Source organism: Eumetopias jubatus, unplaced genomic scaffold (genome assembly GCF_037043125.1).
Source record: "Eumetopias jubatus isolate StellerSeaLion01/CBP00866 unplaced genomic scaffold, mEumJub1_p1.0 scaffold_1, whole genome shotgun sequence".
Classification (NCBI taxonomy): Eukaryota; Metazoa; Chordata; class Mammalia; order Carnivora; family Otariidae; genus Eumetopias; species Eumetopias jubatus.
In genome coordinates, this window is record NW_028274807.1 from 58,812,023 (window position 1) to 59,081,965 (window position 269,943).

The 269,943-nt window shown below is 39.5% G+C and overlaps 4 protein-coding genes, 1 long non-coding RNA gene and 1 other non-coding gene across 15 annotated transcripts; 2 read left to right on the top strand and 4 right to left on the bottom strand.

The window, feature by feature from the left end:
* The first annotated feature begins 3,361 nt into the window (after nt 1-3,361).
* SIDT1 (SID1 transmembrane family member 1) lies at nt 3,362-92,869 on the top strand. 7 transcript variants are annotated; one of them, XM_028110594.1, is made up of 26 exons: nt 3,362-3,526; nt 3,803-4,049; nt 29,108-29,229; nt 30,374-30,544; nt 40,317-40,362; nt 42,736-42,837; nt 43,457-43,540; nt 45,238-45,397; nt 46,581-46,652; nt 47,073-47,166; nt 57,101-57,144; nt 68,013-68,084; nt 69,361-69,506; nt 70,385-70,458; nt 71,485-71,551; nt 73,281-73,354; nt 74,366-74,489; nt 74,699-74,816; nt 77,094-77,230; nt 77,862-77,970; nt 81,947-82,023; nt 85,060-85,106; nt 87,959-88,064; nt 88,156-88,266; nt 89,208-89,321; nt 90,942-92,869. In XM_028110594.1, the coding sequence occupies exons 2-26, from the start codon at nt 3,840-3,842 to the stop codon at nt 91,002-91,004; spliced, it is 2,544 nt and encodes an 847-aa protein (XP_027966395.1). In that variant the 5' UTR covers nt 3,362-3,526; nt 3,803-3,839; the 3' UTR covers nt 91,005-92,869. The 7 variants fall into 7 exon arrangements, with proteins under 7 accessions (XP_027966395.1, XP_027966394.1, XP_027966396.1 ...); XM_028110593.1 differs by having other exon boundaries at nt 45,310-45,397; nt 73,224-73,354; nt 77,073-77,230; XM_028110595.1 differs by having other exon boundaries at nt 45,310-45,397; nt 73,224-73,354; nt 77,073-77,230; nt 87,989-88,064.
* Nucleotides 28,861-75,672, bottom strand: LOC114214769 (uncharacterized). The gene is made up of 5 exons (XR_003610481.2): nt 75,219-75,672; nt 73,007-73,082; nt 66,528-66,658; nt 33,445-33,586; nt 28,861-29,305 (listed from the first exon to the last, which is right to left on the bottom strand). It is a non-coding gene; the product is annotated as an uncharacterized LOC114214769 (long non-coding RNA).
* A 12,449-nt stretch (nt 92,870-105,318) lies between the features above and the next one.
* USF3 (upstream transcription factor family member 3) lies at nt 105,319-155,663 on the bottom strand. Of its 2 annotated transcripts, none has more exons than XM_088024534.1 (7): nt 155,403-155,663; nt 130,255-130,370; nt 128,390-128,454; nt 127,239-127,267; nt 125,079-125,161; nt 120,460-120,556; nt 105,319-117,407 (listed from the first exon to the last, which is right to left on the bottom strand). In XM_088024534.1, exons 3-7 carry the CDS (start codon nt 128,434-128,436, stop codon nt 110,962-110,964), a joined length of 6,702 nt encoding a protein of 2,233 aa, XP_087880660.1. In that variant the 5' UTR covers nt 128,437-128,454; nt 130,255-130,370; nt 155,403-155,663; the 3' UTR covers nt 105,319-110,961. The 2 variants fall into 2 exon arrangements, with proteins under 2 accessions (XP_087880660.1, XP_027966387.1); XM_028110586.2 differs by having other exon boundaries at nt 130,246-130,370.
* Nucleotides 155,664-171,293: 15,630 nt separating this feature from the next.
* On the bottom strand, nt 171,294-199,152 carry NAA50 (N-alpha-acetyltransferase 50, NatE catalytic subunit). Of its 2 annotated transcripts, none has more exons than XM_028110638.2 (5): nt 198,846-199,152; nt 176,351-176,484; nt 175,811-175,930; nt 175,318-175,384; nt 171,294-174,303 (listed from the first exon to the last, which is right to left on the bottom strand). In XM_028110638.2, the coding sequence occupies exons 1-5, from the start codon at nt 198,851-198,853 to the stop codon at nt 174,126-174,128; spliced, it is 507 nt and encodes a 168-aa protein (XP_027966439.1). In that variant the 5' UTR covers nt 198,854-199,152; the 3' UTR covers nt 171,294-174,125. The 2 variants fall into 2 exon arrangements, with proteins under 2 accessions (XP_027966439.1, XP_027966438.1); XM_028110637.2 differs by having other exon boundaries at nt 176,351-176,487.
* LOC114214849 (U6 spliceosomal RNA) lies at nt 182,824-182,926 on the bottom strand. Its single transcript, XR_003610493.1, has one exon. It is a non-coding gene; the product is annotated as a U6 spliceosomal RNA (small nuclear RNA).
* A 725-nt stretch (nt 199,153-199,877) lies between the features above and the next one.
* ATP6V1A (ATPase H+ transporting V1 subunit A) lies at nt 199,878-258,325 on the top strand. 2 transcript variants are annotated; one of them, XM_028110584.2, is made up of 15 exons: nt 199,878-199,980; nt 227,878-227,972; nt 230,845-230,973; nt 234,726-234,940; nt 235,227-235,364; nt 237,556-237,707; nt 241,386-241,548; nt 242,072-242,180; nt 246,355-246,477; nt 246,569-246,683; nt 247,659-247,722; nt 249,096-249,299; nt 251,413-251,507; nt 253,032-253,203; nt 255,962-258,325. In XM_028110584.2, exons 2-15 carry the CDS (start codon nt 227,888-227,890, stop codon nt 256,052-256,054), a joined length of 1,857 nt encoding a protein of 618 aa, XP_027966385.1. In that variant the 5' UTR covers nt 199,878-199,980; nt 227,878-227,887; the 3' UTR covers nt 256,055-258,325. The 2 variants fall into 2 exon arrangements, with proteins under 2 accessions (XP_027966385.1, XP_027966386.1); XM_028110585.2 differs by lacking the exon at nt 199,878-199,980 and adding an exon at nt 200,657-200,847.
* The last annotated feature ends 11,618 nt before the right edge of the window (nt 258,326-269,943 follow it).

A 269,943-nucleotide genomic window follows, 5' to 3' on the forward strand; every position in this document is an offset into this window, starting at 1 on the left:
AATCTAGATTATTGGCTAAGCTTGCCAAATTTCTCATTAGCTTTGACCAAAGAATATTTTAGTAAAGCAATTTTTGAACACAATTCATTTAATCCAAGATTCCATTGGATCTGAGAAATCTTTATTCTTTTTCTTTTCTAAAGCACCTTTCAAATAAACAATTTTGGTCAAGGCCAGTGTTCCACAGAGTGGCCATTGAAGGCTCAGGTCATCCTTGGTGAAGTGTCACCATTTGAAACATAGGTGCAGGAATTAGAATTGTAATGAGTGGACATATAAGAAGTTGGAGCTTCTCCAAAAGGAAGAGAAGAATTAGACTTAGCCAAGCCTGTAAGAGTTAGCAGCTGAAAGTGATGCTTGTGCACCGTGAGTCTTGAGACCCCAACTTGAAGGTAGTTGCCTCCAAATGTAGATCCAACAACCTACACCTGCAGGCAGGTGGAAAACCAGAGAGAATGTTCTCTGTGGATCAAAGCCAAACTCTAAGGGCAAAACAATTGAAACAAAGGATAGCCTAGTTTTATAGGTGATCCAAAGCAAAGTTTGTCCAAAAGAATGCTGGACCAGTGTTCTACTCTATGACAAACAATACTTTTGGACAATATAACACAAAACGGAAGCAGGAAAGAGAGCAAAAAGGGGTGAAAAGTAATGGCCGGACTCCACCAAAGATGCCAAATAAATGGGAACCAACAGCAAAACCCAGTTATCAAACTGAGATGAGATAGCCAAAGAACTCAAAAGCAAAGAAAGCAGAGCTCAGACACGGTGCTCACTCACCATGTCAACACATACCCAACACTGCAAGCTGCAAGGCATGAGGGGCCTTGGTGTGTAGCACACCTGGTTAAAGGTTGGAGTCCATGGTGACAGGTAATACAGACAGTATCTCATTGGAGCCTTCAGGAAAACTATGGAAATAAGAAAGACCACTCAAATGAAAACAGGTTATTTATTCAGAGCTTGCTTGCTATAGCAAGCCACCATCACCTGCATTTGGCCAAGACTCAAAGGCAGGCAGGGGACAGGGAAAGCTTTATAATGAAAAAAAGGCAAGGTTTCAGAATACTCTGATTGTATCTTGGTGGCATAGAGAAGCTGCAAGTAGGCTAACTAGAAGTGGGGTATTTTTATGGTTTGCAGAGCATATTTGGATTCCTCCGATTGATCTTGAGTTGGGAGCAGAGGCAAAAATTGGGGAAGTTGGCAGTCACTGACCAAGTCCTGATTGTTCTGGGCCATTTGCTACAAAGACTGTGGTTTGGCTTCCTAGACCGGTTGCTGTAAAGTTTGGGGTCAGAGGTCTATTATCATATATGGTCTAGCCATTGTGTGTTCGTATATTCGGCCTGTCACAGTGGAAGCTTGGCATTGTAGATATTCTACAAGCCTGATTGATGGACCATATTTAACTTTTTAGCTGTTGAACTAGGAGTCATACAATAACAATATTTGGTGATACAACATGTTAAACTTTCTAATAAAATTTCAAATACATTCTTCTCCCCCCCCACCCCCTTATCCTTACAGCAACCTTGTAATCCTGGGAGGTTAAATGCCCAAGGTCATTCAATGGAATGAGGATTAGATCATAGTATAATTTGTAATATACAATTCAAATTGTTATATGTGTCATCTATAAGAGCTTTAAAATAAATATTTTGAGTTCTTTGCTAAGATAAAGGATCTGTTCTAGTCACTTCTAATTTCAGTGCTTAAAGTTAGGGTCATAGCTCCCTCAAATACCTACAAGGCTGTCATGTGGAAGAAGGATTAAGTTTATTCCTATGGCTCCAGAGGGCAGAACCCATGCCAGTGAGTGGAAGAGAGGCAGATTTCAATTTAGAATGTGAAATATTGTTCTAATAATGAGACACTTGCCCCCAAAAGAAGGAGTTACCTTGTGAAAAATGCAGTTCCTCATCTCTTGTGGTGCTGAGTAGGACTCCATGACCCTCTAGCTGTAGAGAGTGCTTGAACTGGCCAGGCCAGCTAACCTTGAAGGACTTGATAAACTTCAAGTTTATGAAATTTTGTTAAATTCTAAAAAGAGGCATACGCATTTTAAATATAGCAGTTTAATGTCATTCAAATTCTGGATGAAATTATTATATTCCTTAAAACAATGAGCTGTACTTTAAACTTTACCCCCAGACTCCTTATTTTTGTCGTTATACCCATACATTTTCAAGAACATTTATTTAAAAGTGAAAATTGTCCTAATAAGGACTCTCTAACTCAATCTGCCATCAGCACTGTTTTCTGATTGCACAGTTATAAAACATTATACCAAATGTATTGAACTCATTTGTGATATTTTAATAAATTATAGAAATTCAATGACGTTAAAAAAAAAAAAAAGAAACCTGGGGTGCCTGGGTGGTTCAGTCGGTTATGCCTCAGACTCTGGATTTTGGCTCAGGACATGATTGATCTCAGGGGCCTGAAATCCATCCCTGAGTGGGGCTCTGGGCTGGGTGTGGGCCCTACTTGAGATTCTCTGTCTCCCTCACCACTACCCCTCCCCCTTCTTGCTCTTTCTCTCTCAAATAACTAAATAAATCAAACCCTCCCTTTGAATGGTAAATAGTAGGATTTTAATCTGTAACTTAATTCTTTGAACACGATCTTTTCTTCTTCTGGCTTCTCTTTAAATGTTCCTTCAGATTGAATGCGGTTATATTACTTTCTAGTTTACAAATAACTTGAAGCTGAAATAAGAGAGTAAGTTCTCTTCTACACCTGAACTGTGCTTGTTTGATGTTCCCCAAGGACTTCCCAGGGATCCTCTTCCCACCTCACCCCTTATCTGCCTCTTCCAACTGTTTAAATCAAATCCCCTAAGTTTTGCCAGAAGGAGAGTTCCTTTTAATGGGCTGTGGTTTCTCTCATTTGAAAAACAATTCAGAATCCCAGGGCTTCTCCCAGAATCTAAGAAGTCATTGCAGAGGTAAAGTAGGCAAGAAGTTGGGGAGGACGGGAAGAAACCCGCTGCAGAAAGCCAGCTTCACTGAGACGTCCTTGACAACTTCTGGGACCAGATTTCAGGAGTGGTGGAAATTGTCTTCTTTACCCTTTCTCTTCAGTTTTTATGACTGTACATATTTAAAAGGGACACAAACAGTGAGGGAGAGAGAAAGCGATGATGTGAGGCTCTCCCTGAGAATAGAAGATGATAAGGAAATAAAACAGGTGTCTGGGAAGGGGTTCTGTTAGAGAAGGGAGAACTGTGTAAAGTTAGCAACCATCATTCAAACGGGCAGTTCTCTGCAGGTAGCAGACAGGAAAAGCAAACTCGTGCACCCTCTTTGGGGACAGGCTCTGTGGCTTTCTGTTTCTTCGCTTGCAGTCAGGGTGCACGTTTACTTGAAACAGACTCTATTTCCTGCTTCGTGGCTAGTCAGGTTGACTCTTCAGGACTAGCGAATATTTCTGTTTTAATGTCTCTAATGCCTTTTTAAATTTATTTATTATTATTATTTTTTTGAGATTGAGTAGGGAAGAGATCTGTTGAAATCCTGACTGGGTAAGTGGGGGATTATGAGAAATGAGAAAATGGGAAGGAAAAGGATTTAGAAGCCGGAGAGCAAAACAGTAGCCCCAGGCCCCCGTACCCCTGGCCGGCGACCTCCCGCGGAGACCCCAGGCGGCTGCATCAATATTTGATCAGTCCTTCGCCCGGGGGCTGCCAGCACTCGCCAGAGGGGCTTGCCAGGCATCACCCGCGCCGCGCTGAAGCCGGCGCCCAGGGCCGCAGGGGGGCTTTGGAAGGACCCGCTCTGAGCTCGCCCCCCCTCGCCAGGGAGGCTCTCCTTGGTGGCAGGGGCGCGGCGCCCACCATGCGGGACTGCCCACGGCTCGCGCTGCTCTGCGCGCTGCTACCCTGGCTCCAGCACACGGCGGCACCCCGGCGACCCGCGCAACCCCTCCCGAGCCGCAACCCCCGCGACCTCGCCAGGAGCTTCGATTTCGATCGCGTCTACAGCGGGGTGGTGAGCCTCACCAAGGAGAACACCTACTCCTTCAACTACACTAGCCAGCCGGGCCAGGTAAGACTCTCGCTCTCCTCGCTCGACTCCCAGGAACTTGCCAGATCTCAGAGCCCCGTCGCTGCTTTGGGTCCCTTGGGAATTGACCTCGGGAGTCCTCAGGGATCAGCGGCCCCTTGTTCCCTTTTCCCTTCAAAGCAATCACTGTCCTGCCCCGGGCTGCCGCATTCTCCCGCAACCGGCCTCGGGGACAACTCCGGTTCATCTCGTACCTTCCCTGGCCTGATCCCCTGGCATTTCGGGGCTTTGCAGAGGCGCAGGTTCCCTGCACCTTCTGTGGCTCCTGGCCCCCTGCTGGGCCTTTCTCCAGGAAACTCGAGATTTCTATGGTTGCGGAGGGAAAGGACCTCACCTCTGTTCCTAATACCGGGGAGAAGGAACCTCATTTCATTTGGATGATTCTGCCAGACCCTCCTATTTCATAGCGCATGGGGAGGGAGCGCTGCTCAGAATCTAAAACAGGAATGTGTGAGAATGGACGCAAGCTGCAGAGCGTGTGTTCAGTAGTCACTTCCTGCGATTCTGTACTACTGTCACACAACCGTGCTTCCGAGAAGCCACAAGACCTGGCCAGAAATGTTGCAACTGCAGCTGGCCACCGATCTCTGGAGGTTTTGATGTTAAATAAGGATGGGTAATTGTGGGAAAGTTCTAGACCTATTTCTGACAAGGATCGAGGTGAGACAGGGGAGGAAATGACTGCTCCAGCAACTATCCCTTTGACACATATACTCTGATTATATAATGTAGAAAAAAGTTCATAGGTGGGTTTTTCCCTCTAATATGGTCCCCTCTGGGGCACAGAGAAAAGAGAAGACTCCCCAGTGTACCTGCATCTGGATCTTCTTCCCATATGAATGTGTATGTGTATCCCTTACTGTGCCAGCATTCCATTCCCTGCTCCCTCGGGAGATTCCAGAACCAGATGACTTGGACGCCACAATAGGCCTCCCTCTCTAACTCTCACTGAGAATCAGAACTCAGAAACCTGGTAGCTTGGAGTAGTATTGAGCAGGATGGACCAGTGTGCCCACTAGCACTCCCAGTCATCTCCCAACCATGTGTATTGAACAAATTCCCCATCTCCAGTCTGGCACCAAAGGTGCTGTCGCCATGGCAGCACAGCCCTCACCCTGGTCTGTCCCCTGCTGCCCTTCAACCTGTATGTCCTCAAGTGAGCAGCGTGACCATGTGCAGAGCCATTCTACTGGGGACAAGTGAGAGGGACAGTTTTTATCCCCCTAATTCCATGCCACTCGTCTCTCTTCCTGTCCACTGTGCGGTATGGACCAGCTGACATGGCACATCAGTTGCACTCCTAGCCCTGTAATTTGCTCAGAATGAATAAATCTGAAAAAAATCCATGATCTCTGGGGTGTACTATCAGTTTCCCCCTAAATCATCAGTAAGGAAACTCAGATGGTATGTGCAAAGTGAGTGCTGACATCAGGCTTTAGTATTTCTTGCACTCCTGCTTAGAAATAGATTGACTGTTTCTTAACTGTTGCTTGGCCTTTCTGCCCTTGGTATTTGGTGAGTTTCTCTGCCACAGGCACAGGTGCACTGTTAGCAGCTGGGTTACCTGCTTGATTTCCCTAGAGAAGTGTGAGATATTGAGGACAGGGGCAGAGTCATGTTCATCTACTAATGTCTTTGAAAAGTGAATAAGTGAAGAAAGATTTAAGGAAACGGTAAACTAAAACTAAATAAAATAAAATACATACTTTTGGGGGCACCTGGGTGACTCAGCCCGTTAAGCGTCCAACTCTTGATTTCGTCTCAGGTCATGATCTCAGGGTTCTGGGATCGAGCCCTGTGTCGGGTTCTGCGACCCAGAGTGGAGTCTGCTTGGGATTCTCTCTCTCCCTCTATGCCTTCCTGCCCCTCCTCTAAAATAAATAACTAAATCTTTTAAAAAAATAAAAGATACATTTTAGTAGGTTGAAAGGGTGAGATCATTCCAGATAAAAACATTTTTAACAATTGTCATGAAATTATGCCCTTTCCATTTTGCCTGTCTACATGTTTAAATGCTTCTTATTTTATGAAACAATGGTGAAAATTCATTTTTAAAATATCTTTGCATAATACAATAAAAAGTTGACAACCCCAGGAGTCCCTAAAATTTCACTAGTCTGAGAAATACAGTTGGGAACCATGGGACTGGCAGATAACTCAACTATTTTAATTATTTTAATACTAGTATTAATCAGATGTCCCCAACTCTTACAGCTTTGAGACCTCTCTTTAGTATGCAAATAAGACAGTGGAAACCTCACCCCTGTTACTTTGGGAAATTACCCCCTCTCCCTCCAGCTGGTATTCCCATTGATTTCTCCAGAGATGGCATTTTTCTGATCTATCTAGCCAAACCATTACTCTTGTTTCTCTTGATGGCCTCCTCTCTTCTTGGTCCTGTTTGCCCCATGTTGGGTACTAGCAGCCCATCTTCCAATAACATGAAGGCCATGTTTTTGGATATAGCAGAATTTTCCTGGAGGTTTGAACTAACATAAGGGAATTGCAGAACAGCACAGGATAGGTGATAGATTAAAGCAGAAATCTAATCAATATTGTCATAACAGCTTACTAGCTATTTCCCAATAGGGTAAATTTCAAGATGGTGGCACTACTTTTTAGGCCCTGGTTTATCACCAACTTATTAGCTACTCCCCAACCCCAAATGCTGGCCTCTCCTACTCTCTAAATTTTTATTAATTCATGAGAAGCAGTTTGCTTCCATTGCAGATCCCAAACTCACCGAAGGGCTCTGCTAAATAAAGAACTATGAACCCAAGAGCAAAAGCTTGGCCAGGACCTTTTTCCTTTAACCTGACCCAAGTAGTTGGTCAGGGACCCCTCCCCTGCAGGGGTCATTTCCCACCCATCCCTCTTCAATGCAACAAAGAATTGGGTTTAGGAAAAAAAAAGTAAAACTTTTTGAGTTTTCATCTTTTTTCCTTTTCTCTTCAAGTCATTGTTATGTTTGCCATTATTTTTTCTTCACTTTGGAGGAGAAAGCCTTTTTCCAATTTAGGCTTTGGTGAGAAGTGGAAGCTGCTGTGGGGAACCTTGGCCCCTAATCTTTCCTGCAGCCACTGCGTCTCCCATACCAAACACTGACCCAAGGAACTATTTAGCCAAGCATGTGTCATGCTAATTAACTGAGGTCAGCATCAGGAAAAGCCTCACATGCCTTCTAGAAAGAGTAATGTAAATATGAAGTTGCCACTAAATATATATATATATATATGTATATATATATATATATATATATATATATATATATATCACTGAAAGAAGAGTGACTGCTTTAAAGAAGAATAGTGAAAAATAACGATCGAAGGTGCAGGTTAGGCAAGATCATGGTTCATTTCATTTCCCTGAGGGGAAGTATCTGGAGACTCCTTTTCAGGGGAGTAGAGTTTCACTGTGGCGAACAAGGTGTTCTATCACTACAGGGCTGGAAATCAACTAGAAGGAAGTCACCTTGTTGAGAAAGTCACCAGGCATATGTTTGACTAGGACAGAGGGCACGAAAGCAGGTTTATTGAGAAATGAGAATACTCTTGTAGAGACAGGTGGTGGCAATAATCAGATGTTTATACTTGAGCTAGATGCTGATAAGAACCTTTTCAATAAAAAAATCTAACTACCAGGCAACAAGAAGTCTTCTCAGAGACTTTCAGTCACAGAATTCATTGCTCACCATAGATCTTTTAATTTGAAGTGTTTCCCTGGAAATATCCCTTTTGTTTATTCAATGGAGACATTTATCTTTTAATGACATACACTTTTTTTTTATGCCCAAGGAACAATCCTTAACTTTATTCACATCAACCAGCCGTTGTCTATCTAGAACCAGTTATACTGCCTCTTGGATCCAAATTCAAAAAGCCTATCCAGTTCTCACGAACAGTGAAATATATATCAGGACACTCCAGTGGTAACTTCTAACTATACATTACTGGTTACTTAGAAGAATGAAAACCTTTGATGTGATTAGCCTCAGTTCCCTCAGTCTCGGATGGACTCCCCCTGTGTTCTTTACGTACTGAGGCAGAGAAAGCTTCTCAGCTTTCTCCCACTTCTCCCACTTCCTCTTACTGAACCGGACTGGTGCTTGTTTGTGAGGAGGAAGTCATCCCATTTGCACAGTATCTGTGCTCATTAGCACATTATCTCTCCCTCTGCCCTTCCCCACCGCATATGTGTGCATGTGCACACGTGTGCACAAATTATGGCCTGTAAAATAAAGCAGTTTTTTGCTGTTATTGTTGTTCCAGTAGTTTCCTTTGTACTAATATATTTATATAATGCCATTAGCCTCTTCTATTTTTGTTTCTTAGTTCTCTATGATGAGCAATATTGAAATTAGCTAGTATCTTCTTCTCCATCTCTTTTTTCAACCCCCAAATCTAAACCCTAGTTATGCCTATAAAGAAATTAATGAACTCGTTCTACTTTTCATATTTTCTCCCCATTGTTGCCCCATTTTTGGTTAGTTGTACATATCTGCATTGTCAAAGCATATAGTCATTACGAGCTAGACTGTCTTCCTTACAACAAACATTTAGTCTTAGTTGTACCGGTACCTATATATTAAAAGTTCACAGCTAGACTTACGTTAATGTCCTTTAGTCATTTGATTGTCTAAAGCTTATTCTCTAGGAGGCATCTCCTACAATTCTTCCATGTTCATAACACTTTGTCCACAGCCTTTGTACTTGCAAGTCTGATTAGCCTAATATAAACCCCTTGGCTTACGGTTTTCTTCCCTTGAGTTTTAAGCATATTATTCCTTTGGCTTCTGGCAAAAGTAATGATAGAAGGGATTCTTTACCTTGCAAGTAATTTCATTTTTCTGCCTGAATTCCCAAAAGACTCCTTTTCCTTTTTCTTTGAATTCCAGTAGTTTTACCAGATGGCATCTAGTAGGTTAGTCTTTCCCAGGTACATGATGTCATTTTGCAATATGTAATTTCAATGATTATTTCTTTAATTCAGGAAATTTTCTTTAGAGTTTTTAACATTAATTTATTCCAATGCTTGATTATCTTCTTTAGGAATTCCCTTTATACTTATGTTGGCCCTTCTTTATTGTTTCCTATATCTACCCATTTTTCTAGAATTATTTTTTTATATCCTGCCCCAGATTTAAAATATTTTTTTCTCCTTTTCATCTTCTGTTTTCCTTATGACATTATGAATGTTTTTTATATCCCTGTGCTCCTCCAAATTAAATATTCATTTATGATAGAATTTTAAAATTTATCTCTAATATTTTCCTGAGTTCTGCCATTTTTTTTAAAACTTCATTTTCTCCAATCATCTCATTTCTGAATTTTTAAAATTCTGATTTATGGCTTTTTTTCATAGTTTTTAAATGTTCATAATTTTAAATTTTGCAATATTAGGCTATACTTTCCATCTGTTTTATAGGTGCAGCTTTCTGGCATATGTTCACCATCTGAAATGGTGTTTTCTGCTTCTTATTCTCTCTTACTTACAGTGACTTTGTGTGGGATTCGATTGTAGTCCTTATATGTTGCTCATCTTTATATTAGGTGAGTTTTTCTTATTTTAGCAGGGAAAGATAGACCTGGATAGCTTTCCTGTCTTTCTTCTCTTATCTTTGTGAAGTGATCAAAATGTGATTTTCTTTCTAAGAAATTCGTAGGTCCTCTCCCCCATTTTATGGAGTCTTCCTCTTTCTACTCTAGTAAATTAATTGAATCCAAGGAGGATGTTTTTGGAACCTCTGATCTATAGCTGTTGTCAGGTGATGACCTGGACTTTTTTTTAGTTTGTTTATTTATTTCTTAAGTAATCTCTAACCCAACCTGGGGCTCAAACTCACAACCCAGAGATCAAGAGTTCCATGCTCTTCTGACTGAGCCAGCCAGATACCCCCAACCTGGACTCTTTGATTGGCATCTGAAAGCCCCTAATCTTTTTCTTGATTATAGACAAGTAGAAGAAATGTCTTGCCAAAAAGATCATTTGTAACTCCTTATCTCATAAAAGCAAATAAATGAAACTTTAAATTATTGTTTCTGAAAAACAACTCTTTTTTTGTTTGTTTTGTTTTGTTTCTTTTGAGATGCTTCCCATAGGGCTCTTCACTGCCTGGAAGTGTTTTTGTTCCATTTCATCTTGCTTTGTTCCCACTTTGCCACATGTGCTGAGCTTGTATTCCAACCATCTTGTTTCTCTCTCATATTCCTTTTGTTTCTTCCTGAGTGCCATGGCAATAGGCTTGCTATAGTGTTGGGTTTAGTTTTTGGTTGTTATTTTGTTTTGTTTTGATTTTACTGCTGTGATGCTCCTTTCTGTGGGGGTATTTTAAGTATTTAATACAATATGTAGGGATTTTCACTCATGTGGAATATAAGAAACAGCAGAGGATCATAGGGGAAGGGAGGGAAAACTTAATGGGAAGAAATCAGAGAGGGAGACAAACCATGAGAGACTCTTAACTTTAGGAAACAAACTGAGGGTTGCTAGAGGGGAGATGGGTGGGGAGATGGGGTAACTGGGTGATGGGCAGTAAGGAGGACATGTGATGTGATGAGCATTGGGTGTTAGATGCAACTGATGAAGCACTGAACTCTACATCTGAAACTAATGATGTACTATATGTTGGCTAATTGAATTTAAATTTTTTAAAAAGCAAAAAAAAAGTAGAGATTTTTCAGTCTTCCTTTCTTTCCCTCTTTGGTTTTCCACACGTTACCTGAGGTATCCCCTACATCGTTTCTCACTGTTGGCTTGAATCTAAAAGACCAGGGACTTGATACCTGTGATACCATGAAACTTCTGTGCTACAAGAAGATACCAGTATTTCTTTCTTCCTTTCAAACGGGTTGATATTATTACATGTTGCCACGCAGCACCCAGAGTTCGTTAGCCAGCTCTTCCTACATTGTTTAACTCTGGACTAACTGAAGTTCCATGTCAACACACCAAGATGGTGCATTAATGATTTAAAGGTACATCTAATGAGCTATTCGAATTGGGGCCTCACCATTCTTTCTGCTTATTTGTAAGGAAAATATCAAACATACTACAGTGCTGCCAGGCAATAAAATCATAGTCCTTTTTATTTTCCTAAAAAAATACATTTTTGAATATTGTTTATTTTCTTTTCTAGGATATTGTGAAAATGGAAAGTTTGAGGGTTTTTTTTCAGTACATTAGTTGCTGTGCAAGCCAAAACCAAAACAAAACCTAAGGACCTGTATTCTGCTTAAAAGCTAAGGTCAGCAGAAAGAACAACTATTGGACTTAACACTTCCTCAGTCTTAAGATCCTTTGGTTTTCATATATAATAAATTTCTAAGAACATGTGTAAAAATTGTTTATATGGGAGAAGCAATTGATTTACCTGTCAAAAGATAGTGCTCCATTCCTGGAGAGAGAAAAACAAAGCTGAGTGTCATATAGCAAATGTAGGTTATATATTAGATGTTATTAATAATAAAATTAATTCGAATAATTTGCTATAGTAATTAATTACTTCAAATTCTGATTTGTCTCATCCTCTCAGTTTATTTGAGGTGACAATAGACAAATTGATTTTGCTATTAGGAAGAAGGACATGCAGGTGTTGATTTTGCACAAAATTAAACAGGCAATTTTTCAATGGGTTGAATAAGAAGAGTAAAACTGGTTTGAAGGTATCTTATATTGAAAAATGCATTCAAAGAAAGTTGAATATAAGCCTTCTTTTCTGATACGATGTCTATCAGAATCCATTTCACTGTCATAACTCCTAAGAACTGGTAAATTTTCCCTCTGTTCCACTGAAAAGCTTTTCAAGAGCTAGTTCTCAGCCCATAATTTTAAGGAAGTTTATTTGGGACCCAGCCTTCTTCAGGTGATCCCAAGGCTGGCCAGGGGTGTCTATATGTAATTATGAAAGTACTGGTTTATTTAAAGGTATAGATCACTGGTTTTGGTTAAACTCATAAGTGTTTAAATAAAATATTTTATTTCTGAAAATGGTGGCAAAACTAAAGTTTATCTACTATCATCAATTAGCATGTAATCCTGAATAAAAGCATCCTCTGGCTACCTGTAGTCTTACAGTCGATTGGACCATTAAGAGTGTAAAGGTTTGCCCTTCCCTCTGCCTATCCTGGGACACAAAAGTTTTTCAGCTTTGTCTGCTTCCTCACTCTTCCTTTATATTTTTTTTTAAATAGACTCTATTTTTCAGAGAAGTTTTAGGTTTACAAAAAATTAAGCATTAATTTATTTTTATGTATTATTAATTATTAACATCTTGCATTAGTGTGCTACACTAATGATGGACCAATATTGATACAACATTGATGTTGCATTGATCTTTATTATTTACTGAAGTTCAGTTTACGGTTCACTCTTGATGTTATATGGTTCCATAGGTTTTTAGAAATGCATAATGTATCCACCATTACAGTGGATTATACAGAATAATTTATTTCATCCCTGTAAAAATCCCCCGTGCTTCTCCTATTCACCTCTCCCTCTTTCCCTCAAATCCTGGAAATGGCTTATTTTTTTTACTGTCTCTCTAGTTTTGCCTTTTCCAGAATGTCGTATACTTGGAATCATACAGTATGTAGCCTTTTCAGACTTGCTTCTTTCACTTAGCAGTATGCATTTAAAGTTCCTTCATGGTTTTTTGTGTTTTTTTTTTTCAGAGCTCGATAGCTTATTTCTTTTTAGTGTTGAATAATATGCTCTTGTTTGGATGTGCCACAGTCCATTTATCCATTCACCTATTGAAGGATATCTTGGTTGCTTACAATTTTTGGCAATTATGAAGAAAGCTGCTATAAACATTTGTGTGCAGATTTTTGTACAGACGTAAGTTTTCCACTCCTTTGGGTATTTACCCAAGGAGCTTAATTCCTGGGTCCTGTGGTAAGAGTATGTTTAGCTTTGTTAGAAACTGTCAAACTGCCTTCCAAAGTGACTGCACCATTTTGTACTCCCACCAGCAATGAGAGTATCCTTGTTGCTCTACATCTTCATTTGCATCTGGTATTGTCAGTGCTTTGCATTTTAGCCATTCTATTAGGGGTATAGTGATCTTTCATTGTTTTAATTTGCAGTTTCCTAAGAGCATATTAGCATCTTTTCATATGCTTATTTGCCACCTGTATATCTTCTTTGGTGAGGTATTTGTTCAGATCTTTTGCTCATTTTTTAATTGAATTGTTTGTTTCCTTATTGTTCAGTTTTAAGAATTCTTTGTGGATTTTGGATACCAGTCTTTTATCAGATAAGGGTTTTGCAAATATTTTCTCCTTGTTTGTGCCCTATCTTCTTATTCACTTAATAGTTTTTTTTAACAGAGCAGACATCTTTAATTTAAGAAAGTACTACTTACCAATTATTTTTCATGAATCATGCCTTGGTGTTGTATTTAAAGGGGCTCCTGGGTGGCTCAGTCGGTTAAGCATCTGACTCTTGATTTTGCTTAGGTCATGATCTCGGGGTCATGATCTCAGGGTCATGACATGCAGGCCTATGTTGGACTCCACGCTGGGAGTGGAGCCTGCCTGGGATTCTCTCTCTCCCTCTCCCTCCACCTCTTCCCCCTCCTACCTGCCCCTGCTCCAACACTCGGCTCTCTCTCTGTCAAATTAATTAGTTAATTAAAATAAAAAGTTGTCACCAAGTCTAAGGTCACCTAGATTTTCTCCTGTGTTATCTTCTGAAAATTTTATAGCTTTGAATTTTACATTTAGGTTTATGATCCATTGTAGGTTAACTTTGTGAAGGTATAAAGTCTCTGTATATAGCATATAATGTCCAATCATTCCAGCACGATTTGTTGAAAAGACCACCCCTGTGTTTTTAGTATTACAGTGTCATGTATGTGTGTGTGCGTTTATAGCCCACCTTGGACCACAGAGTCTGAAGCAGCTCCATACCTGGAGCTCATTGTTATCACTATTTCCAACCTTCCATTGTACTGCCACCACTTCTAACCTCTACCATTCTCTTTTGGCTAGTTTTTTCTGTGTATCTGATATCTCTCTGATTCTCACATCCTTTTTGTCTTTCAGACCTTTTATGAACTGTTGACCCATCATGTTTCTTCCTCTTTGGTTGATCTCCTCAGGTTGTTGGAGGTTTTGCTACTGGCAAAGACATTCCTTCTTCTTCATTTCAGGCAACATGTTTTTTTTCCATACTTCCTGATTCAAAGCCATGGTGGGTAATCTCAGTTACTAAAGAGCTGGTCTCTGGATTTTTAAAGTTATGCTATAGAATTTTAATAATACCAATGGTGGAGGATGAAGAACATATGCTATTTGGGAAGTCAGCCTATATTTGTGTTGACTTCGTGTGTGCCATTATTTCCTTTATTCATGGCAACAAGATTTTCTTGTCAAGTCTGTTTAGCTACAGAATTGTAATTGGGCTTGCATTTTCTGTTCTTTTTTCTATCCCTAAAAGAAACATGTAAAACATCTCTTGAAACCACTGGGATGGAAAGGGATAACTGTATTTTAAACTTAAGAGCTAAAACAACATTTTAATCACCCAGTCTCTTATCACTTAAGAGGAAAGAAAACTAGAAGCCAGTGAAATAAATTATTTGTCCCAAATCATGTAACTAGCTTGAAGCAAAGCCAGGAACATAACTCCGGTTCCTGAGGATATTCCCTCAGGATATTTCTACTAAACCACTCTCCCTCCCACAAGAGCACATCTGTATACTTACAATAAACAATAAAAAATAATTTAAAATATGACAGTCACACTTTCAGTCAGGTCATTCGATCACACTTTACATGATCCTTTACATTTTCCTTTACAGTTACTGAAAATCTATGCAGGAGGTTTTCATCTTTGTTCTTCCCCCCAGGAATTGTCCAGGTATTCATTTGTCTGTGTGAGTCAGGTCAGCAGGGTTGACGCTAAATAAAACTAAGAAGTTAGCAGATTTGCTTCAGTATTTCACAGAGCCACAGCCACCCACCAACCATGATCTTACTTGGACCCCCTGTGGACCCAGAGGGCCAATCATCATCTCTTTTATGCTTTATTTTCATCAATGCTGGGTTCCTTTGTGACAGGCACCAGGCAGCTTGGAGACCCAAGCAGTTAGCCTATGTGTCACTAGAAGACAGTATTAATCCTGAGAACATAATAAAAAAAAAAAATTAATCCTGAGAACTGGTATTTCTGGATCTCCATTAAACAACCAGGAAGATAAGCCATAGCAAACGGGATTAACCAACTGTTTCTGTCCCTCTAGATTTAACTGCCCTATTGTAGACAAATTGACTCAGTTATTTTAATTATCTAAACTGGAAGCATATATTAAAAATTGACATGAAAATACTTAATTTTTCTTTGTCCTTTCCAGTATTTGCAAAAAGAAATCCTATATTTGTCCCTGCTCTCTTCCCATACCATCTTCACCAAAGTAGAGCAATTACAACTTTCTAGGACAAACACAGTATTTATCTGGGTATTAAAAGGACAAAAAGTGGGGGATAAGGAGAGAGGCAAACAGAATGAAGCCTGGGTATGCAGAGATGGTCTGGGGAGGCTATGGACAGTTAGGCTCCAAAATAGCTATGGGGTATGAGTGAAGTAGGAAAAGAAAGAGGGTGTGGGATCAGGCAAAGTTCTTAGTTGCAAGCAACAGAGATCAACTGGCTAACTTAAGCAAAAAAGTAATTTATTAGAAGGATATTGGGTTGCTCACAAACCTGAGTTGCCAGGCTCAGACTATGATGAGGGACCAACAGAGACTAAGCCACAGGAAATTATGGCAACAGTCATGCTGCAGAATGGTTTTGTCAAGATGCCCACCTGGGAAGCACCACCTCCTCTGCCATTAGATATGGTAACCCCTGGACCCTGCTGCCATGGACCCTACCATTGTCAGCATTGCCAGTGAATTCTAAACTCTCCCTTCATCCTTGTATCGTGTAATCACCACTGAAAGTACCAAGTGGAAGTGTCCAACTATCCGAGCACAAATCATATATCTGACTCCTTTGGCATCCATCAGCTGCCTTGCCTCCCACAAAACTCACCCAGTTTAGTGGACTGGAGGAAATTCCTCTAAAACATATAAAGGATTTGAATGCTGGGTAGCCCCCAGGTCAGCTCCACCAAAAGTCCTCATGGGGTCTTCTCAAGCTAGGGCATTTGTTCAAAGACAGCTGTATGGATGCAGACATTGGCCGTCAGGGACCAAGATGTGACAGGGAGGAAAAAGGGTGCTAGAGCCTTCTATCTATGCCCATTAAAGAGGAACATCTAATCTGAGTGTCAGAGAAGAATTAGAGTAGTATATAGCATCTCTGCCACCATGTTTACTCCATAATTGGAAATAGTTTATTCTCTTAAATGTGGCCTTTCCTGAGGCTTCTTCTGTTCATCTCAAGATATTTTCCTTTAGGATTTTGAAGAGGAAGATGTTTGCAGACGATCAGTTTAGTCTTGTTTAGAAATCAGTTTCCTGTAAGTAATACTTCTATCCCGACAACACTCATTTAAAACTATAAATGGCACTGGTCTGTCAATAAATACAACTACAGAAAAAATTGGTGATAAGTGTCACATCATAACTCTGACAGTCATAACTAATTTTCTAGTGCCTTCCCAGCTTCAGAGTGTTAATTAAGTAGGCCTCAGAATAGCTCTAGAAGAAACTTGCCTGCAGTGCGATCACTCAGCATATAAATAAAATCTAAGGAGTGGATCCTTGAATTCTGCCTCAAACCATAAAATAATTACTTTTCCCTCTTCAAGCCCCTCCACTTATACTCCAGAGTGAAGGAATTGTAAGGAAAGGGAGTATAGGTGGGAGATAGGGAGAAAAAGACAGGAAAGGTAAAGGAGAAAAGGAATCAGGCAGAGAAGATGAGCAGACCCCAATACCTGAGAGGATGAGGAACCAACATAGCAGCTGGCTGTCTCCCAGAGACTAAGCCTGGACATGCCTAAGGCCAGAGGAAGGTCATGGGATGGAGGAACTAATGCAAAATCTGTGAGAAACCCTGGGTAGCCATTTGAAGTGAGAGGTAAATGGCAGCCCACAATTTAAGAGGCCACTGGTAAGGAATAGGTTAGAGGAGAGCTTTTTTGCTGTACTTTTTTGCCTCCTTCAGTCTGGCCTAGGTGGATTGCCACCTGCCCTGCCTTATCGCCCTTGTGAGGGCAAAAACCAGCAGCACCAGCCCAGGGCTGGCTGGGCAATGTGGGCTCACATCTGTGAGGGCCTGCTGGAGTGCATAGGGTAACCTCTGTGCCTGTCGACCTGCCAACTCTGAGCATTACCTCCTTCCCCACCACCCCCTTTACAAGGCATAGGCCAGCAGATTACAATGAAGCAAAAACAGTGTGTGGGTGGGAGGAGGGGGGTAGAAGTAAAATTAGATGTGGGGGCAGACTGGACCCCTGTGTGGGTGTGAAAAGGAGTGTGGTCAACTCAGAGGTTGTCTGCCTTAAGGGGCTTTCCTTCCAGCCCCTCTTTCTACTCTGGACCTTCCCCACATTTAGCACCTCCCCTCTGAGGGTCTCAGTACTACTCCAGGTAGCTGACACCCCCAGGGGTTCAAGCTCACAGGAGAAAATAACAACACATCTGCAGAATGAAGCTACATGAGAGAAATCAAAATGGACAGCCTTTCCCAATGTAGCCCAACTAATAAACAGGAAGAATAAGACTTAAAATAAGCAAAGTGAAAGAATTGTGGGAGAATTTTGGATAGAAGGGCTTCATTAAAATGACCAGGTTACTGTTATAAAGATGAGCCAACTGGAAATCTCAGAGTTAAAAATAACACTGTTTACATAAAGACCTCAGCAATGGGTTGGATGTTAGAATGAACAGTGGATTAGAAAACTGGAGGATCTACCTAAAGAGATACAGGATATCAACAGAAAAATTAAGAAATTGGGAGGGCAGACCTGGTTATGATGTCAACATAATAGGGGGCCCATAAGAAGAAAACAAATGGGGAGAAAGAAATATTTGTAGAAATAATGCTGAAGAATTAAGAACAGCCACTCCCCCAACATCCTGGGGGTGCTTTCTTAGGGCTTGTTGAAAGCTACAAGCTTAGCTGAACTAGCTCCACTCACATAATAACAGTAAATATTTGTAGTGTATGTACCAAGTGTCAGATACATGCTGGATTCCAAATACGTCACAGATAAAATCCTCCGAGAGAGACAAAGACAAATGCATGGAACAATGAGCAACTATTACAAAACATGAAAAAAATTATATAATGGAGTATAAAATTGGGTAGTGTAGTCCATAAGTTTTATGAGTGTTAAATGGTGAGATCAGGTTAAGTTAGGGTCTTCAGGATAGACTTGACTTGACACCTGTTCTTGTGAAGAAAATATGGAGGACAGCATTTCCTGAAGTGTGTTCTATGGAACACTTGTTTTGTAGACTAGTCTTGGTGTTGCATGTAAAAGGCTTTCCAGGTGTAGTAGAACTTGACCATGTTTTGACTGCCTAACATTTGAGCTCCATTCCTGTATGTCTGGGGGAATTCCTCATTCTATGAGCCTTCACTGGAGCTAGAGCTCCTTCTTTTTTTTTTTTTTTTAATTTTATTATGTTATGTTAGTCACCATACAATACATCATTAGTTTTTGATGTGGTGAACCACGATCCATTGTTTTCGTATAACACCCAGTGCTCCATGCAGTACGTGCCCTCCTTAATACCCATCATGGGGCTAACCCATACCCCTACCCCACTCCCCTCTAAAACCCTCAGTTTGTTTCTCAGAGTCCATAGTCTTTCATGGTTCATCTCTCCCTCCGATTCCCCCCCTTCATTTTTCCCTTCCTTCTCCTAATGTCCTCCATGCTATTCCTTAGGTTCCACAAATAAGTGAAACCATCTGATAATTGACTTTCTCTGCTTGACTTATTTCACTTAGCATCATCTCCTCCAGTCCCATCCATGTTGATGTAAAAGTTGGGTATTCATCTTTTCTGATGGCTGAGTAGTAGTCCATTGTACATATGGACCACATCTTCTTTATCCATTCATCTGTTGAAGGGCATCTCAGTAGAGCTCCTTCTTATACAGACGTAGAATAGCAGCCCCTTCTTATACACACACACAGACACACACTAACCCCAAATTCAGCCATGGCACATGGCCTCGGTGCTACCAATCACATCTGCCTTTCTCAGGCTTGCAGACTGGGGAGCCAGTGATGTGGAGAAGCATCTGTTAGTGGCAACAGAGGTGACATTGGTTTCCAGCTATGGCCATGGCAATGGGGCAATGGCACTTAAAACCCTCCAGAGGCTTTCTGTTGCTCTTAGAGTAAAGCCCCAACCTCTCTCATGTGACTTTAAGACTCCTCAGGACCTACAATGGTCCTTCACGAACCTTCAACTTCAGCCAAACTGATTTTCTCGTAATCCTTCAAACTTCCTTCTTGCCTTCCCTCTCATTTCTCCTCCTTCTCTCCCTCTCTCCCTCCTTCCCTGTGTCTACTACACTGTTCTTTCTGTTTGGATATTTCTCTTGTTCTGCTCTGCATTTTTCTGGTTAACTCTTACTCATCCTTTGGGAAAATATTCACCCTGAAAATCTATGTCATGCACTGGCACAGGAACTTAAATATTAATGCAATTGCTTAATTGGCATTCCGTGGGCAAACCTGTGATCTCAATGAAGGCAGACTATGTCCACATAGCTTAGTACTATATCCCTCGTGCCAGAACAATGCATGGCACAGGATAGGGAGTCAAATATTTAGTGAATGAACAAAGTTCATCACAAAGCAGCTGGAATATAGACTGCATCTCGTTCTATACTACTTGCCTGCCGATTATTATACCTCTCTTTAATGTTTTCCCATGTTTTTATTGGAATTGAAATGTTTAATATAAAACTTAAATCATAAACCTAAGTTTATATGGACATATTTGTGTGTATAATGAAGTTGGTGAGTTGAAGCATGCTTCTTAGAAAAGTGTCTGGAATGCAAAATGCTGAGTATCTAAAAGTATAGGGAATAAATAGCTCCCAAGGGGTAAACTGCTCTTTTCAACAAGATGAATGAGCTGTTCCAGGAAAGCTGTGAGCCAAACTGTGAAAGGAAATTAATATCCTATGTGAGATGAACCATATAACCTTCTCCTTTGCCAGGGGCGGTTGGGCTTCTAAGTGTGTCTCCACACGTGGAAAACAGTCAACAACTGATTGATTGGTGAATGTGTGCCAGTGGAAAACCACCACCCAACCCCAAGTGCAGATGGGACAGCTCTGCCTTCCACTCTGCCTGGTGCTCTGCAGGTCACAGAGTACTGTTGCCCATAGTCTGGGTGGTGGTGGGTAGTCTGGGTGTTACTATTCCCATTCTACAGTTGAGGAAATGGACATCCAGAGAATTTAAGGTATTTGTCCAAGGTCACCCAGATAGTGTAGTGTTAGTGCCAGACATAAAATCTAGGTCTACATAGTTTTCTTCATTATGGTGTAAATTTACAGAAGGTGGTTTTCTAAGGCCAAATCAGGCAGAGAGAATTTTATTTTTTTTATTTTTTTTTAGGAGTTTATTTATTTATTTGCCAGAGAGAGAGAGAGCAAGAGAACATGAGACTACAAGCAGGGGGAGCAGCAGGCAGAGAGAGAAGCAGCCTCCCCACTGAGCAGGGAGCCGGATGTGGGACTCGATCCCAGGACCCTGGGATGATGACCTGAGCTGAAGGCAGACACTTAACTGACTGAGCCACCCAGGCGTCCCAGGCAGAGGGAATTTTAAACAGTTACGTCAATAACTATAGGAATTATTTTAATGCTTATCTCTTTAAAAAAAAAGGTAAAACCTGTGATTGAACTAACTCCATTCCTTACAGTAGTTATGAAAACTGGGGGATGAATGCTTCATTTAATAGGACTTTCTAGCCTCTAATAAGAAAGGGATTCAGAACTGCAAGGCCCCTTTGCTTAGGGACAGCTGTTTTCCTACAATGTCACATAATAGACCCTCCCAGCAGGCCTGCTTCACTCAACAGGAAGGGTCTTGGCAGGTGGGTACAAGTTGAAGGTAAGGTGATGGTCTGGGAGAGGTTTAGAGTCTAGGAGAATGACTTTAGTGCTTAAAATCTAATGTTGTTCAGGTTGATTTATGTTCACCCAAAATATATGTTGAAATCCTAATCCCTGAAATCTATGAATGTGGCCTTATTTGGAAGTAGAGTCTTTGCAGCTGTAATCAAGCTAAGATGATGAGGTCATTAAGGTGGGCCCTAATCCAGTGTGACTGAAGTCCTTATAAGAAGAGGAAAATTTGGATACAGACATGCACAGAAAGGAGATCAGCATGTGAAACAGAGACACACAGAGAGAACACCATGCGACAACAGGCAGAGATTGGAGTGATACAGTTGTAAGCCAAGGAGTACTAAGCATTGATGATTACCACCAAAAACTAAGAAGAGGCAAGAAAGGACTCTATCCAGAATTCCAGAGGAAATGTGGCCTGGCTGTCATCTTGATTTCAGACTTCTGGCCTCCAGAACTGTGAGAGAATACATTTCTGTTGTTTTAAGCCACCCAGTCTGTGGTACTTTGTTATGGCAGCCCTAGGAAACTAATATACCTAATGCAGAATCTAGACTAGTACCTTACTGTTCAGTGCAGTACTAGCTTCATCTGGATCCCTGACCATATTTCTTTTCTGGGTAGAGCAGTGGGGATATGAGCCTTGTTAAGTAGACCAAAGACAACGCAAAGTCCTCCTGCTGGCCGAGAGAGAGAGGGAGAGAAGGAGAGAGGGAGAGAGAGATTGTAATCGATGAAGTTAGCATAAGCAGGTCAAGCACCAAAATAAGGATAGACTATAGCAAAATAAACCAGGAGAGCAATAAGAGTGTTTCAGAAACTAAGTGTTTGCCACATCCCTGAACAACAAAAAGACTACACAAAATGAAGGTTGTCACTCAGAAATGGGCAAAACAGAAAGGCCAGTGCATCATGGCTTCCTTTTTATTATTATAATGTAATATTTTAGATATATAAACAAGTATAGAAAATAATGTAACAAACCCCTCTGTACCCACTACTCAGCTTAAGAAACAAAAAGACAGTTAGAATTCCCTATTTGCCCCCACCCTATGCCATGCATTGCCACAGGAACTTGAATGTTAACATAATTCCTTATTTAATTGGCATATCATGTGCAAACCTGTGATCTCAGTGAGGGCAGACTCTGTCCACATAGCTTAGTAATATATCTCCTGTGCCAGAAAAATGCCTGGCACAGGATAGGGAGCCAAATATTTTTTTCTTTTTTTTCTCTTGTTTCTATTTTTTTTTATTTTATTATTTTATGTTAGTCACCATACATTATTACATCATTAGTTTTTGATGTAGTGATCCATGATTCATTGTCTGCATATAACACCCAGTGCTCCAAATATTTATTGAATGAACAAAGTTCTTCCTAAAGTAGCTAGAATCTAGACTGTCCTGGGATGTCCTTCATCCCCCAAAGTAACCATTTTGGGGAGATAGTTTTTCATGGGTCTCTTGATTCCTGCACATCTTATAGGAAGACACTGACTGAATTTTTTTTCTAATACTATCGTTTTAAGAATATTTGTATAGCAAGCAGCCTCAGATGATAGAGACAGCATCCCTCTCTGGAGCAAAAGTAAGGCAGGTTTACTGCCCATTATAAAAGATATGTGTTCCCTAAGCTCATGGTTTCTCTTCTGTCTTGCAACCCACTGTATGTATGTAGGCAGCTATCTGGGCCCATTCACATCACCTTCATGGTATTTGGCAGCAAGAGGAACTGATGCAAACATGCTGATGCTCAAGCTGCTTGCTGTGACAAGAGGAATAAAGTCCTTTGTCCCTAACCCAAGAAGTCTGTCTTCCATCAGGATCAATGAAACTGTGGCAACTGGAGTAAAGTCTCAGATCCTTCAAAGCTTTTGAAAACGATTATCTTCAGTTTGGTGTTTATCACTTCTGTGTATGTATATTTTTACTACAGATGGATGATAGATAGATGGATAGTTTTGGTTTGCTTGTTTACAAAGTTTATGTAAATGAGATCATGCAGTATGTATCTTTCAGCAACCTACTCTTTTTTTCAATTTATCTTCTTCAGAGTGATCTGTATCAGTCCATATTGTAGCTTATTCCTTTCATTCTTGTTCATCATTCCCAGTGCATATGTAAGAGAGTTCTTTTTGTGTATAAACTTATTGGAAATGCTGGAATGTAATGTGAACTCATCTTCAGCTTTAGTAGAGATTGCCAACTTGCCCTCCGAAGTGGTTGTACTAAATAACATTTTCATAAGCAATGTGAAAGAGTTCCTGTTTCTCTGCATCCTTGCAAATGTGGTATTGTCATACTTTTGAGGTTTTACCTTTCTGATGAGTGTAAAGAGCTGAACATCTTTTCCCATGTTCTTTGGTCATTCGTCATCTCTGCAGTTACCTATTTTTCTATTGGGTTGTGTTTTTCAATGAGTTTTAAGGACTCCTTACATATTCAAGATATTGATATTTTGTCTGTTTTTTTGTACAAGTAACATATCTTATTCTATGGCTTGTCTCTCTCCTTCGTTCATGGTGTTTATATAGTTTCTTGATTTCACAGTGAAGTAGTAGGAGAAGCCTATATCCATAGTGGTGTTCAGTGGAGTCAGGGATTCAAAATAGTGGTGATAGCATGATCTGACCAAGCGTTGTGTGCAAACTCGGATGCAAGAAGCTTGGTTTCCAGTCATGATTCTGCCATAGCTGAGTATCCTTGGGGAAGTCACATCACCTCTGTGTCTTGGGCTCCTCATCTGTAAATAGAACCTTTGGACTAGATGACCTTCTTGAGCACCTTCCCAGATACAAGTTTCTCTAATGAGTCAAGGCCATATGCACCAGGCAGGCAATGACAGGACCTATGTGGACAAGTCCATCTTAACTATAGTTTGGGAAATGACTGACCAGCTTCTGTGCTGTTTTGCTTGACTCCCCCACATGGGTAGCCACTTTGTCCTCTATGTACCCACAGGACTTGGTCACGTTGCTACCACAATATCATCACATTTTGCTGTTGGTAATAACATCATTTGTCTCTGACTAGATCGTGAGTTCCTCAAGGACAGGGTTGCCTTTAGTGTACCCGCAGCACCTCCCATAGCTCTTAACTCAGTGAATGTTTGATGCATGATGGAAGGAGCATGGAAGGGTAGCAGGAAAGGGTGGAAAGAGGGAGAGAAGGAAGGAAGGACCAAATAACCTGAACACTTCCAAGATATACACTTAGTGAACATAACACAGTTACTAAAACTGTGCATATTAGGAAAAGCAAATACTATTTTAGCTATTTTATAGGGAGACTCAGTTTTTCAAGATCACATGGGAAAACAGTGCTGTGCTTAATAATGGAAGCCAATAATCTCTGATTTATAGTCTGATGTTCCAACTAATAGAGCCTGCAGTCTCATTAATTTAGCAAAACCAAACCAGATTTTAAATTAAACTCATTTTCATCCTCTTTATGCAACAGAATTATATTAGTTATAATTTTGAACTTTTCCCTACTGACACATTCCAACAGATTAAAAAAGGAGTCTCGAAGCTTTAAGACCTTTCATAATTGTGATCTATATAATATCAGAAATGGGAGTACTTAAATAATTCTCTCTTATCTATAACGCAACTCCTTGCTTATAATAAACATAGAAAGAAAATAAGATAGATGTGTAGCAGTCATATATCCCTTATCCTTGGTTTCACGTTCCACAATTTCAGTTACCCATGGACAACCACAGCCCAGAAGCAGATGATCCTCCTTCTGACATATGGTCGGAAGGTTAATAGTAGGCTAATACTCCGTCACAATGCCTACATCTGTCACCTTGCTTCATCTCATCACATAAGCATTTTAGCCTCTCACATCATCACAAGAAGAAGGGTGAGTACAGTATGATATTTTGAGAGAGAGAGAGAGACCACATTCAAGAACATTTATTCTATTTTATTATTAGGTATTATTATTAATACCTTACTATGCCTAATGAATAAATTAAACTTCATCATAGGTATGTATGTGTGGGAAAAATATGGTATATATAGGGTTTGGTATCATCTGCAGTTTCAGGCAACCACTGGCAGTCTTGGAACATATCCCCCCACGGGCAAGGGCGGGGGGACTATGAAGTGTTCAGGACAACAGGAAGAAGCCACAGGAGGGAAAATCTTGGCTCTTAAGAATGGTCTGTTACAAGGTGTCATGATCTATCATGCATGGTCAATACTCTGTCCTTCACTGAGTTTTGCCTTTACAGGGCTTACTTCACTGTGGCAAATGTAATCCAATTTTCTCAGTTGCACATTAGCCTCTGAAAAAGCAAAGCAAAATTTGAACAGGACTCTTTATCCTTTCCTGGGGGCAATGCATTATCTATTTGTATCAAAAAAAACCACCCAGTGTTTCTATCTCCTACTTTAATATATTTTTCTACAATTTATTATGTCAGTATTTCTGAGTTTGTTTTTATTGTAATTAGTAAGACTGTTATTAAATAATACAAAAGTAAATGGATTATAAGAGCTAGACAAGGAATAAAATTAGGTGTGGCAATGAGCATTGAGTGGGGTAATATGGTGGTGGTATATCTGTTCTGCTCCCTACAGATCTCCTTCCTACTAGCCCAGTTTCAGCCCCATTAGACACCAGCTTCCAGACATACTCGTGACATTTGGTGGTGTCATGGTTGTGCACTTCATAATAATGGGCAGTTGGCAAGTTGCTGACAAATGGGGTCATCCACTAGCTGGTTCGGTTATAACAGTATTTCCCAAAGTACAGGCTCCAATCCATGTGCATCAGAACCCCGCAGCATGCTTGGTAAGCATGCATATTTTTAGGTTCTCTTCTTGATCTGCTGAATCAGAAATGCTAGGGGTGGGCTTGAGGATTTGAATGCCAAAAAGCACACTAACATTTGAGAATCACTCTCTTAAAGTGTGGGGAAACAAAATGGAGGGAAATCTCTTCTGGCACTAAGTACTTAAGAAGGGAGAAGGAAGCTGCATTCCTAGGTAAAGAAAAGAGAGTAGACAAGCTAAAGAGGAAGCTTGCCTTAGTTCACAGTTTTCCTTAGGTTTTACCTCAGTTCTGATTGCTGTAGATTTAAGCCAGACTACAAGGGTGCTCTCACACCACGTGCTGCATAATGCTGGTGAGTGTTTGTATTATGAACAGCAAAAGTGAGCTTGCTTCTGAACTAATGCATTTTGTCAACACTAGGGACACCAAAGATGAAGTTTACAGCTCCCTAAAAGAGCCAGGCAGGTAAACGGTTAAAATACTGTATGATTCACAAGATACCACTTCACACCCACTAGAACTGTAATAATCAAGAAGACAGCATCAAGTGTTGACAAGGATGTGGGGAAATTGAAACCCCTATATATTACCAGTAATGTAAATTGCTAGAATGTAAAAAGATGAATCTCTTTAGAAAACATTTTGGCAGTTCCTCAGAAAGTTAAACACAGAGTTACCATGTCCCGCAATAATTCTACTCCTAGGTATACACTCGAAAGAATTTAAAACATACTCACACCAAAACTTGTATATAAATGTTCAAAGCAGCATTGTTTGTAACAGCCAAAGAGTGGCAACAACCAAAATGTCCATAAACTGAATAATACATAAACAAATGTGGTGAGTGCATACAATGGAATATTATTTAGCAATAAAAAGAAAACTACAACGTGGAAGAATCTTGAAAACATTATGCTAAGTGAAATAAGCCAAATACAAAAGGGCATATGCTATTCCATTTGTATGAAATGTCCAGAATGGGTAAATTCAGAGACAAAATTAAGATTACTGGTTACCAGGGATTAAGGGAAGTAGGGAATGAGGAATGACTGCTAATGGGTACAGGGCTTCTTTCTGGAGTGATGAAAATATTCTGGAATTAGATAGTGGTGATAGTTGTACATCTCTGTGATTATATTAAAAACTACTGAATTGTACTTTAAGAGTGAGTTGTACAGTGTGTGAATGATATCTCTATTTTTTTTAAGATTTTATTTATTTGTCAGAGAGAGAGAGAGAGCACACGCACAAGCAGAGGGAATGGCAGGCAGAGGGAGACGCAGGTTCCTCACTGGGCAAGGAGGAGCCTGATGCGGGACTCGATCCCAGGACCCTGGGATCATGACCTGAGCCGAAGGCAGATGCTTAACCGACTGAGCCACCAAGGCGTCCCTATATCTCTATTTTAAAGAGCAATGGAAGAAGTGTCCAAGAAAAAAAAATAATAAATTGGACTACATGAAAAAAATGCTTGGTGGCTGTCTACAGGAAAAACTCACTTCCATTTTCTTCTGCTCACACTCGACACTTCTGATACCAGATGTGTGGGTTTTCTACACATCAAGTAATTCTGTGACACCAGGTGGGTGTCCTGCAGTCAGTTCAGTTCTACCTGGTTTTAGTATCAGATCTCATAGGTTAAGGGCTCAGTCCCACGAGACTGCCCACCCCCCCCCCCCACTTAAGATGCCAATTGCAAGTCCAGGTATTAGAGTAAATCTGAAAATTCCCAGAGCCGCTAAAGGCCTTGCCCTGTCGGATGAAATTGACATCTGAGGGGGCATAGCCCTGGGGATAAGAAGACTGGATCAGGTCCTGTCAATGAGGAGATGAACTATGAGAATGGTGAGGACATCATTGTGGGTAGAGGGTAAAGTCTGGATATGGACAGTTTGAAGGACATAGAAGCAGTAGAACTCAATGACCTATCGACTGAGAAGGCTAAAGGAGTAAGAATCAAGGATGACTCTCATCTAACGGTTCTCATTAGATGGAATAGCTTCCTGGTGAGGCCATTCAATAAGCAAGGAAATTCAGAAGAAATTAAAGTTAAGAGTGAAGAGAGTGATAGATTCCATTTCTGACAGGTAGAATTTGAGGTACTAGTGGAACATCCAGAACTTAGGGAAAAGGTCTGCACTAGAGGTAGGGTGTTGGCAATTATCAGCTGCAGCATAGTAGAGTTTAGGCACAAGAAAATGTTCCCTTCGTGAACAAGTGCTTCTTATCAAATTAATAAATTACTCTTGGATTGTTTCAACATTAAAAAAGCAAAGTGGTTTAATGAAGAATGATATAAGAGAACCAAATAGTAATTATATGATATCCATGTGGTTCTGTTTCCTCTGTTTCCATTTTGAACATGTATAGATCTTTCAGGGTTTAACTGCAAGATTTTCTTGTTTCATTTCTTGCCCCTAATAAAGAAGCTTTCAAGAGAATACTAAGGTTTTAATAAAGCAGGAGGGGAAATCTCATATGAAAGATCAGGTTTTACTTTTTCTTTCTTAACATGTCTTTTTTTCTATTTTGTTCTTTCCATATAGTCTATGGTATTATACAAAATGAAGGAAAACACCAGAACCATCTAGATCCAGGGCCACAGTTCAATTTTCTGTCTTTAAAACAGCCTTGAAAGTGTTAAATCCTTGGGGTTGATCTGTGTATTCAGAAGGAGCCATGGAGCTGCTGATAATAGAAAAGCATTTTGTGTCAGGGACTGATTTATGCCTTGGAGTAGGACAAAGAGAAGAATACTCAGCCCCTGTGGTATCTGTTGCTAGGGGAGCATCAGGCCATCTGCTAGGCTTTAATAAAACATGGCAATAACATTTTGGTTTGAAGCACAGAATAATTTTCCAAACCAAAATGAAAATTTGTCAGCAATTGAGGAGCTTGTAGGTTTTGTGTTTTGTTTTGTTTTTTTTTTTTTTGAAGACATTTGTATCTGTACCATTTATATTCAAATGAGAAGAGATATCAATATCTTTCTTTTTCTGTTCTGGGCTTATTCTCAAAACCTTGTATTGACTGCCCAATTCGAACTCCTCAGCCTGCCATTTGAAGCCTCCAGAATCTGGTTTCACTGAAGATCACGTCAGGTGGCAGCTATGATGTGTGTTTTTGTGTGTGTGTGTGTGTGTGTGTGCATGTATGTGCATGTGTGATTTGCCTTACCTTCTCTCTCTGCCCTGGCTCACAGGTGAATGCTGTTCGGGTGTATGTGAATAGTTCCTCAGAGAACCTCGACTACCCAGTCCTCGTCATGGTTCGCCAGCAGAAAGGGGTGCTGTCCTGGCAGGTTCCTCTGCTCTTCCAAGGACTGTAAGTGGATCTTCTCCTGGACAACTTCGCTACATTTGTTTTCTTTCAATGACCTAGACCTTAATTGGTGTTTTCCCTAGTAAAAGGAGAAATCAGACATTTGGAATGTTGATATCATATGCATCCCAAGTGCAAATAATGGTCATAGCACATAGCCCAACCTGTCCAAGTTTGTTCAGTTTCCATCCTCTTTTTTTGTCTTTTAAGTATGCTGGGCATGGAGCCAAATGTGGGACTTGAACTCACAACCCTGAAATCAAGACCTGAGCTGAGATCAAGAGTCAGATGCTCAACCAACTAAGCCACCCAAGCACCCTGACTCTTTGAATTCAGATAAGCACTCTACCTAGATATGTAGCACCTGGAAGAACTTTAAGCATTTTTAATTCTATCCAGAATATTCTGTAGCTCTTGGTTAGTAGATCATCCACTGAGGACAGGGCTAGGTTCAAGAGTCAGTGTAAATGAGTAATACCTCCATTCTCCAAAATGCCCACAGAGTGTGCATCCTTCATTCTATAGCATTTAAGTGCTACTAAGTGCTAGAAACTAGGGATACAGCAGTCGGGGGAGAGGAAAACAAAATCCCTGCCCTCATGTAGTTTATACTTTTGCAGGAGAAACTGTATAAGGTACTATTGCACTACTAAGAAAAAAACCAGAAGGCATTCAGACATAGGTACATAGTATGGCATTAACTCATTTTTAGTGGCTGAGTAATTTGAGGATTGAAATAGTAACTCTCATAGCCTTGACTTGGGCTCTGGGGCTTTTTTTTTATGTTCCATTTAGCAAAAGCTCAAAGAGTGGAAATATGAAATCAACTGATTGTTTCATCAGCACAATTTCCCCTTCAACATTTGGTATTTTTTTTCTCATTGAATTAGGAAGATGGTGTGACATAATATAGACACAATCAAAGTGAACTGGCCAGCACTGAAGAGTCCTCAAGTCCCTGTTATTACATCACACAAGCCTATGTCCAAAACTCAATCACTATCATAGGTCCAGTCTGAAATTTAAAACATAAGGACTTGAAAACAAATTTGGAGAGAAATGAAATAAGATTGGCTTTTTCTTCCTTGCTTGTTCACCAAGTCTCTCTTTCATTCTTGCTTGTTTTTCCTTCCATCGGCTGCTACAGATACCAGAGGAGTTACAAGTACCAGGAAGTAAGCCGCACCTTGTGTCCCTCAGAAGCAACCAATGAAACAGGACCTCTGGAGCAACTGGTAATTGTAGATGTCACCTCCATGGCTCCACTGGGCGCCCAGTACAAACTGCTGGTTACCAAGATCACGCACTTCCAGCTACAGTAAGCAGGACCTCTTGTGGCCTTTCTCAATTCATTTGTCTGCACATGCTCAGTCCAGTCTCCCTTCTGCCAAGTCAGCACTCAAGAAGGAAATTAGCCACTTGGCATATTGTCTTAGCAACTTCTGACCAGTCCTGCTCACAGGTGGGCAACAGGACTGTAATCTGTGCAATAGGGAAGCAGTAGGGACTGGTGCAGAGGGGAACAGTGCCCAGCCTCAGAGGCATGTCTATTCTCAGGGGTCTGTGTGAGGACCCTGCCTGCCTGTAGTCCAAGCAAGAGGCCCCGGTGACTGGGTACTTTTGTATTATGCGTCAGTACCACTCTCCTGAAGGAAGTTTTATTTTTCTTCTGAGGAAGACCTTAACCTATTTTCTTGTCCTTACTGCTAGTCCAGGTTTCTCCTTCCAAGTTAAGAATGTATACAGGTAGAAAATAGTGTCTTATGGCTTTGTCCTTTATGCAACAACTAATGACTATTTCCTCCTTCTCCTTGCACTACCATCCTTTGAAACAAAATCAGTTGTTTTTGAACTCATCTCAAATTGTTCGTATTAGACATACATATAATAAATTCAGTTGGGGGAATGGTCTCCAAGAGATCTGTTCTTTTCCAGAGGTTACTCCTGTAAAATATTGCATAAACCTGTGTGAAAATTTAAACAGAAAGGTCATTCCTTAATAAGGCCAGAGAGTTCAAGGAACTTTCTGCCCCATTCTCTTCTAAGATCAAGGCTTCTCAAGGCTTCAGACCACTTCGTCCTCTCTGTGTTTTAAATAAAATTTAAAAGAAACTATCATTAAATTGGTTCATTAAAATTAGAATTTGTACTCATCAAAATGTATCAGTAAGAGAACAAAAGGACAAGCCATAGACTAAAAGACAGCACATATAACTATAAAGGGTTCATAGCAGACTATATAAAGAACTCCTACAAATCAATAAGAAAAAACAGGTAAGCTCTTGGCTGCTGTCCCCATTATCACCCACCCTTCTGTGGCTCTGGTTTCTTATAGGCAAGAATCTCGGCACCAAGGAGTCTAGGTACTGCTGAGGGTAGAGACTAGCCCCCACATGTGCACAAGTTTGTGTACCCAAGTCTGTGTGCCCATAGGTCCAGACGCAGCTTCACTGGAACAAATAAGCTTTCTGAGGAAAAAATGAGGCAGTCTCAGGAGTAAAAACTGAGAAAATAATTTTGACCTAGACCTCTCACTAGAGCTTTGGAACAGAGAGTGAAGAGTCTCAGAAGGGGAGTCAATGTTTATATTTACCCAATGGAATAAAAATATATATTTTTTTTATTATAGTTGAGTATAGAGTAGTTGGTATGGAGACATTATGGCCTATATGCCTAAAATGTTTACTATTTGGCCCTTTGAGATATAAAAAGCAGATGAACATGATCAACAAGCTTGAACTAACTAATGTACTTAGGAAACTGTATCTCAAAATGATAGAATGCTTAACCTTTTCAAATGCACATGCAACATTTACCAAGGTTGCCAAGTTCTAATGCATATCTTGATAAATTTAAAAGAACTGAAATCCTGTATATGGAATTGAGACAGAAATCAACTATAAAATGGTGTCTATAAAACCCCCAAATGTTTGGAAATTAAGTAGTCTACTTCTAAATAACTTATGAGTCAAAAAAATAATAATTACCATGAAAATTAGAAAGTATTCTGAATGAATGATAATGAAAATATGACATATCCAAACTTCTGGGATGCAACTAAGCACTGCTTAGAGGAAAATGCATAGTTTCAGATATATATGTTAGAAAAGAAGACTGGCTGAAAATCAATGTGTTAAGTGTCCATTTCAAGAAGTTAGGAGGTGCCTGGGTGGCTCAGTCATTAAGCGTCTGCCTTCGGCTCAGGTCATGATCCGAGGGTCCTGGGATCGAGTCCCATATTGGGCTCCCTGCTCGGCAGGAAGCCTGCTTCTCCCTCTTCCACTCCCCCTGCTTGTGTTCCTGCTCTCGTGCTCTCTCTCTTTCTCTGTCAAATAAATAAATAAAATCTTTAAAAAAAAAAAAAGAAGTTAGGAAGTAAAACTCAAAGAAAGTGAAAGGAAGTAATGAAATAGCATAAAACAATGAAATAGAGAACAAATCAACAATGGACAAAATCAACCAAACCACAAATCAATTATTTGAAATGACTAGTAGTATTTTTATACCTGTTTTTTAAAAACATAAATAAGGCAAGCCCATTGGAAAAAAATAGGCAAGAGATTTGAACAGACACTTTACCAAAGAAGGTATCCAAAATGATCCCCCAAACACAATCTTACTGGCTATCAGAAACACAAATTAAAACTATAATGAGATTTCACTACACCTACCAGTTTCTATAATTTGAAAAGACTGACAATGTGATTTCACTCCTACTTATTATAAATCCAAGTCCTAAATATATAATTGTCCTATTCATCCAATGGAATGCTACACAACAATAAAAAGGTACAAACTATTGCTGTACCTGGCAACATGGATAAATCTCACAAACACAATGTTAAGCAAAGGAAGCCAGACAAAAGAAATACATAACTGTTCGATTCCATTTATACAAAGTTTAAAAATAGGCAAAACTATTCTGTAATGTTACGAGTCAGGATAGTGATAACTTTGGAGAGGAAAGAGGAAGTATATGGTTGTTTACCTGGTGAATTCATTCAGATATATACTTATGACTTGTGTTTTTTTCTATATGTTTGTTACACTTCAATAGAAAGCTTAATTTTTAAAAAATCAGAATATTTTTATTATATTTAAATTTTATTAAATTTAAATATTCAAATATATTTAAATCTTTATTATATTTAAAAATATATATTACTTTTGGCAGCTTATTTTTCTGATCAGAATGTCTTGTTCTATTATAAAGCTCACCTTAAATTTTCTAAAGCAGTTTATAAAGAAGTCTGTAGCCAGTGGAGTTGCTAGTAGGAATCAAATATTTATCTTGGTCTTCTCTGCAGCTCTTGACAATGTATACCCATACAGATGGATGGACAGATGGATGAATGAATAGCTAGAAAGATGGAGAAGTAGTCAACAGCATTTTTTCCAAGTCCCTTCACTAATTTTGGTGTAGAAAAAAGTGACATGATAATTTCAAGAGCAAAAAACCCCTCACTCCCACCTCTGGGGGAAAAAAAAGGCAGAAAAAGTTTTCTACCCTGATCAATTAAGTGAGAGTTTCTAGGAGGGAGGTTTGAGCTTAGAATATATATATTTTTTAAGTTTCCCATGTGATTCTAATGTGTAGCCAGAGTTGAGAACCACTACCTCTAAGCAATTTCTAAATATGGTGCTTACATTTAATTATTTTAATGCTTAAATCTATTTATGATATTAAACAATATGAGAATTCATGGTGATACATTTGAAGGATGTGGCAGCACATTACTTGAACAGAGTGCAGTTTTAACTGCGGAGAAGCTTCACATTTACTGATTGGTCTCTGTGTCTTTGACCTGTCACTGTCACCTGGTGGCAGTGTACTTGAATTCTAGAGCTGGTTTTCCTGGGAGGCTAATTAGACCCTTTGGAGAACTGAATTCTGTGAAACTGAAATCATAAGGTCACAACTCGGTGCAAGTGTTAATGAATGATATGCATGCTAGTAGAACTGCAAATCTATTCGCTCACATTGTTTTCTGTTTCCACCTCTTATAATGTGACTTGACCCCCGCAACCAGACATTCAGAGCATTTCAAAATGTACAGTTACTAGGGCTTTGATGAGAATAAGGTAAGTCTGAGAAGAGATGGTAACTGAAATATATATGCATCTCTTCCTCCTTGGCTCTGGATTGTCCCACACCAACCTTGCTGGTGACCCAGAAATCCAGAAGAGGATGGTAATGGGCAAGAGCTGGGGATTGTGGTGAGATCTGAAGTCTAGGTATTGAGAGAAACACTGAAAAATCAACTCGAAAGTCCTAACATGGCAGTTTCTGTTGTATATTTTTGAGTGGCAGACTAGAAGCTATGTGAAACATGTTTCAGGATTTTTTTTCCCCTAGAATCATGAATTTTAAGAATGAAAGGAACTTTGGAAGTTGAATCCACTCACCTCATTTTTACAGATGAGCAAAGGAGATGCCCAGAGAGGTTAAGTGACTTATCTAAACCCACATCTAGGAAAGAGTAAAATCAGGACTAGATTCTACTTCTAACTCCCAGTTCTGAGCTCTTCCCACAATAATATGCTATTTCTACTTTGTGTTTAAAACTGTCCTCCGAATTTTTATGTTGCCCTAAATATGTTTCTCAATTCCATGAAACATTTATTTATTTCAATCAAGTCTTAAAAACAAAATTCTGCCTTAAAGCCTTCCTCCCTGCCATCTTACTATCCCTCACCCACCTCCACACACACACACATGCACCTCTGCCACCACTCATTTTCCCAAATCCCAGTGACCTAGCATTCTGTGAAGCAGAGTGTGAAGTTGCAGACAGGGAAGAGCCCGAGGATGTAGGGGCAGGCAGGCACCGGATCATGGGGTGGGAGGAGCTTGGAAGCGTTGTGAGGAAAGGTAGTTGTCTAGGTGGTAATAGTTGTTTGGAGGACTTGAAGGGGACAAGACTGGAGGCAGAGAAATTAGAAGGCTTGCTGCAGTGGTCAAGGTAATAATGAGATGAACTGAAGAATTTAGAGATGAAATTGGCAAAACTTGATTGGACATGAAGAGTGAGGGAACTGGGAGAGTCAAAGATGGCCTCTTCCCTTGTAAATGGTGGTGCCACTGAGGAAATGAGAAGGTTGAGGAAGGAAGGAAGAGATGGTAAGTTCACTTTGGGACATGTTGAACTTGAAGTGCAGATGTTGGGTAGAATGTTGGATATACAGCAGCCTGGTGCTCAAAAGAAAGTTCTGGATTACAGATAGCAGCCTGAGTAGAAGTGCTTCAGGGAGGCTGGTCCACACAGTGCCAGAGGTGGAATAACAGGAGACAGCACAGAGAAACACATAGTAGTACCTAATCCTTGATCTTTGAGATCCTGTATGCTGCGCTAGAGAGTTGTTGGGTTTTTTTTAAGATTTTATTTATTTATTTTAGAGAGAGAGCATGCTCGCAAGCAGGGGGAAGAGCACAGGGAGAGGGAGAGAAAAAAACCCCAAGCAGACTCCCTGCTGAGCATGGAGCCACACACAGTGCTCAATCTCATGACCCCAGGATCATGACCTGAGCCAAAATTAAGAGTCAGATGTTTGACTGAGCCACCCAGGTGCCTAAACTCCACCTTTCAGGTTATGGGAGCTACTAAAGCTTTTAAGCAACACAATAAAATAAACAAATCTGATTTTTAAAGATGAATCTAGTAGTCACATGGAAGATGAATTGGAGAGAGGAGAGGGTAGAGACAAATAAGAAAATAAAAAGTTACTTGAATAGAGAAAAATAAAGAATGATTAGGAACTGAACATACTATAGCAGCAACAAAGTTGTAAGGGAGAAAAAGAGTCAAGTAATATATACATAGGGATAATCCACAAATTAAAAAAAATACATGCGGCAGAATAAAAAATACAGTCCTACGTGAGTACTTGCAGGCTTCAACCGTCCTCCAGCCTTCTAAGTAGGGATTTGAGTCTGTTTTGAGAGGCTTTTGAGTGAAATCACACAGCTACGATGCTGTGGAAAGTAGATTTTTTTGAGGAAATGGGTAAGTGAGGAGGCTTTTAGACCCTTTTGCCATGTGTCATACTGTGTAATCACCCTTCGGTATTTGGGGGTAGACTACAATAATGATTTCCATTACTTTTCCAATTTTTTTCTTATTGAATGCTATATTGGGCAAAGATCGTACTTCAGGTGAGTCAGGTACATCGGGTTACTTATACATTAATAGAGTCAGGAAGACGTGGTGATCAATCAAATGTGGAAGCTGATAAAGAGGGAGTCCCCGATGACTCCAGCAATGATGTCAGAAGTCTGGTGAGGCTTACTAGCAAAGAGCCATAGTGGGTCGGGATCAGGAAAATGACAGCACATTCCGTTTTGATCCTGTGGAGTTTGAAGTGTTTGAGGGGCAGCCAAGCACAGAAGTCCAGCAGACGATCACTCTTCCCTGACGGGAGCTAAAGGGATAGCCCCGGGCTAGACAGGGAGACTTGAGATTCATTGATATTTTTTTGTGAGTTTTGCGGCCATTGAATATATATGTGATTTTTAACTGAATATGTATATATAAGGTACGTGGCTAAGGAAAATGAGAAGGTCAAGAGTAGCGGGTAACATTCTTATGTAAGGGATGGTCTGAGAAACAGGAGTTATCAAAAGAAGCTGAGCAGGGGCGCCTGAGTGGCTCAGTTGTTAAGCGTCTGCCTTCGGCTCAGGTCATGGTCCCAGGATTCTGGGATCAAGCCCCGCATCGGGCTCCCTGCTCCGCGGGAAGCCTGCTTCTCTCTCTCCCACTCCCCCTGCTTGTGTTCCCTCTCTTGCTGTGTCTCTCTCTGTCAAATAAATAAAATCTTTAAAACAAAAAAAAGAAGCTGAGCAGACATAGCAGAGGTGCGGGAGGGTGCAGAAGAAAACTCAGAAAAGCAGGTGTCACAGAGCCCAAGGGAGGAAAGAGTTTCCAGAGGGACTGGTCATCAGATCCAATGCCACAGAGAGGTAAAGTTAAGGCTGAAGTCACTGGATTTAGCAAATAGGAGGTGACTATTACCTGCAGCAAAGGCAACTTCAGGGTGATGGTGGGGAAAGAATCCTGACAGCCGTGGGGAGAGGAAAAGATGAATGAGGGATGAAAGCAGAATACGATTTTAAGAAGCTGGTTTGTGGAGGAGAGGGAGGATAGAGAATGACATCAAGGGAGCAAGATACAGAAAAAGGGGAGGCATTTTGTTGGGTGGGGTTTTTTTTATTTATTTTGAAAGTGGTTGCTATTAGTATAGATTTATAAGCCAAGGGTGTATAAAATTCATAGGACATTGAATTTTATAGAAGCAGAGTCCCAGAGAAGGAAAGAAAGGACGCATGCAGAGTTTATACTCAGACCGGAGCGATGAAGTGGAAGGTCACACATGATCAGAGGTTGCTGGAAGGGTTGTGGTGAGCGAAGGGAGTTCGTAACAGATGGCCGTAAGGAGATAACAGGGAATGATATTCTGAAGTCGATAGTCCAAGTGAATAATAGGGCATCGTTTCCTTCAGCAAACAAAGTGGGGGTTTTGCACACACACTGGGCTCTGTGCCAGGGGCTGGCTATCACAGGATGAAGAAGATGCCGGGAATCTCACAGTCTTCTCTGGTACTCACCCCCAAAACGACTTAGCTTTTATCCCTGCCTCTCTTCCCACCCACCCTCTCTTTCCATCCCCCTTTCCTTGTTCTTCCATTTTATTACTCTCCTGGATGGATGTCTCCTCTCACTGTTCTTCTCCCGTCTCCTTTATCTGCACACTGAGCTCTCTGGACGCCATCTGGTCCTTTTCTCTTCCCCTCTCCCTCAAACGAAGCAAAACAAGGGAACCAAGTCAGCTTTGAGTTTTTCTTATTTATCGAATAAACATTTGTTTCCTGTGCTTAATTTGTTTAAACAATTGGTTGAAGATTTTATGCTTTTTTTCTTCTAAAGTTGTGCAGGAGTCTCAATTAGCTTTGTTCTACTGGTTAACGACTCATAAATAAACCTTCCCCAACCTGTGGCAGGGCCCCCTGGGGAAGGAAGCGACATGTTTCATCTGCAACAGACACAATGTTTATTTTGCATACACTGTTGATTCTGTAGAGAGGACTTAAATGCTATAGTCTTAAAGAAAATAATGGTTTTGAGGTTTGTATGTATTATACCAGTAAGGAAAACATGAAGAACGAGGGGAAAAAATCATATTGATGCCCATACATTCAGTGTTACAACTGGAATTCAAATGATAAGGGAGTATACAAGAGAAATTTCTGGCCAAAGAAAACGTTGCATCTGAAATCTCCTGCTGTCTGTTGCTAGCCAAGAAAATCCGTGTCTTTTTCTTTCCCCTGACCTGGCAACTGAACCAAACTCAGGCCCCGTGTTGCCCCGGTAACAGCAGATGACACCACACTGCTGAGAGGGAGCCCCCCAGCCACACGCAGCACAGGGGTCCCGACTCTGGTCTTGGAATCTCAGGAGTTAACACACAACTGGGTTTGACACTGACTTTGGCTTCTTTAGCTGACTTTGGGCCACAAGTCTTGAACCGCGCTTCAACAGAAGCAGTCCTTGACACTGATCATTTCTGTTGGGAGTAGCTACATAAAAAATTGCACCCATTGCTAAATTCTGTGCCCAGTCTGCCAATAGCCTAAAATTGTTGGTCATTTAATTTAGAAATAGCACTCAAGTTTTATGACTTCTAAACAACGCCTCCAATTATAAACTTCTTGTTAAATGTTTTGACGTGTCCTTTATAAAGGAATCTTCAGTAAAGTTTTTTAAACTGTTCTAACTTTTATCAAAGGAAAATTAGTGGAGAGGAAGACTCTTTAGGGAGCACCAAGGGATGAAGTTGGGAAGGGGCCCCAGGACAAGTTCAGGTTCAGGTTCCCTGAAATGCAGGCCAGACTGGCGGGGTGGGGACAGACTTGTCCCCAGGTGCCAGCACTGAGAATGCAGTGGGCTTGTGTGAGTGATCTTCACGGCTAAAGATGAGGCAGGAGCCAGAAAGCACAAAAGGCCAAAAACAGCCCTTACAAAACTGTAGAGAAGACCAATTTGTCTTTGTGTTTTCCAGCTTCTTAACCCGGTTCATGTGTGTTCATGCCAGCCAGCATTCTGTACTACAAGGGTGTGCTTCCCACAAGCTCCTCACACTTGCCTTTCCTCAGGGCAGGATTCAGGCTGTCTTTCACAGAAGAACAAAAATATCTAATAAAATAGTTCACAATAAGGTGCACCCAGGTGGCTCAGTCAGTTAGGCGGCTGCCTTTGGCTCAGGTCGCGATCCCAGGGTCCTGGGATCGAGCCCCGCATCGGGCTCCCGGCACTCCGCCGGGAGCCTGCTTCTCCCTCTCCCTCTGCCTGCCTCTCTGCCTACTTGTGCTCTCTCTCTCTCTCTCTGTCAAATAAATAAATAAAATATTTTAAAAAAATAGTTCACAGTAAATTACCAACTGGATAGAAAACAGCTTCATTGTATTCTTTTGGTGGTATTTGCATTTTAGAGGACGGCCTTAGAAGGCAGTGCGTAAACTGAAGAGGACACGGTCTTGGACAGGAATTTTAGCTGGTGTGGCAGGCAATTGGAGAAGTGCTTGGAGGCAGGAAGGGTATGCTTCTAGCCCCAGAGCCCCTCCCATGGTGATGATGTGTTCACCACATTTAAAATAATGATCTTTTGGCATGGATGCATCCAAATTATTTTGTAGTGTGACCTACATTATCTAAAAAGGACCTCAAGCCTTTTCCTCTCTTTTTCAGCCCGATTCTGACACCCAAACCCTGTGCTTGGTTGTAAAACCTTAAGAGAATCCAAAGGGCAAAAGTGTCTGCAAAAGCAAACAAGTAATTACTTTTATAGGTATGACATCATGGTTATATAAAGACATAAAATCGATCCTCTTCCCAATTTTATCATTCTTGAGAGCTGAAACCAAATCTTCATGCTGTTTACTTTGTCAGTTTGATGGGACTAGAACTCATTTCACAAAGGATAAGGCTTTCCTTACATCAACTTTCGGATGGTTTTCTTTTACAGAAATCATTTTTGCTTGCTAACTTAGCTTCTCTCTCACTTTTCCCCCTTTTCCCTCTCCCACATACATTTCTCAGGACAAATGTTGCCTTTCACTTCACTGCCAGCCCCTCTCAACCTCAGGTAAGTGAAGGGTTTCAAGGTTATCATGATTCTACCTGTTGACAATACCCTCCAAAAAGCCATGGTAATAGGCAGAGTCAGCATGCGGTGTTGCCCTTGACTTTTTACAACTTGTGATATATTTACATTTTTGGCGTGTTGTTCATATTACTGGGATTTTAGACACAACGTTTAATCTTTTCACCTTAGTTGGTATGAAATAGGAGGCATGACATCTGTTGGCAGATGTTCCTTGGCTCAACTTTTAGCAAATTGTGTGCCTGTTATGCACCAAAGACAGTATTAGACTGTCCTAGGTGCTGGGGATACGAGGTGAAGAAGAAAGAGATGCAACTTCTGCCCTCATGGACCTTGTAATCAAAATGGGTGCTGGGGGGCCAGGGAGTAGAAGGCAAAACACAATACAGGTACACAAATAGTTAATTGACCTAGAAATGCAATAAAAACAAGACAGACTTTAATTTCTACAGTGTTATGGGTAGAATAAATTAGTTATTCCTGTCATAAAGAGAGACCAGGAATGCTGACATGAGAAGAATTAGATATTTGTGCTGTGTTCTCCATTAAACCATAATCATAAACAGAATAAATACTTGAAAACTTTGATTTAAGCCACTTTTCTGTTGACACCTCTAGCTACCTTCCTTTTTTCTTTCTTGGCTTCTGAAAGAGGAAAGTCTATGCAATAGCAAGTTTATAACAGATTTATTTAATGTCCTGATATTTTTTGTAAATCTTCTGCAGGCTGTTATACAGCTTAGGTCATACCTGGCTACTTAATTTTTTGTTTTGGATATGCTAAAACTGGGCTTAACATATATATGGATACTGGTGTAATTCGATTACAGACATTTATATGCTGGTAAATATTTAACAACCAGTTCCCAGAGAGAAACTCCTGATTTGTAGCATTTGCCCATTTCTGTGGTGAAAATACTTGTATTCTGGCTAATCTCAAACTGCCAACATGACGTCCTTGAATACAGAGTTGGGAAGAGATGTGTGCAGTCAGCTCTCCAAACCTGTATGAACCAACTCCCACACATCTTTTAAGAGCTAAATTTCCCATCAGTGAGAGCTTCCACAGTGCATATATACTGCCACCCAGTGACAAAACCAACTCCTACAGTACATAGGAATATATATGATACTCATTATTGCTAATGGTGATCACTGTAATGCTCTTGAGTTACTAAGTTCGGCTTTCCTAAGAACCAAAAATCCCTTTTGAGAATTCCAGAGCATTTACCTTTGGAAGAGCCCTGTATTATATGTATTTGAATCAAGCTCCAAAATGAAAGGTCCAAATGAAGTGGGTTCTTGGGAGTGTTGCCATCTGTTACAAGGCATGAACAGACTTCCAAACTGCAGTGTTAATGACACTCCTTAATCTTGAGGTTATTTTTTCCCCCATCGGAAGGCTGTGGATTATTGGACAACATTATATTTTTATTGCTCTGGTTCTCAGTATAAGGTTAGTAAAGAGGATGCTGGAATACAGAATTAAGTTTTAACATGTTTTGCCTCTCCTTTCAACTGATAGATTTATTAGAGTCCTAGGATATTGGGCTTGTTTTGGCTGGTGTCCTCAAAATCTTAATGTCGAGCTTCTCAAGCAGTTACCACATTTATAATTATTGGACAGAAGTCTCCTTTCTTCATTTATTGGCAACATGTTTAAAAATCAGGGTTAACAAACAGTGGATTCATAATCTAATCTAGGTAAATTGGTATAACTTCTTTCTATTATAAATACTTCCTGATTCTGATGATACCTGAGAAATCATTTTGAAGATATCTCAGCCTGCTCCAAATTGTGAACATATTTCAAGGCGCTAGAAGTGGTGCTTGATCTTTGAATGGAAATATTGTCTGGCTATATGCCAGCCAGGAAACAAATTCTTTAACAAGAAGTCTAGGGGCAGGGTAGGTCTAGTGGTAATTCTTGCCTAAAGGAAGTTTGTTAAGAATCTTGAAGAACAGGCTTATCTGCTTTTCAGTGTGGAGCTTCCTATTTCAAAATGATCACATAGAAGTAAATGTTGTCTCATGTTACATCTTGAATATCCCTAGTTCAAAGGGTTGGGGGGATCTTCTTAAGCAGAAACTGGAATGAAGTACACGAAAGTTTAGTTGAGAAAGAAATGCTAACAAATGAAATGACAACATTGTCTAAAATGGCTACCGTGTTTTGTTCACTGCTGTATGCCTAATATCTGGCTCAGAGCCCAGAGCCCTGCACACAGCAGTTGCTCAATATATGTGAGATGAATGGCTGACTGAATTAATGGAGATTGTAAAACCAGTTTGAGTTCATAACTGTAAACATTCTTTAATATTAACAAATCATTTCTTTCTTTTTCTTATTCTCAGTATTTTCTATACAAATTTCCTGATGATGTGGACTCAGTTATTATTAAAGTCAGGTCTGAAATGGCTTATCCATGTTCTGTTGTCTCAGTCCAGAATATCATGGTGAGTCTTAACAACTTGTCAACCTTTCAATATGGAGCATAATATTGTCCCAGGATAAATGAAAGAGGAGGGTGGGGACCATGTCATCCTCTTACCCTGCATCGCCTGCAAAACTGCTAAATAAAACAGTATCTTGTGCACACAAGTGGATCATCTGTTTGGAGACACTGATTTGGGGAGATGGAGACTAGTGGACTCCTCACCAAAATAAACGAAGGAAAGAAGGAAGGGAGGGAGGATCATAACAAAGAATATGGAAGGCCAAATCGTGGACTGCACAAGAAACATAGAAACCTACTGTTTATTCTAGATTTTAAAATTTTTATTGTAACCATAGGCCATTTCTGTCTCATAATGTGTTAATAAAAAATGGGAAAGGTGTTGTACACTTTAAGACAATGTTTTCAGTTCTCTTTGATATAAAGTGAACTTTAGAGAACTTTAGAAGACAAGGCACCGAGTTTTAGGAGGACTGTTGCGTGACTTTTCTTGGAGAAAATGTTTCCTGGTTTTTGGTTTAGTAAGGAACCCCTTGCTCTGTGATCCAGGAGGAATGTGTGGTGTGTATAGTATGGCTTTAGTGATGCTTTCTTTTTTTTATCCTTCATGCACATTACAGTGCCCAGTGCACGATCTCGACCACAATGTGGAATTTAATGGTGTCTATCAGTCCATGACCAAGAAAGCTGCCATCACACTGCAGGTGAGACATCACTTCTGTGGTCAGTATTGTCAATGACAATACACAGTTTATTCACAATACACAGTCAGGTCACCTGTTGGACCAGCATCCAGAAGGTATCATCATTCACTGTGTGCCTTGGATATCTTTCCTTTATGATTGGTTTTAAAATCAAGATTGTGGGGCACCTGGGTGGCTCAGTCAGTTAATCATCTGCCTTCAGCTCAGGTCATGATCTTGGAGTCCTGGGATCAAGTCCCACATCGGACTCCCTGCACAGTGGGGAGTCTGCTCCTACTCCCTCTTCCTCTATTCCTCCCCATCCCCCAGTCGTGCTCTCTCTCTCTCTCACTCTTGCTCTCAAATAAATAAAATTTAAAATAATAAGAGTAAAAATAAGTAAAATAAAATAAAACAAAGATCACTACTCCTGAAATCAAAGCCCAGGCCATGGTGGACAATGCTACTCTGCCATTCCCCTTGGGAAGTCTTAGGAACCCATGATGCAGTGGAACATATATCTGACAGATTGCTTAGAGAGGTAAGGTGAGATGCCAATCTCCTCATTGGGGGATGCCAATTTAGCGTGAAGTTTGATCTATTCAAAGGAATCGAACATATTCTAATACTCTGTATACCTATAACAGTAACCAAAAAAGGACTTCCATTCTGGACAGAATGGATAGGTTCAAAGGAATATAGACCACATGTGTATAGCGGTTTGCCCTTTTGTCATTTGTAATTAAATTATTATTTCAATGACAGTTTTATAGCAAAAATGAACATATATCATGTCAGTAGATTTTCAAAGAGATTCTGTCTCTGTCTTTAGGGTGGGTTTATTTAAGTTACTTACAACTTGGTCTGTTGTCCAGGGTAAGGTGATACTGTTTACTAAATAACAAGGAATGAGGAGAGGTTAATTATAATTTAGCTATCAAATGTAAAAAGCCCTATTAGGCTTTAATTTCCTAGTGCCTCAGTTTTGATATGCCAAATATCTGTTCTTGTTCACTCATGAATAAGGAGACTGGGATACAGAGAAGTAAACTTAGAGAAAGTTAAAGCCAGGACTATAACTCAGGTTGCCTCACTTAAATCTTTGCATCCTTAACCTAAATTATTTAATTGTGGCTGTGTGACTTTTAGGAAAGTCATTTATCATTAGATTATTTTTATTTTTTATTTTTTAAAGATTTTATTTATTTATTTGAGAGAGAGAGAGAGCACACATGGGGGGGAGGGAGCAGGGAAGGGCAGAGGGAGAGGGAGAAGCAGAATCCCCCCACCACCGCTGAGCAGGGAGCCAGACTCAGGCTCGAGCCCAAGACCCTGAGATCATGACCTGAGCTGAAAGCAGACGCTTAACCAACTGAACCACCCAGGCACCCCTGTCATTAGATTTTTAAATAATTAAAGCTTAATATAGTGAACCTAAAACACTCTAAAGTATGCTAATTTTAAAAACATAATATACAAGTATTAATTATTAAACATAGGCTGTTAACATATTTTTTACATGGGACCTATTACAGTTCTAAGCACCTAAGTGGACACAAGATAGATTGAAATTAGAATAGTGTATCTACTTGAATTTTTTGTATGTAACAATTATTTTATTGTGGATAAAATCTGGAGTAAATCATGGGTATCTGAAGGTTGTTTCTAAGAAATTAGGGGGCAGGGGTGAACTTCATTTTTCTTCTCTTTCCTCTCAGTTCACACCACCATGGATTTTCTCCCCTTTTGCTATCCTTTCTTGCTATCACAAGTTGTTCTATCTTATGCAGAAGAAGGATTTTCCAAGCGAGCAGTTCTTCGTGGTATTTGTGATAAGGCCTGAAGATTATACCTGCGGAGGATCTTTCTTTATCCAGGGTAAGAGATAGGAATGCTTGCTACTTAGAAAAACCTAATGAAATGGAATAGGAGGGAAGGCAAAAGCTCACAGTGGCCTCACTGAGGGTCATCAGCAGTGACTTGCAAGGCAGTCTGAGAGATATTTGAAAAAAATATATAAGGAAGAAAATGATCAGTCTAAAGCTATTGTTGATACTACAGAATGTCACTTAGTGCCCTACATCTTTTCGAAGACTTCTGCTCCCTCAGACCACGTGAGGTTTATTCACTCAGTTGGCCTTTTACTCAACAAATATTTGCTATTATTATAATAGTGATTTTATGCAGCATATCAAGGTCCACTTTCTAAGATCAGTTTGGTAGCCAGCAGTAATGAGCCACTGTATATAGCCACTGTATATATCAGTAGTCATCATTTCCACAAGGATGTACGAGAAAAATTCAGAGTTCTCAATTTCAGTTGCCAAAATTTTATACCTGGCAAGATTTAGGTAAGAAAGCAAAGTGGACAATTTGTCCCCATGACAGGGATTGTGTGAGCTCTTAGGCATAGTAAAAATGGTTATGGGTAACTACGTAGGAACTACTGTGGGAATGGAATAGGCTGTTGATTGAAAACACAGACCCCTCCCCCCAGCAGCTGATGAGCCACATGTGATTAACACAGAGGGTGTTTACTATTGAGTATACATCGTTCTCTTGCCATTTGGGTGAAATTTCTGCTTATGTATTCTTTAATCTATTAATTATATAGTATAGAGTTTTGCTGGTGTCCATTGTCCTTTGGTAAACTACAAGTCCTTTTATGACTATATAACAAAAAACAAATTTTCACTGGCTGGAATAGTGCAAACCAAAAGATGAGACAGCATTTATTTTAGTAGCTGTTTTCTTCAGATGTCTGTGGCATATTGAGCCACATGGATAGCAGAGGATGAGTCGAGCCTTCTTCACTCCAGAAGGGGGGCTGCAGTCTCACTGCTTCAATACTATCAAAATGCACCCAAGCAAAAGCCAAATTGAAAGCTTAGCCCAAAGGGGTATTAGATGGTTTGTAGCTTTGGGGGTTAGATTTTCCTCTAGTTCTTGCCACAGGAAAATTCAACAACCAGAGCTAATTGTGGACAGTTTTTGAACAACTGTTCAGATGAGAGGCCAAGAACCAAATATCTGATCTATTGTGCCTGTTGTTTTTTACCAGAAAAGGAGAACCAAACCTGGAATCTACATCGAACAAAGAACCTTAAAGTGACCATTGTTCCTTCCACTAAAGGTCGGTATTGCCTCTAAGATTCAAAGGAGAAAAATTTCTATGTGAGGAAGTCAATCATATGCATCAAAGCTAATGCCATCCCTCCAGAGAAACATCATAAAAAAACTGGTATTTACCATAGAGATAGAAGAGAGAATCAAAGCATTTTGTTAAATCTCTTCCAGAAAGAGAGGGAATTCAATTGTGAAGTTGTATATGGGAAGTCCCTTCCTACCTTCCACTGGGAACTCATGAGTGTGAAAGGTGGCCATTTGTGGATAATGTCTGAGTGACCTCCTGCAGCTTTGCTGCTTTGAATGGAAATATATTAGGACTTCAGAATGGGTATGATGGAGATGGGCCCTTGAAGCTGTCCTGTCCCAAACATGGTCCTCTTTTCTCCTGAGGACACCCTGACCAAAGTTGTTTCTCTTCCCTCAGGATCTGTTGATATGAAACCCATTCTTATCAGTCTTGTCATCTTCCTCTTCTTCTACTTTGGATTCGTACTTCTTATTCTTGTTCATTGTATCAGGTAAGTCAAGAGTATCAAGAAATGTTAACCCCCTTTGCCTTCTCTGCATAAGAATTAGAGCCTTAGGCTTTAGAGCCATATTGACCAGATTCAACTCTACCTCAACCACCAACTGTGTGACCTTGGGCTAGTTACTTAATCCGTGCTTCAGTTTCCTACTCACCATAATGAGAGCATAATTTCCCTCCTAGGGGTGCCTGGGTGGCTCATTCGGTTAAGCGACTGCCTTCGGCTCAGGTCGTGATCCCAGGGTCCTGGGATCAAGCCCCACATCGGGCTCCCTGCTCAGCAAGGAGCCTGCTTCCCCCTCTCCCTCTGCCTGCGGCTCCTCCTGCTTGTACTCTCTCTCTCTCTCTCTCTCTCTATGTCAAATAAATAAATAAAATCTTTAAAAAATAATAATAATAACAATTTCCCTCCTAGAATTGTATAACTGCAGTATTTACATCAATGTCCTGCACAGAGTAAGTGCTGGTAGAGTGTTAGTTCTTTTCATAGTTAATAAAACCTCAACAGAAGGACAGCGTGGGTATTTTTCGGACCAGGAAATCCTGTAAATCCTATGGAATGTAGGAAATGATGAGTTCTTCCCAATATGGAGAAACATATTAAATATTCCATTAATAGCTTTAAATATTCCATCAACAAGTAAATTAATGCCTGAAATAAATCTCGAGGTATAATAAACAGCAGGAGTGATGTGCTTTGGTACTATATTACCAGCTGCTTTCTTACTACTATAGCATCGATTTTCCAGTAAAATGTCCCTTGAGAGGAAAAAAAGGAGATGATGGTACTGTAATTTGACCAAGACAATTTCCCTTCCCAGGAGTTTGGAGCCCCTAATAAAAAGGGCCCCGGTTTCTCCTTGCATCTCTGAGCAGGCCCAAACACTGAGAATTCTGTACCTTGTTGTGGTCTCTGTGAGGCAACTACAAAAGAATGGCAGAAGGCCCACAATAAACAAATGTTCATTCCTGTCTTGAACACACAAAGAAAACAAAGCACAGAGCTTTCTGCACACAGTTTTCAGACTACCGGGCAAGCTCACAGTATTGGTGAAAAACTTCATGGCTACCACAGTAATACAGCTGTCTCAGTGGTACAGGCCTAGCTCGGATTCAAAAAATAACTCTCTTCTGTGACCTTCACAGAGCTTTTCCATCGAGAAACTGAATTTTAAAACCCTGGGACTACCACTGGCCATATCTGGCACAATTTGAGCATCAAAATAATTAAGAATAATAAATTTATAAACTACTGAGAAAAATAGAAAATTGTGAATCCAAATTGATGAAGGGAGGGAAGGAGGGAGGGAGGGAGGACCTAAATACCTCCAGATACAAATCCAAAGGCACCAACCACGTAGTTCGCATTAGGGAAGGGAGCCATTAGCAAATGCTGACAGTGTTAAGGGAGGACTCTTGCCTACATCAGAAGGCCAAAGGCTGACTGGAAAATATGGAGGGAGTGCTGGCAGTGGAAAATCATCATTTTGCATAGATTAAGAATCATCAGTGGATACTAAACTATGAGGGAAATCTGATGAGAATCAAGGTACTGCATTGCCATAAGGTGTATCCCCATGATTTGCTTCCTAGTTGTAAGGGAAACATAGTGACTCTCCAATGGAAACTCAAACCAGGATTGGCTGGGTGATCAAAATTAATGTGAGCAAGGATGGATGGATGGATGTTGTGTGCCTCCACATGAGACACTCTGAGGAGACAGCACCACGTATGCAATATTCCAGCCAGAAAGGCGTATTTTGTATGTAATCCTGAGGAAAAACTGAACTAACTCAAAATGACAAACATTCTATTAGAACGTGTCTTCAGAGACAAAGGAAGGCCATGGAAATTGTCTAGATTGAAGGAGACGAAAGAGATATGGGCAACCAAAGGCAACACCTGGTCTCAGACTGGATCTTTTGCTAGAAGAAGAATATGCTATAAAGGACATTATTGGATCAGTTAACAAAATTGTAATATAGACAGATTAGGTAAGAGTATCATATTGATGTTAAATTTGCTGAATTTGACGATACTGTGATTAAGGAAGAGAATATCAGAATATCTTTATTCTTTGGAAGTATTGAGGGCGCCTGGCTGGCTCAGTCAGTAGAGCACGAGACTCTTGATCTCAGGGTCGTGAGTTTGAGCCCCATGTTGGGCATAGAGCTTACTTTAAAAAAATGGAAATACTTAGGAATCACAGTTCATTACATAAGCAACTTACTTTCAAATGGTTCAAAAAATTATATATATATTTTTTAATGTGTGTATATATATATACACACACATATATTATACACATGCAGAATGATAAAGCAAATGGGGTATCATGCTAACAATAAGTGAATCTAAATAAAGGGTATATGGGTGTTTTATATTTTATTCTTATTTTTACAACTTCTCTGTAAATTTGAAGTTATTTTCTAATAAAAGTTAAAAACAAAAACCCTAGTGTATAGGCAAATATATCTGGAAAGTATATACATTAACTGATTATCAGCCTACTTAATTTACTAGATCATAATGGCTGACATTTAATAGGCACCATGCTGAGCCCTCTGAGCAGATTATCTCATCTAATGCCCTACAATGAGTACTAGTATTATCACCACCTGATGGTTAAGGAAATTGAGGCATAGAGCTTTGAAGCAGTTCAACCAAAAATTCATAGCCAATAAATGAGGGACCTGGGATTTGTTTGGATTTCCAGGCAGCCTGGCTCTAGAGCCTGGCAGGCTAGTCAAGACGGGTCTGGAGTGGTCAGGGCATGTGAGGGAGGGCAGTCCTGATCAGGGAGGCCAAACCAAAAGTCTGGCACCCTGGCATGGATGCGATTGGGAAAGGACCCAAAAAGCTCTCCATTTTGACTCAGATGAGCTCCAAGATCATGGAAAAAGAAGTTCATCTCTTCTGCCTCTCTTAGGAAAATCGTCTCTATGCCTGATGATTTAAATTTTAGAAGATAGGATTTTACCTCTTTAGTTAACAGCATGCATAATCAACATACCAACAGACAAAAAATTAAGAGCTGGATATCAATCTCCCTAAAGTTGTCATTCGGCCTACAGAAGCAAGCACAGCTTTTGCAAGTTGAGGTAGAAGGCTCTGTTGAAACCTCTGGCTGCCAGCTTATTTTGCTACAGTCAATTGCACAAGCATAAATTCTTTCCAGATATAGAGAAACTGAAAATAGAAATCTGGAGACATAAGAACTATTTGGCATTCTTAATAAGAGGATAGACTGAGGGAAAACACTAACAGAACTCTTCCCTCATTGAACTCAGCAGAAATAACAAAGGTTTCTACAAAACCAAATGAAGCCAGTCCTGGAGCATAATGCCATTTGCTTGATGAGCTCCCTGTACCTTATTATTAATATATCTGGGGTTTGTAGTACATGCTAGGAAATCAGGATGAAACATGAATAAGAGACATGGCTCCTGCCCTCAGGGAGCTAAGAATCCAAAGTATTAGCTGTACTGACTTGAACCTAAACCCCATTCCCCTCCCATTCCCAGCCACAATCCGGTCAAAAAGTATTTAAGGAGCCACTACAATAAATGTGCACACCCTGGGCCAAACACTGGATATATGTTCTCTTTTTTTTTCTTTTCTTTTATTATTATGTTATGTTAATCACTATACATTACATCATTAGTTTTTGATGTAATGTTCCATGATTCATTGTTTTCGTATAACACCCAGTGCTCCACGCAGAATGTGCCCTCTTTAATACCCATCACCAGGCTAACCCATCTCCCCACCCCCTTCCCCTTTAGAACCCTCAGTTTGATTCTCAGAGTCCATAGTCTCTCATGGTTCGTCTCCCCCTCCGATTCCCCCCCTTCATTCTTCCCCTCCTACTATCTTCTTCTTCTTCTTTTTTTTAACATATAATGTATTATTTGTTTCAGAGGTACAGATCTGTGATTCAACAGTCTTACACAATTCACAGTGCTCACCATAGCACATACCCTCCCCACTGTCTATCACCCAGCCACCCCATCCCTCCCACCCCCCACCACTCCAGTAACCCTCAGTTTGTTTCCTAGATTAAGAATTCCTCATATCAGTGAGGTCATATGATCCATGTCTTTCTCTGATTGACTTATTTCGCTCAGCATAACACTCTCCAGTTCCATCCACATCTGGATATATGTTCTCTTGTTCATTTCTCCCAACCACCCTGCCAGACATTGAGTTCAAACTGCACAATCCTGAGAGTATTCATCCTTCCCTTGATTCTTGTATTGGTTATCTATGGCCACAATAATGCTACATAAAAATCAACCATAAAAACTCCAGTGGCATACAGTAATAAATATTTAAGTTTACTTACAAATCTCTGGGTCAGCCAGATGCTGCAGCTAATCCAGACTGGGCTCAGAGATCTCGGTTGGGTGTGGTCATAGAGTGCAATCACCTGGCAGGTCAGCTAGAAGGTGGCTCTCCTAGACCAGCCTCAGCGGCACTTGGTCTCTCCAATTCCCGCAGGCTGGCCCTGGCTTATTGTATCTCCAAGAGAGATGGCAGAAGAGTGCAAGGCCTCCTTAAGACGTAGGTTCAGCAGTGGCATGATATCACTTCTCCTTTCTATTAGTCAAAACAAGTCATGAGGCCAGCCTAGATTCAAGAGGTGAAGATACAGACTCCAACTTTCGATTTAAGGAGCTGAATACAAGAGGAGATATAGCCATTTTGTAATCAATCTGGCATAGTTCTCATTTACTATTTTCTCCTTTGTTCATGGGATACTGCCTGCCTCAGCCTAGTTTTCTAAATCATTTAACTCCTCTACTGAAGAATTTTGTCAGCTTCATAACCTACAGCAAATGTAGGTTAAAGCCTGTTAGTACAAACACATCATCTTTTATGAGTTCACGTAATTGCTTGCCAGTTAATATCACTAGGATTGTTTTAAAAAGGGACTTCAAGGGTGCCTGGGTGACTCAGATGGTTGGGCGTCTGCCTTCAGCTTAGGTAATGATCCCAGAGTCCTGGGATCGGGTCCCGCATCGGACTCCCTGCTCCTTGGGAGCCTGCTTCTCCCTCTGCCTCTCTCTCTCTCTCTCTCTCTCTCTCTCTGTCTCTCATGAATAAATAAATAAAATCTTAAAAAAAAAGGGACTTCAATAAGTGTTGGCGAGGATGTGGAAAAGAAGAACCCTCATGCACTGTTGGTGGGAATGCAACCTGGTGCAGCCACTGTGGAAAACAGTATGGAGATTTCTCAAAAAGTTAAAAATAGAACTACCCTATGATCCAGTAATTGCACTACTGGGTATTTACCCAAAAAGTGCAATAGCATTAATTGAAGAGTATTATGCTAAGTGAAATAAGTCAGTCAGAGAAAGACAAAGACCATATGACTTCACTCAAGTGTGGAATCTAAGAAACAAATGAGCAAAGGGACGGGGGAGAAAGAAAGACAGACAAACCAAAAAACAGACTCTTAACTATACAGAACAAAGTTACCAGAGGGAAGGTGGGTGGGGGGAATGGGTGAAACAGGTGAAGGGAATTAAAGAGCCCATTCACCATCATGAGCACTGGGTAAGGTATAGAATTGTTGAATCATTATATTGTACACCTGAAATTAATATAACACTGTGTTAACTATACTGGAATTAAAATTTTAAACTTATTTTTTTTAAAAAAAGGGACTTTGCCAAAGCCTCATTTGTCAGCTACAACAGTTGGGCCAAATTGTAACTGCTCTCCTTAATAATATGCCTTGTTCATTCAACAAATATTTAGTTATCATTTCCTATGTGCCAGGCTCTGTCCCAGAGTTTAGGGATGCAGTGGCGAACAAGACAGTCTAGATCCCTGCTCTAACAGAGTTTATATTGTACAGAGGAGAAACACATAAGCAAGCAAGCAATTAATAAAGCAAATAATTTCAGCTAGTGGCAGAAAAAAAACATTGTAGTGTGATGATAGAGAATGGTTGGATTGGGGAAGCTACTTTAGATTTGATTTGTTCAGCAAGGAAGATATCTCAGAAGCAAGACTTTAATAGCAAGAAGGAGCCAGCCATGTGAGGATGTGGGGAGAGAATGGCCCAGACAGAGAACAATAGCAAAGGCCCTGAGGCAGGGATGAATTTGCTGTGTCAAAACAAAAGAGGTATGAAGAGAAATTCTTCCACCAAACATACCAGGATCAGGAGTGTGCAACTTCTAGAGTAGCCGTCTGAAAGTAAATAAGAGCACCATGTACCAAAGCACAACCATGTCTAGCCCCTAACTTTCCTCCTCCCTGACTCCAACCTCACATCCAAAAGAGAGGCTCATTTGACATGAGACAGTAATTCACATTTCAGTGTTTGACAGACATTTCCAAATGACATACCTGGCTTTTTTAGTAATAGCTTCACTGAGACATAATTCACAGATCATAAAATTCACCCTTTTAAAGTATACAGTTCAATGGTTTTTAGTATGTTCACTGTTGCAACAACCATCACCACTATTTAATTTTCATTACCTACAAAAAGAAACTGAGTTCATCGAGATTACAGGATATGAGATATACAAAAACCAGTTGTATTTCCGTACACTAGCAATGAACAATTCAAGCATAAAATTAAGAAAACATTTCCATTTTCAATAGTATCAAAAATAATAAAATACTTGGGGCACCTGGGTGACTCAATCAGTTGAGTGTCTGATCCTTGGTTTTGGCTGAGATCATGATCTCAGGGTCCTGGGATCCAGCCCCACATGGCGGGGGGGGGGGGGGGGGGGCGGGTCCACGCTCAGCAGGGCGTCTGCTTGAGGATTCTCTCTCTCCCTCTCCCCTCTCCACCCTGCTCTCTCTCTCTCTCTAAAATAAAAAAATAAATATTTTTAAAAATAATAAAATACTTAAGAATAAATTTAACAAATCAAATATAAGATTTGTACACTGAAAATGACAAAACATCCATGAAAGAAATTAAAAGAGGACCTAAATAAATGGAATGATATCCCATGTTCATGGTTTGGAAGACTGAATATTATTAAGATGCTGTAGTAAAATAATGACCCCCAAAAGATGACCACATCCTATATCCAGAACCTGTGAACATGTTACTTTACATGGCAAAAAGAGATTTTACCAATGTCATAAAATTATGGAGATTGTTCTGGATTATCCATGTGGGTATAATCTAATCACAAGGGTCCTTGTAAGAGGGAAACTAACAGTGGGTCAAGGGCAGAAGGAGTTGATGTGATGATGGAAGCAGAGGTTGGAGCATTGCACTTTTTGAAGGTAGAGGAAGGGGCCACGAGTAAGGAGTGGAGGCAGCGTTTAGGAGCTAGACAAAGCAAGGAAAAGGGTAATCTCTCAGGATATCAGGATAACCAGGAGCCTCTAGAAGGAATACAGCCCTGTCTGCTACCTTGATTTTAGCCACATAAGACACAGTTTGGAATTCTGACATTCAGAACTATAAGATAATAAATTTGTATTATTCTAAGCCACTAAGTTTGTGATAATTTGTTATAGCAGCAACAGAAACTAAAACACATGATTATACTCCCCAAATTGATCTACAGTAGATCCAAAACAATCCCTATCAAAGTCTCAGCTGACTTTCTTACAGAAACTGACAAACTGATCCTAAAATTCCTGGGGAAATGCAAGGGACCCAGAATAGGTAAAATAGTCATAAAAAAAAAAAAAGAACAAAACTGGAGGTCTTACACTTCCTGATATCAAAACTTACTACAAAGCTACATAATCAAAACTCTGGCACTAACATGTGGAAAGACATATTAATTGATGAAACAGAATTGAGAGTTCAGAAATAAACCCCTTACATTTATGATCCTATTTTTGACAAGGGTACCAAGACAATTCAATGGAAAAAGAATATCCTTTTCAACGAATGTTGTTGAGACAACTGGGTATCAACCTGAAAAAGAACAAAGTTTTACCCCTACCTCACACCATATGAAAAAATTAACAAGGGGTGCCTGGCTGGCTCAATCAGAAGAGCATGTGACTCTTGATCTCTGGGTCATGAGTTCAAGGCCCACATTGGGTATAGAGATTACTTAAAAAAATAAAATCTTTTAAAAAAATTAACTCAGAACAAAGTTTCAAATACAAGAGCTAAATCTATAAAACTTTAGAAAACAGAGGTGTAAATCTTTTGTGACCTTGGATTAGGCAATAGTTTCTTAGATGGGACACCAGAAGCACAGGTAACAAAAGAAAAAAAATAGATAAATTATACTTCATCAAAATTAAACTTTTGTGATTTTTAAAAAAATTTTTTTTAAGATTTTATTTATTTATTTGAGAGAGAGAGCACAAGCAGGGGGAGCAGTTGAGGGAGAAGCAGGCTCCCTGCTGAGTAGGGAGCCTGATGCGGGGCTTGATCCCAGGACTCTGGGATCATGACCTGAGCCAAAGGCAGTCACTTAACCAACTGAGCCACCCAGGGGCCCCTGTGCTTTTTTTCTTTTTAAGATTTATTTATTTTATTTTAGAGAGAACAGGAGAGAGAAGGGCAGAGGGAGAGAGAATCTCAAGCAGACTCCCCACTGAGCACAGAACCCAACACGGGGCTCCATCTCTCAATCCTGAGATCACGACCTGAACTGAAACCAAGAGTCAGGTGCTTAACCAACTGTGCCACCCAGGCACCCCAAAACTTTTGTACTTTTAAAGGGCCTATCAAGGGAGTAAAAATACAACACACAAAACTGGAGAAAATGTTTGCAACTCATATATCCGTTAAGAGTCTAGTATCCACACTATATAAAGAATTCTTATTAGCCAATGATACAAAGAAAAATAAACAAATTGGGCAAAGGGTTTGAATAGCTATTTATCCAAAGAAGATATACCGTGGCCAATAAGCGTATGAAAAGATGTTCAACATCATTAGCCATCAGGGAAATGCAAATCAAGAAAACAATTAGATATCATTTCTTATCCACTAGCATGACTGTAATTTTTAATGGAAAACATGTAACAAGAGTTGGTAAAGACATGGAGAATTGAAACCTTATACAATGCTAGTAGGAATATAAAGTAGTTCCTGCTATAATGCTACTGTGGAAAAGTTTGAAAAAAAAAATACATAGTGTTACCTCATACCCAGCACTTCCGTATGTAGGTATACCCAAGAGAATTTCATACATGTATCCACACAAAAACTTGTACACAAATGTTCATAGCAGTGTTATTCATGATAGCCAAAACATGGAAACAACCAAATGTCCATCAAATGTAAACAAATAAATTAAACATGGTGTATCCATACAAAGGAATATTATTCAATCATAAAAGACTGATGTATTGATTCATGCTACCATATAGATGAACCTTGAAAGCATTATGCTTAATGAATGAAGCCAGTCAAAAAAGACCACAGATAGTATGAGTTATATGAAATTTCCAGAATAGGCAAATTTATAGAGACAGAAAGTAGATTTGTGGTTGTCAGAAATGTACAGGAGTGGGTATTAGGGAGTGACTGCTAGTAGGTTTTTAATTTGGGGGGGTGATGAAAATGTTCTGGAATTAGATAATAGTGATGGTTGCACAGTTTTGTGGACATACTAAAATTCATTGAAATATGCACATTAAAGGGTGAATTTTATGATGTGTGAATTATCTGAAAAAAAATAATCTGAAAATAAATTAATGAATTTATGTATGTAGATACATGCCTGGGAGTGGAATTGGGCCATACAGTAAGCCTATGTTAACTTTCTGAGGAACTGTCGAAGAGTTTTCTAAAGTGCCTACACCATTCTACGGTCCCGCCAGCAACGTATCAGAGGTCCAGTTTCTCCACATGCAAAGGCTCATTTTTAAGAGTTCCTAGCAGACAAATTTTCAACAAAGTCTATGGGGAATAAATGTGAAATGCTGAGGATTTCACTGTCTTAGAATCATGTGTGTGTGCTTGTTTATAGGTTTAAAAGAAAATCCATCGATGGAAGCTTTGGTTCCAGTGATGGTAAGAAAAACCCCTGGTTTCAAATTCAAATAATATTGAGTATTTGGCAACATCCCATTTGTACTTCTTTTGTCTCTCTGCCTTTTGTAATTTCCAAACCCTCCCTTGGTACCTATCCCACAGAGTAATCTAATCAGCAGTCTTTCTAGAGAAAGCAGAGCTAGTGAGAACCAGTTTTCATAGTTGGTAATTACTGAGATATGGAGCTTATACTAAGAACCTTTGCTCGGAGTATCCCTTGCAGTTACCCCTAGCCCATTTATCAGCCATTCATTTTTTTTTTAAGTTTAATCTTTTCTAGGATGTAAACTGTTATCCCCAAACTGACTTGTGAACAATAAGAATTTATTGTGTCAACTCTAATACAGAGTTCACTTTTCCCAAATTGAGATAGAGGTTTTTTTGTTCAAGTAGCTAAAAACCGGAAATATTTGAGACTAATTAGTGTAATAAGGAGTATAATAACTTTGGGAAATCCAGAGTAACTGATTATTCAACCACAGTAATATGCCCTTTCCTCCACTCTGATAATTTGAACAAAGGAATTTGATTAGCTGATCTTTTTATCAAAACTTAAAAAAATTTAAATGTCCTCATTTTTTTAACTGAGAAATAATTGACAAGTAACACTGTATAATTTTCAGGTGTACAACCAAATGATTTGATATTTGTATATATTGCAAAACGATCACCATGATAAGTCTAGTTAACACCCATCACCACACACAGTTATAATTTTTTTCTCTTGTGATGAGAACTTTTAAGACCTACTCTCTTAGGAACTTTCAAATATACAATATAGTAGCACTAACTATAGTCACCAGGTGGCACCTTATATCCCCAGGAGTTATTTATCTTATAACTGAAGTTTATACCTTTTGTAAATGTCCTCATTTTTGAAAAGTCTAAATCAGTGTGAGATAGTGTTCATAAGTTCTTTGGCATGTAGTGCTTATTTGGAAAAGGAATGATGAAATGAGACTTGATTTTTAAGTCACATGCAGCTGATGTTTAGTTCTGTGTTTTCTGTACTTAAATGAGCCCACAGAATATTAGAAAGACACAAACTGATCCCCTGTCCACCCAGCAGGAACATTTCTCACTCTGCTGGTGGGCTGCTTCTCCTGCCTTCCTTTGATTTTTTTGTCTTCCTCAATGCCAGCATGTTTATTTTTCCAGCCACCCGGGCAATTGGTTTGGATAACATTCAACTAGCAGTATGAAAGACTGTGAAAGGACACCTGCTCTAGGGTCTTTAAAATCCGAAGTCCCACTTTCCCTTGTATTCATAAAATGTGTAAATGAATTTGTCTTCTCTCTGGATCTCATCCTTTCTCTTCTAGTGCTCTCCAAGTTTTGCTCTTATTTTAGGTCTCAGTTGAACTTAGAAAGCCTGATTAGTTGGATCCCATTGGTGCTCTGTGAAAGGGTGGTCTGTTATTTTTATTGTATGAGTGAAGACATTTTATTATTGTAATGATAATTCAAGGAATTTCTGTGTTCAGAAGTTTCCTGAACAGTGAAGTGTAGGTGGACAGAGCTGAGACTTTAGCCAGATCATTGTCCAAGATCAAGAAGGCTCTGAAAATTAACTAAGAGCTATAGGCCCCCTTCAGGTGGCAAGCAGAAATGAATGAATGAGAAGAAAAGAAAAGAAAGAAAAGAAAAGAAAAGAAAAGAAAGAAAAGAAAAGGAAAAAAAGAGAAAGAAGAAAGAAAGAAAAGAAAGAAAGAGAAAGAAGAAAGAAAGAAAGAGAAAGAGAGAAAGAAAGAAAAGAAAAGGAGAAAAGAAAGAATGAGAAAGAAGAAAGAAAGAAAAAGGAAGGAAGGAAGGAAGAAAAGAAAAGGAAAAAAAGAAACAAAGAAAAGAAAAGAAAGAATGAGAAAGAAGAAAGAAAGAAAGAAAGAAAGAAAGAAAGAAAGAAAGAAAGGAAGGAAGGAAGGAAGGAAGAGAGAGAGAGAGAAAGAAAAAGAAAGAAAGAAAGAAAGAAAGAAAGAAAGAAAGAAAGAAAGAAGAAAGAAAGAAAGAAAAAGAAAGAAAGAAAGAAAGAAAGAAGAAAGAAAGAGAAAAAGAAAGAAAGAAAGAAAGAAAGAAAGAAAGAAAGAAAGAAAGAAAGAAAGAAAGAAAGAAAGAAAGAAAGAAAGAAAGAAAGAAAGAAAGAAAGAAAAGAAGAAAGAAAGAAAGAAAGAAAGGAGGGAGGGAGGGAGGGAGGGAGGAAGAGGAAGTGAGGGAGAAAGAAAGACAGAGGGAGGGGGAGAAGGGAGGGAAGAAGGTGGGGAGGGAGGAAGAAAGAGTAAAGATGCATCAGTTAGGATTCACATGGTTGCAAATAACAAAATAGATCTCAAAACATGCTTAAACGGTAAAGGGGCTCCTCTCCTTGCAAGTTGAGCAGAAGGGTGGGCTTTAGGGTTAACTGAGTCTGGCGGCCCTAGTCCTTTTCCCTGCCATTCCCTTGACTCTGCTTTCCTTCCAGTGCTGGTGGTGAGGTGAATTAGCTTGACACCCTCACCTGACAATGTCCAAAAGGAAGGACTTTTTCCGAAGCACCCAGTAACTTCTCACGTTTCACTGGTGTAGAGTGGGACATTTACTTATTGTTTAATCAGTCACTGCAAAGGAGTAGATTTACCTACAGATCAATCAAGCCTACTTACAGAACTAGGACGAGATCATCTTCCCCTAAGACCTGTGTTTCTCAAACTCCACATTATTGACATTACAGGCCAGATAATTCTTTGTTGTTAAGGGCTATCCTGTGCACTGTAGGATGTTTAACTGCATTCTTCACCTCTACCTACTAGAAACCACCAGTACACTCCATCCTCGTGACAACGAAAAATGTCTCCAGACATTGCCAAATGTCCTCTTGGGGCCAAAATGACACACACACACACACACACACACACACACACACACACACACACACACACCGCCACCTCTACCCTCCAACTGAGAATATCTGACTTAAACACACGAACGGCCAGGTGAGGACACCTGAACGAAATCCCGGCTTAGTTTTTTCACCACAAAGGGCTTTGAAATAGGGAGAATCAGGAGCCTCTGTTCTGATACAGCCAGGCTGTATCAGAAAGATGGTATATGACAAGTGAGACACAGCCTAGATGCTGAAGACAAGAACAGAGAAGACACACTCTCCCCTAGGAAAGAACCAGTTAGCAACTCTTTTAAGCACATCAAAGGGAGCATTGAGAAACCAGCCTGGACCAAGAGACAGAAGCAAGTGAGGGACACTATTTAGCTGAAAGCTAAGGTGAGACATTTCAGGGGAGGAATCTTTGCCAAGGAGCAAGGATACAGAAATGCCTTTCTCTCCCAAGGGCCGGGATCCCTGTAACTCTGGCGGCTACCGGAAGATCAGTGGAGCTCAGAGCTACAGGGGAATGCCCTGGGGGCTGGTAGCCAGAGAAAATGCTAGAAGCAGTGTCTGAAAGGGAAGGAGGATCCCACTAGACTTGGCATGCTGTCCTGCTCAAATCAGTGTGGACCTAGGCATCTGAAAGGGAGGGGTCAAATGCTACCACAACAAGAAGATGAGGCGGGGAAGACTCTTGCAAAAGAGAAGAAGCCCACTTCACTCAGTCCAGTAGGATGGTGGGAGGATGATAGCAGGGGGTGGGGGTAATGAGAAGGTGACCAGGTGAGCATGACTTGGATTTCTTCCTCTCCATGCTGAGATCTGGGAGTGTGGTCATGGAGTATTGATAGGTTAAAAGGAATGCCAAAACAGAGGAGATTTTACCCAGCTTGTCACTGGGGACTTGGGATGCCTGTCTTTTTTTTTTTCCCCTCACCAAACATTCTCTTTAATAGATAAGCTTAACATTGGTGGCAAATTTTAATAGAATAGAAAAGCTTCACATATATTGTTTATACATATATATAAGTATATATATAATTTTTTTAAGATTTTATTTGTTTACTTGTCAGAGAGAGAAAGCACAAGCAGGGGGAGTGGCAGAGGGAGAGGGAGAAGCAGACTCCCCGCAGAGCAGGGAGCCCAATGCAGGACTCGATCCCAGGACCCTGGTCCCATGACCTGAGCTGAAGGCAGATGCTTAACCAACTGAGCCACCCAGGTGTCCCTGTTTATATTTAAAGTTTATTTATCTTTCTGAAGAGAGAAGCTCTAAAACTAACATGCACTGAGGAGGCAGGCCAGCTCTGATGCCCGGAGGACCGGGGACCTGCTCCCCTGTGCACTATCCAGGTGGAGGGGGACAGTGAACCAAGGCCCTCGCCTGCTCTTCCCAGCAGAGAGAGTTCCAGTAGCTCTCCCACCATGGAGAGTTCTAAGGCTGGATCTTTTCTATTCTAGTTGCCCTTTTAAACCACGGCTTTTGCCTGTGCCCCAAGGCAGACAAAGCTGCTCACGGTCCCTCAGAACTATCCCTCCCACGGCAGTTCCTACAGGGCCCTTCGTTAGCATGTCTTTATTTTTCTTGCTCTTCTATCTTTAGTTGTGCAGAAGCTGCTCAGTCAGCCCTCAGTTCTTCAGGAGGAATTGCTCTATAAATAGGCGTTGATTTGGTGTGTCCGTGGAGGAGGTGAGTTCAGTGTCTTCCCACATTGCCGTCTTGGACTGGAACTCTCTCCTCAACTTTTGAAACTTTGGGAATAGGTAGCCTATTGGCATGAAACTGAAATTTCTGGGCAGTGAGTTCGCATCATTTCTGACTCCCTCTTCAGCTTCCAACCTCCTGAGCCCAGAGACAGAAGAAGGCAGGACGATTATAAATATGAAGTCTCTGAAAGATCCAAACATGCTCAAAATGAAGTTTTCCTCCTCACACTGAGCACTTAACATAAAAAGCCAGCATGAGAGCATATCTTATTCAATGTTAGTAAACGGATGGCACAGGGTTCATGCTCAGAAAAACGATGCCAGAACAAGTTTCTTCATTAAGATGAGCTCATTCACAACTTTATATGTTTACTTCTTCCCACCCAGAACATCTTGGTCTGTCCTATAAACTGATAGTTTGTGCTTAATTATTTCTAAATACCATAGAGTTAAATATAAATATAACTCCCCTTCCAGGAGCATCAAGTATATTTGAAGTTTGGGAAATGATGCTTTGGTTTTTTGCAGTCAGTGAAGGCCTTAGATGTGAGAAAAATTAATAGAATACTGTTATCCCGTGTTGGCCAATCTCATATTTAAAATGTGCCTATAGAAGTCCACAAAGTTAAAACATCTTTATGTTTTGTATTGCCCATGAAAAACCTGATGTTCTTGTCCATCATAGAACCACTGGTATTGCAGATGAGCCAGAGCTGAGTATTGAAGTCAGTAACACATCCAAGTCTGAACAGACCCACACAGGTGGCTTTTGCTTTTTAATGAAGTTTCACCTAACAAAACAGTGATTGTTTCTGTTTGCTCGCTTGCTTTGATTTTAGCTTTTGGGTTTTTTTCTCCTTTGTTTACACCCACAAAAACATTGCTTCCCACAAACCATTTCAACCTCCTACCATAACCAAACTCAAGCATTTTCCTATGCACTCTTCTACTTCTCATAGCAGAGGGCTTCTCAGTAACACCAAAATGCCAAAAATTCTGGGTTTTATGATTTTAGTGTCATTCTTCACTTACTATTTACACATCTAATATTTTTTTTAATTACACCTTTATAAAAGGACATAGGTTAATGGTTAAAAAGAAGGAGCTTAAATCTACAGATTTGATCCCTATCAAAATACAGCATTTTTCACAGAACTAGAATAAATAATCCTAAAATTTGTATGGAACCACAAGAGACCCCAAATGGCCAAAGCAGTCTTGAAAAAGATGAACAAAACTGATGAAAAAATCACAATTGCAGATTTCAAGATATACTACAAAACTGTAGTGATCAAAACAGTATGGTACTAGCGCAAAAATAGACATGTAGATCAATGGAACAGGATAGAGGACCCAGAAATAAGCCCACACTTTTATGGTCAATTAATCTACAGCAAAGGAGGCAAGAATATTCAATGGGAAGGAAAAAGACAGTCTTCAACAAATGGCGCTGGGAAAACTGGACATTCATGCAAAAGAATGAAACTGAACCACTGTCTTCTTACACCATACACAAAAATAAACTCAAAATAGATTAAAGACCTAAATGTGAGACCCAAAACCATAAAACTTCTAGAAGAAAACATAAGCTGTAATCTCTTTGACATCGGCCTTAGCAACATTAGATATGTCTCCTCGATCAAGGGAAATAAAAGCAGAAATAAACTAATGGGGCTACACCAAAATAAAGTTTCTGCACACCAAATGAAACCATCAACAGAACAGAAAGACAACTTACTGAATGGAAGAAGATATTTGCAAATGATGTATCCCATAAGGAATTATATCTGAAGTATATAAAGAACCTATATAACTCAACACCAAAAAAACACACACAAATAATCCAATTTAAAAATAGGTAGAAGACATGAACAGACATTTCTCCAAAGAAGAGATCCAGATGGCCAACGGACAGCTGAAAAGATGCTCAACATCAGTCATCATCAGGGAAATGCAAATCAAAACCACAATAAGATACCTGTCACACCTGTCAGAATGGCTAAAATCAAAAAAGCAAGATATAACAAGGGTCCAACAAGGATATGGAGAAAAAGGAAACCTCATGCACTGTGGGTGGGAATGCAAACTAGTGCAGCTGTTGTGGAAAACAGAATGGAGATTCCTCAAAAAATTGAAAAATAGAATTACCATATAATCCAGTAATTTCTACTGTGTATTTATCCCCCAAAAATGAAAACACTAATTCAAAAAGATATATGTACCCCTATGTTTCTTGCAGCATTATTTATAATAACCAAATTATGGAAGCAGCCCAAGTGTCTATAGGTAGATGAATAAATAAAGATGTGGTGTGTGTGTGTGTGTGTGTGTGTGTGTGTGTGATAGAATATTACTTAGGGGTGCCTGGGTGGCTCAGGCCGACTCAAACCAACTCTCGGTTTCGGCTCAGGTCATGATCTCAGGGTGGTGAGATGGAGCCCTGCATCCTGTGCCTCAGGATTCTCTCTCTCTCTCTCTGTCCCTCCCCCTTTACACTCTCTCTCTCTCTCTCAAATAGATAAATAATTCTTTAAAAAAAATACTACTCAGCCATAAAAAAGAATGAAATCTTGCCATTTGCAACAACATGGATGGACCTAGAGGGCATACTGCTAAGTGAAATAAGTCAGTCAGAGAAAGACAAATACCATATGATTTCACTCATATGTGGAATTTAAGCAACAAAGCAAACAGACAAAGAAAAAAAGATGAATAAGAAAAAAAGGCTTCTAAATACAGAAAATAAACTGGTGGTTGCCCGAGGGGAGGTGGGTGGGCAGATGAGTGAAATAGGTGATGGGGAGTAAGAGTACACTTAGGATGAGCAAGAATTCAACAGAATTGTTGAATCATGTTGTACACCTGGAACTAGTATAACACTGTATGTTAGTTATACTTGAGTCGAAATTTTTAAAAAGAGGGAGCTTAAGCTTGAAAAGAGAAAAATATGAAAGACACTGAGGGAAATGTAAAAGGCTACATCACCTGGGATGAGCCCATCACCATGGTTTCTGTGAGACTCCCTGCAGTGAACTCGACAGAACAAAGATATTAGCATGACCCAATAGAGGATCATCGACAAACAGCAGTAGACAACCTAAAAACAAATGTTGTGCTTAGATACTTCTTTAAAGTATCAGCTTACTATAGTGGAGATGCAAAGGAGTCTCAACCTCCTTGTCTCTTTTGAAAGATATTCTTGGACACTCCATGGAAGTAACACCCTTGCTGCCAGACATTCATATTTTGAAGGAAAATCCCTGTATTATTTTTCAGTTAAGATAAGTTTTGGGGGTGCCTGGGTGGCTCAGTCAGTTAAGCGTCTGCCTTCAGCTCAGGTCATGATCCCAGGGTCCTGGTTCAGTGGGAGCCTGCTTCTCCCTCTCCCTCTGCCCCCCACGCCCCACATTCAAGCTCTCTCTCTCTCAAATAAATAAATGAAATCCTTTTAAAAAAAGAAGATACGTTTTGGGCGCCTGGGTGGCTCAGTCAGTTAAGCACCTGAATCTTGGTTTCGGCTCACGTCATGATCTCAGGGTCATGAGATCGAGCCCCAAGTTGGGCTCCATGCTGGGCGTGGAGCCTGCTTAAGACTCTCCCTTCCCCTCTCGCTCTGACCTTCCCCCTGCTCACACTCACACTCTCTCTCTCCCCGCCCAAAAGAAGAAGAAGATAAGTTATAACTGAAACCAATACAATGAACCACTCTCCACCCACGATCTGAGGGACTCTGGGCAAATCACTTGATTTCTCAAATGCCTCCCTTTTCTTATTTTGAAATGGTGATCGTAGTACCCACCTCATAGGGCTGTTGAAAAATTAGAAGAGTAAATTCTTGTAAAGAACTTAAAAGGTGTCTGACATACAGTAAGTTTTCAGTAAACACTAGCCAGTAGTAGTAGGAGTAGTACTAGTAGGAGTAGTACTAGTAGGAGTAGTACTAGTAGGAATAGTACTAGTAGGAGTAGTACTAGTAGGAGTAGTACTAGTAGGAGTAGTACTAGTAGGAGTAGTACTAGTAGGAATAGTACTAGTAGGAGTAGTACTAGTAGGAGTAGTACTAGTAGGAGTAGTACTAGTAGGAATAGTACTAGTAGGAGTAGTACTAGTAGGAGTAGTTGTCGTCGTAGTAACAACAATGGGAGCACGAGGTACGGTGGCAGTACTAGCGGTGGTGCGAAGAGTACGTGGGACTCTTTATAGTCAGTAGTCGCAGTAGCAGAAGCAGCAACCAAAGCTCTGTGCTGTAACTATGGCCAAATCTGTCCTAGATCAAAGAGCCAGTCAAATTGTACACAACATCTCCACATGACACTGCTATTGTGCACAAAAAAATGTAATGTCTCCTACTTAAGAGTCTGAGAATAACCTGCTCCTTTGCCTTGAAGTTGGATGAAAAGCTTAGCGGGTGTTGATACCATGTTACATATTTATGGGTGAGCCCAAGAATGGCCAAGGAACAACTGTGTTCTTGAAGTGATAAGAAGTAGATCAAGGAATCCCCAGGCCTGGGGACAGTGCCAGGGAGTCTGCATTCTGAGGGCCTGGGAACAGCCTTGCCCACCAGGAACACCGTGTTAGCCAAAGGCCTTGCTGTCCAGCTGAGCCCACTCTTGGCTACGCTACCAAAAGGAGGAAGGAAATTGCGTCTCTAAGGCCATCTTTCATCATCTGGCTAAATATTTTGAACTCAGGATTTAATTCTTTTTCTTCGTGAAGAAAAGGAATGGACACACCAAGAGTAAAAACCATGATAAAACCTACAGATTGGCTTGTTTTTAATGTTTTTACTACTCACCAGTGGGAGGAAGTTTAAGAGCTGGATGAAGAGAGTTGGCTGTGACAAATGATGAACTGTTGGAGGCTTTTGGTTCCATTACACATGTTACATACTGGAGCACGAATGTAAGCTATAGCGAAGGGTATTTTCTGTGAAGAAATGGAAATATATTTACAGTGAGGATATTATAGAATATCCTCAGTTATGTGTCTTCCCTGAAAATATATTTCCCTGCAACAGTATATGAGACTGACCGGTTAACTCACAGACTTTTTTTTGCCTGTAATGTGATACAAGCAACCTCACCGCAGAAGAAAGATCCAATATTGAAATTCCCGCCAGCCTGACAATATCCCAGATCCTTGACAAAGCTCAGGAGGCAGTGAAGAAATATTCTCCTGCATCTCCATAGAGGAGTGTGGCTCCTGGAAACACTGTAGCATTAAGTCAGTCAGAGATATGGCCTAGATAAGCTGCTTGTTTGTGGTTTCTCCTCTCCTTGTTCAGCTCTGCCTAATCCTCAGAGGTGGATAAACTCAATGAAGAGCATCTTGCCTGATAACCAAGGAGATGGTGCGCAGATATTTTTCTCTGACACTTGTGCTGGCCTGGCTCCAGATGACACCACCAGACTCAGGAATGAGTTCGCTCCCTGTGCTGCTACAAGGAGTACCTCTCAATGAAAACGTTTGAGGAACATTGTCTTATTCAGTTTGTCTCTCCCTGCCAACAGGCATTTGGCAACAGATCCAGAAATCTCTCTCAAAATATCTCATATTCTTCCATATCCTTAGCTCAGTTGTCATCATTCATCGCTCCGAGGAGTGCAGTAATGTCCTCCCTATCTGGGCTCATCCTGCCGATAGTCAGGGTACTGCTAAATGCTATTTTAAACACCTCCAAATTACAGTGCTTTCATCAGAGAAGTTTATTTCTATGTTTCCATTCAGTGACGGCCTTCCTCCCAGTGATTTTAGGACCTCTGCCCCTTTGTTCTTGCGATTCTGCAATCCCTTCAGGCAGGGACCAGAAGATATTCTCTGTAAGGTGCCAAAGAGCAAATATGTTAGACGTCTCTGTCGCAACTTCTCAACTCTTCTGCCATAGCCAAAGGCAGCCATAGACGAACCCAAAGACTGTGGCTGTGTTTTGATAGAACTTTATATATGAACACTGAAATTTGAATTTCATGTAATTTTTACCTGTCATGAAATCTTCTGATTTCTTTCCCCAACCATTTAAAAATTTTATTTTAGTATATGTGCTGCCAAAGTGAGCACAACCATTTAAAAATTTTAAAACCATTCTTACTTCAAGGGCCATACAAAAACAGGTGGCAGGCTAGGTTTGGCCCTCAGGTCAAGTTTAGTGGGTCTTATATTAGGGTAAAAAGAAAATCAAGTTTAAAATGTTGTGGCCTTATGATTCAAACTACTTAGAGTTGTGTTGTTTTGTTTCGGCAACTGGACGTAAAGTGTTGGCCTCTGTGTTTCTTTCCAACAGGCTCTGGAAATACGGCGGTGTCACATCCCATTGCTGCCGGCACCCCTGAAGGAAGCAATTATGGGGCAATAGGTATTTCCTACAATGAGTCCATTCAATGAAGTACTTCCTAATTCTCCAGAGAATAGGATACAAAGGGCCCTCCAGCCACTACTGACCGTGAGAGTGGGCAAGGCAGTCACCATGTAAGACTGTCTTTTCTTTATAAGATGAATCAGTTCGGTGATCTGGAAGGCTCTTTCCAGCTCTAACTCTCTCCAGTTCTGTTCTTCTGTGCCAGCCACACGTGAGCCGAATTCCCTATCGTGGTTGCCATTGACTCCCAAGGTCCCCGTGGGGATGTTTTCATACCCAGCCTGAGTTTGGGGCATGAACAGTGTGTCAGAGTCGATGTCAGGGAGCCCAACATCAATTGACGAGCTGTTTCATTCTCAGGTTTCAGTGGAGTAAGGGCTATCAGAAGACTAGGGCTCTGCTGCAGGTGAACATGGCTATAGCCTGACAATCGTTCATTCTGGCTAACTTCATAATTGAACCTAGTCATTCACATGGCAACCCCCCAGGGTTCATTGCGTGGCCTGAAAGAGACAGAATTCCTGTGGGTCTATGAAAGGTTCGCTTAAAAATGTCAGGACAGAGGGGCTGGGAATCCTTATTCCTGCTCTGGTGTGCTGTAACTTTGAGAAGCATGTGGGTTTCGTGGAGGCTACTTATTTCTGGCTCTGTAAGAACAGGGTTTTGTTGTGGTGGGTTTTTTTGGGTTTTTTTTAACACTCTGAACAGAAGAAATAAAGCGAAAGGTAGGCTCAGCTCATGTGCTCGTCAAGCTGCACAAATTCCCATCTGCTCTGGGAAACATTCACGAGAACACAAGGACTCTTCTTCCCAAGAGTATTGTTCTCATTATATAATCATAGATACGGCATGTGGGGGATTTCAGTGTACAGATACTTTCTCCACGAGCAATGTATAGCTGCTGGACATGTGTGTGCTTACACGGATATGTGGTAGATGCTATACAAAACTGTGCATGTATATGTTTATATATTTATGTTCATATTTTAAAATATGAAACATGACATATAAGCATAATCGTATTTTTTGCATCCAGATACGTTATCAGAGCAGATGCCTTTATGTTCTTAATATGTATTTGGCCCTAGAAATAGACAATTAGAAGTCCACTGAGGAGGAATTGAGAGAAAGCACATGTGTTGTGGGTAAGGAGTTCATTTTTACCAGCACAACATTTGCAAGAATGAGTCAGCACTGTGCTTTTTTGCAGAGAGGAATGGGCTGCATGGGTCCTTCCTAGCTCTGGAAGGCAGCTGAGTTTTCTCTGTTTCAGAGGAGTCAAGTTCCAGTCCTGGCAGGCAGATGTCCTCCTCCAATGGTGGGCAGACGTTCCAGTCAGACACAGACAGCTCCGTGGAGGAGAGTGACTTCGACACCTTGCCAGACATTGAGAGTGATAAGAACATCATCCGGACCAAGGTATCTCTGCTTGGCCAAACTCTGGGCAAGGGCAGAAGGTTCAACAGTCAAATACACCTTCAGCAAGCCTCAGTTTCCTTTATTTTTTCCTTTCAAGGGAAAACCAAACTTCCCTGAGGGCTTTTGAGATAAAACATAAGTACAGACTATAAACAATACTCGGCTAATTAGCATTTCTTTCTGGAGGAAGAAAGCGAGAGCATTTAGAACAGAGCATTTTATTCCAGCTCCTCGGGGTCTGGGAGAGCCTGGCTGGCTCAGTCAGAAGAACGTGCTACTCTTGATCTCTGGGCTGTAAGTTCAAGCCCCATGTTGGTTGTAGAGATTACTTATATAAGTAAAACTTTAAACAACAACAACAGCAACGACACCACCACTCAGGGTCTGAAGTGGCTGACTGAGGACCATAAAGGAGGAAGGGATCCAGCAGATGGAAGATTCACTGAGGGGTATACCTGGGAAAACTCCCTGGTTCTGCACATATCGTTCTTCAGGAATAAAGCTCATTTCTTTCTGGCATATATTTATTTTATTGTGTTGTAGCCAGTAAGGGAGGTGAAAGTAGATTGCCCAGTTTCAATCCTGTCATTCGAGAACCACACACTGGACATCTCTGAAAACTGAAAACCAGTTCCTGAGATATATGGAGCATTTGAGACTCCCAGGAGTTTTTCCGCATCAGCCAATTCTTACCATTTCAGAGAAAATACTAGGATTTTTATTGAGGTATTGTGAAAAAAAAATTGAGAGAAAGGTTTTATTAAATATTTTTAATCCCTAGCGATGTATTGGATTGAAATTTTGTAAAGCTCTCCTTTGTGTCTTCTGCCAAAAAAGCCAAGTACAGTTTTTCATTCTCTTTTTACTTGGTACCCTAGGTGTTCCTTTTCCTGTCAGATCTGTCCCGGAAGGACCAGAGAATTATCAGCAAAAAATATAAGATTTATTTTTGGTGAGTAGATGATTGCTAGGACCACAGTTCCCTTGAATAAAATGAAAGTTTTCTTAGTAAAAGCCACAATCACTTATGGCACCAGTTTCCGTTTAATGAGGCAGCAGTATAGATGTTCCGAGAATTCATGCCACATTCCATAAGAAAAACAAAAATAAACTGTAAAAGGCAACCAGCCCTAAACTAAATACATACAAAGTAAAAACGAGAATGATGGTAGACTCCCACATGTTTAGGGAGCACACCAAATCCATTTCCAGAAAGACAACATAACAATAACCTGTCACTACCTCCCATGAGACACACTAAACTGGAGCCTTTATGTTCTTAATATGTATTCTGTCTTCTCACCCGACCTGGATCTTAGAAGAGCCAGTGATTTTGGGGACTAGAGGTCTACAGCATCTCAGAGTAGCTGGAAACCACCCTGAGACGAGATGATACCCCAGCCAGTGATAATTTGCCCTGTGGTGGTCAAGCACCTCCAGGCGCAGCCTCTCTCCAACCCGAGAGACTGAGCTGCCTGGCAGGAGACACCCCCCGCCCACCCCACACCCTGCACCCCGTACCCCCCCCAGAAACCCCAAGCTGATGCTGTGACAGCTCTTCCATTCTTTTCTCTGGAGGGATGCCCTTTTACTTGGGTACAGATAGTCAAGGGAAGCAAGGGACAGTGGGGGCCCCATGGAATTTCATAGTGGGACCATCATTTTGGAACTAAGAGGTATCTAAGAGAGCCACATCCCTTCATGCGATCCATCTCCCATTACTTACACTCTGATCACTTTTAATCAGACAACATCCTCATCCATAATTTGGGTAAAGCAGAAGAAAGTGTTATTTATAGTTTTACCAATGATTGCAGTTGTGGAACTCTGGAGAGACAGGAACTCTATTAATCAGTTTCTAATTACTTTTACAAGTTAACTAGGGAGTTATGGGATGGAAGGATTCTTTTTTTAAAAATTGAGCAAAGATTCCATTGGTAATTTGGAAAACTATTTCCTGTTCTTTCTGCCTGCTTAGGAACATCGTCACCATCTCTGTGTTTTATGCACTGCCTGTGATCCAACTGGTCATCACCTACCAGAAAGTAAGTATTACCCAGAAGCCCAGAATCCCAGTTTTCATACTGCAGGGAGAGATCTTTGCTATGACTTACAGAGAAAAGTATATATCACTTGAGCTCAGTCCAAGTATGAATTTCCCCCTTCAGTTCCAACTGGACTTGTCCATTGCTTCATCTTTGATGGACCTTTATATCCAGTTCCCAATTGTTTTATCACAGAAGGGCTTGGGACCTCTTGTATTATTTTGTCATCCAATTCGAAGGTGTTGCCTTATGCTCATTCAGTCATGATATCTATCAACTATATCTGCCATTTACCAGGCTGAACTTTTGATTATCAAGGGGTAATGAATAGAGTAAATAAAGTTCCAGACCAAAACAAAGAAACCTGGTGTGTAATTTAGCCTGTGCCCTCTTGTTGAGGGTAAATATTTTTTATAAAACTAAAAACAGCTTTCCAAAACCAATAAGATACTCAAATTTTAAAAAAATATAAAATAAGAACTAAAATAAAGTAAAAAAAAAAAGATAATTAAAACAGCTTGAGAATCCTCGTTACTCCTTCATAGAACCTTGGGGTCCAGATCACTTAATGACCGTCTCTAGCATTTATTACATACAGAAAGCCTACTTAAAAAGGATGAGGCTGGGGGCGCCTGGATGGCTCAGTTGTTAAGCGTCTGCCTTCAGCTCAGGTCATGATCCCAGGGTCCTGGGATCGAGCCCCTCATTGGGCTCCCTGCTCAGTGGGAAGCCTGCTTCTCCCTCTCCCACTCTCCCTGCTTGTGTTGCCTCTCTCGCTGTGTCTCTCTCTGTCAAATAAATAAATAGGGACACCTGGGTGGCTCAGTCAGTTAAGCGTCTGCCTTTGGCTCAGGTCATGATCCCAGGGTCCTGGGATCGAGTCCTGCATCAGGCTCCTTGCTCAGCAGGGAGCCTGCTTCTCCCTCTGCCTGAAGCTCCCCCTGCTTGTAGCCTTGCTCACTCTCTCTCGCTCACGCTCTCTCTCTCTAACAAATAAATAAATAAAATATTTTTAAAAAATAATTAAAAATAAAAAATCTTTAAAATAAAAAATAAATAAAAAGGACGAGGCTGACGGTGTTTCTAAGGCAGTGCCTCTCAAACTGCTGTGCATCAAAATCACCTGGGGAGCTTTTAAATCCTGGTATCCAGCTGTACCCTATACCAAATTAGATCCAAGTCTCTGAGAGTAGAACCAGGCATCAGTATTGATTAAACCCCAGTGATTCTAATGTATAGCCAAGTTTGAAAAGCAATGGTCTAATAATATTTCAGCCAATTCCATACTTACTATGGGATGAGGAGAAGGACTTTTATGAGGTTTGGGCACCACTGCTTGTAATCTCAATATTCTCTGAGTACCTCAGGGCCCTGTCAGAAGATAGAGCTGTGCTATGGTCTGGGAAGGTCCTTAATGATAGAGATGGTGATAAATATGGAAAACTGAACACATACCTCCTCATGTTGCCTTGCCCTGTCGTTAGCACTTCCACACACAGAATGGGACAGCTCCATACCCTTCCACATGCATCTAGAAAACAGAACATATCATGACAGTCCTAATAAGTTTGTGCTATGTGAAGGGGGCAGACGATGACCTGTCCTCTGCTGAGAAGAAACACTGGTTATGTGGCAAATCACTGTGAGCAGTGCCTGCCTTTTGTGATTTCAGGCTGGGCTCAGCAGATGGGGAAACATGAAGCTCCTCTTCTCACTCTTGATTTTGCAGGTGGCAAATGTCACGGGCAATCAGGACATCTGCTACTACAACTTCCTCTGTGCTCACCCCCTGGGCACCCTGAGGTGAGCCCTGTCCTCTGGTTGCCTGTGAGGCATTTACAGGTTCCTTTCTGAGTGATGCGATGTCAGTTTTTAAAAATACTAAAAACAACCATGGAAAACTACCCCAGTCAAGGGTAAAGAGGGATGAAATCTAGAAGTTTTGAGACCAGATGTGTTCCTGTCATTCCTGTATTCCTAAGAATAACCAGCTGAGAAGAGGGCAGGGATGTTTTTGAAAAGAGCAGGTCCCATCTGTGATGACACTCATCCGTGAGCGTCATACGAGTGGCTCGTACGTTAGTCCATTGAACAACCTCATAAAATAGATAGGATTATCATTACTCCCATTTTCAGATGAAGATGCTAAGGCTTAGAAAGGTAAGGACTTGTTGTGGGAGGTCCCTCGACTGTTAGTGCTGTCAGGACTCGAACCCGGGCCTGCTGCCTCCAAGGCCATGCTCTGCCCACCAGAACATGGTGAAGTGGAAAGAGCATTCGCCCGGCAGTTGGGAGCCAGGCTTCTTGTCCTAGAACTAAAGTAGCCTCAGTTTCCTGAAATAAAGCAGCTGGCTATGACCAGCTGACCCTTCACAGTTACAGAGCTGAATGTCTGCCCTAATTACTACAACTTCCAACACACATAGCATGGGTCCGGCTATGAGAGTTCCCTCTCACAGTGTAGCTGAAACTCTTGGCCAAGCTGCCCATCCTTGGAGCAGCTGTTTGCCAGGATTCATGCCATGTCAGTGCCATCAGGATAAGAGAGGCTTGGGTGAGGGTTAGGGAAGCCAATCAGGTATCCCAGAGCGGAAACGGACACATCACAGGCTAGGCATCCTAAAATAAAGGAGTGAGGTTAAAGATGCTCTCTCATGATTTGCCAGTCGTGAAATCTGATGATAAGGCTGGGCGGAAAACATGGAATGCTGAGAGTACTCACTCATTCATGCATTCATTCATGCATGCATTCATTCATTCTCCAAATCTCTGGGATCGCCTGGACTCTCTCATGGTTTCCCTCTCATCTCTTAGTGCCTTCAACAACATTTTCAGTAACCTGGGCTACATGCTCCTGGGCTTCCTCTTCCTGCTGATAGTCTTGCACCGGGACATTCTCCATCACAGAGCCCTGGAAGCCAAGGACAGCTTTGCCATGGTGAGGAGAGGGTGGGTAAATCAGACGTGGGAGCTAGGAAGGGTAATGGTTCCACACAGTATCTGCAAAGGGGAGGGACATCTGGCTGGATCGTGTGGTGGTGGGTTATGTGAAAAGAACAACAGGAGACCAGAAGCTTGGGTTTGCAGATTCTATGGCTATATCACCAGTTGGTGTCTTTCCACTGACCACGCTTTCTCCTCTTTCAGGAGTATGGGATTCCTAAACACTTTGGTGTTTTCTATGCAATGGGCATCGCATTGATCATGCAAGGAGTGTTCAGTGCTTGTTACCATGTCTGCCCTAATTACTACAACTTCCAATTCGGTAATTCGAATTTCCATCAACCACACAGATTTGAGTTATAGGAGTCTTGTCCTGGGACCCTCCCCAAATGTATGCAAGAATTAAGTGATATCTTATGTGAGCTAAAGTGATTTGAGGGCATCTCCTCACCGGGTATGGTTTCCACATGTTGTACCATCTTTTCTCTCTGACCACCTTTCAGACTAGAAAAGGCTCAACATTGAATGATGATCCTATGGTTAGATCTGCAGGTGGGCAATGGGCTAAGCATTAGGCAGCAGGGCAGATAGAATCCACCAACAGACATCTGGAAAGTTCCCTTAGTATAATTTGACCTAACTTAGCAATTAGACTGCTTTGGGCTGAAAATAATAGAAAGCCCAGTTCAACTGGATTAAACAATAAGGACAAATATCAGCTCACCTTCTGAAAATCCAAAGGTGGGAAAGGCTTGCAATTGATTCCTCAGGCTGCTCTGGCTCCGGTTCTCTTCGATCCCTTGGGTTGGGCTCGGCCTGTAGGCTGATTTTATCCTCAGGCTTTTAGGAAACGCATGATGGAAAGAATAGCTACAGCAGGTGCTGGCTTCCTGTCTCCACTTCATGATGTTTGGTGGATGCAGCAAGCTGGTTTCCAGGAGCCTTCGTTTAAGAGCGAGGAAACCTTTTTGCCAAAAACCCTCAGAGAATGTTCTTCCACACCTCAGTAGTTTAAATAGTCATGAGCCCATTCCAGAATTTTTCCCTCGGTGCTGGTTAGCTCGAGCCTGGGTTGGTACACCAATCACGGTGGCAAAGGAGGGGCATTATCATTAGACCAGTGAGACCCATCCATGGAACCAGGGGTTGGAGTAGCTTTGCTAAAACAAATAGGCTGGAAAGGCATGCATTTCTGAATTGAAAATGGGGCTAAGATATTTGAGTTAGTACTGATATGCTGTCAGGAAGGAGGAAGGGAAGAGCTGTTGCTAGTAGTAGGCAATGAACCGTGACCCCCACACTCAAGGATATGAATTTTAAAAACAGCCGTTTTCATGTTTGTGTTCCAGCCTCTGTCTGTGAACCCAGAACACTACAGAAATTCTCTGTCACATTTAATTTTTTTTAATTAGAAACATTTTTAGTAGAAAAAAACTACAGAGAACAGTATCAGTCACCACTCAGAACAAATGCCAACATTTTAAAATATTTGCCTTAAATCAACCTTTTAGGAAATAAAACGCTGTGATAAAGTTGAGGTTCTTTGAACTTCTTTCCAAACTTATTCCCCTTCCTCCTTCCCCAGAGGCAACAGCTATGACTAATTTTATATTTATCAGTCCAGTTTGTTTTTATAATTTTACTACATCTGTAGTAAATTTAATATTTACTTATCACACTATGTTCTGTAACTTTTTTCATCCAACAATAGGTTTTCAAGATTTATCAATATTGAATCAAGGACATCCAGTTCATTCATTTTTAAGGACTGTCATCTTCTGTAATAAAAATATGTACTCTACATTTATCAGTTACTCTGTGGAACACCATGCAGATGTCGCCGATGTGTTGCTATTGCACAGTGCCACAGTGAACACATGGGAGAGGTTCCCTGGGACACCTAGACCTAGAATTTTGGAATCACCTGGGTTATGCATCTTCCATTTTGCCAAAAACTTCCCAGTTTCCAGAGAGTATTAATTTCTACTCCCACCAGCTGCCTGATAGTTCCCATTTCCCTACATCATCACGAACGTGTCATTGTCCGACATTTAAATGTTTTGCTACATTCTTGAGTAATATGGGACTTTGCCTTGTTGTTTTAATTTGCATTTCCATGCAGCTCTCATGCAGCTATGCCCCATTTAATTTCTAGCGGTCTTCCATCCCTCGGCTGTAAAGCTATGTATGAGCAGCAATCAATGTGGTTCTATTTTGGGACGCTGATAAGGACCTTCAACACCCACCTAGGATTCTTTGTATTGCCCCAGCACCCTAATCATTATCAGTATAGACTCCTGTTATAGCTGCTGAACACACTTAAACACAAATTTCCTTGCAAGTGGGGACAGTCAATTATTTATCATGTGATCAGATACCTGGCTTTGGTAAACTAGAAGCAGCGTCGGAAGGGTTTAGAAGTGGAGTGGGTAGGGTCTGGCTAGAGAACGTGCCCACGGAGGCTGTCATGTTGGAGGTCTGCACATAGTTTGAGGGCAGCAAATATTCCAGGGCCTGAAGGCAGGGTGCTCCCAAGCTCAAGAGAAACTCTGTCACCTACTGGATCTTGACTGTTTAGGCTCCTTCCGTGTGCCCTCAGACACCTCCTTCATGTACATGATTGCCGGCCTCTGCATGCTGAAGCTCTACCAGAGCCGCCACCCGGACATCAATGCCAGTGCCTACGCTGCCTACGCCTCCTTCGCGGTGGTCATCATGCTCACTGTCCTCGGAGTGGTTCGTGTCCCTTCCCCCGCCATGGTCTTCAGCCCCGCTTTCCAAGCGCGCCCCCTTGGGAGGTTTTCCGTTGTGTCTGCTGGACCTCAGGGGAACAGGTCTGAATGAATCACAGTCCTCTGTTCCTGATAGGCAGCCATTGTGGGTCATTTTGTGGCATTTTATTGACTTAATGAGCTAGTTATCTCTAATAATGGAAGAGGCACCTTTAGAGCGAGCACTGCAGAGTGTCTCTGTCAAGCTGGGACCTGACTCACGCGAGATCGGCACACAGATGTACAAGCTGATTGGAGAGACAGACTGAGTAGACGCCACTCGTGGAATGTGCAGGGACACGTGTCGGTTGGGTGCAGTTGTTTGAAGAGCATTCGCCCCCAGCTCTAGACCTGTTGCCCCTTCACTGTTGCTGTTCGGTGCCTTCCCCGTTTCTTCCCTCTCCCGCTGTCATTTGGCCGGGCGGCCATTCGTTTTCGTGCAGTAAGATTCTGGTGAGCTCACAGAAGTGGGGGGACACCACAATGTATGCACAGCTGGGGTTTTGACTCCAGATGCATACATGAGAGACAGAATGATTTTCGTGAGTTCTGTGGGGCGCACCCCAGATGAAGGTAACTTCCATCTTTACTCTTAGGTGTCTGGAGAACATAACATGTGGTTCTGGGTCATCTTCTCTGCGATCCATATCCTGGCAACCCTGGCCCTCAGCACCCAGATCTACTACATGGGTCGTTTCAAGATCGGTGAGTCACCTGTCACTCTACACTAAACACACTGATGAACGTACCGAGAAAGCATTGTCTTTGCTTACCCTAAACGGTAAGCTGGTCATCATGAACACGGGCTCTGAATTCTGGCTTTAATAACTTCTCCTGTATAGGATCCCAGTGAGCTGTTGCCACTAGTTCTCTTTTCAACTGAGAAGTAAGCTTGCCATGCCTCAGACTGAGGCCGACCTCCAGCTCCAAGTCCTGGAGCTTTATAACCCCCAGAACTCTGAAAATGTGTTTGAAGAATGGTGTGGTCATCACGCCACTCATTCCACCTACAGAAATCGTATTCAGTGTGTACCTTCTAAAAGGAGCATTTCTCTGAGCAGGCTAAATGGTTATCAAGAATGAATTATATGTGGTTTCCAAACTCTGGGACTGGGATGAATGTTTTGAGACTTACCGTTCTTAACAGACAGGACACCTGCTGAACTCTCCCCAACAATGTACACATATCACGTCAGAGCACTGACTGCCCCATGGAAGTCAGCTTCTGACCTGACATAACTGCTGACATAACATCTGACAACTGCTGATCAGTTGTTATATGCGGGAAGAGATTTAAGTCATTGTAGAGCATTTACATTTCCCCAGTCCTTTTAAAGGGCCAGGAAGTCAGACTTAAATATTCTTTTGTATATTTCAAGAAAAATAATTATATATAAACATAGTCCCATCCCTAATATTTGCAGAGCCCAAAGCAAGATTGTAAATACAAGCCCACACATTATGTGTAAAAATTTTAAAGTTGTAAAGCAGACTTAAAAAAAAAAACTATTAAATACATGGAAGGAAGGAAGGAAGGAAGGAAGGAAGACCAACAAACTGATAAATATAATATGCCTTCATTATAACCTAGAAGGTCCAGGTTCAAATTTAAAATTGTCAGTTCCTCAAGAACACTCTAGAACATAGCTGGTCCCCATTCTCTACCAGTCTTTTCTTTCCACTCTGGCTCTGTCCTGCATCTTGAGGGCTCTCACAGGTATGTACATGAACATTCTTGCCCAACATCCAGGTGGCCACTCCTTGCCCCTAGAGGTGCTCACTCTAGCAGCACCATCTGCCCTCAGGTCAATGGAGGAAGGGGGCTACATAGGCTCTGCAAATGGACTCAAGTCCATCTGGGCAGGGAATTCTGGGGTCTGGGAATTCAGAATGTGGCCCAGAAGGAGAAGGAATAGTTCCCTCGCCTGGCAGACCCCTCACTCACTGGGGAGCGAGGGCCTTTAAAATAGGGCCAGGTCTAAGAATGATTCTACATAAACAAGTAGCTTTAAGATTAGAAAGCTGAATAAAACAATTTTGGCAGTTTAGTTTTCCCCTTGGGCTCAGTCAGTAGATTTGCCTTTGGCGTTAACATACCCAACATATCTTCAAGTTGCCCAGTGGAAGCATCACTAACTGATTGTATAGAGCTTTGGTTAGGGGCTCTGGTCACGCCCCAACCTCTAGACTCAAAGGTGAGTGAAGTCATACAAAGTCAACTTTGAAAAGGAAAATAATCTGAAGCGCGGTTGTTCTACCTACTCCTGGGTTCTCCCAGAGTTGGAAAAATAAACTTGAATACAGATAAATGAAACGTTAGTGACCATGAGTAATACATAAGGGAGGTGTTAGTATATTTATACCACTTTTGCCCCATACCATTATGCCATACTGTATTAGTTTACCTTCTTAAAAAGGAGAAATGGAATGTATTATATTATGACCATATGATAGTCTGGAGGGTCTCACCAGGAAAAAGATGTCACACCCAAAGATGGAAGATTTAATTACAAAGGGACCATTCATTAGACGAGGTTGGGGTAGAGGAGAGTGAATGAGGTAGCCTGGCAACCTGGGATCAGGAGCAGGAGAGCCCATAGAACAGGGAGGGGTTGGTTACCAGAACAGGGAGGGAGTGGTTACCAAAATGTGGAAGGAGAGGAAGTCACTCTGAAAGAAACAGTGACCTTTAGTTGACAGACATGGGCCAGTCTGAGGCAACCTTACAGGGAGGGCACCATGTGGATGAATACTCCACGCTCACTCCCCGTCCTGAGCCGCTCCAGTCTCCTGCCGGGGTTTCCCATTGTCCAAATCCATAGAGAGGGAGCAAATCCACTTACAGGGTCCTGCAGTCTGCCTCCCCGGGGGCACAGTGCAGGACAGAGGCGTGGCCAAAGTAAATGCAGGACAGCCAGTGCACAGCATCACTGAGTATGTTCAATTTCTCTACCCAGGGAGTCTTCCTCAAGTGGTCACAGATTTACCAGCGTCTAAAGGAAAATGTGCCATTCTATGGTGACAATGGTCACAACTAAACTTAGTCCAAAGACGGGAAGCTGGGTTAGTGGACAGTGGCTCAGCCAACGCCAGCCTCGCTCTGCCCATTTTATAAGCTGCTTCTGCTTTCTAGAATGACATACACCCTTCTCTGTGGCCCTTAGGCCACACCTGAAAATGAACGTGGACACAGGAAAGACAGCAGCGATGGGGCAGAGCATTTCATAAGGAGGACAGAAAGCCATAGAGCTACTTGCCCAGGTCACAACTGTGCTAGTCGGAGAAAGGGATGGCAGGGATTGCTCATGAGAGAGGACGGAGTGCACAGTGCAAGTGGTGCCCAAAGGAGATGGGGACAGACAGACGTCTGCTTCCCTCTTTGAGGAATAGTAGACTTGGGAATGTTTGAGCCGGGCAGAAAGATTCTGTGTTCTCTGTGATGAGCAAACGTTATTTTTTTATCAATTGGAAAAGAAAATGAAAGTCATCGTTTTGAGAGAAAAACAAAATGACCAGGAGTTTACCTGTTTGGCTACCTTCTTATGTCATTTTCTTTTCTCATTTCTTCTCCGCTTCCCACTGATTCAGATGTGTCTGGTACAGGTAACGTTCAGCCACCCTTCCCAGGGTTCTCGGTTGTTTTCTTAACAAAGCCACCCACCGGGCTGTCCTGCCAGGCTGCTCCCTGAGCACTCCTTCCAGCTTGGGCAGGTTCAGTGGGTGGGGGGGGTGGCAGAGAGGGGCTCAGGGGCAGGGATACACTCCAACCCAGCTTGCCCCGTGCCTCTCCTGAGCTACTTCATGGACCCACCCCTCCCTCCTCCATCCCTCAGCATATCCTGTCTAGTGAGGTCTGGTTCCACTGACCCCAGGGGTAGACGTGAAGGGGGACAGCATTCACAACAGAGCTGGGGTCCACCCTCATGGAAATGCTTGCTTTGAGCAGACCCCAGCCTTCCTGGTGATGTGTGCAAGGGTAGACAGCTTCCAGGAAGCTCCGCCTGCCACCCTCTGTGATACAATCACATTGTTGTGATACAACAATCGTAACACACACTCTTGGTGTGTTTCATCCTGTGCTTTTGAAGGCTCGCATTTAAAAATTCTTTCCTTATCTTTTGCTTGCCCTCTTAACTTACATCCCTTTGATTCCAGCTTCCGCACAAGTTTAGGCTTTCTGAGCATGCTTCTTAGACTTTAGGACGCCTGAGTTCAGTTCTTACTGATTTATAACCACACAGGGAAATACAGAGTAGAATTTTTGCAAGCTAAGATTCCCCATCCTCTAGAGAGTGCAGATGTTTTAAGGCAGCTTGAGGGGCCCCATCACATCTCTGCTCTGAAGGAAATAGCACTGGAGTAAACTGTAAACAAAGGGAATCTTAGCCGAAGGAGACCACAGAAGGGCTGGTCAGTCGCCCAGATTATTGGTGAGCACTTGTTACTGTATCCACCTCACTTGCCGTTCTGCAGGGTGATGCCTGGATCTCGCTTGCCTCGCAGGACAGCCCCCGGGGGCCACAGGCTCTGTTTTTTAAGGCCAACATGTACTGCTGACCTATTAGGTGTGCAAAGCATTAAGGTGAAGGCGACATCATCTTGGCCCTCCAAGCTTGGGCCATATGGGAGTATTTTGTATGGCCTCTGACTCGGCCTTACCATGCAATTGTGTCATCGGCAGACTTGGGGCTTTTCCGACGGGCCTTAATGGTGTTCTACATGGACTTCGCCCAGCAGTGTGGCCGGCCTCTGTACAAGGTACGTGCGCACTCCGGTGTGCCTTGGCCTTCTCCCAGAGAGCCAGGGAACAGGAGGAAGGGCAGGCTCGGGGCAGACACTCAGGTTCCCTAAATCAAGAAAGCCAGATGGCCTAGGGTGGCTGAGGTCCAGTTAGGGGGAAGAAGCATGTTACTTACTCTTCTCGCTCATGAAAAAGCAAGCTGGGATGGATCTATTTTTATACATGAAATGTTGCTAGTGTATACAGAGAACATATGTGCATACATAGAAAACTACTAAACGGTGACAATTGCCGTGGGGAAGGATCAAGGCAGGGCATCCGTGTATAAAATCATCCAAAGAGGTATGATTATTTCACTTGGGGAAGGGAAAGGAGCACCCACTCAGTAATTGTACCAAGACGGCAGGCTCAAACCAGGCCTGTCCCAAGCAAACTGGGGCATCTGTCACTCCAGTTGCTTTCAGTAAGAGCTTACGCTTTCCACATTATACATTTGTTTGATTTTTATACATTGTTTGATTTTTACAGTGGGCAAGAATATTCTTTCAAAATGATGGTTATTACTTAGTGGCTGAAATACAAGTCCTAAAAATTCACCATCATTGTTTTCAGTATATTGTACATTGCTACACAGAACAGAGGGATTGGGGCCCTGGTCCCAGCTCTCTCTTGGCTCACTGGCCAGTGACCTTAGGAAGGCTACATACGTCCCTTGAGTCACTGCCCCACCCTTTACAGCGTGCTGTGACCAGAACTGGTGATGCTGTTTGGGGCCCGCACACAGGAGTTCCCTAAGTACCTGTTAATAGTTTACGATCCAAGGATGTTTACATAAAGGAATATGAGAATATTTCAGCCCTCTAGAGCTTGGTCAGGAGCTATAGGCACTAAAAATTGCAGGGATTGAGGCTGAAGGGTTTTATTCACAGGAGAACTTAAAAATCCAGTAGGACCTGTAAGTATTTTGAGTTAAGCATGCTTTAGCTGTGAGCCAGGAAGAGCAATTAATGTTTTGTTTGCTTGCTTACATTAAGTGATGCAGGCTTTTTTTTTTTTTCTAATAGACTATTTTTTTAGAGCCACTTTTTAGGATCACAAAAAATTGAGCAGAAAATACAGAGATTTCCCATCAATCCCTTCCCCCACCCATGCACAGCCTCCCCCACTATCAACACCCCCAACCAGAGCTGCACATCTGTTAGAGTCAGTGAGCCTACATGAACAGATCAAAATCATCCCGAGTCCGTAGTTTACAGTTCACTCTTGACCTTGTACATTCTTTGAGTTTTGACAAATTTGTAACAACAGGATTCACCGCTTCAGTATCATACAAAGTAGTTTCCCTGCCCCAAAAATCCTCTGTGCTCCACTGTACTTCCCACCACACATACCCCACCCCCCCGCCCTGCAATGCCTGGCAACCACTGATCCTTTTACTGTCTCCTTAGTCTTGCCTTTGCCAGAACGTCATATAGCTGGAATAATATAGAATTTAGCCTTTTCAGATTAGCTTCTTTCACTTAATAATAGGCATTTAAGATGTCTCCATGTCTTTTCATAGCTTGGTAGCTCATTACTTTTTAGCACTGAATACTACTCCAGGGTCTCGATGCATTACTACATTTTGTTTATCCATTCACCTGCAGAAGGGCAATTTGTAACTTGACAATTACAAATAAAGCTGCTATAAAAATTTGTGTGCAGGGCTGTCTGAGTGGTTCAGTCGGTTGAGCATCTGACTCTTGATCTCGGCTCAGGTCTTGATCTCACGGTCATGAGTTCAAGCCCCACATTGGGCTCTGCACTGGGCATGGAGCCTACTTAAAAAAAAAAAATCCGTGTGCAGGTTTTTGTGTGGGCCTATGTTATAAACTCCTTTGGACAAATACCTAGGAGGGCAGTTTCCCGATCATCATCACTCTTGCCCTTGTACATTCTTTGAGTTTTGACAAATTATATTTGTCAAAATATATTGACAAAAATATATTTAGTTTTCTAAGACACTGTCAAACCATCGTCCGTAGTGGCTATACTATTTTGCATTCCCAGCAGCAATGAATGAGCGTTCCTGTTGCTCTACATCGTCACTGATATTTGGTGGGGCCAATGTTTTAGCCTTTCTGATAGATGGATTCATTTTTTTTTTTTTAAGATTTTATTTATTTGACAGAGAGACACAGTGAGAGAGGGAACACAAGCAGGGGGAGTGGGAGAGGGAGAAGCAGGCTTCCCGCCAAGCAGGGAGCCCGATGTGGGGCTCCATCCCAGGACCCTGGGATCATGACCTGAGCCGAAGGCAGACACTTAACAGTGGAGCCACCCAGACACCCCAAGATGAATTTATTTTTTTAAATGAAGATATTTCCTCCAAACCGAATGGATCACCCACAAAGATGGAGAATTGCCACTTTTAAAGAGTCGATGAGGCCATGCAAATTAAAGTATAATCAGAAACCACCAGAAGTTTTAAGTTGTATGCAAATGTGCAGGACCAGATTGTGAATTAATCTCTGTCAGAGCCATTTTCCTTTGAGATGGTCCTTTCCTATTTTCCCCACTACCAATGTCTTTAGTGTTGAGGCTGTGTGTTTAGAGATCAGGAGCCTGGGAGCTGCAGGGCCTCCCTGGAGCCAGAGTAATGGGTAGGAAACCAGCACCTCCCAGCCAAGTCCCAAGAGCCGCCTCATGGCCCACGAAGTAACACAACGCAGGGGAACACCAGGAGCAGAAAGCTTTTAACTACTCATCAGCTGCACACACCTCCAACCTGCTCACCGAGAAGTGGGCCCCAAGTGCCCAGCGACCCTCAACATTGGGGGGAAACAGTAAGAGTCCTGTTTACTCACCACATCTTCTTTAACAAAGTCACTCTATTCAGTCCCAGGCCTTGCCTTTTGTTCTCATGGGGGATTAGGGTCTGAGGGCAGGTGCAGCTCTCTCAGAACCATGGAAACTTCCACCGGGCAGCTGTTCTCCCGTAATCGATGCTTCCCCTGTGGTAAGTTAAAAGAAAAGCAATGCGTGCAGCCTCTCATTTGATGTTTCCTTACCAGGACAGAATGGTGTTGCTCATCGTGGGGAATCTGATTAACGGGTCCTTGTAAGTAGCCTTAGGAAGACACGTCTTTTCTCTTTGCTGATGTCTGTAACACTGTGGTTTCTCTTTCCTTGGCTGTCATTTTTATAAGGAAATCTGAAACTAAGGTGAGTGTAGGACTGTGCTTGCTCTAGGGACTTGAAAGAAAGGTATTTTTCCTCCTCCAAAGAATGCACTAGGAAGCCTAGTGTACTGACAGTGGCCTCTCCTCAAATGTTGAGTTGAGTTTAACGCATTGATGCATTGCGTTCATTTGCTCAACAAGACCAACATCAAATTTGTTATCTCTGTCAACAGACTACATAAATAGTTAGATGATAGAGATTACGACAGTAGATGCACAAATGAAGCATAGCTTTAAATTCTTGTGAACTCTCCATAAACGCTACCCAGTAAACATTTCCGTTTCTTACTAAGTGTGGGTGTGGGTGTGGATGTATGTGTGTGTGTGTACAAGTCTCTTTCCTATTTATTTCTTTCCCTGTAGGTCTCAATCTTCCTACCACCCCAGTATCCTTCTTCTTCGTCTTTCCCTTCATTATCACCTTGGCTTTTTTTCTTCAAATGGCTTCAAAATAGAACAGTACAATAGACATATATTTTGCTATCTGTAACTATTTTATACAACCTGTTCTCAACTTTAGAATGCAAGTGAGATATTTCATTAATCCCTAAAAAAAATCAGTAAGTTTAATTGCTTTTATTCGTGATCTTAGCTGATGTACTATAAAGGTCAGCGACCTCTGATGGAAAGATGACTCCATACCCCTGTCCCCCTTTAAGACATGAAAGGAATGGAAGAAGAGGCACACCTTCAGGGGAAGCCAGAATCTGGTCATGAGAATTCAAATCTTATTTGGGGCATATGCTTCTGGAAAAATCTTCCCATAGTGTTGTCACCCAGGGATGACTCTGGGTAAGATCCACACCTGTGAAGGACCCTTCCTTTACGTAGGGATACGTCAAGGTGGGTGGTTCTTGGCAGTGCTCACCTGTGGTGCTCTTCTTGACCACTCTTTGAGGGCAGACCCCACAGTCCTGATGACTATAAGACAGGGTGCTGGGTGCTGGTAGGAGGAAAGGGACCAACTGCTTGATAAGAAGCAACCGATAACCATGTCCCCAGTGCTCACAATCACCTGGTTTGTCCCTACCTCTCACGTAACCAAAACCAAACCCATCATCTGCTCACAAGACAAGGTGAATGGCCTCTCTTTTCTTACACAGGAGCTCCTTGGGCATCCAGGCCTGCAGGGATGAATGAGGTGTGATGACACACCAACACTGTGATGGCCTGGGAGGGGGTTACCTTCCTCTTTGTTCCTCCATCCTCAGTTTCTCCTGGACATTACAAGACATGGAGTGATTTAATATGAACCTTGAATGTTATTTTAAAAGGAATCACTCTCATACAGTCATGAAGAAGAATGGTGTGTGTGTGTGTACACACATAGAGAGAGAGATGTGCGTGTACCTATGTAGGTACACACACACAAAGAAAGATAACCAAATGTGGCAAGTGCTAATAATGGATGAATCTCAGTGAAAAGCTTACAAGAGTTTTGGTACATTGAAGAATTCAAATTCTGGGAGGAGGAAATTTCCTATATTATACAGAACAAAGTTGGTTGGAATACAAAGTGAACAAAAAGAGAGTCCATTAATAAGAGCTTTACATTTCAAATACTTAGGAATAAACTTTGAGTGACAGGAGGACTCTTTCTACAGAAAATTTAATTACCTTATTAGGAGACAAAAAGGAAAAGTTAACTGAACGAAGAGAGATGTCGTGCCCTGGGTGGGAAGATTAACTGTTGTAAAGATATTAGTTCTCAAGTTAATGCATAAATTTTGACTTAAAATTGGAATTAATGGGATTTTATTCTGAAATTATTTTCCTACTTAGCACAAAATTTCCAAAGGTCTCACAAAAGAAGATTAATGGAAGGAAGGAAGGGCAGAGGAGTACAATGACTAGTCCAGTTTTATCCAACAGAACTTTCTGGAATGATATAAATCTTCTACACGGCATTGTCCCTTACAGTAGCTATTAGCCAAATATCGTTACTAAACATTTGAAATGTGGCTAGTGTGACTGAGGCACTGAATTTTCAATTTTATTTAATTTTCATTTAAATTTAATGGCCACATGTAGCTACCATATTGGGTAGTACAAGCTAGGCTAACCAGATAATATAACATATTCTAAAATAATAACACAGTGACCCAAAATTAGAAATTAGAAACAAATTAGTGAAGCAGCATGGAGAGGATAGAAATCCAACTATGTATGTGTGTGTGTCTGTATTTATTAAAAACAAGCTTTTCAAAACAAGGACATAGGAAGGGTTCTATAATAAAGAGTTTTATTGTAACTGAATAGAAATTTGGAACATGCTAAATGCTAATGCTAAACCCCAATCAAAATAAACTTTGGTGTTAATTTAAAAACCATAGACAGCTAGCAAAAATTTGATAATGTGTGTCCAGCCAACTTTTGAGATATTTTTCTACTTCTAATAATCTAGTCTTATGAACTAATCTTAAATGCCAAAAAAAAAAGAGAAAAAAGAAAAGCACGCTATGTCTGAAGGTATTCATTTATTCATTGCAATGTTCTTTAGAATAATGAAAAGCTGCAAGACATCTAGAGAGGAAAGATGATTGTGGTACATCCACTTATGAGAACTTTACAACCATCAAAAATGCCAGGTCTGAAGTAGGTGTAGTAATTTACGTAGGTTAAAGTTTTTTTTAAATTCCCCTCCTCCCCAAAATACAAGTGGGGAGTGAAGCAGCCAAGAATGTTACAAATCCACCTTTACGCCTATAAAGTCATTCCTCCTTAACCTCAGTGCGCTCTGTGGACTGATCTTTCGGCCCAGGGACTTTGCTTCCTACATGCTGGGGATCTTCATCTGTAACCTGCTGCTCTATCTGACCTTTTACATCATCATGAAGGTAAGAGTGGGCGCTGGGGGCCCCCCACCGGCAGCCCAGGGCCCTGCACAAGCAGTACCCCAGCCTGGCAACATCTGCTTCCCACCCACAGCTTCGCAGCTCAGAGAAGCTCCTCCCGACCCCGCTCCTCTGCATCGTGGCCACTGTTGTGATGTGGGTCGCCTCGCTGTACTTTTTCTTCCAGAACCCCAGCAGCTGGGAGGTAAGAAGGCAGTTTTCTTTGCAAAGAAAATGTTCTCCCTCCATCTTGCCTTGTGGACCTTCCTACCTCCCTCTCTTCAAGTGCTTGTGGCTGTTTGTCTTTGAAATGAAAGCTTTCTCTAAAAGGGATGGTATTTCCTATCCATGCATAAGCACGCGGTCCTCACCGTCAGGGCCCCACCTCGTCGACGTGGGGGCCCTCCAGACGCCACAGAATTGATCTTCATTATGTGTTGTATGACGATCCTCCCCCCAGTGGATGTTTAACGTGTGCAAAAACCTTGATACGTGTGTGTTCTTCATAATCCACATCCATAAACAGATCCCCAGCTGCCGGCGTTTATAAACCCGTGGCATAGAGAGGAGAGTGGAGGCCTAGGAAACCAGGGCTATACCCAGGAGCAAACAGGAAGCCTCAGCTCTCTCTCCACCGCCACAATCAATCAACTAGAACATTTTCATCACTCCAGAAAGCAAGCCTGCGCCCATTAGCCGTCGCTCCCCACTTCTCCCTCACGCCTTAGCCACAGGCAACCCCCAGTCTCTCTTCTGTCTCGTAGCTCTGCCTGTTCTGGACATTTCATATCCATGGGGCATACAACATGTGCCTTTGAGTCTGGCTTAGGCATTCATCCGTGGGGTAGCACATATCCGTAGCCATCTCTTTTTACTGCTGAATTACACTCACTTGTGTGGAGACAGCACTTCTCCTCTATAATCAGCTGATGGACATTTGGATTGTTTCCGCTCTTTGGCTCTTACGAATGCTGCTGCGGTGAACATTGTGTACAAGTTTTCACGTGGACTCAGGTTTTCTTGGAAGCTTGCTTTTGGAGCCAGGCATCTAATCTAGTAGGCTTTTTGTAGCTTTCTGGATGTTCAGCCCTCTAAACAGTTGAACTGTGGGAATGCTCACTCACGTCCTGCCTCGCCTTCCTCCAGGACACCCCAGCCGAATCCCGGGAGAGGAACCGGGAGTGTATCCTGCTGGATTTCTTTGATGACCATGACATCTGGCACTTCCTCTCTGCCACTGCCCTGTTTTTCTCATTCTTGGTGAGTTTATAAATACCTTTTCTTTAAGAAATATACATTTTTTAAAAAAGATTTTATTCATTTATTTGATAGAGAGTGAACGAGAGAGAAATGGAGCAGGGGAGAGGCAGAGGGAGAGGGAGAGGGAGAAGCTGACTCCCTGCTGAGCAGGGAGCCCAACTCGGGACTCAATCCCAGGACCCTGAGATCATGACCTGAGTGGAAGGCAGAGGTTTAACCTTCTGAGCCACCCAGGCGCCCCTAAAAATACCTTTTTGTTAATTTCTTCTTTCTTCACATCCCATACTTTTTTTTCCCCCTCTTCCTTACCTTTTTGTATTTCTCTCGAACTTCCCTTTCCGATTCCTCACTGTAATTCAATATACAGACTATTTTATTTCTTCTCCTTCAGTTAGATCTTTATTTTCGTTTTCCTTTTACTCTCCAATATTTTAAGACAGAGTGACAAAATGATTTTTCTTAAATGGCGCAACGTCTGGGCTGAATTGGTTGTTAGAACTCACATGCCCTGAATCGCCCCGGGAATCACTTTTGGCATTCACTCACATTTGGGTAACATACTTGTGCCACCCTCACATTCCCCCTCTCCCAGTCTCACTGAATATCTTACAGATATTTTACAAATTCCTAGAGCGCTCAGGAGATCCGCCCAGGCGCCTCTGCTGCTTCTCACCAGTCGGCCCCAGATCTCTCCTGTAATCCCTCCATTTCTTTTGGCCCAAACACCTTTCCAGAAGCTATGCATGGCCTAACAGCCTTGGATGATCACTCCTCGCATCCTTTCATCCTCATTTAGAGACTTTTCCATATTAAAAGTCCGCGGTGCCTGGACACGGATTCTGCTGGCAAGTAACAACACGGCGAGACCTGTGCGCTCCCTCCGCTGCCGCCGCGCAGCCTCGAGAGTGGAGTGGGGCTGCCCCCTCGTGGCCAGCCGGGGAAGTTCAACAATCCGCCTAAACCTCGTTCCTTGTGACTTTTATTTCTGATAAACACTTTCATTAGAGAGACAGAGACAACAAAAGGAGTGAAAGTTTCCACGTGAAGAGAGCAGTGGTAGAGGGAACTAAAAATGGAGGAGGGGGTGTGCATTTCTTGTATAGCAATACTCTATGCAACAAGACTTCCTTTCCTCTAGATCTTAAGCCCAATGTCCCCTTCTAAGTTATGACTTCCCTGGCCACCCTATCGGCACTTTTTTACCTTTCCCCAACCCATACTTCCTGTGTTCCCTCCATGGTCTAATTTTCATTACTGTTTTTATTACATGTTATTACCTTGAACACTGTACTTAGCACACCTCACTAGCATGCTACATGTATTTGCTCATGTCTGAAGCTGTCTCTCAAATGTAAGCTCCAGAACGGTAGGGAGTTTTGTCTCTTGTGTTCCAAACTATCTCTGGCATTTAGAATAGCACATAATGGACCCTTGATAAACATTTGAATTAATTACTACGTAAACTCTGTAATCCTAATAATCGCCTGTAGAGAGCGCTGCGTTGCAGAAAGCTGTAGGGGACAAAGGCAAGTAAGGGCGCCGGTCGCGTCAGCCTGTGTGAGTCTCAGGGAGAAGGTTGCGGCTGACCCTGGCTTCATCTCTCTGTCCCTCTCATTCCAGGTTCTGTTAACCCTGGATGATGACCTGGATGTGGTCCACAGAAACCAGATCCGTGTCTTCTGAGCCTCCAGCTTTAAGAGAGGGAGAGGGAGCAGTCGATCTAGGTGCTGTTTAATGAAAATACAGGGACGGCCGCAAAGTCACCACTGCCAGATACTCCACTCCCGCTCTGTCGAGTCAGCTCTGCACGCATTCCCATAGGAAGGAGAGGGGCGGGAGGGAGACTCTAGCCTGCCAGAAGGAGAGCAGAGGGGAAGCCACGGGTATGGCCGTAGGCAAACCCTGAAGAGTCAAGAGACCCCCATCCCCTCCCGTGTGCAGCCCTGAGCTAGACGTGGACAAAAGCTGCCTCAAAGTCAACTCAATGTCTCGGGACCCCTCCCACTCTTACCCAACATTTGCCAGCAAGGGCAGAACAATGCTGCACGCTTCATCCAGCTGCCTCTAGGCCCAGAGAGGCCAGCAACTCAGGTCTCCTGCCCAGACACTTTAGGGGGACCCCTCTGCACCTCCACTACATCTGCTGCTCTAGACATCCCAGAGCACCAGCTCGCTCCTCTGAGGTCCAGGGATGACGCAGATTCCTCAGAGTCTGGCGGAGGGCTGAACCCAACCCCCTACCCAACTGGGATAGATATTTTAGTAGGACCAGCCAGTCACCTCCTTGGAAGGAAGGCTGCATGTGTCCCCCAGGTTCCTGACCCCATTAGAAGGGCTCTGGATTGGGCTTTTTCACACACCTGTCCTCACAGGTGACTGTCTCTGGGACCAAGGCTTGGGTGCTTACCTACTTCTTAGTGTCTTTCATCTCACCCCTGTGTGTTGACCCCACAACTCAGGCTCCGCTTTCTTGGGAAGGCCCTGTTACCCCCTCAGCTCCAAGGCAGAAGGGGAAACAGGAGAAACTCTTCTAGCAGCAAGAGAGGAATGACCAACAGGGCTGACAGACTGGCGACATCAGCATCAAGCAAACAGACCTCACCCTAAGGACATGGGCTCCTGGGGCAAATGCAGCAAAGGTGAAATTGCTTCCTCGTGCCTCCAATTCAGACAGCTCAATTCTGTGCCCACATCACCTGTGGAGAATAAATAATTGCTCTAACCAGGGGCACTGCACTGGGGTCCTCCATCACCAACCAAGCCCCCTACCTGCCACTTTATGCTGTTCAGGGGCTCCAGATTTTCTCCCTGAAGTTCTCTAAAAGTAACTCTCAGGGTGAACACATTTTACTCATCCTCCTGAGTTGCGAAGAGCAAGCCGATTGAGGATTGTCTTTTTGGTTGCACCTGATTTTCATTCTCTCCCCCAGTAAAGTGTTGCAGAGCTCAGCATCGCACTTCACTCACACTGTCTGGCAATTCTGCTCCTGACAAGCCCCATTTGGACCAAGCACCCTCATTACCTAGAGTAAGATGTAATCAGAAAATAGACATATGAATGTGTACCCCATATATATTTGCCTGTGAAACTGAAGTCACCTGTCACCTATTTTCCTGATTGTTCATTAGAGAAATGGATGATATTAAAAAAATATATTATTCTGTCTCTAAAATATTTGCATAATGTTCAAAATCACATTTTGGAAGTTAGAAAAGTTTAAAAATGCAAAGATGTTTTTAATGAAGCTTTTTGTGATATGTTTTTCTAAAATGCCCCCAAATTCATATTTGGTTTTCTGCTCTTCTTTATTCCTTAGAAACTGTTGGATTCCATAGGCCACACGAAGGCCACCTATTAAATGGTGGTGTTAGTCTAACATCTAAAACAAATTTCAAAACTGTTTAACTATGGCATACTTGACCTAATTCTTTTATTTTAATGTACTGATGGTTTCAAATAAAAAAAAAAAAGGTGCACTAAGGAAATGTGGACAAAGTCTGTTCGAGTGGCCCAAAGTGAATAAACCATGACATGCGTTACCCGTGCAGTTGCTTGTTTGGGGAATGTGTCCGTGGGAATGGGGCGGGGCTCTGAAACGGGGCGGGGGCGGGGCGCTGCCGTGTTCTTGACTGTTTTCTCATCACGTCTGTATTGCCCTGTAAACCCACACGCTGTGGTCAGTTCTCTTCGCCACCGCAGGACTGAAAACGCAGACCAAGCCTGCTCTTAGAGCTATCAATTCTAAACATACTTGGGGCTAGTTCTTTCTACAGTGCCCCAGCGCCGCGGCCGGAGGACATGAGGAAGTCATCCGACTGCATCCGTGGGGTTGATAGGAATGGGGGGGCGGAGGGGGGCAATCGGAGCTTTTCACGGCCGAATGGCCCCCAGTCCCCAGGTAGGGCAATGCCCACGTGGCTTGCGCCTGCGCTCACGGACGTTGCTCGTTAAAGAAAAGCGAAGGTAACTCTGAAGGCCAAGTTCAGCAAGAGGCTAACCGGAGAAAACAGCGACCGTGAAGAGGCTTTTGGCCGAGCAGGCACAGAAGTAATCAGAGCCGGTCAGCGGGATCAGGACAGAGGTGTGGCAGCCAGAGGAGCGAAGCCATGCACATAAAAAAGTGACCTCTTCACACCTCTGACGAATGCTGGAGGGGTAAGCCCACCTGTTGACCTTGCATGGTTGAGGGATTAGCCCGGTTTTATTTTAGAAGCAGGAGAAGCCGGTGGAAAGCCAGAGTCCATCTGGGGAAGGGACTTTCCGTGACTGAAGGCACTCACCCAGCCAGCTCCCCGGGCCAGAGAAAGCAGCAGCCGCTTCCTTCATAGCTCCGAGCAGCCGCCGGAATGTTCTGTGGGGTCACCAAATGCATGTGTCAGCGAACCCAACAACATCCAGATGTTTCTCATTCTGGGAGATAGTGTCTCTTGGTAAAGCTTGGGAGAAAGGGAGAAACAAAGATAAACATTATTCGTGGAAGGAACGGTGGAGTCTGAGAAAGATTCTGGAGTCTGATTTTAGACCAAATATGTTCACATGCTCGCTATGTGACCTGGGGCAAATCGCTGGAGCTCTCTGATCCTCTCCTGTCACGTTCGCTACGTGAGGGAGACAGAAGTGGAGATGTGCAGAGCCCCAGGGGTAGTGCGGGGACAGAGGAGGGTGTCACGCACCCCGCCCCTCATGAACCCCACTGCGGGGCAGCCTGTCCACCAGGCTGGCCTCTCTCTCCTCTAGGGGCTCTCCATTGACACCCGCTGTTCCGTTTCCTGCCCTCAGTTCCAGGAGGCCCGGAAGGGCTTTCGGAGGGAGCTCTTTGCATTCAGAGATAATGTCCAGAGATATCAAACCTCCAGCCCCGGGGGCCCCCTTGCCCTTTATTGCTGCACGTCACTGCCTCTGGCCCTTAATACTCCTACTCCAACCTAGATGAAAAATCACTACCAAAGCTACAGCCAAGTGGAAAATCCGGCTCTGTGTGTCACACCTCATCATACCACCATCTCTGCCCCGGGACTCTCCAAGAAATCTGGATTTTCTCCTTTCTCGAGTAGCAGTTCCTACTGTGGTTCAGGGAATGCCCTGCGCAAATGTTCCCCCGACCCTCCCTGCCCCGTCACCAAATGCTCTATGGGGAGAGCCTGGATGTTCAGCCCGCATGTAGATAGGCTTCGGCCTGTGGGAAACAGAAATGGTCCCAGAAAGAAGCAGGAGAAGCTCACCCAGGTTTTGAAATGACTAATATCGCTGGTGAAACTAAGGAAAAGCACTATGAGTAAAGATATGGTCTGCCTCTGCCTGAAGCAACGTAAAAGCCTTGTTTAGCATGATTCTGCCCAGTTTATGGTAGGTTTTTTGTGGTGGTGGTTAACCCTGTTTGGTGGAGACAGGATATATTGTGTGACTAGGTTTTAATGTCCCCTCAGCATTAAAGCACCAGCTTCAATGAGGTAAAGTGCTGCTAAACCTTAGGCCTTAACACACATGAATTCAAATAGGCTTCACGGGACTTGCAGATCAGCCTTCACCATAGGTTTCTAAAAGAGCCATAGTAATAGTTTGCTTAGACGGGACTCCTCTGCGAGAAGAGACCCCTACTCTGTGAACTCCAAGGGTGGACTTTTTAACAGGTTTCCTTCAAGTGTAGTCTTGCTGTTCTTACTGAAACACAAGGAAGACTAAATGGTTACCACTGTTCACATAGAATTACCTGTTGTTCTCCCAATCTCAGAGAAATGGACTCTACCCTCTTCCTAAATATCCCTAGAGTAGGGGATTTCATCATTTTCCCTGAACTTCAATTTTTAAAAAATTCCTTGGCTCTATCCTTTGTCCTTTTCATTACCTTAAAGTTTTTGTCATCTCAGATTTACCCATCTCACTGGTGATGAAAAATAACCGCCATATTTTAACATAGAATAGCCTTGAAGTCGTATCACATCTCAGTCAAGGGCTAAATAAAGTCTAGGTGTTTAACTCTTGTTCAGCACTATAGTTTTGATTTAAAAAATACGAGATTCAAACTGTGAAAGATTTTCAAGTCAGGACAAAAGAAGTCTAACAGCCAAGGCCACTACGGCTTGCTCCTGGGGCCCTTCCTCTACCCTATCTTCCCACATTCTTTATGAGCCGAAGTCATTTTTAGATGGCTACCGAGTTATCCAAAACAACTCAAAAGCTCTCTGTAACATTGCCATCACAGAAGAAAGTTGATTTGCATCTTGTGATTTTTATTATGTTGCCTATCCAAGCCTTTCATAAGGCTCAGTCCCCAGTCCTAGGCAGGCCCCTTCAGAGAAGAGGACCGATTCAGACCTGAGGTTCACTCTGCTTCTCTCTCAACATAGGACACCTGATAAAGTAACCTAATTTTCAGGAGATCCACTTCTCTTTTAACCCCTCCTTCCTCACCTCTTCTCTGTCCACTTACATGGAATCTGAAATACTGCTTTGGCTAATAGTCAGTCAAGAAGTACATAGGCCAGGCTCTGTGAGGAGCTGGACGCAGCAGTGGGCAAAACACATGGTCTCTTCCATCACAGGGAAGAGTCACTTGTGGTCCAAAACGGAAGATGGACGTGAAGCACATCCTCACAATCTGTCAGTTATAAGTGGGCCAAGTGCTCCAACAAGAGAGTGGCCTTCTGAGAATCTTATCATTAGACACAAAGCAGAAAAAATTCCACATAAGTATCAGCAATTTTTATCCCCAGATGTGAAGCCCTAAACTTGCTGCTGATACAACATAGCATCTCTCCTGCTTGAACTGACCATGTCCAATTTTTCATAAGGAAAATCAAAGTCCCAATTTTGATCTCAGCGGAGAACAGAGATCCAGAGAGAGAAAGTTGGAGTGGGGATCCTCTCAATCCATCCTCGAGGAAGCAAAAACTGCTCCAGCCCTAATTCTGAGGAACTGCAATGACCCATCCCTGCTGGAGGACAAGCAGGAGACTGAGCTTTTCCATCTGCCCCTTTAGTGGGGTCTTGCTGTTGGAAACCATTGTCTTCCCACCTCCAACCCTAGAACATTAGAGTCACAGAACTGATCATTAAAACAGCAAACATTTGTCATCAGTTATCATGTCAAGCATTTTATATACATTACCATCTTTAATCCTGAACCCCCACACCACGCCCCCCCACCTCCCCCCCAACCCCGTGAAGTAGGCACTGTTTCTACATTTGCCAGATGGGGAAACCGACACTTAAGTCACTGTTGACTAGATGAAGCGAATGGTGCAGAAACCTGGATTCACAGCCCAAAAGGAGTAGTTTAAGAGACCAGAGAAAGGGAAGACCGATTGTGTTGTAAGGCAGGCTCTACTCTCATGTATGCATGTATCTATATGTGCAAACCACATAGCCTAGAATTATGTAACTATTGAACACATTAACAAAAAGAGAAGGTTTCAGCAAAATTCAGAAGATGTGTGTCTCTTATATAAACCCGAATAACAATGAAACCTACCGTGCCTTGGGAAAACCAACTGATAAAACCACGGCTTTGGATCACTTTGGCTCTCTTAAACTGGAACGGCTGGATTCACGGGAGGGCCGTTGCTTCGTCTCTGAGCTTGTAACGTTAAAAACCAAAGTCCATTTTATAAATTCAGTGATCGTACTTGGCAAAGGGCTACAGGCCCAATGATCCATTTTAGATTAAAATACATGAAGCATAAGGTGTCAGGTTTCCACTGGAAGCCTGCTGGTTCAGAAACAAAATTAACAACGGAGCAAAAGCACAGGAATGTAGTGGGTTTCTATTTCTTAAAAAACATTCACAGACCCAGAAAATCGCCAAGTCAAAAAGTCTTCCAAAGCTGCCTCTCAGACTGATCTATGCTGGTCCAATAGATCAGGCAGAATCCACCACTCCTGTCAGTGGCTGAACCATCTTCCGACGTGGGGACGGGTCCCAGCTCTCCCCTCCTAGAAGAGAGTGGTTTCATCTCACCAAACTGAGGCTGAGGAACTAGCCTGCATTGAACTGGGGAATCGGAATTCTCCATTGGAAGTACAATGATAGTAGTGGTAAATGTTTTTAAATGTGTCCTGAAATAAAACCAAAAAAAGAACATGACTTGGTTTGAAACACTGATATACTGACCAATTTTCTTCTATCCTAAGCTGTCTGTTGGGCTTTTATATATATATTATTTATATTTAATGTGTATTTGCACGTTTGCCACTCAGCAGCATTTAAAAAAAAAAAAAAATGGGATTTGGGCGCCTGGGTGGCTCAGTTGGTTAAGCGACTGCCTTCGGCTCAGGTCATGATCCTGGAGTCCCTAGATCGAGTTCCACATCAGGCTCCCTGCTCGGCCGGGAGTCAGCTTCTCCCTCTGACCCTCTTCCCTCTCGTGCTTTCTATCTCTCATTCTCTCTCTCTCTCTCAAATAAATAAATAAAATCTTTAAAAAAAATCTTTAAAAAAAATGGGATTTAACCTAATTGAATCATGAGTTCCCAGAAAACTTCCCTAAAGCAGCAAGTTCTCCACCATCACAATTTGGCTTCAGTCTCTTTCCAAACCACAAATCTGAATATGATTAAGACAATGTACAAAAACAAAACCTGACCTGCCCAGCCCAAACTTAGTTAAAGGCTGGATTTTCATATCTTCCCCCAAATCTGTAGCTTACTAGATCGTGAGAACATCGGTGGCACATTGCTAACCAATGAAACAACCTACCAGACTTCTGAACTTAAGGAGGCAGCAAATTAGCATTATCTCCCTAATTTCTCACAGAAAGAAGAAGAGGTCAAGGAGCTGTTGACACTGACCAACAAACTGTATTCTAGTGTTCCCTGCATTTCAGTGTCTTGGGTAAGGGATAAAGAAGTGAGGAAGGTCCTGGAAAATAATTGGCCACTTTACATTCCAATATTCCTTTGCAACTGGGTGAAAACACTTTCAAATATCAAACTTCATTTGTCCCTCATGTGAACCCTGTGAGGTAGGATAGATAATGTTCCAACAAATTAACTATGATGCAGAGACGTTAAACTGCTTGCCCAAAGTCACGCAGGCAGGGAACAGGAGCCAGATACAAAATACTGCCATTTCCTTTTCTTTTTCTAAAGAATGACAGTAAAACAGCTTTTAGATTTTACCGATTCAAGAAATTGACCAAGAGAAAACCGTCAGTTCAGACTTCTGCAGTTTTTTCTTAACCTTTTTTTTAGGCGTGTATAAACTATATTACATAACACACGTGCACACCCATATGCACCCACATACCCAGCATCCACCCTGAGATACGTTTCCCACATCCTTGTGCCTGATCCAAGTCAAATCCCTGCCCCAGAGATAACCACTGTTCTGGCTTTTCTCTGTATAGACGAATTTCGCATGTTCTTGAACTTCATATGCATGGAATTACGCAGTATATGCTCCTTCTCGCCTGGCTTCTGTCATTCAATATGATATCTGTGAAATTCATTCATGTGTATCAACACCTTCTTTTTGTGAATATATGACATTTCATTTATCCATTCTCCTATTGTTGGATCTTTGGGTCATTTCCAGTTTTTGGCCACTGTAGAAAAAGCTTCTGTGAACATTCGTATACATGTCTTTTGTGAACTTATACAAACATTTCTTCCAGGCTATACACAGAGTGCACTATGGAATTGCTGAGTCATAGGGTAGGTAAGTCTTTAGTTGTTTTTTTTCCTTGTTTATTTATTATTATTATTATTTTAGTAATCTCTACACCCAACATGGGACTCCAACTTACCACCCTGAGATCAAGAGTCACACGCTCTATACAACTGAACCAGCCAGGCACCCCTGGTAAATCTTTAGTTTTAAAGGATACTGCCAACAATTTTCCAAGGTGGTTATACCAATATATACCCTCATTGGCACCACATGAGAGTTCCAATTATTCCATATCTTTGCTAACACTTGCATTTGTCAGCTCTTTCAATTTTAGTTCTTCTGTTTGAGAGTAATAGTATCTCATTGTATTTTATTTCACATTTCTCTGATGACTGCTGATGTTGAGCACATTTCATAAACTTTTTGGCCATTTATGTGAATGATTCTTTCAAGTTCTTTGCCTACTTCTAAAATTAGCTTATGAGTCTTTTTCTTTTCGATATATATAATCTTTGCTAGTATGTGATTTGCTGAAAAGAAATTTTCACTTTTAATGAAGTGTCATCTAACGATTTTTTTATGGTTGTGGCCAGACCATATTTCTTATAGTTTCTTCTAGAACATTAGTTCTCAAATTTTGTGATCTCAGGACCTATGTGCACTCCCAAAGATTACTGAGGACCCAAAGAGCTTTTGTTTATGAGTTATAGCCATCAATATTTACCATGTGAGAAAAAAAAATGGAAAATTCACAAATATTTATTAAGTCATTTAAAGATAACAATAAGCTCATTACATAACACAAAGAACATATTTTATGAAAAATATATCTTCCAAAACAAAAAAATAATTGTGACAAGAGTGGCAGTTCTACCTTTTTGTAAATCTATTTAATGTCTGGCTTACTGGAAGATAGTTGGATTCTTGTATCAGTTTATGCTTTCATTCTGCTGCAGTATGGGTTTTGCTTGAAGTACACGAAGAAAATCTAGCCTTACAGAAATATATAGTTGGAAAAGGGAGCAGCTTTTCCAGATAATTGTAGATATTCTTCTTTAATACTCCACCAAAGCTCAACAAATTGTAGTTTCCCAAAGATTAGTTGCAATGTGGAATTTGAAACTATCATCAGTGAACTCTTCATGTTTTGTAACATTAAAATGCATTGGTCTAGCTTGCAGTTTGAATGGATCCTTTAACAGCATGCTTTGGTGGCTTGGAAAATCTCTGTTCGCTGAATTGTACAAATCTTCCAAACATTTGCACATTTAACTGTATAATATATACTATTCATTGATACCACCAGTGATTTCATCAGAAAGGTTCTAATGGAAGACTTTCAAGCTCACAGTACTGGATATAATGATGAGCTCATTTCATTCATTTTTGAGAAAATGTCTACCAAATACCCAAGTCTGAAAAACCATAGATTTCAGTAATTCTTTCAGCTAAAACTAGCATTCCATGAAGAAAGCCACTATTTCATTCCAGAATCCTAACACTAGTGCTTTTTCCTACAACAACTACCATACTTTGGTTTTCAGCAGATGTGCATGACGTTTGCTTTCCATGTGCTCACAGAATACTAAATATTAATGCAATGTTTAAAAAGAATATTAAAAGGAATTGTACTCAAGAGTCAAGACTTAACAAAATTATTAATCTGTATTGCTTAATCAAGGACATTCTAAAGTGAAACTGGCTTTTTTTTTTTTTTACTGTGAGTTTATGATGATTAAAAATACAATGACTGAAGGGGTGCTGGGTGCATCAGTCGGTTAAGTATCTGCCTGTGGCTCAGGTCATGATCCTGGGGTCCTGGGATCGAGCCCCACATTGGGCTCCCTGCTCAGTGGGGAGCCTGCTTCTCCCTCTTCCTCTGCACCTCCCCACTGCTCATGCTCTCTCTTTCTCTCTCAAATAAATAAAATCTTTAAAAAAAAAAAAGTACAATGACTCAATACAATCCCTATCAAAATACCAACAGTATTTTTCACAGAACCAGAACAAATAATACTAATATTTGTATGGAACCGCAAAAGACCTTGAACAGCCAAAACGTCTTGAAAAAGAAGAACAAAGCTGAAGGTATCATAATTCCAGATTTCAAGATATACTACAAAGCTGTAGTGATCAAAAGAGTATGGTACTGGCACAAAAACAGACACGTAGACCAATGGAACAGGATAGAGAGCCCAGAAATAAACCCACACTTATATGGCCAATTAATAAAAGACAAAGGAGGCAAGAATATATGAAGGGGAAGAGACAGTCTCTTCAATCAAAGGTGCCAGAAAAACTAGACAACTATATGCAAAAGAATGAAACTGAACCACTTTCCAACACCATATACAAAATAAACTCGAAATGGATTAAAGACCTAAATGTGAGACCTGAAACCATAAAAATCCTAGAAGAGAAGACAGTCATTTCCCTGACATCGGCCATAGCAACATTTTTCTAGATATGTCTCCGAAGGTAAGGGGAACAAAAGCAAAAATAAACTGTTTGGACCACATCAAAATTAAAAGCTTTTTCACACCGAAGTAAACCATCAACAAAATAAAAAGACAACCTAGAGAATGGGAGAAAATATACGCAAATGACATATACAATAAGGGGTTAATATCTAAAATACATAAAGCACTTATACAACTCAACACCATAGAACCAATCTGATTAAAAAATAGGCAGAGGACCCGAGTAGACATTTTTCCAAAGAAGACATTCAGATGGCCAACACACACATGAAAAGATGATCAACATCACTAATCTTCAGGTTAATGCAAAGCAAAACCACAATGAGATATCCCCTTACACCTGTCAGATTCAAAAAGACAAGAAATAACAAGTGTGGATGAGAATGTAGAGAAAAAGGAATCCTTGCACACTGTTGGTGGGAATGTAAATTGGTGCAGCCGGTGCGGAAAACAGTATGGAGCTTCCTCAAAAAATTAAAAATAGAAATACCATATGATCTGACCCAGTTCCACGACTGGGTATTTACCCAAAGAAAATGAAAACACTAATTCAAAAAGATATTTGCACCCTTATGTTTATTGCAGCATTATTTACAATAGCCAATATATAGAAGCAATCCAAGTGTCCATTAACAGATGAATGGATAAGAAAGGTATGATTGATGCACAAACACACACACACACTGGAATTCTACACAGCCATAAAAAAGATGAAGCCGTGACATTTGTGACAACATGGATGGACCTAAAGGGTATTATGCTAAGTGAAATAAGACAGAGAAAGACAAATACCATATGATTTCACTCATATGTGGACTCTAAAACAAAACAAACGAATAAACAAACAAAAAGCAGAATCAGATGTATAACTACAGGGAACAAACTGATGGTTGCAGAGAAGAGGCAGGTAGGGGGAGGGGCAAAATGGGTGAAGGGGAGTGAGAGATACAGGCTTCGGGTTATGGAATGAATAAACCATGGAGACAAAAGGTAAAACACAAGGAATATAGTCGGTGGTACTGTAATAGCATTGTATGGTGACAGATGGTAGCTACACTTGTGGCAATCATAGAGTAATGTAAAAAGAAATTGAATCACTATGTTGTACACCTGAAACTAATGTAACATCGTGTGTCAACTATATTCAAATAAAAAAAATTTTAAAGTAATACAATGACTATTTTTTTAAAGATTTTATTTATCTGAGAGAGAGAGAGAAAGAGCACAGGCAGGGGGAGCAGCAGAGTCAGAGGGAGAAGCAGGCTCCCCGCTGAGCAGGGATCCGGATCCTGGGATCATGACCTGAGCCGAAGGCAGATGCTTAATCGACTGAGCCACCCAGGCGCCCAGGAAGGCAATGACTATTAGCACAGTAGTGGTGCCACTGCCTTGATTTGTGCTAAAGCACCAACAGTTTCACACGCCATTGCTTTTGCACCATCGGTGCGAATGTCAATATGGTTATGGCATGTGACACCTTAGTACTGTCATAAAAATAACTTTGACCTCAGAGATTCCCTAAAAGGGCCTCAGAGAGCCCCAGGGTTCTGGCGGCTACATTTTAAGAACCATCCCTCTAGAAGCTGTAGTATTCTACCTTTTACATTTAGGTCTGTGACCCAACTCAAATTAATTTTTGCGTGTAGTGTGAAATAAGGAGGTCCAGGATTTTTCCCCTTCCATACTGATATCCAGTTGCTAGAGTCCCATTTATTGAAAATACCACCTTTCACTCACTGAAATGCAACTGGCATCTTCGTCATCAATTGACTACAATGTGTAATCTATTTCTGAGATTTCTGTTCCTTCCCATTGGTCTACTATCTTTCCTTGTGCCAATATCATACTGTTTTAAGTATTGGAGCTTTATAGTAAGCCTTCGATTTTTTTTTTATTGAGATATAATTGACCTATTATGTAAGTTTTGGGTGTACAACAAAATGATTTGATATTTGTATCCTTTATTCTGCCAGCAATATTGTACAGTTTTGAGTAATTTTATTCTTTGGTAACACACTGGCTGGCAACATCAATAAAATGCTGAATAGATTGGTAAATAACGATCATCCTTGTCTTGTTCTTAACTTCAGGGGAAATCACTAAGTATAATATGAGCTGGAGTTTTGTGTTTTGTTCGGCTTGTAGATATATTTTGTCACTTAGAATGTTCCCTTCTCTTCCTATTTTGTTTAGAGTTTTTACCATGAATGGATGCTGAATTTTATCAACTGTTTGAGTTACCATGTGTTTTTTTTCCCCTTTTATTCTGAGACAGTGAGTGCATTAATTGATTTTAAAATGTTAACCTTGTATTCCTGAAGTAAGCCCCGTTCGGCCATGACACACAATTCTTTCCTTGTATCACTAGATGCAGTTTGCTGCCATCTTCTTTAGAATATTCGCATCTATGTTCCTTAAGAATATTGGCCTATTCTTTTGCTATAAGTTGTGACAGGTTTGGTATCAAGGTTATGTTAACTTCCTACAACAAGTTTGTAAGTGATTCCTCTTTCTCTCTCTCATGAGTTTGGGTAGATCAGTGTTATTTCTTCCTTTAATATTTAGATGAATTTTTCACTAAAATCACTTGGGCTTGAAGTTTTCTTTGTGGAAAGACATTTATGTATGTATGTATGTATGTATGTGGAAAGACCTTTAAAAGAACAGCTTTATTGAGATATGGGAATAAATAATCTCTAACAGCCTCATTTTACTCATTTTAATATTAGAATGTAGTTTATTCATTCATAAAACAAAAAGTTCAGGTGTAAGTGAGATAAACAACTGAGTATCTACTATTCAGTTCAATGGAACATACCAGTGCTTTTGAAGAACCCCTCCTTAATACAATCCCCCTCTCTCCTTTCCTAAGAAGCACCCATTATCCCGAACTTTGGGTTTATCATTTCCTTAATTTATAATTTTTATCACATCTGTAGGTATCCCTAAACAATAAATTGTTTGATTTATAGGAATTTAAGCTTATATCACTTTATGCTGTTCAAGCTCCCCTGCAACTTGTTTTCCCCCCCCCTCAAACTTCATGCTTGTAAGATGTAACCAAGTTGGGGGTGCCTGGGTGGCTCGGTCAGTTAAGCTTCTGAGTCTTTTTTTTTTTTAAAGATTTTATTTATTTATTTGAGAGAGAGTGAGAGAGAGCATGAGAGGCAGGAGGGTCAGAGGGAGAAGCAGACTCCCTGCTGAGCAGGGAGCCCGATGTGGGACTCGATCCCGGGACTCGATCCCGGGACTCCAGGATCATGACCTGAGCCGAAGGCAGTCGCTTAAACAACTGAGCCACCCAGGCGCCCCAAGCTTCTGAGTCTTGATTTTGGCTCAGGTCCTGAGCTCAGGGTCATGATTTTGGGGTCATGAGATCGAGCCCTGCGTTGGGCTCTGCACTCAGCACAAGTCTGCTTGTCCCTCCCCCTCTGCTCCTTCCCCTCCTCCCTTCCTCCCCCTGCTCCCATGCGCTCTATCTCTCTCAAATAAATAAAATCTGCAAAAAAAACCATGTAACCAAGTTGATGTGGGTAGCTGTAATAAAAGACCCATTTCTTATTCCAAAGTTCTGTGCTTCAGTTTCCTCCACTATAAATACGTGAGGAGGAGTCTAGCTGAATCATCTCTCCATACTCTTCCAGATCTGAAATTCTAATTTTACTTTTTACAATAGGTACAGAGGTGTATAGTTTGCTCGAACAGTATGGCACTGGTCATAATTATAATTTATTTGAGATTGACTCTTTGATCAGGAACACACTCCCCATGGGAAATGTGTCATGGTATTATTTTCAGACATTTTGGCAAAACTGGAAGATTACTTGAATAGAAAACTCTGGTATGCAAGAGAAGTCATTTTTAATACCGGGTTTGAGGCAGCACATGCAATGATCAGAAAAGACAGAATTCACAATGCAAAAATGCAAAGTTTATTTTCTTAAATAAAATACTATATTCATATCTATACAAATAATTATTACAACCATTAAAATGTTACATTTACCAATAAAAATTTCAAAACTTTAAACAAGAGCATGGTTCAGAATATTCACACCCTCATACAATGCATTTGTAAAAAGATGTCAAAATAAGCTGGACCTATTCTTATATACAACTGCAGGACAATCCTGATCGTATTATACATATCTGCTCTGGATTCCATTACGAAACAAATTAGTTCCCATTAGAATTATAAACCAGGCGATTTACAGCAAGAGGACACAGTACACAGCAGACATTGCTGGCGTGGGGATAGATACAAATATTACACTATTGAAAGACTGCAGTTAAGTTTCTTTCTGGCGACTGCCCTACAGTCAGCCTCTCACCCAGTGTATCTATAAATAATTTGTGAAGGTAATTATGTTCTCAGATTTTTCCCACCTATTTTTACCAAAATGAATATATATATATATATATATATATATATATATATATGGCCTGCTGAACATGGAAGCAAATCTTTTCTTCACAGTAACACAACTGCAGCATTTTAAGCAACACTGTCTGGTCCCTTTCTTCTTGGAAGATCAACAGTTTAACTCCCTCAAAGGTTACCAATATAGTCACGTCCAGTGCCTCAATGACCCCACGGATGAAAATGGTTTTAAGACTTAAGGGATGGGGATAAAGAGATCCAGAGAAGTAAAGGAGTGAGACGGAGAAAACTCTGTAAGTTCCTATAACATGGTATGGTGTAGAGCTGCACACACAACTGAGCCAAAACAAAACAAAACAAAACAAAAAAAAAACGCAAAAAACCCCCACAACTTATGATCATCGTTTTTAAAAGTGTTAAATTACAAGCGTTCTCTGTCTCATGAGATCTCTGGTGACAGATAATGCGGATTATCCATCCAAAATAACACCAATTTGAGTATTATAGCCAATACTTTCAACCGAAGTTGGCTCGTGTTTCGGAAGCATCTGAAAACATGCCTGCACCCGAGCCCTACAGTTGATAGGGTTTGTGCAAATATGGAACGATACTGAATGACCACCACCTACAAGCTCAGAGTTTAAAAGGAGTTTTGCTTCTAAATAGTACATTTTTTACAAGATCGGCATCGAAGACGGCTCAGAGAATGATAAGGCAACAGTGAGAAACATCAGCTGTTCTTGTGTTCTGGGTGTTTCTTTACATGGCACGTACCCTTCTGGCTGGTCCTTTGCTATACAACAGAGGAGTGGGTGAGTAGTATGTTCCAAGGGCTGGTCTTCGGACCAGAGGCACAGTTTCAGGTAAAGTGCAGTACCAGAATAGAGGCATGTGTCAGAACTAGAAGCTCTGTGTCCAAGAAGGTCCTCATGCTGGACTGCCTCAATCTAAACTCGGTGTCCCCCACAGACTCTGGTAAAAACACTGTCAGTCTCACACAGAAAATGTAGAATGCAGAGAGAATATGGTTAAGTCAAAAAAAAAAAAAAAAAAAAAGAACCCTTTTCTGTTGGGAGCATTTAGCCAAAAAGATACTTCAAGAAGAAATGAATTTCTGGCCTTTAATTTGCATATAGGTATTATAAAATCATCACTCACAGATTAACTTCACACTAGTTTATTTGGCTATGATTACTGCCCTTCTGGATGTACACAGCCATAGGTAATTATCTCCAGGCAAAGGCAGAATTTATACAGACAACAGAATTACAATTTCCAGAACCCTAAGATATCAATCCAAAGCCATCTGATCTTGGTACCACCTCTGCACTTTCTAAAACTCCCCCATGGGAAGAAAGCAAGTTCAACAAAACAAGGAACAGAACTGTATGGCACATTCAATATTTTAAATTAATTCTGAACTAACTTTGTTTCAAGAAATTCTTGTTGCCCCTCAATAGAACAGGAGACACAGTGGTTCCCAAAGCCAGGAATTGGGAATCGCTGATTTAGGAGCACGACTCACTATCACACAATGATCCAAGAGATGGATGGGCCCAATAAACCTTCAAACCTTCAAGTTTCAAGAGGAATAATCATCCTAAGGAAATGAGCAGGCTCCCTGCCACCCGTTTCACACAGAGCAGATTGAAGAAAAGAGGAGCCTAGGTACCTGCAGATCAGACGAAGGACAAAGCTAAGAAGACGCTGAGTAGTAAGTCTTCACCCTTTCTCAAATTTTTAAAACTTCACTCCCATTAAAATGTGTTTCCACATTTTTTTTTTTTGAGTATAAATTTTAGCCTCTCCATGACATGGATAATGTTAGAAGGCAAGAGCAAAGCAAATGAATTTTCTTTAAAGTGTTTAAATAATTTTGTATTTTAAGAAGGCTGATTAGGAAAACAAAACAAAAAAAAAAGGCTGATTTTTAAAAGTTGATCTTTATTGCGGTTCACCCTGATATGTAACTGGAAATTGCTGCAAAAGAATATTCCCTCCTCATTCTTCTCTTTCCACAGTTCTAATATGTTAAATTTCATAAAGCATGATCACTGTGGACTCTCACACCTTACTTAGAAAAGAGGTGCCATCCCTGGTTCCTCCAAAAGGTCTTACAATATTAAAAAAAAATAAATTTCCTGAAATGGCATAAAATATCCCCAAACAATTGGTATGTACCAAAAAAACCAATGACATCAAACTTGATTTCTTTTATCCATGACTGATATACATTAAAAATGTAAACATGATGAGAAATCTGAAATTTTTCACCTCATTAGAAATTACCATGTTAAATGTTTACAGGAATCAACCACTTTCTCTAATTGATTCTATGCGATCAACAACACTAAAAGAGATAGAAATAATTTAATTAATGACTCTCATTTGCAATTCATACATTTGTATGTCTGTCTATTTCCAGAAATTACAAAATTATTTGTGGAAATGGTCTTACACTCTATAGTCCAATATTAGCAAGCCAAGAATAACATTAAATTTACTATAACCAAAATTGACTGTTTCCTGCCACACCTTTGCCAAAAACTATATCGAGATTGGTAGATATTAAATAATAAATTTCCTCCCCAAAATCATGTAGCTCTGATTATCAAATACTTAATATACTGCTGGTAAATTTCATACACTCGTGCTTTTAAATCAAGTAAGATTACTGTACTCTGAACACTTTCAGAATTGAGTCCCTATATACAATGATCATTACATATATACGCACATGGTCTGTAAGATAATTAGAGCTACATGTAAGCAGGAGCCAAATTATGTGCAGATGGTCACATCTTTCTTCAGATGGTCAAATAAGCTTTCCTTAAGGGTAGAGGCTCATTTGGGATCAAAGTAAGATGTGCTTGGAATGAAAGCTCTGAAAAACGTAAACGCTATCTCTGAACAGGGCTGAGCAGAATAAGAAAATCAATGCAACAGAGAAACAGCTGAAAGTACCAGGCTTTGAGGCCTTTCTATTGCAATGGTCAAATTGATCTTCTCCTTAGCCTGTTACCGTAGTTCTAATTACATCGAACAGTGCCCAGTTCTCCAGAACTCAACGGCCGCTGCGCTGTACGTGCGTGCATTTGTATGTGTATGTGAAAGACAGAGAGCGACAGGGCGAGGGAGGAGGATGGGGGAAGAAGAGCCAAACACATCGAACACTATCCTTGAAATTGGCAGGTTGGACCTTTCAACTACAGAGAAAAACCTGAATGTTACAACTTAAAACTCAGTTAAGGTAATTAAAAAACAAGCCATGAATCTCACTTTTTTCCCAATTAAAAGTGTTAAAGTACTGTGTTTATCTGTTGTCTTATTGAAGTAATTCCTATTCTTCGCCATGACCATTTTGAAGGAGAAAATACAGAAGCATTTCTTGTTTACCTTTTTTTTTTTTTGCCCCCAGGAGGCTGCTTCGGTGGGCAGCAGGAAGAGGGAGGAAGGTTTGGTAAATACAGTTCAAGAGGCACACACGACCCTTTTACCGAGTCTTCACAAGAGGTATTCGCCAGAGTTAACTGCTCTGACGCAGCCTGAGGAGGCATTTTCAAGGAGGAAAAAAATAAAATGCTGGTCCTTGGGTTCACTTTATTAACAGAGCAGACAGAACCATTTATATGTATCTCTCCCACTCCATCCCCTATTTGGCAGAATACAACAACAACAAATAATAGGTTTGAGAATATGAGTATATATGGTTGTTTTCATAGGTTTTAAGTTTTCAAAATTCAATATATTAGTGTGTGTGTGTGTGTATGTGTGTGTGTACATAATTAACTTCGAAGGGGCTTTTAAAAACCCTGACATCAAGTTTTCCAATACTTCAGGGGGTCTCAGGTCACAATTTCCATTTCCAGATGGCAGGCCAATTTTTAAAGGACCAGTTAAACTTTAAAATCTATGTCTGTGTACACACACACACATACACACATGGACATATACAAAGACAATTTTCTGAAGCACCATTTCACATCCACCATCAGGAAAAATCATGAACAAATTCATCTTCTCATTATAATTCTACTATGAAGGGTAATAACGTAACATACAATGCCATATTTTAAATATAAATATCAGTAAGTGAAAATACTGACAGAGCTTAAAGACTCTGCTCAGAAATATTTAAAAAGTAAGGCTCAAATAATTGTGTAGATTCCAAACACACTATTTACTGAGCAGTCCCTAATGATTAAACAAATATAACAGAAATTATTTCAGGATCAAATGAACAGAATGAAGAGAGAACACTAAAACAAAATTCAATTGATGAAACAACAATCTTTAACTGAACACAAGCCAAACTCTGCAATACAACCGCTTTTATCCTTATGACCTGATGCAAAACGCAAGCACAAAATGGAGAACGTCTATGTACTTTGCTTTTTAGATTGCTATTTTTAAGGCTAAGTAAGGAAGACCTTTACATCTAGGATCTTGGCACAATTAAAAGATAAAATGGCTCTCTAATGTGAAGAACAAGACATTAAGTTCAGATAATTGAAGAATTGTTATAATTAAGAAAGAAGCCTCTACCTAAACCAAACCTTGGGAATGAAGGCTGATTAAACAACTCATTTATTTGCTAACGGCTTGACTTTAACCATGGACATTCATTCCATATTAATTCAACACCTGCCATGGGTAAGAAACTGTTCTAGATGCTGACATTGGCCAAGCATTTGGTGCTGAGCCACTACATTGTATCGAAGTATCTGGATTTTTGGGAGAGCAATTCAACTATCTCAAGTATCTACTTTACAAATGATCAACAATCAAGTTTAAAATCTAGGTTCTTTCCTACTACTACCCAGCACATGCCAAAAGGATCTCCCCCAACTTCCAGCTGATTAGCATTTAGGGAATATAAGATTACAAATCAAACTTGAAAATCTAGCTCCTCAGAAAATTTAAAAAGCACACTGTGCAGTTAAAAATGAAAGATAATTTGTTTTTGACAACCCATGATTCGCATCATCTCTGGCGTGACTTCCCTACATTCAGAAGGTAACTGGAAATTGATTATACAAACACACACACACACACACACACACACACACACACACACACACGATCTCCTGCTCCATGTGCATTACGTGTGCATGCACACACAAACACATTTGTAGTCTCAGCCGATACATGTACATTTAGTCTATCAGTATTTAAACAGCTGAACTGCAATCATGACCTAAAATATGGCTTATGTTGTGGGCAGGTCTGTTTGAGGACTGCTTGGAAGAGTCAGAAGCAGAGGAGTTTGCTATCGTAAGCAAAGGTGACATTGCCGAGCCATCAGGAAGAGCTGTAGCTATTTCTGGAAACAAAGATGTCATGTTAAAGTTGGACAAGTGAGAGTTGGTCATGTGCATTGGCGGCATATCAGGGAGCAGAGGAAAACTTGGTTGAGCAAAACCGACAGGTCTGGGAGGAGACAGAATTGATCCAAATCGGTTATTTAGGCTTCCGCTGTTTACTTTCTCAGTGCTAGGATTTGAGAACATCTGATTGGAAAAATAGGGGATGGAAATATCATTGGACAGTGTAGGATGAGCAGGAGAGTACGGGGGATAGAAGGAGGGTAGAGTATTTTGGGGGTCTACAGGGATGAGGGCTGGCGTTCGAGTGGCACTAGGCTGAGTAACCTGTGGAATGAAAGAAGTATTAGCATTTATCGGTGGATTCATGCCACCCTCGGGAATAAAAGGAAAACCAAAATTTTGTGACAGTGTATGCTGGTCAGGCGCTGAATTATCATTAGGTACCTGTGGGCTATCGGGCATGAAACGAACAATACTTCCTCTCTTGTCTGTAGGGGGCTGCTGGCGTCCAAGAATCATACTACCACTAGTAGACAGAGGAAGATGGGGAAGACTCGGGTCAAAGACATTACTGTGTCTTTGGTTTCCAGAACGATTCCTTTCAGGCTGACGAATTTTGGAACCACTGCTGTCTTGCAAGGGATGCCTCGATCGCTGGGGAACTGAAGAATTAGTGGGACGTACAGGAGGCCCTTGCTCAGCATTTCCGTGAGACACGGACGGATGCGGCAGAGCTGGCCTTGCAACGCCATGCATGTTGGTTGTGGCTGGAGGGTTCATGTGGCCCTTGGTCCCATGACTGTCAGTTATCCTCATGGGATTGGACTTCTGTACAGAAACATTGGGACTTGTGTTTCGACCTTGAATATCTCCTGAAGAAGAAGAACTTGAGAAAGGAATAGTCAAGGTGCTGTTCCTGGTGTTAATTGCACCCAGGGACATGTCACAGCTTTCCCTGTTCTGACTCTCACTCTCTCTTCTAATATGGACACTTTCATGAGTTGGGGGACAATTATATTCAATTGCAGAGGACGGACCACACTGTGTGTTCCTCTGATGTTCTGAGAGTGATCTCTGGCTTCCAAGGACCTGATCACCAAGGTGAGGGGCAAGTAAGCTCTGCATGAAACTCTGGTGGCATGTATTTTCACTGTCCCTCGGTGGGATGGCATTTCCTGTTGGGATACTCTGAACTGGTGGATAAGGTAACCTCTTTTGGCGGTCGACTGGTGGTGCACCGGGGTTTTGACTAACTCGAAAAGCCTGCGACTGCATGCTCCTCAGTGATGATACAGGGTTTCCTATTTCGTTATTTCTTGACGATTGTACTTCAAAATTACTCGGGGGCTGCTGACTGGCTCCACTTGGTTTAAATGTCTGACAGTCAGAAAGGCGGATATCCGAGGCAACAGGGTGGTCCACGCGACCCTGCATATTGTGAATGGCTAAACTCTTATTCCTGGGAACATCAAGATAGCTTCTCATTTCGAGCTGATCCGAAACTCTGGAACCCTGAATCGATATGCCCATTCTCTGCTCTGAATTAGAAGATGTCTTTCCAATGAGGGCCTCAGCAGAGTAACTTGAAACTCTATTTCTCTCCGGCCTGTGTGGAGTACACGTCATGTCTGAAGGTCTAGTCACAATAGTTGGCTGGGACACCATTTGCTGCTCTATGCCTCTCGATGTCAAAAGCCTCTGCATCGGATTGTGCCCAGATACATGTTCTGAAGAAACCCCTGAACCTTGCTGCCTGCTTCCAACATCCGGCTGCTGGTGCATCATATCTTGACTGAGATGGTTCTGGGGATGGTTATGGTGGTTCCGGCTAGTTGAAGGGTTTTCACAGCTCTTCTCCGGCTGGGAACTTCCAAAGTGTTGCTGCATCTGCTGCTGCATCTGCTGATGGTGGGGATGTGGCTGACCACTCTTGGGGCGGGGCTGCTCAGTTCCGTGGTGCTTTGGTTGCAAGGAAAGCTGAGAGGCCTGAGTGCCCTGCACAAGACTCCTCTTTTTCTGCATCTGAACTTCCTGCTGTAGAGTCCTCTGCTGGTGGACGTTATGGGGCTGAGAGAGGACAGAGCTCTCAGCGTGAGGTACGTGATGCTGCAACTGATATAAATGATGCCTCTCTCGTAACTGCCCTGCTTGGTGTTGCTGCTTTAAGTAGAGGTGGTTACTATGCAGGTGGGCTACCCCCTGGGCTGGGACATGCTGTTGCAGGGCCTGGAGATGTTGACTGGCCTGTGTTGGCTGCTGCTCACCCACCGAGTTCTGAGAAGTGCACTGGACTTCCGTCGGCCTCAGTGCAGAGGCCACAAAATTGTTACTAGCTGGGAATAATCGCGTAAGGCCGTCTCCATGTGCTGGGTTGCTAAGAGGCACTGCAGAGCTCGCAGAGTCGGGAGGGAGCTGACTGACCATCATCTGAGCCTGATCAGAAATGCCATCTGGAGTTCGGCTCATCAGGGACATAGCCTCAAGCCTCAGCGGGGCTGGCGGACAGTGCTTTTGACGTTTAGCTGAAGACAACAGAAGATCATCTTGGACAGCACGCTTAGCAGAGTCTTTGCGGCTTTCCTGACTTGGCTTTAAGAGTGGCTCTTGGATCTGTGGATTTGGGATGGTGCCAGTAATGGTATTCAGCTGTTCCTGGGGATACTCAGTCATCAGAGGCGCTCCAGGAGGCTGACTGGTATAGGAGCTAGATGCCACCGTCAGGTTAACCGTGGCAGGAACAGTCGTTTGCTCTGAAGCTTGGGACATTCCGGCACAGCTGACCAGAGGATGGCTCATGCCGCTCTGGTGGATAAGATTATTCACACTCAAACTGGTGATGCTCGGTGGCTGAGAGGTGGAAACCTGTAAAGAGGCATTTGATGTTTTAATTCCTACAGAGCAACTTGGTTTCCCAAGGGGCCGATCCACTGTGGCTTCAATCGAATCCTGAGAATTAAATTCACTTGGTGTTGCTTCTGCCTGTCCTGCACCACCCTCTTTAGACAGCTGTGCTTTGAAAGGCTGGTCCCCCTCTAAAGGTGGCCCTTCGGAAGGCTTCGAAGTAACTTCCCTCATGTCAGCCTGGCTGCCAGCTCTTCCCTTTTCCAGGCTGTCCTGGTCAAAAATAGCTCTTGCCGCAAGAGCAACAATGTCTGTTTGTTCCACAAAGGTACAGCTGTCACACGTATTCGTCGTCGTACTGCTGGTGACATCCTCTCTAGCCGTTTCAGGAAGCATGGATGCCACCGAGAAACTACGACTGCTACCGGAGCTGGTTGACATGGGAGAGTCGGCCTGCCTGCTGACGAGCAAGGAACCACTGATAACCTCCGGATCGGGGACGCAGGAGTGATGCGGCCCCGGGTCTCTATCGTCACTGTTCATCAATAAGAGCTCCTGTTTGGGATGTAAATCGACACCTGAATCAACTATTTTAGAATTTTCCGAAGAAAAATCAGGATGGTCCACCTGGACTGAAAGAGACAGTTTCTGAGGGTCTTTCTCTTTAGCAAGACCAGAGAGCAGTGCAGTCAAACCTTGCCCCTTTAAGAGACCTGTCGTTTGCATCGCAGCAGATGACTCCTGCTCCACCCGGCAAGGTTCAGCAATGATCTCTACCTCGGAAACACAGTCGGTATTTGCAGTGCTAGCGGTAGATGACAGACCAGAAACCTGAGAAACCAAAGTGTGGGGATCACTTGGAGATGGAATCAACACGTTGGCCGAAGTGCAGGATTTGGCAGCATCTGACAATGCCAAACTAGTTGGTGGCTTATCCTGAGATGTCTCTCGTTGCAAAATGGGGGCAGAATCTTTGGATTTTGCTGGGGCCATGACAAAATGTTCACTTGCTACAGATGCCTGGGAGGGTGAGCTAGTCTCTTCTGCTGACGCAGATCTGGGTACAGATTCAGGTATCACTGATTCAGAATTCAGAACATCCACAGAATGTGAACCAGAAACACTTATGCTATTTGCCTGGCACACGGCGACAGATGGTAACACAACAGGGCGGCTTTCCAGCAGTCCATCATTACACGATGGCTCTGCGGGGGCTTCAGTGCTGGGGCAGTCTAACTTGCCCACGTCTCTGACTGGATTCAGGGGGCACGCTGACTTGTTAGCTGCTAAGTGTTTCTTGGCACCTGGCTTCTTATTCAACCTTTTTGACTTCACGTTAGGTAAACAAGCTACGGTGTTCACTGAGGGAGTAGTTACTAGATTGTAAGTACTGGGTAGTGTGGCTGAATTATCCGTTGTCATGGGAGATGCTACAGTTGTTGTTAACGAAACACAGTTAACTGGGGCGGTCTGACTATTTGCAGCAGTTGGAGGATTGGCAGGCTGGCTAACAGACAACTGTACACAGCTTTGCCCAGCCATCTGTGATATGCTTTGATTGAGGCTGGCCAAAGCTCCAAACGTATTCAGGGCAACATTGGTATTTGGATCTTCGCTGGTGGTGGGTTGGATAATTTGCATAGGGGTTTGATTTGTAGTTCCTGATGAGGACATCACAGGCTGCAAAGCAAAGAGCTGTCCATTTAAAGAAATGGTTTGAGGCTGTTGTTGGTTTGACACGGTAACAGAAAAAGTTTGTGTTGAACTAGATGTTGATAAAGATGAAGGTCTTGGTAATATATGGACAAGATGCTTTCCTCCAAAAGTCTGTGGGGTCGAAACATTTTGCACTGAATTATTAGACCCTATTAGAGCATTGGCTCCATTGACAGGGAGTCGAACAGAACCAGGAGGTGGAGCCGAGAGGAGTGGCAAGGGGTTCTGATTAGCTGCCTGTATGATCACTATCTGCTGACCTACTGTTTGGTTGGGAACCTCTGCTCTCATCACCGCTGGGCAAGGGGTAGTGCTGGGGGGCTGAAGAATGATAACATTTTGATTAGCTGGCGCTGCATTCACAGCCGATCCAACGGGCTGAGCCATCTGAATAACCTGCATTGCTGAATTCAAAGGAAGGATATTTTTTGGAGGCTGAGATTTAACCTGTGGTTGGGCAATCAGTGGCTGCATAGGTAAAGACGGGCACGAAGGCAAGGTTACAACTACTTGCTCAACCGCCTGCCCATCTGCTGGAAAGGAATTACTCAAGTTGACGCCTGTAGCGACGTGTCTACCATGGTTGGTTGTGGTAGGGCTGGGACCAGACTCATTTACTACCGGAGTCACAGCAGAAGAAGGTGTCTGGGTTAAGGGCTGAATAGTATTTCCCGCCAGTTGCAAAGTAGTCCACGTGGTCTGTGTGTTTCCAGCAGAGGAAATTCGGGTAAGGCTATTCATGTTTTTTAAATCTGAAGCGCTAACACTTGAAGAAGGCAAAGAACAAGAAAGAGTCCAACTACTGTCCAAAGGGGTTGCAGAGAGAGTGCTTACAGGAGTGGTGGTCTTCCCTCCTCCGGGGGCAGAGGGGGCCACCACCGCGGTAACACCTGCCAAGTCTGCACCCTTGCTAATGCTCGCTGGACAAGAATCACCTACAGACCTGGGAGGCTGGGAGCAGACCGTGGTGGTAACTGAAACGACGAAGGTGGTTTGAAAATCATTTCTGAAATCCTGTATGCTCGGGCAGGACTTGCTTCCATGGTGCACATTTGCGGCAGTCGCCGAGGAGGTGGTGGGGATGCTTGTGGCACCAGGGACTGTTTTCTTCACTGATCTGGGGCTCTCTTGCCCATTCTTATTTTCAGGAGAATTTTGATCATTTACACATGTGTGCAAGGACCGATGGTGGTGAGGTTCAGGCCCAATGGGAACAGCGATCAGTGAGCCACTGGTGGCACCAAGCACACTCGATTCGCTTTCGGAGGTGGAAAGCTCGAGAATGTTGTGAGCAGAAATGGTAGCAGGAAGACAAAGAGGAACAGGCTGGTTGGCAGCCAGTGCAGAAACTGTGGTCGGATGCCATGGCTTGTTTTCAGGAGGGTAAACTCCAGAAATAGACACAGGAGTCACCAGATTGCAAGCCCTCTGTACTGGTACCACATTGGCAGTTTGCTTTTGTAAATTATGACCAACATTAAAGGTTATCCCCTGAACAGCTGTTCCCTGGCTATGTCCACCAGGCTGACTCCCATTGGAATAAACAATGATATTTTTTTGAACCTGATCACTGGGAATAACAACAGAGACCTTTGAGTTTTTAAGATTTCCTTTCCAGTGGATTGTGGGGTCATCATATAGGCATATGTCATTTGCTTTCAGTAACTCAATATATCGGCCATTTTCTTTTTGAATTTCTTCCAGTTGTTTACGTAGCTTTTTAATTTCTTCAGCTACAATATTAAAAATAGAAATGAAACAATTACCTGTTAATGTCAGTATTTATGGTAACTTAAGAAAAAGCTGTGTGCTAACTACTGCATTATAATTCTAGTATTTCTAAATACCTCAACTGAGAATCTTCAGTTCTTTTCTAAAGCAAATTCTTTCTCCTTTTTACAGTGGCGTATCAAGCCTCTATTGAATCCTTTTTAAAGAATGGAGCACTGGATGTTATATGAAAACAACGAAGCGTGGATCACTACATCAAAAACTAATGACGCGGGCGCCTGGGTGGCTCAGTTGGTTAAGCGACTGCCTTCAGCTCAGGTCACGATCCTGGAGTCCCGGGATCGAGTCCCACATCGGGCTCCCTGCACAGCAGGGAGTCTGCTTCTCCCTCTGACCCTCTTCCCTCTCATGCTTTCTATCCCTCATTCTCTCTCTCTCAAATAAATAAATAAAAATTAAAAAATAAAAATATTAAAAAAAAAACTAATGATGTACTGTATGCTAACATAATAAAATTAAATAAAAAAAAAAAAGAATGTATCGTTAAGGGTCAACAACCCAAAGGTCAGAAATTACTCACAATGTAGAAATTTCAAAATTCCCAATTCAAAAATTCCCAACAGGGCAGCTACAAAGGTAAAAGAAGGGAAGACATACTGATATCATGGTAACATGCTAGGAAAATAACACTGAATATCAATAAAATAGCATTTAAATGCTGTAACAGCGAACATTACTTGTGGTGGTAATAGATAGTCTCTTTTACAAATGGCTTTAAACTCCCTTCTAGGGGCACCTGGGTGGCTCAGTGGGTTAAGCGGCTGCCTTCAGCTCAGGTCATGATCCCAGGGGCCCAGGGATCAAGTCCCACGTCGGGCTCCCTGCTCAGCAGGGAGTCTGCTTCTCTCTCTCCCTCTGCCCCTCCACCTGCTTGTGCTCTCCCTCTCTCCCTCTGTCAAATAAATAAAATCTTTAAAAAATAAAATAAATAAACTCCCTTCTATTTTATTCTTTGAAACAATAGAGCCCAAGTAAAATGTGTAAAGTAGTAGAGCACAAAGAAAGCATCAATAACGGAACTTGAATTTTCCTCAGTAGGGCCAAGGCATATACACTACTGTCACACCCCTCCTCTTTCCGAAGGGGGAGAAGTTCACCCACAGATCCTACGCCTGGGGCAGCCTTGGGTGCTGGTATTGTGGCTCTGTGACCCTACACATCCTACCTGTCTTGCCACAGTGGTAGATACTCTCCCCCTCTCCCTCCACCAAGGGCAGCTAATCTTCAAAGCCAATGCCCTATGAGGGGGCCTGAAATAAAAAGTTCTGCTATGACGAGGATGAGCTGAGACTAGCAGATTATTCTTCTCAGACATTTAAACTAAGAGACACAGAAGAAAGATGCCAACATGCCAGGGACATCAGAAACTAACGGACAATTATTATGGACCAAATAATGATGACGACTGTTCTCACTTAACTACACACTTACTACATGCCTGGCACTTTTCATTCATCATCTCATTTAATAACAATAATAATGATGATGACCGCAGTAACAGGTAACATTTACTATATGCCCGCTTTACTCTAAGCAGTGTACCTGCATTATTTCTTTTAATCCTCATAACAGCCATGAGATGGGAACTACCTATTGTCATCAATATTTTGAGATGTGAGAAACAGGCTCGGAGTAATCGCATAAATTTGTCTAAAGTCAACCACATACATGCTAGGATTATCTTCATTTTCAGATAAGGAAACTGAGACTGGGAGAGGTGAGGTAAACAGCCACGGGTACTGAGTGAGGAAGTGAAGAGGAGACTCAGCCCAGGTGGGCCTGACTCCCAAGGCCACCACTCAGACCACCGCCCAGCCTGTCACGTGGACAGTGAGTACGTGGGGAAGCTGCTGGGGGAAGAAAAGAGAACAGATGCACCAAAAAGAACCAAAGAAAGGATGGTAGTCAGACTTAAGCTGCCTCGAGCCCTGGCCCATCTGCTCAGCTTTTCCTGAGCCCCAGGCAACTGGTATTTTTCTAACAGGTTCCCTTTTCCCTAAGGGAACTTGACTGCCTCAGCTTCTAGGCTGTGAAACCAAAGGAGCTCTCCTCAGAAAGTCCACACATCATTCTAGCCTTAACACCCCTACTGTGGGGTGCCTCAGAACGGTTACCAAACATGTATTATGAAACTACCTATCTACCAGCATCATAAAACAAGGCCTGGATTGTAAAAGACAGCTGCCTTGGGTGAGGGGGTAAGCTGTCATCTAACTTAAAGTAAGCGAAGAGACTTCAGAACGCTTCGAGATATACAATAAACGCAGCCCAACACTGCCCCCACCTCAGCATATTCTACCTTTGTTCCTCTCCTTTTAGGGTGACCTATTGAGTTGTCACAGGAAATTCTTTCTCTGCTGTTGTGAGAGCCATAAATAAAGAACAATTCAAACTGCCTACTACTCTGAGCTTTACATTTGTCTGGGGTATTTTTCTTTTCAGCTGTTATAAAAAACTTAAAATTTTTTCACAATGTAATTATCTAAAAAGGTAATGAATAATAAAAATCAAATTTCACTAAATGACCAGGCAGTCTGATACACACATTACATGCAATGTAAACAATTATGAACGGAATGTTTTGACCTTTTCAGTTAATTCACAGTTAAGTCTTGGCCCAGGCATATCTTTATTTTATTTTTAAGTTACACTGAGCAGGACTCTCCCCTATATCCTCTAGCTGGAAGATCAAAGTGGAATAAAAGAGATCCAGCATTATTTGTCTCATGAGTTAAGCAAACATGAAGTACACAAGAGTCCAAAATCAAAATTCTGTATGCCTGAAAGATTAGAGTTGCTCACAGAGGGGTGGGGGGGGTAGGTAAACGAAGATGAATTTATTTTGCAACACTATTCTTTCAGACCCACTGAATGCACAATCTTAATAAAGTTTCTGGTCCAAAAAGCCTTCTGTATCCTCATGTAAGTTGTCCTGTGACACAAAGACCTGAACACTGAAAAAACAATAAAAAGTAAGAATCTTAAAATCTTTACCTTGTTCATTGTTTCCTCCATTAAGCAGGAGTTCATCATTTTGCCTTTTCAATTCTGTTATATATTTAAAGGCTTGGTCCAGGATCATATTCTTGCTCTGCCAAAGAGAATTAACCATTTAAAAGTTTCACTGAAGAGTAAGAACTTGCAGAAAGAAATGTAAAGCTTTGGTTTTATCACATATATGTGACATGTATCTTTTCAAAATTAAAACAGGCGCCATATTGAAATGCTTCTACTGTTCACTTTTCATTTACTAAGTATTTATTGAGCATCTACTATGTGTCAGGCTCTGTTCTAGGCACTAGGGATATAATAAACAAAACAGACAAAATTCCTGACCTTTAGGAATATACATTATATATATATGTTTTTGTCCCCCTGTAATTCATGTTGAAACCCTGATCCCGCATATGATGGTATTTGCAGGTGGGCCTTTGGGAGGTAATTAGGTCATGAGGGTAGATCCCTCATGAATGAGATCAGTGCCCTTAGAAGAAAAGACATGAGAGAGGTGATCGCACTGTCTGTCATGTGAGGACACAACCAGGAAAAGAGCATACACCAGGAACTGACGTATGCTTAGACTTCGCAGCCTCCAGAACTGTGAGAATTAAATTTCTGTTGTTTAAACCACGTTATTTTTCTTGTAAGAGTCCAAACTAAGACACTGTACTATAATCTATTTTGCATGGGGAGGTTGGAGAGGGCCCCCCTTGTAAGACAAAGCAAAAACCAGAAGGAAGGACAAGGAAGTATGCCCCGTGGATATCTGGAGGAAGAGCATCCAGGTATTAGGATCAGCAAGGGCAAAGGCCCTCAAGCAGGGCGGTGTTCGCACATTGGAGGAACCATGGTGAGGTGAGTGGAACTAGAGTAAAGTATATAGTGGAAGAGTGGTAGGAGGAAGAGGCCAGAGAGGGCTTTCAAGGCCATGTAAAGATTTTAGACTTAAATATTATTCTTCACTCTATGAACAACTGTTAAAAATAAAACACAATAAGTGACATTCCTTTTGGCTTTAGTTCTCTACACCCTATTCCAGAGGCAACTGCCATAAAGTTACTTATATATCCTTCCAGAAATATTCTAGGCTGATACGTGGATCTATTTATCTATCTTTAAAAAAAACAAAAAACAAAAAAAAGATAGAAGGATACTATAAATAGTATGCTACATTGTTCTTATTTAAAAATATATCTTGGAGATATTTCCCCTATAGAGTTTAGATATCTATGTTATACTTTGTAAAGGCTGAATTTATTTTATTTTTGAGTCCATTACTGACAACTTTTAAGCTGTATAAGAGGCACTTGGTTTTTTTATTTTTCAGCTATTAAAAATGTTACCGTGAATGTTTAATTTCTATTCCAGTATGTATATTATTAAATATCCCCAGTACTTTATCAGATAGCTCTTTTCAGGTAGGAATCAGTGATTTAGGGCTTTGGTTCACAAAGTTACAATTCTGGGTTTCTTAGACTGAGTCCCAACAGAGACCCAATATAATCTAGGAAACATTTTACAGAGAAAAAATAAATACTGTCCTTTCTTAAAGCAAGAGTTGAGACAAAGGCAGAACCTGATAATGCCCATCTACTGCCTCTCTACTGCAGATGGGGCTGAGGACATGTAGCAATAGTGAAGAAAATCTTAATCTACTTGGCTTCTGGGAGCCAAATACTGACTTTCATTGCACATTCTAGGACACCAAGGAAGTGAAATGACTATGGTTTCCTTTCCAAGAAACTTGTAGGAATGACAGCCAAGAGCAGGAAAGTAAGATATTACTGGGCAAACACCAATATTTCCTGAGAAGCTACTGTACATTGAGATGTGGAGAAAGAAAAACAATCAGAAGACGTAACAGAAGACAAAACATAGTTCCTGCCCTTTAATTTGCCATCATGTTAAGGAAACTCAAAGTACATTAAAACGCACACACACACAAATGAAAAAACACACTTATGCAAGACTAAGTACCATCCCGTAGAAGAGAATGAAAAGAAACTGAAGTGTCAGATCTTGCCAAGGGAGGTGGTCTTGAGAAGCAAGCAAACTGATCTGGCCCTCTGAAAGCCTGGGGAGGTTCAGGACTGGGAAGCTCCAGCTACCACAAAAGGTGGGGTGAGGTATGGGGTTAAATTGAGGGGACTGGTGGAAAGACTCTTCTTAGGCAGAAATAAAAATTAACTCCCTCCCCCACACAAATACAACCTACACAGCTGGATGACTTCCCCTTCCTGCCCCAACTGCAGGAGACAAGTTTATTTTCTGTGAAATTTGAAACAGAGAATTTTGGCCTCAGGGATGGCTGGCACAGAAGTGGACAAGATGAGGCAACTCAGTGAAGACAGGAAGGTAAAGTAAAATTCTGCCTCCCAAAACCTGAGACTCTCCAGCACCCTTTCCCCAACCCAGCTCCCAGAATATGGCAACCAGCCTTATACTCCTCTTCCCAGCCTTCCCATTTGTAGCTAGGGGGCTGAAGGATTCTTGTCTGGAAAATAAAAGTTAATACTATGCCCAAAATTAAACAAGCTACCAACATTGATATTTTGAAGTGCTACAAAAACAGTAACACTAGCTTACCACCTAATCACTCAACAGTTAGGGCACCAAAAGTCAAGCCTATTCAATCGGCTTTTTAATGCCTCATTCTCAAATATGAGAACACAGCTAAGTATCACTAAACATTTAAGGAGAGTCTCCAAAATGAAAGACAAAACATCAAAACAAAGGGGAAAAAAAGAAAATCAGAAGAAACAAAACAAGAAGAAAAAGAAATTTTTAAAACCTATATAACATCCTCAGAGATGACATGATTTGTATTCATGAACCAAACATGTGATATGAAAAAGAACAAAGAGAATAAGAAAAAGACTCTCGAAAATCCATTTATCAAACCTTATGGTACCACTGCCAAAGTCTGTTATTCTCCCTGGGTAAAGAAATTTTAGGTAAAGAAATCCCTAACAAAATTTTATCAAACAGTATCTATTGAAGACAAATAACTACAATTAGATTTCTAAAATTAAAAGTATGAGAGCTGAAATTAAAAACAGAAGAGTTGGAAAAGACCAATCAATTGAGACTGAAGAAGGGCAGAAGGTTCCAGAAGTAAAGTCTCAAAGGAAAAAGAGAAAATGGAAATTATGTGGTACACTTGACTATGTAGAAACTCTAAAGAGACTGTTGAAAGTGTGGAAAGAGTTAAAGACAGGTACAGAGAGAGGTGCCTAGGTGGCTCAGTCAGTAGAGCACGGGACTCTTAATCTCAGGGTTGTGAGTTCAAGCCCCATGTTGGGTATAGAGCTTACTTAAAAATAAAAAATAAATTTAAAAAAATTTAAATAAAGAAATAACAAGATAGGTATATAAACAGTTAAGCAAGTGAAAAACGAGGTAATTACTAACCCAAAAAACACAAAAGTTACATATAGGACAAAACATAATAATAGTACTCCTTCCTACCATAAACAATATTTTCAGTCTAAAAAACAAAAAACTGAATATCAATTTAATCAAAAGTTGGGGCAGAATTACATTGGGAGGATTAGACAAGGCAAAGACAAGGGAAAAGAATAATAAGTCAATAGATAAAATCTAAAATAGAAAAATTAAGATATAGTAATATAAGCTTATTATTTCAATATATAAAGGTATACTCCAGAAGAAACAGTTGAAAATGGATGCCTTAAGTTGTTGTATTGGACTTGGGAAACAAGCAGGCCAGAGACTAATATTGTTGTTTTAAGCTTTTTAGTGCTATTTGTTATGTTTATACATTAATTTTCACATATATTAATTTAATTAAAAATTAAGCAAAAAAGGCTAACACAAATTATGAAATCCCATTATAATGAAACACTATATAACCATGAAAAAGAAAGGTGATCATATGAGGAAAGGTATCCCTAACTAAAAGTCTACCATACACTGATGAGTGAAAATGACAAGGCAGGTTATAAAACAGCACTCGATGTCTATATCTATCTATCTAATCATAAAGCAATGTCTGAAGATATGCATAACAACATTTGTTAACAGTAGCTGTAACTTAGAAGTAGCATGTCAATTTACTTTTCAAACTTTTTTATGCCTTTCATATTGTTTCCATTTTGTTTTAGTTTGTTTTGTTTTCCTCATTATCAGAGGAAACAAAAAGCTATCTTCGTGAAGGAAAACTGTCCCCTTTAATAAGCTGAGATTTATGTACCATTGGAGGTTGACAGGGCACGGAGAACAAAGCAGAGATATTTGGAAGATTCTAGGTAAGAATTTAAAGACAAAATATGATTGACAGAAAATAAAAGAAATGCCTGGTAAATGCAATAGCACATAAAAAAAAATGTAATCATGGGACTGAATAATTCAAGATCTTAAAGATCTGGAAATTATGTGGTCCATCTGATCATGTAGAATGCTCTACTGGAAGGCTGCTGTAAGGATGGGGAAAACTAAAGACAGATATATAGGAAATTAAGCAAATGAAAAACCATGAGGCAATTAACTATGTACCATAAACGACAGGAAACAAAAATAATCATGAGCAAGGAAACAACTCGAGGAATTGTCTGTTCACAAGTGACGAATGGAAACAGGAGTGGGCGTCTTACCTGCTTCAGGGCAGGGGAGCACGGGATCAGCTCTCCTATTCTGTTTATTCCGGCGTTGATTTTCTTCTTCCTATGCCTCTCCACTAGATAGGGGGGAAATCCATTTATCAAACCTTATGGTACCACTGCCAAAGTCTGTTATTCTCCCTGGGTAAAGAAATTTTAGGTAAAGAAATCCCTAACAAAATTTTATCAAACAGTATCTACTGAAGACAAAGAACTACAATTAGATTTCTAAGAATGTCGTATTTTAAGTCTAGTATTATAGGAACTGATCTAAGTAATACTCTTATTAACATTTTTAAAATGTGATCTATAATAATCAAATTCAAATTATAAACAGAAGTTGCTAACATTACATCACTGTTAAGGCCATTATTATGGTTTCAAGTAATTACTAGAGATTTTAGTGATAACTAAAATTTAAGAACCCACTAACAAGCTAAGTTACTAAACAGCTGCCTTTTCATATGGGCAAATGAGAACCTACTTAGATTACAGAACCTTAAAACACCTCTTAGGATGTCTAGAAGGCATTTTTCGAATAGAACAGCCATTAGTTATGACTTAAAATTTCTACGGAGTCTGGTCTATTCACTTTGGCCACATAGGACTTCTCCCATCTAAGAAATTGTGCAACTGACAATATCTCAATCAAATTAACTGAGAAATATTCCAGACTTACATGCTACAACTTTATTATAAAGATCATATGGAAGGGTCAAGAGGGTATAAGATGATCTAAATAATTTCAACAAGACACTGTAAGTAGAAACATTAGTCTTGGCTATTTCCTGTCAGGTTTCTGAAACCTTCCTTTCTAACAAGACTCCAGTACTTCTAACAGGATGATCTTTCAGATTGACCACAAGCAGGTCTTGTTTTGTAGAATAAAGGCTTTTTGCTTCATAGTCTGGCAGGAAAGACTTCTTTTCAATGACATCTAATTACTCTCTCAAAATAAATTACTATCAGGACACATTTATGACACCATGTAAGTTGATTCAAATAAAAATATTTAGTTCCTATGGCCAAAAAAAGATTAGATTTAATTCATTTGGCCAAAGAACACAAAGGAATAAAGTATAACTCATGTTTCTTCTGAATTCTCTAACAATAGTATTTGTTCTTATCTAAGAGTGATTTTTAAATGGGTGGAGGTGGAAAAAAAAACCCAACAACATTAAGACTCTTCACCCACAGTGATAAAGGGGAATTCAAAGGCAGGAAATTCCCATTTTGGAGAGCAGCAATATTCCACCAGTGTTCACCACCTCTTTCCATAGACAAAAATTCCCCCAGTGTCCTTTCCTTAAGGAAGGGAAGATATCGTTTATAGAGTAATAGATAATAACTTTTAAAATATTTTGTTTGAGATCTGGACTGTAGTCCCTGAAAAATAAAATGTTATAAAATGTACCAAATTGTAAAAGTACACACAATTCCTTCTAAAAATGTTTATCCAACTTTGGCCTAGAAATTTGATATATGTATTTTCTACATAATTTTCCTATAATTGAGGACTCCACAGCTTCATTTAAGCTATTCACATTTCAAGGACCTTTAAGATCTGCAGCCTGCTGCTCATCTCTTCCCTACTCCTCTAGGTAGCCAGTCCCCTCTGGAATTTCTGCAAAGACACATACTCTTTATTCCATTTGGGAGAGGTAGAGCTGGACTTCCTCAGTGAGTGAAATCACTTAAACCACTAGTTCAGGGACATATTAATCCTTAAATTATCTAAACAGACAATAAATCAGAAGATGACAAGCAAACCATCGTCATGAGACTCGAGGGGCGTTTTGTCAATTAAACAAAAAAGGAACAAAAAAGTAAGGAACAGAGGTGCCTGGGTGGCTCAGTTAAGTTGAGCATCTGCCTTCAGCTCAGGTCATTATCTTGGGGTCTTGGGATTGAGCCCCATATAGGGCTCCCTGCTCATCAGGGAGTCTGCTTCTCCCTCTGCCCCTCCCCCTCACTCATGCTCTCTCTCTCTCTCTCCAAGAAATAAAATATTTTAAAAAGTAATAAGGAACACTTCCCTAAAACATAATGAATAATGATGCTATGCTTATAACATAACTTACAATCAACTACAGTATAATTTCATTTTGAATGCAAAAAGTGCTAACAAGTAAAATTGAAATTGTTGTTTCTAACCTGCATTATGTGTCTCCCGGTTTTTCTTTCTGAAACAAAAAGTGCAGATAACAGGAACATGAAAATAATGGGAAAACATTCTTACCACTTTATATTTTGAGAACTATAAAAATAAATTTTATGAATTTATATTTGTTGTATCAGCAAGAAACCATCTGAAAAAACATTTTCTTAATATATATTATGGTATGAAAACCTAACTGCAGATACATCAGTATAAATTTAGCATCTACAATTTCTAGAAATAACTACAATTCTATTCTTCCATACCCAGAAGTCATTGGCTAGGAAGTAAATCAACCACTGAAAAAACCTTAACTATTTGAAAAATGTAATTAAAGAGCTAGCCAATTCTCAAAGTGATATGCCGAGTAGGTGACTTCTGATGTTTGCCCCGGTGCCCAGGAAGCAGTGTTGTGAACACCAGTGAGGGATACCAGCAACAGGAGAGAGGAAACTTCGAATCCCCAGGGTGAAAAGCACGGCAGCCACCAGCACCCATGCACAGACAATTGGCATTTGAGCCATCTTTTGCATTTGTGTACCTAAAAGGTAATCTCCTAAAACCACTGATTTTCCCATTTATGTACAAACATTAGCATTCTCTAATAGTTATTTGGTAAGGAAAGAGAATGGGGATTTTAATATTAATGAAAGCACCGGGCATGCAATTCTAAGCAGAAACACTGCCCAAAGTTCTAGAAATTCAGAAGGAGGCTTATACAAAGAACCAGAAGTAATAACTGTACTGATGTGCATATTGTAATGTCACAAAATTGTAATTTTACAAAATATCTATTCAAATTGACTTCAGCCTAAATCAACTTACGATCTACAAAGACTGTTAATACTGTGCACAAGTAAAAATTTCAGGAGAAAGTAAACATTTAACATAGATTTAGTATTATACAATTTTAATTACTGATTATCATTTACTCGTTACATTATTAATAAAATAAGGAGGACAGGTAAATTTTAACTCTATACTCCTTTCTGTACATCTGTATTTATTTATCCACACATATTTCTGAAGAGTAATGGTTTTCCAACCACTGAAATGAAAGTTCCCTGAGGACTACCTATTTAGCAAAGTAGGGACTAATTCTGCTTATCTGCCCAAATTAAATTATTTTTGGACCAGGGCTACATACCTGTGCTGTTTTTTGGTAGGAGTCTCATTCTCTGTCATTTCTGGCATGATTACAGTGATAGGAACCTACAAGGCATAGAAAGACACACCAGAAAGTTTAAAGTTAGTATGTTAGAGACACTGATTAATTAATAGCAATTTGGTTTGAAAACCAAAATGCTAAAAAACAAAAGTGACATCATGTAAAAACACTGGCTTAGCTGTCGTGGATATCCTTTCCTTTAAGAAAGGTATAAGAAAACAAGACAAAAAACATTGTAACTAGCAGAGGGAGAGCATGGTGAATGTCAAATGTGAGGTACAGCCAGAAAGTGCTGGAGAAGACTAGACTAGGGCAAGATCAGTATGGGCTTGGAAATCTAGAAAGGCTTAAAGGCAGTGTGGATTTGAGCAAGACCTGGAAAGACAGGTAAAACATACTTGACTTGGGAGAGTATGTTCTTTGTTCATGGTACTGTTTGAAATGTTCTACAAAATTTAAACGAAGACAATGGTCATCCTCTCTGAACACAGAAAAAACAAAAGTGACAAGCGTACAAACATGTAATATTCCATACACAGAAGCAACCACTCACTCAACTCATTCACTCATTTGCTAGCCTTCTCCCAAACTGCTAGAAGTCGTACGTTATCACTCAAGAGTCATTAAAATCTGGAGAGGAGCATGAAAATTCTACTTATATTTAAAATATCAAGATACTAAAGAATATACATACTATAAGGAAATATATTCATATGCCAAAAAAAGCCTGAAAGCAAATACATGAAGATACTAGTCATAGTTATGTAAGGCCAGCAATATTATGCATGCTTTCTTTCCCTTCTCTGATTTTCAAAAATTTCCTAATGAAAACCTTAATGCTTTTTAAGTCTCAGGGACTGACAGCCTTTCAAAAGCAGCTATCCAGTTGGGATACCTGTTCTGGTACACTGGAGGAGGTACAAGTGCAGTTTCCCATTTTCTGAGTGTAGAATCGGAAGTCAGAAAGCCATGAGTTTAGGGGCGCCTGGGTGGTTAAGCGTCCAACTCTTGATTTTGGCTCAGGCCATGATCTCAGGATCGTGAGATGAAGCCCACATGGGCCCAGTGCTAGGCGAGGGGCCTGCTTGGGATTCTCTCTCTCCCTCTCTCTCTGCCCCTCTGCCTCCCAGTATGGTGCTCCCATGTGCTCTAAGGGGAGGGGAGGAGAGGGGAGGGGGGAAGGGGGGAAGCAAGGGAGGGAGACAGGGAAGGAAGGAAGGATGGAAGGAAGGAAGGAAGGAAGGAAGGAAGGAAGGAAGGAAGGAAGGAAGGAAGGAAGGAAAGAAGGAAGGAAGGAAGGAAGGAAAGAAGGAAGGAAGGAAGGAAAGAAGGAAGGAAAGCATGAGTTTAAAATCTGGTTCTGCCATTTCCTAGCCGTGAGGTCCTGGGCAAGCTAGATAGCCTCTTGGAATCTCAGATGTTTCATCTACAAAATGGATCATAATCAAAGCATCTAGACCACTGGGTTATTTTGAGAAAGGAATGAAAAATGCAGCAGGAACACAGCAGCACGGTGCCTAGGAGCAAAAAGAATTCAACCAATGTTAGCCATGAATAATAATGGCAGTATTTCAGGTTTGGCTCTAGCCCTGGAAAGGGGGAGGAAGGGTCCAGGGAAGTAAGCAGAAGTGAATGCTGACAAGGTAATGACAGGAAGTACTGGCCGAAGCAGCCTGCAGAGAAATGTGCACTCAAGACCCATTTCCAGCAGCTGACTCCACCTTCTCCCTAACATCGGGGATGGCACACATCAGCCTCAAAGCAACACACTCACAATGAGATAACCACATAACGACAAAGTGGGACAGGTGAGTCAATAAATAAATCCCTGTCACCTTTCTCACCCAAGGGCTTGCAAAATTTCTTCACTTTTGATGCCTGGCTTCCAACGCCTCCCGTTTCTGATCCAAATCTATCATCTTCTGCCAGAAGATGGTCTATAAGTTATGTTTTCTTCTCACTGTACAAGAGAAAAATCAATAAATGTTTATAGTTCCTAGGTTTCCATTAGCAGCATGTAAAACAATTGGCAACCTCTGGCATGTAGGCAGATTTTTAGTGGCATACAGAATGACCTTGAATTCTCCCTACCACTTGAAAGCTGATGAGTGTAGTTGCTTTAAAAAGTCACTCTCCAATGGGTTGCCCATGTCCCCAACGCCCACCCCCCCCAAAAAAATGGTAGCAAGGATTACAGCCATTGGATGGTTCCCAGGAGATTCTCTCCTTTGTCTCTGACATGCTGTTCACTGTCCCTCAAGTTCTTACTTTCCTCCACCTACTCCACCTACACCAAGATCTGCCCTCAATTCTAAAATTATCTTCCCTCAATCTCCTACTTCCCTCTCCTCTCTTGTGATAGTGACTGAGAACTTACTCAAGGGTGTCCCCCCCCCCCCCACGAGGGCAGTGACACTAGAAGACAGCTTTCAGGCCTGTGCATCGTGTATGCTCTAAAACATGTCGACTTGGGGGCTTCTTCCCAGACAAAGGAGAAGCCCAGGTAGAGCCCAGGAATCTGTTTTTTCAACAAGGTACTAGTTAAAAACTACACATTGTCCGCCCATCCCTGACCCACTGAATCAGTCTCTGATGGAGGAATTCCAATCTTTAAGGGAGGAGTCTGAAATTTAATGATGCCCCCAGGGGATTCTTATCAGGAAAATTTAGAAAGGCAAGCAGGTAACTTTAGTTGGTGGAATTTCAGGCATTTGACTGATAGCCTATTGTAGGAGAGATTATTTGGGATACAGCAAGACAGCTGAACATATAATTTCACCTATAAACCCATAAGGTCAGATTTCTCGTGTATCCATGAGTCAGCATTTGGTCATTAATGTCACAGTTCCCGTTGTTCCTCTGGAGCACTTTTGAAAGTTTGCAGATTCATATTCCAATTAAGATACTTGAAGTAAAAGTTCCAATCTTCTAAACATTTAGAATCTTAAAGGAAATGATGCTAGAGGCTTATCACATAAGTAAACCTATTCATTGCATGGGGGTGGGGGTGAGAGGCAGGGGTTTAACTGAAAGAGATATATCATCCAGTTTACCAAATGTCACTATAAATATCCATCTCAAACCACATTTTAACCAATTCAATTACATCAATGCACAATTGTTTCCATATGCCACTCCTGATATTAAAATTGCATTCCTCACATTAAAAAAGAACACCTATCAAAATAATAAACTATATAATATTGTCATAAATCCTTGTCCACTGATTCATTAACCTGCTAATAAGGAAATGTTACTTTTACAAATATACCTTTTAAAATATTTAAAGTGCCATGAATTTTTAAGGCAAATTTTCACAATGTTACATTAGTAACCTATGAATTACTATTTTTCATGGTAAGAAAGAATTATTTCTGAAATAAGTCAAATCCAATGGTTCTCAAAGTGTGGTTTTGATGGTTTTGAGATCACTGGCATCAAAATCATAACTTTAAAACTGTTTTTGACCCTCACCGTAAAACTTACATTATAGTAAAATGCACAAATCTTAAGTGTAACATTCAGTGAGTTATGACCAATGCACACACCTGTGTGACCCAACCCCTATCACGGTACAGATCATTATTATGACCAGAGAAAGTTCTCATGACCTTTTCTAATCAATATCTTCCCCTACTCCCACAGAGGCAACCAGTGTTCTCATTTTTTTCACCACTGAACTTCATAATGCATTAACTGAGAACTCTGTTGTGTCAAGCTTTCACCCAGCATAATGTTTCTGAAATTCACCCAGTAGTTTATTCCTTTTTATTGCTGAGTACACTGTATAACTGTGTGGGAGTTTATAGCTCAGGTGTTGATGAACAAACACCTGGCCTGTTCCTGTGTTCTGGCTACTATGAATAAAGCTGCTATCCATGAACATTCTTCTGTAACATTTTTCATGGATATAGTCTTTCTTTCTGTTGAGTAAATATCTAGGAGTGGAAATGCTTATTATACACCCTGCAGTTCTACTGCTAGGTAGATACTGCTAAGTATCTATCCGAGAGAAATAAACAAGTATATCCACAAACAAGACTTCTAGGAGAACATTTGTCATACTTTCTCCAGAGTAACAGTACTATTTTGCACTTCACCCAAAATGTAAGAGTTCTGGTTGCTCCATATCCTTCCAACATTGGGTTTTGTCTGCCTATTCATTTCAACCATTCTAGGGGTTATACAGTGGAATCTCATTATAGTTTAATTTTCATTTCCTGGATGACTGATAATAGAGTACTTTTTATGTACATATTAAAACCATTTGTAGATCTTATTTTGTCTGCTCATTATCTTTTTGCCAGTCTTTTAATTGGGCTGTTTATCCTTTTATTATTGACTTAATAGAAAAATCCTCATAGGGGCACCTGGGTGGCTCAGTCAGTTAAGTGTCTGCCTTCAGCTCAGGTCATGATCCCAGAGTCCTGGGATCGAGCCCCACATCAGGCTCCCTGCTTGGTAGGAGCCTGTTTCTCCCTCTCCTCCTTTGCTTGTGCTGTCTCTGTCACTGTCTCTCTCTCTCTCTCAAATAAATAAAATCTTAAAAAAAAAAAAAGAAAAATCTTCATATATTCTGACTTCTTGTATCTTCTGGATACCTGTCCTCTGTCTGAAATATATTTTGCAAATATTTTCTTCCATTATGTGATCTACCTATGCATTTTCTTAATTGTGTCTTTTGGTAAGCAAAAGCTCTTGATGACGTAAAACTTACCAATTTTTAATTTATGATGATTCCTTTTATGGCCTGTCCAAGAAACCTTTACTCATCCCCAAGATATTCTCCTACAGTTGCTTCTACAAGGTTTATGATACTGTCACATTTAGAACAATGATCCATATTATGTAAGGCAGGAGGTAGGGGTTAAAGTTCATTTTTTCTTCCATATGGATAGTTGTTCCAACATCATTTGTTGAAAAGATTTCCTCTCTTCACTGGTACCTTTGTTAAAAATCAAATGTCCATATTAATGCAGTTCCATTTCTAGGCTCTCTGTTCTTTTGCTCTCTCTTCTGAAGTATCCTTTTGTTACTAACACACAGTACTGACTAAGCATATGTTTAAAATATAGATTCCTATGCCTCACCCCAGAACTACTGAATCGGAATCTTAGGAAGGACAAGCCCAGAAATATGATGTTCTAGCAAGCTTCCTAGTTGATTTTTCTGCACCGTAAAGTTTGAGAAGTGCATTATTTTAATACTGTTCCTCTAAAACTGATACAAATCAATGAGTTTACAAACCAATGAGTCCACATGGGAAGAACAGTGAACCTGGAACTAGGAAAATGAGCTCTCATTCTAGATGTGCTACTCAAAAGCTAGGTATCATTTTATTTATCACAACTTAGGGCCCAAGTTTCTTCACATGTAAAACAAGAGGGTAGGACTAGACCCAATCATTCAGGTGTGGACTGAGTGCCCACACTGCCTAGGAATTACGGATATAAAGATGAAAAAGGCAAGTCTTCCCTCAAGAAGAACACTGTCTGTATCAAGGCTATCTAAAAGAACTTTGTGCAGAGGAAATATTCTATATCTGTGCTGTCCATATGGTCACTGTTCATCACATGTGGGTATTAAATGCTTGAAATGTGGCTAGTGAGACCATGCAATTAACTTTTAATTTTATAAATTTTAAGTAATTTAAATTAAATAGTTACGGGGCTCTTGGGTGGCTCAGTCATTAAGCGTCTGCCTTCGGCTCAGGTCATGATCCCAGGGTCCTGGGATCAAGCCCCATATCAGGCTCCCTGCTCTGCGGAAAGCCTGCTTCTCCCTCTCCCACTACCCCTGCTTGTGTTCCCTCTCTCGCTGTGTCTCTCTCTGTCAAATAAATAAATAAAATCTTTAAAAAAAAATTAAATAGTTACATGTGGCTAGTGGTTACCATATTGGGCAGCACAGGGAATTTTAAAAATTGGTTAATGAATGTCAACTTCCTACTTTTGATATTGTCCTACAGCTATATGTCACTACCAAGGGAAAGTACGTCAGTAGTACATGGATTCAGAGTACATGGTATTTTTGTAACTTTGTTTGAGTCTATAACTATTTTAAAATAAAAAGTTTTAAAAAGTGAATTAAAAAAATTGGTAAATGCTACATACATAAAAAAGTCTTGTGCACCAAGAATATACAAAATAGGGGAGGAAGGGAAGGTGCAGGAGGTGCAGAGAGAAAGAAAACTTGGACTAGACTGTGAAGGAATTTTCTGTATCTAGTAAGCTTTTATCTCAAGATCAGTTGTTGTCAGATCAGTGCTGGTCTGAAACAGTTACCCTCGTCTATAGTAAAATGAAAAAAAGTACAATGAAGTAAGGATTTTTTTTCTTTTTTATTGATCTGTAAGTTACATACAGTAAGTCATTAATTTAAGTTCACTGCTCAGTGAATTTATATATGTGAATACACCCATGTAACTACGACTAAGATGAAGATATGGAACATTATTGCAAAAGGCTCTCTCGAGGTCCCTTGCCACTTAATCCCTTGAAATTTCTTTCAAAAATATATATTCAAAGAAGAATATATATTTCCAAGGAAGACAAACAAATGACCAATAAGTACATAAAAAGGTGTTCAACATCAATCATCAGGGAAATGCAAATCAAAACCATAATGAGATCTCACCTCATACCTGTTAGAATAGCTGTTACCAAAAAGGCAAAAGGTAACAAGTGTTGGTAAAGATATGGAAAAAAGGGAATCCTTGTACACAATAGATGAGAATGCAAATTGGTACAGTCATTATGGAAAAGAGTATGGAGGTGCCTCAAAAATTAAAGACAGAAGTACCATATGATCCAACAATCCCACTTCTGGATACTTAGCCAAAGGAAATGAAAATACTATCTGTAATCCCATGTTCACTGCAGCATTATTCACAACAGCCAAGACATGGAAACAACCTAAGTGCCCATCGATGGGTGAATGGGTAAAGAAAATGTCACACACACACACACACACACACACACACGTATATATACAATGAAATATATATATTTACATATATACATATACACATGTATATATTTTATACACACATATATGTACGTAATGGAATATTATTCAGCCTTTGAAAAAAGAAGGAAATCCTGATATTTGTGACATGAATCAACCTGAAGAACATTATGTTAAGTGAAATAAGCCAGATACAGAAAGACAAATACTACATAATCACACTTACATGTGGAAACTAAAAAAGTTGAACTCATGATAATAGAGGGTAGGATGGTAGCTGCCAGTGGCTAGGAGATGGGAAATGGGGGAGGCTGATCAAGGGTACAGACATTCAGTTATAAGATGAGTAAGTTCTGGAGACTTCATGTACAGTATGATGACTGTAGTTAATAATAATTTACTGTAGGGCGCCTGGGTGGCTCAGTTGGTTAAGCGACTGCCTTTGGCTCAGGTCATGATCCTGGAGTCCTGGGATCGAGTCCCCCCATCGGGCTCCCTGCTCAGCGGGGAGTCTGCTTCTCCCTCTGACCCTCCCCATCTCATGTGCTCTCTCTCTCTCTCATTCTCACTCTCTCAAATGAATAGATAAAATCTTTAAAAATAATAATAATTTATTGTATACCTACAATTTGCTAAAAGAGATCTTAAACTCTTTTGTTCTTACCACAAAAAGTAACTATGTGAGTGGATGGATATGTTGATTAGCTTGGCTGTGGTAATAATTTCACAATGTGTATATATATATATATATATATATATCAAAACATCTTATTGTATACCTTAAATATATATAATATTTATTCATCAATCATACCTCAATAAAGCTGGAAAAAATATATGTTTATATTCAAAAGTGTTCTATTACCTCACACATTGCTGGTAGGAATGTAAAATGGTACAGTCCCTTTGGAAAACAAGTTTGGCAGTTCCTCAAAGAGTTAAAACACAGAGTCACTCTATGATCCAGCAATGCCACCTAAGTATATACCCAAAAGAACTAAAAACACATGTTCACACAAAAACCTGTACATGGATGTTTGTTGCAGCAATACTCATAATAGCCAGTGAGTCAAAACAAGCCAAATGTCCATGTGAATGACGAATGGGTAAGTAAAATGGGCTTCTCCACACAAGGGAATATTATTCAGCAATACAAATATATGAAGTACTAATACCTGCTATAGCATGGGTAACACTTGAAAACATTATGTTAACTGAAAGAAGCCTGATACAAAAGGTCACATATTGGATATAATTCCACTTATATGAAATGTCCAGAAGCAAATCCATAGAGACAGAAAGTAGATTAGTGGTTGCCAGGAGTGGGGAGAGGGAATGAAGTGTGATGGCTAATGGATATGAGTTTCTCTTGGGGATGATGTTCTTGAATTAGATTGTGGAGATGATCACACAACTTTGTAAATAAGCTTAAAAGCACTGAATTATACACTTTAGAAGGGTGAGTTTTGTGACATATGAATTACATCTTAATAAAAAATATAAATAAAAAATGAAGGGGAAAGCAAAAAATTGTGCTACAAATACAAAATATTTGACATCTCCAGATTTAATCAATGCTCTGTTGGCAAACACTTTTTAAAAATTATTTTGAGACAAGTAATTATGTAACTATTTGTATATATTATATAACTATTTTATACACATAGCCACATCTAATATTCACTATTCATAAAGTAGCATTAAAATAATTAGTAATTTGTGCACAGTCACACAGTTAATAAGCGGTGAGGCAAGATTCTTCTAACTTAATACTATCTGACGCCAGAGCCCAAGTCCTTAACTATTTTCATAGTGCTTCTCTACCTCCCCCACCCCTTGCAGCAAAACAAACCAAAAAAAAGAAAGAACGAACACAGTACAGTACATTTTTAGCAAAACCACATCTTCAACTATTATATTCCTTCTGTTTCAATTTATATCTTAATTGTTTTAGACATGTGTAGGTGGTAATATCTAGCCCAGAAAACTTATTTTCTCATAAGGCCCCTGCTCAAGAGAAAACAAAAACATCAATCAGAAGTCATATGCAAATAAAAAGCAACTTGATTTATAGTTTTCTCATACAACAAAATATTCAAATAATCTGCAACAAAATATTCAAATAATCTGTTAAATGTTTGAAGTAGAATTCTACAAAGACTGAAAAGAAAAAAGAGGGCTCACAATTTTAAAAATTACCACAAAGCTACAGTAACCAAGATAGTGTGGTACTGGCATAAAGAAAAACACACAGATCGATGGACTCAAACTAAGAGCCCAGAAATAAACCTTTACATTTGTGGCCAACTGGTTTTCAACAAGGATGCCAAAACCGTTCAATGGGGGAAAGAATAGCCTTTCCAACAAATGAAGCTGGGGCAATGGGATATTCACATGCAAGAGAATGAAGTTGACCCCTATCTCATAACACATACAGAAATTAACTCAGAATTGTATCATAGCTCAACATAATAGCTAACACTTTAAAACTCTTAGATATGAAACCAAAAGCACAAGTGACAAAAGAAAAATACATTCGATTTCAAAATTAAAAATGTTTGTGCTCAGAGGACACCATCAAGAAAGTGAAAAAATGGGGTGCCTGGGTGGCTCAGTTGGTTAAGCGTCTGCCTTTGGCTGAGGCCCTGATCCCAGGGTCCTGGGATCGAGTCCCGCATCGGGCTCCCTGCTCTGCAGGGAGGCTGCTTCTCCCCTCCCTCTACCACTCCCCCTGTTTGTACTCTCTCTCTCTGTCAAATAAATAAAATATTTTAAATAAATAAGTAAACAAACCATGTGAGATATGACCTCATATCTGCTAGGATGGCTAAAATAAAAAAGACAGTCAATAACAAGTTCGGTGAGGATGTGGAGAAATTGGAGTTCTCATATATAGCTGGTGGGATTAAAAAATGATACCACCACGATGGAACAATTTGGCAGTTGCTCAAAATGTTACACATAAAGTTACCATAGGACCAAGCATTTCTACTCCTAGATATACCCAAGATAACTGAAAACAATGGTTCACACACAAAAACTTATAAGTGAATGTTCATAGCAGAAATATTCATGATATCCAAAAAGGGAAACAACCCAAATGTATATCAACTGATGAAGGGATAAATAAACTGTAGTATATTCACACAACAGAATATAACTCAGCAATAAAAAGGAATGAAGTACTGATACAGCATGGATGAACTTTGAAAACATTATGCAATGTGAATGAGGCCAATCACAGAGGACTGCATGTTGTATGATTCCCATCTTTAAATTCTGGAACATGAAAATTTAGAGAGACTGAAAGTAAATTAGTGGTTGCCAGGGGCTGAGGAAGATGAGGAATGTCTGCTAATGGGCGGTAGGGGGAGGTGTTTGTTCTTTCAGAGATGATGAGATATTATAAAATTAGATTATGGTGATGGTTGCACAACTCTGCAAATACTTAAAAACCACTGAATTTCACTTTAAACTTTATGGTATATGAATTGTACCTCAATCACCCTGTTTAAAAAAAAAAAAAAAAGAGGGGTGCCTGGGTGGCTCAGTCGTTAGGCGTCTGCCTTCGGCTCAGGGAATGATCCCGGGGTCCTGGCATTGAGCCCTGCATGGGGCTCCCTGCTCAGTGGGAAGCCTGCTTCTCCCTCTCCCACTGCCCCCGCTGTGTTCCCTCTCTCGCTGTGTCTCTCTCTGTCAAATAAATAAATAAAATCTTTCAAAATAATAATAAATAAATAAATAAAAATTTTTAAAAAAAGAAAACTTTTGATGGAAGTCTCTTTGGGTAATTTGAAATTCTCTACCCATTCATCTTTTTCATCAGTTTACATATCTGTTTGTTTTCAGCATAAAATTCTTTCTGGTTACTAATCATCCCCAATTTTCCTAATACAGAGAAAATGTGAAGCTACCAAAAATAAGTACTAGCATTTATTTTTTTTAAAAACCAGGTCTAACTGTTCAGGGGTAAATTGTGTTTTCTTTCCACCAAGAAGCAAATTAGTGGTAAAGATTAATTTAAATTGTGTCTTTAGATACAATGAAGAGAAAAACCTAACTTATCAATCAAATTTTCAAATTAGAATTAAAATGTCCTAGTTGAGGGATGCCTGGGTGGCTCAGTCGGTTAAGCGTGTGCCTTCGGCTCAGGTCATGATCCCGGGGTCCTGGAATCAAGCCCCACATCATCAGGCTCCCTGCTCCGTGGGAAGCCTGCTTCCCCCTCTCTCTCTGCCTGCCGCTCCCCCTGCTCATGCGCACTCTGTGTGTCTCTCTCTCTGACTAATAAATAAATAAAATCTTTTTAAAAATAAATAAAAATAAAATGTTTTAGTTGAAAACATTTTATGGCACACTGCTTAAACATAATTTGTCTATGGTTTGTGGAAAATCTTTTCAACCCTATACTTAATTCAATTTTGCTGCTACTTAACGTATTCCTAAATATTTTACAATTATTTAAAACGTTTTATGGAATGGCTACATAGGCAGTTTTTAAATGTGTTCTATTTCTTTATCTGAGATCTCCAGTAAATCCCTAACTTTCTCCAATCAAAAGGACTTAACCCACGGAACTAGATAGAATATGATCCACAGAAATGGTAACTAAGCTTAAATCCCTGGTCTGGGTCATAGCCATTTATATCCCTAGTATAATTATAATAAATGCAATTTTATACTCCATAACTGTTTATTTAACAGTTTTTAACAGTTTTCCCTTATAAATAATATATACATAGAAAACAAAGCCAGACATAAAAAAATGAAACTACTCTCAATCACATCACTTGACCAGAATCCACAAGAATCACTGTTGACATTCTTACAGATTTCTTAGGATTTTTTTTCCGCATACGCCTGATTTTTTACAAATGTTAGACCATAAGCAATTTTGTATTCTGCATTTTACTTAAGGTGAGCATTTCTCTGTCATTAAATATACAAAATCATGATTATAGCTTTTATGTTTGACATCATGGATGCATATGCTCTAATTTCTATCACCTTATTTAATGTTTTAGGCATCTTTGCTCTCTGTATTTTGCTATAAGGGTTATTACTTGCATTTATCATCTTCAGCATATTTTAGGTTAACAATCCTCTACCTGGAATGTCCTACTACCTGGTCTACCTGGTCCAACTCATTAAATCATGAAGTCTGGCACATCTGTATTATATAGTTCAGGGATAGCACCAGGGTGCTTTTCATAGCCCCAAGAATCCTTCCTCTATGTGTTTGGTTTCAGCAGCTGCTTTCCATCTTGGTGGGCACTTGGGGACTTACTTATGAGCGTGCTATGTTGTCTTCTGCTTTGTGTTACTGCTATCAGAAGTTCTAACTTCTTTTGCCATTACGGAAATCTTACATCCTTTAACATCTGTTGACTCCTTCCTGTCAATCACATCACCATCATGCTTGATGCTATCAGTCAGGGTGGTTCCTAAATGCCAACCCGGAAACACTACAACATATATAAGAAAAGGAAATTAATGAAGTCCTGCCACGGAGCTTTCACTGTGAAGTTGAGTCAAACTGTACCTCAAGAACAAGAAATAAGCCAAAGGTTTTAAATGTTTATTTACAAACTATACAAGTAACCAATCTATATAAAACTTATTTTCAAAGAGTACAGAAATATATAAAGTTAAATGGAAAAGTTACTCAGCTCTACAATCATGCTTTCCAGGAATACCCACTGTAAACAGTTTGGAATTTGTCAGACCCTTTTCTTGTTCTTGTCCATACAAACTACACACACTCCTAGCTAAAAAATTATAACTAAATTCCATGCATTAAATTTTTAAAAATTCAGGGCGCCTGGGTGGCTCAGTCAGTGGAGCATCCAATTCTTGATTCTGGCTCAGGTCATGATCTCGGGGTTGTGGGATAGAGCCCCATGTCAATCTCCACACTCAGCGGGGAAGTCGGCTTGAGATTCTTTCCCTCCCTCTCCCTCAGCCCCTCCCCCACTTCTAAAGAAATAAATAAATCTTTAAAAAATTCGATTGCAAAAGGAATCCTTGCTCTCTGTAAAAATTTTAAACAGCACAGATGTATATGAAGTACCAATGCCCCTCTGCTTTTAACAGTCTGGTGATATCAATTCCAGACATTTTTCCCTATATAAGTCCAAGCAATTACTTATGTACATATTAGTAACTGTAACACTGAAAGGACAGGACACATAAAATGCAAGTACTATAAAATACCTTCCATTGCCAGTTCAAATCTCTGTGGGGTGAGCCTGCTCCTTGGATAAAATTTAGGGTGGATCCCATGACTTTACTGATCACAATTTTACAACAAAAATCCTCTAGGGGCGCCTGGGTGGCTCAATCGTTAAGCATCTGCCTTCGGCTCAGGTCATGATCCCAGGGTCCTGGGATCAAGCCCCGCATCGGGCTCCCCGCTCGGCGGGAAGACTGCTTCTCCCTCTCCCACTCCCCCTACTTGTGCTCCCTCTCTCGCTGTGTCTCTCTCTGTCAAATAAATAAATAAAATCTTTTAAAAAAAATCCTCTAGTCATTTTTAGTCACAGTCACTGAGAATATCTCAGTATGGTTCTTTTGATGCAGGTAATGCCTCTCCCCCTACTGTCTCTTACATTCTCTCCCTCATCGCCAACTTCTGCCTCTGTCCTTAAGGCTCCAGTCTCTTCTTGGGCGCCTGGGTGGCTCAGTTGGTTAAGCGACTGCCTTCGGCTCAGGTCATGATCCTGGAGTCCCGCATAGGGCTCCCTGCTCAGTAGGGAGTCTGCTTCTCCCTCTGACCCTCCCCCCTCTCATGCTCTCTCTCTCTCATTCTCTCTCAAATAAAGAAATAACATTTTTAAAAAAAGGCTCCAGTCTCTTCCTGCTGAGGTAGCCCTGCCCCTGATGGAAGGCCTGTGGCAGAGTGCCCACACCAGCTCCTCATAACATACTGTGGACCCATGTCTGGTACCTCTCTGATGCAACAACTGGAAATTTACCATCCAAGTCATATTCATGTATGTGCAAACGGACATCTATTCAAGGATATTCTTTACAAAACTATTTCAAGTAGCAAAGGACAAGGAAACACTCCAAAGGCTCATCAAAAACATGATTTTTTTTTTTTTTTTTAAGGAGAATGATTGGGGCACTTAGATGACCTAGTCAGTTAGGCTGCTGACTCTTGGTTTTGCTCAGATCGTAATGTCAGGGTTTTGAGATCAAGCCCTGTGTTGGGCTCCATGCTCAGCAGGGAGTCTCTTTGGGACTCACAGTCTCTCTCGCCCTCTGCCCCTTCCCCGCCAAAATAAATAAATAGGGATGCCTGGGTGGCTCAGTTGATTGAGCATCCAACTCTTGGTTTCAGCTCAGGTCATGATCTCAGGGTCATGTGATTGAGCCCCTGCGCTGGGGCTCTGTGCTCCGCAAAGAGTCTGCTTGAGATTTCTCTTCTTCTTGCCCCTCCCCCACCACACGCTCTTTCTCTCAAATAAATACATAAAACCTTTTTAAAAATAATAATAAATTGGGGCACCTGGGTGGCTCAGTCGGTTAAGCGACTGCCTTTGGCTCGGGTCATGATTCCAGGGGTCTGGGATGGAGCCCTACACTGGGCTCCCTGCTCAGCAGGGAGTCTGCTTCTCCCTCTCCCTCTGCCTGTTCCCCCTTCTCATGCTTTCTCTCTCTCAAATAAATAAAATCTTTAAAAATAATAATAATAAATCTTGAAAAAAATGAATGATTAAATGTCACAGTATTATTTTGAATCATCTGAAAATTGCCCATATTTGACCTTTTCTGCCTCTAGAAACTACAATTTCGGATGGTTCAGACTAAAATAGACTGAATCATAATATCTAAATATTCAATCTAAATTTATGTATATGTGTATACATACATGTATAATATGAATGTACGTATATAGGTATAATATATATGTGTGTGTGCATATATATATATAATTAAAAATGGGCTGTACTGTGTCTCCCCCAAATTCATATGTTTAAGTCCTAAACCCCAGTATCTGGAATGTGACTTTATTTGGAGATAGGGTATTTAAAGAGGTAATAAAGTTAAAATGGGTCATTAGGGTGGGCCCTAATCTAGTATGACTGGTATCAAGAAAAGGAAATTAAGGGGCCCCTGGGTGGCTCAGCTGAGCATCTGCTTTCAGCCCAGGTCATGATTCCAGGGTCCTGGGATCAAGCCCCATGTCAGGCTCCCTGCTCAGCGGGAAGTCTGCTTCTCCCTCTCCCTCTGCCCCTACCCGTGCTCTCTCACACTCTCTCTCAAATAAATAAAATCTTAAAAAAAAGAAAGAAAGAAAAGGAGATTAAAACACAAACCACAGACATGAGACATGGGAACTACCAAGTGAGGATACTGCAAAGAAGGCAACCATCTACAAGCTAAGATGAGAGGCCTCAGAAGAAACCAAACCTGCTGACACCTTGATCTTGGACCTCTAGCCTCCAGAGCTATAAGAACATAAATATTTCTTGTTTAAGCCACCCAGTCTGTGGTATTTTATGGCAGTCCTAGCAAACTACATTTTATATATAATATATATAAATATACATAGTGTATACACACACACATATACATATGTATGTATATATGTATATATTTCTTAATTTAAAAACTTATACATAATACCTATCCTTTGGGATGGGGAGAATATATATGTATATGTTAACAACTGCACAGAATTTCTCTGGAAGGATCACCTCTGAAGATGGGACTGAGGGAAAGGGCACAAGAAAGACTTACTGTATATTCTCATATAGAATTTTAACCTTTTGCCACATGTATGCATTTTCTCTTCTACAGTATGAATTAACTTTTCAGTCTTTCTAATAAATGTATTTAAGACTACAATATTTGCTCAAGGTAGAATTTTGTCAATAGCCTATAGATTTTAATATGCAATATTTTCAATTGTCATTAATTTCTAAATAGTATGTAGTTTCAGCTAAATTCTAAATTATTTTTTTAAATATTATACTGGAAAAAAAAGTAAGTATTACCCCTAACTCCCTTTTTTGTGGGGAGAAAAATTAAAGTCCCCACTACTACCTATTCCATTTTACTCTCTCCCAGTTGGGAATCAATCTGATTATCAATTTTCTTGATCTTTCTTCAGAGTTATCTATATATATGTATTATCATATTATCACATGCACATAAACTTTTTATAAAAATGGAATCATGCTATATATGTCACTCTGAAACATTCTTTTACTTAGAAATACAGACATCTTTCTAGGTAAGTACATATCAATTTCCCTTATTCTTTCTAATACCTACATAGTGTTATGCAGCACAAAGCCATAATTTATTTAGCTGTTCCCCATTGACCAATACTCATTTTTTCCCTCTTCCCCTCTTATTTTTGCTACTAAAAACAATCCTGAAAAAAGGACTGCAGTCAGTATCTATTGCTTAACTTGCATCTCCTTGATGACTAGTGAGGCTGAATACCCTTTCACATGTTGTCAATCATTTATATTTCGTTTACTGTGATTTGCTTTTTATTATCTTGACTTTTGCTTCCTTGTAATTTCAACTCTTACATCCTCTCCAACCTGAGTTGAGATAAAAAGTTTTCCAAGTAGTTTTATTTCTTTTTTGGCTCCCCTTTTGTTAATCTATATATATGAACCTTTTCCTTGTATTATGATTGGCAACAAATAGTATCTAATTTTTAGGAGTGCCTGGCTGGTCAGTTAGTGGCGCTTGTGGCTCTTGATCTCCAGGTTGTGAGTTTGAGCCCCACACTGGGTGTAGAGATTACTTAAATAAATAAACTGAAGAAAAAAAAAGAATTTGAGGTTTTCCTTGTGGCCCTCTTACATGATATATTTTTGTTAAGTGTTATATGAGTATTCGGAAGAGTGCGTATTATTAGCTCCTTAGGCATAAAGTCATAGTAAATATTTTTAAAAGTTAATGTTTGCTCTTTGAAATAAACTTTGATAACAAATTACTGTGTATTTTCTTCTACTCAACACTTGCCCAGGGTATGCATATGTGTATTTTATTTTTAAACTGCATTATTTTGTTTTATATTTGTCTGAAGTAACCAAATTTGGTTCTACATAATCTAAGAGCCTTTTTTAAAAAAAGAAGAAAAAAAGAGAGAATTTATTCCAGTCATATTTATTGTAAATATTGTCCCATATGCTCATATTCTGTTCTGTCTCCTCCCACCCCCACTTTTATACTTTTCCTTGCCTGGTTTTTTATTTTCCTCAATAGCGTTTTCCTTTTTTATCTGTTTGATTTATGAATTTCCCTAACAATTTTAAGAAACATACTACAGTGGACATTTGCTACTTTCTCCTCTCCACTTCATGCAATTCCCCAATTTTCGCTTAGGCACGTAGGTCTAACTCCGCCCTTGCGCTTCCCTGTCGTCACTGGCGTGTCTGGGCACGTGACCAGTCTCAGACTGGTCCAAACCAGCAAACCTCAGGACGTTCCTCTGATGGTGTGGGTAGCTACGCTCTTTCCCTTTCCAATTTTTTGGAAAATTTCTCTTTAAGAGAAAGCATATAATTTCAAATACAGACATCTTGCGAGAAAAAGAAGCCAGTTAGGGGATTAAAGTGTACACAAAGAGAAGCAAAGCTGAGAGGGTAAGACTGAGAGAAAAGGAATTGCTTATCAATAAAGTATCTTAATATTAAAATTTAAATCTATTTTCCTCCTATTAAAAACAGTATCTATGGTCTCCTCCCCTCCCACCACAAAAGTTTTAACAGCTCTATATGTTGCCCACCAACTGCCCACCGACCATCTCCCATGCCAAGCACTTACTGCAACCATGCAGAAATTTAGCTTTAGAGTGGTTAGTTCTCCTAGATCTATTTTGCATGTCCAACAGTTCATAATTTTCTTCTTTGTCCTTTTGTACCTTATTTTAGAACTCCTTGGTTTAATCATCTAGTTCATTAATTTAGTCATCTAATACAACCATGCTGCTATTCGGCCTGCTATTGAAGTTTTTATTTCAGAAAACATGTTTCCAAATTTCCAAAAACTTTCTTATTCTCATCTCTTTTTCATAGCACCCATTGCTATTTTATGGAAATTACATGCTCTCAAATAGTTTAGGGTTTTTTTGGACAAAAATGTTATCTTTTGTCCATTACAATTTGTTTTCTCAAAGATCAATTCTTCTTTTTGTTCAGCTTCTTTTGTTCACTTTTTCATCCTCTTGGTTTTACCTTAAATATTTAGTGAGGATCAGTTAACTGAATTGGCATATAAAGTTGGGTTTCCCCAACACAATGATTCTTAATTCTGGATGCATTAGAGAAATCATCTTTTTAAAGAAAGCTCCCTACTTGATTTTAATGTGCATCCACCACTAAGAACCAATACTTTAATACATGTAAAAATCATTCTTCTCCCTGCCATGAATGTGCATGCTGATTATAAGAGTTCTGGCTGTCAAAAGTATCACACACTGATGGAGAAGTTGAACAACTAGATGGGTGCCTTCCAAAGGAAGGAGCTCCACATTCACAGTGACAACCAGAAGTTCTCTAAAGTATAACCCTGATTCTCTCTCTGACCCTAAAGCCCATGATGGAGACACCCTCAATTTATATAAATATGTTCTAATAGCTTAGCCCTGCACGTTAACACTGTAATTAGGTATCCGAATTTGTCCCGCTACGGTTGTTCTGAAGTCTGCTAATTACTTTTTTTTAAGATTTTATTATTTATTTGAGAGAGAGAGAATGAGAGATAGAGCACAAGAGGGAAGAGGGTCAGAGGGAGAAGCAGACTCCCCGCCAAGCAGGGAGCCCGATATGGGACTCGATCCCGGGACTCCAGGATCATGACCTGAGCCGAAGGCAGTCGCTTAACCGACTGAGCCACCCAGGCGCCCCAATTAATCACCTTTGACCACTGCTATGGTCTGAATGTTTGTGTTCCCCCAAAACTCGTATGTTGAAATCCTAACCCCCAAGGTATTAGGAGGTAGGGCCTTTGGGAAATGTTCAGGTCATGAGGGCAAAGTCCTCGTGAATGGGATCAGTGCCCTTATGAAAGAGGGCCCAAAGAGCTTGCTTGACCCTTCCACCACGTGAAGGGTACAGCATGAAGTAGGTAGTCTGCAACCTGGAAGAAGACCTTCACCAGAATCCAACCATGCCAGCACCATGGTTTGGATGTCCAGCCTCCAGAACTGTGAGAAATAAGTATCTGTTGTTTACAAGCCGCCCAGTCTATGGTATTTTGTTATAGCAGCCTGAACGGACTAAGACAACCAACCTCTACCCACTCCTCCTTTTCAAAGTCTCTGAGCTTTGGGATTTTCCAGAACTGCAGTGGGAAAACTCACTTTCCTACTGTTTCACCTTTAAGTCTATATTGGGTTGCAGATTTCTCCACACTGTATGGTTTTGCCATCAACCTGATCCCATATGCTTTGCATTTTTCATAAATTCCTCCATTTTTTGATCTTTAGACAACACCCTTCCCAGCTTTTGAACACTAATAAGGATGTGTCCTTATTTTCCTATTTTTAATTCTTTTTGTAACTTACCTAGATTTTTTAAAGATTATTTATTTTAGAGGCAGGGAGGGGCAGAGGGAGAAAGAGAGTCTTAAGCAGACTTTGTGCTGAGCAAGGGGCCTGACACAGGGCTCGATCTCATGAACCTGAGATCATGACCTGAGCAGAAACCAAGAGTCGTCGTTCAACTGACTGTGCCACCCGGGCACCCCTAGATTTTCTCATTATACAAATAAAACGTCCCTATATTAAATGACTCAGATCATACTAAAAGATTTAAGTCACACAAGTTAAGTTACACATACTAAAAGATTTAAATGACTCAGATCATACTAAAAGATTTAAGATGTAGTCTCTCACACCAGCTTTCCTCCTGAAATGTCCTGTTAACATGACACAAGTAATTACGGCTGTATTACTAATTTTCCCTTTCCATACTCTATTCTTTGGAAGTAGGTACTAAGTCTAGCCCACTCAACGAGAGGGGAACTAATCTCCATCTATATCTCTTAGAGAAGGGAGTATCTATATATATTTTTTACAATTATTCTGCAAAGGAGATTTGTCTTCTTCCCCAGTTCATTTATTCAATCATTTATTTATATCAGTATGAACTCAAGGAAATACTTATATTTTATCCTTCGGGTCAATAGAATGCTACAGTTACTTCATTGTTGAAATCGTTCAGGCTTTGGCCACTGGGCACTCTTCCGGGCTGGCTCCTACGTCCTTTTCACATGATCCCACCTCTCTCCCACCCCCATTTTTTTAGTGCTTCCTTACTTTTTGGCACTATTTCATGCTCTGGGCTCATCTTGTGATATATATCCTTATTGGTTCTGTTTCTCTGGAGAACCTTAATATAGCAGGTAATCAATAAGTATGCTGGTGAAGGAGTGAATGACTGGGGCAGGGTGCAGGAATTTTTTAAGACCCCAAATGTAATTCTGAGGCATAACCACTATAATCACTAAGACCTCATATATCCGTTACCTCAAATTAATGAATGAATGGTATAGGTGAATGGGAATAGCCCTTGATAGCAGACCTAGAATCAAATCTTTTTTTTTTTTTAAGATTTTATTTATTTATTTAGACAGACAGAGAGAGAGCAAGAGAGGGAACACAAGCAGGGGGACCGGGAGAGGGAGAAACAGACTTCCCGCGGAGCAGGGAGCCCGATGCGGGGCTCGATCCCAGGACCCTGGGATCATGACCTGAGCTGAAGGCAGACGTTTAACGACTGAGACACCCAGGCGTGCCCCGCCTCCCCAGAATCAAATCTTAAAGCTGGCATTCACTAGCTATTTGGTTTTAAAGTAAGTATTCCTTGGGGTGCCTGGATGGCTCAGTCCATGGAGTGTGCGACTGTTGATCTCAGAGTTGCAGGTTCAAGCCCCACGGTGGGTATAGAGATTAGTTTAAAAAAAACAAATTTTTTTTAAAGTTCCTCCATAAAATAAATAGATAAAATAAGTATCTCTTGAAGTCTTGGCATCTTCACATTTAAGACTGAGAAATTATTACCACCCTCTGGGAGGACTGTTATGAGTTTACATGATAATCCACTTAATGGATCAAGCAAAGTGTCTGGTACATAGCTAGTGCTCAATACACAATAGTTGCCTTTTTTCCATTTTCCCCCTAATTCACTGGGAGGATGGAGGTCACCTGGTACCAGTTCCTTAACTGTATCCCACATATACCATAACAGAACTCTACCCATGCGTCTGTCCTTTCAGCCCACCAGAACATCCTAAAGCTAACTCTTCCATCTATGGAGAGGGACTCTATATTTGATTCCTTTCTCTTTAGCACTTTATTTCCTCCTTAACCACTTCACTTTTGCTTCCAAAATATGGAGCTTATTAAATAAGAATGCACGGCCTTTTCTGTCCATCATTCCATTTCTTGCCTACTACTCCTCTGAAACTTCTCATCTTTCCTTCATTGGCCAGTCCCTCCTAACCCATGGCAGAGTCTCCTGATTGTTCCCACCAACCAAAATTGCTTTCTTAGAGGTCATGACGACTGTTCCCCACACGAGAGGTTTTTCTCTGCCTTCCCTCTCCTCTCTGCAGGATTGGAGGCTGCCACTGTCTCCCTTTTCTCCACATTTTCTCTCCTCAGTTGTCTTCCTCGTCCCCAGTTACGCATCATCTTGCTCTCACAGGAATCCTTGTTTCTCATTCTGACTTCCAAGGCTCAATGCCCTTTGCTTTTCTATTTACTTTCTCTCTACAAAGTTTCAAACTGTTTCTGTGTAAAAGGCATTACCTATTTATAATAAAGTCAACTTTCAACACAGATCTTGCTCCAAACCTCTGGTTGGGCAACTTCTCTTCAGAACATTTCATTTCAAAACCAATTAACAAGTCTTTGCAACATACTGAATTGCCCTGCCTCGTAAGAGACTTTCTTCTAGTTTCTCCATTTTATCAATGACACCAAAAACTTTAACCTGGCTCTAAACCCAAAAGTAATCTACAGATTTTCTCACCAAATCCTATCAATTCTTTTCACAATGTTCATCTTCTCCTGTTTATTCCTACCACCTCAGATTAGGCCCTGTTTTACACATGTCTGGCTCTTAATAGTCTTCTTATCTCCAAGTCTTTCCCCTATTCTTCAGTGGTTTCATATTCCAGTGTCTCAGTAATCTTTTCAAGTCACAGTACTCAGCATGTGCCTCCCCTGCTCTAGAATCTACAGTACTATTTTCCACTATCCACTGGATCAAATCCAAACTCTTGGGTCCTAGCTTTCATGACTCTACCTAACACCACCTTCTTCACGGGCCAGTCGCACTCATCCACTTACTTAATACAACACACACAGGAGCAAGGCTATCAAGCTAATCATGCCCCATCTACCTTCTCTCCTCTCCAATCCAGACAGGTTCTTCCTTGTGCTCCTTATCAGCTATCCATTTTTTGCTAAATCTATGCTACTTGCCCACTGAAATGACCTTTCCACTTTGCTCTGCTTTTTCAAATACTATTAACCCTTTTTTAAGATTTTATTTATTTAGGGGCACCTGAGTGGCTCAGTCAAACATCTGCCTTCGGCTCAGGTCATGGTCCCAGGGACCTGTGATCGAGCCCCACATCGGGCTCCCTGCTCAGCAGGAAGCCTGCTTCTCCCTCTCCCACTCTCCCTGCTTGTGTTCCCTCTCTCACACGCTCTCTCTTTCTCTGTCAAATAAATAAATAAAATCCTTGAAAGGGAAGGTACAGGAGCATAGATGGAAACTGGAAGAATCCTGGGGTACCTCTTTGTACTACCACTAGCAGTGAAGTTACCAGTAAACTACTGCTACCCTACACAGGCAAGACCTGTAAGGGCTCAAAGCAATCAGGAATAAAAATTTGTCTGACTCCAAAGTCCATACTCTTTAACATGCCACTTTCTACTGATATCAATCTACTTGCAACTCCTTAATCAAGAAATGCTCCCTCTCATTTCCATGCCTTGTACCTGTTAGTTCATATCAACCTTCCAACTGAAAACTTCTAATTATCCTCTTTGAAACTTTCTCTGATTCCTAGAGGTTAGTCCCAAATATCCTGACATAATACTCCACAATGTCTTAATATGAAATATACTCTACATGCTTACTGGTTTTTCCCACTAGCCTGTAAAGCTTCTAAATGGTAGAAACCACATCTTTTATGTTTGTATCCTCAACAATTAGTACTCAGTATATGGGAGTAATAAATGTCTATTGAAAGAATATCTGGTCTTTCTCTTTTTTTAAGATTTTATTTATTTATTTGTCAGAGAGAGCACAAGCAGGGAGAGTGGCAGGTAAAGGGAGCAGGCTCCCTGCTGAGCAGGGAGCTCGATGCAGGACTTGATCTCAGGACCCTGGGATCATGACCTGAGCCAAAGGCAGATACTTAACCAACTGACCCACCCAGCGGTCCCAGTATCTGCTTTCTTAATTTTCCATAGTATTAACCACTGCATCTTAGATTTGAGGTACTCATATTTAAATTAGCACCTAATGAACACTGTGCTCAGTCCCTTAATTATTTGATATGGTGTTCCCCAATCCTTCCATAAGTCAAAAAACTTCTTAAGAGCTAGTTCCCAATGTTTACTATTTCTGTACTCTTTAGCACCTGTAGTATTAGGCACATGGTAAGCACTCAATAAATACTTGATGAACTGAATTTAAAACATAGTATTAGCACATTAATAGGAGCAATTTATCATGCTCTACCGATCTAATTAAAAGATCTGGCCTTCTGAAGGAGTACAATTGTACTCATAGGGAAAATTTAATGAGAAAAAGAAAAATTATCCAATTGAACAGTTAAAAGCTTTTCTCTTAGTGAGAGTTCCACAAATATTTTATGGATAACCAGAGCTCAGAGTAAAAGACTCAAGCTATATATCCCCATGCATATTGGAAGTAAGATTACAAGTTTAAGGGGTCTGCCGAAACCATAATTACTTGAATTCCACTAACCCTTAACAAATTCAGAATAGAAGACATAAAAATATTTAATAGCAAATCAATCAATGTCAAATCAACCTATGCTAAAGATGTATAGGGCTATCTCTGCATGATATATAACATGGCAGTCATTTACTCATTCAACAAACATTTATTAAGTCCCTACAAATGACAAGTGCTACGTTAGGTCCTAAAATCACAAAGATAGGAGCACCTGGCTGGCTCAGTCGGTAGAGCATGCGACTCTTGATCTCAGGGTTGTAAGTTCAAACCCCATGTTGGGTGCAGAGATTACTTAAAAATAAAATCTTTAAAAAAATAATAAATAAAATTACAAAGATTTAGAGAACACAGTTCCTATGTTGGGAGTTGCAGCTTTGCCATGCTGCAATGGTATCTAAGAATACAACGTGATGGGTGTAGAGCCTACTTTAAAAAAAAAGAGAGGGGTGCCTAGGTGGCTCAGTCGGTTAAGCAACTGCCTTCGGCTCAGGTCATGGTCCCAGGGTCCTGGGATGAGTCCCACATCAGGCTCCATGCTCCGCAGGGAGGCTGCTTTTCCCTCTCCCTCTGCCGTTCCCCCTGTTTGTGCACTCTCTTTCTCTCTCTCTGTGTCAAATAAAATAAAATCTTTAAAAAAAAAATAGAATACAACGTGAAACATACCACAGGAGTTGCTCAACATGGAGGTTCTAGGTAGCGTCTGGTGGAAAAGATGGATAAACACATACCTTTGGCAATGGCATCAGCCTTAACCCAGAAATAAGTACAAGATGTTATGAGGCCACAGAGGAGAAAATAATTAACCTACTGAAGAAATCAGGAAAAGATATGGAAGACACTGACATCCATACATGAATTCAATGCAAGTCAAGGTGTGAGAAAGCTACAACAGAAACATCTGAAATAGAATCAAACCTGAAACTAGGGTTGCAAGCAGGGTCAGAAGGATTCCAAAGCAAACCAATCCAACTCATAGCAAACCACTGTAGAAGAGCCAAAAAGTAAAATACTCTTTGCTGTTAAGCTTGAGAGTAATGAAACACATACACAAAAGAAATTAAACCACCACAGGGTATAAGTATAAAAGGATTCTTTTAAACAATATATGGCATAAAAGTTCAAAGGGAGCCAATCAGTAAGAGTTAGAGAGAGCTATTAGAAAAACCTTCATAAAAGTAGAGTTAGAACTATCATCGGTGGGGAGAGGAGCACAGGGAGGGCTGTCCACATGCTGAGAAAGACCAATGTCATTAACAAAAGCAGAGATCTGAACTACACAGTTGTGGGACCGTGAGGAGGTCCAAGGATTTGGAAGCACTGGGTAAAAACTGGACACACGAATGAAGGCCTGATTTAGCAGAGCCTGGAACACAGGCCTAGTGGCTTGGACACTGTTCTAGACTCAGTAGTTGTCAAACCATGCCTGCTAAATAGAAACACCTGGGGAACTTTAAAAATTATACCTCTGGCGACTGATTACCTGTTGAAGCTTATCTTCTAACCTGAGTTAAACATTCTGTTTTCTTAGTGTTTCTTTTCCCTTGTTGACAATGCTAAGCTCTGAAAATTAGAAAATAACCCATCAACTTCTCTCCACGTGATGGGTCCATGGACTGCACAGTCTGAAACTTAGAATTTTATTTCCATGATGTCCTACAGACAACTAACTTAGAAAATAAATACTTCAATCCTATGCTGCCCTTATATCCCTGTAGTGAAGTGTTTTCATATTAAGGAATGTTCTAGGCTGCATCCATGTTTGGATTTTACAAAATTTCTCTTTTAAATATAGAGAGAGTGTAATACCTACATGTACAAGAATATTACTTAGGCCACAGCAAAATGTGAGATTAAGTATTCATTCTTGTAGTACCAAAGACATTATATACTATTCTTGGTTTCAGATGTGCAATGATTACAAAGTACTTTGATTATTTTGTAACAAATAGTGTCAGAATACTTCACAAATAAAGGGAAACAACAAATGTATCGCATACACTAACTCTGTGCTACATTAACCAGTGTTTGTGGGAGAAAAAAATCATCAAGATGTTTAGAGAGTATGACAGCCTGTTGATCCTTCAAAAAGCAGGTTGGATGGTTTGCTCACTTGTTTTTAAAGAAAAAGCAAAGATACGAATATGCTTCAGGGTCCATGTTACTCACCAAAGTGTCTATTCAAGAAATGTGTACTTGGCTTATAGGTAAGCAACTGTCTTCTTTATGCGAAATCAAGTTAGCCACAACTATCTTATTTTTGGTGGTGTTAGGTCACTATATCTACTTAATGGTAAAAATGGTGTGGAGAACATAAGTTGGAAGCCCATAGCACACACATAGGTAGGTTTGTGCAGTTTCTTATTTGCAGATAAAGTTGATAAACTCGAAGGACCATATCCCAACGGAACCGTCGGGGGCAGTGAGTACAGGAAAATCCAACAATCAAAATGTGAAACATGAAAAAGAAATATGGAGCGAGATTTCAAGAACTGACCATTCGCTTGTACCGATTCTATTTAAAAAGGAAAAGAAAAGCTTCTAAAAAGAAAACGCAAGCCTAACTCTCTGACTATAGGGGTGAGACTTAAAAAGCAAGTCGCATAAGTCTGACCAGTGGGTCCGAGGAAAAAATCAGAGAGCAAGGAAAGAAGAGAGGACGAAGGAGACAGGAAAAGGTGAAGGAGACAGGCAAAGGCCATCCGGTGTGAACCTGGATGCCCGGGTCTTTATGCACCCAGGGCAGCGTGGAGCCTCTCTCGCCCCGCGCGTATCTGGGGGCCGGGCCGCAGCCCGAGTCCCCCACCCGCCTGGCACCAGGGGGCGCGGGGCGCCAGAGGTCGGGGGGAAGAGGGGCAGGCGCAGCGCCCACGCTCGCACCCCACCAGGCTCTGCACTCAGGGGTCCCCAAGAAGGAGACACTCTGCGAAGCCCTCGTCTCCCGGACCGGGAGGGGGTGGGTGGAGCAGAGCCCGGAGCCGCCCCCCGGAGCCGCCCCCGCAGCCCCGGCCCCCGCCCCCCGCCCCGGCTGTCAGCGGCCCCCTCCCGCAGTCACTCACCCGCGGGCTGCGCGGTCTCGGCCGCGGCGGCAGCGGCGGCGGCGACCCCCGCCTGGGTCATGATCCCAAGCGGGTACGGCAGGGGTGTCCGACCGCCCGGGCGAATCTCTCCGTCCGCAGCCGCCGCCTGCTCCTCTGGGGCTGGGGGAGCGCGGGCCCAGGCCCTCCTCTCCCCCCGCCCCCGCCGCCTCTTCTTGCGGCCACCGCCGCCGCTGCGAGCCCAAGCCCTCAAGGCCGGAGACCCGGCGGCAGCTCGGCCTCAACTTTCCCAGCCCCCCTCCCCCCGCCCCTCCCCGCCCCTCCCCCCGCCCCTCCCGCGGCCGCCGCTCGGCACGCGAACAGCCTACCCTGAGTGCGCCGCGCTCCCGCCCCTGCCACTCAGCCCACCAACCCGGCCCCGGGGAGGCTGCCGTGGTAGCCAATCAGAACCCGGACACCGATGCGCTAGGCTAGAGGGCGGGAGGAGATGGAGGGAAAACCGAAGAGTGAACGGGCCTCGGGCGGCCCAATGAGGAGGGCCGGGGGGGCGGAGGTGTGCAAGTTGGGTTGAAGGAACAGGAAATATTCTTAAAGGTAGAGTGATGGGCAGCAAGGAAAGCCAGTAGGTGACTGAGGGAGAGGTGGGCCTGGTTCCTTAAAGGGGACGCCTTGAGACCCTAGAAAAGGAGGTGTTTTTAGAAACTACTTTGTATCTTGTTCTCTGCGCTGCCTGTCACCTCTTTCAACAGTTTGGAAGTGGAAAAACTGAAAAGGAAGAGGGCATGGGAGGCTTGCAGGAACGATTAGAGAGCTCCTCTTAGCTTAGAGGGTAGGAAGGAGAATGATGCCTCCGTCACAAGAAGTGGGGAAGAAGAGAATCCAGACGTCTCGACTGCGCTCGAATTTGTAGGATATGGTAATCTGTCATCCTTCATTTGCAACAAAGCACAGATTCCTTAGAAGTAGAGATGACCGTGTTCAGAAACGTCCTGGGGGCCTCCCAATTGGGGGAAAACAGTATGTGGCATTGGGGGATGGGGTTGGGAACTTCAAGCTTGCGTTCCTCGAGACCTACATTTGAGAGGTGTAGAGCAGCGAGCGAGTAATGGATGAAGACCCGAGGGTCCTCTAACTCCCAAATGGGTTTGGAGCTCTGGAAAGGTGATCATAAATCCCTTTTCCTCTTTTCGCTTCGTATTTCATAACTCTTCCCCCTCTTGAAACAGGTGTCCTCCACCTAGTGGTAGTGAAAGATTTCCAGGCGCTTCCACAACCAGGTTTGGAATTGTCCCAGATATTAGATGTCCATGGGCCAGACCAGGTAACTTCCAGAAGGTGCACACAGGGCATGGCACGTTGGGAATTATTTGAGCCTGTGTACAGAAGATGCTGACCTTCTATTGAGAAAAAAGTGTAAAGTTAAACAGTAACTGCATCTTAATGTTTGTACAGCAGTTTATAAAGAATATGATAAAACAGAAAGCCGTTAACGTTGCCTATAAACTGTGGAACTTTTACACTTTTTTTCTTTAAAATTTTCATCTATCTCGGCATATATAGTTCTAATTAGCCTCTGAATGGACTTAGCACAACCAAATCAAAGCTGCAGGTGAGAAAGACTCTACAATTCAGAAGCTAATAGTAATGCTAATAGCACCTCCATGAAATTATAGAGTATTAATATGTCCAGCTGTAGGAAATAATTTCCACTGTGATCAGAATACAAGGTATTCTTGTTAAGAAACTATTCTGGTTGGGGCACCTGGGTGGCTCAGTCCGTTATGCGGCTACCTTTGGCTCAGGTCATGATCCCGGGGTCCTGGGTTGGAGCCCAGCAACAGGCACCCTGCTCAGCCCCGAGCCTGCTTCTCCCTCTCCCTCTGACACCGCCCCCCTCCACAACCACCCCCCGCCCCCGCGCTCGTGCTCTCCCTCTGTCTCTCTCAAATAAATAAATATAATCTTAAAACTATTCTGGTTAATAAATATCATATCCAGGGTGTGTATGATTTTCTGAACAACTACAGTTTATCGAGTCTAAAGTAAAATAAGTTTTGATGGTTCAAGAAAACAGAATTTAAGAGTTTCTTTGGACCACTGTTAAAAATAACACATGAACGCCTTCCTAGCACAATTTAGAAGTGTTAAATAAGAAGAGTTTCTGTTTGATAAGATCGAATGTTAGCTTTTTAATGTTATCGTCATTCCTAACTGAAGGTTAAATCCTAATCATAGATCTTTCTATTGGCTTTGTGCATTCAACATCGGTTTACTGCACTGGATAGGAGAGGATGACATCAAATAACTGCACCAGTCCAATTTTCGGGCTAGCTGGCATGTGTTTGCTGTACATATACTGGTGATAAAATACGGTGGCCAAGTGAAACTGGTCTCCCTGCCTCCAGGCCAAGTCTATTTTTCACACGGTCCGGGTGACTCTGGTTTTCACTCACATACTTAAGACCCTTCAGTGGCTCTGAAAGACTGTTTGCGTGAGGTACAAGCCCCTTGCTTGCATCTTCAATTGCATTTCCTAACAACTCTTTTTCTCTATTGCTGGGGATGTTTGACTAGGAAAGGTGGACGCTGACAGCACGCCGGAGGGCGTGGTCTGGGGAGTTGCGGCTCGGCAGGGCTGCTCTCAGCTCTCCTATCTGTCCCCTTCGTGTCCCCAGAGGCAGGGGCTGTGCAGTGTGCCTCCTTCCTGGGAACCCGAGTGCGGGGCCTGGTGGGGCGCGAACACGAGCGGTGTGCTGTCCTCTTCCCGACTTCTGGGCGCATCGCGCCCTTTGGTGCCAGGTCTGTGGGGTCTCCCTCGGAGCCCCGAACGCTGATCTGCGAGCTGGGCGACAGAGGCTCCAAGCTGGCGTTATTCTTTCTGGAAGATTTCAGAAATAAATGGCAGAGAGGCAAGTGAATGGTCATCTCTTGAAACCAACTTCCGTATTTCCCGTGCAAACTGCCCAATTGTTTTCCAGCGTGGTTGATTTTCAACAGCTATGTATGCAGATTCCAGAGAGTCTACATCATCACCAAACCTGGATATTGTCAGTCTTTTTTTTTTAATTTTTTATTGTTATGTTAATCACCATACATTACATCATTAGTTCTTGATGTAGTGATCCATGATTCATTGTTTGTGCATAACACCCAGTGCTCCACGCAGAACGTGCCCTCTTTAATACCCGTCACCAGGCTAACCCATCCCCCCACACCCCTCCCCTCTAGAACCCTCAGTTTGTTTCTCAGAGTCCATCGTCTCTCATGGTTCGTCTCCCCCACATCCCCCCCGACTTACTCCCCTTCATTCTTCCCCTCCTGCTATCTTCTTCTTTTCCTTTTTTCTTAACATATGTTGCATTATTTGTTTCAGAAGTACAGATCTGTGATTCAACAGTCTTGCACAATTCACAGCGCTCACCATAGCACATACCCTCCCCAATGTCTATCACCCAGCCACCCCATCCCTCCCATGCCCCCCAACTCCAGCAACCCTCAGTTTGTTTCCTGAGATTAAGAATTCCTCATATCAGTGAGGTCATATGATACATGTCTTTCTCTGATTGACTTATTTCACTCAGCATAACACCCTCCAGTTCCCTCCACGTCGTTGCAAATGGCAAGATCTCATTCCTTTTGATGGCTGCATAATATTCCATTGTGTATATATACCACATCTTCTTTATCCATTCATCTGTCGATGGACATCTTGGCTCTTTCCACAGTTTGGCTATTGTGGACATTGCTGCTATTGGGGTGCACATACCCCTTCGGATCCCTACATTTGTATCTTTGTGGTAAATACCCAGTAGTGCAATTGCTGGATCGTATGGTAGCTCTATTTTCAGCTGTTTGAGGAACCTCCATATTGTCAGTCTTTTTAATTCCAGCCATTATAGTGGGAATGACGTGGTTCCCCATGATTTTAATTTGCATTTCTCTAATTACTAGTTATGTTGAGAATATTTTTGCCTGTTTATTGGCCAGTTTCATCTTTGGTAAAGTGTTCAAATCTTTTTTTTTTTAAGATTTTATTTATTTATTTGAGAGAGAGAGAGGGAAAGAGAGCATAAGTGGGGGGAGGAGCAGAGGGAGAGGGAGAAGCAGGCTTCCCGCTGAGCAGGGAGCCCAATACGGGGCTCATCCCAGGACCCTGAGATCATGACCTGAGCTGAAAGCAGACGTTTAACGACTAAGTCATCCAGGCGCCCCAAGGGTTCAGATCATTAGCCCACTTTTAAATCAGGATGCTTGTCTTACAGAATTGTGAAAGTTCTTTGTATGTTCTCGATAAAAAGTCCTTTCTCAGATATGTGCTGTGCAAATATCTTCACCCATCTGTGATTTTACAAATCAAAAGCAAAATAGTTTTACTGAGGTATGACTGACCATCAACAAATTGAACATATTTAAAATGTACGAGATGGGGCCCCTGGCTGGCTCAGTTGGTAGAGCATGTAACTCTTGTTCTGGGGTCCAGAATTCAAGCCCCATGTTGGGTATAGAGCTTACATTAAAAATAAATACATAAATAATAAATAAAATGTATAACAGTGGTAAGTTTTGACATATGTATACACCTTTGAAACCATCTCCACAATCAAAAATAATATATCCATCCTGTCCTCAAATTTTCTCATTCTCCATGTTAATTCCTTCCTCTTGCTCTCATCCTGTTCTCCAGGCAACCATTAAACTGCTTTTTGTTGCTATAATTCGTTTTCATTTTCTAGAATTTTATGTAAATGGAATCGTTTAGTGTATAATCTTTTTTGTCCATCTTTTTTCATTCAGCATACCATTTTTTTGAGATTCATCTGCTTTGTTGTGTGTATCAATAATTTATTAGGTTTTGTTGCTAAGTAGTATTCAATTGTATGGATATGTTATCTATATTCAGGTTGGAGAAGAGCTGGACTGTTTGTAATTTTTGACTATTACAAATAAAGATGCTAGAACATTTGTGCACAAATCTTTCTAGGGACATTTGCTTTCATTTTCCTTGGTTAGTACTTGGGTAAATATCCAGTGGAATGGCTGAGTCATATGGTAAGTGTATCTTTTCTAAAAAACTGCCAAACTTAGTCATAAAAAACTGAGATCTTGCTATTTGCAACAACATGGGTGGGCCTAGAGGGTATTATGCTAAGTAAAATAAGTCAGACAGAGAAAGACAAATATCACATGATTTCACTCATATGTGGAATCTAAAAAACAAATCAAATGAACAAACAACAACAACAAAAACCAGAAACAGACTCGAAAATACAGAGAACAAACTGGTAGTTGCCAGAGGGGGAGGTAGGTGGGCAAATGGGAAAAATAGGTGAAGGGGATTAAAAGGTACAAATTTCCAGTTATAAATAAGTCAAGGGGATGAAAAGTACAGCATAGGGAATATAGTCAATAGTATAGTAATAACTTTATGGTGACAGATGGTGTTACACTTATTATGGTGAGCAATTCTTACTGTATATAAATGTCAAATCACTAAGTTGTTCACCTGAAATTATTGTAATATTGTATGTCACCTATGATTCAATTAAAAATAATAAATAAATAGTGTGCCTGGGTGGCTCAGTCACCGAAGCGTCTGCCTTTGGCTCAGGTCATGATCCCAGGGTCCTGGGATCGAGTCCCACATCAGGCTCCCTGCTCAGCAGAGAGCCTGCCTCTCTTCTCCCTCTGCTCCTCCCCCCTGCTCACGTGCTCTCTCTCTCTCTCTCTCTCTCACAAATAAAATCTTTAAAAAAAAAAATAAATAAATACTGCCAAACTGTTTTTCCAAAGTCGTACCCTTTTATCTTCCTACCAGGAGAGTATGAAATTTGAATTGTACCATATCCTTGCCAACACTTAATATGGTGATTCTTTTCAAATTTTAGTCATTCTAATAGGTGGGTAGTAGTATTTCATTGTGACTGTAACTTGCATTTCCCTAGTGACTAATATATTGAGCATCTTTTCATGTACTTATCAGCCATTTGTTATCTTTTGTGAAGTGCTGTTTAAATCTTTGGTCCTTTTTACTGGTTTTTTGTTGTTGTTATTTATTGAGTTTCAAGAATTCTTTGTATATTCTGGATATGTATTCTTTATCAAATATGTGATATGCTGAATAATCCCTTAGTTCCTGGGTTGTCTTTTCATTCTCTTAGCAGTATTTTTCAAATAGTAATTCTTAATTTTTAGTTCAACTTATCAATTACTTCTTCCATGGATCATACTTATGGTGTCATATCTAAGAAATCTTTAACCAATACAAGGTCACACAGATTTTTTTCTGCTATTTTTTTCTGGAAGTTTTATGGTTTTATGTTTTATATTTAGATCCAGAGTGTATTTTAAATTAATTGTATACTGTGAAAGTATGGATCAAAATTTAGTTTTTGCATTGGGAAATCCAGCTTTTCCAGCACCAATTATAAAGACCATCATTCCTCTCTTGAGCTGTCTTTCTACCTTGGACAAAAGTCTATTGATGTATGCTTGTATTCCTGGACTCTTTTCTGTTCCAGTGATCTATTTGTCAATCTTAACACTAATATCACACTATTTGATCACTGAAGCTTTATAAGTCTTGAAGTCAAGTAGTATAAGTCCTCCAGTTTTCTTGTTCCTTTAAAAATTGCTTCAACTGTTCTAGATCCTTGCATTTCCATACAGACTTAAGTTTGCCAAGTTAAAAAAAAAGCCTGCTAAAATTTTGATGGGGGTGATGTATAATTCAATTTGGGAAGAAGTAATAACTTAATATTGAGTCTTTGGATTCATATGTTGTCTCTCTCCATTTATTTGGATCTTTTAAATTTTTCTCAGGAGTGTTTTATAGCTTTCTCTATCCAGGTCTTGCATATATTTTATTAAATTTATCCCTAAATATCTCATATTTTATGCTACTATAAATGTTACCTTTTTTTAATGTTATCTTTTAAATTCCAATTTCTAATTGTTATAGCTAAAAATACAATTGATATTTGTATCCTGTGACCTTGTTACACTCACTTATTAGTTCTAGTAGTTTTTTAAAAAAAAATATTTATTTATTTGAGAGAGAGAGAGAGCACAAGCTGGGGAGAGGGGCAAAGGGAGAGGGAGAAGAGGGCTCCCCCACTGAGCAGGGAGCCTGAGGTAGGGCTCAGTCCCAGGACCCTGAGATCATGACCTGAGCTGAAGGGAGACACTTACCTGACTGAGCCACCCCGGCGCCCCTGTTCTAGTAGCTTAAAAAAAAAAAATTATAGCATTTCTACTTCATGTCATGTGCACATAAAAACCATTTTCTTTCTTCCTATCCAATTTGCACGCTCATTATTTCTTTTTCTTGTTTTACTGGACTGGCTAGAGCTTCCACTGCCGTATTGTAGAAGGGTTAGAAAATCATCCTGCTTTCTTCCCAGTCAAAGGTATAAAATCCAGGTTTTCACTGGATTAAGTATGATGGTAGCTATAGGCTTAAAGTTTTTATCATGAATGAGTATTGAATTTTGTCAAATACTTCTTTCTGCATCTTACTGAGATAATCACATTTTGCCTTTAAATTTGTTAATATGATGAATTACACCAATTGATTTTCAATTGTTAAATTAAACTTTTAATCCTGGGACTAATCTTATTTGATCGGGATATAACCTTTTAATAAATTGCTGTATTTGGGGCGCCTGGGTGGCTCGGATAGTTGGGCATCTGCCTTCGGCTCAGGTCATGATCCCAGGGTCCTGGGATCGAGTCCTGCATCGGGCTCCCTGATAGGGGGGGAGCCTGCTTCTCCCTCTGCCTCTCTCTCTCTGACTCTCATGAATAAATAAATAAAACATTAAAAAAATAATAAATTGCTGTATTTGATTTGCTAATTTTTTAAAGGGTTTTCCTGTCTTCATGAGGAGTATTAGTCTATAGTTTTCTTGTAATGTTTTACAGGTTTCTTATAATGGTATATTGGTACCAATAACTGGTACAATGCTGTTCTCATAAAATGAGTTAGGCAACATTCTTTCCTCCACCATTTTCTTGAAAAGTGTATTATTTCCTCCTTAAATATTTGATAGAATTCACAAGACAAGCCATCTGGGCCTGAAATTTTCTTTGTGGGAAGAATTTTTTTTAAAAAGATTTTATTTATTTGACACACAGAGAAAGAGAGAGCACACTTGCAGGGGGGGAGAGGGAGAAGCAGGCTCCCCACTGAGCCAGGAGCCTGACACTGGGCTCAGTCCCACAACCCTGGGATCACGATCTGAGCCAAAGACAGACAACTAACTGAGCCACCTGGACACCCCTATGGGAAAAGATTTTAACTACAATTTCTTTCAGACATACAAAGCTATTCAAGTTACTTATTAAAAAAATATTTTATATCTATATATATATATATATATTGGTAGCAGCTTTTTGAGCTATAATTCACATACCATACAACTTACCCACAGTGGCTGAATAATATTCCATTGTATGGATATGGAATATTTGTTTATTCATTCATCAGTTAATGGCCATTTGGGTTGCTTCCACTCTTTGGCTACTATGAATAATACTGCTATAAACATTCATGTACTAGTTTTTTCATTTCTCTTAAGACATGTTTTCATTTCTCTTAAGTATATAGTAGGAATGGAATTGCTGAGTCATATGGTAACTGTTTAACCTTTTGCAGAACTGCTAGACTCTATTTCTTCATGAATGCCCTGAGTGATTTGTGTCTTTCAAGAATTTTGTCCATTTCATCTAAGTTGTTGAATTTATTGAATAAAGTTGTTTGCAATATCCCTTTATTATCCTTTTATTGTCAGTAAGTTCTCAAGTGATGTGCCCTCTCCTTAATTACTGATGTTGGTAATTTGTTTCTTCCCTGTGTGTGTCTGGGAGGCAGTTTTGGTCAATATGGCTAGAAGAAAGGTTTATAAATTTTATTTTTTCAAAGAAGTGGCTTTTGGTTTTATTTTTTAAAGATTTATTTTTTAATTTTTTTAATTTTTATTTTTTTAAAGATTTTATTTATTTGACAGAGAGAGACACAGTGAGAGAGGGAACACAAGCAGGGGGAGTGGGAGAGGGAGAAGCAGGCTTCCCGCTGAGCAGGGAGCCCGATGTGGGGCTTGATCCCAGGACCCCGGGATCATGACCTGAATCAAAGGCAGATGCTTAATGACTGAGCTACCCAGGTACCCCTATTTTTTAATTTTTTAAAAGTAAACTTTATGCCCAATATGGGGCTCGAACTTATGACCCAGAGATCAAGGGTCACATGCTCTACCGACTGAGCTAGCCAGGTGCCCCTTATTTTTTTTATATTGTTTTTGTTTTCAATTTTATGGGTTTTACTTTTTATTATGTCCTTCCTTCAGCTCATGTTAGATTTAACTGGCTCTTCTTTTTCTAGTTTCTTAAGGTAGAAGCTTATTTTCTTGAGTCAAGATCTTTAGTATTTATTTTATTTAATATTTTAATACATTAATAAGTTAATATTTACTAATATTTAATAATTAATACATTTAATACTATAAATGATCCTTTAGGCACTTCTTTTGTTTAATCTCACAGTTCTAATAGTTTTCATTTTCCTTCTGTTCAAAATTTTTCTAATTTCTCTTGCAATTTTTTTCTTGAGTTATTCAGAAGCAGGTTGTTTAATTTCCAAATATTTGGGGGATTTTCCAGATAGATTTGCTATTGATAATTTAGCTATTGATTTGGTCTGGTGTGGTTAAAGAACATGGTTTGCAAGGTATTAATTCTCTCAAAGGGATTGTGACTTTTATGGCCCAAGATATGGTCCATTTGGGAGAATAATCTTTGTGCACTTGGAAAGAATGTATATTCTGATGTTGATAGGTGAAATATTCTGTACATGTTAGTAGGTCATTGGTTAAAAATGTTATTCACATCGTCTAAACTTTACTTATTTTCTGTCTTATTTACCAGGAGTTTGGAATCTCTAATTATAGTTGTGGATTTGTCTGTTTCACCTGTCAGTTTTTGCTTCATGTATTTTGAAGCTGTTATTAGGTTCATGTACATTGAAGATTATATTCTCCTGATGAATTCTTTTTTTTTTTTTAAGATTTTATTTATTTGGGAGAGAGAGAATGAGAGAGAGAGAGAGCATGAGAGGGGGTCAGGGTCAGAGGGAGAAGCAGATGCCCTGCAAAGCAGGGAGCCCGATGAGGGACTTGATCCATCACCTGAGCCGAAGGCAATTGCTTAACCAACTGAGCCACCCAGGTGCCCCTGAATTGATTCTTTTATCATAAATATCCCTCTTTATCCCTGGAAATGAATTTGGTTCCAGAATCTACCTTGGTATTAATTTAGCCACTCCAGCTTTCCTTTGATTGGTGTTTACATGGTATATCTTTTCCACCCTTTTCTCTTTAAAGTTAACGTACTGGGGAGCCTGGGTGGCTCAGTGGGTTGAGTGTCTGACTCTTGATTTCAGGTCAGGTCATGATCCGAGTTGTGAGACCAAGCCCAGGCATAGGGTTTTGTGATGGGCATGCAGCCAGCTTAAGATTCTCTCTCTTCTGTGCAACCCCCCCACACATTGCACATACAGGCACACACTCGCAAAAGAAAAAAAGCCTTAAAAAAAAAAAAGTGAACCTACTGGTTCACTTATTTTTAAAGATCTATTTATCTATTTGAGAGAGAGAGAGAGAAATCGAGAGAGCATGGAGGGGAGGGGAAGAGGGACAGGTAGAGAGAATCTCAAGCAGACTCAATGCTGAGCATGGAGCCTGAGGTGGGGCTCGAGCTCAGGACCCTGAGATCACTACCTGAGCTGAAACCAAGAGCCAGACACTTTACCGACTCTGCCACCCCTTATAAAGTGGGTTTCTTATAAAGCTTTTTTTGTTTTGTTTTTTAATACCCAGTATAAAGAATCTTTGCCTTTTAATTGGCATGTAAACTATTTACATTCGTCACGATTGATGTGCTTGGATTTAAAGCTTCATCTTGGCTTGTTTTCTGTCTCATCTATTCTGTTGTGTGCAATTTTACATCTTGCCTTTTTCCACTTTAATCATATTATTTTTCAAAGCTAGGTAATATTGACATACTATATTTTAACCTTCCCTTATTATTCAGCATTTTGTTTTTGTTTTGTTGTTTTTTAAAGATTTTATTTACTTGAGAGACAGAGAGAGAATGAGCAGGGAGAGTGGCAGAGGGAGACGTAGAAGCTGACTCCCTGCTTAGCAGGGAGCCTGATGCAGGGCTAGATCTCAGGATGCTGGGATCATGACCTGACCCAAGGCAGATGCTTAACCCATTGAGCCACCCAGGTGCCCCTTATTCAGCATTTTGGCTGCTTCCAGTTAATCATTGTGAACATTATTACACAAGTGGCTTCCCCTAACTTGGTAATTGTATCAGTAAGATTAATTTCTCCAACTGTAGTGAGTGGTTATGGCTTGGGCTTTGGAGTCACAAAACATGTACACTAATCCCAGCTCAGCCCCTTAACTAGTTGTGACCTTGAGAAAGTTACTTTCTCTAAGCCTGTTTCTGAAGCTATACAATGAAGCTATTGAAAGTTCCTACCACCAGAGATTGCTGTGTGAATTAAATAAGATAACTTGTATGGAGCATTTATCAGTGCCTGATACATGGTAAACTTTGAATGTTATTGCAATGAATGAATCCACTGCAAGTAAGTAGGGTTAGGCCTGGCCATAGTTTTTTTTTTTTTTTTCAATAAATTGCCTATTTATTAGAAACCCCTATCCCATCATATATTTCCTTTGTGAGTTTCTTCTGTAAGTTACTAAGATCTTAATGTTTTTGTTAAATATGAGCTTTTTAAATAGTTATTTTCCAGCCTTTTTTTTTACATTTGTAATTCTGTATAAATCTGACCATATTTTTAAAAATTTTGTCATTTCTGTAATTTCCTCAGAGGATACACCTGCCAGAATATTGTTGGACTTCACTGTTCTGCAGACATTCTTGGAGGCACTTTATACTCTTTACATCCATGAATGTTGTATATACCATTACCTTCTCTTCCATTAATTCTCTAAGTTCCAAAGGAAATTCATGTCTTTATATAAACTGTTTTTACTAATTTACTCCTTTGTGAGTTTTCTTTTTCCAGCTGGTGAGTGCTGACAGAATGCTCTTGATACTTGTGTCTAGCTTTTATTATTTTTTAATGTTTATTTATTTATTTGACAGAGAGAGTACAAGCTGGGGGAGCAGCAGGCAAAGGAAGAGGGAGAAGTAGGCTCCCCGCTGATCAGGGAGCCCGATGTGGGACTCAATCCCAGGACCTGAGATCACCATCTGAGCCAAAGGCAATGCTTAACCGACTGAGCCACCCAGGCACCCCTGTTTATTTTTAAATTTATTTTTATTTTAGAGCAGGGGGGAGGGGCAGAGGGAGAGGGAGAGAGAGAATCTCAAGCAGACTTCCCACTGAGTGTAGAGTCCAACACGGGGCTCGACCTCACAATCCTGAGATCATGACCCAAGTTGCAATCATGAGTCAGAGGCTTAACCAACTGTGCCACCCAGGCACCCCTTCTGTCTAGATTTTATCAAACTTGGTTCTGTATTAAAATGTTGCTAAGGTATCTTAGGTTCTTCAATTCCAAAGCTTTATAGCATTTACAGTGATTATCTTTTTTTTTTAACCCGTGTAAAAAGAACAATATTAACAATAGTCATTTTGTACTGAGAACCAAAGTCAAATTGTCTTAAATGTTCTCCCCAAGATTCTATAAAATGTATTATACCTCCCATTCCAACATACTATCTCATGGCATCTGAAATGTTCCCTACCAGACTGTTAAAAGATTATGAGGATATGGGGCCATGCCCATCGTTTTCATTTCTCTATTGTTAGTGCCTGACCCATTGTGGGTACACTCCCTGACCAAATCTCACGTATGGCAGTGTAACTTAGCCCTATAAGGAGCACTTTACTTTTTTAAACTTTAAAGACTGACAATAATCCAGGAACCATGCCCTGAATTTGCCCCAGGTTTCATATTATTAGCTGAATTTCAATTTAGAGTGAAGACCCTGGAAAATTCTTTGTAGGCAGAAGTATTTGGCAAGAAAAGGGAAAGCCAGTAAGTATGGGATAGTTGTGGTAATTACAACTGCAGGAGTTAACAGTGTTTTAACCACAACCAAATAAATAAAAAGTCCCCAATAGGTGGTCATTCCTAATATCCATCATCAGGGGAAGAAGTCTGGTAGAGATAAAAAACCAAAATGATGGAGACCTGGGGATGCAGAAGTTTACACTTTGGATTCTGGTGCAAAAGGTCAAATTGTGTAGGTCATTGCTAATTTGGCTGACCGTATGTTCTCCCGCGAAGATGCCAGTTTTGAGCTAGTGTGCTGTTTCTAAATCGTAGCTTCCTCAAGGAAGTTTAGACTGGGATAGTGTGAGTCCAGGGTCACAAGCAGAACCTCTACAAAGTATATTCAATGGTTTCTGTTGCATATTCCTCTTTCGCACTCCCTCTCATACTTTTAGTCTCAGCCCTTCTATGGGAATTAGGTTTCTTGTTTTTACTCAAATCAATGTTATGAGAATGCAAGTCAGTGTAGGGAATATTTGTCTCCACCGAGTTCCTTCCAAAGTTAAGATAAAGTCAACATCCTTGGAGGCTCTGCTCATTATTTTAGTAGAGGCAAGCCTTTATTTGCCTAGCTTACTCACATATTCCTAAGAGCTTACAATAGTAGGTGCTCAAAATTAATTTGTAGAACAATTTTTAACTTTTATATCAGCAAAAGGCAGTTAACTTCCACACAGGAAGATGGTGAGAACAAAGAAAGTTGTGAAACTGCTTTGAGGGTGCTATAATACAGCCCTTCACCCTACCAGATTTTATTGTTATATATACAAATTATTTCAAGTTGTGTATTCAAATTTCACCTGCATGTCATACCTAAGTTTTAGTATAGTGTAGGAGATTGCTAGTGACAAATGATTCAAAAGATTGTTCAAATCTTTATAGAGAACTTTGTGGTAAATTAGTTTCAGTAATCAGGAGTATCAAAGTTCACAAACTGCAAAATACTCCCTCCTGATAGGGTAGCTTCCCAAATGGTGGATTTAAGATTTCATTAGACAATAAGACAGGCCATTAATTCTTCGAGATTTAAATCCTATGCTGAGGGTGCCAGGCTGGCTCACTTGGTAGGGCATGCAACTCTTGGATCTTGGGGGTTGTAAATTCAAGTCCCACGTTGGCTGTAGAGATTAAAAAAAAAAAAAAGTAAATTCTATACTATTTAAGTAGTGACTGCTTCATAATAACTTTATGCTCCCAACTATTCCTGGAGTAAACTTTGATCTTAAACATTTTTTTTTTTTTTACTTAAGAAATCAGGTGTTTTAGAAAATTGGAAAGGTTGAGAATTTCTATCCCAGTAACAGATTTTGACTTCACATTCCTCAATATTCTATCAAGATAATTACACCTATATTTAAAAATCTGACTCAAGCCCTTTTTTCCCGTGTCTGTTACTTGGTTGTATCATAAACTAGGACTAAATTTCTATGGTATAGCCTTATAGGGGAAATCCAATTCAGGACCCTCTGCTACGATTTACTCCCTGAAAATTCTTACAGGCTCACCACTCCTTACTACTGCAGTACCCAACTCAGGAATGTTCAAATCACCTAGCTAGAAAAGCACTACCTCCGAGACAGATTACTGTATGCTCCAACCTGGCCAAACTCAGTCATTAGAAGAACTTTTAAGCCCACTTCCTATTTTATACTCTGAATGGTAAATTGGTGTTTTCTAACCCTCACTTAGGAAACTAAACGTTCAGAGAGTAACAGAAGCGTTCCAACTACCTTGCCTTGGTTGTCAACAAAACCTAACATTTTCTCTAAGCATAATGTTGTAGGAGGTCCACATTGACCCCCACCTCCTGCTAATTATATCCTTGTGTATTCCCTTTCCATACTGTAGCAGGATGGTACAGTGGTTGCTGTGTGACCAAGAGAATATGGCAGAAATAAATAGTATGTTGCTTCTGGAGATGGGTCATACAAGAATATGGCTTCTACTGACTCTCGTAGATCACTTGCTCTGAGGGTAGCCAGACACCACTTGGCACCCAGGTAGCCATGGAGAGACACCCATATAGTGAAAAACTGAGTCCCTCCAGTGGAGCGAGTCATTTTAGAAGTTGCTCCTCCAGCCTTAATCAAGCCTTCAATGATGTGGCCCTGGCTGAGTTTCACGGCAACCTGATGATACCTCAAACCAGAACCACCCAGCTAAGATGCTCCTGGATTCCTGACTCAGAAACTGTGGGTGACCATACATGTTTGTGGTTAAGCTGCTAAATTTTGGGATGATGTACCACACAATAATAATTAAGATACACTGGGCAAAGATCACCCGTTGTTTCCTGAATGAGCAAAATTCTAATTACAACACTTCTAAGATAGTGAGTTAATTTGTTAATAACAAAATTTTAAATTCATGTTTCTCTGATATTCAGAAAAAATTTAAGCCATTCCCAAGTCACTCAACTACTGAACTCCTTCCTCACTGCTAAAAAAAAAAAAAAAGAAAAAATTTTGAATATACATTACAGGTAGTCGATATACACTAATAGATCATAACTTAAAGTCAGTTGTTTTTAACAATTACATTTAAAACTTCCCAGCAGTAAGACCTCTCCTTGGATCTTATTTTTTCTCTCACTGGGACAGAATTGCAGATACTCAGCAGTATGCCCAGCAAGTTCCAAAAGGTCTGAATTAAGAGGCCTGGATTGCACTTGGCCTATTTTAATGTTTTAAGTTAAATCTTAAAGAAATGTTAAAGTAAATAAAACAGTATAGCCAAGAGTAAACAATGACTACATATAACTGCTGATCTCAGTATTCAACACACTGCAGGGTTTTCTTTGACATTTACCAGACATCATAGATTACTACCAGAACATCACATAAGTTTATTTCAGATGTAACAGCAATGTTAAAATCAACAAGTTTAATTTTTAACCGCACCAAGTAAACTTAGCCATTTAAGTATTTTTAAAGTTATTCCCTCCAAAAAACTGAGGGAGCTTTTCTTTTCCACCCCACAAACCACGGTTTCCCAATAGTTCTATTTTTGGAGGACTTTCAATTGATGAGTAAACTGCTTTGGGGATATTTTAGAACTTCTTTCCCCAAATGAAAACTAGTCTGGACAAATTATATATTGCATAGATTTCTCTGGAGATTCTTTTCTTTAGAACCTAAATGTAATTACCATAAGGATAATTTTTACCTATTTGTCCCATAGTAAAAACTATCTGTCCTAAAAAATATGATGGATATATCCTCTGAACTTCCAGTTAATTGTTTTACTTACCTCAACAATTTTTATGTTCCAAAATAACCAACTCAACATGGGACATTGAGTCTTTACTGACTCACAGGCATGTGAACTAGTGCCCAGCTTCTACATCCTCCTCTTCCTTAAATGGATGGAATTACTTAATACAAGTTTGATGTAGGACAATTAACCCTTTCCAAACAAGTCTGATGTACGACAAACCTTTTCAAACACACAGTTTAGGTAAAGTCATTGTCTACTGTGGAAAAAGAAACTATAACGATAGGGAGCCTACATACTCAATTCAAAATTTAATTTTTTTCCCCTCCTTAAATAACATGTACTTAATTGTCATGAGGCAGCTATTCAGTTTTCAATAACCACATTTAGGGATACATTCATAGGACTGATTAGATAGTCCTGGTGAAATGGTTATAGAAATAGAGGCAGTGTCATCTCAGAAAACTCATTTATATATCAAAATCTATTCTGATACCTGGAAGTTTACAAAAAGGCTGAATTCTTCAAACTAAGTATGCCTTCTGTAACTCAAGCACTCTTCTCTTGGCAAGAGCAAGCTGAAGCTTATCCATGAAGGTAAAGGTGCTTAATGCTAACTTTTTTTCTAAGCTTATATTTGGACTGCTGTAGAAACTGATACCCAAGAAACCAGCATGGTCTTTCTACATTTTTACTATCTTAAGATTCAAATCCTATAAACTCATTCAACTATCTTCCTTTTCCTGTATTACTCTTGGCACTCAATTAAGACCGCTGAAGTCTACTGTACTTTGTACTTTCACATTCTCAAAAAAGATTATAAAATGTGCATAAACATTGTGTAAAATAATTTTGTCATTTAACGTATTTGGAGAGATGAGATTTCTATTACCAGAATTTACATGAGGATAAATATTATGAATCAAACTTCCTTTTAAAGTCAAATGACAAGAAAATTCAAGCCCCGTGCATGTTTTAAAGTCTAATGAGAACACTTCATGGGCCACTAGTATTGGCAATCTAGAAAATTTTAAATATTGGATAAGGGGCTATGGAGGAAAACATGAAAATTTCAGAAGTCTCCTATCTTACAAAAAGTTATCAACCAGTCCAAGCCACTCCCTATGTGCCAGAAAATGATCTGGCATAAACCAGTCCCATCAGTAGAGGAGGTCACAGTGACGTTTACGTTATTAACACTTCTGAACTTCTACTTTTCCAAATATGGAAGCAATATGTTTAACAATTCCCCCTCCCCCAAATCCTTAAGCTCATTATCACAGGCACAGAAAATAAGCAAATCTGGGATGTTCTCCAACAGATAAGCAGTAGCACAGCTATGTTATTCTCAAAAATACTGTCTAGATATTCTTCCTTATATAATCAAACGCTCCGTGGCCACGCTTTTGACAGTCTACATTAGCTGACATTAAATGCATTTATTGTGCCACGAGTCCACCTAAGCTTCCTTTTAGGTGTTTTTTAGTATGTCCAAGAGACAATACCTGCTTCAGGTTTATCTTTAGGGGTATTGACCTATAAGGACATCAACTCCCATTTTTAAGGTTAGACTAACTATTGTGGGTTTACTGAAGAAAAAGGACAGGAAAAAAAAAGTAAATCACAACAAACCTCTTTAGGTCAGTTAAAGGCCATTATCTCTAGCTGGGATATTAAAAAAAATTAATCTCACCAGCCACACTCTAAAAGTTAATGCCACTAATAACAATCAACAGCAGGAAAAATAAACCTGCTAACAACCAGTCCACTCATTAGCAAAAAGCAGTTTAACTCAAATACTGAGACCAAAGTAAAACACTACCTACCCAAACTGTCCCACCCACCCTCAGCAAGGAAGAAAGAAATAACTGCTTAAAAAAACAAAATAAGCTTAGTACTTCTTACAAGGATAACAATGGTCCAGCTCCTGAGACAACACTCAGAAGGACAAAAGGTGGAGTGAAGGCAATGTCTAGGGATTAGTATCCCACAGTCTTGAAAAACCCAAAGTACCACAAACACACTACACTTGTCTTTGAATTAGAGAACAAGATATTGCTGCTGTTTTTTTGTCTTTTGATATATACAACATTTTGTAGGCTCTGCCCTTCAATGTGAAAGCAGGACGTTAAAAAAAAAACTGACACTGACACCCAAATTTTTGGGACCATATATATCTTAACTGTGAAACCAAACAGACCTATACCTCCTCCTTCCTACAATCAAACCACCTCACAAAAATAAGAGAACTAAAACAATCCAAACATGATTAATTTTAAAGTCCTTGGAAGTATTAAACCTTTTTTAGAGGAAAGAAAAAGAAAGAAAGGAGGACAAACAAGAACAAGAAGGGAGGGGGAAAAGAAAGAGGGGGGGAAATCAATGGGCCTCTCTTTTATTTGGCGACAAGCAAGTGCAAGAAAGTTCATTTCTAATTTGTTCAGTTGTCTGTCTTTTGCACATCTGCATTCTGGCCAGAAGGGACTTTGAGGTTTTTCTGCAACACATGAGCATCTGCTGGCTCTATCCTCTTATAGTAGTTCTTCTTTGTCTCAATAATCTCAAAGCCAAACTTCCTGTAGAAGTCAATTGCCGACTCATTGCTGATCTGGACATGCCTGAGACACAGGAGAGTATCAGGAAAAAAAAAAAAGATTTCATTAGCTTTTGTGTATTCTCCACAAATAGTTTCAAAGTGGTCAGAGCTGGAATACTGCACACAATTGTTAGATTCTCCTCATAATTACTAACAATCAACAAAGATTAGGTATTCCTCTCAGAAAAACCTAACTATTACATTTGCAAGACAGCTGGCTGAGGTTAGGAGGCTGAGAAATAGTGTTTGCTCTTACAATCAACAAAGGGCAAAGTACCCTTGCTAGCATAATATTTTTCACTGCAAGGGGAGAAAAGATTCCAGTAATTAAAAATGGGTAAATAACCACAGGAATGATTCAAAGCCATATTAACACATGCAGGAAAAAAAAAAGAAAAAGAAAAAAGAAAAATAACATAACTGGGGTCTAAATGCCTGAATATATCTGATTTATAAAAAACATGCTATATTTTGAAATAAATAATTTGAGCTTTCTCAATTACTCTTCAAAATAGCATTATATAATTTAATCTCTCCCACTGCCAATGTTAAAATGAGAATAATCTCCCATATTATAAAAAATCCATAGTTGCGATCTAACCTTGGCTCTTAATCTGAAATCTAGAATATTAATACTATATTAATATCAGCTAGGTACTCTCTGATTTTGATTATTAAACTCTACTACTAATGAACATATCACTGAGAACCTTAAACAAAACCCAGAGAACAGAGAGCATGAGAAAAGTAGTATTAATGTTACAAATTCTTCAATTCTGAAGACTTGAGTTTTAATCTTGGTTTAATCTCTGTGACTTTGGAGCTCCCACCCCAACATAATAAAGCAAAATGAGAATGTTTTATCTCAGATTCCTTATTTATTATTGAAACAAAACAAAACTTCATAACCACTACTTCCATGGTTTTTCCAAAAGACAATGAAGTAAGTAACCAGATTTTAAAGTTCCTAGTAAAGATTTCTATAGCCAATCTATTAAATTCTTTAGATAAGTACATTAAATATCATTTCACTTACAGATAGATGTTGTCAAAAGTGCCATCTTTTTCACAGATGTTTAAGACATGATTTAACATTTTAGTTCCTATTAACAAGACAAAGAACAAATAAGTAATTTCATAAAAATCAATCTTTACATTACACATCTAACTGCCATCTTAACACTTATTGCATCCTACTAGAATTTGAGGTAAACACAAGACAACCTGATTTTTGAAAATTTTGTTCTTTCCCTATATTATCTACATAAGTTTAAAACTCATAGCAGAAAAGCAACCTTTATATATAAGCCCTTCCATGTAAAAGGAACAGAAAAAGCAAAAGGGACATTGATAACAAATCTACATAGGGTTTCCAGTTGAAATATGTTAATAAAGTTATTTTCCACCTTATATATTTCAGTAACTCTTTCCCAATATTCCCAAAAGAAATGGTTTGACTCACTAGGTCAGAAACAGTAACGATGTATTTATGCTTCTTTAAACAAATAAAAAAACACAAATAATTTTACCTATTCCTAGCCTTCGGTATGGTGCCAGACATCCTAGTGTCATGATGTAAAGTCTCTTCTGATTCTGTGAATGATCCACCCTACAGCATACTGCACCTACTGCAATATCATTGAAATAGGCTGCCATGGGAAATATAAAAATATAAAGCTCAAAGACAGAATAACACATTTTATTCAATCTTCCTCCCCCTCTGTAAGAACTAAATTATTGCTATTGGCAATACATTTTATCAGCTACTATGAATATCAATAGCTTCAAAAATTTCCTACTTCTTTTTAGGGATTTAAATCTCTTCTAGAGTAAATACAAATATGTGAAAACATAGGCACACACTGAATTAGAGAAGATATTTAGCATTTCCTTTTAAAATTCAAATACTGTCTTGGTTTTTCTGAGATTTTTCTCAGAACCTGAATCACCCCCGTTTCCTCACTTGTAAAACAAGGGGATTAAATTAGTTAACTCTGCTCTAATATCAAAAACTAGGGTCAAGAACACCAACAAACAAATGAAGGGGGGGAAGAAAAACCGTATTATACCAAGTTTTGCTAGCTCGCCAACCTCCAGCACATCCTTGTAGAACTTGTCATTGTAGCTGACTGGAAAGATGACCTGGTTTAATCTCTTCAACTGTTTAATATTGTGTGGTGTCACATCTCCCAGCTCGATCCGGCTACTGGAACAAACCAAAATGTACTCAATAAAATATAATCAGCTTCATTTGTTAAGATGAACATATTTAGAAGAGTACCAAGTCTTTCTTACATGACTGATAAATCTAACCTTTCATAGTGACTTTATACTCCTAGAAAGACTACCATTTATAAGAAGATTCTGCCAGCCATTCCAGATTCAATCTGTAGCTTTCATACAACTGTATATATTTAGAGATAAATACAGTAAACGACAATTACTAAGAAGGGCAAACTAATATTCTATATAAATGCCAAAAATTTCTTGTAATTTACAGTTCAGAAAAATTTAGACATCTATTACTGATCAAAAGGACTGATGATACCAAATGTTGGCAAAGGGGCGGCAAATGGGAATGGCAAAAATGTAAACAGACACTATCTCTGGAAGACAATCTAGTACTACCTATCAAAAAGCCTGAAGGTCCATCTCCTTTATGGAAGTAATCCTACTCTAGAAGTTTATTCTGAAAAAATAATCCAAATAGGCAAAAGTTATGTATATTCTATTAACTGAGCTAGGAACAACCCACAACAGTCATATGGGGTGGTATTCGAAATCCAGATTCCTGGACCTCACCCTACTTTCAGAGGCAGAATCTCTGGAAATGAAACAAAGGAATCCACCTGGGAAGGGTGTCTGAAAACTACTTATCAAGAACCCAACAGTAGTATTTCTAAAATAATATATGTAATCAAAACAATCGGTTCCATGGGAAAAGGAATTTAAGGCTAAAAAGATTCAGACTCACAGTAACAAAGCTGTGTTGCCTCTAGACAGTCAACAAAAGGATTTTTTAATAGCTCAAGTCAATATCACTACCATAAACTGAAGGACAAATCTGAATACCACTAGCACTATCATTAGTAGAGTTGCTTACATACATTATTGGTCTTCTTAAAAATCACAACAGTAGATGACAAAATCCTTTAAAGATCAAATCAAAATAAAAGTGAGTTGAAAAATAAAATAACCTGATGCCATCCAAGTACTTAGAAAATGGGGGTCCTACTCACTGGGTGCTAGGTGCTAGTTCCAGATAACAATGGCATTAGTCAATAGCAGGGAAATGCAAACAACACACCCTAATTAATCATTTACATCATATGCATATAGGTTTTGAAAACTGTTGGAGGGACTCCTGGGAGGCTCAGCTGGTTAAGCATCTGCCTTTGGCTCAGGTCCTGATCCCAGGCTCCTGGGATCAAGTCCCACATCGGGCTCCAGTCCCACATCGGGCTCCTTGCTCAGCAGGGAGTCTGCTTCTCCCTCTGCCTGCTCTGCTGCCACTCCCTCTGCTTGTGCTCTCTCTCTGCAAATATAAGATTTTTTTTTTAAAGATTTTATTTATTTGACAGAGACACAGCGAGAGAGGGAACACAAGCAGGGGGAATGGGAGAGGGAGAAGCAGGCTTCCCGCTGAGCAGAGAGCCCAATGTGGGGCTCCATCCCAGGACTGTGGGATCATGACCTGAGCCAAAGGCAGACGCTTAACGACTGAGCCACCCAGGAGCCCCAAATAAGTAAGATCTTAAAAACAAAACAAAACAAAACGAAAAAACCCTGTTGGAGAAATGACTAATGAGAATGTTAATCATCACACTTTTATAATGGTAAAAAGGAAAAACCTAAGTGTCCCCAATAGGGAACTGGTTAAATAAAGCATGCATGACACATTTATATTATTAGCACAGAAACACTGATACATTGTTTGTGTGTGTGTGGGGGAAACACATTCTCAATATACATATGTAATACATAAATATATAAAATAGCTTTTCTTAATATATAGAAAAAATGCTGTAAACCATATATAAAAAATGTGTGATCAGAATTGTGGTTAGCACCTGGCTGGCTCAGTTCAGTAGAACATGAGATTCTTAATCTCAGGGTTTTAAGTTTGAGCCCCATGTTGGGTGAAGAGATTACTTAAATATACAATCTTTAAAATAATAATAAGAATGGTGGGTAATTTTAAAAAAAATATTCTCTGAAATGTTATAATTTAGATTATTAGAAAATAGAATATAGACCATAATGCTCATTTGGAACTTTAGCCTACCTCCCTCAATTATTTTATTTTTATGCTGTTTTTTACTACTTACTGTGACCAACCACCCTTGCATATCTTGTATATTTTCTTAAAATCTGAGCACAGTTTCTTAGTAGCCACACAAATTCTTAAGATGCAAACATCATTGTAAAAAATATTTGTTATATTTTCTTCCAATTTCCAGACACATTAAGTAAATATGGGTAAATACAGCCTCTCCTAAGTATTTCACAACTAAAATGAATTCTTTTTGTGAGATTCAGGTCCGCTTTAACTAGGTTTTATCTCATTCACAGAACTCCTCTATTTATTAAAGCAGACCCTGGCTTTCTCTTCTTTAAGGCTGAAGTAAATAACATTTTACCCAAAACTTTTTTCTGATTAATACCTACTTAGGCTCATTTACCCACCATCTACCACTCACAGACCTTTTATTAGCAGATACAGTTATACCGTAAAATACAGGGAACATGGGGTGCCTGGGTGGCAGAGTTGGTTAAGCGTGGTTAAGCGTCTGACTCTTGGTTTCTGTCAGGTCGATATTTCAGGGTCATGAGATCAAGCCCTGCGTCAAGCTCTCTGCTCAGCGCAGAGTCCACCTAAAGAGTCTCTCCCTTTCCTTTGGCCCCTCCACCCCTCTGAAATAAATAAATCTTGAAAACAAAAAAAAAATACAGGGATCACATCTCACCTACACTGTGTTCTTTTTTTTTTAAGATTTTATTTATTTATTTGAGAGAGAGAGAGAATGAGAGATAGAGAGCACAAGAGGGAAGAGGGTCAGAGGGAGAAGCAGACTCCCTGCTGAGCAGGGAGCCCGATGCGGAACTTGATCCCAGGACTCCAGGATCATGACCTGGGCCGAAGGCAGTCGCTTAACCAACTGAGCCACCCAGGCGCCCTACACTGTGTTCTTTTCTTTAGAAAAAGGATTTCTACCATTTAATTAATATATCACCTCGCATTTTTTTGTAAGAACACTTATGTTCTACTCTCTCAGCAATTTTCAATTATATGCATTAGATCCTCAGACCTTATTCATTTTACAGCTGAAAATTTGTACCTTTTTACCAACTTCTCCCTATTCCCCGCACCCTGGCAACCACTTATCTACTCTGTTTCTATGAGTTTGACTTTTTTATTTTTAGATTTCACATATAAGTGATACCATGCAGTGTTTGTCTTTGTCTGGTTTATTTCACTTAGCATAATGCTACTCTTTAACTGAGTACAGCATTTCAAATTTGGTACAGTAACATATTTTAAATATATGGCATTTATTGATATTTAGAGCACAGTATTTAAAAATTATCCACTGCAATTAAAAAAGAGTCAAGATGCTGTATTTTAAGTCATTGAAAAACTACATTATGAAATCTAATCATAAACAACAATAAAGAAAAACTTAACCTAGGAAGTCAAGCTTCTAAATTTTAAGTGAAAGAACATGAGTTTTTAAAAAGTTTAAAGAATGATTTCCAGGTGTGGCGCCTCGCTGGCTCAGTTGGAAGAGCATGCAACTCTTTATCTCGAGTTTGAGCCCCACACTGGGTGCAGAGATTACTTAAAAATAAATAAACACTTAAAAAAATGATTTCTAGGTAATTGCCAGGCTTCAAGTATCTTTATAATTTTTAAAAGGATAATAACCAGGTATTTCTTAACTTCATACAGAAGGAAAAGGTGGTTATGGCTCAATGTGCTAGATTAAATCTAATAAAAATTAACTACTAAAAGTTTCCATTAGAGTAGGTAGATCAAGCCTAAATACAGAACATTGCATTACATCATTAGGGAATAGGCAGCTTAATCTTTCCCTGCTCAATTAAAAAAAAAATACGTCTTAATTTGAAAAAAAGCCCATCACCATAGAAATGACTTAGGAAGTGAAAATATTCTACAAGACTATTACCAGAAATAAGTTTGATGTATATAGTCTTCCTATATTTTTCTATGCATATATATATATATATATATATACACACACATACATATTTCAAAACAGAATTGGGATACTATGAATATTCTTCGGTAGCTGTTTAAGAAATCTCTATTAAACATAACTTTGTCAACAAAATTTACCTTAAATACAGTTTAACTTTCACGAACATGATATGTCTGATTGAAATGGAATATTTCTGTGATCTTGATCACTTAGCTCTGAATTATTTTAAAATGTGGATATTCTAAGTATATCAGAGTAATAGCAACTTGTAAATATAATTTAGCAAAGAACATGTAGTATCAAAGGTATAAACAGAGTGCTATACAGAAATGTCAAGAAAATGAGAACATGATTGTAAACAACCAACAAGCTTTTAGAAGTTAAAAGAACTTTTAAAGTAAGTCAAAAGGAATTCCAGGGCGCCTGGGTGGCTCAGTCGTTAAGCGTCTGCCTTTGGCTCAGGTCATGATCCCAGGGTCCTGGGATCGAGTCCTGCGTCAGGCTCCCTGTTCCGTGGGAAGCCTGCTTCTCCCTCTCCCACTCCCCCTGCTTGTGTTCCTGCTCTCGCTCTCTGTCAAATAAATAAATTAATTAATTAAAAAAAAGGAATTCCAAAAAAACCCTAGGAATTCCAAAATCTCCATTAGAAAATTAAATAGTGTCCAAGAGTTCTGTGAATCTATAATTTTCTAAAGTTCTTATGAACATAACAGTTGCCTATTCAAAGCATAAATCAGGTATTTCAATAAATATTTGAACACCTATTTGCTAACACCTGGAATGCAAAGGAGTTTATACCTACTAGGAAATACAGTGTCTGAGTGTGTATATTTATTACACATATTCACATATGTGTATATAAATATATTATACATAACATATATAAAATACAATGTCTTAGTAAGAGCACATGCACACAAAGTACAAAAATAATACTAGAGTGAAAGTGCTCCTGGGAACAGATGTGAAGGGTGACTAAGAGTTTGTTTTGTGGGAAGGCAAGAAATGAAATTTTTTTTTTAAGATTTTATTTATTTGACAGAGCACAAGCAGGGAGAAGAAGGCTCTCTGCTGTGCAGAGACTGTTCACAATGTCTCCTCCACAAAGAACCACAAAGCCATTGTGGAAAGAGCAGTCAGCTGGCCATCAGAGCTACCAATCCCAATGCCAGGCTGCACTGAAGAAAATGTAGACAGCTTATACACACATTGCATTCGTGTTAATAAAACCATAAAACTACAAAAAAAAAAAAAGGTGTACTTTGTGTAAATGTGGAAGCTGAGATTGGAGTGGGAGAACACCAATTTTATGAGGGGCTTGCACATAAAGATGGTACTCGGCTGTCTTCTCTAGCTACACTTATTCTCGTGGTTGACCTCAAGATAATCTTACCACTTTAATGCTGCCATCTTCGAAATCTGTCTCTAGCTTAGACATCACTCCTAAACTCCAAAGCATATGTAGTAGACAATTCAAATTAAACATACCCAAAACTAGATCTCCGATCCCCTTCCCCCAAATCTGCTTCACCTGCAGCTTTCTCTGTTGATAGCCTTCCCATCCTTGACTGCAAGTTACTCTCTTACCTCCTTTATTTAAAATGATACCTCAAGAAAGATTATTCTGAGAAATCTGTTTTTCTTTGTAATATTCCTGACAGGCTTTCTTATCAATCAGGATTATGTTTGGCCTTGAACAAAGTTTGGAAGTGTTCCTTCTTACTCTTCAGTTTTGTCAATGTTTGCTTCAGGTATTTCCAAGTTATATTAAGAGCGTAACTATTTGGGACTGTTATAAGTTGATGAATTGGTCCTTTTATCCTTTTGAAATGTCCTTTTTGCTGTAATATTCCGTCTCAAAATCTACTTTGTTCAATACATACCGTTTTTTTCTACTCAATGCTGCACATGTATCTTTTACCATCTATTACTTTCAACTCTTCTATGTCCTTGTAATTTAAAGTGTCTTTTGTAAACAGCATATACTTAAGTCCTGTTCCTCTAATCTGACAACGTATTTTTTAAATTACACAATTCTTTATTCTAAATAGTATGCAATGTGCAGGTATTACTTTTCTTTATTAAAATACCACGAGGGGCGCCTGGGTGGCTCAGTCAGTTGAGTGAATGACTCTTGATTTGGTTTTGGCTCAGGTCAGGATCTCAGAGTCGTGGGATGAGTCCTGCTTTTGGACTCGCGCTCAGTGCAGTCTCCTTAGCCCTAACCCCCCATCCCCTCTGACCCTCCAGAGGCACACGGGCTCTCTATCTTAAATGAATGAGTGAATGAGTGAAATCTTCAAAATAAAAATAAAAAAATAAAATAGCATGATAGAGTAAGGGGGAAAATTGTCATCACATTGAGTCATGCTAATCTTCTCTGTGTCATTCCAATTTTAGTATATATGCTGCCAAAGCAAGCACTGACAACTGGAGCATTTGGTCTGTCCAGACTTAATATAATTATTGATATAGTCTATTCAAGTCCACCAGCTTTCAAATTTTCTATATGTACTCTTAGTTGTTCCTTTATTTCCAAGCCTTTTCTGGGGGATCAATTTTCACTCTTAGCTTTTAAAAAAATGTTTAAAAGTTTACATAAAATAAAATACACTTTTCTTAGTGTATAGTTCTGAGTTTTGACAAACGTGTAACGATAACTATCAAGATTTAGATCAAGATACAGAATGGTTCCATCACCCCAAAAATCTCCCTCATGACCCTCCATAGAGTTTCAACTCTAACAACACTCCCAGGCAACCATTAATGTTTTCTGTTCCCCGTATCTTTGCTTTTTCAAGAATGTCACATAAATGGAATCACATAATACATAGCCATTTGCTTGGCTTCCTTCATTCAACATAATGCCTTTGAGATTTACCACACTGTTGTATCAACAGTTCTTTCCTTGTTATTGCCGAGTAGTATTCCATAGTATGGATATACCACAGTTTATCCTTTTGTTGAAAGGCATTTGGGTCTACATACACATTTCTCTACAGGTTCTTGTGTGAACCTAAGTGTTTAAGATTTCTCTTAAAAGAAGTAATGCTGGGCCATAAATATATGAGAGTTCCAGTTGTTTTGCATTCAGCATTTGGCACTGTCAACCTTTAAAAATTTATGCCATTCTAACAGGCGTGTAATGACAATTCATTGTGGTTTTAATTTGCACGTCCCTAAATAAATGATGTTGAGCATGCTTTCCTTTATTTCTCTGCCTTCATATAACTTCTTTGGTAAAAGGGCTATTCAAATATTTTGCCCATTTAAAACAAACAGGGTTCTCTAACTGGGTTGTAAGTGTATTATGGATACATGTCCTTTGTAAGCTAGTATATTGCAAATAATCTGAGGCCCCTTCCCACTTTTTACATTTCATTTATTTTTCTCTTAAATAGCCTTATGGTATAATTATACACCGTAAAATTCATTTAAATGTATAATTCAATGACTTTTAGACTATTTACAGAGTTGTACAACCATCACCTCAATTCAGCCTTAGAACATTCACATCATACCCCAAAAATCCCTTGTGCAAATCTAAAGTAAATACCTTTTCCTACCCAAAGTCAGCCACTAAATCTACTTTCTATATATCTGCTTTTTCTGGACATTTCATATATAGAATAAATGTGATCTTTTGTACTACTACACTTCTTTCATGCAGCATGATGTTTCTGAGGTTCATCCATGATGTAATGTGTCAGCAGTTGAACAATATTCCACTGTAAGGATATACCACATTTTATTTATCCACTCACCAACTGACGGGCATTTTGACAGTATTATATTCGTGGCCATTATAAATAATGTTATGAATATTGCATATAAGTCTGCGTGTGGACGTAAGCTTTAGTTTTCCCTGGTAGATACCTAGGAGTGGGAGTGCTGGGTTGTGGCAAATATGCGTTTTAAAGAAACCACCTTTCGTAGGTAGAATAATGGCCCCAAAGGACGTCCATGTTCCAATCCCAAGAATCTTTAATACATTATTTTACATGGAAAATGCACTTTGCAAGATATGATTAAGACCTTGAGATGGGAAGATTAACCAGGACTATCTGGGTGGGCCCAATGTAATCAAAGAGGTCCTTAAGGATCAGAGAAGAGAATAGGACAAAAGAAGCAGAAACGAGAGATTTAAGATGCTACGCTGCAAGCTTTGAAGATTAAGGACTACGAAACAAGGAATACACGTGGCCTTAGAGAAGCTGAAAAGGCAAGGAAACAATTCTCATCTAGAACCTCTAGAAGAAACATAATCTTGTTGTATTAGTTTCCTAGTGCTGCTTTAAGGAATTACCACTGAGTGGCTTAAAAGAGAAATTTATTCTCTGGAGGCTGGAAGTTCAAAATCAGGTCAGCAGGGCCATGCTCTCTGAATCTGGAGTAGAATCCTTCCTTGCCTCTGCCAGCTCCTGGTGGCCTCAGATATTTCTTGGCTTGAGGCAATAACAAGTCTAATGTCTGCCTCCATCTTCACTTAGCGTTCTGATGTGTGTACCCCCTTTCCTCTTCCTATAAAGACATTAGTTATTGGATTTAAAGCCCTCTGATCGAGCATGATCTTTTTTTTTTTAAAGATGTTATTTATTTATTTGACAGAGAGAGACATAGAGCGAGAGAGGGAACACAAGCAGGGGGAGTGGGAGAGGGAGAAGCAGGATTCCCACAGAGCGGAGAGCCCGATGCGGGGCTCGATCCCAGGACCCTGCGGTCACGACCTGAGCTGAAGGCAGACGCCCAATGACTGAGCCACCCAGGTGCCCCTAGCATGACCATCTTAATTACATCTGCAAAGACCCTATTTCTTTCTTTCTTTCAAGATTTTATTTATTTGAGAGAGCATGAAAAGGAGAGAGAGGAGGGGCAGAAGGAGAGGGAGAAGTAGACTCCCCACTGAGCAGGAAGCCCAATGCATGGCTCGATCCCAGGACCCTCGGATCATGACCTGAGCCACTTAACTGACTGAGCCACCCAGGTGCCCTGAAAAGACCCTATTTCTAAATAAGGTCATGTGCTGAAGTTCCAAGTAGACATGAATTTTTCTTGGGGGGGGGAGGTACTATTTAAAATCACTATACCTACCAACACCTTGATTTTAACTCAGTAAAACCCATTTCAGATTTTTGATCATAAGAACTAAGGTAATAATTTGTTTTTAAGCAATTAACTTTGTATTATTTTGTTATACCAGTAATGGAAAACTAGTACATTGCTAAACCGTCCAAAGTGGCTGAACCATTTGCATTCCTACCAACAGTGCATTAGGGTTCTAGTTTTTCTACATCCTCACCAACACTTTTTTTTAAAGATTTATTTATTTATTTGAGAAACTGTGTGCATGAGAGAGCAGGGGGAGGGGCAGAGGGAGAGAGAATCTCAAGCAGACTCCCTGCTGAGCGAGGAGACCACTGTGGGGCTCAATCCCAAGACCCTGAGATCATGACCTGAGCCAAAACCAAGAGTTGGATGCTTAACCAGAATGAGGCACCAGGTACCCCTCACCAACACTTTTTATTGTCTTTCCATTTATGCCATTTTAGTGGTATGAAGTGATAATCTCATTAGATGTGCACTTCTCTAATGACTAATAATGCCGAGCATCCTTCTGGATGGTTATTAGCCAACTGTCCATCTTCTTTGATAAAATGCCTGTTTTTTGCCCATGGTCTAGGCCTGAGAATAAACCAAAAATTTTTACAGTAATAAGAATTCCCATTTTTATATTGGATTGCTTATTTTGAGTCGTAAGGAGTTCTTTATATATTCTGGATACAAATTCTTTATCAGATATATAATTTGCAACTATTTTCACCCAATTTTTGGCTTGCCTTTTCATTCTAACAGTGTACCATACTAATGTAAACTATTACTAATAGCAGAAATTCTCTGGAATTCTCTGTACCATCTTCACAAATTAAATCTAAAAACTATAAAACTGTTCTAAAGTAAGTTTGTTGGGATGCCTGTGTGGCTCAGTCAGTTAAGCGTCTGCCTTCGCCTCAGGTCATGATCCCGGAGTCCTAGGATTGAGCCCTGCTTCAGGCTCCCTGCTCAATGGGGAGCCTGCTTATCCCTCTCCTTCTGCCCCTCCCCCCAACTCATGCTTCCCCCCCGCCCCCGCTATCTCTCTAATAAAATGTAAAAAAAAAAAATAAGTTTTTTTTTTTTTTAAAGGAGAAGCTGTCAGATTAAGAGGTGATGAGACATTTCAGCCACTTAAAATGTGTGGAGGACCTTTTTGGATTTTAACTTGAAAAAGACATAAGACAAATAAGAAAAAGCAAATACAGACTGGGCATCAGATCATAAGATATTAGGTGTAACAGTATTATAGTTACTTTTTTTTTTAAAGTCTCCATGATAAAGACTCATACTGTATTATTTACAGATAGAATGAGATAGTACTTCAAGAATTTCCTTTGAAGTACTCCAGCAAAAAAGGAAAAATGGGAAAGTATTGATCAGGCAAAGACAAAAGAATATGAGAATTAATACTACCTAATGGAATTGAATGCACTGAGGGCTCAATGCACTATTTACTTTTATAGGTGTTTGAAAATTTCCATAACAAAAAATAAACATACATTACTTATTTACATAAGGAACTACAAAGCTGTAGCACTTTGCATTTATGTTAAGTTTTATAGCAACTTTGACTAAAAAAGAACAAAGACATGCTATTTTTGATACTAAAACTCATGGTAGAAAGCACTTGATGCCTGACTTATTCTTGACCATTTGAAAAAACAGTAAAAGGCAAGAATTTCAAACCTTTAACAAACCACAACCCCTCAATTTCCAGCTGTACCAAGCCTTCAGTTTGCAGAAAAGAAATTGAATAAGAGCTGGATAAGAGTGAGCCTTCCGTTCTGGTACAGACTTCCTCCTCTAAATTCATCAATCTCAGGATAGCCTGTTACATAGTCTTTGCCTTTGGTATAAATGGCCACATATCCTGACACTTTTTTCCATTAAAACTACTGTCAAACACGTTTTAGGTAAAATGATCATTAAAAAAAAAATTATTTAGGGTGCCTGGGTGGCTCAGTTGGTTAAGCAACTGCCTTCGGCTCAGGTCATGATCCCGGAGTCCCAGGATCAAGTCCCGCATCAGGCTCCCTGCTCGGTGAGGAGCCTGCTTCTCCCTCTGGCCCTCCCTCCTCTCATGTACACTCTCTCTCTCTCTCATTCTCGCTCTCTCAAATAAATAAATCTTTAAAAAAATAAACAAAAATAAAAATAAAAAAATTATTTATATAACGTAGTTTAAATGCTACCTAATGTGACTGGAAGCAATGTTGGCATTAAGTATATAAAAACAATTAGATAGTAGGGGGAATGCATCCAGAGTTTACATTAATTTAACTCATAAGAATTCCCTTTTGTAACCCATCACTTTGAGAGTTATTTCCTGAAATACAAATACTGCATAATATATATCCTTTGATTATGTGAATAGATCACATTACCAAGAAAATCATAGTGTTTTAGAACATCTAAAACACAACTACTAAAAGAAACACTTGAATTTTAGGGGTAAACAAACAGGAGCCCACAAAGAAGTCCAAGAAACAATTTTCAAGAGACTAGGGAAAAAGTCTATAGAGAAGCAGTGTCACAAAATCCAAGAATGGATTCCAAACCTGCCTATACACCAGAATCACTTTACCAGTTAAAAACTCAGATTTCCACATCCCACTGTGGAATCTTTAATGATTAAGGCTTCTTAAGTTAACCACACAAGTTTGGCATCCACCTAAATTAATAAACTTCCCACTGCATATATTAAACTTCCATCTCCAAGAATTCTGGTAAGGGAAAGAGAGGCTAAGGATGGGCATAGAGAAGAGGATTTCATATAAAATGTTAAATCATTTTCCCTATGTAAGTGACACGGTATATTATGCTATAGCTTTAATGTTTGTGACATAGCTAGTATTGAGAGCTAGTCTCAAATTCAAATCAGCCTGACTCTTGAAACCTGGTTGTTAATCACTACACTGTTTACTTACTTCAGATTAAGATTTCAATGTAATTTATTCTTTTTTAAAGATTTACTTACTTATTTAGAGAAAGAGAACACGCACAAGCAGGGGGAGAGAGAGAATCCCAGGCAGACTCCACGCTGAGCGGAGTCCTACGTGGGGCTTGAGCTCACAACCCTGAGGTCATGACCTGAACCGAAATCAAGAGTCAGATGTTTAAATGACTGAGCCTTGAGGGCGCCCCACATTTCAGTGTAATTTAACAACATAAACTATCTTAATTGATCAATTTAGGACCTCTACTCTGTAGATAAGCCCCAAATTCCTGGACTAAAAGTCAAATCTGCTACATATATTAGACACAACAATTTCTTGTTTTTAATTTAAGTTGGTTGCTAATATTTAAATCAGAAGCTTTTACATAAAGCCTACATTTCAGCTCTTTTTTTGTACTCACTTATCTTATCTTGGCACCAGTTTACAACCCTAACTATAAAAAACTGAATACAGTAGTAATTAAAGAAACTATTCTCTTGGCTCAAGTAAATTCATATGACATGTCATTTTTTTCTTGTTTTTCCAATCTATAACAAACTTTGGTATGTTTCTTCATACCAAAGACTTTAGAATAAGGATCTAAAACGGGAAAACTGATATAGCAAAAGTGCCCATGTATACCCAAGTTCTTAGATCTGAACACGGCTACTTGCCCCTTACTTTATACAGCCCATTAGTTATTTATATCAGCACCACAAGATTAATCTGTTAGTCAAATCTCATACCATCTTCGTGCTTAGAATATGGTAGAAAACCTTCACCTGTGGCTTAAAACAAGCACTGTGATACAATAACACCTATTAAGTATTTAACACAGCAACATCAGATAATAAGCACTCAAATGTTTTTAGCTATTAAAGGTAATGTCAATTATGCCCAAAATTATAAAAACAAAATTTAGTGGCAATATTCTGAAGGGCCACAAGATGGAGGTATGACTACACAAAAGTATGTCTTTCTCTACAAAGTCTGAAGTTATACTGCAAAAAGAGAAAATGAAATACTGTATAAAGTTTAAAGTCTAACCATTTATATTTTATGTGAGTATTAAGTACACCTTTTCACAAAATTTTAACTGCTTGGTTACTTCTTGTGCAGACTGTTTATCTGGAAGGAACCTTAGAAGCCACTGGGTCCATTCCTCTTCTTTTCAGATGATAGAGCTGAAACCCAGACAGATGTACCTATGGTTATGCAGCCATTTCTCAATAAAGCCAGAACCAGGCCTATGTCTACAAATTTCCATTACAGTTCAAGATCAGCCATACACAGGACTCCCCTCAAAGGAATCATCTTTACTCAAGGTTATTGAGAGAGAGAAATACAAAACCGGGAACATTTACATAAGGTGTACTAATGATAAAGGTGATTTGTATAAAACTTAAAAAAAAAAGTATTTTAGCAAGGATCTAAGTATGTCCATGGTCCTTTCATAAAAAATTTCAAGGGGCTTAGGGCAGGTAATTTTTTCTTAGCTAGCAGTAATCTGGTTCTAAACTCTTGCCTTCAAGTAAATTACATGAAAGAGTGATTCTTCTAAAGTATAAATTCCTTCAACTTAAAAGTTAAGTCCACTGAGAATTTATCAAAGCACAGCTTAAATACTAATTGTTCATGAGGCCTTAAACTGTCATCCTGCTGAGATTTCCACCTCATCTGAACTATATTATACTGTTTGTACCCTTCCAAGGCACAGCACCTCTGTGCTGTTGTAAGCATTTATTTTTATATCTTATCTCTTCTACTGAACTACAAGACTTAGGGCAGGACCTCAAATATTTCAAGAAACTGATGAATTACTTCCAATAAGTTCAACAATCTCTAGGCCCTTAATTTAACTGATGGGCTGTCTCTCATCTTGTCTAGATTTTAGGGTTTCTCAATCCTAGTACTCCTGATATTCTGGGCTGGATAATTCTTTGTGAAGGGCTTTCTGGAGCACTGTAGGATATTTAGGATCATCTCTAGCCTCTACCCACTAAATGCCCGATCCCACTGTGACAACCCAAAATGCCTCCAGACATTACCAGTTAACCAGGGATGGGAGATGTGACCCTGTGTGACTATCACTGTTGTAGAGATTTAGCAGGTATCAAAAAAGTGATGATGGGTGGATTAGTTCTGCAAGCTGTATCAGTGCAAGTATCAGGTGTGCAAAAATCTCAGCAATTATTTGCTTGTGTACAAGTGCTAAACACACACCAGATATAATCTACTTAAGGTTATAATCTAAAAATAATCAAGTAATTCTTTGAAAAAAATTTTCCACAGCCATCCATATGTTCAATTAGAGCTCCTTCCCAGCTATGGCCTTTCCCTTACTACCACCTAAATGTTGCTTTTACTTCCAAGTCTCTGAATCCAAGCACATATTTTCCAACTGCTTACTAGTTATCTCTACAGGAATCTCACACTCAACACATTGAAAAATGAACTCACCATCCTCCACAGGAAGTTAGAACAGCTACCTCTATCCTCTATTTTTATGAATAGTCCCATCACCCATCCAATATAAAAATCTAGTTTTATATGTACTCTTACATCCCATTTTAATCCCTGTTAATTCTGCTCCCCAAATATCTTCATAATCTGTTCCTATACCCCTTCTCTAAGCAGTATGCCTCAGACCATCATTTTAACACAAATTCTAATAGCCTAATGAAGGGGAAAATAGAGTCAAGTAGACAAAGCCATCACAATGCAGTGAGAATAATCTTTGGAAAACACAAATCTGATCACTTTACTTCTAATGCTTAAGATCTTTCAAAAGCTGCACATAACCTATCAAATGAAATTTGAATAGCACTGCATAAAAAGTCCTTTTCACCTAGCTGTGGCCTGGTCTAGCCTTCTCTCTCCCACCTTGTTTTTTGGCCATATAAAATTTCAAAAATTCCAGAACCCACCAAACTTTCTTTCCTTCTTGGTTCACCTCTGTACGATGTTACTTCATTAGTAGACTAAAGATATTAAACCTATAGATACATTAGTAGATTATGGATGCTTTCCTAGAGCTATAGTAAGGTTTAAGTGAGAATTTATTGCCTGGAGGAGATGTACTAGGTAGCTATAAAAAGTAAAAGGGCCATGAGGCAGGAAGGATGGGAGAGCAGGTCTCAAAAGGCAGACACAAAAGCAAAATCAAGAAAGCAGCATAAAAGAGAACAGTTCAAATATGATTCCAAAGTTTTGTTTCTTGGTATCATAAAAAGTTAGAGCTAATAAGAGACAAGGGATGGCAAACATGTGACCCACATGCCACAGCAGTCATGGTAGATATTAATAACCAATGACATCACTTTTTTTTTTGTTTGGCAATCTGAGAACTCATCAAAGCTATCAGCAGATTAAATACTGATTGATTAAATACTATCAACAGATTAAAACTGGCACATGAATTTCAACTTTTGGCTGTTCCTGTTCAGGTTTAAGCTGTTCTTTCTAAAGAAACCAAGGCCCAGAGGTAAAAAAAAAAACTATTAGTGACCCTACTGCTAACTATTATTAGTGGCACCCTGAACTACAAATTTGTGGCTGCTTTTAATTCAATGCTTTTTGTGTTAAAGTGAGTCTCCTTCAGGAAGATAAATTATGCTGGGGAGTCTGGGTGGCTCTGTCTGTTAAGTGTCCGACTCTTGATTTCAGCTGGGCTCATGATCACATCAGGATGCTGAGTTTGAGCCCTGCTTCTGCTTGCCCCTCTCCCTCCCCCTCTGTCCTTCCCCCAACTTGTGTGCATGCTCTCTCTCAAATAAATATGTAAGATCTTTAAAAAAAGATAAATTATGCTGTGAATAATAATCTACATGGACAGGCAGGGAGGTAATCCAAGTATATCTTTAAATATACTTCAGTTTTCTGGAAAGAGAAATAAGAAATCTTTAAAATGCTCCTAAGTACAATTCTCCTTGCTTAACCTAGTTTATAACAAGTTCCATCTGTAAAAAGTTTTTTCTCATGAGCTGGGTCCTAAACTGGCACCACTCTGACAATATTTACTAATTCAAACGTCTCAACCCCATTTTCTAAAGAACATTAACTTTGGTTGTTTTGCAATTTGAAGTTAAAACACACCTCAATATCCAAATTAAAAACTGGTAAGTTACACAAGTAACAGGTAAGTTACAAACATATACAAATGGCCAATAAAAGTGGGAAATGTCCAACTTCACTAAGTAATCAAATTAACAGTAACAAAAAAGGGGGGGGAGAAATACAATTCATCATCTAATCAGCAAAGTAAAACTAGAGTTAGGCTATTATGTGAATATGTCCTCAAACCCAACTTGTAAAGAAACTGTTATTTCTACCAGTTTACAAATGCTCAATGTATGCCACTCATTCCAGAAGAAGGTAATTTATACCACCAATGGCTGAAATGACAGCTATAATGTCTTCCTTCATTTCCTTAAGGTTTTTTCAAGTGTCCCTTCCCTTCCCCATCAGCCCTTGGAGAAGAAAAGGGCACTCATACACTGTTGGCAGTAATGAATTGCTACTATCTTTCTAGATGTCACCTGGCAACAAATATCAGAGATTTAAAAATACCAGTACCTTCTGATCCAAAAAATTCACTTCTAGGGAATTATCCAAAAGAAATAAGGATGTGTGTCAAGTAGTTTTATAAACAAGTATTCACTGCAGCACTATTGAGGACTGAGAAAAGCCTCTGGACTTGGAAAACAAGGTTTTCCATTAACAGCTTCAGCAATGATAGAGGCAGAATACAGGTCAGGCTAGCTCAGGAGAGGCAAATGGATACTTCCAATTATCCCTTCTCCATCATGGCAGACAAGGTGACTGGATTACAATATTTTAATCTAAAACCAAGAGTGGCCTCAGAATCCTTCATCACAGAGGTATATAACCAGCCACACACTATCTGCCGGCCCACAAACTGCACATTTACTATTTAGAAACACCACCTAAAACTGGATCCTAAGGAAAGAGATGTTTTACACCAACTTTTTTTTTTCAGGGTCTAGCACAGCACTGTCCAAAATACAATTCGAGTCACATAAGTAATTTTAGAATTTGTAGTATCTATATTAACAAGGCAAAAAGAAACAGATGAAATCATTTCAACATGCAACCAAAATAAAAATTAATTTCACTTTTCAAAAAAGTCTTTTTTTATACTAAGTCTTTTTGAAGTTTATTTACTTATTTTTGGTAATGTCTACATGCAACATGAGGCTTAACTCACAACCCCGAGATCAAGAGTCATGTGCTCTTCTGAGTCAGCCAGGCACCCCCATACCAAGTCTTTTTAAAATCCAGCGTGTATTACACAGCAAGTCTCAATTCAGATGCTAATTTTCCTTGGAAATACTGATCTATATTCACATTTCACAAACTTTATAGATTCACCTATCCAGGTTGTTTTAAACATACTTGAAAATTGTCCAACAACTGACTTTGAGTATCAGTTTCTAAAATTAAAATTTTAATTAAAATTCAGTTCCTCAGTAACACAAGCCACATTTCAACTGCTCAACAGCCTACTGTAGCTAGTCATTACTGTATTGCAAAGGACAGGACTAACATTTTTCCAATAAGTTAGGCAATGAATGTATATAGGAACTGATGCAAGAGATCAAATCAAGAGAAAGTAGTGTTCACTATGGGACAATTAAATAGTTTTATAGTTATTAAACTATAATACATAATTTTCATTTCTGTGATGAAAGGGAAGTTTCTATTGGTTACACCTGGTATTTTAATGGTTTCTGTAGGCTGTCCTTGAAAAAAAAAAAAGGACAACCATTTAAATAATTGAGAAGTTGTATCTTTTTCATATGGCACAAAGCTGGAAGCCATAGCTAATATGTGTACGAGAAAATCAGAAGTCAAAAGGATTTCCACAGGCCAAAATGGAAAACATAAGCAAAGTGAAATTTTTTTTTTTTTTAAATTTTATTTGACAGAGAGAGACATAAGCGAGAGAGGGAACACAAGCAGGGGGAGTGGGAGAGGAGAAGCAGGCTTCCCCCACTGAGCAGGGAGCCCAATGCGGGGCTTGATCCCAGGACTCTGGGATCATGACCTGAGGTGAAGGCAGATGCTTAACAACTGAGCCACCCAGGCGCCCCAAGCAAAGTGAAATTTAATGTAGATATTAGTTTGGTCTGGCAAAAGCACTGGCTTTGAAAGATAATGCTTTATATGGATAACCTTTAAAAATCTTTTTCAACCCCAAAATTCATGATTATTCTTTGTTCAGAACTTTACCAACAGTTGTGCGCATTTTTTGGAAAAAAATCACAACAGTGATGGCAACACAGCATTAGTCACCAATGCACACATCTGTATTGGTAGCAGATCTACTTTCTAAATTATATAATGATTTTATTTACAGACAGATACAAACATCTGATCTTATGATTTATGGTGTATTTGTACCTGATCATTTACATATTGAAATAAATATCTTATTATAGTTTACTTTTATTTCTCCCTTATGTTGGTTACACCATTATATTGACTTTCTAAAAAATTGTGGCACAGGTAGGTTATATTTTATGTGAATTCGTCTCAACAAAGCAAGAGAATATTATAAAGTATTTTAAAATACAGTATCTCAATCCAAATCCCACAAATTACTGGCTTCATAGGAGGAGTATGAATTGGAGGTTTACAAAAGTCCGTGAATTCTCCTTCAGCCTCACTGCCTGTCCCCCCTACAAAAACAGCAATACAACCTTAAAAAACAAAAAAAACACCTGTTTTACCGAAGTATAGAATATGTATGGTAAAGAGCACAAATCTTGTTCATAGCTCCTTGACTTTATTACATATGTATACACCTATGCAATCAATATCCAAAGTAAAGATAGAGAATATTTCTAGCACTTCAGAAAACTCTCTTGTGTTCCTTCCGAGTCCATATGCTGTCAGAGGTAACCATATTTCAACATAGATTCTTTTGACTGCAGAATCTCCTATTTTAAACTACATTGTTCTATATATTGTATTATATTATTATCTACTTCCCCATCTTTACTTTGCACGTATTCATATTTTGTTAAGGCCTTTTTTTTTTTTTTAAGTAAGCTCCTCACCCAGCGTAGATCCCAACATGGTACCGAACTCCCAACCAGATCAAAACCCAAGCTGAGATCCAGAGCCAGAAGCTCAACAGACTGAGCCACTCAGGCGCCGCTAAAGACACTTTTGTTAGAACTAATTTATACCTTTTTGCTACAATTCAAAGGTATATGGATTCAGTTTTACTCTCTATTATACTGACTAGTTATATTGCCATCTCAATCATGGCTGTGACTTCTTGCTTGAGTATCACCTTCCCTAGAGAAGAATAATAGATGAAAATTATCAGCTTACCATCCACAAATTCAACCTACAACATCCCTGGTCCATAAAAACAAGCAGCTTCAGTACACAGGAAATAACATCTTGTAATATACCCTCAAGTTTCTTGACCATGCATATAAATACATGCAGTAATTAAAAACTGGAAATTTACTTACTATGGAAGAAAGGCAAATACATGCCAACACAATGGAATGTCCTACTGCTATTACTAACAAAAACAAAGTATAAATATGAAGGAAAATCAGATAAAGTAAGTTTTAAAAGTTTGAAAATGATAGGCAATATAGGCAACGACATAAAACATTTAAATAGTAGATTGATTTATAGTTAGATCTTCATGTTTCTAATTTTAGGTATCTCTATTCAACTTATACAGTTAGCTCAATATACAGTAAAACACTTAGCAAATAAAATTTCACACAAAAATATATAATCAGGACCACGGTTTCATTTTCACAGGCCTTTCCAAATCGAGTCAGGACTATAACGCTAACCACATTGTGCATGGTGATACAAATCTTTGAACTAAAGGACCTTAGAATCTCCACAAATCTTTGAACTAAAGGACCTTAAATAATGTCTATTGCCTTCATTTTTTCTGTGCCTTAAATATAAGACTTAGAAATGGAAAAAGTTTTGAAGTCCCATCTTACCTGGTAGTTCTTCAAATGGGAAGTTAAAGGGACTATTCCTGTGAAATCATGTTAAAAGTTTACCATTAGGAACACAACTTAAGGGGTGCCTGGGTGGCTCAATCAGTTAAGCGGCTGCCTTCCGCTCATGATCCCAGGGTCCTGGAATTGAGCCCCACATCTGGCTCCTTGCTCAGCAGGAAGCATGCTTCTCCCTCTGCCTGCCTGCCCCTCCCCCTGCTTGTGCTTTCTCTCTCTCTCTAGTTCTGTGTCAAATAAATAAATAAATAAATCATAAAAAAAAAAGGAACACAACTTTAAGTTTCCAATCATAAGTGACAGGAACTAGACTTAAAGACTATTCATTTCGGAGATAGTTGCTGGCTTGCGGTACAAATTTAGTAACTATAAACTTCCTCTAAATTTGGCCAGTTACTCGTTTCTGGGGATTTGCCACCATCCCCAGAATAATAAATCACCATTGTTGCACATAAATCACCATTTTAAGTAAAAAGATAATGCCTCATGAGTGTATTAACTAAAGGTAGATTGTGAATAATACCACTGTTTGACCCCATTTCTATTGCCAAGTTAGGTATTAGAAAGAACATTACGCCCTAGGCAAGACTGAGCTAGACCAAAGATTTTGGATCTAAACACCCAGAATAATTTCTTGGAAGTCCTCCTTTATGAATCCATGCAGCCTCAACTCGGGAACTATTCAGCCTCATTTTTAGTACTCTAACAGAACAAGATGAGAAGTATTGTGTGCTGATAAGAATAAAAAACGAGGGGCACCTGGGTGGCTCAGTCCGTTAAGCGTCTGCCTTTGTCTGGGGTCATGGTCCCAGGGTCCTGGGATCCAGCCCCCCAGGGCTCCCTGCTCAGCAGGGAGTCTGTTTCTCCCTCTCCCCCCTGCTCGTGCTATCAAGTAAATAAAACCTTAAAAAAAAAAAAGAATAAACGAGTAAGAAAGCACCCATGTTCAAGGGAAAAGAAAAATCTCACCAAATTATACTGGATCATAAATAAAATAACTAAACTTCCTAAATCATGATTTAAGTGCTACAAATACTTCTCATACCTCAATTAGTATCCTGATTGGAACTTCAGAACTTGATGTTTAATATAGTGCAGGTACTATGAAAATTTCACGATTTCTGAATTTAATGTAAAACACACAATTCAGCATTAGAATGAATTTCCAATATTTAAAGCAAAATCAGAGAAAGGAATCATGTACAGACCTAAGGCCAATTAACCCTTCCTGGACCTCTTCGACTCCAATCACATACACACCGAGAGACTTGTTTTAGGCAGCATAAGATTATTTTGAAGACTGACTTTTATTTCATCCTCAAAAGGCTGAACAGTTTGAAAGTCTTCAGTAACTCAACACAGTTACAATTCTTTAACTGACTTGCTATAATAGAAAAAAATTCAGCCATCTCAGAAAGCTTTTCACATTGATAAAAGGAGAGCTCCAAAACGGCTAATTTAGGAAATATTTTAAAACACCGTGTTATGTAATTAATATTTTAATAGTATATAATTTAATAGTAAGGCGATATCCAAATGGAAGTAGTTGAACCAAAATAATCCCTAATTTTATCCAAAAAGGAAACTGAAAAAATATTAATTTTGCTAATCACCTGAAAAAAGCTTCGTAGTAGTAATCAAGGACCCCCCACCCCCACAGCACAGGGGCAACAGCAAACTACTGGAGCAATAGCTCCACCTACTGATCAACAATACTTCCTTAAACATTTTGGCACCCCAAGACTACAGAGCTCACGCTCTCTCCCCCTCCTCCACTCGCTCTGACCCAACCCAAATCCAGTTGAGTCACTAGCTCTTAATACTCATCTCCGTGCTCTTTATTCTAATTCTTTCTCCCTCCAGAAGGTTCTGCACAGCTCCCAAGTGTAAATAACACTGAAAGGTGTCAAAGACCGCAGGTCCTAGGGCTGAGCATGGATCTGAAGAGGACAACCAGACCACTCCAGTTGGAGTGGTGGGCCGGGGGTGGCTCAGCCGTCCGCTCCCGGGTAGGAGACCCAAGGCGCCTCACAAGAGCTTTTCCCTGTTGCCCCACTCAGCTGCTAGTCTCCGTTCAACCCACACTCGTCCTCCGGGCCGAAATCCTGGCTTCCCCGGGTCTTGCCTCTGCTGGCCCTTCAGCCCGCCAACAGCCCCGCGCCGAGCATCCGCCCCCTCCGTTGAAGAGAGAAAAGCCCAGAAATCTCCCTCCGCCGGGTGTTCGCCCGGAGTCTCTCCCGCAGCCCCTCTTCCCCGCCGGCCCGGCACTGCCCGGCTGCCCTTCCTCACCCTTTCATCTTCCCTGCCTGCTGAGGCCGTTGTTACCACCGATATCAACGCCGTTGTCGTCGCCGCCCCGAGCTCTCCGCGCCCTCAGCTCGGGCCACTCAACCCCCACAAGCCGGCCTCCCCGCCTAGGGCAGGGAGCTGAGCGGGTGACGGAGGCCGCGAGAGTCAAGCGCAGTCCTGCGTCTCCGAAAGGGGCGGGGGTGTCTCCCGCCGCCGCGCTGTGCCGCCGCTTCTCCACACGTGCACACCGGGCAATCCACTCCCGCCCGCCGCAGCCGCCAGCCAGACCCGCCGCCGCGCTGTGACCTTTCACCCCGCCCCCTCTGCGCGCCGGCGCGCCGGCCGCCTCGCGCGCAGCCGCACTGCTGGCCTCCGCGCACCCTTCCCCCTCCACTTCAGGACCTCCATTTTCCTACTGGACTGTGGCCTCTGGCGTCATCTTTCTCCTCCCATCCCTTACGACAGTACTTGTGGGGCTTGCTCGGTAGGCCCTGGCGGTAAAATCTGGATTTTTCCACCCCTCCCTCTCTTCTCCAATTTTAGCAAGATCAATCTTCCCCGACCCGGTCCTGTTCTTCCAGTTGGTAGTTTCCAGAATGACCTTCAAACGCTGTCTCCTAATAAGATTTTATAAGAAATCTGTAGCATACTCAAACAAATGAGATGTTTTTTTAAGACCAACGTAATTAACAATCGGCCGGATAACTTGGCTTCTGTCCAGCACGATCCAAGTTTTGAGATCATGTGATTGCCTGGGATTCAGCCTGGTATTTTACCGGCGGGCCACTGTGGACAACGTCGTCGCCATTTCCGGTCCCTAGACCATAGCATAAACGTCACTTCCTTAGCAATGCACTTTAACCCATTTCACGCACGCCCTCTACATTACGCTTTACGACACAATCTTTGTGAAATTTTTGTTTTTCTCTGATTTCATCGCAATAAAGTTAATGTTAAAACGATTCGCAAAAATACAGATCCCCGCAACGCAGCACGCCCGCCTGGGGGCGGCAGGGCGGAGCTCGGGGTCACGTGACTGTCTAGGCCCGCCCCCTTCTGCAGCTGAAGACTTCCCCTCCCGCAGTGACAGAGCCTCTGGTCCGTGATCGGTACTGTTTCTGCACCTCACGACCCGGTAGGTGAGCGGCGACCGGTAACCGGCAACTGGTGGGAATAGGAGAGTGGGTGGGAAGAGAAGAGAAAGTGTGAACGGCGGCCTCCGTTGTCCGGGGCTTCCTCCCCGCTGTCATCCTGCACTGGCTAGGAGCTCTTTTTTCCAGTTCTGACCCTCGCTTCACCCACTGTGGTCGCCCCCGCCACTTAGGGGTGAGACGTCCACCTTTCCTGGGGTTGGGGGTGAGTGCGGCCATTATGGTTCCCTATTCGGAGTCTGGGGCTTCGGGTAGTGGGTTTGGTTCAGCCATTTCTCAGGGTCCGCAGTAGTCTCCAGGTCTTATTCTCCAAAGCCCATTCTTTTGCAGAGGCCCTGCTCAGTCTTCAGCCTTGGGCTGGGAAGCTGGGAGGTAGGAAAAACCCTGGAGGCAGAGGCGTCTCCGGTGAGACAGGCTTGGGAGAGAATGTCACTGATGTGGCCCTCACTGCGGAGTCACTGTAAAGCTTGCTCCGAATGCGCTTTCTCAGTAATTCGGAGTTTTTAATCTGACCTCCCTGTGTGAGGCGTTCTGTAGATGTTCACAGAATTTGGTTGGGCCTGGAAGGGTAAAAACAGGCCTTTTACCTTTCTCTGATTTTATGGTGGAGGAAGGGGGAAAACAGTTGAAAGAATAAAGATGTATTGGCTTCAAAACAGGAGGTGTTGGTAATGCGACAGTCTCAATTGAATGGGGAGGCGTTGAAAGATGATGGTGTTGCGGTTTCGTGCTCTGCCGGAGACTCAGACTAGCTTATGGAAAAGTGACTGGGTTCCCCGACAGGGAAGTAATTCTTAAGAAACTGATTGGGCTGGAAATAAAATGAAACCAATTTGACCTTAAATTTAGAGGTAAGAAGTTTAAGTCAAGATATCTTTTACTTCATATTTTCTGCTTTTGATATTCTCTTTTGTCCTTTCTGCGTGAAATCCTACTTAATTGCTGTTCCCAATCAATTCCTTGACCAGTGGTAAATTTATATTAAGTAGCACTTATATTACTCCTTAGCCTTCCAATTTGTATAACTCCAAGTGATTTCTTCAGATTTTGATGAATAGTGTTTTGTGTAAATACAGAATTATTTTGCTTAGGTTTTTGCCCAGCCCAATGTACTCCCACTTCATATATAATGTAGTAACCAGTGTTTTGACCCTAAACAATGTGCTTTAGGGAAGAGTGTTTTTCAGTTTGGGGTTAAACTCTTTTATTTATACTGCAAACTCAGAAAGTCCCCTGGTTCTTTTAAATTGAAAGGTCTTACAGAAATTATGATCTTTAAAATTTAAATTACACTTTTTTTAAATCTGTAAAGTCATATCCTCTGTTAAACCTTGTAGTTTTCTAGCCAACGAAATAAAAGAATCCATTAGAAAGACGGCTGAAAAGTGAGGAAGATGGAATTCTTTATCTTTGAGTAGTGGATGTGACTGATTTGTTTTTGTTTTTCTGTATCATCCAAATTCTCTACAATAAACTGATTTTGTTAAGGGGAACAAAAGGTTAAAATTCTAGTATAATATTTAACAAAATATTTTTATAGTAAGTTCAAAATAGAAAAACTGACCTATTGATGCTCCTTGCTAGAAAACATAACTTTAAAAATGTTTCTTGCTTTCCCTATGTAATAAACAAGACCACTATGTTTATGTAGCCCTGCCTGCTACCAAAATAAATATAGTTTCATCCATTAGTTTGCTCCAGAGTGACGTTCTCTGATCTCTAGAGGAGAGAAAAACATAAGCAGTGTTGCTTCATTGGCCAGGTGACATTCCACCAAATAAGCCACATTTTTTAAAAGCTCTGGAAGTCCAAACCAGTCCTGTCTGGGTGAGACCAAAGTAGGAAAGAGAAAAACCAGCTAAAGAGCATTGAATCCTAGAGGGGAAGATGTCAATATGAAAGAGGTTGTGAATGAGTCTGCAGTTTTACTTCACAATTTCCCCAATTTTAGGGAACTCTGAAAGCAGTAGCTTAGACCACTAATGAAATTAGCAACAGGAATTGGACTAAGTTGCTATTAAAGTTGAGTGTAAAAAAGAGCTTTAACATTATGCATAATTCATACACAAACAAGTGATTTGAAGCTAGAAAGCCATTTCTGAAACTAGTTTGCCTTTTTTTGTTGTTTTTTTTTAAGATTTTATTTATTTATTTTAGAGATAGAGAGAGCTGGGGTAGGAGCAGAGAGAGAGGCTAAGCAGAGTCCACGCCTGAGCACGCAGAGCCCGAGGCTTGGGGCTTGATCCCACAACCTTGAGATCATGACCCTAGCCAAAATCAGGAGTCGGACACTTAACTGACTGAGCCATCCAGGCGCCCCTGAAACTAGCTTTTTATCAGTTTATGAGTATTACATGGAAAAACCTTAACATTCACTGGGGAATTGTGCTGTAGTCCCAACAGTGATTGACCCACAAGAGTTTTTGTGTTAAGGTCCCTGACACTGCTTACTCTGAGGTCGAAGTCTTTCTTAACATTTCTCTGCCTTTATAGATTATCAGCACCACCAAAAATGCTTTGTCCCCCTATTGGCAGAACTAGCCCCTTAGTCCTATAGCACACACAGTATTTTCTGTTCTTCTATTTTCACTTCTAGCACATTGTATTTGATTACTGTTGGCTGGGCTGTTCCTTAGTAAACCATAAAGCTTCTAGGAGTTCAAGGATAGTGACTCTACTGTTGTCTTTAGAACCAGGATGCTGAAGTACCTGATGAGTCTTTAGTAAATTTTATTTATTTATTTATTGGATGAATGTTTGACAGGAAGGTTAAACTAGTTTTAAACCTCTTAAAAATCATAGCTCCTTCTGGGGTGCCTGGGTGGCTCAGTCGTTAAGTGTCTTCGGCTCAGGTCATGATCCCAGGATTCTGGAATCGAGCCCCGCATCGGGCTCCCTGCTCCGCGGGAAGCCTGCTTCTCCCTCTCCCACTCCCCCTGCTTGTGTTCCTCTCTCGCTGTGTCTCTCTCTGTCAAATAAATAAATAAAATCTTAAAAAAAAAATCATAGCTCCTTCTAAAGTTGTGTACTAGGTATTAGTTTTCAAATATAAATTGGTAATAATAACCATCCAAATCATGGATAGACAGAAACGTAGAATTTATTAATGCAGTGATCAACATATTTTCACAGCGTATATGTTTACTAGCAGATATGGTTATCATCCAAATATGGAAGAGAAGGGAAGAAGAGTGAGTTGTCAAAATGTGGCTCTGATGGGTTGGCTGGGTGATGGACATTGGGGAGGTTATGTACTATGGTGAGCACTGTGAATTGTGTAAGACTGTTGAATCACAGACCTGTACCTCTGAAACAAATAATACATTTTATGTTTAAAAAAAAGATATTAGGAAGGGAAAAATGAAGGGGAGTTGATTGAAGGGGGAGATGAACCATGAGAGACTATGGACTCTGAGAAACAGAGGGTTCTAGAGGGGAGAGGGGTGGGGGTTAGCCTGGTGATGGGTATTAAAAGAGGGCACATATTGAATGGAGCACTGGGTGTTATACGCAAACAATGAATCACGGAACACTACATCAAAAACTAATGATGTGAAGCGCCTGGGTGGCTCAGTCGTTAAGCTTCTGCCTTTGGCTCTGGTCATGATCCCAGGGTCCTGGGATCGAGCCCCGCATCGGGCTCCCTGTTATGCGCAGGAGGCCTGCTTCTCCCTTTTCCACTCCTCCTGCTTGTGTTCCCTCTCTCGCTGTCGCTCTCTCTGTGTCAAATAAAATCTTTAAAAAAAAAATGATGTATGGTGATTAACATAACATAATAAAATAAAATTTAAAAAAAATGTGGCTCTGTGTAGGCTACAAGTGATACAGCACTAAAATAAAAATCAGAGGATGAGTGTTCAGCCTTGCCACTTTAGTTACATGCTTTTTAAAGTAAAGTTGGGAGTGGAGGCTTAGGATTTGATACTTGAGAATCTTCCTCTCAAGGGTATTGTGAGTTCAAGTGAGATAAACCCTAAGTAATCTATGTGAAAGTATTTTAAAAACTAAGTGGTATTTAAATGTAAAGCAATATACTGTAGATTTTATGAGAATAGATTTCCCAATCATACAGATCTGGGTTCAGGTTCTGGCCCTACCACTTACTTAGGCTGTGTGACCTTGGACAGTTTATTTAATCTAAACTTAAATTTTCTCATATTTAAGTTTATCCCATAGGTGCTATTAAATTATAAATTATATCATGAATACAGGGGGCCTAGTACATACTTCGTAAATTTTTGTTAACTTTACTCCTATCTGGTTTGGTTTTATGTACTGAAAAAATTTTTTTTAAGATTTGAGACAGAGCGCACAAGGGAGCGGAAAGAGCTTGAGCCGGGGGGAGGGGCAGAAGCAGGCTCCTAGCTGAGCAGGGAGCCCAATGTGGGGCTGGATCCCAGGGTCCTGGGATCATGACCTGAGCGGAAGGCAGCCACTTAACTGATGGAGCCACCCATGCACCTCCTATATACTGAATTTTTAAAGGACACTTAAGGCGTCTTATAAAATTGAGGAACAGGTTTGGGATCTAGAGAAAGAAATAGAATTTGTTGAGGTTATTACCAAAAAATAGAGGAACTAGAAAAATGCACTTGTAGCAAAGATTCTAAAACAGATTTATCAATAGAAGCTGAGAAATATCAACATAAGTCCCATTATTTTGGCAACTGCAGTGACTTAATATTTTTTATATAGATTTTCCAAAGCTTATGATTATTAATATGTGGAATCAATTTAAGGAGGTAGTTCTTCTCTTTCTAAATTTTTATCCCTATAGTGGGTTATAGAAATGTATTAAAATTGTACAGAGCTATAGAGCAGGGACTTTTGAGTTTATGCTTATGTTTAAAAATTTTGCCTTTTATTTTACATGTCATATCTCATTTTTGTCCTCATATGAAGTAGACAGGGGAATGTAGAGAATATAACAGGGACATGAGCTGCAGTAAAAAATTTTTCCTTCTAAATTCATGATTCACAAAAATTAGTGGTTTTATATTGGAAAATACCAGTAAATTAAACAGTAAAGTATAGTTATCATGAGTTTATGTTTCACTTTAATCCTGAAAAATTTATTACTTATACTCATTTGTTCTAAGGTAAGATTTTATGAGGATTTTATTGAATGTAATGTCAACTTCTATATTTTGGTGAAATAAATTGTGGTCATTGTTTTCCATTTAACTTCCTTCTGTAGAAACTTTAAAAGTATTACAATTCTGTTTTTTCCTATTGTGAAATGAAAGTGACTCTGGTTTGTATGAGTGTATTCTTTTATACATATAATATATACATATTGTATATATAGTAAATACATATATATACATATATATGTTTTTGTGTGTATGTATTTATGAAGAGAACTGGAATGGATATATATATTCACAGTATAGACTTATTTTTACTTGAAACTATCAAAGCTGTTTTTAAAATTAGCTAACTACTGTGAATAAAATTATCTATGACTAATTTATTTAAAATTCCCCTTTATATCTGTTTATAGTTAGCTCTATTTAATAAATTTTACAACCATGATTAGACTGTTTTTAAAAATTAGTATTCATAGGTATTTTCAGATTTAACCTGTGCTATTTTTTTGGTATCAAAAAATTTTCAGTTTTGAATCTTAATGGTGTCTATAATATTGTTTTTTGGGTGATAAACCTTTTTTTTTAAGATTTTATTTATTTATTTGACAGAGAGACAGCAAGAGAGGGAACAGAAGCAGGGGGAGTGGGAGAGGGAGAAGCAGGCCTCCTGCCGAGCAGGGAGCCCGATGTGGGGCTCCATCCCAGGACCCTGAGATCATGACCTGAGCTGAAGGCAGTCACTTAACTGACTGAGCCACCCAGGCGCCCCAGTGATAAACCTTTTTAAAAATTATGCCTACAACATGTCATGTTTTGTTTCTTTTCTGAAAAATAGTTAAGCATATTTCATTGAAAATAAAATGGATAATGCCTGGTATGATGCAAAAGAGCTCCAGATGTATTTGAGCAATGAAAAACAACCAGGCTTCATGTTTTGTTTTAGTTATTTCTTTAATAAAAAAGGAGTGTTTATTTAAAAGTAAAATGGAGAAGACTAATTAATTTGGAAAATATTTGTAAAATTGAAGAAAGAGCATGATATTGGAAAAGTTGGAAGGAAATGTATCAAAATAAGTGATTATCTCTAGGTTAAGAGATTAAAGAAAGATTTAGAATTTATTACTCTTCCTTTTGTGTATGTGAATTTCTACAATCAATAGTCATTGCTTTGGGCAGCAAAATTTTTTTTTTAATTTGATATGGAGAATTAAGACATTTAAATAATGATTTCTTAATTATCTGAATGTCTTAAGTGAAAATGTTTCAATTTATCCAGATAACTAAATAAATTATTTAATTTTATCACTGCAGATGTATTTTTAGGCTTATATAAGCACAGCAAAATTTTAAAAGCAGAAGTAAATCCCAGCATATAAAGGAATTTAATACATGACAAAGCTCTATTTCAATCCACTGGGAGAAAATGGCACATATATAGTAAATGTAACTGATACAACTTATCTGCCTAGAAGAAAATAAAATGGAGCTGCTGCTTTGCAGCATAGGCACAAAATAATTTCAGAGGGATTAAAAGCATAAATGTAAACAATAAAATATTTGAAATACCAATCCCCTGAATTTTCTTTGTACATACAGTCTAGATGTAGTAGTTTTCAAAGGCAAAGATAAAGGACAAAAGGCAGATTGGAAAAAAAAGTGTTTGAAATATGTATAACAGCTAAAGAGTTAACATTTGTAAGAACTATTACATATTAAGTAAAAGTTCATACAATAGAAACATAGATAAACGTGTGATCAGAACTTCATAGAAGAGAAATCCATTCAACAAACATAAAAAAAAGACATAAAACCTCACTAGTTGGGGCACCTGGGTGGCTCAGTTGTTAAGCGTCTGCCTTTAGCTGGAGTCATGATCCCAGGGTCCTGGGACAGAGCCCCGCCTCGGGCTCCTTGCTCATGGGGAAGCCTGTTTCTCCCTCTCCCATTCCCTCTTCCTGCTCAGCGGAAAGCCTGCTTGTGTTCCTGCTCTCTCTGTGTCTCTCTCTGTCAAATAAATAAAATAAAATCTTTAAAAAAAATTAAAAACCTCACTAGTAATCGATATGCTAACAATGAAATATTCTTTTCTGACTAGCAAAAATTAAGTGGTATACCTACTGCTAGTAGGGATCTGCGGTAAAGGATTTTCTCATAGGATGTTAGTGGAGATGTGAATTGTTACAGTTTTTTTAGTAAACAATCAGGCAGTATCTGTTAATATTGAAAATATATATTCTTCCATCCAGCAGTCCCTCTCTGTGGCGTCTTTTCCTTAGAAATAAAGACAAGGTGGGGCACCTGGGTGGCTCAGTTGGTTAAGTGTCTGCCTTGGGCTCAGGTCATGATCCCGGGGTCCTGGGATTGAGCCCCTTGTCGGGCTCCCTGCTCAGTGGGGAGTCTGCTTCTTCCTCTTCCTCTGCCCCTCCTCCCGCTCCTGTGCACTCTCTCTCTCTCAAATGTAAATAAAACCTTAAAAAAAAAAAAAAAAGAAAGACGAGCATTTGCGTGAATGTTGATTCTAGCAATGTTTTATAGTAGCAAAACCTGGGAACAAAGGGAATGTCTGTCGATAGGAGTATCATTGTATAAATCGTGGCACAGGCATATCATAGAATATCTTTCAAGTTACTAAAAAATAGGAGTTAAATCTATACTGATGAGTTGAAAGGATCTCCATCATGTATCTTAAGTGACAAAGGCAAAGTTAGAGAAATGTATGTAATGAGATCCCATTTTTGTAAAACAGTTGAAAAAACACTGAGTTTTGTGTATGCTTAAACAGTTGTTAACATTGGAAGGAGGAAATAAGCAAGAGAAAAAAGAAAGAAAGAAAAAAGAGTACCCTCAATAACATATGCATGTAAAACTGTTTACGCATGTCTATACGAGATGAATTGCAGGAAAAGATAGTCACCAAAATGTTTGGTAGCCATCTCAGAGTGGTTGGATGGGGATTTCAGGTGATTTTTACTTTTGTCCTTACACTTTTCTAGATTTTTGTCTTTTTATTTTTTATAATGAACATAGTGTTTCTGTAATTACAAAAAACAAAACCATTGACATTAAAAAAAAATAAACGTTCTGGTAGGGCAAAAAAGGAATTAGTAAGGAGGAAAATACCACTGGAAATGACCAGAAATGGCAATTATCTGAAATATTTTTTGACTCATTTATTCTCATGTCAGAGGGGAAAGTGTATAAATTATTTTGATAACTCCATAACTTCTTAATTTTGTATAGGTGGTAACCATTGTGTATTCAGTAAGAAATTGTCATTAAAAATGTGCAGGGAGGGGCACCTGGGTGGCTCAGTCGGTTGTGTCTGCCTTCCGCTCAGGTCATGATCTTAGGGTCCTGCTTCTCCCTCTCCTACTCCCCGTGCTTGTGCTCTTTCTCTCTCTCTCTCTCTCTCTGTGTGTGTCAAATAAAATCTTTAAAAAATGTGCAGGGAAATGCTAGGCATTACCAGACTGGGTTGCAAATATACCTTTTATTTTTGGTGTAGATATTAAGTTTTCCAGAAATTCTTTATGCCTGGGAGATACAGAGCATATTGCACAAATATGGGGTATATCACCTGACTTAATCATATGACAAAATCAGAATAAGGAAAAGTCCACATTTGAGTTTTAGTTAATTAAAAAAACCCAAAAAACTAGATACATGAGTAACTCTCCTTAGGAAACCTTCAAATAAGAATATCTTTTTTTTTTTTTTTAAGTAAGCTCTACGGCCATCATGGGCCTTGAACTCATGACTATGAGATCAAGAGTCACATGCTCTACCCACTGAGCCAGCCAGATGCCCCTCAAATAAGGTCTTTAAAGAGGCAAAATTAAAAGTATTGACAATTATTTAATACTTTATTTCAGTCCTTTTAAGAGACTGAAGTTAATACATCATTCAAGGCTGTAATAGAAAATGTCAGGGACAGCTGGGTGGCTCAGTTGGTTAAGCATTTGCCTTCCGCTCAGGTCATGATCCCAGAGTCCTGGGATCGAGTCCCGTAGCAGGCTCCCTGCTCAGTGGGGAGTCTGCTTCTCCCTCTCCCTCTGCTGTTCCCCCTGCTTGTGCTCTCTCTCTCTCTGACAAATAAATAAACCTTAAAAAAAAAAAAGGCAGATGCTTTAGAGTTGGATTTGTTGCATGTTTAAAGCATCTGTATTCGTTTCTCATGTTCATCTTTTTTGTTTTCCTCTTTTCATTACCATTATTATTAACTTGATGGTATATATGTTCTTTATCACAACACATACAAATTTCTTTTTGAAAAGAATTGGGGTATATGTAAATAACAAGTAATTTTCAAGCAGTATTGAGAGGCAACATAGCATAATATAACTATGTTAACTTTAACATAGTTAAAGGCATAAGTATTGGAGATAGACTGGGTCACATCCTGGCTCTGCTACTTCCTAGCAGTGTGACTTTGGGGGAAGTTGCTTTTATCTTTCTTAATTTTTCTCAGCTTTAAAATAAAGATAATAAGAGTATTTACTTTTTAAGTGTTGTGAGGATTAAATGAATTATATAAGAAAAGTGATTAATATTGGCACATAATAAGATCTATATAAATATTTACCATTATTATTTAGTTACTGTGCTCTTTGTTCAGTTAGGTATGTATAGTAATTTTATTACTTGGCTTGTTTTAGCACTCATTGAATCATTCAATAATATTTTTAATCAAGTTGAATGGATAATACATGTACAAATGCAGTAAAAATTATGTACTTCTATGTGTCTATTTTCTCCTCTCTCAATCCTAATTTTTTTTTCACAAAGGTAATACCTCTCCACATTGTTCTGGACATTACATTTTTCACTTAGCAATGTTATCTTGGGGATCGTTCCACATTTGTACAGTTAAAGCTACATCATTCTTTTAAATAATAGTCTAGTATTCAATTGTACTAATGTGTCATCATCATCATATGTAATATTTATTCAGAGTTTACTACTGATCCAGGCACTTTTCTTAATGTTTTAGTTGTATTCATTCATGGAAGCCTCACAGAAACCTTATGAAATAGGTGCTGTTTTTGTCCCCATTTCATAAATGAAGCAAATCAGGCATGGGGTGGTTAAATGCCCAGCAATGTCACACAATTCATAATAGGACTCAGGATTTGAATCCAGGGCCTCTCTTTCCAGAGTCTATCTTAATATTGCCGAGTATTACAGCTATTTATAGTATGACAAGTTATTTAACTAGTCTCCATAGTAATGGATGTTTACAAACTTTTGCTATAAGAAACAGCCTATAATATTTTGATAATAGGACATTTTGTACACATTAAGGAAATTCCTGGAGATAGAAAAACTGGGTCAAAGGATATGTATATTTTGAAATCTGGTGGGTATGGCCAAATTACTCTCCAATTTAGCAATGCACAAAAGTTCAGATTTGTCCTCAATATTGTGCTGAAATCTGCCAAATCATTTAGCTTGAGTCTTTGGGAAGCTGAGTAGCTAAATGCCTTGAACATTTCTAGCATCTGTGAATTATGAGTGATCTACCATCTTGTGATAGCATAGGCTACCCATCGTATCTACTCAGTGTAGCAATGTCAGTGTAAGAACAAAGTATGACATTTGGACTTCTTGTTACTTTCAAATAATGGTTAGTATTCTTGTTATGATTTGCAGTGTTGCTTATGTGATTTATGCGTTGAAATGCTATAAACTGAAGTTTGAATGTGTACCATTGAAAGAGCAAAATGCTACAATTGTCAATGTATATTATTAAAAGAGTAAAATGCTATGATCGTTAATAATTGTGAAAGTTGCCAATTTTATGTACCAAAACAATTATGTAAGTGCTTTCAAATAATTAAATAGGGAATCGGATTGCCAATTAATAAGACCACTGTGAATGTGATAGCTAGATGTATGAATAATTATGTATTTTCTTGTGAAAATGGGTCTTCAGTAATCAGTAAGTCCTGGTCTTAGGTAATGAAGAATTGGGCAATGGGGGGGGGGGTTTATTCAGCTGAGTCACAACATCCACAGATTGTTTTATTTATTTATTTATTTATTTATTTATTTATTTATTTTTAAGATTTTATTTATTTATTTGACAGAGAGAGACACGGCGAGAGAGGGAACACAAGCAGGGGGAGTGGGAGAGGGAGAAGCAGGCTTCCCGCTGAGCAGGGAGCCCGACAGGGGCTCTCTCCCAGGACCCTGGGATCATGACCTGAGCCAAAGGCACACCTTAACTAAGACCGAGCCACCCAGGTTCCCCAACCACAGATTGTTTTAAATATACTTCTGCTCAGTGTCCTCTGTCTCATTGGTTTCAAGAAAGGGAAAAAATTATCATTAATTCAAAAAGGAGGCTGACTGACACCAAATTTTTTAATGTGATCCAAAGCAGACAAAATACAGAATCTGCTCAGGTCCCAGCTTAGTGTACCTACAGTGCTCGAATGTACCTACAGTACTTGAATGCAGATTTATAGTACTTGCTATTGTTCAGCAGGGTGTGTGTATGTGTGTGTTTTAAATATGATCTCATCCTCACCCAAAGATACTGTTGGATAACGAGGGTGGGGGAAATACCTATAAAGAGGCAGAGATAAACAGGCTATCAGTTCTTTATTGTGAACTATTTCTACTTCAAACTAGAGCAGTATAAAACAATAGACAATAACTCTCCCTCTACCTTTATCCTCTGAATGAGTCATTGAACCATAGCAACTTTGATATCCAAAATATTAGAGCTTAACCTTTGTCTTGGAAGGCAAACCTTTCTATACCTCATGTTTCAAAAATTCATTCAAGATAGGGTTAAGATTTTCCCAGATCCTCATCCAAGATATTGCCATTAAGTCCTGTTCTGAAAACATAGATGAGTAAGTACTTTAAAGGCATATCTGACTTCTGTATTCCTGAGCTGTTAAGTATTCCCAGGATTTGCTGAACTTGACAGTATTGAAGTGTGCTCATACAGCCTTATCAGGAGCCACGTAAATTCATTTTAAAGAAACAGACAAAAACCTGTTTGGCTGTTTTTGATGGTTCCCCCTGTGATGTTCCTGGGGTTAAGATTCTCTTATGAGTTTCATAAGCCATGTTGTCTCCTATAACTATTAGTTGACAAGTAAAAACAAAAACGAATGTGATATATACTATGTAAGCATTTATGCCCTATAGGAGTCATATTGCTAATACTTTGTGCTTTTGAAAAAAATAGTTTTATTGAGGTATAATTGACATACACATATTTAAACTGTACAGTTTGATGTTTTGATGTATGTATATACCTGTGAAACCATCACTGCAATCAATATAGTGAACATGTCATTACCTCCAAAAGGTTTTTTCTCATGCTTCCTTGTGATCCCTTCCTTCCATACCTCCCCACTATGCATTTCTAAGCAACCATTGATCTTTCTTCCGTCACTGTAGGTTAGTTTGCATTTTCTCAAATTTTACCTAAATAGAACCATTTTTTTTGGTCTGCCTTTTACTTACCATAATTATTTTGGGATTTTTTCCAGGTTGTTAAGCGTTTCAGTGTTTCATTTTTTTTTTCATTGCTGAGTACTATTCCACTGTATAACTATACCACGATTTGTTTATCCATTCATCTGTTGATAAATATTAGGGTTGTCTTTCCACTTTTTGGCTGTTATGAATAAAGCTGCTATAAACATCCATATAAAAGTCTTTGGACATAAGCTTTCATTTCTTTTTTAAATTGTTTTTATTTTAAGGTATTTTTTAAAGATCTTATTTTTTTAAACTAACTTTTATTGTTTTAAAAACTTTTAACCAAGTAGTATATGTTCATCATAGAAAGATCTTATTATTTTTAAGTAATCTCTACACCCAGTGTGTGGCTTGAACTAATACTCCCCAGATCACAAGTAGAGCCAGCCAGGTGCCCCATAAGCTTTCATTTCTTATGGGTAAATACCAAGGAGTAGAACAGCTGGATCATATGTTAGGTGTCTGTCTGACTTTTTAAGAAACTGCCAAATTGTTTTCCCAAATGCTTGTGTCATTTTACATTCCTACCACCAGTATATGATAGTTCTAGTTCTGTATCCTTACCAACATTTCCTATGGTCAGTCTTTTTAATTTTAGCCGTTCTATTACGTGTGGAGTGGCATTTTATTTGCTTTTAATTTGCATCTTTCTAATGATGTTAAGCATCTTTCATGTAGTTATTTACCATCTATTTACCATCCATCTATTTTCTTTGGTAAAGTATATGTTCAAACCCTTTGATCATCATTTTAACTGTGTTTTTTTAATCCAGTTTTGAATTTTAAAATATATTCTAGATATGTCCTTTATTACATTATGCTTTGCAAATATTTTTGCCCAATCTGGAACTTGGCTTTTTCTTCTAACAATATTTTGAAGAGCAAAAATTTTTAATTTTCATGAAGTACAATTTCTCAATTTTTTCTTTTATGGATTGTGTTTTGAGTATTATATCTAATAAATCTACCTAGTCCAAGATCACAAAGGAAGTTTTATGGTTTTAGGTTTTACATTTAGGTCTACCATCCATTTTTAGTTTATTTTTGTATATGCTACAAGGTATGGATTGAAGTACCCTTTTTTTTGCATTTGCATTTAGACTTGTTATACCACTTATTAAAAAACTGACTTTCCCCACTGAATTGCCTTTGCACTTTTGTCAAAAGTCAGTTGTCCACTTATATCTGTGTTATATAGCCATTTTGAGCTAATTAATGTTTATAGATTTTTAAATAATAATACCAGGCAGAACAATAGAGATTTTATCCTTTGTAGAATGATTTGGTGTTCTAGCATTCATAATAAGCAAAATAACCATTAAAATTTCAAGATTTTCAACTTCTAACAAAAGTTTTTGTATTAGAAGGTCATTCTTTGATGATGGTGTTTGGTTTTATCTTTGGCCTCAGCTAAATACTGGTTTTTTATATCTTGGCCATTGGGCCTTAGGCCAAAGTATGTATGTATTTAGTGCACTTCAAAGGTGTTGTATCAGTTTTCACTCAGTGAATGAGCGTGCTTATCTCCCACACAACCTTTGTCATTATTGTCACTGAGCAGTATTTAGTAGTTGTCTACTATGTGTCAGGGTGCTTTACTATGTAATTGGGGTACTCAGTGAATGAAACAGGTACAGTCCCTGTTTCCCTGGCATTTATAGTCTGGCAGTGGAGACAGACATTGAACAGCTCTGTTTACAGATTTTTAATTACAGCAGTAGCAAGTATGACAAAGGAGCAATATTGAAGACTGGGAACACATACCAGGAGGAACTGGAAGTTAATTTTAGCAAACCATATTATTGAAAACTTCTCTCTGTGATTAAATCCTTCTCTCCCATAGCCACTTTAGTTAAATAAACCCTAGTTGTTATTAATCATGGAATACTAGGCAAACCATTAGAAATGCAACTTCTTGCCCTCTGAATTGGAAATGTCTGTGAACTTTTGACTAGTCAGACCTTTAAGTCCATGTTGTAAAGTGTTTTCTAACCTATACTAGGCAGCATTCCTTCCCACTTCTGTGCACACTTTATCTTTTAGGTCATAATTTCATTGCAGAGATTTTATGAATTCCTGAGTTGAAGGTGAACCTGTTTATGGTAATGCTTCTTTTAACATTGGGTTAATGTGTCTTTGTACACTTGTAAACCTTCTATCTCTTCTCTTCCATCCATGAAATAAGTGAGAGGACAGATCCATTTGAATACATAAATATCACTTTATAATACAAATGTAATAGCATTTTCACTGCAACACTGTTGGCGCTGACTCTCCTATGTATATTGTTCTCAGATATGTGTATTGCTTATATTTGGCCAGGTTGGCTGTTCGTGATATGTTTGCTTGGGAAAACAATCCAGAAAATTTCTCCCTAATTAACATTTAATAGAGTGATATGGTAATTGTAGGCAGTTTTCAAGAGAAGTTTCTTAGTATTTTGAGCAGTGACTTTTTTTTTTAAGTAGCTGAAAAATTTCTAGGTTGATTACTTTTAAAGGGGGTAATTCTCAGGGTGCCTGGGTGGCTCAGTCGTTAAGTGTCTGCCTTTGGCTCAGGTAATGATCCCAGGGTACTGGGACTGAGCCCCACATCGGGCTCCTTGCTCGGCGGGAAGCCTGCTTCTCCCTCTCCCACTCCCCCCACCCCCCCACTTGTGTTCCCTCTCTCCCTGTCTCTCTCTGTCAAAAAATAAATAAAATCTTTAAAAAAAAAAGGCAGGGGGGGATAATTCTCATACACGACTGCTGACATTTTTTTTAATTGGTACGGTCACTTCAGCCACAGTTTATCTGAGACAACCTATCCAAAAGCAAAACAGCCATTGCAGTGCTCAGAGGCCATGAAGGTTAAGGGTCCTCTCAGAAGAGAATTTGCTAAGGACGGTGCTTGGTATTCTGAACTTGCACTTGTAGACTATTTAACACAAGAAATTTCATTATTATTATTAAATACACTGGGGTTGGGGGAAGACTGTAGGATTTCAAATAAACTAATACTTCATTTTGTTATTAGATTTTTTTAAATATTTTTTATTTATTTATTTGACAGAGAGACAGCACAAGTAGGCAGAGCGGCAGGCAGAGAGAGAGGAAGAAGCAGACTCCCCGCTGAGCAAGGAGCCTGATACAGGGCTCTATCCCAGGACCCTGGGATCCTGCATGACCTGAGCCAAAGGCAGCCACTTAACCAACTGAGCCACCCAGCCACCCCTTGTTATTAGATCTTAAAGCTATTTCTTGTTTTTCACTTTTGCAGTGTTAAACACATATGTAAATAAATCCTTATCCACATGTCAAATATATTCCCAGAGGTACAATTTATAATCACAGGGTTTGAACATTTATTTTAAGGGTCTTTTGCAAATTGCCAAGTTGCTTCCTATATTTCTTAGAAAATAATAAACCCAAATTGACCTTTCCTTGATGGTTATAGGTCATTCTTATGGCCCTTAATTCATAATCTCTTTTATTACCTACTTTTTATTTATTCTTGGAGTGTAGCTCTCTAATAATTTGGTATTTTGTTACTTTAAATCTGCAGTGACCTAAAATATTAGGTAAAAATTTTTAATTATGCATAAATTGAGTCAAGACAATATGAAGGTCTCGAGACTGTAGAAACCTAAAGACAGTCATTTTTAGCAGTTTAGAGATCTGTTTTTCTATTTCTTAGTCTTGATTCTAATGATAGTGGACAAGTTTGACCTTCTGTATAAATATTACTGTACTGTATTCAGTTTTAATACCATATATTATTGTTTCTAGGAAATACATTTTCCCCCCACATTTTAACAACTGTGAAATTAATATCTGTCCTGCAATTTCTGGAGTGTAATAGAAGAGTATGTTACAATTGATGGTATCTTAGGGGCGTCTGGGTGGCTCAGTCATTAAGCGTCTGTTTTCAGCTCAGGTCAAGATCCCAGGGTCCTGGGATCGAGCCCCACATTGGACTCCCTGCTTGGCGGGAAGCCTACTTCTCCCTCTCCCACTCCCCCTGCTTCTGTTCCCTCTCTCGCTGTGTCTCTCTCTGTCAAATAAATAAATAAAATCTTAAAAAAAAAATTGATGGTATCTTAGATTAGATGAAATATGGTATTAAGGTAAGCTATGGTATCCCTTTAATGAAATATTATACAGTTTAAGATGATACTTATGTGAGAACTCTCCCAATATGTGAGAATATATTACAGTATTGATTATAAGTATGTCAAAAATTTTGAAGAAATAAGTCAACATTTAAGTGATGAGACTTCCCTTTGAGTATTTTAAAAATTATAAGCATATTGCTTTTGAAAAAAATTTTAAAGAAAAGTATGTAATAAATGCTTATTTTCTTTACTATTTATATCATTTGGCTCTCAGCTTTTACATTGTAGGCAAGTTAGGGTATAAATAAAGGACTTTCTTCAGGGACTCATTTTTTTCAACCTGAAATTGAGAAAATGTTCTAAAAATTCACAAAAAGTCAAAAGGGGATATTAATGTTAGTTTCACTAGAACTTTTTTTTTTAAAGATTTTATTTATTCATTTGAGACAGAGAGAGAGAGCATGAGCAGGGGGAGAGGCAGAGGGAGAGGGAGAAGCAGACTCCCCGTTGAGTTGGGAGCCTGACATGGGGCTTGATCCCAGAACCCAGAGATCATGACCTGAGCCGAAGGTAGACGCTTAACCATCTGAGCCACCCAGACACCCCTTCACTAGAACTTTTTTACACTCCAGTTTAAGTTTTCTAAGAGGTAAGAAAAATAAGAGGAATTTTTCACTCAGGTAGTATTTATGTAGCTTCATTGTTCCAAATTTATGACAGTCTATTAACTAGGAAGTTTCCACTACTGTTCCCTGTTACTAACAGTAACAAAATTGAGTCTGTTTTCATTAATATTCTTATTTGCTCCAAAGATGCTCATTTTCCACTTAGATGTGCCCATTTATTTTGCACTTCAATGACAGTCTTCTCTCTCTCTCCCTCTTTCTTTCTTTGCTATTATAATCAGTTGGTTAGGTTTGTATTATACAGCTAGGCACTAATAAAATAATGGCATTTGCACTCTTCTTTAAGAATCTTAGTTTTTTGAACACCTGGGTGGCTCAGTTGGTTAAGCATCCAACTCTTGATTCTGGCTCAGGTCATGATCTTAGGATGGTGGGATTGAGCCCTGCATCAGGCTCCCCGCTCTGCGAGGAGTCTGCTTCTCTCCCTCGTTCTCTCCCTCAACCCCTCCCCACCCCCCAAATAAATAGATAATTAAAAAAAAAAAGAATCTTAGTTTTTTAGGAGATGGATGTTTTAGGAGTAGTCAATTCTTGGTGGTTCTACTACTTATTCTTTAGTTTGTGAATGATCTGTCACCTTTTTTTCTTCATTTCCCTTTTGCCTACATAATAACTTTTGTAATCCTAATATAGAGTCAGCTACTAATGAAAAACAGGTACCCTTGGTCTTAAAAAAGAAAAGGTAATAGAGCTATTGGGTGAAATAAGGTCTTTTGAATGATTTGTAGTAAAATACCTACACGTTAAAACCAGACTAAATCTGGGCTTCACCACTCTATAGCTCTGTCATGCATAGGTGGCTTAAGTCTCAAAACCTATTTCCTAATCAAACACCACCAGTGTCATAAGACTTAGGTGTTATATGAGATGTGCCCATTTTTTAACATAATACCTGGAGTGTGATGTGTGCGTGATGAATAGTAGTTGATATTATCTATTTTCATTTTTGGACATTTTTATCAAGTTACTGCTGTGCAAGACACTTTGCTGTGTGTAGGAAGGGGCCAGAAAATAATAAACGTGCTCCTTGAAAGCAGGGATATTCAAGTATATTCATACAATGGGTTATCATTGATCATAGGCTTCTTGCCTATAAATTCATACCATAGAACTTATACAGTAAATACAGTATTTTGGTTTCTTATCTAAAAACTTTGGACTGTCACACTCTATAGTACCATTTTATTTATAAAAATTTGAAGTGAAAGGAATCTAATTGCTTATTTCTAGAAATGCTATAAAAATTGTTTGTGGGCAGGCCTGTCAATAAACCTAAAGCATATGTAGCTGATAGTTTGAATTCTATTCCCCCACTTAATTGTCCACCTAGCTTTTATATTTACTATTTCTTTTACAGGAATGCCTTTATTTTGATAAATGGAGGGGTGTATGTGTGCATGTTCTCAGAAAGTTTTATTCCAGCAGGAATAAATTTTTCCTGATTCCGTTAGTCTGGTTTGCCATCTGTGATTTTTCTGTACTTCTCTACTCTTTGGTTCCCACTTTTGTCTGCACATTTCCTTATTGTCCATCTCGGTAATTTTTGTAAACTATTTAAGTAATGATCTATGGTTGCCTTTATTCTTAACATTTTGGTCTATCCATTCTTATTTATTTATTTAACTTTTTTTTAAGTAGGCTCCACAACAAGCATGGAGCTCAGTGCAGAGCTTGAACTCATGACCCTGAAATCAAGACCTGAGCTGAAATCAAGAGTCGGATGCTTGACTAAGCCACCCAGGCGCACCCATTCTTCTTTTTTTAAATAGCAGTATGAAATATGTAGAACATAAAAAAATATTTATTCTTGAAACTCCTTTCTTCTTGGATTGGTTCATTTAGTAGGCCAGTAAAAGCAACAAGGACCCAGATGCAAAGTGGCCTGTTTGTTTTGATTAGCTCCCTACAAGGTCCCAAGTTGGCTGCACATCCCATGCAGGTGAACACATCCCAAGGGGAAAAAAGTGTTTCTCATGGCCTGTACCTTTTAAAAGAGCAAAGAAATTATTTCCACAAGCTTTCCAACAGACTTTGCCTTACCTCTTGTTGGTAAGAACATCATTATACGCTCATTTCCAAACCAGTTATTCTCAAAGAAACTAGAATTACCTTGATGGGCTTACCAAAATTGGAGCCAACTTAGGGTTTTCTTGGCAAGATAAAAATAGAAACTAGTTTGCATAGTCATCTGCTGCATGAACCATTCTAATGGAGTTGCTGGGTGGGTAGATTAAATAAAGTGAATAGGAACGTGTTTCACAAAATGATGTATTACTGTACTCTATAAATACAAGGTAATGTTATTAGCTGGAATTCTACTTAATTTTATAACTTTCTGACTAACCATAAGAATATCAAACAGATTTATGATGCCTTTTTCTAAGAAGGTAAACTGTGTACAAAATGAAGTATTAAGTGCTGCAGGATTTTATATGTAAATAATATTGTCCTGGAACCTTGGTATATAGCTCTTACATAACACCTCATACTTGCCCCCCAAAAGCCCCCATTATTTCTGGAATAATGAAATTGCCGTATAGTGCATCAACCTGTAGCAATTTAGAGAGGACCTTGTAAAATGGAAGAAACAGAACTGGGCCTCTGGTGTTGTGATTTGCCACTGCAGTGTTCTGTAGCATGGAGGAGAGACTGCTGACTTATTAGATCAGATGGTTGCCTGTGCTAACTTTCTGGATTTTTCCCCTTCTACAGCAGGGTTTTGTTTTGTTTTTAATTTTTTACAAATATGGGTGGAAAACCCTACAATTTGTGACTATAGGAATCTTAATTGTAAATTGCATTTACTTTTTATCCTCAAAGTAGGAATCAAGTGAGTAAAAGCAAAGTTTATATATAATCATTGAGTTGATTTCTCTGAGTCAACTATGTATGCCACATTGTTTTAAAGCAAGCAGTTGTTTTTAAAGTAGGTATCATGCTTGGGGCGCCTGGGTGGCTCAGTTGTTAAGTGTCTGCCTTCGGCTCAGGTCATGATCCCAGGGTCTTGGGATCGAGCCCCACATTGGGCTCCCTGCTCTTCGGGAAGCCTGCTTCTTCCTCTCCCACTCCCCCTGCTTGTGTTCCCTCTCTTGCTGTGTCTCTCTCTGTCAAATAAATAAATAAATAAATAAAAGTGGGTATCATGCTTTTTTTTAAATGATGGAAAGCAACAAGAATAGGTGTATATTGTAATAGGAAGGAGTTATTAATAGCATATAAAACTTAATGTAGCATGAAATCATATGTTATTTTGGATATTATGAAGATTTGGAATAAGATTAACTTTCAGTGTAATGTGACTTGCAATATAATTTGCTTATTTCAAGTTAAAATGATGGGATGTTGTTGTCTTATACATCTTTTTTTTTTTAAAGATTTCATTTATTTATTTGACAGAGAGAGACACAGTGAGAGAGAGAACATAAGCAGGGGGAGTGGGAGAGGGAGAGGCAGGCTTCCCGCAGAGCAGGGAGCCCAATGCAGGGCTCCATCCCAGAACCCTGGGACCATGACCTGAGCCGAAGGCAGATGCTTTAATGACTGAGCCACCCAGGCGCCCTGTCTTACACATCTTTAAAAGCCTATGCGCCTGGGTGGCTCAGATGGTTAAGCGTCTGCCTTCGGCTCAGGTCATGATCCCAGGATGCTGGGATCGAGTCCCGTATCGGGCTCCCTGCTCAGCGGGGAGTCTGCTTCTCCCTTTGCCTCTGCCTCTCCCCCTGCTTGTTCTCTCTCTGTCTCTCTCGCAAATGAATAAATAAAATCTTAAAAAAAAAAAAAAAGCCTATGCTTTTTCACATAGAGGCGTAAGCATTAAATAATGAAACAGAAGAGTTTAGTGTGGAGTATTTTTATTTTCACTATTTTCATAGATAGCAATGAAGGGTGATTAATGGATACAAAGTAGTAGTATGTTGTATGACTGTGCTTAGCAAACTGCCAAATGCTTAGCCCTATTCGGTGATTAAGTCAATATAAGTCTGTCTAATGAATAATTTTTATTTTATTTGTGGAAAGGAAGCAATTTCATATTTATCTCTTAAAACAGATATTGTATATTAATAGAGTGCAAAACTTGATTGGATTAAGAGAATGTACAAGAGCATACAAAGAAATTTTTCTGGGGGTGCCTGGGTGTCTCAGTTGGTTAAGTATCCAACTCTTGATTCAGCTCCGGTCATGATCTCAGGGTCTTAAGATGGAGCTCTGCTTCAGGCTCAGTGCTGAACATGGAGCCTGCTTAAGATTCTCTCTCTCCCTCTCTCTGTATGCCTCCCCCGCCCCCTGCTTGCTCACTCAGAGAGAGAGAGAAAGCGTGTGCATTCTCTCTCTCTCAAAAAAAATAACTTTCCCTGCTTACAGTAGAAAGCTATAATATCCTGTTCTCTGTCAAGATTGGGAGGAGATAGAGGGATATTTATTCACTGTTTACTTGTTTTTCTCCTACTGGGGTGCTTTGGTGAAAAAGCTTTAGAAGTACAATGGGAACCCTTATCTCAGTGCGGTGGGAATTGAAAATTTAATGTTCAAAAAGCTTATTACCTTGGACCAGTCCATGGAAGTTTCTCAAAGTGTTTAAGTGTTAAGAAGCTAGAGCTAAAAACTTATGGACCTGGAAAACATATTTTCTAACTCTATCAGAAAAAGTTCTTTAGAAGTTAAATAAACTCTTAATTGGGACTTCTATTCCTATAACTACTGATGAGGGGTTCTAAGTTTTACGTTGAAGGACAAAAAGCAAGTTCTGGAAGAAACTAAGGCTTTGGTTGTATGGGGACCTGACATCTATGTCAGTTGCTTGACTTAGCCCAAGCATTGTCCTAAGTGCCCTACTTTCTAAAGCCACTTTTATACAAAAGTGGTTTTCCTCCTTTGCAGAATAACTAGTTACAAGATAACTAACAGGCCAAAGATCGTTGTGGTTCAAGTGAGAGTCTAAGTTTTAGTTATCCAGGGAGTAATTATTCACTTTCTTCATTATTTGAGCATTTTGGGTTCTCTGGAATCAGATGCCAAGAAAGAGTATTGTATAAGATGTTCGTTAGGAGTAAACACATGTGAAAGGAAGGGGGCAGACGCCTAATTGGGCAGAGAAGTTGAAATCCAGTTCAAGCCTGGAAAAGCCTTAGCTGACCCTGTGGGGAGATCTGGAGTGAGTATTACTTGTGAGAGTATCCCACATCCGGTTGACATGGCTGGGTCTTTATACCTCCGCTTTGCTTGGTCACCAGGTGCAGGTGGCCGGCGAAGGATGTGAGCTCTCTGCATCTGAGGCCAACCCTGAAGGAGTGACAGCTGCTGGCTGTCCGCTGACAATACTCCCTGTCCTTTTTTGAAGGAGAATCTGGATGCTGCATCTCCCTGTCTAATTTGATAACACTGTTGCCTGGAGGCAGAGACTGTTGTCCTTCCTACCATATAGGATTGTTTAGATGCAAACAATAGAAATCAGCCTAGTTAATTGAGGCAGTGAGTGCAGGGCTTTGGGAGCATTGGCATTGGAGTCAGACTGCTGAGGTCCAAATCCCACCTGTAAAGCGTGCCAATTTTGGGATCTTGGGCAAAGTTACTTAAATCTCCATTCCTTGGGTTTCCCATTTGTAAAATGGAAGTGGTATTAGTGGGTATGAAGTTATTAAGTAACTATTCACTGAGTGCTTATTTTCTTTGCCCAGGCACTGTTTTCTTTGTCCTCATGAAACTTGCACTGTAGGTAGTGACACAGGTAATAAAAAAGTGAATTAAAAAGAAAAATTATATTCTTTCAGGTAGTTGCTGTGAAGAAAAGCAGGGTAGGAGCACTGAGGATGACAATGGGAGCAGGGGGACTATTTCTGGGATTGAGGAAACACTTTCCAGGCAGGTGCACAGCAAGCGGAAAGGTCTGAGTTGCTGGAGCCAAGATTAAAATTTAACTGTGTTAAAACATCAAAATGGACAAAAGTCCTGGGAATTCCTGCATTTTACATTTTAAAAACTCATGTTTTCATAATTTTCTTACTTTGTCCTGAAAGATGTATTAAGAGCTGTTTTGGGGATGTATTTGCAACCACTTCTCTTCATGTAACACAATGGAGTAGAAAAAGCTAAGTTTCACATAATCATTATCATATATTTCTCCTCTTAACATTGACTTTTTAAAAAGTAGAATCATCTTGATTTGCTATAAAAGAATATTAATCAGATGAATGCAGGTTTGTGGATCTGGTGAAAGCATCTCTAAATTTATAGAATTATTATTTAGGCTCTTAATTCTCTTATTAGTTTGATGTCACTGTTTGTAATGTCTGCTGTCTTTGGCATAAATTAAATAATATATGCCTAAAAATAATACAGTTAAACTATAGAATCATTAGTTTCCGTGGTGGCTAGAATTACTCAGCTGAGTGATAAACCCGCAAGGCAGCTGAATCATGAATAACCCCTTTGATTTCCACTAAATCATTGCTCATACATTTGGAGGTTCTCACTGTTGTTTTAAAGGGAACGTATATAAATACTTATTTTAATAAAAAATCAGAACAGATACCTGTATTGCCTCACGAACTCTCTCCATAATACTTTCATGAACCCTGGAAGATTTGAATCATTTATGAAGAAGCTCTACTGACTCATGTCTCCTTGTTTATCCTTCAAGACTCTGCTTACCCTTTTCTAAGTCATTCCTGTCCTGCCCAAGTCCAGGTTTGATGCCTTTGCTTTATGCTCTTCCAAATCAGCCTGACAGCTCCTATGAGAGCACATGTGTCCCTTGTTGTAACTACCTGTTTACCTTTATATCCCACCAGGCCAGAAGTTCCCTGGGGGAGAGATGGTGTCTTATTACTCCATTATATTTTATATTTTCAACCTGTAACACATAGCACACTTCAGTTCTTACTTGCATAACATTTAGAATGCTATTTTTTATTTTATTTGCTCCCCTTTAAAAGAAACATTGAGGAGCACCTGGGTGCTCGGTTGGTTGAGCAGCTGACTCTTGATTTTGGCTCATGTGATCCTCTGGGTCGGGTCATGGGATCAGGCTCCACGCTCAGCACAGAGTCTGCTTGTCCCTCTCCCACTGCTCCCCACCCCACCCCCGCTCACGTGCGCGCTCCCAGATAAACAGAATCTTTAAAAATAAATACGGGCGCCTGGGTGGCTCAGTTGGTTGAGCGGCTGCCTTCGGCTCAGGTCCTGATCCCGGAATCCCGGGATCGAGCCCCGCGGCGGGCTCCCTGCTCGGTGGGGAGTCTGCTTCTCCCTCTGACCCTCCCCCCTCTCATGTGCTCGCTCTCTCTCATTCTTGCTCTCTCAAATGAATAAATAAATCTTTAAAAGAATAAATAAATAAAACATTGATATTTTGAAATCCTTCCAGAAAAGAGTAGCCTCCGGAGAGAAAGATCTGAAAAATTTTTTTGAGAGTTAAAGGCACTACAGAGAATTTCCTTGGGAGAGGGACATCCTCTGTGTGGCTACAGTGGTTGGAAGAAATAGGGCCAGAGGGTAGAAGCAATGGGGAAGTAGATTTATGTGGGATATAAGACCCTAGGAGGAGATTTTTTAAAAACAAAATGGCTTTTTCAGCATTGAAGCCCTGCTTAAATAGTGGTATTACTGGTGAAATTCTTGTAAGCATTTTACATTTCACAAGGAACATTCAGCAAATTTGTAATTCAGTCACAACTGTGGGGTAGGTATTAGCATTATTACTTTTCAAATGAAGATACAAAGAGATTTTGATTTGTCCAGATCCTCCTGCAGCAGGTGTCTACAGTCTGCTGACTCAAAATTTCATGCTGTTTCCACTTTAATAGGCAGGTGACCATGTATCATGCATGCTATGTAGGAAATATCCATATTTGAGGAAGAAGTTAGACTGTGATTATCACATTGTCTTCTGACTTTGAAAATCTTTTTCTGAAGATTAAAATTTGACCTCATTTGTTTGTTCACTATTTCTTTGAAGACTTTGCCCAGCCCATTTCCCAAATAAATGTTTGTCATTAAACTTTGTTTTTTTCTTGTTATCTAAGTGGTTTCTAGAAAAATTTGTTCTTTTTATATTCCAGTCTTATGGAATAGCTGCTTACTTAACAGTCCCTTTTTCTGCATCTTAAGGAAGCTGGAAAATCCTAGTAAACCAATTTCCCCTTTTCTTTACTTCCTCCCTCAACTGCCCTTCTTCCAATTTAATTTTCCTATTGAGAACACAAAAATCTTTGTCTCTTTTATTGTGACACTTGTGACTGTGGTATCTGGTTTATTTTTTTCTTTCTAATTCAGTTCCATTGTTTTCAGTGGATGTCAGTATACCCTACCCTTTATCAATAAATGACCAGCCTTGATAGTCTCTACCTATCGATGCCATGTTTAAGTTCTTGGTACTTTTCTTGACCCTTTGATCGTATGCTTCTCACTTGCAAGTCTCCTGTATCTCCATGTGGTTTTCATCTTTGTTTTCACTCATACTTGTTTCTTTAATCACTCAGTTTTTTCTTGTTAGCCTTATCCACCATTCCCCTTCTGAAGCCACAGAGTGTATCAAGCCAGAACTCCACTGTTAATGACTTCACTGCTACACTCTCCTCCCCAATTCTTTGGTATCTTGGTTAATGGATTACAAATTGTGCCCCATGGAGTATATGTTTCCGTAGTGATCCTTCAGTGGCTCCAGAAAGACAAAAACAGTACTCAACCCTGCTTGAATTAATCCCCAGGTCTCAAGGTTTGTTTTTCCTTTTTCTTTCTGTATTCTTTCTGTCTGGACTCAACTTAGATCAGCCTCAAAACTTACTTTCCACCTACCTGTTCCCCTTACCTCATCCATATTGGTCTGCACTTGTCCCGCGTCTGAGTCAATTTCTCTTCTGCTCCGAGTGTGTTGTCATTTTGGAAGGCAGCTGTGCTCCACCACTATACTACTCATGCCCAGTGTGTTGTGATTTTGAACACTAAAGTCATTTTGCTTTATAGTACATTTGTTTAAAGCCAGTGAAAGCTCTTTTTATTCACAGTCCTTATTCCCCAAGTTCCCTAAGTTCAACACAGTGCTTTTCCAAGGTAGGAGCTCAACAAACATTTAATAAATTGCATTCCATTGACACTCAAGCCATAACTATTTCCAGAGCTTTTCAACTTCTCATCTTGCCTGCATTCCCTCCCCTACTTTAATCTGTTAATTGAATTAAACATCATCCTTCTCATAACAGTTTCTCCTTGGTTGTTTCCTATTGTTTATAGGCTAAAGTCCACTTGGTATTCATTTCAAGACCCACACATTAGTCTATCTACCTTTGCATCCTTCTTTTTCACTGTTGCCTTAATATAAGCCTTTTATTCCGGTCAGACTGGTCTCTTAACTGTTCCTGCAAATGTTATTTCCATTCTTTTGTTCTTGTTATTTCCCCCAACTGGAATGCCTTTGCTGTCCTCCTTTTTGTAGTTTATGCTAATTCTACCTGACCTTCAAGAAATCTTCCCTAAACATTCTAATCTTTGTACTTTTAGTAAATAAGTGTATTATTTGGTACTCAGTTACATATTGATCTGTTACCCTTTATGGTTGTTTGGGGACATTATTAGCTTTTTATATGCACATGTATTTTACCTCCCTTATTAAATTGCCAATAATTATTAAGTTAGACCAGCAATCAAAAATAAACTTTCTACTTTGGTATCTGCAACCAGTTTTCTCTTTGGACTTGAAGAGTTCATTCTTTGGGGGTTTTTTGAGATTGCACACCCATAAATAAAGAAGTTGAACTGAATTTCTTAAACTGCTCTGTGTTCTGCTTTAAAAAAAAAGAAAAAGGAAAATTGCTTCCAAAAAAATTATAAATGATACATTAAAATTTTTATTGTAAGGTATAATTTGTCAGAAAAGTTATAAAGATAAGATATTGTAAGAAAAATTATAAAGATAGATAATACATTTAAAAATTTTTATTGTAAGATATAATTTGTCAGATGGTGAAAAGTAAAGCAGGGAAGGAGAGAGGTATGTTGCAATTTTAAATAGATGGCCAGAGAAGCGCCTCAGAGAAGGAAACATTTAGATCTGAAAGAGGGATAAGCGTGGTTATCTGGGAGAAGAATATTCCAGGCAGGGGAACAAGTACAAAGATCCTGGGGCAGAATGTATATGTTTTTGAGAAATGGCAAAGAGTTCAGTATGTGTATCCATAATGATTAAGGGGAAGAGTAGCTGGAGAGGAGCTTAGAGTGGTAATGGCGGGGGGACAAGATGTTGTAGGGCTGGATAAGCCATTGGAAAGACTTCATGTTGTTTATTATGCTCCTTGGTATATTCTCTGGAATACTTTGCATAGGAATATGTAATTTTGAATTTTAATAACTGTAGACCATCCAGGAATGAGGTACTTTAACCAAATTTTAAGAATTTTATATTTACTCTGAAGAAGTGGTAATAGCTCAAGAATAGACCGATGATGAGAGTTGACTGCTTATGTCAGTTCTTTTGCTTTCGGGTTTGTAATTATAACTTCTTTTTTTTTTAAACCATAGTTAAATTAACATGATGGATTTCTCCAAGCTACCCAAAATACTTGATGAAGATAAAGAAAGCACGTTTGGTTATGTGCATGGGGTCTCAGGACCTGGTAAGTAATATGTAATAATCTCAATAGTAAAGATTCCTAACTTCAATTAATGTCTTTTCAAGGTTTTTTGGGTAAAATACACAGGTTTCTGTTTACCCATATAAGTTCTCTTTGTCCCTAAAAGATTTCATAGTTGCTATAAGAATGAGGTAATAGCTCCATCATAAGAGCTTCTCTGGCATTCATTATCTTAATTGGATAATTTTTGGGCACTAATTTGTGACATCCTATTTATTATGTAAATGTATAATTGGTGTTCAGAGTTTTAGATAGGTCTTGAATTTTTTTGTTAAATCTGAGGTAAAAAGGGTATATAAAGTTTATAGTTTTTAGTATGTAATACCTTACAGATAATGGGCATTCAGTAAATATATGTTTATGTCATTTGAACTGAAATAATTTTTTTCAGAGCATTTCTCAACGATATCATCCTTGGCTCTTTGTATATTTAAATCCCTCTGATCGTTCATTTCAGATATTGCATAACTAGCTATCTGTGGGAAATAAGTTTTATGACGTGAGAGCAATGGAAAGCAGTTTACAAACTTTGTTTATTCTGCCAAAACTTGGGGTATTGCATTTTAAATGATAAATCTCATTCTAGTATTCATTTTACTCCAACTGCAAGATATGATTCACAGTTTTCCATAGGTAAACCTGCTCATTGATTTATAATCCTTAGTGCCATGAATATTTTTCCTTATGTCTTTTTATAAACTTCATGCTATAGGCTTTTTTGTTTTAATCACAGTAGAGGTGATGACCTTTTTTTGGTGTTTATGCAAATGAAGTCAGTCAGTCACAGTGTTTATTTCTCCCTATGAAACTTCTGTAGCTTAGAACTTGGTGTTTGAACATGAACTCACTGGCAAAAATACATTTCACTGTTTTCAACCTCTTGCCATTCTGAGAAACAGTTTTCCCCTTGATGATCAGAAGGGTCTTTAGGAAAGTTGGACAACACTGAAGATTTTTTAGGGAAAAGACAAAAAAGAACACCATCAAAAGAGTTTAGGTAAAAATATTTTTCTGAAACCTGTAGTTAACTGCTCCTGGAACCTATTTATTATTCTTAACTACTTAACAAAATGATAGAGAAATGGCATACTTTGGGGCTTATGAAATATGATTTAAAATTTTAGGGGCACCTGAGTGGCTTAGTCACTTAAGTGTCGAACTCTTGATTCCGGCTTGGGTCATGATCTCAGGGTTGTGAGATTGAGCCCGGAGTCACGCTCCATGCGGGTGGGGAGCCTGCTTAAGATTCTCTCTCTTCTGGGCGCCTGGGTGGCTGAGTTGCTTAAGTGACTTCCTTCGGCTCAGGTCATGATCCTGGCGTCCTGGGATCGAGTCCCACATCGGGCTTCCCTTGCTCTGCGAGGAGCCTGCTTCTCCCTCTCCCTCTGCCTGCCACTCTCCCTGCTTGTGCTCACTCTCTGTCAAGTAAATAAATAAAATCTTAAAAAAAAAAAAATTCTCTCTCTTCCTCCCCCTTCCCCCCACTTAAAAAATAATAAAATAAAATTTTAGTTGTTTCTTTCATTTCAGTTCATCTTAATTATTCTTACATAGTAGGTATAGAGATAAATATTTATGAAATTGACAAATCTTCATTGTTCTAACCCAAGTTAATTAAATATTAATACTTTAATGGTTTCTGCTTGAATATTACCTAATACATAGTTCTAATTAATTGTATCAGAAGGCTAAATATTAAAAATACAGTTATTTCTACACATATCTGAAAATGTACAACTTTCTCTGCCTCCCAGAAAAATAACTTTTCTTCCTAGACAACATGATCTAAAATAGTAAGTAGAAATCCTGGTTCAGTATTTATAAGAAATAGGATTCTTAATCAGGACTTCACCCAGTGGTGATGACTGATTATAAACATCCTTATGAAAGGATGAAACGTCTATGAAAAAAAAAAAAGTATTATTGGGCGCTGGGTGGCTCAGTTGGTTAAGCAACTGCCTTCGGCTCAGGTCATGATCCTGGAGTCCCGGGATCGAGTCCCACATTGGGCTCCCTGCTCAGCAGGGAGTCTGCTTCTCCCTCTGACCCTCTTCCCTCTCGTGCTCTCTGGCTCTCAGTCTCTCTCTCTCTCAAATAAATAAATAAATAAATAAATAAATCTTTGGGGAAAAAAGTATTATTATTTTTTAAAGATTTATGTTTTAGGTAATCTCTACACCCAACGTGGGGCTCGAACTCACAACCCCAAGATAAGGAGCTGCATGCTCTGCCAACTGAGCCAGGTGCCCCTGAAAAAAATTTTTTAGATGCATATGTGAGTTTTTCTAGGAAGAGCTGTCATTAGTTTATCAAAGGGGTCCTTGTCCCAGAAGAGTTTTAAGAACCACTAATATGAAGTGTTAGAAATGAAAATAAAGATGTTATTTTAAATATTATTTCTCAAAGGAATGGTGACAGCCCAGCAAACTGATAATTGTGTGGCATTCTGCCATGCTACCAGCTAAAGCTCTTGTGCCAGTTTTAGTTTAAAAAATTTTTTATTGTTCCCAAATCCATCATTCCATGTTTTATAGCAACTTGGGTTGATCAAAATGTGTCTCAGTGCTGCTAGGTAAGATTTTACCATATAGAACTTCAGACTTTTTGAAAATAATTTTCATACGTATTATGTAAATGAAATGAATAAGCTTTAGCCTAACAAATTTATTTTGTTTACCTGTATATCATATGCTAAAAATGCATATTTTTGTGAAACTGTATGTATGTTTCTTAGCGGGTATTTTATTTTTCTTAATATGTGAGAGAGATGTATTATTGGATTAATCAGATATTTTAATTATCTGTAACTATTCACAGAATCTTAAGTTTCCAAATACTCATCTGTTCTTTTCAGTGGTTACAGCCTGTGACATGGCAGGTGCAGCCATGTATGAGCTGGTGAGAGTGGGCCACAGTGAGCTGGTTGGAGAGATTATCCGATTGGAGGGTGACATGGCTACTATCCAGGTGTATGAAGAAACTTGTATCCTTTCTTGGTTCAATTTCTTGCCACTTTGTACAAGTCAGAATTTAAGGATTTATGGCAAAGGTGGAAGCAGCAACAACCAATAGTATCAAAAGCATGAAATGTTGGTGTTATGAAGAAACCTGACGTACAAAGGAATTTCAGGAAAGATACTAGGAATTAATGATCTTATATGAAGAAATTAGTATTATCTTCTGAACTTTCATTGCTCTTACTATTTTGGTAGTTCACAAACTTTAGGGGAAACCAATTACAATTTTTTTTCTTTTTTTTTAATTTAATTTTATTATGTTAATCACCATACATTACATCATTAGTTTTTTGATGTAGTGTTCCATGATTCATTGTTTGTGTATAACACCTAGTGCTCTATTCAGTACGTGCCCTCTTTAGTACCCATCACCAGGCTAACCCATCCTCCCACCCCCCTCCCCTCTAGAACCCTCAGTTTGTTTTTCAGAATCCATCGTCTCTCATGGTTTGTCTCCCCCTCCGATTTCCCCCGCTTCATTTTTCCCTTCCTGCAATCTTCTTCTTTTTTTTTTTTTTAACATATAATGTATTATTTGTTTCCGAGGTACAGGTCTGTGATTCATCAGTCTTACACGATTCACAGCACTCACCATAGCACATACCCTCCCCAGTGTCTATCACCCAGCCACCCCATCCCTCCCACCCCCCACCACTCCAGCAATCCTCAGTTTGTTCCTGAGATTAAGAATTCCTCATATCAGTGAGGTCATATGATACATGTCTTTCTCTGATTGACTTATTTCATTCAGCATAATACCCTCCAGTTTCATTTTTCTTAAGAGTGACACATGCTGTAGAGGAAAGCATAAACAGAATAACAACATTGATTTATATGGTTAAAATTCCATTTAAAATAGAAAATTCAGGGCGCCTGGGTGGCTCAGTCGTTAAGCGTCTGCCTTCGGCTCAGGTCATGATCCCAGGGTCCTGGGATCAAGCCCCACATCGGGCTCCCCGCTCTGCGGGAAGCCTGCTTCTCCCTCTCCCGCTCCCCCTGCTTGTGTTCCTGCTCTTGCTATGTCTCTCTCTGTCAAATAAATAAATAAAATCTTTTAAAAAAAATCGTATTAAAATAGAAAATTCATAGATCAGTCACTACTCTTTATCCTAATAAATAATGCTGGATGACATGTTACATTATAGCTTTAGTACTAGGGAATCTTTACTACATGTTTGATTATCATACTTTTGGCTTTTAAACATAGTATTTATTTTCAGTTTTCTATGAAAAAGAGGTAACGTGTTAGGCTTTGTGAAGAGGAACCACTTTTTTTTAACTTCACTTATATGTTTTGCTTAAATTGATTCTCAAGATCAGCATTAATTCTTATTTATTATTATTTTTTAAAATTTTTTATTGAAGTAGAGTTGACATACAATATTATATTAATTTCAGGTGTATAACATAGGGATTTGACAATTATATGCTTTATGAAATGCTCACTATGGTAAGTGTAGTTCCCATCTGTTACCAGACAAAGTCATTACAGTATTATTGACTGTATTCCCCATGACTAATTTATTTTATGACTAGAAGTTTGTACCTCTTAATATCCTTCACCTATTTCACCCATCTACCCAACCTTTGCCCCTCTGGCAACCCCTAGGTTCTCTGTATTTAATGAATCTGTCTCTGTTTTTCTTTGTTCATTTGTTTTGTTTTCTAGATTCCACACGTAAGTGAGATTATATGGTATTTGTTTTTCTCTATATTCCTCTGTCTCACTTATTTCACGGACCTTCTAGGTCCACCCATGTTGTCGCTAATGGTAAGATTTTGGGTTTTTTTGTGGCTGAGTAATATTTTGTGTAATATAACATATGTGTATACATATATAAAACACAATATATTCTCTCTATATACATATGCCACAATATTCTGTACACACACATGCTACATTGTCTTTTTCCATTAATCTATCAGTTGATACTTAGGTTACTTACATATCTTGGCTATTGTAAATAATGTTGCTGTAAATATGGGGGCAGCATTAGTTCTTTGGCTATTTAATTAAGTTTTACTTTAAACAACTTTTTTGCCATAATAAAATATTTTTTCAGGTAACTGCTCTCTCTGTGCGAGTACTAGGGTGCTAAATCAAAATAAAATCATCTGAAAATTTAAATAAAATTAGAGGTCTTTGTAGCTATGAAATCATGACTAATTAAAAGGATTTTTTAAGGGTTTTTTTCCTCATGTTAGCTTTATCTTTCAATCTTTTATGTGGTTTGAAGGCTTAAAATTTAAAAAAATGAACATGTATACAATGACAACCCTCTCCACCATTGTCATTCTATATCTGGCCAATTTCCAAAAAACACATGCATGCATGCAGCCATTTTTATTAATTCCTTTTATTGTATATCCTTCTAGTTTGTTAATTCCATATATGAACCAATATAAATATGGTATTTTTCTAACCTTTTACTTAAAAATATATGTATTATGGAAGATGGATAGGTATGTGATAAAGTATAGGAAAATATTAATGGTAAGATCTAACTGGTAGATAGAAGAATTCACTGTAAAATTCTTTCAACTTTGCTCTAGGTTTGAAAAGTGTCATATTGGAAATTAAAATATGTTTTGGAGATCTTTCTAGAGCAATTCATTGAAGCTCCTATTTTTTTTTTTTACAGCTACATAGAATTCCATCATACGAATATACCATAATCTGTTAATCTCTTTAATGATAGAAATTTTGGTTGTGTCTAGTCTATATATATTATAAACAGTGTTATAGTGTAACTATAGTGTGAATTCACGGAAGTTGGATTCTTGGGTCAAGGTTTATGCACTTTAAATTTTGATAGATTTTGCTGAGTTGCTGTCAGTAAAAGTTGTACTGATTTTACTCCTGTCAACAAGTATGTGAGAGCAACATGGTTTCAGTGTGCTTATTTGCAGGTTTTATTCTTTTCCTTTTCAAAACCACTTCTTAATTCTTAAGATTTTAAGGTTTTGCCCATGTACTAATATCCTTTCTGGGGGACTGATATTCCTCAGTAGTATACTTGAAACAATGTATTAACAGTGTATTGCTTCTGCTTTTAGCTCTGTGGTTCCCAAACTGTGCAGAAGGCACACTGGGCAGCTGCTACAAACTCATTTGATGTGCCAGGATATTTAAAATTTTTGAGGTTAACACAGGAATATTAGACATGTTGTCAGACATCATGTGAACCAGTAGCTTCAGTTAATAGACACTTTCAGTATTCAGTCGCACTATGTTCTTGTCAATGATGTCATATCTTTGCAAAGCTGAGTGTTTGGTGATTGTTAAGCTAAAAAGCAGGTATCATACAAAAATAAATGTGGAGCAGGCGTTCAGTCTGATTCTAAGGTTTGAAAATTTTACAGTGCCCATTAGACATTTACATGCCGTTGGAGGAACTGATGTTATTTAAAAATGAAATTAAAATACTATTTTTTTCTTTCAATCTCTATATTTTTTTCTTAAAGTGACAGTTGTTAGGACATACGTATTTATTAAGTTGGTTGGATAGAACTATTTAATAAATGGAATTATTAAATATATCTTTTGTCATAGGTCACTGTGAAACAGTTACTGAAACACTGAGGATGTTGCAAACTAAGAAAGTTTGAGAATTTCTGTTTTAGCTTCTTAAGTAGCATTTCCTGTTCAGCTGTGGTATTTCCTTCTTATAGTGTCTCTAAACTTTCATAGTGAGTTTTCCTCAACTACTGTTTCTAGCTGGTGTATCTGTTGGAGATCCTGTACTCCGCACTGGTAAACCTCTCTCAGTAGAGCTCGGGCCTGGCATCATGGGCGCCATTTTTGATGGTATTCAGAGACCTTTGTCAGATATCAGCAGTCAGACTCAAAGTATCTACATTCCCAGAGGAGTAAATGTGTCTGCTCTTAGCAGAGATGTCAAATGGGATTTTACACCTTGCAAAAACCTACGGGTATGTCTTTATAACCAAGATTTCTAAAGTGGTGAAAGAATGTGAAATGGATGTTTAGTGAACTATTTTGTACTTTAGTCAAATAAAAATAGACCACAGAAGCATAGTTTAAAATTTTCTTTAAATCTACTAGAAGAATTATAGAACCAATAATGTTTTATTGATGAGTGAGGCAAATGATTTAAATAATAGCAGCAGCAAGGATGAATCTACTTGGCATTTATTTAAACATTGAACAGCTTGATGCTTATTTGAACATTAAACAGCAAATGCATTTGTTCTCTAGGTTGGTAGTCACATCACTGGTGGAGATATTTATGGAATTGTCAACGAGAACTCACTCATCAAACACAAAATCATGTTACCCCCACGAAACAGAGGAACTGTAACTTACATTGCTCCACCTGGAAATTATGATACCTCAGTAAGTATTGTATAAGTTTTATCTCATAGTGTGGCCCTACCTGATAATTGTCCCATTTTAGTGTCCTATATAGTCATAGAATTGATCCTTAATGTGTAGGTTTTAAATCACTCCCATAATTTTTTTTTTACCATGATGATTTAATTCGCTTATCTTTTGTAAAATGATTACCACAGTAGGGTTAGTTAACACTTTGTGTACTTAATTTTTGTGTCTGTGTGGTGAGAACATTTAAGATCCACTCTTTTAGCAACTTTCAAGTATATAATACAAACTGTTAACTACAGTCATCATGTACGTTAGATTCCATTATTCACTTTCTTTCAAGTTTTTGTTTAAATTCCTCTTGGTTAACATACAGTGCAATATTAGTTTCAGGTGTAGAATTTAGTGATTTATCAGTTACATATAACATCCAGCGCTCATCACAAGTGGCCGCTTTAATACCCATCATCCATTTAGCCCATCCCCCACCCATCTCCTCTCCAGTAACTCTCAGTTTGTTCTCTACAGTTAAAAGTCTGTTTTATGGTTGCCTCCCTTTTTTTTCCCCCCTGTGTTCATCTGTTTTTCTTAAATTTCACATACGAGTGAAATCCTATGGTGTTTGTCTTTCTCTGACTGACTTATTTCACTTTTAGCATAATACTCTCTAGCTTCATCCACGTTGTTGCAGATGGCAAGATTTCATTCTTTTTTTATGGCTGAGTAATAATCCATTGTAGATACATACCACCTCTTCTTTATCCATTCATCAGTGGACGGATATTTGGACTCTTTCCATAATTTGACTATTGTTGATAATGCTGCTATAAACATCGGCATGCATGTGCCCCTTTGAATCAGTATTTTTGTATCTTTTGGGTAATGACCTAGTAGTGCAATTGCTGGGTCGTAGGGTAGTTCTATTTTTAACTTTTTGAGGAACCACCATACTGTTTTCCAGAGTAGCTGCACCAGTTTGCATTCCCACCAACAGTGCAAGAGGGCTCCCCTTTCTCCACATCCTTGTCAGCACCTGTTGTTTCCTGTAAATAATTCCTATAATTATTTTTTTAAGATTTTTTTTATGATTTTATTTTTAAACTCGGGCTTGGGAATACAAAAAGCAGAACATATTGAGTTGTTTGCTTTTTTTTTAAGGGAAAGCAATATGTAGTATAACATTTTCCTACCTTCTTAACTTAATGCTACATTACTTAAAGCCCTCATTCTTTAGGCATAGAATAGACTTACTTTGATTTTAACTGTCAGTCTGTATTTACATAATAAATTGTGTGACAGATTATATGAATTCTAACTCTGGATGAGCTATTTAAAACTTAGTCCTTTAATGGTATTGATAGTCACATTATATCAAATACAGTAGACTCATAATAGTCTTTGTGGGTATGAAGATAACTTTATTGAGAAGACCATTGTGACAAATAATCTGTTCCCAACAAAATGTGATAAAAGAATACTTTTCTAATCATTTCACAAGAATAAGTCTGTTCTCTACAAAATATAGAGAACAAAAGAGTTAAGATTGGGATTCTGGGCAGTCAGCCAGCCTGACTCACTAGCTTAGAGACTCACACACTCCTACATGGAAGAAACACTCTGAGGTAGATAATTCAAATTCACATATCAACAAAGTTACTGATTTCTTTAGGTCTGGGGATGTTGGGGTTGTTTGTGAATAGTTGAAACCATCCCAGTGTTCATAAATGTTAGAGTATTACTCACCTTTTTGCTTTTGTAAATATTTAATATTTTAACTTTATTAAGTATTTCAGTGTTCATAATAGGTAAGTATTTTAATTAAATCAGTGTAAGAGCATTGTAATAAAGTAAACAAAAGAAAGAATACAAAGTAAATTATGAAAGTTTTCATTTCTCCCCATTTCATTTCTATATCTTTTAAGACTTGTCCCTGTGCATATCCATATCATTTATTTAACTATTCCTCTGTTAATTGAAATACCTCTTTCTCAAAAACGCCTATTTTTTAATTCTTGAAACAGTAATAAGTGTACCTGGGGGAAAAAAAAGAATTCTCTATAAAGATTTGCAATAAGAAATACAAATCTCCTTCTCCACTTCCACATACCACCTCTCCACCTCAAGAGGAATCTGGGATTACTTTGATTTTGGAGGAAGGAATGTTCATAAATTTGACTGTACTTAATATCCTGCTGTATTTTTATAGGATGTTGTCTTGGAGCTTGAATTTGAAGGTATAAAGGAAAAGTTTAGCATGGTCCAAGTATGGCCTGTACGTCAAGTTCGGCCTGTCACTGAGAAGCTGCCGGCTAATCATCCCTTGTTGACTGGCCAGAGGGTCCTTGATGCCCTTTTTCCGTAAGTTTGAGCTGTGTCCTGTGGTTTTTCCTCAGAGGATTATATGTGCTTATTGTTTCACTGCTTTATAGATAAAGATTTAATGTGCTAATCCTATAATAAATTTTATCTAGAGAAATAGTGAACTAGATAAATATATTCATATATTGCCAATGCCTATTATAGAGTTAAATCATTGAAAATTTATTGTTTCACAGTTGCAAAAGGAAAGGTTTTTTTTCTAAAACTTTCTGAAAAAATAAAATTTCCAGAAGAAAATCTGTGCCCAAAGATATAACTATCTTTATTAAGTTATCCTGGAATTAGTTGATTGGTATCACTATAAGTTGATGGTTTCTAAAATCAGCGGAGCTGTCCATGCTGCCCAGGACTCTATTAATTTATAGTCTGCTCTTTGCCATTTTCTTTGACTGCTTAAAACCTCTTTAATTCTCAGGCTTCACCATACCCTGCTTTACTTTCAACAAATGACTTCATCATTCAATTCACAGAAAAGACTGAAGCCATGATACAGTAACTCTTTCAACCTTGATCACCGACCCACATATGTCCCATTGACCCTTGAAACCTACTCTCTGAGCTGTTCTCGCTATTTCTCGTGACTTATTAGTCAGCACTTCCTGTTTCCATATCCTTCAGTATCTAGCTTAAGCTTACTAGGTTGTCAATTTTCTGCATATTTGTCGGTATACTAAATTTTCTTGTTCCTTTGTTTTTGTTACACCCACCCAGCAAAATCCCAACCGTGAATCAGTCCAGAAGGGGATACCCTTCTTCCAGATCTACACACAGGCTGCTGAGAAAATCAAATAATCAGTGCAAGTTAGTACCTCACTGCTGGGTCACAGTCCTGCATTTCCCTGTTTACCATTCTCCTCCTCTCCTCAGCAGCTGTTTCAGACATCTGCACCTGCCTCAAGGTCCCAGCTCCATTCTTCCTTCTTTGGCCGTAAATGATCATGCTAGAGCCCTCACAGAGAAGTTAGAGGTCATCACATTTGAAACTCCTTCAGTTAATGTACAATTCCATCCGTTCCTTCTTCTTTCCTCTTTCTGCAGTATATCCCACCTCATGTCTCCTCTGGGACCTCACTTGAGATTATCTCCCTTTAGATAAGCTTCAAGGTTATCTTCCCTTTATCTCCCATCTAATGAAAAAATACCTACCCTCCATCCTTTCCCCTTTCTACCTTCCACTACTTGTCTCCTCATCTTCATAGCCAGACCTCTTGAAAAATTAAATTGGCCATCTCCACTTTTCCCACTCTCACTCATGTTGCCCACTCGGTTGAAACTACTCTCACTAACATCATCATTCACTCCCATACTGATAATTCAATAAATAAGTTTTAGTGTTTCCTTAATTGCTACAACTTTGGATATTGCTTTCTACTCCTTCCTCCCTCAAATACCCTCTTTCCTTGTTTTTCCTATTAGCTTCTGTCCACAAGTTCTTATTCTCCATCTCAGGTCCCTTGTCCCTTAATTTTGATATTTCTTAAGAGTTTTTTCACTCTCATGACAAATATTAAAATTTTTTTAAAAGATTTTATTTATTTGACAGAGAGAGACATAGCAGGAGAGGGAACACAAGCAGGGGGAGTGGGAGAGGGAGAAGCAGGCTTCCCGCAGAGCAGGGAGCCCGATGCAGGGATCGATCCCAGGACCCCAGGATCATGATCTGAGCTGAAGGCAGACGCTTAACAACTGAGCCACCCAGGCGCCCCTTAAATATTAAATATTAAAATGATGACTTTCAAATCTGTATTTTCCTCCCAGATCTCATGTGAGTTCCAGACTCACATGTTCACTTCTGTTCATACCTCTCCTTTTGAATGCCTTAGAGGTGCCTCAGAGTCAGTATATTCATAGCTCAAATCATCATCTTAATCACCACTCTCTTCCTTGAAACTTGCTCATCTTTTTTTTGTTGCCTCTTTGAGCAGATGTCAGTGTCATCCATCCAGTAAATGCCGAATGTAAAATCTGTGACTTCTCTCAAGGATCATTCTTACCTGCCCACATCTAATTATTGAACAAGTGCTTTTATTCTATTACCTGGATATTTTTTAATCTGCATCTTTCATCCCTACTCCATGACTTTAATTAAGGATCCTACCCTAATTCCTGCAATAATCACATTTAATCAGATTTCTCTTCAGTCTTACCTTCTAAGTGATTGTCCATGTTACAAAATGATCCATCTAAAACATATATCTGGTCCTGCACTGTTTTGCTTGAAACCCCTAACTGCACTTCATTGCTCTTAAAACAAATACTCCTTAACTCCTTACAAAACCATCTGTGATCGGGTTATTGCTTACCTTCCAGTATCATCTCAGCCACTTGACTGAGCCAAACTCCTTATATACCATCTTCGAGGCATCCTGAAGGACTTCTAGTTCCTCAGGCAGTACTCGCTCTTGCCCCTGGGCCTTTGGGTATGCTGTTTCCTCTGCTTGGAACATTATTTCCCTTTGGCTAATTTCTGTTTCCTTTCAGATCTTAGCTACTGTCAGAAGGATCTCCTAACCCCACTCCAATCCAGTGTCAGACTTTGCATCCCTTCCGGTGTTCTCCCATAGCACCTTGGATATTCTCTATGATAGCACTTTTCACATTGAACTTCCAAACTGGGACACACCCAACCCTGCCTCCCCACCCAAGTTAAAAGTGATTTGAGAGAGGTAAACAAAGCCATGGAATGAATGGACATGCCCTCTTAGTTTATCAAAGTCACTGAAAAGTTTGAAGGAGAAAAAAACTTTAATGCATATTAGTTTTATATTGAAGAAGTCTATCATTATTATTAAGGCTATAGTGTTTCTGTGAATTTTATAATACACAGTATTGCAAAGAAATTTCCCTTAGCATTACATTTCATTTCTCCTGCTTACACCCTCCTGCTCTACATACACACTTAGCATGTACACATACACACGGACACACACCATAACATGCCCACTTTCCTCTGCCCTTAAGGGTAGTTCACTCTCCTGTGCCACTTCGTAGGGAAAGTTTGAATGTAGCTGCTAAATGGCGCTGTAATCACCAGCTGCCCCTTTATTTTACCCCGCTGGAATGTGAGCTCTGTGTGGACAGAAACATGGCTATCTTATTTGCTGGTGTCTCTCCAGTATCTCCAAGCAGTGCCTAGGAAGTACTTTATAAATAGTTACTCAGTGTATAAAAGGGGATTGACAATGACACCTTAACAAAAGTCTTCGATCATTAACCTTTATGGCAGGATATGATTTTCTTAGGTCTTATTTTTTGCCTCAGAAGACAACTTAGTAAGTTGTTTAAATTTGTCTTTTAGCTTTAATTCCTATATTGTGCTTTCCTGAACTAATCTATATAAGCATTCTAAAAATCATTAGTACTGTTTTATTTATTTTCAGATTCCTTTTCCCCAGGTACCTTATGGCATATATTCTCACTTTTCAGCTGTTAAAGATGGTAGAAATGGTTAATGATAATAAAAAAACATACACAGTTACAGATATCAACTGGGGGAGCAATTTTTGTAGCCGTATCTGTATATCTATCTTTGTATTTACAGATGAAAATATTTCAAAGTGCTTTCTTTCCTTAACTTGTATTTCTGTGTCAGTTACCTACTTTATTTGTTAGTATTTATTAGCAAATAAAGTAATGCACTTTGTTTTCTTTGCTTAGATGTGTACAGGGAGGAACTACGGCAATCCCGGGGGCTTTTGGCTGTGGAAAGACAGTGATATCACAGTCTCTATCCAAGTATTCCAACAGTGATGTGATCATCTATGTAGGATGTGGTGAACGAGGAAATGAGATGTCTGAAGTCCTCCGGGACTTCCCAGAGGTCCGTATATATAAAGCTTCAAATATTATTCTCGAGAAAATACCACTAATCAACTTTCAGTGGCAATTAATAAAGCTTTGTGTTGGATCTGGAGCAATGCTCTCATTTGTCAAGGATCTCTTAAGGAATTTTCTAATTATATTTGTGATTCAGTTTGTATATTCAAGGAAAGGAATTGGAATTTTTCAGTCAAATACTTTAAAATTTCTTTTTGTGGTCTAATGGTTTTCAGTTATTAGGAGAAAGATAAAATAGACAAAATATTTATGGATGGGAACTTTATATCGGTTTTATATGATCTACTAGGTTGCTAAACTAATATTCCTTTTTCCATAAAATAATGGATTTCACTTGAAAATGAAATAAAAGCATAGTAGGGCAGGAAGAAAAGTTTGGAGTGATGGGAAATACTACTTTGGGAAAACTGATTATAAGAGGGATTAAGTGTGGGTAAATTGTAAAAAGGGGGACTAAAATGTTGTATTTGGAAATTAGAGGATCAAAATAGATTGTTTGCCTTTAGCTCACAATGGAAGTTGATGGTAAGGTGGAATCAATTATGAAGAGGACAGCTTTGGTAGCCAATACCTCCAATATGCCTGTTGCTGCTAGAGAAGCGTCTATTTATACTGGTGAGTATATGAATTAGAATAAAAGCAGTTTACATCTGGGGCACTTGGGTAGTGCATTTGGTTAAGCGTCCAGCTCTTGATTTTGGCTCAGGTCATAATCTCAGGGTCCTAGGATCAAGCCTCGCGTTAGGCTCTGTGCTTGGTGGGGCATCTGCTTGGGATTTTTCTCCCTCTCCCTATGCCCCTCCCCCCACTTGCTCACCTGCTGTTTTTCTCTCTCTCTAAAATAAATAAATAAATCTTTAAAAAAGAAGGAAGTTTACACCTGTTCTTAAGTTTAAAGTTAGCATGACGATAAAATGACACATCTTCTACTACTGTTTTTTTTTCATTACATGATTTACCATTGCTCTAATTCCAAATATACCTGTAGCTCTATAACTTGAAACATCAGTTTTGAATTATTGTATTTTGATGGCTAGATATAAAAGATAAGAAAATCAGTGTGTTTATGTATTACCTCCCATCTTTGCTCCTACTTCTATCCTAGCTTTTGGTACTCTTATTTCTACATTTTCAGGATTTATAATATTCACATTCTGTTGTGTAACCATACATACAATATTCGTATTAGCCTTAAACCTAGAGTAAAATGGAGTCAGTCCCCACAGCAGTCCTTTGGCTACAGTTTCTCCATTTGTTTCGTGGTTGGCTAAAATCTTACTTTTTGAAGTTTCTTCAGGAAAGGCTCAGGGAAACTATATTCCATGGATTCTTTTTTCTTCATAAGTTTGTTTTTTTCCACTGCCTTTAAATTTTCTTCCTTTTTCTCTTTTTTCTTTAAGTAATCGCTACACCCAACACGAAGCTCGAACTCCTGACCCCAAGATCAAGACTTGCACATTCTTCTGACTGAGCCAGTCAGGTGCCCCTCCACTGACTTTAAATTTTCTTCCTTTTTCTCTTTCCTCTTTAAGTAATCGCTACACCCAACACAGAGCTCGAACTCATGACCCCAAGATCAAGATTTGCACACTCTTCTGACTGAGCCAGTCAGGTGCCCCTCCACTGCCTTTAAAATTTTTTTTTTTAAGATTATTTATTTATTTATTTGACAGAGAGGGACACAGCGAGAGAGGGAACACAAGCAAGGGGAGTGGGAGAGGGAGAAGCAGGCGTCCTGCCGAGCAGGGAGCCCAATGCGGGGCTCGATCCCAGGACCCTGGGATCACGACCTGAGCCGAAGGCAGACGCTTATCGATTAAGCCACCCAAGCGCTCCACTGCCTTTAAATTTTAATAGTAGTTTGGCTGGGTATAAATATTTTGGATCAGTGTTTGTTTCCTTGAGACCTCTTATCCTAGCATTAAATTCTAGGGAGAGAGGGTCATCTGGGGAGCACAGTCAGTTGGCCTCGGATTCTTGGTTTCAACTCAGGTTAATATCTCAGGGTCATGGGATCGAGCCCTGCATCGGGCTCCACACTCAGGGCAGAGTCTGCTTGGGATTCTCTCTCCCTTTTCCTCTGCCTCTCCTGGTGTGCTCACTCATATGAGCACGTGCTCTCTCTCTCTCTTTCCCTTTCTCTCTCTCTCTCTCTCAAAATAAATAAATCTTTAAAAAAATAATGCCAGATAGAGATCTGAAGCCGACTGCTTTTTTCCCTTTTATAGATGATTTTTCTTTTTGCTCAAAGGAATTTCTCTGTAAATTTAAAGTTTTATAACTTTATTAGGATATATGCCAGTATTGATAGTTTTGATAAATTTTTCCTGAAACATACTTACTTACCTTTTCAACCTACAAAGATGTCTTTTATTTTTTTGGAAAATTTTCAAGAATTGTTTCTGAAACTTTTTCTCTTCTCTTATGGTTATCTTCTTTTTTTTTTTTTTAAGATTTTATTTATTTGACAGAGAGAGACATAGCGAGAGAGGGAACACAAGCAGGGGGAGTGGGAGAGGGAGAAGCAGGCTTCCCACAGAGCAGGGAGCCTGATGCGGGGCTCAATCCCAGTACCCTGGGATCATGACCTGAGCCGAAGGCAGACGCTTAACGACTGAGCCACCAGGTGCCCTGATAATAGAGTTTTTATATTTCTTGTTCTCCTTGTTTGGTGATTACTTGTGTGAGAAGGGAAAAGTGACCTATTCATCTACTATTTTAAGACAGGAAGTCTTCTTTTAAATGCACAGTATCCCATCTGTATGGCTATGTCATAACTGATTTAACCAGCACCTTTCTGATAGACACATGGATTATTGATCATTTTTTTGCTATCACAAACCTTGCATCACTAAAACATCCTTATGTATGTTTTTTATAGTTTCTTTTCATGTTTTGTGCACGTTTCTTTGTACATTTTTGTAAGGTAAATTTGTAGAAGTAAAATTGCCAAGCATACAACTGTTAATGTAGATTTTAGATTTTGATAGCCCTTAAAAAGGGGTAACAGCGAGCAAGAGTTCTGTTTCTCCACATCTTCACCAGTGCTAGGTTTTGTACCACTTTCTTAGGATAATTATCACTTAGACATTTGAAAGAATATTGTGGTGAACACTGATGTTCTCAGCACCCAGATTTGACAATTAGCATTTTACTATCCCTGCTTTATTAGATACCTGTTCAGTCTGTATTTCTTTCACTGAGCTAGCATCTTTGCTCTTTGTATTAACCATTTGAAAACTGCTTTCTGTCCACGTTCCTTTTGGATAGGAGTTCTTTTTCATACTGATTTATAAAAGCTCTTTGAAAATGGTCTTTTTATCTGTCATGAGTTGCCAGTGTTTTCCCAGTTTGTTCATCTTTTGATTTTGTCTAAGGTGTTGTTTTGTTGATTTTTTTAAACTGGTAGGCGCTGATATCGTTAGGTCTGTGAAACTTCTTTGAAGTTTACTCATATGTATCTTTCTCTTCCACCAAGTCTTTCTAATACATACACACAAGCATTAATGAGCATCGTCACAGAGACTGAAAATGTAGCCATGCTGGTATAAGAGAGGATCTGATCCTATCATCACATTGGAATATGTGATGACGAATGTGTTTTTTTTAAGCCTTAATAATGAGAAGTGATATTTTTTTAAGACTTTGATCATGGAATCATTTTTTAAAAGCCTCAGATATCAGTATTTCTTATTCTGAAAGATGTGATATGATGAATAGTAAAGTGCTGAATTTTTTAGTGCTATTTTGTTTTACTTATATATGCCTCTGTTTCTTTACAGGTAAAATAAAGGAATCAGGGCATTAGATTTGGGGACTCTTACAATGTAGTAACAACTATAACTTTCTAATATATTAGAGTTGCATAGTACCTTGTACTTTTCAAAGGGCCTTTATATGTGTCATTTCATCTGATATGTACAGAAAGATAGAGCAAGAGTTATTCCATTTTAACAGATTAGGAAACTACACTGGGAAATGAAGCTAGTTTGCTGAGGTTAATGACAGAACAGAAACTAGAACCCGGGACTTCTTTTCTGTATGTTAGACTCTTTTTCTAAATGGTTTACCGTAAGTGATTTAACAGAATGGAACCTAATATGCACAGCAGAATGATCTGGATAATTAAGATATTACTCAGGTTAATAACATTTGCTACTTTTGAAAAATAAACAAGCTAATTAGTTGGGGGGTTTTGGTATGTGTATGTGTGATATGTAGATAAAAGCTACAGTGGAAATTAATTTCAGACATAATTATCTCAACAAGGAATAGAGAAAAAGTCTTTTCCTACTTTTTAAAATGTGTATTATATTAGAATAGCCTATGGCAACAAGTAAACCCAAACTTGTCATTGCTCAGTATAATAGATGTTTTTTTTAAGTGGTCAGCGTCTCTTTTTTATTCTGTCATTCTGGGCTGGGACCCAGGCTGAAAAGTACTCTTTCATTTTCAAATCATGACTTCCAGAGCTCCTGGGAGTCCTCTCTATCTCAAGTAAGTCAGAAGGAATAAAGAGCATGGAAGGATGTGTGGCTTGCCTGATGATGGAACTCATTACTTTGACTTTTATTCTATCTGCTCGAGGTCAGTTACATGGTCATATCTAAATATTAAGGAGGCCAGGAAATGTAATTCAACTGTGTGCACAGAAGAAGAGGGAGAACAGATTTTGGTGAACAGCTATCAGTCTACCTCATGTACTTACTGTTTTCAAGTTTTCTTAAGGGTGACAAAGTCAGGTTTCTACATTGTAGAATTATAACTTGCGATATTCTTCCCAATTTAGGAATTACGCTGTCAGAATATTTCCGTGACATGGGTTATCATGTCAGTATGATGGCTGACTCTACCTCTAGATGGGCAGAGGCTCTTAGAGAAATCTCTGGCCGCTTAGCTGAAATGCCTGCAGGTAAGTCTTTGTATTGCTTATCATGTAAGAAGGCTGATAAGATTTTTAGCACTGGCTTAGACCCTCTCTTAATTTCTTTTCATTTTTTCAGATAGTGGATATCCTGCATATCTTGGTGCCCGTCTGGCCTCTTTCTATGAGCGAGCGGGCCGGGTGAAATGTCTTGGAAATCCTGAAAGAGAAGGAAGTGTCAGCATTGTAGGAGCGTAAGCACCTCAACTGTTCACTTTTCAAAAGAAAAATTAAAAGTCATTTATTTTATTTTATTTTATTAAGATTTTATTTATTTGACAGAGAGAGACACAGCAAGAGAGGGAACACAAGCAGGGGAAGTGGGAGAGGGAGAAGCAGGCTTCCCGCTGATCAGGGAGCTCGATGCGGGGGTTGATCCTGGGACCCTGGGATCATGACCTGAGCCGAAGGCAGACGCTAAATGACTAAGCCACCCAGGCGCCCCAAAAGTCATTAATTTTAAAGAAAAAATTCAGCTTCCTCTGAGGGTAGTGGTTCTTAACCAAGATTGCCCTCCAGGGTTGCCCAAAGATCTCCTTACAATGTACATGTTTAGTTTCTCTCTGTATATTCTGGTTATTCATCTTAACTGATATATTTAAGTCACAATGTCTTAATAACTTAGAAAATTATAGACATGTTAAGGTAAGATTGTATCAAGGTAAAAACAAAATGAAGATCCATGATCACTACATAAAGCCATACTTTGTTTTTAGAGCTTTTTCTTCCTTCCTGTTTCATCTTTTGATTAGAATCACGAAACTGATTATATCTCTAATTTCTAGTACTAGAAGCTATTCACTAGTTACCATTGTTATTTGCAACGTAGTACTGATTTTTATTAATATTTGTATGTCAGTTTTTCTTAGTTCTAAAGGTTAGTTCGAGGGGCGCCTGGCTGGCCCAGCCAGTTAAGCGTCTGCCTTCGGCTCAGGTCATGATCCCAGGGTCCTGGGATCAAGCCGCACCTCGGGCTCCCTGCTCAGCGGGGAGCCTGCTTCTCCTACTCCCTCTGCTTGTGCTCTCTGGCTCTCTCTCTAATAAATCTTAAAAAAAAAAAATGTTAGTTCTAAAGTTATTTACATTAATATTGACTTTCAAACAATTTTTATTTTCATATGCCAGTTACTTAATCTTCTATAATGACTTTTTTTTCCCTTTAAATTTAGGGTTTCTCCACCTGGTGGTGATTTTTCTGATCCAGTTACATCTGCTACTCTTGGTATTGTTCAGGTATATCTTTTCCTAGTATAGTCAACTTCTGAGCTTTCCCACCCCGGCTCTGCTTTAATGTTATCTAAACCATCGTGAAGTATTAATCTACTCACTACAGAGTTAATCAGTAGGAAAGTCTGTTTTAGGAACATTCTTGTCACTGAGAGCTTTTAATACTGTCCATTGTTTCTTAGCTCTTTGCCTAACATTTATAACAAACTTAATTTCTGTAAGTGGAAAATACATCCGGAATAGCAGTTTTATTAGTGTGGGAATAATATAGCCTTTAAGTGAAAGTAACCCTAGTTGTAGAAACAGATACGCCTAAAAATGCATAATGGCCAAAACTCAGTATAAGTTTCTTTTTTTCTCATAGTATGATCCTAAGCAGATGATCTTATCAGGATGGCTCTTTTCCACTTACTAGTAATTCAGAGACCAGGGTTCCTTCCAGCTTGGAGATTCACCGTCACCTAGCCTTGTAACCGTCTGCATCTCTGGCTGGCACGAGGGAAACTGTGGAGAAGGCACACCCACACTGTGAACTCTGAGCTCAGATGCAGTCACTCCACTCATTCTGTTGGCCGCACCCAGATGAAAGCAAAGCTGGAAAATGTACTTTCTGCCTACGCAGCTGCTTCCCCCAGTGACAAGGCAGGAATTGCAGTGGATAGCTGGTCAACTTGGCCATCAAAAGAAGCCTAAATGAAAGATGTATACAAATCAGGGCTGTAGTAAAATGTTGATATATTCATAAGTGTGTGTATTATTCATGGGGGAAAAAGAATATTTGCTTATGTTTCTGTCAGTATCTGAGGAAAAAAATGGCAGAGGCTATATTTATAACTCTCGGGGTGTTTAACCTTTGCTAACATTTTGAGTTTCAATTTCAGGGAAAGGGCAAGCAAAGTTAAGAATGCATAAAATATATGTGAACATTTGGCCTCAGAAAAATGACTGTTAGATCTTATTGGATTGGCCCTTACTCATAGGGAATTGAATTTAGTCAGAATGTTTCAAGGTGTTTAATCAAAGTGAAGAATCTCTTCTATCTCAGTAAGCATTTTCTAGTTCTTCTGTTTATATTGCACCATAATAAATCTTCAGAAGAGTCCATTCATTTTTCTTCTGTCAGATTTGCCACACTACTAAGGAAATTCAGGTACTATTTGAATTTGATTTATAGTTAATATCCATCCTGAAACTAAAAGTAGAGTATATTTTTTAAATTGTAAGTTGTATTCTATTTCAGTTATATGTGAGATATACTAAAAAGATTGATAATTTGACCAAAATATTATAGAATTACATATTTAGGACAAATATACTTTAAGACTATTAAAAAAAATTTTTTTTTAAAAATCGTTGTATTTGTTTTGTTTTTAAATCAGGTGTTCTGGGGCTTAGATAAGAAACTAGCTCAACGTAAGCATTTCCCCTCTGTCAACTGGCTAATCAGCTATAGCAAGTACATGCGTGCCTTGGACGAGTACTATGACAAACACTTCACAGAATTTGTTCCTCTGAGGACCAAAGCTAAAGAGATTCTGCAGGAAGAAGAAGACCTGGCAGAAATTGTACAACTTGTGGGAAAGGTGAGTGGTGGTTAAGTCCCATGGAGGACAGGTCTGTGAGTTAGAGTGGTGTGTTGTAAGGACAGACAGAACCTTGGATATACAGATTCTTGCCTAGCAAAATGAGTACTTATTAAGTATTTTTTGAACTAATAGAAGTTTAGCTTATCCTTTATCCAGCAGATATTTGAGGGTCTTGTTTGTATTATGGAAGGTAGAAAGATGATTATTGTTTTGATTATCTATTGTTGAGTAACAAACCCACTTTGAACAGTGTTTTACTGCTCATAGTTTTGGGGTTGCACACCATGGAGAATGAGGTATGCAGGACCTGGAAGCAGACTGTGTGGCACACAGCAACATGGATGGATCTGAAAAAGAGCCGAAGACACAAATGTGACTGTTTTACATAATATAAAATAGCAATACAAAATAAAATACACATTTCACATGAATTTATGCACATAAAGGGATACACATAAAACACATTTTAATACTTACGGTTGGACACCTGGGTGGCTCAGTTGGTTAAGCAGCTGCCTTCAGCTCAGGTCATGATCCTGGGATCCCAGGATCGAGTCCCACATTGGGCTCCCTGCTCAGCGGGGAGTCTGCTTCTCCCACTGACCCTCTCTCCGGCCCTCCCTCCTTTCGTGCTCTCTCTCTCTCTCATTCTTTCTCTCAAATAAATAATAATAAAAAATATTTTTTAAAAATACTTATGGTTGAAGCAGGGATTAGGGATAAAAGGGGTTTAAAAAAACAGGAGAAAGAAAAGAAAGAAGGACCTGATCTTTACCTGTTAAGGAGCTTGGCTACACAGAGATGACAAACAACTGCAGTTAGCTTATTGGGCCTGTCCTTTTGCCACAATTTCCAACAAATCTTTACCAGCTAGGCTGTTTAGGGTAATCGCCAAAGTTAAAGCTTTTGAGGCAGTGGTATTTAAAGAAGCTCTAACAGTACTCATAGAAAAAAAATTTGCATTTATATAGTATCTTTTTTTTAAGATTTTATTTTTGAGTAATCTTTACCCCCAACATGGGGCTCAAACTCACAACCCCAACGTCAAGAGTTACATACTCCACTGACTAATCCAGCCAGGCACCCCATGCATTTACATAGTTCTAAACACCATGTAATGTTCTTTTTAAAAAAAGTAACTGTTTATGGGATGTATTGATTTTTTTTTTAAAGATTTTATTTACTTATTTGTCAGAGAGAGAGAGGGCACAAACAGGGGCAATGACAGGCAGAGGGAGAAGTAGGCTCCCCCCTGAGCAGAGAGCCCGATGTGGGACTTGATCCCAGGACCCCAGGATCATGACCTGAGCCGAAGGCAGACACTTAACCAACTGAGCCACCCGGGCATCCCTGTATAGATTTTTTTTTTGAAACAAACTCAAGATTCATAATTCAAATAGTTAAGCTAGCAAGACAGAATGTGAAGAAAGTTTTTCAAAAAAAGAGCTTTTTTTTTATTATGTTCAGTTAGCCAACATCAGTAAAACAACATTAGTTTATCTGTACACCCATGTTCATAGCAGCACTTATACACAATATCTAAGGGGTAAAAGCAGCCCAACTGTCTTTTGATTAATGAATGGGTAAACAAAATGTGGCGTGTCTATATGTAATGGGATATTATCCAGCCTTAAAAAGGAAGGAAAAGTCTAACACATGCTACAACATGGATGAACCTCGAGGACATTATGTTAAGTGATATAAAGCAGCCACAAAAAGACAAATACGGTACGATTCCATCTAAAGTAGTCATATTCACAGAAACAGAAAGTGGAATGGTAGTTACCAGGTTCTGGGAGAGGAGGAAAAGGAGAATTGCTATTTAATGGATAGAGAGTTTCAGCTTTGCAAGATGACCAGTTAAGGAAATCTGCCTCACAATAGTGCGAATATACTGAGTGCTATTGAACTACACTTAAAAACGGTTAAGATGAAAAACTTGTTACATGTTTTTACCACAATAAAAAAAATCAACAAGCAGTTATGAAGTGAATTTGTTAGTGATAGATGACTGTATGTTGATTATATAGTTTTTGCTTGGTTAATTGATTATAATCACTGGTCCCATATTATGGAAGTAAATTTCTAAAAAAATTTTTTTTTCTTCTAGGCTTCTCTAGCCGAAACAGATAAAATCACTCTGGAGGTAGCAAAACTTATCAAGGACGATTTCTTACAACAAAATGGATATACTCCTTATGACAGGTAACCTATCCTGATTTTCTTTTTTTATTTGAGGATTTTCTGTTGAGTTTTGAAGAAAGAGCTGCCTCCACATTAGAAGTCCTTTTTTTTTCTCATACAGACACAACCCTGACTCAATATATAGGTTTATTTTGTATTTTCGTAGCAAACATCTAACTATCTAATATGTCACCTTATCCTTGATTTTCCTCATTTGTGCAGTTTTGACAACAGTATTTTCACTCATTATCCAGCCTTTTTTTTTTTTAAGGGATTTGCCACTTTATTTTTTTTTTTTTTTTTAAGATTTTACTCATTTATCTGACAGAGCGAGCGAGAGAGGGAACACAAGCAGGGGGAGTGGGAGAGGGAGAAGCCGGCTTCCCGCCAAGCAGGGAGCCCTGACGTGGGGCTCGATCCCAGGACCCCGGGATCAGGACCTGAGCCGAAGGCAGACGCTCAATGACTGAGCCACCCGGGCGCCCCGATCCAGCCATCTTTAATTAGATTGTGCGTGGAGCCTCCTTCAGATGCTTTTCTCACTACGTTTTACAGCTGCCTATGCCACTTCTACTCTTTTCCTAACTAATTGTGTCCTACTTTCCTGCTCCATTTCCCAATAGTCCTAGTCGTCTTTCTTTCTGCCATAGTCTCTGTTAGCTGTCCCACTTGTGTCTGCTACTGCTATGGCTTATTTAAAGTTTCCATTTCTTTTAAACTTCGATAAATCGAGCCCTTTGATCATAGGCTAGCTTTTCTCCCTCAAATCATATTTGGATTGAAGAGGGAACTGAACACATAGGAATATTATCAGAATGTAGGACAAGCAGAAAATATGGCAATAGCCTCAAAAATCTGCATCAGGAATTTAAGAAGCTCTGGCCACCCATACAAAGATAACTCAACCAAAGGAAAATTCTTCAGAAAGTGTAATACAGAATGTGCATGAGATTGTGTATGCAAGTGTGTTTAAATGTGTCAGAAAGTTGATAGGCATGCATGTGATCCAAGTTGAATATTAACTTGTGTGTCTTCATTATTTAAAAGTGTGGGTAAGTGAAAATGAACAATTAATGGGGGAAGGGACTACTATTCACCTTAGGAAATTGCAGTTTTCTGCTTTTCTATTACTCATTAAATCTTAATCCCATTATCACAAGGAGTCTTTGCAATTCATTTATTTTACTGTCTGGGTTACTCCTTTAACTGCACTGTACAAAAACAAACTCTCAGAGAGTTGTTAGATTATAGCAGTACTGTTTGATTGTTCTTCCTCTTTGATTATTTTAATAGATAAAAATAAGCCTCACTCTTAAGTAAATATCTCCATCTATCCATCCACCCCATATTTCATCTGTACCAAAAAGCTCTGGTCAAGTAGTTGTTAGTCTTTTCCACTTTTGTTTTCATTCATTATTATCATCCAATAAATATAAGTAGTCTGCATATTTAAATAAAAAAGCTAATGCTCTGGTATTTTATAGATAAAGTATGAACCTGCTTTGGATTTTATTTTTATTATTTTGATTTTCATTTATACCCTAGGTTCTGCCCATTCTACAAGACAGTCGGGATGCTGTCCAACATGATTGCCTTTTATGATATGGCCCGGAGAGCTGTTGAAACCACTGCACAGAGTGACAGTAAAATCACGTGGTCCATTATCCGTGAGCACATGGGGGAGATTCTCTATAAGCTTTCCTCTATGAAATTCAAGGTATATTTTGCCTCTACCTAACTTTTTATAATAAGAAATGTTTCTTTTTATTTTTTTAACTCTTTACAAACAACCTATTTATTCACAAACCTGGTGTGTGAAACTTGGGTTTATCATATTCACACATACTCAGGTTATGTAAAACCAGAAGAGACCGTAAATTTACATTCAAATAGGAATTCTAGAGATAAAAATTATACTGTGTCATGTCTAAAATAAATGCTGACGTGTTTTCCCTTTTGTCTTAACTGCCAGGCAATTTAGAGCTAAGATCATGGCTGAGCAGCAATTACTTTTCCTCAAGTACCTATTACCATCTTATCTCCACACTCATCTAAAATGAGTTACGCTGTTTACTTCTAAGTATCCTGTTACACATCATTTTTTTTCCCTATTACCCATCACTTTTAACTTTCAGGTGGATTCTCTTTTTTTTTTTTTTTTTTGAAGTGCACAACATAAATAGATAATTAAATGAAATTATCAGTAGAGGCTCAGGTGTGTAAAATTGTTTTTAAAGTATTTGATCAATTGGGTTTCTAAGTCATGACATACAGATATATTTACTAATCACCTATTGAGAAGTTGAGAATGGTTCTCTGACTGTGTGTTCTATATATAGTGTTTGTTTACACTATAGGTTGAAAATAAATCTGTAAAAATAGACACTCACTGTATCAAGAATTTTAAAATACTCACACTCTTTGAGTCTTCATTCCAATTCAAAACATATAACCCAAGGAAATAATCAGAGATTTTTTTTTTTAGGTGAAGTATAGTTGACATGTTAATCAGAGATTTTTTATATGAATGTATAAAATATTGCTTATTAAACTTCTTAAATATCATTCAAGAGTGAACAGGGTCAACAGTACATTATGGCATATACAATTAGAGCAAGAATATTATGAAGACATTAATACTGTTTTTTCAAAGAAAATCCAAAGATATGGGGAAATGCTTATGGTATAATGAGTGAAAAAAATCAGGTTGCCAAAAAATCCCGTATGTAATTTGATCCAAATTTTATTTTTAAAAATGACACATTCATATGGATAAAGAAAATGTGATACACACACACATACCATGGAGTATTACTCAACCATACAAAAGAATGAAATCTTGCCACTTGCAACATGGATGGATCTAGAGAATATAATGCTAAGTGAGATAAGTCAGTTAGAGGAAGGCAAATACCGTATGATTTCACTCATGTGGAATTTAAGAAACAAAACAAACGAACAAGGGAAAGAAGAGACAAACCAAAAAACAGATTCTTTAATATATAGAGAACAATCTGGTAGTTGCCAGAGGGGAGGTGGGAGGGGAGATGAATGAAATAGGTGAAGAGGATTAAGAGTACACTGTTGTTGATTCGCCTGGGTGGTTCAGTTGGTTAAGCGTCTGCCTTTGGCTCAGGTCACAATCCCAGGGTCCTGGGATCAAGTCCCACGTCGGGCTCCTTGCACAACGGGGAGCCTGCTGCTCCTCCTGCTTGTGCTCTCTCTCTGACAAATAAATAAATAAAATCTTTAAAAAAAAATCACTATATTGTATACCTGAAACTAATACAACACTGTATATTATTGCTGAAATTAAAAAAATTATACATTCATATGAAGAGATAAAAAATATATGCAATAATAATGTAGTGATGATTTCTAGTAGTGCGATTCAAGGTGGTATCTTTTTCCTGTTTACAGCACACTATATCAAATTGACATCCCAAGGTTTTTTTTTAAACTCTTATTTTGTTTTTAAAGATTTATTTATTTATTTGAGAGAGCAAGAGAGCAAAAACACAAGTAGGGAAGGAGCAGAGAGAGAGAGAGAGAGAGAGAGAATCCTCAAGCAGACTCCTCACTGAGCACGGAGCCAGGCACAGGGCTCAGTTGCAGGGCCCTGAGATCATGACCTGAGCTGAAATCAGGAGTCAGCTGCTTAACCAAATGAGCCACCCAGGCGCCCCCTCACTTGTTTTCTTATGTCATTAAATATTCTTCTGTAGCATTATTTTGTGGCTGGAGAGTAATATTTTCCTATTGTTAAGTATTTAGGAAATTTCCAGTTGTTGGTATGGACAGCTTTGTTTCTGTAGTTGGTTTTGTGTATTTTCCTATTATAGGTTCCCAGAAGTAGACCGATTTGGTTAGAGAGCTTAAATATTTTAAAGTCTCTTTTATTTATACATCAAGTCTATTTTATACATACTGCTCAATTAAGTTGTTTTCCATAGAGATTTAAAATGTGTTGCCTTTTAAGATTATTTTAGAAATTTAACTTCCCTGTGCCAATGTGATATTATGAGAACTTGAACAGTAAATTATGTTTTGACTAAATTAACTCCAACTATCATGTACATGCAGTAGAATACATCTAATATGTGATATTGTATAATTTCCCCATATTTTGCGTATTGTTGAGGATAGATCCATTGGTCATTGAATACAATTAGCAAACCAAATCAAAACCAAAATTTTGTCTTTTTAAAAAAATTAAGTGCAATTTAGTTAACATATAGTGTATTATTAGTTTCAGGGGAATCAAAATTTTGTCTTCTTTCTCTTAGGTTGTAGTGTTCCTCCTTGCATACATTTCTGCTCTTAAAGGAAAATAAGGATAATTTTTGATTCCTGCCTGTGTTTTCCCAGTATACCTCACTTAACCTAATACTCAAAATATGTTCAAAATAAGTAACTTACCTGTTCTGAAAATTATTTTCCAAAGGTAAATTGAGTTCTGTAATGTCTTTTCTCAGGATCCAGTGAAAGATGGTGAGGCAAAGATCAAGGCCGACTATGCACAACTTCTTGAAGATATGCAGAACGCATTTCGTAGCCTTGAAGATTAGAACTGTGATTTCTTTCCTTCCTTTCCTCAGCAAGCTCCTCTCATATGTGTATATTTTCCTAAATTTCTCATTTCCAAACCCTTTGCTTCTATATTGTGCAGCTTTGAGACTAGTGCCTACGTGTGTTATCATTTGTTTCCCTGTTTATCTGGTAGGTCGTATATAAAACAAACATTCCTTTGTTCCAGTGTTTGAAGGGCCTCCATGATCCTTTCTCCGAAGTGATGAATGTAGTAAATATGATATATAATGGCTACACTACTGTAAACTTGTCTGTAGGGTGACATCCCTACTTGTCCTCGGTTTGCCCTTTCCTCCTCGCCTTTAAATTGTAAACAGGACTACTGCATGTTCTCTCTTTGCAATAGATTTGGAATGGAAGGCCAGATTTCTATACATTTTGACAGGTACTTTGTGAAATGACTCTATCTATGTGGTAAGGTTATTTGCAGCTTAGCATTTTGCTAAGTAACTGCTTTGCAGGATATAATTGCTTTTTTCTAAAAACATGAATGATTAATGTTCCAATTATGCATTGCTTTCCCCAGTATAAATCAGGAATGTTTATAGGAAACTGTTGGGAACTCTACTGTTTTTAAAACAGGCATTTGTGGGACTCAGCACAGTATATGAATCAGTATCCTCTAAAAAAGTGGAAAAGGAGCCAGGTGGTCAAACTTAAACATCATCTTGTTAAAGCATATTTTATTTCAGTATGAAAAATTCAGTATCAAGGACTATACTACTACATTACTAGGAAATTCTTTTTAAAATCACATTGAAAACAATCACCGGGAACTTGATCCACATCACACCCTTTCCTTTTTCTCAAACATCTTAGAAGCCTGAGCTTCTAAGAATCATATGGCAGTGGGATGGGCAGTAAAATGCCACAGAGAAGGTATTCAGTATGGTTAAAGGCTGTTCGCACCATTAAGGACCAGCTGGACTGTAGTGATAATTGGGACCAGAGTGGCGTTACGTTTTCACAAGACAATGATATGTGTCACGTGTTTGCATGTTTGTTTGCTTAGTGAACTTTTGAACAACCAGTTTACCAGTTTACTGGTTCAAAAGATTTCTCAGAATATCTGTAGCAATAGCAGCATAACAGTTTCCATTCTGTTTAATAGGGAGGAAATTAATTCTTATACCTGCTGATGACAGAATCTGGGTCATGTGAAAAGAAAGATAATTTCATCCTGTCTTTTCAGTATATGTTTTAAAATAATAATTTCTGTGTCTGTGTAAGGCACACTACAGAACAGCTCTGAGAGCAACAGTTTCTCTATTAACTCTTTCTGACCAATAGTGCTGGCACCATTGCTTCCTCTTTGGGAAGAGGAAAGGGTATGTGAATATGTCTAACAATCTCAAATACCCAAATGTAATAGCATAAGTAAAGTATTTATTTTATGCCTCAGTATATTATTATTTAATTTTTAGGTAACGTATTTCTTTTGGTCTGTTAAGGAAAGATGCCGTGAGTAGAGAATTCAGCTCTAGTTTGTTGAAATCCTTGCAGATTGCATGTTTTTACAGTGGCTTGCTATTCAGGATAGATATTCTTCCATGCAGCTTTTTTTTTTTTTAACCTTTCCGAATATTGGAAGATAAAAATTATGCAGTGATTTGTTGAGATGCGGACTTAATGGTGCTGCTTTATCAGTTTGCTTCCAATGTGGCCTCCTACCCAGAGGCCCTAAGACCAGTGGAAATGAAAAGGATTTCAAAAATGTTCTATTCCTACCTTAAACCGACCAGCAAACTAGGACTGTGATAGTAATGAATGATATGATGAAGAAAGTTTGACCAAGTTTGTTTTTTGTTGTTCTGAATTTACAATGTAATTCCTACTTCCTTTTAAGAATGTTGATGTATGGGTGTGAAGAGGCTAGAGATAGAAGATGCTCTGCTATTCATTGTAAGTGTCCTTCCACCTACATGTTGTAGAATTTCAAATTGGTCACTGATCATATTTCTTTGGTGAGAATGTGTTAAAATTACAACAATCTTTTAAAAAGATGATGCAGTTCTATATTGTGCTATGCCTGGTCCTAAGTGGAGCCAGTTAAACAAGTTTCATATGTATTTTTCCAGTGTTAAATCTCACACATTGTACCCTTTGGAAATTTCCTTCCATCCTGAAGAACGAATTGAAGAGGCCATATATATATTGCCTCCTTATCCTTGAGATTTCACTATCTTTATGTTAAAAGTTGTGTATAATTGTTAAAATCTATGAAAGAATAAAAAGTGGATTTAAATTAACATTTTTTCTTTGTGTGTGTGTGTTTGCTAGAAAACATGCCACCTGTTTGTATTTTGACTTACTGTTTTCAGTATAAACTTCAAAAATTTTTGTTTCTCCCTTCCTTTATAGATTATTACTTAAGATCATGAAATTGAATTGGGACCCTCACGATAGACTGCCAAAAGGCCTATAATCATATACCAGTATGATTTGGAAGTGTAGTACACGGAATCCCATGCCATCCTGAATATTACTTTAAATTGAAAAAGTGAATCGTTTCTAAAAGTGCACTTATAAATTAAAGGAGATCAGTGGTACTCATTTCTATTTTTGACAAATGAACTAAAGCCTTGTAATTCATGATTTTGCAAGCCAAATCATTTAGGATCCAATGTAGCAACATGTTACTTGGGACATATTTTATTTCTTTAAATGTATTTTAACAACTTCCAAGGGAGTAAAGAGGAGTGTGAAATGAGCCACTCTATATTAGCATATTACTATCAAGTGTCAAGTTTATATAGAGAAATACTTAAAAATTCATAGGAAAGCTTATTCGTGATACAGTGTTTGGGCAACTTTTAGTCCACTTGGTAATATCCCAATATCTTTTAATGTATTGCTACAATATAAGAGCACAGAGAAGGAAAGCAGTTTTCCCAAGTGGGCTGTGATAAAATGCCACTGAAGTTCTACGGGTCTCCTCTTAGTTTGTGTTACCCCAGAAGTTGACTCTGAGACAAGTAGTTGAGTACAGGGAGTTTATCTGGGATGTGACCTCAGGACACACCAGGAGGGGAGTAAAGAATTCAGACAGAACTGAACGAAGCCAATAAAAATTCACTATCAAATAAGTTAACACTTTGGATTATTAAGCACAGCGCTGCTATGGAGTTCTGGTAGCAACTGAAGAATCGCACCTCCATTATCCCACTTGTGGTACAAGAGAACTGGAGAACTTTATCCGTCACTGACAGCCAGCTCCTGTCAGTCGTCCAGTGAAGGCTTGTTCCCACAAGGACTGGGAGAGTCAATGCCCAGCACTTGCATACTGGTAGATCGGGCACTGGTGGCCACAGAAAACCCCATAAAGAGACGTGGGTGCATGTAGTTGGGAGGTTGGGCTGGTGTGCAGTGAAATGGTAGTCATGGCCCAGGAGATTTAGGTGGGACACTACTAGCAACTGCTTCAGACTTCTTAAAAACCCAGGGACAAAAGATCATTCAATCAGTAATTGAAAAGCCATTGTTCTAACAAAATAAGGAAGCACCCTGTAAAAGAATGGACACTCTTTGAACCCAGGTAGCCTGATGCCAGGGAGCATACTCTTGATCACCACACTACATTCTGCCTCTGTATTTGGAAAGAGTTGTGGGGTTTTTTGTTTTTTGTTTTTTTAATTTTATTTATTTGAGAAAAAGAGATCGTGGGAGAGGGAGAGCACACGCAGGGGGAGTGGCAGAAGCAGGCTCCCCGCTGAACAGGGAGCCTGATGAGGGGCTCAAATCCCACGACCCCGGGATCATGATCTGAGCCAAAGGCAGTTGCTTAACGGACTGAGCCACCCAGGCACCCCTGGAAAGAGTTTTTCAAAGAGAAGATGTTCTTTAAGCAGCAAATAGTACACCTATTATGGTTATAAATAGGCAGATGTGGGCTTTAATACTCCTGAAATAAAGCAGCTTCTTAGATTAATGAGAATTTTGGTCATTTATTCCAACCTTCTCATTAACACAGAAGAGGAAATTGAAGTCCAGAGAAGTTAATTGATTTGCCCCATGTCACACTGCCACTTAATATCAGCATTCAAGCCTCCTAATTTCTAGTGTCTCTTTGTACTAAATCATACTGTTTATCTTTTTCTTATGTATGTACTTTTCATACAACCAGGAAGTTGGTTTGAATAAATGTGACATACAAAGTTAAACCAGAAGAAAGGTAGGGAGGAATGACTGGCTGAACAAGGTAGTCATAGTGTGATGACTCATGTTAAGAAGGAAACTATAACTGAGAAACAGTTTGAGCCAGAGTTTAGGGAGGTGAGTCTGGAAATAACCAATTTTATCAAAATTACAAGAAGTCATCAAAATGTGGAGGAATAAGAACATAAACAATTCATGACAAATATCTTAAAAGGACTTGTATCCAGCCAGAATTCATAAAGAATGACAAGTCAAAAAAAAAAAAAGATCTTAATAGATAAATGGGTAAAAGACTTGAACAGGCACCTCACAAAATGGCCCATTAATATATGAATAAGATGCATAGCTTCTAGTTACCAGGAAAATGCAAATTAAAATTACAATGTGACAGCATTTCATAACCACTAGAAGGACTAAAATGGAAAGAACAGAATGCAAAGTGTTGGTGAGGGTGTGGAGCTACCACACCCTCATACATGCAACCCGTCATACATGCGGGAATATAAATTTGTACAATCAGTTTGGAGAACTATTCTGGTAGTATCTACAAAGTTGAATTAGGAATGTCTCATAACCTAGGAATCCCATTCATAGGTCTATACACAACAGAAATGAATAAATGTATGTTCACCAAAAGACATGTGCCAAAATGTTCATAGCAGCACTATTTGTAATAGCCCCAAACTGAAAACCACCTAAATGGGCAGTTTGGAAGAATGGATAAGCAAATTGCCTGTTCACACAATGAAATAGTATATAGAAATGGGAGTTAATGCAACAACATGCATGACTCCCACAAATATAGTGGTTAAAGAAGCCAAACAAAAGAATACAAACTGTATGATTCCATTGATACAGAATTCAAAACTATAACACTAATACATGGTGTTTGAAGTCAGGATAACATCACACATGGAGGGGAAGGTGATATTACAACAGGAGGCTAGCCTATGGGGGAATTCTGGGGTGTTGATGATGCTCTAATTCTTGTGGATCCTGCTTACATGGGTGTGTTCATTTTGTAAGAATTCACACACAGGATTCAAGCACTTTTCTGTACATAGGCCATACTTAATAAATTTACCAAAAGAAAAAAGTTTACACCAAAGGATTTCTATTTATTTAAAGTAGCTTTGTTGAGCTCTATACTGGGTGTGGAGCCTACTTAAAAATAATTTTAAAAAAATAAAGTGGTTTTTCACTAAGAAATGTTTAGTGGTGGCTTTGAAATGCTTTTAAGTTCTACCTAATAATAAAATCATGTTTTTGTTTGATTTTTAAGTGATGATAGATTTGAATTTTTCAATTCAGAAACTCTCAGTTCTCTTTGTAACCAGTAATTTGGTTTGTCAAATAGTTGACCAGGATTTGGGGAATAGTCCATTCTTAGAAGAGTGAAGCTAATGAGACCACACAGACAGGCTATACAGCCAGTCACAAACAAGTATGTATTCAGACGTCCATGAATACATATCACAGTCCTCCAAGCAGCAACAGATGACTATATAAAGAAGGTTAGATGTTTTAATAAGTATATGTGTCTTGATTAGCTGTTTCTGAAACTTCTCTGAACATAAGAAATATATGGGGCTGTATTTATTTATTTATTTATTTTTAAAGATATTATTTATTTATTTGACAGAGAGAGACACAGCGAGAGAGGGAACACAAGCAGAGGGGGTGGGAGAGGGTGAAGCAGGCTTCCTGCGGAGCAGGGAGACTGTGCAGGGCTGGATCCCGGGACCCTGGGACCATCCATGACCTGAGCCAAAGGCAGACGCTTAACGACTGAGCCACCCAGGTGCCCCTGGGGCTGTATTTATGATAGAGATTCTCAGGCCCACCCTAAATGGACTGAATTAAAATATATTCTAGGGAGAGGGTATAGGAGTCAATTTAACAAACATCCCAGGTAATTCTTAGCATGGGGCAAGTTTTGTGAAACAAGTATCTATTCAATGCTTAGACCTGAAAGGTAACAAAGGAGACTTAAGTATTCTCAGAATGTTAACTAGCTGTGCCACATTCTCAGTTACAAAATTTTACCGAACCATGTATCCTATTTAAGACATCCCTTGTTACTGACCTTAAACACTGCTGTGCTGATTTACGTGTATTCTCCTGACTGATTTAGATTCAGAATGGTCTGACAGTAGGACAAAATATTCCGAAATCATGACATTTGAACAGTAGTAATTGCTTTATGTACGGATTTCAAGCAGGATTGTTACAGTATTTACTGAATGGACCAGCAGTTTCTATTCTGCCCATTTCTTTATATGCAGGCGAATTCAAAAAAGAATCAAAATTGTGTGACATATTTGAATTTTGTCATACACAGGCTTAGTTTGTGAATATAATTATAAAAGAGTGTAATTTAGTTCCATTTTTTAAAAACAGCATTTGTCTTGGGATTCAAATTCTTTTTTAAAAAATCCATTAAGATAATTTTTTGATGATTTTTCAACCATCATCTGAATAGCTCTTATACTATTATAACTTCCAAAATAGCTAATAACATCTAGCATTTACTAGATGACTTAAAATTGCACTTAAAGTTTTGGATACCCTGTATAAAAGCCAAATTGCCTTCAATCATATAAAATCATATTCATGGCCTTTATTTTTAAATTTCATGCTTAATTTTAAAGCCATTATGAAGACCTTTGACACTTGTCCTGAAAACACAATTTAGGACAGTATTTTCTCAAGTGTGGCATTGCAGGTTAGACTCTCTGGAAACATGCTGAGAAGGAGATGGGGGTGCAAGTTGTTCCTTCGGAATCGATGTTGAGCAAAGAAGGGGCCAAACAGGGTGTGCATAGTGGAAATCAAAATACAAAGCAGGCCTGACAAAGACTTGGCCACTCCTGTGAGGAAGCTCTGGAGCAAATATTGCCAATCACTGTTGACATGCATCTGGCTGAAATGGCCAGCCCTTATTACTCCTGCTTCCCTTAGACTCCAGGTTGAGGCTGCCCTGTGAGGACATGACCCCAGGTAAGGTGGCATCTGCACACCTGACTGGGAAGGAGCTAACAGCAGAAGGCTGTCTGCTAAACACTCCAGGCAGCTGGGCTGACACGTTGCATGCATGTCTTTCCTTGAGGGGAGATCTGCACAGCACAGCTCTGTGTCCAGAGAAAGACATGAATAGTGTACATTTTAATGTATAGAGATGAACTTTTAGTACTTCATATCCAAGATTTCAAGGATTTGCTTAGGGAGGAAGCCAAACAGTAAATATTAAAGCTATTGTTAAAGAAAAATATGAAGTATAGAAAGTTATAGACAATAAAAAGACACAACAAAAATCGTGAAGGTGGTCTTCAAAGTAGAAACTGCAGCAAAACTGCCTGTAAGTTAAAAAAAAAAAAAGCCAGACTGATTGTTTTAGTGCCTGTTAAAATATAAGTGCTTGCCAAATACTTTTAAAAAGGAGCCTAAATGTTGGCTTGATTCCATATAGAAACTCATCATCAAATGCAAAACTCTTCAGGAGGTGACATTCTAAAATAATAAAACATATTTCTCAGCGTTTGAATCATGTGACTGTTAACCTACTCAAAAAATTAAAATTAAAAATTAAATGAAATCGAATAACTGAACAAGACACCATTTCAAATATATTTTTTTCCTGTAGCAGCACCTAGTGATACTACTTTGTTTAAACTACTTCCAGGGAAGCTTGAGAGTTCACTCTTAACTATGCTCTTTTTAATAACCATAATTAAATAAATCCCTGTTATTTACAGAGCTGCTCAAGGAAGAAATAGCACAACGTATTTCTAAAGCTGCTTTGTTTCTTTGAGGTGTCTTTTTGAGCTTCCCAATGGGAATTTTGTGTGTGCCACGTTGCCTGTATTTTATCCCAAATTCAGTGATCAACTTACTTGGACCCCCCTAACTTTAGCTACAATTCTTTGCCCATTAAAAAAAGGCCTACTTAGAATCATTAAATTGTATACCTGAAACTAATATGATGCTGTATGTTAATTATACTTGAATAATTTTTTTAAAATGACCTATGTCACTTTACCATATCCTCAAAACATATGTTCATGAGAAGATTAGACTAATCCCTAGGAACTTCGTAAACAGAAACACAGGCTAAACACAGTATAAATATTGAGCCGAAAGGGAGATATGCAGCAAATTGGGTTGAAGTATAAGTGATATCACTTTAAATGTTACGAACTGAAGATTAAATTATGCTTCATTAAAATAATTTACTCCACACACATGACAGGAACAATGGGCTTGCTTTTTATTGTTATGTTAATCACCATACATCATTAGTTCTTGATGTAGTGTTCCATGATTCATTGTTTGTGCATAACACCCAGTGCTCCACGCAGAATGTGCCCTCTTTAATACCCATCACCAGGCTAACCCATCCCCCCACCCCCCTCCCCTCTAGAACCCTCAGTTTGTTTTTCAGAGTCCATTGTCTCTCATGGTTCGTCTCCCCCTCCGACTTACTCCCCTTCATTCTTCCCCTCCTGCTATCTTCTTCTTCTTTCTTAACATACTGGGCTTGCTTTTTTGAAGAAAGAATTCCTGAACTACAGTGACAATAATATGTTTAACTAAATGTATATATATATATGCATTTCTCACTAGAGCTTTAAAACACAGCTGTTCTCAATATCATCCTCATTTTCAATTGCTCCTGTTCCAGTAGACTCCTTCCCCTTTGTCTAATAGCAGGGACAAAATATCACGGCCAGTGAGAGCATAAGATCTCAAGTTAGACTGTACGGTTTCAAATCCCAACTCTGCTACATACTAGCTGTGCAACCTTGGACAATTAACCTCGCAGTTTTCTCATCTGTAAAATGGGGGTGATAAAAATATCTACCTGTTTTAGTTAGGATTAGGTTTAACTTGAGTAACAGAAATCCAGAATAATGTGGTTAAAATAAGGTCAAAGCTTATTTCTTTTTTTTAAAAGATTTTATTTATTTATTTGAGAGAGAGAATGAGAGAGAGAGAGAGAGAGAGAGCATGAGAGGAGGGAGGGTCAGAGGGAGAAGCAGACTCCCCGCTGAGCAGGGAGCCCGATGTGGGACTCGATCCCGGGACTCCAGGATCATGACCTGAGCCGAAGGCAGTCACTTAACCAACTGAGCCACCCAGGCACCCAGAGCTTATTTCTTTTACATAAATGTAAGCATCCCAGGACTGGTGAAGTGGATGCTGACTTTCAGGTACCCAAGTTTGTTTGTTCTTCTCCATCCTCAATACATGTCTTTCATCCTCAAGCCCAAGATGGCCGCTGCAGCTCCTGCCGAAGCTTACAAAGCATATTCCATCCATCAGGAATAAGAAAAACATATCCTTTTCCTTAAGGGCATTTCTGACACATAACTGGCCCGTACTTAGTTACAAGGCCATATCTATCTGCAAAACAAATTGGGAGACGTAACCTTTATTTCAGGAAGCCGTGAACCAAGATCATGAGTTTCTCATGATGGTGATCTCATCATGATCTGAAAGATCAGTGTTTCTCGATGATGGATGCATCATCCCTAAGGATGTTTTTGGAAATTTATGAAGATCTTAAAATTTGTCACAGTGAACGTGTGTGCACGCGCGCCTGTGTGTGTACGTGTGTGTGTATGTGCAAGCGCCCGTGTGTGTACATGTGCACGTGTGTGCACGCGCCTGTGTGCACATGTGCGTGTGCGCCCATGTGTTACATGTGCGTGTGTGCGCGCACCCGTGTGTACACGTGCGAGTGTGCACACCTGTGTGTACATGTGCTAGTATGTGTGTGCGCATGCCTGTGTGTACATGTGCGTGTGTGCGCGCCCGTGTGTACGTGTGTGTGCACGCGCGCCTGTTACATATGCGTGTGTGTGTGTGCACCCATGTGTACGCGTGCGTGTGAGTGCGCACACTCGTGTGTGTACATGTGCTAGTGCGCGCGCACGCCTGTGTGCGTACGCCCGTGTGTACATGTGCGTGTGTGCGCGCGCTTGTGTATGTGTGTGTGTGCGCGCGCCTGTGTGTACATGTGCGTGTACACCCGTGTGTACATGTGCATGTGTGTGCACGCGCCTATGTATACCTGTGCGTGTGTGTGCGCGCCCCTGTGTACATGTGCGTGTGTGTGAACGCACCTGTGTGTACATGTGCGTGTGTGTGTGCGCGGGCGCTAGTGTGTGTACTTGTGTGTGTGCGCGCGCATGTTTTGAATGGGGACTTCTTTGCCAGTGACATTAATGGGCAGGACCAAAGACACTAGATGTTTTGAAATGTGAAGTATTGCAAAGTCACCCTGTCTCCCGCACGAATCTCACACATTCCAGCAGACATTCACATAGGTTAAGCACTTGTTTATAATTATCTGTTCCTACATTAATAAAAGTTCTGCATTTTAATATCATCAAATTTATTCTTCTTCAGGATTGGTATTTTTTTGTGTCTTGTTTTGAAAATCCTGGCATTCATAAAGATACTCTCTAATATTACCTTCTGAAAGTTAAATTACTTGTCTTTCACGTTTAGGTGTGGTGGACGGTAGAAGAATCCCATTTCATTTTTCCACATGAATGTTCTATATTTGCAGAACCAGTTACTGTAAAGCCCGTCGTTTCCCATGGCAGTATCATCTCTGTCATAAATCAAGAACTCACATAAGTGAGGAATTTCTGGGTTGCCTATCATTTTTCATTGCTTGTATTTGTCTATCTTTGTACTATTACTACTCTGTTTTTATTACTGCAGTTTTATAATAAATTTTGATATATAATAGGACAAATCTTACCACTTTGCTGTTCTTATTTTGGCTGTTCTTTGCAATTCTAGAACAAGATTGTAATTTTAATTAGACTTACATTTAATCTAAAATTTTTAAAAAGATTTTATTTATTTGAGAAAGTGACAGTGCAAGTGGGGGGAGGAGTAGAGGGGGACGGAGAGGGCCAAGCAGACTCTGCACTGAGCATGGAGCCCAGTGCGGGCCTCAATCTCAGGACCCTGAGATCATGACCTGAGCCAAAACCAAGGATCGGACTCTTTATGGACTGAGCCACCCAGGCGCCCCTATATTTAATATAAATTTGAGGATATTTGATGTTTTAAAATATTGACTATTCCAATTTATGAACATGCTACATCATCCCATTTATTTTTTCTTTAAAATTTCTTAATATCTACTTAAAAAAATTTTTTTTAAAGATTTTATTTATTTATTCGAGAGAGAGAGAATGAGAGATAGAGAACACGAGAGGGAAGAGGGTCAGAGGGAGAAGCAGACTCCCTGCTGAGCAAGGAGCCCGATGTGGGACTCGATCCCGGGACTCCAGGATCATGACCTGAGCCGAAGGCAGTCGCTTAACCAACTGAGCCACCCAGGCGCCCTACTTAAAAATTTTTTAAAAGAAGTCCAGTACAATTCTTGTTAGATTTATTCTTAAGCATTTAATATTTATACAGACAATGCATGTATTTAGCTCTTTAAAAATATTTTTTTTCAGACAGACATAAGGAACAGGGACTTGAACAGATATTTATTTATATACCTATGTTCATAGCACCATTATTCACAATCCCCAAAAGCTGGAAGTAGCTCAAGTGTCCATTGGATGTATTGATAAATAAAACATGGTATGGAAATCTTCCGACAAAGCAGGAAAGAATTCCAATGGAAAAAAGACAGTCTCTTAAACAAATGGTGTTGGGAAAATTGGAGAGCCACAGGCAGAAGAATGAAAGTAGACCATTTCCTTACACCATATACAAAAATAGACTCAGAATGGTTGGAAGACCTAAATGTGAGACAGGAATCCATCAAAATCCTAGAGGAGAACACAGGCAGCAACCTCTTCGACCTCGGCAGCAGCAACTTCTTGCTAGACACGTCTCCAAAGGCAAGGGAAGCAAGGGCAAAAATGAACTATTGGCACTTCATCAAGATAAAAAGCTGCACAGCAAAGGAAACCAAAAGACAATCGACAGAATGGGAGAAGATATTTGCAAATGACATATCAGATAAAGGACTAGTATCTAAAATCTATAAAGAACTTATCAAATGCAACACAAAGAATAATCCAATCAAGAAATGGGCAGAAGACATGAACAGACATTTCTCCAAAGAAGACATACAAATATTAACAACCATAATTAATTACAACAATGTGAATGTACTTAATGCCACTAAATTGTATACTTAGAAATAGTACTAATAAAAAAATAAAAATAGTTAAAATGTTAAGGGGTTTCTGGCTAGCTCATTTGGTAGAATATCTGACTCGATCTCAGGGTTGTGAGTTCAAGTCCTATTTTGGGTGTAGAGCTTACATTAAAAACAAAAAGTAAAAAAAAAATAGCTAAAATGTTAAGTTTTATGTTATGTGTATTTTACCACAACAAAATTTTTTTTTAAAGATTTTATTTATTTATTTGACAGAGAGAGCACAAGCAGGGGGAGTGGCAGGCAGAGGCAGAGGGAGAAGCAGGCTCCCCGTAGAGCAGGGGGAGCCTGATGTGGGACCCGACTCCAGGACCCTGGGATCATGACCTGAACCGAAGGCAGTCGCTTAACCACCTGAGCCACCCAGGCGCCCTACCACAACAAAATTTTAAAAAAGAAAAAAACAACAAAAAAAACCCAAAACCAAAAACCCAAAACCCTAGCATAAGGTATACTTCACAAAAGCAACTACTTTTTTTGGATTTTTATTTTATTTTATTTTATTTTATTTTATTTTATTTTATTTTATTTTATTTTATTTATTTGACAGAGAGAGACACAGCGAGAGAAGGAACACAAGCAGGGGGATTGGGAGAGGGAGAAGCAGACTTCCCGCGGAGCAGGGAGTCCGATGCGGGGCTCGATCCCAGTAACCTGGGATCATGACCTGAGCTGAAGGCAGACACTTAACGACTGAGCCACCCAGATTCCCCATCAACTGCTTTTTTTGTTTATACTCCTGGAAATTTCCCATATACACAAATACACACTTAAAAACCCTCAGAAGGGTAAGACACATGTTATATAACTGGTTTCTTTTTTACTTAATAATACATGTTGGAGAGCTAACCATTCGTCTACATAAACTTCTATGTCGTTGTTTATAAAGGCCAGTAATGTTAAGTTGCATGCCTATGTCATTGTTTTTTTCTTTACTTATTTTTATTTTATTTTAATTTAATTTAACTTCATTTTTTTAAAGATTTTATTTATTTATTCATGAGAGAGAGAGAGAGAGAGAGGCAGAGGCAGAGGGAGAAGCAGGCTCCCTGTGGAGCAGGGAGCCGGATGCGGGACTCGATCCCAGGCCCCTGGGATCATGACCTGAGCCGAAGGCAGACGCTTAACCAAGCCACCCAGGCGCCCCTTATTTTAATTTTAATTTAAACTTTCTTTTAGATAATTGTAGATTTACATGCGCTTGTAAGAAATAATGCAGAAATAACATGTACCCTTTATTCAGTTCCTCCTAAGTGGTAACATCTTGCAAACCTGTAGTATAATATTGTAAGCAGGATAATAGCATTGATACAATGCAGCATTCTCATTCAGATTTCCCCAGATTGCTTTCTTTTGGGGTGTGTGTGTGTGTGTGTGTGTGTGTGTGTGTGTGTATTTAGTTCTCTGCAATTTGATCACATATGTAGGTTCAGGTATCTACCACTAGTCAAGATATAGAACAGTTCCAACACTACGAGGATTCCTGCTATTGACCTTTTGTAACCACACCTC

Coding starts and splice junctions, on each gene's coding strand:
- SIDT1 (XM_028110593.1), top strand. CDS start 3,840: ATGCGGGACTGCCCACGGCTCGCGCTGCTCTGCGCGCTGCTACCCTGG. Junction 40,363..42,735: donor CCAGCCCCTCTCAACCTCAG/GTAAGTGAAGGG, acceptor TCTTATTCTCAG/TATTTTCTATACAAATTTCC. Junction 73,355..74,365: donor CACCCCCTGGGCACCCTGAG/GTGAGCCCTGTC, acceptor CTCATCTCTTAG/TGCCTTCAACAACATTTTCA.
- USF3 (XM_088024534.1), bottom strand. CDS start 128,436: ATGCCAGAAATGACAGAGAATGAGACTCCTACCAAAAAACAGCACAG. Junction 127,268..128,389: donor CCTACCAAAAAACAGCACAG/GTATGTAGCCCT, acceptor TTTTTGTTTCAG/AAAGAAAAACCGGGAGACAC. Junction 125,162..127,238: donor CCGGGAGACACATAATGCAG/GTTAGAAACAAC, acceptor CCCCCTATCTAG/TGGAGAGGCATAGGAAGAAG.
- NAA50 (XM_028110637.2), bottom strand. Junction 175,931..176,350: donor TGGCGAGCTAGCAAAACTTG/GTATAATACGGT, acceptor TTCCCATGGCAG/CCTATTTCAATGATATTGCA. Junction 175,385..175,810: donor ATACCGAAGGCTAGGAATAG/GTAAAATTATTT, acceptor TCTTGTTAATAG/GAACTAAAATGTTAAATCAT.
- ATP6V1A (XM_028110584.2), top strand. CDS start 227,888: ATGATGGATTTCTCCAAGCTACCCAAAATACTTGATGAAGATAAAGAA. Junction 227,973..230,844: donor GCATGGGGTCTCAGGACCTG/GTAAGTAATATG, acceptor TGTTCTTTTCAG/TGGTTACAGCCTGTGACATG. Junction 241,549..242,071: donor TCCTCCGGGACTTCCCAGAG/GTCCGTATATAT, acceptor GTTTGCCTTTAG/CTCACAATGGAAGTTGATGG.